The sequence below is a fragment of the Ranitomeya imitator genome, chromosome 4, assembly GCF_032444005.1.
Source record: "Ranitomeya imitator isolate aRanImi1 chromosome 4, aRanImi1.pri, whole genome shotgun sequence".
Classification (NCBI taxonomy): Eukaryota; Metazoa; Chordata; class Amphibia; order Anura; family Dendrobatidae; genus Ranitomeya; species Ranitomeya imitator.
Genome location: NC_091285.1, coordinates 68,440,825 through 68,729,182, shown reverse-complemented (window position 1 = coordinate 68,729,182; position 288,358 = coordinate 68,440,825). Strand labels below are relative to the sequence as shown.

At 43.5% G+C, this 288,358-nt stretch overlaps 1 protein-coding gene and 1 pseudogene across 4 annotated transcripts; one reads left to right on the top strand and one right to left on the bottom strand.

Annotated features, from left to right (window-relative positions):
* Positions 1–49,411: 49,411 nt before the first annotated feature.
* On the bottom strand, positions 49,412–164,200 carry MACROH2A1 (macroH2A.1 histone). Of its 4 annotated transcripts, none has more exons than XM_069763803.1 (9): positions 164,013–164,200; positions 146,002–146,193; positions 126,682–126,788; positions 114,554–114,751; positions 108,936–109,037; positions 107,169–107,268; positions 88,535–88,624; positions 74,443–74,617; positions 49,412–50,315 (listed from the first exon to the last, which is right to left on the bottom strand). In XM_069763803.1, exons 2-9 carry the CDS (start codon positions 146,171–146,173, stop codon positions 50,150–50,152), a joined length of 1,110 nt encoding a protein of 369 aa, XP_069619904.1. In that variant the 5' UTR covers positions 146,174–146,193; positions 164,013–164,200; the 3' UTR covers positions 49,412–50,149. The 4 variants fall into 4 exon arrangements, with proteins under 4 accessions (XP_069619904.1, XP_069619905.1, XP_069619908.1 ...); XM_069763804.1 differs by having other exon boundaries at positions 164,009–164,180; XM_069763807.1 differs by lacking the exon at positions 107,169–107,268 and adding an exon at positions 95,324–95,414 and having other exon boundaries at positions 164,009–164,180.
* LOC138675505 (YY1-associated factor 2 pseudogene) lies at positions 84,868–85,506 on the top strand (annotated as a pseudogene).
* Positions 164,201–288,358: the final 124,158 nt, after the last annotated feature.

Here is a 288,358-nt window from a genome sequence, read left to right as displayed (position 1 = left end):
TGCAGGCTGATTGCTCCTACAGCATGCAGATGAAGCAGCATCTGCACGCTATAGAGAGACATGCACTGCGCATGACAGTAAGTTTCTCAGCTCTGGTAACCCAGATGTTGTCATGATGACATCGGGTTACTATGGGAGCGATCGGGACCCCACTTTGGTCTCCGATCCAAAGGCAGAGGGGTTGTCAGCCTCTCTGCCGGCACCGGAACACTGTGATCTTGTTTGATCACAGTGTTCCGGGGGTTAAAGTGCCAGGAGCGGTCTGGCACTTAGTGAGAATCAGCTGGCACCTGGCCGCGATCGGCCGTGCTCCCCCCTGTGAGCGTGGCCAATCGCCATGATGTACTATCCCATCCATGGTCTAATTGTGCCGAGGCACATGGACGGGATAGTACGTCAGCTGTCAGAAAAGGGTTAAACACTGATGCAAAATATAGAAGAATTACTAATGTGGGAATGAGGCATTACTGAAAGTGTGGCTAACTGGGGAAAATTCATTTTATTCCTCTGGGGAGCTGATGGCTTTGAGTCATCCAGGCGTTCTGCAGTTTTCACACTGTGAACTGAAAAGTCAGTTCTGCCCCAATATACTGCACAACGAGCTAGCAGTGACCATTGACTGTAGCCGTGCATGCTCGACTGTATGATTAAAAACCAGCAGCTCCCAGGAAGAATTAAGCTCATTTTCTCCCTGGAGCCGCCCTTTCAGTATGTTGACCAGGCACATTCCTAATGCTCTTAACATGCAGATTAACCCTATATCTGCAGGTTAATAGTGTTAGCAGACATGACAGATTCCCTTTAAACTGGAACTCACATCACACAAAGACACATATAACATTTTCATCTCATGACAGAATTTAACGAAATCATGCTCTTTTAGAAAAGCTTGAACTCTTGATCCTGAAATCTCAGGATATGTTGAGCCAAAAGTAAGAAGGGACGCATCTGTTGGGGATCTGTTACTGCAAGTCGGGAGTTTTATGCTCTGTATAATTGACCTACAGCCTTGTGCTTTAATATGAATACTTTCTACACTTACTAGGAATTTATTTCCATCATTTTCTTCTTACTTCTAGTTCTAAAGTCATGATTATAAATAAATATATTTTACTGTAGATGTATTAAAGGTTAATTTTCTACTATTTTTCTTCTTGTTCATTGCATACTGTAGGTGATAAAAAAATGAATGATGTTTGCCATGTATATGCTATTGAAAACGATCCAGTGAAGAGTAATAGTAATGCCATACATAATCCTTATATAGATTTGCTCCACCTAGTGTTCAAAGTGTGCTACAATGTGTACGTCTACCTATTGAGCAGGGTGCTGAGGACACACATGCTCAGTTATTCTCTCTACATCCAGTTTTCTGCATAGTGATCCTCTGTTTCCTGTAGAGAAACCAATAGAAATATCTGTTAAGTGTTGAGTTCCGCCGCTGCACAGGGGGAATCTAAAACCATCTCTGCTGCGGTTTCCCATTCTCCTCCAGCTGCAGTGGAGCCTGCTCAGTGGAGAAGTTGGTCCCAGCGCCTGGCTCGGATAGATGCTGCGCGTTTGGTTACTGGTGCCCTTCCAGGCTCTGCCATTATAACCAATACTGTTCAGCGGCGAGCTGGCGTCCCTGGGACTAAATCCTGCTTTTCTCCTTCTGAGCATGCCCAAGGGAAGATCTCTCATTGGAGGTCGGAGGTCACATGCTCAGGTCCTGTAGTAGCTCCTATTGGTCCACCAGGAAGGTCCTGAAGAGCTACAGCTATATAAGGTTTGCATGGCCACTCTGCCATGCGCTAGTACAATTCAGTATTTGTGAGTGGTTGTATGCCTGTTCTGGTGAAAGCTCCAAATCATTCCCATCCCTAGAGTTGCTGAATGCTCGCAAGTGTTGTAGTGTCTCCTGAGAATCCGTCAGTGTAGGGTGAAAACTCCTGTTTGATCCCAGCATCTGACTCAGGGCGCCCTCAGGCGCGGGCTCAAAAGCCACCGAGGGTCAGAGCGGGATCAACCACCAGCATTGTGGGGGTGAGTTGCAGGGATCCCACTAGTATCCATTTGCTGCGCCCTGTAAATGCTAACAGGGCACAGCGTTATCTTTAATCCCAGTGACTCTGTGAAGCAACACAGAGTTCGCTCCTATACAGACCGGGTGACGGTACCCGTGTCTAGTCAGGCGTAGTACCGCCATACAGTGCCGCCATATACTAGCAGCAGGTTCCACTCCTGCATGGTGGACCCTGGGCTGCAAACACACCTATACTATCTCTATATTTACTCAGTGCATTCCGCCAGTCCCAACAATATCTTTCTGCCTTGATTGTCTGGGAAATAGACGAGCCCCTTCCCCAGGGTTGTCAATTTGTCAATCTGCTTTTCTTTTGGGACTAGCCATCCAAAAACTACAGAGAGAACACATTTTTTACAAAAAAAAACTCTAATTTATCATAAAAATCATAAATTATATACAGTAGGTCTATTAGTTACATGCTGAACAATGCAACATGAATCCCTTTGACGTGTGAAAATTATCATTTCAATTCTAATAATTTGCACAAGCCCTTCCACAAAAATATGCAAAAAGATGGAAAATTCTGAAGGGTAACCAAACTTTCAAGCATCTCAATCAGCCAAACCAGATCTCCACTTTGCACTGACGAGGGGCAGTACCCCGAAACACAGTGTCTGCAAATTGAGGTTCTGGTTTGGCTTTTATCCTGAGTCATGTGACAAGGCTCGTTAAAGGGTCGACATTGACTGTTAGGATTGCTACTTCCAATAGGTGGCACTAGAGTTCTAGTCCTCTTCCTCTCTGAAGAGACAATTTGCATATTTCCCAGAGGAGCATTGCGGCTTTAAGTCTCCTCACCTCGACATGCTTAACATGTCACTCTCCGCAAGGAGAAATTATACTTCTTTGAAGCATCACTGTAGGATTTTACAGATGGCTAGAAACTTTACTCTGCAGAAACATGGCAGAATAGTTGAGAAGATTCTTTCAGCAGAGGAAGGAAGGACCGAAAAATAATAAAGGATACTCATTCTGTCTAGAGCACACCCCAGCACGAAAGTTAGCCCTTGTACAGATGGAGATACATTAGTTAGCTATTTATGGGAATTTTAAAATGGTTTCCTAGGAAAAAGTGTAAAATAAGGAAAACCCTCAATAAGGAATATTCTGAATAGTCGCATCAGACTAGGCAACACAGCTACAGTAGCAACAAAGGAGAGGATTATTGAGGGTGTATTAATATTCAGAAGAATAAAGAAAACACTTAAACAACTCAATGTAATTTCACACTTCTGTGAAATCAACCTGTCCAGTTATAAAGAACACGAAGAGCTCTTCACGGATGAGAGCAGGTTCACACTGAAAACTTGACAGACGTGACAGAGTCTTGAGAATGTTCTGCTGCCCGCAACATCATCCAGCATGACCGGTTGGCAGTGGGTCAACAATGGTGTGGGGTGGCATTTCTTTGGAGGGCCACAAAACCCTCTATGTGCTAGTCAGAAGTATCCTGACTGCCATTAGGTATCGGGATGAGATCCTAAGACCCCTTGTGAGACCATATGCTGGTGCAGTGGGCCCTAGGTTCCTTTCAGATGCATGACTATGATAAACCTCATGTGGCTGAAGTGTGTCAGCAGTTCCTGCGTGATGAAGGCATTCATGCTATCGACTGTCAGACTATACAGGAGTTGATTGATGCTTTAATCTAGGTTTGGGAGAAGATCCCTCAGGTAAACATCCGCTGCCTCATCAGGAGCATGCCTAGGTGTTGGAGAGAGGTCATACAGGCACATCTTCCCAGTTCCTACACATCACATTGCTGTCAGGAGGAGCTTAGAGTTGGACAGGACTTGATTATGTTCATCTTTGGGCCCCTTTGATGCATATATTTGACAGGGCCCCTAACAGTCTTTCAAGCTATAATACTCTGTTGGTGGCCCACAATTTAATCATGATAAATATATTTCTAGACTTTTGGTTGTCATACATCATGGTTTCAGGTCACAATGCTTTAAGAAACGTATTTGACATTACAACATTTTCAAATCTAAGATTGAAAATATGAACCAAGCTAATTGCTTATTCATCTTATGTTAGGCATTAGCTCCCTCTTCTGTAGAAACTTGTGTAACTGATGGCATATGCATAAGTACATTTAGCTGCTACGATTTCCAGATGGATAAAATAATTAGAGAGCTTTGAAATTTGGATTTGCCAGTTTCTCTCAATTTTACCAAAAATTTGATTTGAATAAAAAATAAAGCAAAGACTCCAACAGCCGAGAAAAGATGTGCATAAAAATCAGAGAATTGCAACTACAAGTAACCTACAGTCTATGTAATAACACACTGCACTGTTGGACATTTTATGGTTTTTTTTAATTAAAAATATTCCGAAACATTTTTCCTTTTGGCAACAGTTGTCCGATTTCCCAGTGTTTAAACACATGCGGTGAATACGGAAGAAGTCATGACTTTTTTTTACAATTGGTAGTTAAGATGCAGGTGGATAGGAAACAATGACACCGGGACTTGATTTGGTTTGTAACAATGATTTACTATTAGCTCCGATGAGTAGAATTACAATATTAATAGGCAATTATAGAAAATAGCAAATTTAAGTTCAAAGTCTATTCAACTGGATGGGCTCTGAACTGGGACAATGGGCCCATAATTGCAATAACTCAATCAGTCTCTGAATACTTGCAGTCACAGTCTTGCAGTTATGGCCTCTGAGGGTGCTGTCCTCTTATCCCACACTGAAGCATGCACACATGTCCTTTATGAGGATGGCCCTGGTGCTGGATTGCTACTGTTCAGTTTCCATTCTCGTTCTGTACCTAGTAATCAGGGACGGCTTTAGGCTTTCTTGGTCCCGGGCGAAACAGTCTCATTGCACAGATAAAGAATATAGGTGTAGTGCAATGCCAAATATTTCACTTATTTCTTACATTACATGAGTGATATCTATTGTAAATTCTACAATAGCACAGAAACCAATGAATTCTCGCACCACACAGCACACAGAGTGACTGCAGAATTATCATTTTAGATAAGACAATTTAGACCTCCATACTGTATCATGGGCACCACATAGTCCTCCATACAGTATAATGGGCACCACATAGTTCTCCATACAGTATTATGGGCACCACATAGTCCTCCATACACTATTATGGGCACCACTTAGTCCTCCATACAGTATTATGGGCACCACATAGTTCTCCATACAGTATTATGGGCACCACTTAGTCCTCATACAGTATTATAGGCACCACTTAGTCCTCCATACAGTACTATGGGCACCACATAGTTCTCCATACAATATTATGAGCACCACATAGTCCTACAAACAGTTTTATGGGCACCACATAGTTCTCCAAAACGTATTCTGGACACCACATTGTCCTCAGTACAGAATTATGGGTACCACATAGGGCTGTATACAGTATTATAGTCATCATAACAGAATTATTGGCACCACATAATCCTCCATACAGAATTATGTACACCACAGAGTCCTCCACAGAGTATAATGGGGCTCTATATATTGTTCCACACAGTATAATATGCACCACATTGTGCACCATACAGTATAATGGGCCCCAGATATTACTCCATACAGTATTATTGGTCTAATTTATGGCTCTTTACAATATTATGGACCCAATATATTGCTCCATACAGTATAATGGGCCCCAAATATTGCTCCATACAGAACAATGGTCCCCATAAAATCCATCATACAGTATAATGGGCTCCATATAATGCACCATACAGTATAATGGCCCCATGTATTACTCCATACAGTATTATGGGCCCCATATATTACACCAGGGGTGGGCAAGTAATTTTCCCTTATAGCTTGAAATTAATTCTACTCAATATTAATTTATTAATATTAATTGTATCACTTAATATTGAGCATAATTAAGTATGCTGACACCTCCCTATATATCTTTGAACCCCCCACAGCCCCTTATATACGGCATGAGCCCCACACAGCCTCCTTAAATACGGCATGAGCTCCACACAGCCTCCACATGTCCACCATGAGCCCCACACAGCCTTCCCATGTTCAGCATGAGCCCCACACAGCCTTCCCATGTTCAGCATGAGCCCCACACAGCCTCCCCATGTACAGCATGAACCCCACACAGCCTCCCCATATACAGCATGAGCCCCAAACAGCCTCCCCATGTACAGCATGAGCCCCACACAGCCTCCCCATGTACAGCATGAGCCCCACACAGCCTCTCCATGTATAACAAGTATCCCCACACAGGCTCCCCATGTACAGCATGAGCCCCACACAGCCTTCCCATGTATAGCATGAGCCCCACAAAGCCTCCCCATGTACAGCATGAGCCCCACACAGCCTTCCCATGTATAGCATGAGTCCCACACAGCCTCCCTATATACGGCATGATCCCAACACAGCCTCCCTAAATACGGCATGAGCCCCACACAGCCTCCCCATGTCCACCATGATCCCCACACAGCCTCCCTATATACAGCATGATCCCAAAACAGCCTCCCCATGTATAGCATGAGCCCCACACAGCCTCCCTATATATTACATGAGCCCCACACAGCCTCCCTATATACTGCATGAGCCCCACACAGCCTCCCTAAATACGGCATGAGCCCCACACAGCCTCCCCATGTCCACTATGAGCCACACAGCCTCCCAATATACGGCATGATCCCAACACAGCCTCCCTAAATACGGCATGAGCCCCACACAGCCTCCCCATGTTCAGCATGAGCCCCACACAGCCTCCCCATGTTCAGCATGAGCCCCACACAGCCTCCCCATGTACAGCATGAACCCCACACAGCCTCCCCATGTACAGCATGAGCCCCACACTGCCTCTCCATGTATAACAAGTATCCCCACACAGGCTCCCCATGTTCTGCATGAGCCCCACACAACCTCCCCCTGTATAGCATGAGCCCAACACAGCCTCCCCATGTACAGCATGAGCCCAACACAGCTTCCCCATGTACAGCATGAGCCCCACACAGCCTCCCCATGTACAGCATGAGTCCCACACAGCCTCCCTATATAGAGCATGATCCCAACACAGCCTCCCTAAATACGGCATGAGCCCCACACAGCCTCCCCATGTCCACCATGAGCCACACAGCCTCCCTATATATGGCATGATCCCAACACAGCCTCCCTAAATACGGCATGAGCCCCACGCAGCCTCCCCATGTCTACCATGAGCCCCACATAGCCTCCCCATGTTCAGCATGAGCCCCACACAGCCTCCCCATGTACAGCATGAACCCCACACAGCCTCCCCATGTACAGCATGAGCCCTACACAGCCTTTCCTTGTACAGCATGAGCCCCACAAAGCCTCCCCATGTACAGCATGAGCCCCACACAGCCTCCCCATGTACAGTATGAGCCCCACACAGCCTCCCCATGTACAGCATGAGCCCAACACAGCCTCCCCATGTACAGCATGAGCCCCACACAGCCTCCTCATGTACAGCATGAGCCCCACACAGCCTCCTCATGTACAGCATGAGCCCCACACAGCCTCCCCATGTACAGCATGAGCCACACAGCCTCCCTAAATACGGCATGAGCCCCACGCAGCCTCCCCATGTCCACCATGAGCCCCACATAGCCTCCCCATGTTCAGCATGAGCCCCACACAGCCTCCCCATGTACAGCATGAACCCCACACATCCTCCCCATGTACAGCATGAGCCCCACACAACCTCTCCTTGTACAGCATGAGCCCCACAAAGCCTCCCCATGTACAGCATGAGCCCCACACAGCCTCCCCATGTACAACATGAGCCCCACACAGCCTCCCCATGTATAACATGAGCCCCACACAGCCTCCCCATGTATAACAAGTATCCCCACACAGGCTCCCCATGTACTGCATGAGCCCCACACAGCCTCCCCATGTATAGCATGAGCCCAACACAGCCTCCTCATGTACAGCATGAGCCCCACACAGCCTCCCCATGTACAGCATGAGCCACACAGCCTCCCTATATACGGCATGATCCCAACACAGCCTCCCTAAATACGGCATGAGCCCCACACAGCCTCCCCATGTACAGCATGAACCCCACACAGCCTCCCCATGTTCAGCATGAGCCCCACACAGCCTCCCCATGTACAGCATGAACCCCACACAGCCTCCCCATGTACAGCATGAGCCCCACACAGCCTCTCCATGTACAGCATGAGTCCCACACAGCCTCCCTATATACAGCATGATCCCAACACAGCCTCCCTAAATACGGCATGAGCCCCACACAGCCTCCCCATGTCCACCATGAGCCACACAGCCTCCCTACATACGGCATGATCCCAACACAGCCTCCCTAAATACGGCATGAGCCCCACGCAGCCTCCCCATGTCCACCATGAGCCCCACATAGCCTCCCCATGTTCAGCATGAGCCCCACACAGCCTCCCCATGTACAGCATGAGCCCCACACAGCCTCTCTTTGAACAGCATGAGCCCCACACAGCCTCTCCTTGTACAGCATGAGCCCCACAAAGCCTCCCCATGTACAGCATGAGCCCCACAAAGCCTCTCCATGTACAGCATGAACCCCACACAGCCTCCCCATGTACAGCATGAGCCCCACACAGCCTCCCCATGTATAACAAGTATCCCCACATAGGCTCCCCATGTACTGCATGAGCCCCACACAGCCTCCCCATGTATAGCATGAGCCCAACACAGCCTCCCCATGTGCAGCATGAGCCCCACACAGCCTCCTCATGTACAGCATGAGCCCCACACAGCCTCCCCATGTACAGCACGAGCCACACAGCCTCCCTATATACGGCATGATCCCAACACAGCCTCCCTAAATACGGCATGAGCCCCATGCAGCCTCCCCATGTCCACCATGAGCCCCACATAGCCTCCCCATGTTCAGCATGAGCCCCACACAGCCTCCCCATGTACAGCATGAGCCCCACACAGCCTTTTCTTGTACAGCATGAGCCCAACAAAGCCTCCCCATGTACAGCATGAGCCCCACACAGCCTCCCCATGTACAGCATGAGCCCCACACAGCCTCCCCATGTATAACAAGTATCCCCACACAGGCTCCCCATGTACTGCATGAGCCCCACACAGCCTCCCCATGTACAGCATGAGCCCCACACAGCCTCCCCATGTACAGCATGAGCACCTCACAGCTTCCCCATGTACTGTATTAGCCCCAGTTTTCCCATATGCTGCATGAGGCCCCGCACAGCCTCCCCATGTACTGCATGAGCCCCACACAGCCTTCTTATATACAGCATGAGTCCCACAGTCTCTCCACATACTGAATGAGGCCCCACACAGCCTCCCATATACTGCATGAGGCCCCGACAGCCTCCCCATATACTGATTGAGCCCACACAGCCTTCCCATATATTGCATGACAGTATACACTGTGCAGAATTATTAGGCAAGTTGTGTTTTGATCACATGATACTTTTTATACATGTTGTCCTTCTCCAAGCTTTTCAGGCTTGAGAGCCAACTACCAATTAAGTAAATCAGGTGATATGCATATCTGTAATGAGGAGGGGTGTTGTCTAATGACATCAAAACCCTATATACAGTAAGGTATGTCTAATTATTAGGCAACTTCCTTTCCTTTGGCAAAATGGGTCAGAAGAGAGATTTGACGGGCTCTGAAAAGTCCAAAATTGTGAGATGTCTTGCAGAGGGATGCAGCCTTGAAATTGCCAAACTTTTGAAGCATGATCACTGAACAATCAAGCGTTTCATGGCATATAGCCAACAGGGTCGCAAGAAGCGTGTTGGGAAAAAAGGCGCAAAATAACTGCCCATGAATTGAGGAAAAACAAGCGTGAAGCTGCCAAGAGGCCATTTGCCACCAGTTTTGTCATATTTCAGAGCTGCAACGTTACTGGAGTAACAAAAAGCACAAGGTGTGCAATACTCAGGGACATGGCCAAGGTAAGGAAGGCTGAAAAACGACCACCTTTGAACAAGAAACAGAAGACAAAATGTCAAGACTGGGAAAAGAAATATCTTAAGACTGACTTTTCAAAGGTTTTATGCACTGATGAAATGAGAGTGAGTCTTGATGGGCCAGAGGCTGGATCAGTAAAGGGTAGAGAGCTCCACTCTGACTCAAACGCCAGCAAGGTAGTACAGCAGTGGTACAGGAAGAAGTCGGTAACGTTCAAGAAAAACATGATTTTCATGCAGGACAATCCTCCATCACATGCCTCCAATTACTTCACAGCGTGGCTGGTCATGTAACACATGTAAAAAAAAATAACAATTTTTCAGTTGCAAAATGTTAGACAACTTGCCGTATCACACTTTTTCATTTGGTTGGGTTGAAATTGAGCTGTAGAGACCTGATCCAGAGGCCACAAACCTGACCTGACTTTATAATAGTTTGTAGCATCTAATGTGTTATAGAGCAGGGGTCCCCAACTCCAGTCCTCAAGGCCCACCAACATGTCATGTTTTCAGGATTTCCTTATTCTTGCCCAGGTAATAATTGCATCACCTGTGCAATGCAAAGGAAATCCTGAAAACATGACCTGTTGGTGGGCCTTGAGGACTGGAGTTGGGGACCTCTGTTATAGAGGACTGATCCATAGGCCACAAAAAAGTCTTCTGTTAACGTCATACAGTAAGGGACCTGACTTTAAAATTGTTTGTAGCTTAAGTTCTTTGTCATACAGGCCTCATCCACACTCTAACAATTTTTTTTTTCTGTGACTAACACGATACAGCATGCCATATTTTAACTTTGAATTTACTGTCACTGAAATTCAGTAGAGGTGGTGCAGAGTTTAAAATCTAATTTTTTGTTGCTAATACTGTCCTGCTACAACACTATCTGAGCAACATGACTGGGAAAAAGCGAGGCCGTGGTGAAAGGGGAAGTAGGCTTGGTGTTCAAGGAGTATGTGGGGTAGGTGGTAATATTTATGAAAGCACTAGTGAAGCAACATCATGTCCACGTGCAAAGGCAACTGACAACCTACAGTCATGGCCAAAAGTATTGACACCCCTGCAATTCTGTCAGATAATACTCAGTTTCTTCCTGAAAATGATTGCAAACACAAATTATTTGGTATTATTATCTTCATTTAATTTGTCTTAAATGAAAAAACACAAAAGAGAATGAAGCAAAAAGCAAAACATTGATCATTTCACACAAAACTCCAAAAATGGGCCAGACAAAAGTATTGGCACCCTCAGCTTAATACTTGGTTGCACAACCATTAGCCAAAATAACTGCAACCAACCGCTTCCGGTAACCATCAATGAGTTTCTTACAATGCTCTGCTGGAATTTTAGACCATTCTTCTTTGGCAAACTGTTCCAGGTCCCTGATATTTGAAGGGTGCCTTCTCCAAACTGCCATTTTTAGATCTCTCCACTGGTGTTCTATGGGATTCAGGTGTGGACTCATTACTGGCCACCTTAGAAGTCTCCATTGCTTTCTCTCAAACCATTTTCTAGTGCTTTTTGAAGTGTGTTTTGGGTCATTGCCCTGCTGGAAGAGCCATGACCTTTGAGGGAGACCCAGCTTTCTCACACTGGGCCCTACATTATGCTGCAAAATTTGTTGGTAGTCTTCAGACTTCATAATGCCATGCACACGGTCAAGCAGTCCAGTGCCAGAGGCAGCAAAGCAACCCCAAAACCTCAGGGAACCTCCGCCATCTTTGACTGTAGGAACCGTGCTCTTTTCTTTGAATGCCTGTTTTTTTCTCCTGTAAACTCTATGTTGATGCCTTTGCCCAAAAAGCTCTACTTTTGTCTCATCTGACCAGAGAACATTCTTCCAAAACATTTTAGGCTTTTTCAGGTAAATTTTGGCAAACTCCAACCTGGCTTTTTTATGTCTCGGGGTAAGAAGTGGGGTTTTCCTGGGTCTCCTACCATACAGTCCCTTTTCATTCAGATGCCGATGGATAGTACGGGTTGACACTGTTGTACCCTCGGACTGCAGGGCAGCTTGAACTTGTTTGAATGTTAGTCGAGGTTCTTTATCCAACATACGCACAATCTTGCGTTGAAATCTCTTGTCATTTTTTCTTTTCCATCCACACCTAGGGAGGTTAGCCACAGTGCCATGGGCTTTAAACTTCTTGATGACGATGCGCACAGTAGACACAGGAACATTCAGGTCTTTGGAGATGGAATTGTAGCGTTGAGATTGCTCATGCTTCCCCACAATTTGATTTCTCAAGTCCTCAGACAGTTCTTTGGTCTTCTTTTCTCCATGCTCAATGTGGTACACACAAGGACACAGGACAGAGGTTGAATCAACTTTATCCTAATCCCTGTCAACTGGCTGCAAGTGTGATTTAGTTATTGCCAACACCTGTTAGGTGCCACAGGTAACTTACAGGTGCTGTTAATTACACAAATTAGAGAAGCATCACATGATTTTTCAAACAGTGCCAATACTTTTGTCCACCCCCTTTTTTATGCTTGGTGTGGAGTTATATCCAATTTGGCTTTAGGACTAGGGTTGAGCAAAACGGGTCAAAAATTTTCAGAAGTCGCCGACTTTTGTCAAAGTCGGGTTTCATGAAACCCGACCCGGCCCCTGTGTGGGGTCGGCCATGAAGTCGGCGATCTTCTGAATCTGGAATCGGAATTCCGATACCGATTCCCGATATGTTTGAGATATCGGGAATTGGTATCGGAATTCAGATTTAAGTGTAAAATAAAGAATTAAAATAAAAAACATCGCCATATTTACCCTCTGACGCGCCCTGGTACTAACCGGAAACCTTCCTTCCTTTGAATCAGCCTTCCAAGACCTTGCGGTGACGTCGCAGCTTGTGATTGGTCGCGTGGCCGCCCATCTGACCGCTCGCGCGACCAATCACAAGCTGCGACGTCACCGCGACGTCACCGAAGGTCCTGGAAGGGCTGATTCTTAGGAAGGAAGGCTGCCGGAAAGAAGCAGGGCGCGTCCGAGGGTAAGTATATACCTAATCGGAATATACTCACCCTCGGACACGCCCTGCTTCTTTCCGGCAGCCTTCCTTCCTAAGAATCAGCCCTTCCAGGACCTTCGGTGACGTCGCGGTGACGTCGCGGCTTGTGATTGGTCGCGCGAGCGGTCACATGGGCGGCCGCGCGACCAATCACAAGCCGCGACGTCACCGCAAGGTCTTGGAAGGCTGATTCTAAGGAAGGAAGGTTTCCGGTTAGTACCAGGGCGCGTCAGAGGGTAAGTATGGCGATATTTTTTATTTTAATTCTTTATTTTACACTTAATTATGGATCCCAAGGCCTGAAGGAGAGTTTCCGCTCCTTCAGACCCTGGGAACCATTGGAAACCCAATGCACTGCATTGGGTTTCGAGTTTCGGCCGACCCCGACTTTTTTATAGGATCGGCCGATTTCACTCGACCCGACTTTTGAAAAAGTCGGGTTTCGTGAAACCCGACCCGATCCTATAAAAGTAAAGGTCGCTCAACCCTATTGAGGACAATTCTTTTTGTGTTTTTTTCATTTAAGACAAATTAAATGAAGATAATAATAACAGAGAATTTGTGTTTGCAATCAATTTTCAGGAAGAAAATGAGTATTATCTGACAGGGGTGTCAATACTTTTGGCCATGACTGTATGTTGCTTGACAGGCTACACAACTACCTTTCTTTGGCAGACTAACAGCGGTACGCCTTATCGATGATGCCCAGAAAGAGCATGCACTCGAGTGGATGGCAAGTGCAGCTTCAAGTGGCCTCTCTTCCTCTTCCTCCACCTCAACATCACACTCAGTACAGTTCACAGATGTGGCACAAAATTCCCCTTGCTTTCACCCGCGTCCCAACTATCCACCCTTTCAACTGACTGTACGAAACCACATGAGTGAGTCTGACGAGCTGTTAACACATACTATGCCATGTTCATTAGAAATGTAATCAAAAGCTTCACAGAGTCAAGAGGTGGAAATTTGCACTGATGTCCATAATTTTTTTAGCATTGATCCACGGCAGGAAGAAGTACTTTCCGAACAGCATCCTGACCCTCCTCATCAAACGTTAACCCCTGGGGAAGGTGATCCTGATTAGACTCAGATATCTGATGCTCATGTGGACTGTACTTTCCAGTCAGGGCAAGAAGAGGACTCCATTGACTCCAATGGTGAAAAATGTGATAACACAGAGGATGATGATAATGAGGTTTTGGATCCCAGTTGGTGTGAACATAGAGGCACACAGCTGAATAGGTCATCTGAGGAGGAAGATGAGGAGGTTACGTTGCGCCATACATCAGACACGTAGTGAGGCCACCATGATGAGTGATGCATCCTCAGCCACAACTGTGCCTCTAACCAGAAGTGTTCATGGGTGGCAAGGGTTGCCTAGCCTGGGCCTTTTTTGACACTGCAAAGGATGAGCCAACTCACGTAATCTGACAACTTTGAAAAAAAAAATCTGAGTTGAGGTAAAAATTGCAATAATTTGACTACTACATGTATGAACCTTTACATACGCAATCAACATTCTTTACTGTGGGAATCTCACTATTCAAAAATGCGGACTAGCGGACCTAAACAGCCATCAGCCTCCCCATCAATCGCATCTGCTGCTGCGTCTTCCTCCTCTGCTACCGTGCCAACTATTGAGACACATATCTTCAACCGCAGAACCTTGGGTTCATTGCCCGCACCAGGAACGCTGACTGAGAGGCCGCCTTCAGCTGTAATGAAAGTGGACATTCCTGCTGTTTTTGACAGATCTCAGAGAACGATCACACCACAAGTTTCTCAATCCACAACAACATCTCCTCCTGCACCTGTCTCACAGTCCAGCAGTTTGTCTGGTTCACCATACTCTGCCTTCTCACAGCACTGCAGCCAGCCCAGGGTTCTGCAGTTGTGGTCAGGTAAAAGATTGTTTCCTCCTATGCATGGCAAAGTTAAGAGGTTGAACTCCATCATCTCTAATTTGTTGGCCATGGAAATGCTGCCTTTCTGTCTTGTAGATACAGACGATTTCCGAAACCTGATGGCCGTCGCAGTCCCCCATTGCCAATTACCCAGTCGCCATTACTTTTCTAAGAAAGCTGTGCCTGCGCTACACCAGCATGTCGCCGACAGCATCACCCATTCCTTAACAAAATCTCTGTCTGCCTGGGTGCATTTCACCACAGACACTTGGTCAAGTAAGCATGGGCAAGGACGTTACATCTTGCTGACTGGGCACTGGGTGACACAGTGTTTTCTCTGCCACTATCCTGGCCTGGGTGATCTGCTGCAGAAAGGACGTAAGCTGTGTGTTCATTTCTACCATTCGCACCCCTCTGCTCATTGACTTGCATCGAAACAGAGGTCTTTGTCCATGCCAGTTAACAGGTTGATATGCGATGTACCGATACGGTGGAATTCCATTCTGCACATGTTGCAGTGACTGTGGCAGCAGCAAGGAGCCCTGACGCAATATGTCATGTTATATAGCCTGGGCCAATGCAGTAAGGATGTGGTGCTTATCACGTTTACAGAGTGGTCACAAATTAAGGACCTCTGCACCCTTCTGCACAGTTTTGAAATTGCTACTAAGATGGTGAGTGTTGACGACTAGGGTTGAGCGACTTTTACTTTTATAGGATCGGGTCGGGTTTCACGAAACCCAACTTTTTCAAAAGTCGGGTCGAGTGAAATCGGCCGATCCTATAAAAAAGTCGGGGTCGGGGTTGGCCGAAACTCGAAACCCAATGCAGTGCATTGGGTTTCCAATGGTTCCCAGGGTCTGAAGGAGAGGAAACTCGCCTTCAGGCCCTGCGATCCATATTTAAGTGTAAAATAAAGAATTAAAATAAAAAATATCGCTATACTCACCCTCTGACGCGCCCTGGTACTAACCGGACTTTGCGGTGACGTCGCAGCTTGTGATTGGTTGCGCGGCCGCCCATGTGACCGCTCGCGTGACCAATCACAAGCCGCGACGTCACCGCGACGTCACGCAAGGTCCTGCAAGCGCTGATTCTTAGGAAGGAAGGCTGCCGGAAATAAGCAGGGCGCGTCCGAGGGTGAGTATATTCCTATTAGGTATATACTCACCCTCGGACGCGCCCTGCTTCTTTCCGGCAGCCTTCCTTCCTAAGAATCAGCGCTTGCAGGACCTTGCGTGACGTCGCGGCTTGTGATTGGTCGCGCGAGCGGTCACATGGGCGGCCGCGCGACCAATCACAAGCCGCGACGTCACCGCAAAGTCCTGCACAGCTGATTCGAAGGAAGGAAGGTTCCCGGTTAGTACCAGGGCGCGTCAGAGGGTGAGTATAGCGATATTTTTTTATTTTTATTCTTTATTTTACACTTAAATCTGAATTCCGATACCGATTCCCGATATCTTAAACATATCGGGAATCGGTATCGGAATTCCGATCCCAGATTCAGAAGATCGCCGACCTCATGGCCGACCCCACACAGGGGTCGGGTCGGGTTTCATGAAACCCGACTTTGCCAAAAGTCGGCGACTTCTGAAAGTGGCCGACCCGTTTCGCTCAACCCTATTGACGACGCCATCATCAGCCTCACTATCCCGGTCATCTATATGCTGGAGCAGACTTTGAATAGCCTGTGGGAGGAGATGATGGCCCCAGAAGAGGAGGAGGAAGCAGAGCAGAGGAGGATGCGGAAGGGATAACATTGTCTCTAAGTTCAAGACTGTCGTCACACAAGCGAGTGCCAAGGAAGGCTGGACTATTGCGATCAAGGGGGGCTGGTGATAACAGACAAACGTATCGAAGGTGCAAGATCTGAGGAACAAATGGAGGAGGAAGAGTTGATGGGCGAGCAGCTGTCAGGTGAAGAGAATAGTCCTCCCCTTTCTGTTGTTCATGGTTGGTGGGAGGGGACGGTGGAAACGAAACTCCAAAACATTAGCAGCAGCAGCTGCTGTGAGTCCTTTGAATTTTTTTATACCAACTTGTGCACCAGCACAAAAGAGTCCAAGTCTAACACATGTGAACGAATGGAGAGGATGGTGCAGGAGTATCTAGAACTAAATATCAATACCATCAGGAAAAGTTTGGACCCTTTCACATTTTGGTCTTCCAAAATTGATGAGTGGCCCGAGCTCGCCTTACAGTTTCTGAAATACTAAGGGGTCAGTATATATACAGTGAGGAGGCATTATACTGTGTATAAGAGAGCATTATTCTGTGTATAGGGGAGCTGTACAGGGGGAGACTCCGGACATTATTAAATGTAAAATGGGCACTTATTGTTATAGGGGAACTCAGGTTACTGTGACTGTCAAAGGGGCCCATAGGGCATTATTACTTTCTAGGGAACAGAATGTGAGCACTGTTTTCTAGTGCACTTGCACCTGGCATTACTATATTCTTGAGGGTTGCTTTTGAGTTTAGAAGGCACACAGTACCACACAGTAGGTGCAGTATAGGGACACAAATGTAAGCAGCAACTCAGCATTGGAGTATCAGCAGGATGAGGAGTTTGTGCAGGTTGGGAAAAGTCCCTTTGGGGACGGTGCCGAAAATATGAGAAGTGAAATGTGTCTTTGTTGTAATCTCTGCAGCCGGGTCCTAGCTGGAAGAAATTGTCATGTCTGAGCCAGATGGAAAAGACGGGAAAACTGAACAAATCTATAACTGTACTGTGATATATTATATGTTCTGTAGGAATGGTATCTACCACTGACCATATGGTGGTAATATCAATGTTGGTCTTTATATAGAGATTATTTTCAGCAACAGTGCCACAAATAAAACACAAGAAAAATATTAAAAAATAATGAATAAGATTAAAATTAGATGTGGGTGATAAAGAGAAATGCAACAAAATTCATGTTTTTATTCAGTCCAACGATTGCATTGTTTGCAGGGTCCAAATCCACCTAATCTCCAATTGAGTTACAAAACAGCTGACCTGACTGCCATGTATATCCAAACCTCACTGTCAATTCTTTTTATCCTCAAGCCTGTTGGATCACAGTTGTGAAACTGTTTAAAGTGTCTTGGTATTGTACACAAATTTTCTATTCATTTATCTTGCAGCCAAGACGTCTCGCACATGCTCATGGACTCTTACCTTAAGAGCCCATGTAGTAAGCCCGATATACAGTATATCTTATAACAAGGACACATGGCATGATAAAATACAGCCTGTGTGGAGCACGTAAGTGGGTTTATATTCTGTTAGGCTATCCGAAGATTGGAAATTGGTTGTCGGTTCAATATTTGGGCAAGCAACACATCTTCCACATGGGGAGCAACCCCATCTGGAGCCATGTGCACGCCCAAATAGTAATAACCTCTGGTTATTGTTGTTGTAATGACTCTGCATGAGCACTTGTCTCAAATTTTTGCCATGTCTGGTGGTCACACTGGTCTAGTAGATAGATATTGATGTAAGGTCTTATCCGTCAACAGGATCGGCCAGTATTTCTCCAAGCAACCAACAACTGCGCATGCCCAAAAATAACAGTGCAGGCGGCGGGGATGCTAATGAAGGAAGAGGAGGCGGCGCCAGATGCGCAGAGGCCCTGAGAGACGGCTGGGAGGCGTTTCTGTCTGGGGGAAAAGACATGCCCCCAGGTCTATTTCAAGGTATGAGGGACAAATTATAAAAGCGGTTATTGCAGCGTTTGCAGGGACCCGAACTAAAAGAGTCACCTTGACAAAATGCAGCATTAGTGCTGCACAAGCTGGCTCTTTTAGTTAAATACGCCAAGGGGGGGGGGGAGGGTGACAGGTTACCTTTAATGAAAAAGATATGCATGAAGCAGTTACAAGTCACAAAAAGTGTACAAATTTAGGTTGCTACCATTAGGGGTAATGTAGATATATGGTACAAGTAGTAGCGTGGGTGTGTAAGAACAGCAGTGTTATGAGATCAACAATATGCTTACCGGATTACTGGGGTAAATACTGTAGGTGTCAGAAAAAAACAGCGCCAAGGTGGTTTGTAAATTGTATGATCCCTGTGTAGAGCACAGGGTTCCCTTAGGTCTAAATGTTTAAATAGCCGCGCTGTAATTGTGAGGCTGGAAGGGGCGTGTGTGTAGTCAAGGTGATTGGACGGTAGACGCATTGATGGCATGTTGCCGGGATTGGAAATGACATAGTCTATAGTGGTGGAACGCAGATTTGGAGTGCAGCGGAAATGCGTCATGAAAGCCGGAATAAGAAGTGACATGTGGTGAACTGCATGAAACACATTGTCTGTCTGCTGTTAAGATACTGGGTAAGTATATGGTGAAGAAGTCCTGACGATATCTGCAAAGAAAAGTGGAAATATTTGTGGCACCCCTAGGGGTATTTGCCACAAAAATAGTTACTGACACTAAATACAAGTACTAAGATAGCAAAACTGCACTACCACCTCCGGCCAGAAGGGGGAGCTCCAGAGACTCCCCTTGATCCATTCTGGTCTGAGAGAAGAAATGGGAGTTGGGCCAAGGAGCTGAAAGTGAGAGGTCATACAGCTGAATTTCTAACAGCCCTATGACGGTTTCCAGGCCCAAAATCACCGGCCTGAGGAGAAGAGGGATAGAGAAAAAGGACATTGTGAGAACCGGGTAGCATTAATCACTACCCAGAACAGGCGCAAAGACAGATACCGGATCCGTGGCTGTATTCATTATATATAATACAGCAACCGGAAAAACGTGAGGTGATATCAGCTTCACTAGGGCCGGACGCAGCAACAGTCACAGAGTTCAGCGGTACTCCCGGAGGGGGTAAGCCGATAAAAGGACTCGGGTTGCCCGTTGAACCAGGACCCGGAGGGGACAGATTGGGCTGGCAGCCAGTTCACATACAGCAGCAGGGCCACACAGAAACTGCGTACAATAAGAGGCGAAGACCCCGGCAGGGTCAAAGTAACTCAGAGTTCCCATACAGACTCCAGTGACAGGACTGGTTGTAAATCCCTTTATGTGGAAGTAAACTGGTTAAATGTTTCAGTGCCTCAGTCTTTCATTTGGACAATAGCCATCTATCCAGGATCGGGATCATCATCGCTGGGAGAACCTGCTGCTTATCAAGTAAGTGCCTGTTCCCTCACGATACCCTTACACTGTGCATTGCCTGAGGCCACAGCACCGGGTCAAGCCACCCGTGACATACCCCTCAAGAGACAGACCCCATTGGTCCGGTGCTGGGTACCCCGGTCTCCTGGGCATCACATATTACTGATGTGAAATATGGAAAAACACCAGACAGTTTAAGAAAAATTAAAAAAATTAGGAAAAAATAATAATAGAAATATTCAAAAATAAGGAAAAATAAGTAAGGAAAAAAATAGAATATAAAATAGAAAAATAAAATAGAAAAATAAAAATGAAGAGTAAGACGAAAAAGAGGAAAAATTTGGAAAATAGAAAAACAGAGATGAAACAAAAATATGAAATGAAAAAGAATAATATGAAAAATTAAGAATTTTTAAAAAAATATATTAATATGAAAAAAGAGTCAATACCCCTTTTGGTGGCAGAATCATGATCGAGACTGTCAAAAGAAATCAGAAGAATAAGGTTATATGCATAACAATATATTAATAGTAAACACTCATAACATCGTATTCCATGATCAAACCTTTAGGTTCCATACTCCGGAGGTAGTTGATCCAATATGCTTCTCTAAATTTAACGTATCTGACCTGGGTGCCCCCTGTTCTGTTGGGATATATCTGTTCTAGGACTAAGAACCTCAACTAGGCAATTGTATAACTCGCGGTGTGAAAATGATGTGGAACTGGTAGATTGTGTCTCCTGCAACGAATGTCCGATTTGTGTTGTGATATGTGATCATTCACTGGTTGTGTAGTTTCACCCACATATTTTACCAGAAGGGCATTTGATGACATAAACTACAAACTTGTATTCACTAGTGAAGTTATCCTGTATGGGAATGTCTGCTACTGTATGGGGATGGGAGATCTTGTTACCAATGCTTATGGATTTGTTGGTATATTCTAAAAGCAAAAGGGTGGAATGAATGCACAGATGGGATTCTGCTTATTGTATCTTTGGTCTGTGTTGAATGTGATATGGTACGACAACGATGGAGTAGACTGCAGGGGTAACCTCTCTGAACTTAGCCTACATATCACTGAGATTCTTAGAACAAAATTCCAGATTAGTGGCAATTTTTTGGACTCGGTGAATTGGAGAGATTAGAATTGATCTCTTAATTTCATTAGGATGACAACTATGATATGAGAGTTGCAATCAGTACTTTTAACAAAAAGATCTATGGATAACGTATCATTAGTGTCTTTTCTGATCATAGTGTCTAGTAAATTATTCTGCCGAAGATCATTGTTTACAGCGAATTTGAGTTCAGTTCATATACTATCGAGTTGATTGTGAAATAGTTCTAGAGTTTCAACTGTCCCACTCCATAGACAAAAGACATCGTTTATATACCTACGTCATTCGAGGCAATGAGTACAAAACAGATTGTTGATTTAAACGTAATGTGTTTCAAAATAGGACATACAGCTATTTGTGTATAGCAGTGCAAATTGGATCACATGGCCATGTATATAATATCTGCCTCTGAAAAAAAAGACATTTTCTCTGAGGACAAGTTTAGAAGATCCATAAGAAAAGTAATCACTAGAGATGGGCGTACCCGAAACGTAAACATATACACCTACCGTTCAGGCACAGACACCGAATACACATTTAACTTCATTGGGAATACTCATCAATTGGCATCTGCGCTGTAAATAAATAATTAAATTGAAAAAATATGGCATGGGTTCCCCTGCATTTTTGATAACCAGCCAAGCAAAACTGACCGCTCCAGGCTGCAACACTCAACTGTAAGCATTAGCAAGGCCGATTATCAAGAACAGAGGAGTCACCAAGCTGTTTTTTTTTAAATTATTTAAATAAATAATTTAAAAAACAATATTCCCTTCATTTTCTACAATGAGCCAAGCTAAAGCAGACAGCTGGGGGCTGGAATTCTCAGGCTGGTAAGGGGCCATGGATATTGACCCCCCAGCCTAAAAATAGCAGCTCACAGCCGCCCAGAAAAGGCTCATTTATTGGATGCGCCAAATCTGGTGCTTTTCTTGGCTCTTCCCTGTTGCCCTGTGGGGGTGGCAAGTGGGGTTTATATTTGTGGACTTAATGTCATCTTTGTATTGTCCAGTGACCTCAAGCTCACAGCATAGTAATGGAGAGGCATCTATAAGACACCTATCCATTACTAATCCTATAGTTGTATGGTAAATAAAGACACAGTCAGAATAAAGTCTTTTATTTGAAATAAAACAGTTTTCCATTTTTATTTAAAAATAACAAACACAGTTATACTCACCTAAGGCCAATTCCAATGGAGCCACGTCTGTAATAAAACAAAAACTAAAAAAAAACATATCCCTCACCTGTCTGCCATTCTGTCTCACACTGTAATCCATTTCTTTTGATAAACAGTTTTTAACCTAGACTGTGCCAAGATGCAACCTTCCAGGCGGAGAACCACTGTGAGAATGAGCTGTTGCGAGCTCAGCATCAGTGACTAGTGGTGACGTCATCGAGGTTTCCACCGGTCACTGAGGCTGAGTGGGATGGAGTGATGGCAGGCTGGATGGATGGATGAGGGATGGATAGAGGTATGGCTGTATGGATGAGGGATGGATAGATGGATGGATGAGGGATGAATGAAGTGGTGGCTGGATGGAGGAATGGCTGGAATCCATAGTATCCCATGGGCGAAATCCATCTGTGGGACATGTTCTCTTCAGCATGAACAGTAACATCATGTGATCGTTTATGCTGAGAAGCATGGAAGAATGAGCGGCGGCAAGTGGGCCCCTGAACTGTGGTGATCACTGCTAGCACAATGAGAAAGAGGTTCATGGTGCAGTGGTGAGGTCACATCAGTTCACCGACACAAATTTCTTGCGATGAACTGTGGTGAATTCACTGATGCACTGTGAGGTTTTCTCTCACTGTGCGAGCAGTGATCTCACTGAGGTCACTGCAGTTCGGCGTGGCTGGGAATGCAGTCTCAGTGACCTGAGGTAACCTTGAAGATGTCACCGCTAGTCACTGATGCTGCACTTGCAGCAGGTCAATCTTCCTGTGGTTTTGAGCCTGCACAGTAGCATCTTGGCACTGTCCAGGGTGAAAACTGTTTATCCCCAAAGGTGGATTATGGTGTGGGACAGAACATTGGACAGGTGAGAGATATTGCTGTTTTTTATTTTTTATTTAAAAAGGAGACAATGGCTACAATGGCTATGGCCTCAGTGGTTTAATTTAGAATCATTAAAGGAGTCTGTCATTCTTTCAAATTCTTTCTCCATTACCAAGCCGTGGGCTTGATGTCACCGGACAATACAAAAGTGTCCTCAACCCCATAAATATAAACCCCACTTGCCACTGCCACAGGGCAAATGGGAAAAGCCAGGAAAAGTGATAGAATTGGTGCTTCTAGCAGATGTGCCTTTTCTGGGTGGCTGCGAGTTGCTATTTTTAGGCTGCGGTGGCCAATGTCCATGGCCCCTTACAAGCCAGTTGTCACAAATGGGGGGGACCCTACACCATTTCTATAAATTATTTATTTCAATCATTTAAAGAAATGGTGTGGAGACACCTCTATTCTTGATAATCAGCCTTACTAATGCTGACAGCTGAGTAGGCAAGCAGCTTGGTGTGAAGGCAACAACTGTTGGTGCAATTATTAGAAAATGGAAGAAACACAAGATGACTGTCAATCGGTCTGGTACTCCGTGCAAGATCACACCTCATGGGGTAAGGATGATTCTGAGAAAGTTCAGGAATCAGCCCAGAACTACATGGGAGAACTTGATCAATGACCTGAAGAGATCTAGAACCACAGTCTCAAACATTACCATTAGTAACACACTACGCAATCATGGATTAGCCAATGACCATATGAATGATCAAGAGAAGGCATGGGAGAAGGTCATGTGATCACATGAGTACAAAATAGAACTTTTTGGTATCAAATCCATTTGCTGTGTTTGGAGGAAAAAGAAAGATGAGTACAACCCCAAGAACACCATCCTAACCGTGAATTATAGTAGGGTAAATCTCATACTTTGGGGGGTGCTTTTCTGCAAAAGGGGACAGAAGGGATTAAACGGAGGATGGATGGGGTCATGATTCTCAATATTTTGGCCAACAACCTCCTTCCTTCAGTAAGAGCTTTGAAAATGGGTCTTGGATGGGTCTTGCAGCATGATAATGTCTCCAGACCTGATGTCAACAGTAAATATTTGAAGGGAACTGAAAATGAATGCCACCCAGCAACAGTCCAAAAACCTGAAAATTCTCTAGAAGATCTGTATGGAGGAGTGGGCAAAAATCCCTGCTGCAGTGTGGGCAAACTTGCTCAAGAACTACAGGAAACTTCTAACCTGTGCAATTGCAAACAAAACAAAGGTTTCTGTACCAAATATTAAGTCCTGTTTCTCTATTGTATCAAATGCTCATTTCATTCAATAAATTGCAGATTAATTATGTAAAAATCATACATTGTGATTTTCTGGATTTTTTTTAAAAGATTTTGTAGCTTACACTTGGAAAACTTGCAAAATTTGCAGAGCATCAAATACTTATTTTCCCAACTGTAGATATGCATATAGATTTATCTATCTAAATCTTCTATGTATCTGGGTACTCACATTATCAATCAATCAATCATTTATCTATCTATATTTCTGTCATTTATCTATATACCGTCTTCTAATCAGAATATAGATCCATTCATTCTATTTTTAGGATTGTCTGTAAATAAATAATATTCACTAAAGGATCTCTATCTAGTAAATTTATTCTGAAGAAAACATCCTGCACAGTTACTTTTACAATTCTGCGGTGCCCTATAAGTAAGAGATGTAGAAATGAAAGTGTAACTACTACAACAACTAATGAGAAGCTGCAGTCCATTCAATTATCCTAAGCAGCCTGTCTTTTTGCTGCTTGATTGACAGCTAATTATTGCGGTGCCATTTTTTTGGCAGTGGGATTTAATCTCCCAGATGGAAAGCAAATCAGTTGGTCCTTGCATCACAGCTGAGGTATAGTTTGGCTCATATTTAATTTATTCTTTTAAGCCAAACGCGACTTGTAATTTTAAGGTACAAAAAATACCATTTTCTGACTTTAAGTGTGGAATTGAAAAGCACCAGTCAGTCTTACAGGTTTTATGATTTTCTGGGGGATATTGTCACAATTTGATATGCAACTCTCTCAAGTAATGTCATATGTGGATGATTCCCATTTCGAGATGTAATGGTGGCATTTTGAATTGGGAGCTTTTTGTAATGGTTAAACATGAGGTAGGGAAAGCATTAAGTTGGATTGTAGAGAGGAACGAGACAAAGCTCTGAACAACACAGAACAGGGAAGAATCAGTCACAATTTTAAATTTTGTGAGCTTTCAAAACATGTCAGTTCCCAAGTAGGTTTTACACCAGGGATATAACAGCAATCCTTTTACTTACCTGTACTACTGAGATCTATCAATTATCCTCGTGCCTTCCAGTTCCTTGGCCAATTTAGGTATTATCCAACCATGTACAAAATGTAACATGCATAACCAAGTGATATCCCATTCTAACTATATTCTCTGCAGCAGAAAGTCATATAACAAGAGAAGAATTAAAGTGTTTTGTGTTTAAAACTTTGTAATACCCAAGTTGTTGGAGAAGACGATACCTTTTTTCGAAACAGTACATATCGTTTAGATTGCGTATAATGTTGTTCACACTTGAGCGCATCTGAAATATTTAACTTTTATCGTTCATGATAAGTTGGTAGAAAGGAGAATATTATTGAGATAGGTCTACTAATATTTAGCAGTTATGTAGAACAGATTGTTAGAAACCTTGAAATAAAGTACAGAGAGTAGAGATTATGACATAATGAAAACCCAATAAATTAGGGAAGTAGATTAGGGAACATAGGGTATTTATGGTGTCCAATAATCAATGTACCCATTGAGCAGCCACTCTCAAAATGACAATTAAAGCCTCTTTCAAACATCAGTTTTTCACATACGAGTTTTCATGTTTTTTACGAACTCTTAACTTTGATAGACTGAGGATCTCTTCATGAGTCTGTGTAACGTGGCAGAGCTAGCAGTCCACATGAAAAAACACATATGACAACTTTGATCGGACTCATGGATTAAAGTCACCAGTGTAAGTCTATGGAGCTGTGAAAAAAACTGGAGAACACGAGGATTTCCATGCTTGTTCGAAAGAATAGCTGATGAAAACTCTGATGGGTAAAATTGGTACATTAACCAAACACTTATAAAAATCTGATCTAAAACACTGATAAAATGTTTTGTTTTTTTTCCACACAAAAAATCTCTTTCATCTGACTGACGCCTAAAAAGCAGCGGAACAGCCAAGTATTTCTCAGAACCCTATTGAGCATTCACTATATCTAAGAAAGGGTTATATACAACATGATGTGAGAGCTGTAACTTATTAGGGGGCCACTGATGGGCTGCACCACTCACACTTCCCTCAGACTGGGTATACACAAAGCAGCCTATCAGTGGCCAGGGTGCTCATGTTACATAACAATGTAATGCAAGCACTTGAGGACCCAGTGCCAACATTGCCAGATCAACATTGGAGGGAGCTTAGTATTTTTTTTTTATTTTACACACGTGTCTGTAGCATTTAAAAGGCTTGTACAATTAGAGCTCAAACCCTTAGATCTAATGGGTAATGTTTCCCCTTGTGGAGAGCAAATAGCAAGGTGCGGAGACTTAAATGCCATGCATGTTCCTTTGGGAAATTAGGTATGCAAATTGCCTCTTCAGAGAGAAAGAAGACTCAAACTCTAGTGCGATCTATTGGAAGTATTGTGCCGATTCAAAGCAGACTACTTTGCGCTGCTGCCAGACTCACAAGAGATGGTATGTCACAGTGTACAGGGATCATCATTATTCCCATTTGCACAAGAAACCATGAGAAGCAATGGAATGAAACTAAAAGGGAGAAGATACAGATTAGATAATAGAAAATACTTTTTAACCACAAGGGTGATCAATGAGTGGAACAGGCTGCCACGAGAGGTGGTGAGTTCTCCTTCGATGGAAGTCTTCAAACAGAGGATGGACAGACATTTGTCTGAGATGGTTTAGTGAATCCTGCATTGAGCTGGGGTTGGACACGATGACCATTGAGGTCCCTTCCAACATTCTATGATTCTATGTTTCTATGAATTCAGGATGCAATGTTTATTTAAACTCTTACAAAGTCAACGTGTTTTAAAGTTATCCAACTTCTTCCTTATGACATAACCAAACTGAAGATCCATACCAGACAGACAGCTATATACGCTGGAAATATGTTTTGGGGGTGTTTCTCTGCTAATGGCACAGGACTACTTCACCGCATCAGTGGGAGAATATATGAAGCCATGTACCCAAAATCCTGAGTGAAAACATCCTTCCCTCCACCAGGACATTCAAAATGGGCCGTGGCTGGGTCTTCCGGTAATACAATGACCCAAAACATACATCAAGGTAACAAAGGAGTGGCTCAAAAAGAAGCACATTAAGGTAATGGAGTGGCAAAGCCAGTTTCCAGACCTTAATCCAATAGAAAACTTATGGAGGGAGTTGAAGCTCTGAGTTGCCAAGTGACAGCCTCAAAATCTTAATGATTTAGAGATAATTTGCAAAGGTGAGTGGACCAAAATTCCTCCTGACATGTGTGCAAACCTCATTATCAACTACAAAAAACGTCTGACTACTGTGCCTGCTGTTGTGAATTCTGTGGCAGAGTTCACTCCTGTGGTCACAAGTGGTACTTCGGCTGATTCTCTCTGGGAGCTTCCGTTTGTGGAGGAAAGTGGTACTGCAGCTTCTGAGTTTCCTCCCTCAGGTGATCTGGTGAGGTCGTTAGCTGCTTCTCTACTTAACTCCACCTGATGCTTTGATCCATGCTTCCTGTCAATGTTCCAGTGTTGGACTTGTGTTTCTCTGGATCATTCCTGTGGCCTGCTGCTCTGCATAGCTAAGTGCTTCTTTGCTATTTGTTGCTATTTTTTCTGTCCAGCTTGTCTATTTGTTTTGCTGGAAGCTTTGGGACGCAAAGGGTGTACCTCCGTGCCGTTAGTTCGGTACGGAGGGTCTTTTTGCCCCCTTTGCGTGGTTTTCTTTAGGGTTTTGTGTAGACCGCAAAGTTATCTTTCCTATCCTCGTTCTGTCTAGAATATCGGGCCTCACTTTGCTGAATCTATTTCATCCCTACGTTTGTCTTTTCATCTTACTCACAGTCATTATATGTGGGGGGCTGCCTTTTCCTTTGGGGTATTTCTCTGAGGCAAGGTAGGCTTATTTTTTCTATCTTCAGGCTAGTTAGTTTCTCAGGCTGTGCCGAGTTGCATAGGGAGCGTTAGGCGCAATCCACAGCTGCCTCTAGTTGTGTTTGGAGAGGATCAGGAATTGCGGTCTACAGAGTTTCCACGTCTCAGAGCTCGTTTTATTATTTTGGGTTATTGTCAGATCACTGTATGTGCTCTGATCTCTATGTACATTGTGTTACTGAATTGCCTATCATAACAGTACAGGAAGCCAAAAGTACTAATGATTCTCAATAGAGGGAAAAAAGAAGTTCTGAGACCATTTTTTTTCCTTTGCACTGTGATTTGTCTTTTTTTCCCCTAGACATTTGGGTGGTTCAGGACACAGGTGTTACAATGGACATTAAAGGTCTGTCTTCATGTGTAGATCAGCTCACGGCAAGAGTTCAAGATATTAAAAATTTTGTGGTTCAGAATTCTTTGTTAGAACCGAGAATTCCTATTCCAGATTTGTTTTTTGGAGATAGAACTAAATTTCTGAGTTTCAAGAATAATTGTAAACTGTTTCTGGCTTTGAAACCTCGCTCCTCTGGTGACCCAGCGCAACAGGTTAGGATCGTCATTTCTTTTTTGCGTGGCGACCCTCAGGACTGGGCATTTTCTCTTGCGTCAGGAGATCCTGCATTGAGTGATATCGATGCGTTTTTCCTGGCGCTTGGATTGCTGTACGATGAGCCTAATTCAGTAGATCAGGCAGAAAAAAAATTGCTGGCTCTTTGTCAGGCTCAGGATGAGATAGAGCTATATTGCCAGAAATTTAGAAAATGGTCCGTGCTCACTCAATGGAATGAATCTGCGCTTGCAGCCATTTTCAGAAAGGGTCTCTCTGAAGCCATTAAGGATGTCATGGTGGGATTTCCTATGCCCGCTGGTTTGAATGAGTCTATGTCTTTGGCCATTCAGATCGGTCGACGCTTGCGTGAGCGTAAATCTGTGTACCATTTGGCGGTATTACCTGAGATTAAACCTGAGCCTATGCAGTGCGATAGGACTATGACCAGAGTTGAACGGCAAGAACACAGACGTCTGAATGGGCTGTGTTTCTACTGTGGTGATTCCACTCATGCTATCTCTGATTGTCCTAAGCGCACTAAGCGGTTCGCTAGGTCTGCCGCCATTGGTACTGTACAGTCAAAATTTCTTCTGTCCGTTACCTTGATATGCTCCTTGTCATCGTATTCTGTCATGGCGTTTGTGGATTCAGGCGCTGCCCTGAATTTGATGGACTTGGATTATGCTAAACATTGTGGGTTTTTATTGGAGCCCTTGCAGTGTCCTATTCCATTGAGAGGAATTGATGCTACACCTTTGGCCAAGAATAAGCCTCAATACTGGACCCAGCTGACCATGTGCATGGCTCCTGCACATCAGGAGGTTATTCGCTTTCTGGTGTTGCATAATCTGCATGATGTGGTCGTGTTGGGGTTGCCATGGCTACAAGCCCATAATCCAGTATTGGATTGGAATTCCATGTTGGTGTCCAGCTGGGGTTGTCAGGGGGTACATGGTGATGTTCCATTTCTGTCAATTTCGTCATCCACCCCTTCTGAGGTTCCAGAGTTCTTGTCTGATTACCGGGATGTATTTGATGAGCCCAAGTCCGATGCCCTGCCTCCGCATAGGGATTGTGATTGTGCTATCAATTTGATTCCTGGTAGTAAATTCCCAAAAGGTCGACTGTTTAATTTATCCGTGCCTGAGCACACCGCTATGCGCAGTTATGTGAAGGAATCCCTGGAGAAGGGGCATATTCGCCCGTCATCGTCGCCATTAGGAGCAGGGTTCTTTTTTGTAGCCAAGAAGGATGGTTCGCTGAGACCGTGTATAGATTACCGCCTTCTTAATAAGATCACTGTTAAATTTCAGTACCCCTTGCCATTGTTATCTGATTTGTTTGCTCGGATTAAGGGGGCTAGTTGGTTCACTAAGATAGATCTTCGTGGTGCGTATAATCTGGTGAGAATCAGGCAAGGCGATGAATGGAAAACTGCATTTAATACGCCCGAGGTTCATTTTGAGTATCTAGTGATGCCGTTCGGACTTGCCAATGCTCCATCAGTGTTTCAATCCTTTATGCATGACATCTTCCGTGAGTACCTGGATAAATTCCTGATTGTGTACTTGGATGACATTTTGATCTTCTCGGATGATTGGGAGTCTCATGTGAAGCAGGTCAGAACGGTTTTTCAGGTCCTGCGTGCTAATTCTTTGTTTGTGAAGGGATCAAAGTGTCTCTTTGGTGTGCAGAAGGTTTCATTTTTGGGGTTCATCTTTTCCCCTTCTACTATCGAGATGGATCCGGTTAATGTCCAAACCATCCATGATTGGACTCAGCCGACATCTCTGAAAAGTCTGCAAAAGTTCCTGGGCTTTGCTAATTTTTATCGTCGCTTCATCTGCAATTTTTCTAGTGTTGCCAAACCATTGACCGATTTGACCAAGAAGGGTGCTGATTTGGTCACTTGGTCTTCTGCTGCTGTGGAAGCTTTTCAAGAGTTGAAGCGTCGTTTTTCTTCTGCCCCTGTGTTGTGTCAACCAGATGTTTCTCTTCCGTTCCAGGTCGAGGTTGATGCTTCTGAGATTGGAGCAGGGGCTGTTTTGTCACAGAGAGGTTCTGGTTGCTCAGTGATGAAACCATGCGCTTTCTTTTCCAGGAAGTTTTCGCCTGCTGAGCGAAATTATGATGTGGGCAACCGAGAGTTGCTGGCCATGAAGTGGGCATTCGAGGAGTGGCGTCATTGGCTTGAAGGAGCTAAGCATCGTGTGGTGGTATTGACTGATCATAAGAACTTGACTTATCTCGAGTCTGCCAAGCGCTTGAATCCTAGACAAGCTCGTTGGTCGTTGTTTTTTGCCCGTTTTGACTTTGTGATTTCGTACCTTCCGGGCTCTAAAAATGTGAAGGCGGATGCTCTGTCTAGGAGTTTTGTGCCCGACTCTCCGGGTTTATCTGAGCCGGCGGGTATCCTCAAGGAAGGAGTAATTGTGTCTGCCATCTCCCCTGATTTGCGGCGGGTGCTGCAAAAATTTCAGGCTAATAAACCTGATCGTTGCCCAGCGGAGAAACTGTTTGTCCTTGATAGGTGGACGAATAGAGTTATCTCTGAACTTCATTGTTCGGTGTTGGCTGGTCATCCTGGAATCTTTGGTACCAGACAGTTAGTGGCTAGATCCTTTTGGTGGCCCTCTCTGTCGCGGGATGTGCGTACTTTTGTGCAGTCCTGTGGGATTTGTGCTCGGGCTAAGCCCTGCTGTTCTCGTGCCAGTGGGTTGCTTTTGCCCTTGCTGGTCCCGAAGAGGCCATGGACACATATCTCTATGGATTTTATTTCTGACCTTCCCGTTTCTCAAAAGATGTCAGTCATTTGGGTGGTCTGTGATCGCTTTTCTAAGATGGTCCATCTGGTACCCTTGTCTAAATTGCCTTCCTCCTCTGATTTGGTGCCTTTGTTCTTCCAGCATGTGGTTCGTTTGCATGGCATTCCAGAGAATATTGTTTCTGACAGAGGTTCCCAGTTTGTTTCGAGGTTTTGGCGAGCCTTTTGTGGTAGGATGGGCATTGACTTGTCTTTTTCCTCGGCTTTCCATCCTCAGACTAATGGCCAGACCGAACGAACCAATCAGACCTTGGAAACATATCTGAGATGCTTTGTTTCTGCTGATCAGGATGACTGGGTGTCCTTTTTGCCTTTGGCTGAGTTCGCCCTTAATAATCGGGCCAGCTCGGCTACCTTGGTTTCGCCGTTTTTCTGCAATTCTGGGTTCCATCCTCGTTTCTCTTCAGGACAGGTTGAGTCTTCGGACTGTCCTGGTGTGGATACCGTGGTGGACAGGTTGCAGCAGATTTGGACTCAGGTAGTGGACAATTTGACCTTGTCCCAGTAGAAGGCTCAACTTTTCGCTAATCGCAGACGCCGTGTGGGTCCCCGACTTCGTGTTGGGGATCTGGTTTGGTTATCTTCTCGTCATATTCCTATGAAGGTTTCCTCTCCTAAGTTTAAACCTCGTTTTATTGGTCCGTATAGGATTTCTGAGGTTCTTAATCCTGTGTCTTTTCGTCTGACCCTTCCAGATTCTTTTTCCATACATAACGTATTCCATAGGTCATTGTTGCGGAGATACGTGGCACCTATGGTCCCATCTGTTGAGCCTCCTGCCCCGGTTTTGGTGGAGGGGGAATTGGAGTATATTGTGGAGAAGATTTTGGATTCTCGTGTTTCAAGACGGAAACTCCAGTATCTGGTTAAATGGAAGGGTTATGCTCAGGAAGATAATTCCTGGGTTTTTGCCTCTGATGTCCATGCTCCCGATCTTGTTCGTGCCTTTCATGTGGCTCATCCTGGTCGGCCTGGGGGCTCTGGTGAGGGTTCGGTGACCCCTCCTCAAGGGGGGGGTACTGTTGTGAATTCTGTGGCAGAGTTCACTCCTGTGGTCACAAGTGGTACTTCGGCTGATTCTCTCTGGGAGCTTCCGTTTGTGGAGGAAAGTGGTACTGCAGCTTCTGAGTTTCCTCCCTCAGGTGATCTGGTGAGGTCGTTAGCTGCTTCTCTACTTAACTCCACCTGATGCTTTGATCCATGCTTCCTGTCAATGTTCCAGTGTTGGACTTGTGTTTCTCTGGATCATTCCTGTGGCCTGCTGCTCTGCATAGCTAAGTGCTTCTTTGCTATTTGTTGCTATTTTTTCTGTCCAGCTTGTCTATTTGTTTTGCTGGAAGCTCTGGGACGCAAAGGGTGTACCTCCATGCCGTTAGTTCGGTACGGAGGGTCTTTTTGCCCCCTTTGCGTGGTTTTCTTTAGGGTTTTGTGTAGACCGCAAAGTTATCTTTCCTATCCTCGTTCTGTCTAGAATATCGGGCTTCACTTTGCTGAATCTATTTCATCCCTACGTTTGTCTTTTCATCTTACTCACAGTCATTATATGTGGGGGGCTGCCTTTTCCTTTGGGGTATTTCTCTGAGGCAAGGTAGGCTTATTTTTTCTATCTTCAGGCTAGTTAGTTTCTCAGGCTGTGCCGAGTTGCATAGGGAGCGTTAGGCGCAATCCACAGCTGCCTCTAGTTGTGTTTGGAGAGGATCAGGAATTGCGGTCTACAGAGTTTCCACGTCTCAGAGCTCGTTCTATTATTTTGGGTTATTGTCAGATCACTGTATGTGCTCTGATCGCTATGTACATTGTGTTACTGAATTGCCTATCATAACAGCTTGCCCATCAAGGGTTTTGCCACCAAGTATTAAGTCTTGCTTGCCAGAGGGATCAAATAGTTATTTCTCACTGCAAAATGTAAATACATTTATATAATTTATACAATGTGATTTTCTGGATTTTATTTTTGATATTCTATCTCTCAATTTTAAAATTAACCTACCCTTAAAATTATCGACTGTTCATGTCTTTGTCAGTGGGCAAGCTTACAAAATTAGCAAAGGATCAAATACTTATTTTCCCCACTGTATATTCATATTTTACATTTTAAAAATTAAAAAAGGAAAATGGGCTCATGCAAAAGTTTGGCTACCCTGCATGGTTAGTACCTAGTAGTACCTCTTTTTGCAAGTATCACAGCTTGTAAATGCTTTTGTAGCTAGCCAATATTCTTTCAATTTTTGTTTAAGGGTTTTTCATTCATTCTTCCTTGTAAGATTCTTCCAGTTCTGTGAGATTCCTGGGTTGTCTTGCATCAAGAATTTGTTGAAATTTCATTGAATCCATTCTCACCTCTATGCGTGGCTGGGGCAGCATGGCGGCTCAGTGCACTGCAGCCTTGCAGCGCTGGAGTCCTGGGTTCGAATCCCACCAAGGACAACATCTGCAAGGAGTTTGTATGCTCTCCCTGTGTTTGCATAGGTTTCCTCCAGGCACTCCAGTTTCCTCCCACCTTTGAAAAACATACTGATAGGGAATTTAGATTGTGAGCCCCATCAGTGTGCAAACCATAAAGCTCTGCGGAATATATTGGTGTTATATAAATAGAAAGATTATTATTTTTACCTGTGAAATGTTCCCTGTGCCACTGGCTGCAACAAACCCCAAAAGCATGATTGATCCACTCCCATGCTTAATGATTGGCGAGATGTTGTTTTCCTGAATTTCTGTGCCTTTTTTCTCCACACATACATTGTGTGGAGATCGATTGTAATACAAATCATTGTGGCGAAAGAGTTCTATTTTAACCTCATCATTCCACAGGACTTGTTTCCAAAATGCATCTGCATCAGGCTTGTTTAGATGTTCTTTTGCATACTTCTAACTCAGAAGAGATCTTCTTCTAATGACTCTTCCATGAAGGCCATATTTTGGCAGGTGTCTCCGAACAGTAGGACAAGTTACCACAACTCCAGAGTCTGCTAAATCTTTCTGAAGGTCTTTTGCATTCAAACTGGATTTCCTCTTTAGCAATCCTAAGAGTAGCTCTTGCTGAAATTTTGTTTGGTCTTCCAGACCTTGTGTCTTAACCTCCACTGTTCCTGTTAACTGTCAAGTCCTAATTACATTTCAAACTGAGGAAAGAGCAACTTGAAAACACTTTGCAATCTTCTTATAGCCTTCTCCTGCTTTGTGGGCATCCACAATTTTCATTTTTGCTAGGCAGCTGATTTGAAGAGCCAATGGCTGCTGTTTCTTGGCACAAGGTTACATAGAGGAGTCTGGATTTGTATGTGTAAGCTGGTAAATTTTCATCACTTGACCTTTTCTAGCAATGATCAATAATAAACCATAAACCTAACAGGCTAATTAAGGTAAGAAACCTTGGTCAAAGTTATCTGAGAACACAAATCTCCAAGGGTGCACATTCGTTTGAATTGGACCATTTTTGTTTTTCTAATTTTTAAATGTAAAAAATGAAAATATATTTATTTGTTTTGGCTAAAGTACAAAGGAAATGTGTAATCATTAAACTTAAGGTCTTTTAGAGATCATTTCATCTAAAACTTGCTTAACTGTTCACAATAACAGTAATTTTGACCTGGGGTACCCAAACTTTTAGGCTATGTGCACACATCAGGATTCTTCGCAGAAATTTCCTGAACAAAACCGGACTTTTTCTGCAGGGAATCCGCATGCTTTTTTTCATTTTTTTTTTCACGTTTTTCTCGTGTTTTTTTTGTGCGGATTTTTCAAGTTTTTTTCTGGAGCTTCCCAATGCATTAAATAGCGGGAAATCTGTGAAAAATCCGCAAAATTAATAAACATGCTGCGTTTTTTACCATAGAAAAAAACGCAACATGTGCATAGAAATTGCCGATTGCGTTTGATTAATAGGATGATTAATGGATGCGTTTTCGCGGTTTTATCGTGTTTTTATAGCGACAAAACTTGAAAAATCCAGAACGTGTGCACACAGCCTTACGTGTACATATAAAAACACATTTAAAGCTCACATAAAAAACATATGTGAAAATTACTAAAAAGTTATTTGTGAAATAGTAAAAATATTTCTTGAATTGCCATGAAGAAAATTAAATGATATTGGAGTTTGATAATATATAAATAAGGATGTCAATGGGATTGGAATTGGCTTGGGGTTGTCATCCAAACCCCCTTTTGTGTATGGAGCCAACATGGTTGGGCAGCAGAGTGGCTCAGAGGTTAGCACTGCAGCTAATCCCACCAAGGACAACATCTGCAAGGAATTTGTATGTTCTTCCCGTGTTTGCGTGGGTTTCCTCCGGGTTCTCCGGTTTCCTCCCACATTCCAAAGACATACTGATAGGGAATTTAGATTGTGAGCCCCATCGGGGACAGCGATGATAATGTGTGTAAAGTGCTGTGGAATATGTTAAAAAATAAAGATTATTATATTAGCATTGAAAGAATGACTCTTGAGGGAGATCATACATGAGGGATAATTATGTATATTTTACCCAGATACTCTTTTTGTGAGAATGCTGTAGACATTTTTCACCATAGTGAAAAGATCCCTTATCCAATAAAGCAGGTATACTCGTATATTAAAACACGTTTAAAAAAATAAAAATAACATTAAAAGTATTCCTGAACTCTGGACCTGCTGTTTCACATCAGATGGGGCAAAGGCTGAGCATGGGAACCCATTCATTGAGAACTGTTGCATTGATGTTGTCTTTTCTGGAAAGTTTCTACATATGCCTGAGCTTCCAAGCCATCTGCCATGGACTTTCTTCCTTCAATCATTATCCCACAGGAGAAACATTCCCCATAAATAGTCCTATGTCTTGTTCCACTAATTCTATAGTTTAGGTTATTTGTTCGTTGAAAAAAAACTGTATGTTGGAAGAACTATTCAACCTTTGACATGTCATGTGCTTCTTTAGTGCTTTTTTTGCTTTTAAAAAAAAATATCAGCATATATAATTGTCTTTCTGGTATGAAAGTATGGTTCAGTCATGAGGAAGAAGTTGGATAACTTCGAAACATGTTGACATTTGTAACCGTTTAAATAAGCAAACTCCTCCATCTATTGAGTCCATGAGTGTGAGTCTGCCAGCAGATAATGGAATACTGCTTTGAATCTGCACTGCATTTCCCTGGTATAAGGACCCATGGCCTTCAGCAGCTGGTACATTCTTAGGGTATGTTTCCACGGTCAGTAAACGCTGCGGATTGGACGCTGCGTACAGCTGCAGCATCCAATCCGCAGCGGTCAGGCGTTACAGCATATTGGATTTTATGAAATTCCATCTCCACTATGCGTGCAGGGACGCCTCTGGCATCCCTGTGTATACGCACATGCAGCGCATCTTTCTAGACTGCAGCATGTCAATTTATCTTGCGGAGAAACTCAGTCTCCGCAAGATAAATATCACAGTCCAACTGCCCGAAACACCGTGTCTGCGAATTGAGATACTGATTTGGCTTTTATCCTAAGTTATATTGCACGACTCGTTAAAGGGTTGATTGTGACTTGTAGGATCGCTACTTCCAACAGGTGGCGCTATAGAGTTTAAGTCCTCTTTTTCTCAGAAGAGGCAATTTGCATATTATATTTCCCAGAGGAGCATTGCACGGTGAATAAGCCTCCTTACCTTGACAAGCCAAAGATGGTATGTCACTCTCCGTAAGGAGAAACGTTACCCTTTAGATCCCAGTCCAGAGCCTCTCACCTAGCCAAATTAGTTCTCATGCTTCGCACTGACGAGGGCCAACAGCCCGAAACACCGTGTCTCCGAATTGAGATACTGATTTGGCTTTTATCCTAAGTCATATTGCAAGACTCGTTAAAGGGTTGATTGTGACTTGTAGGATCTCTACTTCCAACAGGTGGCGCTATAGAGTTTAACTCCTCTTTTTCTCAGAAGAGGCAATTTGCATAGTCCAATGTATAAGATGCAGTGAATCCGCATGGTTCAATGAACACATGCGGAATCACTGCGCGTAGAAAAGCCGGCAGCGCTTTAGACGGAGCTGCTTCCAAAGCGCTGCCAATACTGGCCGTGGAAACATACCCTTAATGTTTGTCACAATTTCAGTAGCACCAGGTGAGCGTGAATTCACTCTTCATACTTTTTGGTTAATCTGTTAAAACCCTATTTGCACTCACTTTGCTTCCCAGTTGTTCACCTATTGGAAGTAGCAATCCTAACATTCAATATCAACCCTTCAACAAACTCTGCCATATGACAAATCCTTAAAATCTTCCTCTAAATGTTGGCCTTTTTAGTCCTTATAGCCTCTTTTTCACAGTTTTACCTAACTTTGTCTCAGATAATGTGTTTCTAATACGTTTAGTTGCAACTAGGATTAGTGAATCTCCCAGAATTCAGTTCAGGCAGATTCACTCAAATCAGTATACAGATTTGTTTTTGTCTGAATAAAATTCTGTGTCGAAAATGCCCTAAATTGCCATTAAATCCTTAACATCTAATGACGGATATATCCGTCATTGGATGCCTACCCCTGTTTGGTGCGGGTTCCAGCGATGAGCCTGCACCTATTTGAAAAAAAAAATCCAAACGCCAGAATTACCTTTTTTGGTCGCTGCAACATTGCAATAAAATGCAATAACGGGCGATCAAAAAATCATATACACACTAAAATGGTATAAATAAAAATGTCAGTTCATCGTGCAAAAAATAAGCCCACACCCGACCCCAGATCTCGAATAATGGAGACGCTATGGGTCTCGGAAAATGGCAACTTTTTTTTTTTTTTTTTACAAACTTTGGATTTTTTTTCACCATTTAAATAAAAAAGAACCTAGACAGATTTGGTGTCTGTGAACTCACAATGACCTGGAGAATCATAATGGCAGGTCAGTTTTAGCATTTAGTAAACCTGGTAAAAACAAAGTTTCCCAACACCCAAAAATTGGGAATTTGCCCCTTTTTTTGCAATTTCACTGCATTTGGAATTTTTCCCATTTTCCAGTACACAATATATGTATCACAGACAGTGTTGAGCATTCCGATACTGAAATATCGGGTATCGACCGATATTCGCTGTATCGGAGTTCCGATACTTTTAGAATATCGAATACCGGAATCGGAAGTTCCCATAATGCAATGAGCCAGTTTGATTTTATTCAGCCAATGAGGATCCTAAGAAGTGTGGGCACATCCTGTTATGCATGTTAGGCATGTAACTAATGGCATGGCTGTGATTGGCAGCTGAAATGATGTCATGATGCACTATAAAAGCCGCCGCCATTTTGGGTTCACTCTGCTGTGAATTTAATTAGGGACAGGACACTGCTGTTCTGACTCTGAGGGAGTTTGAGCTAGCGATTTGCTTTATTGTGCTTTACCCAGGCTACTTTAGCAACCGCTGTGTGAGAAGCTTTCTTTTGCCTTGCAGCGCTGTTCACGGCTGTCTGCGAGGTCTCTGTGTGAGTGCAGCTTACACTGTAGTGTGTTCTGCAGCCACCTCCAGTTGTAGTCCGCTCAGCGTGCGTCACTGCCTCATACATTGACTTTTTTTGCATTAGTGCTGCTCATTTTTCCTGATATCTCCTATTAGTGTGGTTCCATCCGTATCCAGCTAGATTGCTTGCAAACACTATATAGTAGTAGATAGAAGAGCTTTTCTGCAGCCTTGCAACGCTAGTGCACAGTTCTATGCCTTTAATGTCTCCTCCACCTCCCCAATACAATAGAATTAATCTACAAGGAAAGAAAGGGCTTATTTTCATTCCGATATGTGTCCCATTGACTTGAATTGGTTTCCGGTATCGGAATTGGCGATATCTGATATTTTCGGGGTATCGGTCCTATCCAATTCGATCCAATATTTCCCAATATCGGAAGGTATTACTCAACAGTAACCACAGACCATAAAGTAAAAGTGCAACAATTTTTCAAATCACCGTCAAAAAAGCAGACTAAGATAGACTAATTATACGCAATAAAACATTTAATAAATTATCTACAAAAATTCAGACCACATACAACATTGGACTAGTGTCAATTGTTTGTCTAAAAGATACAGGGTGCACAATATCCCTGATCTGTTAACTATCTATTCCCTACCTTGCCGCGAAGGTTGGCACCCTATATCCTGATGTCCCATCAATCACGTATAGAAGAAGAGGGAGGTCAATTCGTGATCAACTGGATCACAGTGTTTTTTCCCCTCCAAAGAAGACTCCGACTTGGTTGGAGAATAGACAATCTGGTACTTTTAATTGTGGAAAGTGTAAATTTTGCAAATATGTCTCCAGAAGCCACTGTTTTACTAGCTCCAATACAGGCAAGAGGTATGACATGAGGCATTTTGCCAATTGTAGGACTGAGGGTGTTATCTACCTGTTTCAATGTGATTGCCCTAAGGACTATGTGGGCAAGATGAGACGGGAGCTACGTAGAAGGGTGGGGGAGCATGTGGGGGACATATTGAACAAACGTGATACCCCTATCTCAAATCATGTTAGGGATGTACATGGACGGCAGTTAAATAGCTTTAGTTTTTCTGTGATGGAAGTGGTTACACCATCAGAGCGAGGGGGGATTGGGATTGTCTAATTCTCCAAAAGGAAGCAAAATGGATTTTCCGTATGAAAAATATTAAACCACAGGGCCTGAATGAGCAATTGCAGTTTGGCTACTTTGTGTAATAGGGTGGATGGCCCATTTTCCCTAAAAAATCCTTTTTAGATTTATTCCTTTGATCCATTGCTCCTAATGGAGTTAGATCACAATTATTTTCTATTATTGTATCATCCTTATATTTTGGTAATGACCTTGGTTTCAGGAGGTCTTACCTCTTATTTTGGTTCCTGATGTTGTGTTATGAGATATATTAGAGCAAATTAGAATAAAAGTGCTGTATGGTATATGATGAATTACTCTTTATTCAGCTTATCCCCTTTAGAAAATAAAGTGTTCCATTCATTGGGGGCTTGTTGGTGCACCTGTGATTTGTGAGGCGCATTAGCATTCCTAATACCGTTAGTAGTATATAGCACATAGCGCTTGTGGTGCGCAACAGTGCTCCACACATTGAGGGTGGCATATAATATATGGCATCTGCGTGCTATGGAACGCACCAATAAAATTGATATTTGTCACATGGTGTGCTAGCGTTCCAAATATGGGAATGCGCATATAGTACAGGGAGCCTGCACATTGTGGAACGCATTAGCGTTCTATGTGTTGAGGGTGTCATGCAGTTCATGGCGCCTGCGCGCTTTGGAGCGCACCTGCGTTCCACTTATCGGAAGTGATGTGTGTCACATGGTACGCCGAACTTTGGCGCCCCAACCCGGAAGTGATAGAACCGGAGAGTGCCGTAATGAGCGTGGACATCAGGAAACATTAGGAGGTAACTGATATATAAGCCTGTCATGGTAAAGGGAACATAAGGCTGTTTACCCTGGTTACCGGCATAGTTGGTCGCTGGAGAGCTGTCTGTGTGACAGCTCTCCAGCGAGCAAACAGCGACGCTCCAGCGATCCGGATCGTTGTCAGTATCGCTGCAGCGTCGCTTAGTGTGACGGTACCTTAAGGATTATGGAGGCCACTATGCTCTTAGGAACCTTGAGTACTGTATTCTTTTGTAAGTTTAGCCAGATCTGTGCTTGCCACAATTCTGTCTCTGAACTCCTTGCCAGTTCCTTTGACATCATGATTCTCATTTGGTCCGACATGCACTGTGAGCTGTGAGGTCTTAGGCTAGGTTCACGTTGCGCTAGGTGAGTCCGTCTAACGGACACGTTTTTAAGTAGTGAAAACGCAATATAACGGACATACTAACGCACCCATAGACTTGCATTGTCTGACGCGTCGCTGTTTGCTCGCTGGAGAGCTGTCACACAGACAGCTCTCCAGCGACCAACTATGCCGGTGTACCAGGGTAAACATCGGGTTACTAAGCGCAGCGTCATATAACGTTTTTTTTCTGACGGACCTTGGAACGCGGCTTGCAGCGTTTTCGGGTCTGGCCAAGCTAACGCAAGACTAACGGAAGCGTTAATTCTGCCATAGAAGGCTATTGCAAACGCAGCCAGACGCAAATCATGAAAAATTTCCAAATAGAACCATACGTTTTAATAGCATTTGAGGGTGGTCCATGTGGTCATGTGACAGGAAATATGATTTTGTTCATTTAGGAGGCGTGTCCCTACCACACATTTTCCAGATGCCTGCAGCACCTTGTGAGAGTGTCTTGCAAGAGATCACAGGAAATGCAAGTACATTTCTATATATTATATATCTCTGTATACACCATGGGAGTCTGTATTGTCCGTCGATGTGTGTGTACTAAAAATGTATTGCTTTGTTGCACGCAGATGTCAGATAGTGATGGAAGCAGCAGCAGTGTGTCTGCGGTGTCTTCATCGCAATCGGTAGGCTTGCACTTTAAAAAACCACAGTAATATTGTGTGAAACTCCAGTGTATTGAGATAAGCACGTGTATAACCATGTTTTTATTGCAAATAGGAGTCTTCGGAGCCCGAGGCTGCTAGGCCCCCCCCCAAAAAAAAAAAAAACAGACAAAAACCACAAAGGTACATGGCACACATTTTTTATTTTGCAGGCTTAAATTTATTGATCCAAGAATTTTATTTTTTTTTTTCTTTTAAATACACCATAGGTTGTGGCACACGGAGGACACAAGAAAAAGAAGTAGCCTCGCCGTCTGTCGTCGCCACAACTGCCAGTGGTAAATATAAAACTAGTAATTTTCCTTTTCAACACAAAGAAACTCAAGAAAAGTCCCTTTTTTTTCGGGGGATTTAACAATCTACTATTTTTTTACTATAAAAAAAACGTAATAAAATTGACAGAAAAAAAAACAACACATTGCGACTACCTACTATCCATCCACTTCCTTTCTACTAACTATCCTACATTTATCTACAATCTATCTATTCACTTTCTATCTACTATATCTATAAACTATCTATCAACTATCTAGCTCTCTCTCTATCTCTCTATGTAACTCTATCTCTTTATCTATCTATGTATCTATCTATCTATGTATCTATCAGTCTAGCCATCAAGTGAAATTGAACCTTTCAACATAACGTTTTGTGTTTACATAGTCCAAGCCAGCCACCAAAAAAAAAAAAGATTGTGGTTGACGAAGAGCCATTGACCATTCACAACGAGACACTGATCAACCTTGTGGAAGCCAGCCCCTCCATATGGGACCAAAGCGACAGCTCCCACCATGACATCGTGAAGAACCAGAAGTTGTGGGATCAAATTATATGTCACTTCGATCCCGGATACATGGAGAAGTCGGCAACCTCTAAGAAAATAATTGGTAAATACTGGTGACGTTAAATTGCAAAATGTAAAGAATGCAAACAGTCAAACAGCTGTTTTTTTTTAAATGCTAAAAATCTAATAAACTATCAACAAAAAAATTAACTTTTTCTCTCCTATCTATAATCTATCTACTTGTTGTCTACTATCTATCTCTCAACTATCAACTATCTATACACTAATTCTCAACTATTTCTCTATCAACTATCTAATTACTATCTATCCACTATATATCAGCTATCAACTATCTATCTACTATCTATATATCAACTATCTAACAACTATCTATCCACAATTTTTCAACTATCTATATATCTATCAACTATCTATCTACTATTTATATATCTTTTTTTTTCCTTTTTTTAAATTTAAAGCCGATGCTGTCCATACCCGTTGGAAATCGATAAGGGATCGCTTTGTCCGTGACTTCCGCAACAGTCAAAATGCACCAAGCGGATCTGGTGGCAAACGGGTGACTCCGTATGTGCATTACGAGCAATTGCTCTTTCTGCAAAAAACAGTGTCTCAGCGCTCATAAGTAAAAATAGGTATGTGTGCGAGACAAAATAGTTTAAATAAAAATAATTAATTTTATTTTTTTGGTTACAGCACGATATGCAGTACCGCTGCGCCTAGACAGGGAGAGGAACTGGAGCCATCTCCACTGGAACCAAGCCAGCAGACGGGCGCTGAAGATGTGTCTGGCATCAGCGAGCCACGATCTGTGGAGAGAAGCACTGTTGCTTCTGGTGTGAGTGCCCGTTTGCAAGCACAGCGTGGACGCAAGCGAGCATCACAAAAAGATGAAGCTGATGCCGTTATTGTCGATGGACTCCAACGGGTAGAGGACATGTGTCGTTGTGAACTCAGAGACCTGAGACAGGAAATTACCGACTTGCAATCCCGCGAGTCTGTATATTCAGCAAATGAGTGGAAGCTCCTTTTTTTGTCCTATATGCCTGTAGCTCAAAATATCCCGGAACACAGAAACCTTATGTTTAGGCAAAGACTGAATGACCTTCTTGAGGAATTTGTGGGCCCCCAGGAACCCACTTCCTCGAGAACAAGAAGCATGGACATGCCGGCCTACAACCCTCAATACAGAGGCAATGTAGCAGTCCATCATACAGTTGGGCAGACAATACGCCCGCGCAGTACCACAGTCTATAGTACTGTTCACGGTCCCCAGCCAGGTGCAATTACTGCGTTTACAGTTTTGTTGATTAATTTTTTTTTGCACCCAATTTCGTGTGTATGTTTTTTTTCATCCCTATGGGATATCATATGTTAAACATGTCTAGCAACAGTTTGTTCGGAAAAATTCCGAAACATTTATAGTAAACTGTTTAAAATTTAAGATTCTTGTATGACTTTAACTTTTAACACAACATAACATGAATGTAACTTTTTACACGACATAAGGTTGTGGGAACTAAAACAAACAAAAAAAGCCCCACACATTTCAGCAAAACATCAGGCTACAACTTCAGACTTCAATAATTTTCACACGTGTATGTCTTGCCAGGGAACATGGCCTTCATGTGTGAAGTAATTAGCAAATTGATCACGAATCCTCATAATTTGAGCTGTAGACCGAACAGCAGTCGATTCTATGCTGATGAGGTTCGAATCAGTCATTGGGGTCAACCACCTGGGGTTCATGTCTGGAAACAAAATTGTGCAGACAGATGCATGCCTTCACTACATGGTCCACATTTTCAGGTTGCAGTTGCATGCAAGTTAGTAAAATTCGCCATTTTAAGGTCAAAATACCAAAGGCACACTCCACATAACGTCTTGCCCGGCTCAAGCGATAATTAAAAATGCGCCCGGTGGAGTTTAGACTACGGCTTGAGTACGGCTTTAGGAGATTTTGTCCGAGTTGGAACGCCTCATCCCCAACTAAAACATAGGGTAAACTTGGGTCTTCGGTCCCCGGTAGAGGTCATGATGAGGGTATGTTAAAGTTGTTGCTGTACCAACATCTCCCCATGTTGGAGTCTCTGAAGACTCTGGAATCGTTAGTCCGGCCATACGCACAAATATCTACAGCAACAAAACGGTATCTTGCATCCGCAATAGCCATCAATACAATGGAAAAGTATTTTTTATAGTTGTAGTATAGTGACCCACTATGCGCTGGTTTCTGAATACGAATGTTCTTGCCGTCCACGGCACCAATACAATTGGGGAAATTAGCCACATCCTCGAACTGTTGGGAAATCACTAGCCACACTTCTGATGTCGGTGTTGGTAGCACAAGTGGTTGCAAGTTGTTCCAAATGGCATCACAAGTTTCCCGAACCAGTCGGCAAATTGTTGACTTCCCAAGTCTAAATTGATAATGCAGTGACGCAAAAGATTCTCCGGTAGCCAGATATCTGTCGGCATTCAAAAAGGAAAAAAAAAATTGTTTGGGATTTTAAAGGACAACTAACAAAAAGGCTAGTTACAATAGAATACACAATTGCCTAAATGAACATAATTATGCCCCACGATACCTAGATCTTGTTTTTGTCAATAGAATGATAAAAAAAATTATAATTACCTCACAGTCACTACTAAACGTTGCTCCGCACAGATGCTTTCACGGAAAGCGCTGTGCTGATGATGTGTCTCATCCTTCACATGCGAGAGCAGAACATCAAAGGTCTCAATGGACATCCGTAGATAGGAATTTGAGGGGATGATCCCGAAGCTGAACATACAGGGTGTGAAAGGCACCATATGTATTCCGTAAGAAATTCACTTCGTGGATCCAATATCTCCTTTGAGAACTACGCTTTCTCTGCCGACGTCGCAACTGCATCAAGCGAAATCTAACGAGCTCAGACACAAACATCTTGCTAGCAGAAGTTCACTCGATGCTTTCAAAATGGAGAATGTGTAAGCACCCACACCCGACGCTGACAAAAGGAAAAAAAAAAAAAGAGAACAACTTTATTGACAGTGACAAACGCAAACGGATACTTCGCGAATGGACATCCCAATGAGAAAAACGCGGTCACGTGCATTAACGCAAGCGTTAACGTGAAGCCGATTTTTCTACAAATTTGGCTCTTTTTCTGTACATGCGTTTAACGGATCTGTTTAACGCAATGTACTTGACGCAATGTGAACCTAGCCTTATATGGAAAGATGTGTACCTTTCCAAATCAAGTCCTATCAGTTTAATTAAACACAGCTGAACTCCAATGAAGGAATGGAACCATCTCAAGTAGGATCACAAGGAAATGGACAGCATGTGACTTAAATATGAGTGTCTGAGCAAAAGGTCTGAATACTTATGAGCATGTGAAATTTCATTTTTTCTTTTTTAACAAATATTCAAAAATTTCTACATTTGCTTTTTTTTTGGTCAAGATGAGATGCAGAGTGTAAATTAATGAGAAAAAAAATGAACTTTTTTTAAATTTACCAAATGGCTCCAATGAAAGGAGTGAAAAATTTAAAGGGGTCTGAATACTTTCTGCACCCACTGTACATGTCCATTCAACATGAACTTGCATTTGTTAATGACCCTGTTATCATAATTATATAGACTATGAGTGGTTGACTGCTTGCAGAGGTAAACACAGGAAGGCTTCTTGGGTAAATCACCTGCTGGTTTATTAGAACACAGCATAAACCATAGCAGGGTTGATCAAAATAAACATAGCCTATCTGACCTAACGGCAAAACAAAAGATAAATCCAGCAAAGTACTTATGTTTGCCGGATTTGCCAGCTCAGACCACCATATGTCTTCAGCTCCTCCTGTAGTCACTCTCTTGAGACTGTCCTCTCCAAACATACAAGGCAGAAAAAAAAAAAAACAGTGGCTGCCCATTTATCTTCCCAACCACACTTTTGAGGTGGAGATGTGGTAAGTAGGTCTCCCACCCATCTCTCACTCACTAAAAACTGGACCCTTGTAATGGCTGTTAACTCCTTCAGCACATAGCATGTTGGGGAGAAAAGTATGGGTTTCACATCATGAAAGAAAGCAATCTTCGTGACACATATCTCCACTCACAAACAGCACCAATGGCCCTGTCACAAGACCTATAAATTAAACTCTGGAAATATAATGCAGGCATTTATATTATACCCACTACATAACTATATGTTTGACTGTGAATTTTAATTGTGTTGGGCCTTCCTTCCGCTTCCCCTATTTCCGAAGTGTTTTTATTCCTACGTATCAATAAAATGATATCCTTTTTAAAAAATATTTGAATTTTTTGTGGTTATTCACCTCATTGGTAGGATTTCTAGACAAAATATTCTTGCCTAATCAGTGCTTAGAATTTATCACAATTTGTATGTTTTTTTTCTGCTCCCACTTTTTGAGGATTGACCACAGGTTCTCAGTGAGATAGAGATTTGGTGAGTTTTCCAGCCATGGATCCCAAATTTAAATAATGTGTTTATTGAGCCACTTAATAATCACTTTTGCCTTCTGATATGGTGCTCCTTCTGGCTGGGAAAAGTTATTCAAAATTGTGAGTGAGCCCACTCTCTTGTATGAAAAGCAACCCCACACAAAATTTGTCTCAGGGAAATTTACTGTTGGAATCACACAGTACTCATGGTAACGCTCACCTTTTCTTCTCTAGACAATCATTCTTCAGATGTTTCAAACAGTCTGAAAGAGCCTTAATCAGAGAAAATACCTTTGCCCTAGTCTTCTGCAGTCCAATCCCAGTACTTCCTGCAGAATAGTAGTCTCCAAAATGGGAGTTTCTGCTGTTTTCGCATTTCAGAGGCTCTTCAAATGTGACATGGCATCTGCAATCTATTTCAGCCAAAATGGTGCTCCAGAATTCAACTAGCGCTCCTTTGCTTCCGAGCCCTGTCGTGTGCCCAAATAGTAGTTTTCTACCACATATGGAGCATTGGTGTACTTAGGAGAAATTGTGCAACAAATGGTCTGTCCATTTTCTCCTGTTACCCTCGTGAAAATTTTTTAAAAATGGGATTACAGCATCATTTTTGAAGGAAAAATGTATTTTTTGTTTTTATTTTTACTGCTTACCATTATAAAATTCTGTGAAGCACCTGTAGGTTCAAGGAATCATTGTACTCAGGAGAAATTGTACAATAAATTATACAATCCATTTTCTCCTGCTTAAGGCTAAAACAACATTTTTTTGTAAGAAAAATGAAAATTTTCATTTTTTCCTTTTAAATTGCATCAATTTCTATGAAGCACCTGAAGAATTTATAAACTTACTTCCTAAATGTGGTTTTTAAAATAGTGTCACTTTGGGTTATTTTTAGTGAAGAGCGAATATACTCGTTGCTCGGGTTTTCCCGAGCACGCTCGGGTGATCTCCGAGTATTTTTTAGTGCTCGGAGATTTAGTTTTCATTGCCGCAGCTGAATGATTTACATCTGTTAGCCAGCTTGAATACATGTAGGGATTCCCTAGCAACAAGGCAACCTCCACATGTAATCAGCCTGGCTAATAGCTGTAAATCATTCAGCTGCGGTGATGAAAACTAAATCTCTGAGCAGTCATAAATACTCGGAGACCACCCGAGTGTGTTTGGGAAAACCCAAGCAACGAGTATATTCACTCATCACTAGATATTTTCTGTCACAGAGGCCCCTCAAATTAATTTCAAATGTGATGTGGTCCCTAAAAAAATTGGTTTTGTAAATTCTGTTGGAAAAATGAAAAATTGCCGATTCATTTTAACTCTTCTAACAAAATAATATATATTTAAAAAATGATGGTGATGTAAAGTAGACATGTAGTAAGTATTATTTATTAACTATTTTGGGTGGTATAACTATCTGATTTAAGGGCAAAAGAATTAAAAGTTTGAAAATTATGAAATTTTCACATTTTTGGTAACATTTTCAATATTTTTATGAAGAAATCCAAATCATACCAATCTAAACTTAGCACTAACATAAATTACAATGTGTCATGAAAAAAACAATCTTGGATTCTCTAGGATATGTTGAAGGGTTAGAGTTATTACCTGATACAGTGATGCTAGTCAGAATTGTAAAATTTGGCCTGGTCAGGATGGTGAAAAAAAGCTTAATATACAGCTTCTATACAATCCCTGAAATTGTTACAATCTGAAAAAGCAAAACTAGGCAGGACTGCTGTATCCAAATGGGTTTCATATAAATCATGCTGTCATTATCATTGACAGAGGAAACCATTCAACTCAGTGTTTACTTATGGCAAAAAACTGACAAGATCTCAGTGAAAAGACCCATAGGCCAGAAAATATGGCCAATTTTTTTTAGTTTCCACACTACAATCCTAGAGTGACCAGCAGACGTACAATCCTAGAGTGACCAGCAGACGTTTGGTTCAGTAGACCCATGGTCTGGATTTCTGAGCTGTAATACAGATTAAAACCAGGAAAGAGGAAATAAATTTGACATTTATTTAGCAAATTCGTGATATTTCCAATGCACAGAATATCTACTTTCCCATAGCAATGTCCTTCTAAGTTCAACCGTAGTTTTTATGACTTTTTTCAATAACAGATGGCATCATTAACCGCCGGGTCCTTAAACAGTTGCAATAGCTTCCATCACTCAGTTTACTTGTGCTTGTAAAATATCCCTAATGAGCCAACGGTGCAGAACTGCGGACATTTCTTCATTCATTGGAGGTTATTAAGAAGGCTGATTCAATCAAGCTACCATAAAATAAGCAGAAAGACATCTTTGTGTTCAAATAATGGACTATGAGACTTTAGACACAATGCGAATATCTCTCTTTACAAAGGGGAAAAAAATAGAACACCACATACTATACATTAAATGCACCACAACACATTTACAAAATAGTTCTTCCGTGTCATCCACATACAAAATACAATATACTCCCGACTACAATCTGTATAATTTCATACCTCAGTAAAATAAAACTATAAAAATCTTCTAAATTAACGACAATGCCGCAAGTATAGTGCATCAAAACAACGTAATGCCAGCTATCAGTGCCAATAGAACATTTTTATTTTGGAAAGGTCATGTGGAATCCTTGGTTTCCCAAATGAGCAGTTTTGTCAAACTGTGGTGCGGTCTTGCAAAAAGGGTTAAACGTTGGATTTTAGTAAAGAGAAGAGTTGGGCTTTTGGGGGGGCTGCTGGATTCAGAGGCTTAGTTGGCATCTAATTTTGCCATTTCCTGCACATATATGCCTATGCTTTCACTGTCAAAAAGCACAAAATACACAGTTTTGATTGAAGATGACATTGTAGACACAAAGTAGGTGGAAATCGCTTTCAGGATAAGCTGGGCAGCGGTCTGCTTCGGGAATCCATTTCTGCAAAACCAAAGGGTAAAATTATATTGGGAAGAAGTCACATGGATCAATCGAATATAAGTATACTAATAGTACATTATTGTAAAAATAATATGAATAATACTTAAACAACATGTAAAAATAAAACTGCATTAATGCTAAAGAAAATATATAAGAAAAATAAGAAAATGAATCTGCGGAGGTGGGATTACTGGAAAGATGAACATCGGTAAACACAGGAACAGGAAAAATACAGTGGGGCAAAAAAGTATTTAGTCAGTCAGCAATAGTGCAAGTTCCACCACTTAAAAAGATGAGAGGCGTCTGTAATTTACATCATAGGTAGACCTCAACTATGGGAGACAAACTGAGAAAAAAAAATCCAGAAAATCACATTGTCTGTTTTTTTATCATTTTATTTGCATATTATGGTGGAAAATAAGTATTTGGTCAGGAACAAACAATCAAGATTTCTGGCTCTCACAGACCTGTAACTTCTTCTTTAAGAGTCTCCTCTTTCCTCCACTCATTACCTGTAGTAATGGCACCTGTTTAAACTTGTTATCAGTATGAAAAGACACCTGTGCACACCCTCAAACAGTCTGACTCCAAACTCCACTATGGTGAAGACCAAAGAGCTGTCAAAGGACACCAGAAACAAAATTGTAGCCCTGCACCAGGCTGGGAAGACTGAATCTGCAATAGCCAACCAGCTTGGAGTGAAGAAATCAACAGTGGGAGCAATAATTAGAAAATGGAAGACGTACAAGACCACTGATAATCTCCCTCGATCTGGGGCTCAACGCAAAATCCCACCCCGTGGGGTCAGAATGATCATAAGAACGGTGAGCAAAAATCCCAGAACCACGCGGGGGGACCTAGTGAATGAACTGCAGAGAGCTGGGACCAATGTAACAAGGCCTACCATAAGTAACACACTACGCCACCATGGACTCAGATCCTGCAGTGCCAGACGTGTCCCACTGCTTAAGCCAGTACATGTCCGGGCCCGTCTGAAGTTTGCTAGAGAGCATTTGGATGATCCAGAGGAGTTTTGGGAGAATGTCCTATGGTCTGATGAAACCAAACTGGAACTGTTTGGTAGAAACACAACTTGTCGTGTTTGGAGGAAAAAGAATACTGAGTTGCATCCATCAAACACCATACCTACTGTAAAGCATGGTGGTGGAAACATCATGCTTTGGGGCTGTTTCTCTGCAAAGGGGCCAGGACGACTGATCCGGGTACATGAAAGAATGAATGGGGCCATATATCGTGAGATTTTGAGTGCAAACCTCCTTCCATCAGCAAGGGCATTGAAGATGAAACGTGACTGGGTCTTTCAACATGACAATGATCCAAAGCACACCGCCAGGGCAACGAAGGAGTGGCTTCGCAAGAAGCATTTCAAGGTCCTGGAGTGGCCTAGCCAGTCTCCAGATCTCAACCCTATATAAAACCTTTGGAGGGAGTTGAAAGTCCGTGTTGCCAAGCGAAAAGCCAAAAACATCACTGCTCTAGAGGAGATCTGCATGGAGGAATGGGCCAACATACCAACAACAGTGTGTGGCAACCTTGTGAAGACTTACAGAAAACGTTTGACCTCTGTCATTGCCAACAAAGGATATATTACAAAGTATTGAGATGAAATTTTGTTTCTGACCAAAAACTTATTTTCCACCATAATATGCAAATAAAATGTTAAAAAAAACAGACAATGTGATTTTCTGGATTTTTTTTCTCAGTTTGTCTCCCATAGTTGAGGTCTACCTATGATGTAAATTACAGACGCCTCTCATCTTTTTAAGTGGTGGAACTTGCACTATTGCTGACTGACTAAATACTTTTTTGCCCCACTGTATTTGTGGTTGCTCAGTCTATGGCTGAAGTCAGAATAGAGTAGCATGCTGCCATTTTTTTCATATGGCGTCCTCTATGTTATTAGTTAATAGCATACGTACAGCGTCATCCATAACAATAAAGAGATTGTCTTTGCACCTCACAATGCTGTTAAAACAAGCCATACTCATGCTGCGAATCCGCGTCCTGCTCCACTTTCTCTGCCGGAGTACAAGTGATGACGTCACAACCACCAATCACCTGAACGCTCTGGCCTTTGGTTGTGGGATGTCATGGCTTTCAGTCTAGTGGAGGACATTGGAGTGGCAGCACTTTTGCAAACTCCTGGGGTGAGGATAGCTTCTATTTTTTATATCAGTGTTCCGCCCTACTGTAATGTATTGTAACACTAAATCCATCAGACTAATATTGTGAATGTCTCCTTCTGTAGCTAAAACATGGAGGATGCCAGGACCCAAGGTTTTCCACTGCCTAAGGACTCTTTCACACTTCCGTTTTTACAATCTGCACAGGAGCCGTCAAAATGTTGAAAAGACGGATCCTGTGCAGATTGTAAAAAACGGGTGCACTAGGTCCGTTTTTTTTGACGGACCCGGCGAGGCTATGTGCTCCTGTTGTACGCATACACAACACAACCCATGTTAAAAATAATTAAAAAAATAAAAATCGTGTTAGTTTTATCTTCCGGCATTACCCGCAGCCTTCCCGATGTTCGGGACGCTCGCGATGCTCCCGTTCCCAGTAATGCCTTGCGAAATGACCTGATGATGTAGCGGTCTCGTGAGACCGCTACGTCATCTGGGGTCATTGCCGCGATGCATGACTGGGAACGGGAGCATCGCGAGCATTGGGAAGGCTGCGAGGGACACCGGAAGGTGAGAATATCAATATTTTTAATTTTTTTTAAATTAGTTTTAACATCGTATCTTTTTACTATTGATGCTGCATAGGCAGAGAGCGAGCGAGAATTTCCCTGACTGGAAATTATTCCACGCATGCTCAGTTTCAAAAGACGGCACCCGTCGCTGGATTCCTGCTTTGACAGTCAACAACGGATCCTGCGCCCATAGGCTTCCATTATAGCCAATGACGGACAGCGCAGGATCCGTCGCTTAGTGATTTTCCGACGTGCACAAAAAACGTTCCTCTGTGCGTTGTCTCCGCCCGACGGACAGCGATTTTACGACGGATCCAGTGCAAGACGGATGAAACAGAAGGCCATCAGTCACAATCCGTCGCTAATACAAGTCGATGAGAAAAAAACGGATCCAGAAGAAACATTTGCTGGATCCGCTTTTTTGACAAAACGATGCATTGTGATGGAAAAAGATGGAAATGTGAAAGAGGCCTAAGCCTTCTTGACTTACTCTCATAGTGCATCCTTGTGTCGTCCCTTCTCCAGCTAAGCGACGTACACTCACCAAACATGATATTTTATACCAGTCCACCAATCGGTCTGCTGCTACAAAGCCCCTTGTGGAGCAAGCTCTGATACGGTGTTTGAGTTAACACCAATCTACCATAGCTTTGATGAACTTTTTCAGAAGTTTGTGCTACGACAGGTCTTCTGTGAACGCAGACCAAATGAGCTAGCAATGAACCTCTGGCACTAATGACCGTCACTGGATCATCAGCTCCTTTTCATTGGAACACTTTGGTTGGTATGAATGACAATAAAACAATAATATAAAAATAACATGTGGCTGCATAAGTGTGAATGCCCTCCTATAATTGGGGATTGTGTTCAGGAATAGTCAATTGAATTTAATCTTATGCTAAATAGTATAAAGCACACTGCTGCCTTTATTTAAAGGGAATTTATCCTCAGGTTTTTGTAGATACTAGAATAATGGAGGGGCAGAGAGACCTTGACTCCAGCGATGTGTCAATTGAAAGCTGAGCTCTGTATAAACCTAACTTACACCAATGATTGGCAGCTTTTCGCCTATGTACAGTTTACACAGAAACTTGTCAATCAGTGATGTGGATGGGGTTAAAAAGAGGTCATAAATATGCTTGTCTACATGACAGCGGGTTTACTAGTCCTCTAATGGTAATCTCCTGCAAATAAAACTGTGATTTTATAAAACATAGGATATGGTTATGATTAAGAACAATTTCATTCAAAACGCGTAATCCCTCACTCACTATTTTAACAGCATGTTTTTAGAGGCATTGTAATAAAATGAAGTTTTTAACGTCCACTCAATAACTTGATTTCGGATGTCTGTTGCTGGAACTTTTTTGTGTGATTTTATAAAAACTACACTAAGCAGCCTAGTGATGATGTATTGCTGGAATCGGGGTCTCGGTCATCCAACATGCTGCTGCTAGATTAGGCTGCAAGCACCTGGTGACAAATTCGCTTGAAAGGGATTCTCATTAACTCCATATATACTTTAGCTATTCTAGTAGGATTTTCCTGACATTTTCTTAATTTCATTTTACATCAAAAGTCATGGTCCATTAACAGCTTACAACACAGCAAAGGGATCTCATTGTTGAAAGTTATCAGTCAAGAGAAGGGTACAACACATTTCTCAGGTATTAGATATAATATGGAACACAAGGAAGAAGGTAATTAAATAGTACTGAGTGTATGTCGCATGTGACAACAATAGTCTGTATTCTTCATAAGTCTAGTCTGTGGCGTAGGGTGGAAAAACAAAGAATTTTCTTTCAAACATAAACATATAAGCCTGGATATGTTTTACCAAAACCTACATCAAATCTGCCAAAACCATGTGGGGAAACTGGTTGTGGTCTGATGAGACCAAGGCTTAACCTTCTGGCCGTATGTTTGACGTAAAGCCAACATTGTGCATTACCCAAAGAACACCATTCCCACCATTGGGTTGCTTGTCGGCAGAGAGAACTGGGGCTCTAGTCAAGTTTTCATCAGAACCTCAGGCCTCTACTAAAAAGCTGAAGATGAAGAGGAATTTCTCCAGTCAGCAGGGCAATAACACTAAGCATACCTCCAAATCAACAGAATAGCTTCTCCAGAAGATCAAAGTTTTGGCGTGGCTCAGTCAGAGACCAAACCTGAATCCAATCACCTAAAGAGGGCACAGTACCCAGAGATGCCCTCTCTTACAGATTTGGAGCACTACTGCAGGGGAGAGTCAGCAAAAATTACCAATTGTATTTGTGCCATGCTAACAGACTACTATCCAAAAAGACTGAAACAGTGTTCAAAACAGTATTAGTTTAAGGGTGTGCAACTCTATGTAAATATTTGTACATGCCAAAAACCTTGCATTTTAATATTGGTGTATAGACTTTATATTAATTTTAATTTGTGCTATTTACTTTACCGAACAGTGGATTTACTATGAGTGTTATGGTAATGGTTGAAAGGCTTCTCTCTTTTTCTGCAGGAGCGCACAATTCATATCCCAACAAAAAGAAGAGATCTATGAAATGATAAAAGCTTATAAATAAATGAGGAATTTTACCTTAGCATAAAAGGATGGCTGTCACTGGATCTGATTAATTATAGCAGGTATAATGTGCTCCACTGCCCCGACGTGCGTTTCGCCTCTCATGCGTCTTCCCAGGGGCTTCTTTGCTTGCTTCCAGGAAGCAAGGACACATCATACGTGCTACACTTAATCAGACCCACAGTGACAGTCATCCTTTTATGTTTAAGTAAAAATCCTCATATATTTATACCTTTTATAGGGTATCAAGTAATATATAATCATGGTGTCATAGATCTTTTCTTTTTTTTTGGAATATACAATAGCACAGATTTAACTGGTTTACATACTCAGACAGTCAGAGTTAAAGATTAGGAGGAATATCTTGACAGACTCAGGAATCATCTTTCCATGTTCAGGATTGTTAGGATGAGGTATAGGCTTGGAGGAGAGGATTGCTTTGCTGGGCTTTGGCAGTGCAAAAATGGAATAAAATCTGCGAGGCTGGCTGAGAAGATGGAAACATCTTTGCCACATGATGTTGTAAAGGTTGATTCGCTACTAAAATTCAAGAAGGGCCTGGATGCCTTTCATGAAAAATATACCGTAAAATATATTTCTATATGTAAGGAAGCCACTAATGTAGATCTTGTTACCTCCATTTGAGTGTTTGTACATAAAACAATAGAAATATTTACTTAGATTTCCATGAGCAAAACAATTATGCTAATATTCTGATTATGCTAATATTTCTAATATTCAATAATTTCATAAAGGTCAGTACCAAAGGGCTGGGGTATGGTAAATGCGGTATCAATTTTTAGAAGGGGTTCAAAAACTGAGCATGTAAATTCAACCTCTGCTGTGGGAAAATCCTTGAGAAATACTATCTGGACCATCTCACTAACAATAGTCTCATAACCCAAAATCAACATGGGTTTATGTGGGATAGGTCCCGTTGGACAAATTTGGTAAGCTTCTGTGAGGAGGGATGTTCCTGAATGGACCAGGGTAAAACCCTTGGATGTTGTTTATCTGGACTTTACAAAGACATTTAATACAATTACACATAAAAAGTTGATGCAAAAAAGGAGAACAATGGCACTAGTGGAAAACGTATTATTGGGTTAATAACTGGCTCAGTAATAGGAAACAAAGGGTAGTTATTAATGGAACACATGCTGACTGGGACAAAATTAAGTGTCGTATCACAGGGGTCAGTATTGGGCCTTCTTTTTAACATTTATTCCTGACCTTGTAGATGGTATACAGTTTAAAATTTCAATATTTGAAGATGGTACTAAACTCTGCAAGGTAATCACAGAGAAGGATAATTACAGTATAATTTAATATTACAGAGGGATTTGTGTCATCTGAAGACTTGGGCTGAGAAAGCTGAACTTAAGCTGGTACAGTGAAAAGTGACCAAGGTTGTGGAAAGGGTGGGCTGTATTACCAGGACAGGTTATCAGTTCAGTTTGGAAAAAATGAAGGCTTAGGGGCGATCTTACTACAAAGTACAGTATAGATATCTTTCTAATGAACTTTAAATATGATAAGAGGGCATAGTCTATGCCTAGAGGAAAGAAAGTTTCTACATCATTACAGGGGCGATTCTTTGCAATGCAAGCAGTGAGATTATGGAATTCTCTGCAACATGATGTCGTAATGGTTTCTTCACTAAAAAGTTCAAGGAGGGCCTTGATGCCTTTCTTGAAAATAATAATATTACTGGTTTTAGGCACTGGACTCTGTGATGGGACATTGATCCAAGAAACAAGTCTTACTGCCATATGTATGTAAATACATTTTCCCCCTAATATGGGGAAATTAACATCTGCATTATGAGGTTTTTGCCTTCTTCTGGATCAACATGTTAGGTTATAGTTTGAACTCATTAAACTTATGTCTACTTTTATTCATAAAAAGCTATTGAGCTATAGTAGGGGGGATATTGTGCTTAATTGTAAAAAATCTGAATTTTCTGTTGTTTTTGCAGGATTTTACCAAAAATGGAAATTCACTATCATTAGGGTTAGTACATAAAGCTTGGGGTATATGTAGTCATGAACATTTTAGCTCGGGTGGCCAAACAAGAATGGTATTTGGTACTTTAATAGTAATGTTATATTGTGCCCAACTACACTTGTAATGCTTTGGTAACATAATGCTATACAGTGTGCACTTAATCATGCTACACAATCCCCTACAGTGCCTCAACTTCAGTCTATAAGACAGCAACAGATCATATATTCAGGATTTCCTTAGTGTGACATAGGTGATTGTCACTGCCCTTAAAAATTAATCTTTACAGTGCCCAATTCATTGATATATACAGTACAAACCCAAAGTTTGGACACACCTTCTCATTTAAAGATTTTTCTGTATTTTCATGACTATGAAAATTGTACATTCACACTGAAGGCATCAAAACTATGAATTAACACATGTGGAACTATATACTTAACAAAAAAGTGTGAAACAACTGAAATTATGTTTTAGATTCTAGGTTCTTCAAAGTAGCCACCTTTTGCTTTGATGACTGCGTTGCACACTCTTGGCATTCTCTTGATGAGTTTCAAGAGGTAGTCAAGAGGTAGTCACCGGAAATGGTCTTCCAACAACCTTGAAGGAGTTCCCAGAGATGCTTAGCACTTGTTGGCCCTTTTGCCTTCGCTCTTCGGTCCAGCTCACCCCAAACCATCTCAATTGGGTTCAGGTCTGGTGACTGTGGAGGCCAGGTCATCTGGCTTAGCACCCCATCACTCTCCTTTTTGGTCAAATAGCCCTTACACAGCCTGGAGGTGTGTTTGGAGTCATTGTCCTGTTGTAAAATAAATGATGGTCCAACTAAACGTAAACCGGATGGAATAGCATGACGTTGCAAGATGCTGTGGTAGCCATGCTGGTTCAGTGTATGTCTTCAATTTTGAATAAATCCCCAACAGTGTCACCAGCAAAGCACCCCCACACCATCACACCTCCTCCTCCATACTTCACGGTGGGAACCAGGCATGTAGAGTCCATCCGTTCACCTTTTCTGCATCACACAAAGACACGGTGGTTGGAGCCAAAGATCTCTTCAGACCAAAGCACAGATTTCCATTGGTCTAATGTCCATTACTTGTGTTCTTTAACCCAAACAAGTCTCCTCTGCTTGGTGCCTGTCCTTAGTAGTGGTTTACTAGCAGCTATTTTACCATGAAAGCCTGCTGCACAAAGTCTCCTCTTAACATTTGTTGTGTCTGCTGCTAGAACTCTGTGTGGCATTGACCTGGTCTCTAATCTGTGCTGCTGTTAACCTGCGATTTCTGAGGCTGGTGACTCGGATAAACTTATCCTCAGAAGCAGAGGTGACTCTTGGTCTTCCTTTCCTGGGGCGGTTCTCATGTGAGCCAATTTCTTTGTAGCGCTTGATGGTTTTTGCCACTGCACTTGGGGACACTTTCAAAGTTTTCCCAATTTTTAGGACTGACTGACCTTCATTTCTGAAAGTAATGATGGCCACTCGTTTTTCTTTACTTAGCTGCTTTTTTCTTGCCGTAATAGAAATTCTAACAGTCTATTCAGTAGGGCTATCAGCTGTGTATCCACCAGACTTCTGCTCAACACAACTGATGGTCCCAACCCCATTTATAAGGCAAGAAAACCCACTTAATAAACCTATTAAGTGAAAACCATTTCCGGTGACTACCTCTTGAAGCTCATCAAGAGAATGCCAGGAGTGTGCAAAGCAGTCATCAAAGCAAAAGGTGGCTACTTTGAAGAACATAGAATATAAGACATATTTTCAGTTGTTTCACACTTTTTTGTTAAGTACCGTATATACTCGAGTATAAGCCGAGATTTTCAGCCCATTTTTTGGGGAGGGGGAGCGGGGGCTGTGTAATCATACTCACCTGCTCCTGGTGCGGTCCCTGCAGGTCCCTGGCTTCCCGGAGCCCCAGCTTCTTCCTGTACTGAGCGGTCACATGGTACCGCTCATTACAGTAATGAATATGCTGCTCCACCTCCCACAGGGGTGGAGCCACATATTCATTACTGTAATGAGCGGTAACGGTGACCGCTCAGTACAGGGAGAAACTGCAGCGCTGGGGAAGCAGGGACTGCACTGCGCCATGAGCAGGTGAGTATAACGGGGAGGGGAGCGCTGCGTGATATTCACCTGCTCCTCATTCCGGGCGCGGCTCCGTCTTCAGCGTCTTCTGCAGTGACCCTCAGGTCATAGGGTGTGATGACGTTGTTATTGCCCGCCATCTGCCTGAACGTCAGTGCAGAAGACGCTGAAGATGGATCGACGCCAGAACGAGGAGCAGGTGAATATTGAAAGTGTCGGGGGCCTGAGTGACGAGAGGTGAGTATGTGATTTTTTATAGCAGCAATAGCAAATGGGGCAAGTGTCTGTATGGAGCATCTTATGGGGAAATAATTATCAACGTTTGTGCAGCTTTATATGGGGCAAGTGTCTGTATGGGGCCATAACGTTTGTGCAGCACTATATGGGGCAAGTGTCTATATGCCACCATAATCATTGTTTGTGCAGCACTATATGGGCAAGTGTCTGTATGGAGCATCTTATGGGGCTATAATCAACGTTTGTGCAGTACTATATGGGGCAAGTGTCTGTTGCAGCACCATAATCAACGTTTGTGCAGCACTATATGGGGCAAGTGTCTGTATGGGGCCATTATCAACGTTTGTGCAGCATTATATGGTATGGGGCAAGTGTCTGTATAGAGCATCTTATGGGGCCATAATAAAGGTTTGTGCAGCACTATATGGGGCAAATATCTTTATGGAGCATCTTATGGGGCCATTATTAACCTTTATGCAGGATTATATGGGGCATATTTTAATATGGAGCATCTTATGGGGCCCATCATGAACTGTCTGGAGTATTATATGGGGCTCTGATTCAATATGGATATTCAAAAACACTTAACCTACTGATGTCTCAATTCTACTTTTATTGGTATCTGTTTTTAATTTTGACATTTTTCGGTAGCTGCTGCATTTTCCACCCTAGGCTTATACTCGAGTCATTAAGTTTTCCCAGTTTTTTGTGGCAAAATTAGGGGGGTCGGCTTATACTCAGGTCGGCTTATACTCGAGTATATACGGTACTTATTAACCAATCAGACTGGTGACTCCAAGTCACAGGCAGAAGCTTGGACTGCAACGGTGCCTTACGATAAAGAGAAGATAAAAAGCAAACTATAGTTCGCAGGAGCACTAAGTACTAACATGCTGGCAAACACCTGAAGAAGGAGCAAAACGCTCACTCATTAGGTTATTGGATCATTTACGCCACCAAAATAATCACTATTACCGGTAACACATTGTTCCATGCAAACAGGAAATGTGCTGCTGATAACCTGGTACTGCAAAAGGATGGAAAAAGTTTGTATTACCAAATGTTCGTTACCCATTAATGTTCATCAGCCTGTGTAAACAGAGGATGTGTTGCCGATAACATGATGCATGTATGGTGGAAAAGCGAGATGAAGTGTATGATAGGCACCAAACATACATATATAGATGTATGTATAAATAAATATGAGAAGGATGTCAGAATGAAAAAGAGGATAACAACACAGGATAAAGTGCAACAGACAAAATTATTTATTAATGGTTTATTAAAACCATTTAAAAGTGTTGAAAACAAGATTTTCCCTTGATAGTCTAACATAACTATAATCAAATAACAATAAATGTAGTATTGGGCAAAAGAGTGAGTCTCCTCAAAAAAGAGGAAAGAAGGAGATATTACAGGCTGGAAGGTCCACAACAGGATTATGTGAGTCTACAATTTAATGATCCCTAGAGAAAAATATAAAGTGGACAAGGATGGAAGAGCAAAATCCTTCAGAAGTAACAGCATGTAACATACAAAGATATAAATTAGCAGGGTAGCGATAAGCAGGGCCGTATTTGCCACTAGGCACGTGAGGGCACGTGCCTAGGGCACCATGATGCGGGGGGCGGCACCTGAGCAAGTTTTTTTTTTTTTTAAATTAAGTCTGGGGCAACTGCATACATGCATTCAAGATGGGACAGGGGGAGCCCTGCATACAAGATGGGACAGGGGGAGCCATGTATACAAGATGGGACAGGGGGAGCCATGCATACAAGATGGGACAGGGGGAGGCATGCATACAAGACGGGACAGGGGGAGCCATACATACCAGATGGGACAGGGAAGCCATGCATACAAGGTTGGGGGGGGAGACGAGGCATGCATACAACAGGGAGAGCCATGCATACCAGGACAGGACCGGGGAACCACACATACCGGGATAGGAATGAGGGGACAATGCATACCCGGCTTATACTTGAGTCAATAGACTTACCCAGTTTTCCGTGGCAAAATTAGGTGCCTCGGCTTATACTCGAGTATATACAGTATATAATATTTACACATGTATGTGTGTGGCTATATATAACTATAGATGTAGCTTTGTCACCATAAAAAGAGGGGGGCCAGACACATTTCTTGCACAGGGGCCCCAAGCTGTCAGTGTCTGCCCCTGCCCAGGGATAAATTGTACTCGCATCTTACAGAAGTGAGTACAATTGAGGCTCTGACTGCCGGGTCAGAGCAACGTGAACAGCTTGATCAGATCATGTCATCACGCTGCTGATTTCGCTCACTCGCAGTGCAGAGGCGAACACTGGTGATAAGTACTCTAGTGGAGCAGAAGACACCGAAGGATAAGTGCAAGGGGGGGAGGACAATTTGAGTGGGGATGAGGGGATTTATTGTGTGTGAGGAGATTTGTAGTGGGGATGGGGAGATTTAATGTGTGGGGGAGATGTGGGGACACAAAATGACGAGCAAAGAAGGAGATGGGGAAACAGTACAGGGGAATGGGGGGCATGTATGGGGAATGGGGGGCATATATGTGGAAACAGTACTGGAGAATGGGGGCATATATGATGAAACAGTAAGGGGAAATAGGGGCCATATATGAGGAAACAGTATGGGGGGATGGGGGACATGTATGAAGAAACAGTATGGAAGGATGGGTGTAGACAGTAGGGGGAGCGAACGGGGGAATGTATGTGGACACAGTATGAGTAGCGATGTGAAAAATGTATGTGTACAGAGTACGGGGAGTGAGGGTGATGGCATGTGTGCAGACACAGTATGGGGAGTCAGGTGAGCAGGCAGTATAGAAAGTGAGGGGGTAAATATATGAGGAAACAGTATGGTGAACAGGGGGATGTGAGAGTAGACAGTATCAGGAGGGAGGGGAATAGTGTGAGGAGACAGTATGGGGGAGAAAAGTGAGTGGGCACAGAATAGAAACTGAGTAGTGGGTTTGTAGCATGGGGGGACAGTGTAAGGGCACAGCCAGGAGGGGACAGTATACCAAGGAGGGGGAGTGTGATGAGAGAGTACAGTATAAATACTGAGCCCTATAGAGGGGACACCGTATGAGAGGACAGTGTGAAGAGGGGGGCCAGTATGCAAAGGAGAGGTCAGTGTAAAGAGCATGTACCATAAGAGGGACAGTGTGGGGGTCATTGTTATGATCAAGTGACCTTGGAGCAGCATGAAAACTTTTACTGGAGTAGGTGGTAACTATACTGACCGCAAATCCTGATCTTAACACCGAAACTAGAAGTAGCCGTGGGGTGTACCTAACAAACCCTAGACACCTCGTCACAGCCGGAGGACTAGATAACCCTTTAGATGGAAATAGGAATTTCTACCTTGCCTATCAAAGGATAGGCAGCTCCCCACAAATATTGACTGTGAGTAGTAGAGGAAAAGACACACGCAGGCAGGAAACAGGATTTAGCAAATGAGGCACACACTAGCTAAATAGGAAAGGATAGGACAGGATACTAAGCGGTCAGTATTAAAAATCCTTCCAAAAATATCCACAGCAGAAAATACAAAAACTCCACCATCTAACTAAAGATGTGGAGCGTATATCTGCATCTCCAGAGAATCCAACAAGACTGAGAAAACACTGACACAGTCTAAGCTGGACAAGAGAAAAACAAATGAATAGCACAGAATATAAGCACACTGCATGTGTGCCACAGAAACAAAAAACAGACACTTATCTTTGCTGAATTGGCAGCTGAGCAGGAGAAGCCAGAAAGTGATCCAACACTTCAGAAGAAACATTGACAACTGGCAAGGACTAATGAATCCAGCACACCTAAATATCCCAGTCAGAACTGCAATCAGCAGATACACCTGGCCAGGACTGCGACTCAGAGACAACTGCATTCCCACCTACAACCACTGGAGGGAACCCAAGAGCAGAATTCACAACAGGTCATATTTTGTGCAGACAATATAGTGAGGGGCAATTTTTTTATTCAGGAGCATTATAATGACACCTGTATCTTTAAGGGCATCATGTGGAGACTTTCTACAAAAGAATGGAGAAGACGGAAGTCTGCAGAGACGAGCTGTGGATGAGAAAACTCATTATGGGGTCTGGACAAGATGAAGAAATGAAGCAGAACGACTCCAAAGACGACGTCATCTATAAGGTACCTGGATGTAAATGTTATTTGTGATACTAACTAACTCTCATGTTTTTATTTATGTTAGGAGCATTAAAGTGGATGTCCAGTTTTGTAATGAGTCTGCAGTCATTCTTTGTGACTGCAGACATCTGACTTCTCACAGTGCGCACTGCACGCTGTCAGGATTCTCTCATGCTGGCGATTTACATACATGCAGTCATGTGCTGACTAGATATTCAGGGCTCACTCAATGAAAATGAACTGAGCGAGGCCGGGCACGTCTAGTCGGAATGTGGTCAGAAGTATACAAATCGTATGCTTGTGCTGACATAACTGTCCACCGGCAAGGGAGAACCCTAGAAGGGTGCAGTGCATTAGTTGTGAGAATTCAGAAGCCTGCAATGTAGTAGTCATCACATGGACACTTCACTCATATGTGATTTTCATACTTATGGTCCTGTGACAACGAGTTTTTCAGTGATCATTGAGAGCATTAGGGAGAGGAGCTCGTAGGTAAGTGTACAAATCGCATATGTCCTGGGGAGGGGGGGAACCAAAATGAATTCTTGCCCCGGGTGCCAGAAACCCTGGATACACCTCATGCAATAGAAGGAGGAGAATGGCAGACCCTATGCGTTATGCCATATTCTGATGGCTTCTTCAGGTGGCAGAAGGATAGGATTACCATTCGTTGTGCCTCCATCATTGTTGGTCAACCGGTGTGAACAGGACAGTTAACGAGCGCCCAACGTCTTGTTGCATAGTTGATTATTGCTCATTAAGGTGCATTGATGGGTGAAAAGCAACATGTCTAAATACACTGCTAAATGTAATAACCAGGAAGATTATTGAGCTGTGAACGTCATCGACTTCAGAGTAAAAAAAACCTCTAACTTCGTCAACCTTGAATTTCCCATTCTTAGAAAGAACACATTTTTCAGCAAATGCATTTATATTCAAGTTTTACCATCCGAAATAGAAAATGATATCTTCATTTAAGTTACAATGAAAAAAATTATAGGAAGTGACAGATGTGCTGTTTATGATGGATAAAAATGTAAAAAGAAGGTTTTCTAAGCACAAATGTGGGATTTGTACCAACACTGCACATATAAAAATACTGAGCAAAAGTTGTGTTTCATTTCAGCTATGTGAACATAAGTCTTTTTTCTCTCCTTGAAGTAGAACATGATTTATTTGATCCTTCTGCCCAAAGCATAATCCTATTCTGCAGTTATAAAGAGGAATTAAGCTGTTTCTGTTGCTTTCAGAAGTCGTGTCTGCCCGACAGATGTTTTCAGTTCGGCAGCTGCACAACTAGAAGTACTGTATATTGTTTTCCTAATGCAGTTTGACTTTCAGGCCTTTTATAAATAAGCTTATTTTCTGAAATGTATCACCAGAGTCTGTAATGGGGAAATACTACTACTCCACTGGTGAAAACAAAAAAAATCACATCAGACTTCTTATGTTGTCAATTTGAGCTATTACAACCAAAAACCATTGTCTATGGCCTGTGTCTGGTTTTGCGCCATTAACTTCAATGTGAACTGAGATATGAGGCACAGGCCATAGACAGACATGATGCCATTTTTGAAGAAAAAAACAGACACATTTTTAATCCTGGACAAGCCCTAAATGAGCAGGTTACAGTCATGGCCAAAAGTATTGACACCCCTGCAATTCTGTCAGATAATACCCAGTTTCTTCCTGAAAATGATTGCAAACACAAATTATTTGGTATTATTATCTTCATTTAATTTGTCTTAAATGAAAAAAACACAAAAGAGAATGAAGCAAAAAGCAAAACATTGATCATTTCACACAAAACTCCAAAAATGGGCCAGACAAAAGTATTGGCATCCTCAGCCTAATACTTGGTTGCACAACCTTTAGCCAAAATAACTGCGACCAACCACTTCCGGTAACCATCACCATGGAATTTTAGACCATTCTTCTTTGCCAAACTGCTCAATGTCCCTGATATTTGAAGGGTGCCTTCTCCAAACTGCCATTTTTAGATCTCTCCACAGGTGTTCTATGGGATTCAGGTCTGGACTCATTGCTGGCCACCTTAGAAGTCTCCAGTGCTTTCTCTCAAACCATTTTGTAGTGCTTTTTGAAGTGTGTTTTGGGTCATTGTCCTGCTGGAAGACCCATGACCTCTGAGGGAGACCCAGCTTTCTAACACTGGACCCTACATTATGCTGCAAAATGTGTTGGTAGTCTTCAGACTTCATAATGCCATGCACACGGTCAAGCGGTCCAGTGCCAGAGGCAGCAAAGCAACCCCAAAACATCACAGAACCTCCGCCATGTTTGACTGTAGGGACCGTGTTCTTTCCTTTGAATGCCTCTTTTTTTCTCCTGTAAACTCTATGTTGATGCCTTTGCCCAAAAATCTCTACTTTTGTCTCATCTGACCAGAGAACATTCTTCCAAAACATTTTAGGCTTTTTCAGGTAAGTTTTGGCAAACTCCAGCCTGGCTTTTTTATGTCTCGGGGTAAGAAGTGGGGTTTTCCTGGGTCTCCTACCATACAGTCCCTTTTCATTCAGATGCCGAAGGATAGTACGGGTTGACACTGTTGTACCCTCGGACTGCAGGGCAGCTTGAACTTGTCTGAATGTTAGTCGAGGTTCTTTATCCAACATCCGCACAATCTTGCGTTGAAATATCTTGTCAATTTTTCTTTTCCGTCCACATCTAGAGGGGTTAGCCACAGTGCCATGGGCTTTAAACTTCTTGATGACACTGCGCACGGTAGACACAGGAACATTCAGGTCTTTGGAGATGGACTTGTAGCGTTGAGATTGCTCATGCTTCCTCACAATTTGATTTCTCAAGTCCTCAGACAGTTCTTTGGTCTTCTTTTATCCATGCTCAATGTGGTACACACAAGGACACAGGACAGAGGTTGAATCAACTTTATCCTAATCCATGTCAACTGGCTGCAAGTGTGATTTAGTTATTGCCAACACCTGTTAGGTGCCACAGGTAACTTACAGGTGCTGTTAATTACACAAATTAGAGAAGCATCACATGATTTTTCAAACAGTGCCAATACTTTTGTCCACCCCCTTTTTTATGCTTGGTGTGGAATTATATCCAATTTGGCTTTAGGACAATTCTTTTTGTGTTTTTTCATTTAAGACAAATTACCGTATATACTCGAATATAAGCCGACCCGAGTATAAGCCGACCCCCCTAATTTTGCCACAAAAAACTGGGAAAACTTATTGACTCGAGTATAAGCCTAGGGTGGAAATGCAGCATTTACCGGTGAATTTCAAAAATAAAAATAGATCATTATTTCCCCATAGATGTGCCATACAGTGCTCTGCACCGTTCATATTTCCCCATAGCTGTGCCATATACGGTGCTCTGCACCGTTCATTGTGCCCCATAGATGTGCCATATACGGTGCTCTGCACCGTTCACTGTGCCCCATAGATGTGCCATATACGGTGCTCTGCACCGTTCACTGTGCCCCATAGCTGTGCCATATACGGTGCTCTGCACCGTTCACTGTGCCCCATAGATGTGCCATATACGGTGCTCTGCACCGTTCACTGTGCCCCATAGATGTGCCATATACGGTGCTCTGCACCGTTCACTGTGCCCCATAGATGTGCCATATACGGTGCTCTGCACCGTTCACTGTGCCCCATAGATGTGCCATATACGGTGCTCTGCACCGTTCATTGTGCCCCATAGCTGTGCCATATACAGTGCTCTGCACCGTTCATTGTGCCCCATAGATGTGCCATATACGGTGCTCTGCACCGTTCACTGTGCCCCATAGCTGTGCCATATACGGTGCTCTGCACCGTTCACTGTGCCCCATAGATGTGCCATATACGGTGCTCTGCACCGTTCACTGTGCCCCATAGATGTGCCATATACGGTGCTCTGCACCGTTCACTGTGCCCCATAGATGTGCCATATACGGTGCTCCGCACCGTTCACTGTGCCCCATAGATGTGCCATATACGGTGCCCTGCACCGTTCACTGTGCCCCATAGATGTGCCATATACGATGCTCTGCACCGTTCACTGTGCCCCATAGATGTGCCATATACGGTGCCCTGCACCGTTCACTGTGCCCCATAGCTGTGCCCATATACGGTGCTCTGCACCGTTCACTGTGCCCCATAGATGTGCCATATACGGTGCCCTGCACCGTTCACTGTGCCCCATAGCTGTGCCATATACGGTGCTCTGCACCGTTCATTGTGCCCCATAGATGTGCCATATACGGTGCTCTGCACCGTTCACTGTGCCCCATAGATGTGCCATATACAGTGCTCTGCACCGTTCACTGTGCCCCATAGCTGTGCCCATATACGGTGCTCCGCACCGTTCACTGTGCCCCATAGATGTGCCATATACGGTGCCCTGCACCGTTCACTGTGCCCCATAGATGTGCCATATACGGTGCCCTGCACCGTTCACTGTGCCCCATAGATGTGCCATATACGGTGCTCTGCACCGTTCACTGTGCCCCATAGATGTGCCATATACGGTGCTCTGCACCGTTCACTGTGCCCCATAGATGTGCCATATACGGTGCTCTGCACCGTTCACTGTGCCCCATAGATGCTCCACATAAATCTCTGCCACCGCCGCTGCTGCTGCTGCAATAAAAAAAAAAAAACCACATACTCACCTCCCTTGATTGCAGCTCCCAGCGTCTCGTTCCGGCGCCTCCATCTTCCCGGCGTCTCTGCTCTGACTGATCAGGCAGAGGGCGCCGCGCACACTATATGCGTCATCGCGCCCTCTGACCTGAACAGTCAGAGCGCAGACGCCGGGAAGATAGAGGCGCCGGCCGGGAAGATGGAGCGACGCTCGGCGGCTGGAACGAGGACAGGTGAATATGCTATACTTACCTAGTCCTGGCGATCCTCGCGCTGTCTCTCTGCCTGGTCTTCGGTGCCGCAGCTTCTTTCTCTATCAGCGGTCACCGGCACCGCTGATTAGAGGAATGAATAGGCGGCTCCACCCCTATGGGAGGTGGAGCCGCATATTCATTTCTGTAATGAGCGGTCCCACGTGACCGCTGAAGAGGGGAAGAAGCTGCAGCACAGAAGACCGTGGGACGGCAGGGACAGCGCGAGGATCGCTGGGACTAGGTAAGTATGCCTCAGCGCCCTCACCCCCTCACCCGCCGACCCTGCCACCCACCTTGACTCGAGTATAAGCCGAGAGGGGCACTTTCAGCCCAAAATTTTGGGCTGAAAATCTCGGCTTATACTCGAGTATATACGGTAAATGAAGATAATAATAACAAAGAATTTGTGTTTGCAATCATTTTCAGGAAGAAAATGAGTATTATCTGACAGAATTGCAGGGGTGTCAATACTTTTGGCCATGACTGTACATGACACATTTCTGGCCCATGTAATACATTTTTCTTACACATCAGTTTCTGCCTTTAGTTCAGTTTCTGGCAGATATATGCCGCAACGTACCCTACAATAATCCTTTTTTTGTGTTACTTATCAATATGTTCTGAATATATGGAAGATTATACTGCTGTAAGTCCTCTACTTATAATCTCCTGTTGGTAAATTGTAATTGGCGATAGTGATTTTATCCAAACTACAGCATCAGCCCAGTAAGTGACAAAACATTGGAATCAGGGTTTTTTACCTCTACATTATTCTACTCTTACATTAGGTGGCAAAAACCTGGTGACAGGTTCACTATAAGTAGAGTGATGGCAAATATCAGGGGTTCCTATATTTTACATATAACTAAAGGCCCCTATAAACATTAGACTAACGTAGGACAAACGTGCAGATCTCGTCATTCTTATATTTATGGTTATGACTGTCTAGAACCGGATATGTCCTTCTGCTTCTCCATCACTACAACGCTGCATTTTTAGTAATCCTTCCGTATTCACCTTATTCTGTTCGGAATTCAACAGTGCACTGATCTATATTTGATGACAGACTCCAATTCAGATTAAATTCCCATAATAATGCAAAATAGAAGGACTAAAAAGCAAAATGTACCTTTTTAAAACTTCTAATCTAATGCAAAGTTAAATAGGTTTTTGTGGTGATTTAGGAGCCTTATTATTAAAGCACTACACTCATAACGTCACTTGCGGGCACAGTACTGTTATCTGCTCGCTCATTCTTACAATGCGCACTGACAGTGCACTCTCTTGCGGGCTTGTCACTTTTCACAAGAGTCGGCAAGGGAGCGTACTGTCACTCTGCACAATGCATTGGGCATACATTGGAATGGACCAAAAGTAGGGACTAGCCCCGCCCCTGAAACTGACATCACTGATGATGTTTCATTTCAGGGAGGGTACGCCCCTGATGTTGACTCGCTTGCTTATCCCAATAGTCACTGGGATTCTCTAACAAAGCATCATCACACAGGAAGTAGTAACATAATAAAAATAAAGCAGTCAGATACAGTAGTAAGGGAATGGTAGGGACTTTTTAAGTAAAGCATATAGGAAAAAAGATTAGATTGTGACATCAGAGATTTAGGATTAAAATACATTTTATTTTCGGACCACCCCTTTAAACCTAGACCAGTCTTTGGAATTGTTTTTTCACCTACGGTGGCTACTAACCTGTTATTTATGGCACTTTAAATCACTTTTGAGGAAAGTGCGTTAAAATAATGGGTATGTGTGGTATTGGTGAATAAAACGGATACCACACTTACTTTAAAGAAGGACGTGTGAAGGAGGCCTTGCATAGAGGTTTAGGACCACATATGTCAAGTCTGCTTTTGCATAAATACTATCAACTTCTTTAAGCTACACTGTATAGTCATTGTATATAAAAGTAAGGATCAGCATCACTGTCGGATCTTATTTTCAGAGCTTTTTTTAGAGTGGAAATAAGATTTATACTGGCTTGAATATTTTTACAGTTGCATGCAAGTCGGTGATAAGAAAGTGACTATAATACAACAGCTGGAAAACGACCTGACAGGTGGGGATTGATTTTGCACAATGACTGTAGTGTCAGAGTAAACAAATTAAGGTCATAAGTGTTTTTTGCCTAATGGCATAGTCATGACTATTTAACCTGGTGGATATACATAAAATGTGCAGGTAAAGTGCGATTATCCTGATGAAAAGGTAAGAGCACTTCGAACCACGTTGATAATAAAACAGCATTATCTACCCTACTATCTCAAGGGGTTTTGGGACATCTCTATCTGTTGAATCGCCAGCAGCGCAGCATATCCGCTTCTCTACATCTCTAATCCACATTCTAATCTGGATCTACCAACCTACGGAGCACCAGCTGGCCCCCTTATTTCTGGATCTACCAACCTGTGGAGCACCAGCTGGCCCCCTTATTTCTGGATCTACCAACCTGTGGAGCACCAGCTGGCCCCCTTATTTCTGGATCTACCAACCTGTGGAGCACCAGCTGGCCCCCTTATTTCCGGATCTACCAACCTACGGAGCACCAGCTGGCCCCCTAATTTCTGGATCTACCAACCTGCAGAGCACCAGCTGGCCTCCTTATTTCTGGATCTACCAACCTGTGGAGCACCAGCTGGCCCTCTTATTTCTGGATCTACCAACCTGTGGAGCAACAGCTAGCCTCCTTATATCTGAGCCCTTCTAAGTGTTGTGCTTCCCCACAACACCATCAGGTGAGCAGCTTCAGCATAGTTAAAGGCCTGTTGTCTGGATAACACCTTATTTGCACTTCTTTGCCCCTCCAGATTTTATGCAATGTCCTTCATGTTGACTGTGCATGTATTGTAGGTCCCAATAGCTACCAGGAACCTGCTGGGCACTCAAATCTTACTGCTGAAGCTCTGGGTAAGTACATGGGCATGTATTTTTATGATTACATCTAATCGTGCAGGATACTTGATCATCTTGCATCCTTTATCCTGACTGCTGGCTAAAAATGCAATACAAAGTGGTTAAAATACCATATATAGATTGTGAGCCTTCGCGGGCAGGGTCCTCACTCCTCCTGTACCAGTTATGACTTGTATTGTTTAAGATTATTGTACTTGTTTTTATTATGTATACCCCTCCTCACATGTAAAGCGCCATGGAATAAGTGGCGCTATAACAATAAATAATAATAATAATAATAATATACAACTCAAAATGGTGTAAATAAAATAAAACAGTTTTTAATAAGCTGAAAAATAACCAAAGGTGGAATTGCATGGTTTTTCCACAGCAACTTGCATTTTTTTTTTTCTCGGTGCTGTCACGATAATGTAAAATAACAGTCTGAGGGATTTTTGCACATGTGACCATGGTCCTAGACACACACTGCAGCTTCGACCCCCCTTCTTTCTCTCCCCTCTGCACATACCACAAAGCCCTATTGCGCATACACTATGCAACTTGATACTAATGTGTGAGCAGGGTGTGGCTTTTAAACTGCAGGCGACCAATCCTGTAAAGCCCCTCATTCCCCTCCCCTTACCAACCCTAGGAATGTCTTTGTCCTTGGCTCAAGAAACATAAATTCTGAGAAAAGCAGTGCATATCATTACTCAGCCCACTTAGTGATGTCACGACCAGAGGGCATATCTTTTACGCCTGCTGAGTAGTGGTTGAGTCTTGGCCCAGGAAGCGAGCTAACATCAGCTCAGCAAAGCCGTTCTATGCACCTGGATGTATTTATCCTCCTAAGCCACAGGCCAGCCAAGATGATGCCATGACATAACGCTTTGTAAGTGTGTTTCCATTTTAATCCTTATTTTATTTGTAATTGCAATGTAAATACGAATGGTCTCCATTATAATATCTTTTTATACCTTGTAAACACTGCCTAACTTTTTATGGAGTAAAATATTTAATTTACTAGCTGTCTCTCTCTCTGCTCTATAACGAACCGTGTGTCCTCTGAGGTGAATTACGCTACTGATTTGGGTTGGCTCCGAACCCGTTAACCTTTGGTGAAAATCGGAGCTGGTGGCAGCATACATTGTTCTGTGCAATTGGGAAGCTTTCTAGCGACGGCGGCGTTGTTAATTATTGTTCCCGCCTGAGTGGGAGTAGTTAAATCGCCCTTGCTGTAGTGAGCCCAATAGCCAGGACATAGCAGGCAGCCTTTCTGGCGACTAATTACCCTAGGTGCAGTACCTAATCTGATCGGATTGGGGTCACCAGAAAACTGCAAGTTCCAAACTGGAAGTGGGATGTAGATAAATCCCCTTCAGAAGAAACCAGGGGCAACCAAACAACCCCGGTTCATGACAAATTGGTGTGAGCAGTGGGGACGATAAAGGTATCCTCCCCGGGATCCCTGACATATACGCTGGGATCTGTGACTGTCACGGGGCTACCGCAACAGAGAGGTTCCAGAGAACCGCAGCGCTCTGGGCCTCGTTCACACACAGTGAACAGAGGCTCTTCTCCTGTATTTTGACCTGGCTGCTTTGTGCCAGCAGTGCAGGAGTTAACCTTATTTGCTAAGTTGCTGTGAGCTGGGTCTCTCAGCTGAAGTGGATTTTTTAATCTCCTCCTCTATATAGACCCAGCCTTGACTACAGCTAGTGTCAGTGATCAGTTCTGCTGCCTGGCTTGGAGGTTGAAGGAGAGTGATATTTGGAGCTTTGAGGTTTATTACAGAGATTGGTGTCTGTTGTTTTGGTTGCTTGTTAAACCTGTTTTCCTTCCTAGTTTTCTCCTTCTCTTCCCTTCTATGTGTACCCTCTGTCGTTGTGTGAGCATTTGGTGAGTTTGAGATTTTTAGTTACCTTGTCTGTATACCCTGTTATTTGTTGTGTTTATACACTGGTGCAGTCCTCCTCCCCGGGGGGGAGAGGGGGCCACTTATAGGGCCTGCACAGGAGACAGGGAGACGCTGGCAGCTCGGGCCTCCTAACCATCATAGGTACCCCCGAATTAAGGGAAAGCCAGGGCCCCATTAAAGTGGTAGGGACAGGTGCGGGTCCCAGTACGCCCTCCTGCCCCTTTAACGCCACTTACGGCGTGACAGTGACATATCGTTGGCAGCACGATGTGAATCCTGACAAGTGCATTGTATAGAAAAATGAATGGTGTAATTCAAAACTACAACTTGTCCCAGCTCTCAAAAATAAAAAGAGGAGGAGGAAAAAAGTACAAAAATCAAAAACTGAAAATTGCCTACAGTGAAAAGAGGTTAGAACACACTACAGTACCATAGAACTATCATCAGAGCAGTACAAACAGTGAACCAGAGAATTCGGAGATATTTCCGCTCTGACTTGGGAGTGCATACTACAAAACCAGTGATGATACAGTTCCACAGATGACAGCAATAAATCTACAAGGTAACTGATTTTTTATGTACTAGCAGTACACAGTAAAACATGACTGTACATATGAGCATCATTAGTACCAGCTGTAACATTAACATATCACTCACCTTCCACTGCCAATTGAAGGGAAAGCAATTGATTTGATTTTTTTCTCATCCGCCAAAGCTAAACAGTTCTTCACTGTCTTTTCCAGTAGTTCTTCACACTTATCGGAGCCCCAGCTCGGGCTGTTGCAGTGGATTACAAACTTTGCTGGCAATCCATGACCCGAACTTACTGCAGCTGATCAGACACAGGAGACAAGAAAGGATATAGTAATGGGAACCATTTCACTGTGTGCTCCATTTCTTCTGCTGTAGTTGGACGTCACAGCAGCTACATATAGTCAGCTTATTGGCAAAAGAGCCTTTAAAAAAATAGGCATTGTCTAAAGTGGACAACAAAGTGTATTCTGAGATATAACAAAAGCAAGTAAGCAGGAATAAGACTTTCACGTGTGTGCAAGATCTATTCACCAGGACAGGTGGATATTACAGGTTTCAGCTATTTAATAGTCCCTGTACTTTTAGACAATTTTATACTGTTACCTAAATTTGATAGATAATGGGATAAATAAGTGAATCCTTTCATTTGAAAATGGTTTTGTTTTACCCGAGAAATATCGCTCCTAAATTACGGCCAGTAGGGTTTCCTTTCTCTCTAAAATGCCGCTCACTGCCTGTTGTCAAGTGTAATCCATCTTTAGCAGCACAGATGCCCGGACAGGTTGTAGGAAGTGGCACTGCCTTTTCAGAGAATGTATGCTTTGAAGATCCGGCAGATTTCTCCCTTGCATGCACATTGGGAGAGACATGTCAATCAGCTGTAATAGCGCTAGGAAGAGTCAGCCGGGGTGGCAACAAACTAGTTTGGCCTCTGGCTATGGTCCCTGGCATGAGAGTTTCAGAATATAATATAGCTGGTTTCAATCAATCAGCTAGACTGCAATTCAGACTGCCTGTGGTTTGGGCAGCTCAAATCACCTGAAAAACCTCCATGTGCTAAAATAACCAAAAGAAATAGTATGCAGTATAAAAAGCTACCAACTAGAGGAAAAGACCATGCATGCGGTAGACGAGATCCCCACACTTATCACTGGGAAGGGATCTTTGCCACTCTGTTCCTGCTCTTCATTCAGTCAAACTGCATTTACACGTAACAGACAGACGGGCTTTTAGTAAAAGGCAGACAAGCTTTTGCACAATGGCAGGCACATCGTAAACTGTGAAGGGAAAGGGAGTTCCAGTACACTTAGTGCTGTAACAATGCTGATGAAGATTAACATCCCCCAAAAAAGTGGATAACATGTTACCGAGCATGAAAATGTGAGCAGTTTTTTACATATTAGACTGATATTTGCATCAAACACAGTTTTGTAGAGAGCACTGACAAAAAGAAGACTATGCTTTTCTACATCAAAGGGTGAAAAGACATATATAATTTATTTCAAAGACTAAGGCTACTTTCACACTTCCGTCGGTACGGGCCAGTCGCAATGCGTCGGGCCGACGTACCGACGGATGTTGTGAAATAACTGCAAGACGTGGGCAACGGATGCAGTTTTTCAACACATCCGCTGCCCATTCTGCAGTCCGGGGAGGAGGGGGTGGAGTTTCTGCCACGCATGGACGGTCGAAAATAGCGGACACGTCGCACATAAAAAGTTACATTGAACTTTTTTTGTGTGTCGCGTCCGCCAAAACACGACGGATCCGTCACACAACGGATGCGACATGTGCCCATCCGTCGCGATCCGTCGCTAATACAACTGTATGGGCAAAAAACACAACCTGCAAGTACATTTGCAGGATCCATTTTTTGCCCGTAACGACGGATTGCGACGGATGACAAAAGACGGAAGTGTGAAAGTAGCCTAAGAAACAATAGGTAATTCTAATAAGTATATAGCAGTATGTCCAACACAACTGTTAAAAGGGACACTGTCACCTGAATTTGGAGGGAACAATCTTCGGCCATAGGGGGGGGGGGGGTTTCGGGTGTTTGATTCACCCTTTCCTTACCCGCTGGCTGCATGCTGGCTGCAATATTGCCTTGCGCAGGTGTGTACTATGGAGGACAGAGAATGAACTTCAATCCAATATTGCAGCCAGCATGCAGCCAGCGGGTAAGGAAAGGGTGAATCAAACACCCGAAAACCCAGCCCCTATGGCCGAAGATTGTTCCCTCCAAATTCAGGTGACAGTGTCCCTTTAATTCTAATGAGAATAGCACAGACCCATTTAAGTGAATAAGTCTATGTTGTAGATCACTGCATAGTGGAACAGTGGAGGTCAAGATAAGGTCTGGGAGACCAAGCAAAATTTCCGTGAGAACTGCTCGTAGGATTGCTAGAGAGGCAAATCAGAAACCCTGCTTGAATGCAAAAGACCTTAAGAAAGATTTAGCAGACTCTGGAGTTGTGGTACATTGTTCTACTGCTCAGAGACACCTGCACAAATATGGCCTTCATGGAAGAGTCCTGCGTCCTCACCATAACATTCATCACACGTATGCAAAATAACATCTAAACAAGCCTAATGCTTTTTGGAAACAAGTCCTGTGAGACAATGAGGTTCAAATAGAACTCTTTTGCCACAATGATCAAAAGTATGTACGGAGAACAAGGGGCATAGAATTTCAGGAAAAGAACATCTCGCCAACCATTAAAGTGACCCTGTCAGCAGTTTTGGCTGATATAAGATGCGGCCACTGCCTTTCAGGGCTTATCTACAGCAATCTATGATGTTGCAGATAAGCCACAGATCCAACCTGAAAGATAAGAAAATAAGTTTTATTATACTCACCCGAGGGGCAGTCCAGTCCGACGGGTGTCACAGGTCCGGGGCCTCACATCTTCTTATGATTGCCGACCTCCTGCTTACATCATGGCTTCCCGGCATCGCACTCCTGCGCAAGGCGTACTTATCTGCCCTGTTGAGGGCAGAGCAAAGTACTACAGTGCGCAGGCGTCAGGAAAGGTCAGAAAGGCCCAGCATCTGCACACTGCAGTACTTTCCTCTGCCCTAAACAGGGCAGAGAAGTACGCCAGAGCAGGAGCGCAATGCCGGGGAGCCTGTGAAGCAAGCAGGAGTGCGACACCCATCGGACCAGACTGCCCCCCGGGTGAGTATAATAAAAGTTATCATTCAAGTCAGATCATGGCTTATCTACAGCAGGGCTGTCAAACTGCATTCCTCAAGGGCTGCAAACATGTCATGTTTTCAGGATTTCCTTGTACTGCACAGGTGATAATTTAATCACCTACACAAATAATGAGTTGGTGATTAAATTATCACCTGTGCAGTACAAGGAAATCCTGAAAACATGGCCTGTTTGCAGCCCTCGAGGAATGCAGTTTGACACCCCTGATCTACAGCATTATAGAATGCTGTAGATAAGCCCTGAAAGGCAGTAGCCGCGTCTTATATTGGCCAAAACAGCGGACAGGTTCCCTTTAAGCATGGGGGTGGATCAACCTTTTTTTTTTGGTTGTGTTGCAGCCAATGGCACTGGGAACATATCGCCTGAAGGTTTTACAATGGCCCTCAGAGTCCCCTGATCTGAACATCATTGAAAATCTGTGGTTAGACCTAAAAACAGCAGTGCATGCAAGACGACGCCGTTATCTCACAGAACTGGAAGAATTTTCCAAGGAAGAATAGATGAAAATCCCTCAAATAAGAAGTGAAAGACTGGTCTGGCTACAAAAAGTGTTTACAAGATGTGGTACTTTCAAAAGGTACTAACCATGAAGGGTTCTCAGTATGTAGATGTAGGCATTCTAAAATTAACACACAAGAAAGATTGCCGTTGAGTTAGTATTGTTCGTTATCCAGTCACCCTCTCCTGCGTCAGGATATCTTTCTGCATGGTGATATTTTTGTCATTTTAAACATGGTTTCATCTGTCCTTACTTCTCCGATCAAGTATTTGGACCCTTTATCTTATGACATAACGTATTTATTTCATATGAACGCTAAAGTCTAGGAGCGATGCTGGTGCAAGATGCTTTAATTTTATTCAGTACACAAGATACATTGAAAAGGGGTTATCCAGTAGTGGACAAGCCCCTGAAAGTAGATTTAACAAAGAATGATACAGGTAGCCCATTTACACTGTCTTCTTTTATTTTTCAGGCAAGTTCTGTAAAACCTATGTTTTATTGGAAGCATACTATTAGTGAAATATTTACCATTGATGAGAACTATCTTAGTCTGTCTACAGTCAGTTGTAATATATTATCCTAATAAAACAATATCCACGAACTCCCACTGGACTGTTACATCAGGAACACTGTCCGCTACTTCAGACCTACATTTACTAAAGCGCCTCAAGCTAGAAGGAAGCTCCAGATTTATGGATGTGTGGCAGATGTTCTCCCAGCTTTCCACGTAATAAGTTGCCATCAAATCATCTGCTCTTGCAACCCAACCAATATGTTTTACAATGTAAGACAAATTATCAGTAATGATCGCAGGCCTTTGATGCTCCTCGGGCTGCACAAATCCATGTTTATCATGTATGCCCCATTATTCTGTGGCAGTCATAAGCACATGTGTGCTCACCACAGTCTTTCAAAGATCTCAATTATGAAATTTCGTAGCAAACATGGCCATAAAATTCTAGGGATGCAGTGATTTTCACAGCTACGCTTCACCGCTCGGTGTCATGATACATGTGCAGCTTTAAAGTTAAACAATTCAAGACACTGCAGTGTAATAATATTGCAATATGTGCGCGTAATTGAAAGCCAGTGTTCATCAGATCAACATCTTTCAGGAGGTGACCAAAAAAACCCTGCTTTTATTTGGTACGAACAAGCTCATTTCTTCGACGTTATTGCTTTTCTTTTTCTGCACAGACATAAAAGAGCCATCATCAAGGACGAAAATTAAAGTGATTGCAGGAAAACCTGGGTCACCTATAAATTTCACAGAGTGAGGGGAGTACCGGCAACTATTGTGCACTTGGGCGTTGTTCCCTAACATATTGAAGAAGTTGAGCTCTGGACATTTCCAATTTGTTCTAATTTATGTTTCACTGTTTCATTTGGCATATGGAGAATGCTTCATAAATTCAAGAGAAATCTAATAAAACAACTTGACATTCCTGTAATCAGAAGGGGAATTATATGCAAAATGTGGCCAATATGGCAACTTAAGCGTTTCACCTTAACACTACAACTTTCCCTCAAGAATTAGAACTTATCCGTTTTGTGTGTCTGTAAAGTTTTCTTGTCCTTGAAAGATCACGCACTTGGGGAACTTTGCAGGTTAACAGAAAACAGCCAGTGGTTTAGAAACGGTGTAAATGGAGTTGACTATAGGAGGAAAATACCACTGACTGGTTAGAAAAAATGGGTCATTGTATAACCTTCTCCATTTATGCACTTTATTGCATCATACAATTACATATGCTCCTCAACATTGATATTACAACACCAAGAAGGAAAAGTCGTGGAATTATGGAAATTACCGAATGGACAGCCATGTTAATGTATGGTAAATGGTGGAATAAAAGAAACAACATATTCAAAACATCTCAACTTATTCAGAATGAATATCCTGTGTTGAAATATACGCAGTTACACGACTTGCCAATGAAGTTATTAATGGATATTGGAGGAATGTTCTGCCATTTCGTATGCATTTGGGCAAGTCATCAAGATTTGCTACTGGCAGCTGGTTTTGCAATCACCGACCCATGAATTCTCACTTGTGGTCAATGGGAGACAAGGTTGGAGACGCTCCATGTCATGATAGTCTGTTTAGGCCACACAGGCTGCTCACAGTAGCCCAAGTAATATGCGGCCTAGTGCTTTGTTGAAAAACAACTTCCCTCGTTCAAACCTCTTCATGGAGTTGCCCACGTAGTTTTCAAGCTAATTTCTGGCTCCAATTGCATCTAAGACAAAGAGTTATTTACCACTGTCTTGCTCTGCACCATGATATCCTGGAGAGCGCTGGCATGAGACCAGGGTGGATTTGATTTAAATCTAACTGATTTAAATCACGATTTAAATCACTAGTCAGTAAGGCTTGATTTAAATCAGTGATTTAAATCAAAGTTTCTACCTAACTGAATTTGACTCCGTAGAGGTCCCAGCCTCTTCTTCACGGCAAAAATGTTACAACATGAACAGAGTTGAGAAAAAGACCTTAATCCTATTGTTCTACAAACCTATGAATACAGAATCAACCCCTTCAGTGCCAAGTCCAAGAAGTTAGACAATATGTTTCTGATAGTTTGGAGTGGAATAGATCTGCACAACACAAGAAGAATGTGAATCTAAGTGTGAGGAGGAGGAAGGGCAAGCAGACAAGAAAATGAAAGTGAAACTTTGAGCACAATACTGCAGCATAGCCACAGACAGACAAGTCTGGATCTGTTTGTGTGTACGATCTGAGGTTTATTACATTCTTTCCTTATAATGGCAGCAGGCCGTAAAAGAGACCCAGTTTGGGAATATTTTAATGAAGCTCCTTCGCCTATCGGTAAGGCAGGCATGCGTGCAAAATGCAAACGATGCAACAAAGAGATGCAAGGCCTGGTGGCGCGAATGAGGCAACATCATGAGAAGTGCGGTGATGAAGATGTTGACTCATCTTCATCACCGCACTTCTCATGATGTTGCCTCATTCGCGCCACCAGGCCTTGCATCTCTTTGTTGCATCGTTTGCATTTTGCACGCATGCCTGCCTTACCGATAGGCGAAGGAGCTTCATTAAAATATTCCCAAACTGGGTCTCTTTTACGGCCTGCTGCCATTATAAGGAAAGAATGTAATAAACCTCAGATCGTACACACAAACAGATCCAGAGTTGTCTGTCTGTGGCTATGCTGCAGTATTGTGCTCAAAGTTTCACTTTCATTTTCTTGTCTGCTTGCCCTTCCTACTCCTCACACTTAGATTCACATTCTTCTTGTGTTGTGCAGATCTATTCCACTCCAAACAATCAGAAACATATTGTCTAACTTCTTGGACTTGGCACTGAAGGGGTTGATTCTGTATTCATAGGTTTGTAGAACAATAGGATTAAGGTCTTTTTCTCAACGCTGTTCATGTTGTAACATTTTTGCCGTGAAGAAGAGGCTGGGACCTCTGCGGAGTCAAATTCAGTTTTGAGAACTGCGTAAGTAAAGCGAGCGTCTGTGATAATATAGGAGAGAAACTGCCCACTAATCCTACAGAAACCTCTGGAAGAGCATGGCATTGTGAATGTTACACATATACAGCCTTTATTCTACTGAGTTAAACAACTCAGCTTCATCTCATGATGGAAGAACCTTTGGATGGTAAAATATTTTCCTCAAAAAGCAGTTTATTGAAAAAAATCCGATTTAAATAAAAAAAATCCGATTTTTTTGATTTAAAAAAAAAAAACATTGATTTTTATCCACCCTGCATGAGACTAATAGAAATCTGTAGCTAGACATCTGACTTATAGCTCAATGTTGTGTAAATACTAGTGATGAGCGAATATACTCGTTACTCGAGATTTCCCGAGCATGCTCGGGGGTCCTCCGAGTAATTTTTAGTGCTTGGAGATTTAGTTTTTATTGCCGCAGCTGAAAGATTTACATCTCTTAGCAGAACATAAGTACATGTGGGGATTCCCTAGCCACCAGGCAACCCCCACATGTACTTATGCTGGCTAACAGATGTAAATCATTCAGCTGCGGCGATGAAAACTAAATCTCCGAGCACTAAAAAATACTCGGAGGACCCCCAAACGTGCTCGGGAAATCTCAAGTAACGAGTATATTCGCTCATCACTAGTAAATACCTTCTGATGTTCTTTACAGATACCGTTTAGTGTTTTATTCCACATGATAGGAGTGTGATGTCTTATTTCACCTGCCTAAAACAATGGATCACTACGAGTCATTCTTTGAATCTAACTAAATAATGTGGACAACACCATGACAAGGTTTTCATGAGAGAACGTCATATCGGTTCTACTCCTAAGATCATTGTTGGTATCCTTTAAAGGGAACCTGTCACCCCCAAAATGGAAGTTGAGCTAAGCCCACCGGAATCAGGGGCTTATCTACAGCATTCTGGAATGCTGTAGATAAGCCCCCGATGAATCCTGAAAGATGAGAAAAAGAGGTTAGATTATACTCACCCAGGGGCATTCCCGCTGCGGTTCGGTCCGATGGGTGTTGTGGTCCGGTCCAGGGCCTCCCATACGTCATTGTAAGAAGATGGGAGGCCCCTGACTGGACCGCGACGCCCATCGGATCGGACCGCCCGCGTGAGTATAATCTAACCTCTTTTTCTTATCTTTCAGGTTATATTAGGGGCTTATCTATAGCATTACAGAATGCTGTAGATAAGCCCCTGTTGCCGGTGGGCTTAGCTCAACTTCCATTTTGGGGGTGACAGGTTCCCTTTAAGGTAGCCAGACTCCTCTAATCTTCATTGCATCTTTGTGAAAAGTTCAGCGTTACTTTGGTCGTGGAACCACTGGTACGGCCATGTTCATGAAACCAGTGATCCAGGAGACATTTTTCAACAAGACAATGCCAGGCTGCATGATGATCATGCAATCATGAGCAGCCTGCTTGGCATTAATGTGTTACCATATCCATAAGAAAAGGAAAAGGTGGCACTCACCATCCTGATAAAATGTCCTTTATTTAGATTTACAATAAAAAACAGAGGCAGGAGAGTATCTGAGTGGAAATTCACTCGACCACTGTCGTTTTGCGCTGGTATGCACTTCTACGGGTCCAGGACCCTTCCTTTTCTTATAGATATGGACATTGTCTCGGTATATTCCACTTGGTTTGGCTCCCAAGCTCCCTAGGACGATAAAATACTAAATCCCTGTGAAATTGCAGCTGTGCCAATCACCTGTTTTCACTTTACTTGTTCATTACCGTGTTAAAAAACACTAAGAAAATGGCAGAGACACTTACCTACCCAGGCCTCAAAAGAACTACACTAACACTGCTGCATACGGACTGTATCTTTTTGTGCACTGGTGTACCATACGTCCAATCCCTGAATGTAGGCTGGCTGTCTCGTCGGTATTACTGCACCTGTGTAACCATCTTTAATTGGGTCCACTGCGCCCTGATAGTGCAATTGTTTTGAGGCCTGGGCAGGTGTCTCTGCCTTTTTCTTGGTGTTTTATATAGATTTTGGAGGATTTTCAAGTCCTCTTTTTGTGGTTTATCATTACGTGTTACAATGGCCTGCAGCATCTCGAAACTACCATACAACAAAACTTGGACATCACTTTGATGCAATTGCATATGCAAAGGGAGCTGCCAGCAGTGGATCTTGACAATTTACGTGTTCAAGTACATTCAGTGTGGCAGAATATTCCTCAGATGTAATAACCTCATAGATTGCAGTCAAGGCGTGTGTGTATTTTGTTCATACTCGACACTGAATAAATGAATGTTTCAAAAATGTTGCTTCCATTTTTTTTTATAATTTGCATAAAATTAACATGACTGTCAATTAATCCTTTATGCAAACAAAGAAGTGCATCAGCACATTGTATGTGTGTATCTTCACACACTATGTGTGAAGATACAGGCAGTCCCCAGATACTAACTTAAGATGTTGAAAAAAATAAATATACCTCAATGATCATTTCTCCGGCTGTCCCACTTGCTCATCGCCCTCATTCCGGTCCTCTTCTTTCCTCCCTCACATGCTGCATGTCCAGTATCTTCACTCTAGGTCAGAACATCTTGCCGCATCCAGGCGCTAGAGGCCAGTGTGTGCCGTAAGGTCACGATGCCATGACGTCAAGACATGTGTAGTGAGTAATGACCTTACGACATCCAGTGATCTCCGACGCCTGGACACAGCCTTGCGTCCTGGCCTACAGTGAAAAGACCAAAGATGCAGAGTGAGATGGCCTAAAGAATTGGACTTGACAGCAGGCATTGAGGAGGAAAGGTAAGAGATGTGGTGTGTAATGGGAAAAAATAATAATACGTTTTCTGGGCTATAGTGAAGAGGCCAGGCATGCGGTATGCTGCGATGGAAAAAGAAAAGAGGACTGGATGGCTTGGAACGAGCAGCGGGCAGCCAGAAAGGTCAGCGACAAGGTATTATTTTTTACCCCTAACCTTGTTGCAACTTACATAAAAATTCGGGAAAGGAACAAACCTATGATCCCTAATATGAATGAAACCCAGGGACTGCCTGTACATACAAACATTAAGGTGGACCTTTACACCGGATACCGCCGCTGCCCTGGAGAGACAGGTCTTATCCTACAGTCTGACACAGAAGACTGAACTGTCTGTAACTAAGTGCAGTATTGCAGTATAAGAATCAGAAGTGCTGAATGTGAAACAACGATGTGGGGGTGCAGGTTAAGGAAAAATAGTGCCATACTGCTTCTTGCTTTTGCCTATACAGTCCAGCTATGGAAATTATCAAATAATAACTGCTCGTCAGACAGTAGATCACATGGCACAGCTGACCATACTGAATGGGTTAAAAATGTATTCATGTGGGACAGCTGGCTGCGGCGGATCGCGGTCGGTGCAGCCGCTTGTGTGCCGGGGCTTTGGTGCTCGGCCTCCGCTTCCTGTCATTCGCCGCAGCATGGGAGACAAGAAAAGTCCCACAAGGCCGAAGCGGCAGCCGAAGCCGTCGTCAGACGAGGGGTACTGGGACTGCAGCGTGTGCACGTTCAAGAACAGCGCCGAGGCCTTCAAGTGCCTGATGTGTGATGTGTGCAAGGGGACGTCCACCCGGAAACCACGACCTGTATCACAGTCGGTTGCACAGCAGGTAACGCAGCAATTTGTGCCTCCCATGCAGTCGAAGAAAGAGAAAAAAGACAGAACAGAAAAAGAAAAAAGTGAAAAAGAAACTCCTATTAAAAAAGAACAGTAACAAGAAAGCAAGGCCACGGTTGAAAAATGTGGACAGAAGCAGTGCGCAGCATTTGGAAGTTACTGTGGGGGACCTAACGGTCATTATTACAGACTTTAAAGAGAAAACCAAGTCCCCGCCTACGTCCAGTGCCACGTCCGTGGACCAACATAGTCAAAGTGGATCTGGCTCAGAAAACACAGAGCGGGGAATATCCAGGTCATCGTCGCCCAGGGGAGAAACCTCATCTGTAAATGGAGAATCGCATTAAAGTTTCTCTAGTGTTAAAAAAAAAAAAAAAAAAAAATGTATTCATGTTACTGAGATGGGATGAAACAAATTACCGTACGAAGCATCAGCACTGCTATCCCATAGAATGTAAGTCCGCAAGGACAGGGTCCTCTCCCCTCTGCACCAGTCTGTCACAACCTGTTTACTGTAAATGATATCTATAACCCTGCATGTAACCCCTTTCTCATGTACAGCACCATGGAATTAATGGTGCTATATAAATAATAATAATGATAATAATAATAATAATAATAATAATAGTGAGGTAACAACAAAACAAATGCCGGAGGGACACTTTAAATAACAGTTTAACCCCTTCATGACCGTGGGATTTTTCGTTTTTCCGTGTTCGTTTTTCACTTCCCTCCTTCCCAGAGCCATAACTTTTTTATTTTTCCGTCAATATGGCCATGTGAGGGCTTATTTTTTGCGGGACGAGTTGTACTTTTGAACGACATCATTGGTTTTAGCATGTCGTGTACTAGAAAACGGGAAAAAAATTCCAAGTACGGTGAAATTGCAAAAAAAGTGCAGTCCCACACTTGTTTTTTGTTTGGCTTTTTTGCTAGGTTCACTAAATGCTAAAACTGACCTGACATTATGATTCTACAGGTCAGTACGAGTTCATAGACACCAAACATGTCTAGGTTATTTTTTATCTAAGTGGTGAAAAAAAATTCCAAACTTTGCTAAAAAAAAAAAAAAATTGCGCCATTTTCCGATAGTCGTAGCGTCTCCATTTTTCGTGATCTGGGGTCGGTTGAGGGCTTATTTTTTGTGTGCCAAGATGACGTTTTTAATGATAGCATTTTGGTGCAGATACGTGCTTTTGATCGCCCGTTATTGCATATTAATGCAATGTCGCGGCGACCTAAAAAACGTAATTCTGGCATTTCGATTTTTTTTCTCGCTACGCCGTTTAGCGATCAGGTTAATGCTTTTTTTTAATTGATAGATCGGGCGATTCTGAGCGCGGCGATACCAAATATGTGTAGATTTGATTTTTTTTTATTGATTTATTTTGATTGGGGCGAAAGGGGGGTGATTTAAACTTTTATATTTTTTTTCACATTTTTTTTAACTTTTTTTTTTTTTACTTTTGCCATGCTTCAATAGCCTCCATGGGAGGCTAGAAGCTGGCACAACTCGATCGGCTCTGCTACATAGCAGCGATCTGCTGATCGCTGCTATGTAGCAGAAATGCAGGTGTGCTGTGAGCGCCGACCACAGGGTGGCGCTCACAGCCACCGGTGATCAGTAACCATAGAGGTCTCTAGGACCTCTATGGTTACCATCCTGACGCATCACCGACCCCCGATCATGTGACGGGGGTCGGCGATGACGTCATTTCCGGCCGCCCGGCCGGATGCGGTAGTTAAATGCCGCTGTCTGCGATTGACAGCGGCATTTAACTAGTTAATAGGTGCGGGCAGATCGCGATTCTGCCTGCGCCTATTACGGGCACATGTCAGCTGTTCAAAACAGCTGACATGTCCCAGCTTTGATGCGGGCTCACCGCGGAGCCCTGCATCAAAGCAGGGGATCGGACTTCGGACGTACTATCCCGTCCGAGGTCAGATAGGGGTTAAAGGACCTAAAATTACAAATGAAGCAAATCTGCAGGTTGAGATAATTTGAAGCTTAAAATTCTGAATATGTCAGAACCTAGGAGCTAGAAACACAACATTTTTTTTTCAAAACCATTTTCAAAGATGTTTCATTTTATTCCCTCTGCTCTGGAGAACGATAATTGCAGTAGCCTTTAAAGGGACAGTCTAATCTGAGACAACAATCACCAAGGATGGCACAGCTAGCTTGAATGGTTTGGGGAAGAAGCTTTACATTGGTGTCATTCAGATTACTGACTGTCCATGAAATACAAAAACAACTAAATTCTGCAAGAACGGGAGCCACTTTCTTACTATGGGTCTAAAAATTAACAGGCAGGTAGTTGGTAAGTAGCATCATGTTCTACCTAGCACTGGCACACAGCAGTCATTGACCGTTCCTGCCGGCGATTCAGCTGCTCAACATCAACAGAACAGCTCTTTCTCTCCCAGGCTGCTTTGTTGACGAGGCATGCCTGCTGACATCATGCTGATTGACAGCTGGCTACCTGTAATTATGTTGCAGTCACACTCCGTGAATGGAGCAAAGAGGAAGAGAAGCCACTGTCCTGTCAAAGTGACGTTGGTGGAAGCCACTGAATTGCCGGCTGGAGCGATCTGTGACTGTTCTGTGCCGGCAGAGATCAGCTTCGGGCACAAAAAGGGGATAGGTAGCAACTAACGGTCTGTAAATTATTAGGCCCACAGTAAAAAAAATAAATAGTCCCAGATAACCTCTTCATTGCCTGTTCATTAAGCAGTGTGCCAATGATTTGCTGCAGCAGTCACGAGAATAGTCAACTCTGTAATTGCTGAAGCCCAGTAAATGATGACCACTTCCTCATGTAACTGCTGCCGCCAGTCACTGGCCTCAGCAATGTTCATTAAGGACAGTGACTGGCTACAGTGGTGATAGAGAGGAAGGAGTGGCTGGGCTGGAATGGCAGCAGATTTACTAGGAAAGCAAAGTCCTTTATCTTTTTATAGAATTTATCTACTTTATCCAATTTTGTATTCAGTTGTAAAACATCCTAAAAAGATTGCTATTAGTGATGAGCGAATAGAATTGTTTCTCGGGTCTCCCAGAGCACGCTCGGGTGATCTCCGAGTGTTTGGGAGTGCTCGGAGATTTAGTTTTCGGCACTGCAGCTGCATGATTTATGGCTGCTGGACAGCCTGAATACATGTGGGAATTGCCTAACAAACAGGCATTCCTCACATGTACCTAGCCTGGCTAGCAGTCGTAAATCATGCAGCTGAGGGACGAAAACTAAATCTCCGAGCACTCGGGAGATCATCCGAGCGTGCTCTGGGAGACCCGAGAAACAATTCTATTCGCTCATCACTAATTGCTATATGTTGCTTCAATATAGTACATCTAAAAAGCATAACATTATGTCCAATCATTACCTCCAGCTATATCTAAAGGTCCATTCTTTTTCTTCAGTTCAACGACAGCTTCAATGAACTCTTTCCCTCCTTTCTTCTCTAAGGCACTGCCTAAGTGCAAGCATGTATCAGTTACATACAGTTACATTTATCACATCACAGTCATCAAGCATTTGTTCCTCTCGTTTAACCTCGTTTGTCATTCTGCATAAATGAGAAAGGAAAGCACCGAGCAATAAATGATAAAGACGACTAGAACCACCACTCAGTTCACAGGTCGGAATATTTGTAGCATGGATTGTAGTAAACCAAACACTGGATTGTACAGAAAACGTCTGGGTTTTGCCAAAAAAGACCACACATAATTACCGTAATATAGAAAAACCTTCCTTTCTACGTATAAAGCTTTGATCAACACTATTGGCACCCTTGTCTTATTTTACAAAAATTCAGAAATAAGTGGGTATGTACCCACTGTGTGTCAATACAATGCTTTAATAGAATGTCTAAAAACATTCAAGAAAAGTCTGTGAGTACCGAGACATGCAGTCAGTTCAAGAATGAAATGGAGAGGAACCTGGTTCAACAACTTTACCAACAATTCCATTTTTTTATTGTAGCCATCTGTGGGCTTCTAGCACCTGTCTACTGGGAGTTTCTTCCATGCAAACCTCTCAAGCTCTGGTGGAATTTCTTAACTGTTACTATTCCCAGAAGCAGATTTCTGGTCTCCCCAAAGACTTTCAATAGCATTGAGGTGAGGACTTATTGCTGGCGTTCTATCATTCTTTCTGATCCATTTGTGTGCATTATTGAATGTGCTCTGGTCATTATTTTATTGCAGGACCCATTTTGCTCCACTTAGATTTAGGTCTCATGCACATGTCCAATTTTTAAGCATGAGTGGGATCTGTGTTTTTCACGGATAGTACTCATACCAGGAATAGTATATGGGGACAATTTTTTTTTTGATGACACTCATACCATAATCTGATCAAACTCTGATCTTCACAATTGGTCCAATTTTTTCATACACTAAAAAAATCCGACGTCTGAATGAGGCCTTCATTTTCTTAGACTTGGGAGCACGTTTCACTCTATAATGCCCCAACAATCCTCCTCATTATTTCTAGAACACTTTCAAGGTCTTCCATCCCAGATGTCGCAAAGTAGCCCCGTAGCCTGTAGGCAGGGTGCAATTTTTTATTTTCAGGCTTCATTTTGTTGTGCATAAACATTATTGCCAAAGAGCTCTAATTTGGTTTTTTATGTACATAGAACATGTTCCCAGAAGGATTTTGGATGGCATGGGTCTCTTTAACAAGTTTTCTCATTCCACCATGACCTGGAAAATCTTTGATTGTTCCAAGAGTATCACACTTTATGATAACATCACTTTGCTGAAGTCAGGATTCTAAGGTCTTCGGAGATAGGCTGCTTGTGCTTGGTGATAATAGTATTTTTGGCCTGCCTACACAGCTCTCATGTCTTTGCCATTGTGAACAAGGATCAGGGAATAAAACTATCATCTTTAAGCACCAAAGCCAACATTCACAGGCCCTCTAAGACGTTTCACTAAACACTTCATTACCGAACATATTTTACATGGAGTTCTTATTTAGTGGTGTCAGTAATGTAAACCACAACTGTAGCATATATCAGGAGTGATCCCATCCCAATATATGGGATCTTTAGCTAGATATTAATAATGATTAGTCTCTCCAGGAGGACCATTGAATGTTGTGTGTGGGAATGACTTTCAAACATATTTTATCAGATAAATCCACATCTGTCACCCCTTTGACTACTTATTTACTCTTAATTCATGGGTAAAACCTGTCTTCAGTGAATACAGATTGTCCCATGACTGAGATAGGAGATGTTATGCAGCGTGGAGGTGGGGGGAGGTGGAAGGATCTAGAGGCTGCGAGTTCTCCCGAAACTACCGCAGCACAGATAGAAAGGCTTCATCAAGAACATCATCAGTTCATAATATCTTCCATTATTATTTTTTGCTTAGTGTTGCCTTATTCTAGGAAGCGTAGGGTTTTTATTTTACCATGGATGGAGAGGAGTGAGGGCTTCTTATTTGCTTGGCTAGCTGAAAAATAGTAATTCTGGCATTTCAATCTTTTTCCACTTAATGGTTAAATAATAATTTTAGATCTTGATTGATCAGATTTTTACGGATGCTGCAATACCAAATATGTTTATTTTTTGTTCACATTTAACGGAAATGGAGGCGATTTCAATATTTATATTTAAAAAAAAACCACTTTTTTTCTTTACCTTATTTTTTAGTCTCTTTAGGATGCTTGAGCCTGTGATCGGTTGAGCGCTTGTTCTGTTTACCGAACACTGTTCCTGAGCCCCTTCCACTCATTTGGACCCCATCACAGATTTGTACAATATACTTTTGTGCAAAAGAGTTTCATAAAATAATGGACTCGTATCAATGGGATTACAGTTTTGGGACAGCAACCATGTAATCTATTGATTCATACTAATAATATGTAATAAGAATCTAAAGACAGCCAAGCCCTTTATTATTAAAGGTTTAAAGTTTGCATGTTGACACGCATACTTAAAGGGGTTGTTCCACGAACAAAGTACATTTTAATAAGTAGATCTTGAAATTAAAATAACTTCCACAATTGAATGTATTAAAAAAAGTCCCTGTACTGAGATAATCTTATAAATGTGCCCCTGCTGTGTAATGTCTGTGTCTGACCGTACAGGAACATGGTCTGATCATACCACATCTCCTGGGCAGGGGAGGAATCAAAAGAGAGGATACCAACAGGACAGTATCACATCACCGCTGGTTCTCTCAGGTAAAACATTTCACTGCATGTGTTATCATAGGAGCGACTTTTTCTTTTGCACTCTGACCTCATCATAAATCAAATCAGTGAAATATGAAATTAGCGGCAGTCAGAACTCCAAAGCTATTGATTTGATTTATGATGAACTTCGGGAACTGGAGATGCAGCAGAAACACTTGCTCCTGTGATAAAACAGGCAGGATAATGTGTTACCTCATAGAGAGCAGCAGCTGCAAGCCTCTGCTACGTCATCTGTATAATCACTTATTCTTCCTCCTCTAGCCAGGAGATGAGGTATGTGCTGACTTGAACATGTGATTGTGTGATCACTTGTTTTACATATTGCAATACTGGACTTTATAGGAGGGCTAAGTTGGCAGCATTTCTGGTCTTCTGCAATTCCTCGGAAGTCATTGCAACCCATTTTCACCCTCAATGATGTCAGCTCACTTCCTGAGTCCACTTAAATGTACTAATTAAGAAACCCTTCACCCCCAGATTAACTGTTTTTATAGAAGAATATACAGTACTTTTCAGGTGAGTTGGAGTAATAGTAGACATAATCAAGAAGTTTACAACCCGTGGCACTATAGCTAGTCTGATTGGACGTGGACGGCAGAGAAAAATTGATGAAATGTTGCAATGCGAGCTAGTCCGGATAGTGGATAAGCAGCCCCAATCAAGTTCCAAAGAAATTCAAGCTGTCCCACAGCCTCAGGATGCATGAGTGTCAGCAAAAACTATCCGCCAACATTTTAATGAAATGAAATGCTATGACAGGAGAACTAGGAGGACCCCACTGCTGACAAAGAGACATAAAAAAGTCCGTAAAGTGAAAGCAGAGCACAGCGGTGACGTGTGCTGTGCTTTCACTTTCACTTTACGGCCGGCAGTGAGTGCGGGAAGCAGAGGGAAGCAGACGGCAAGGGACCTGACGGACACCAGAATGTAAGTATGTGCTGTTTGTTTTTTTTTACGCTGGTAACCAGGGTAAACATCGGGTTACTAAGCGCGGTCCTGCGCTTAGTAACCCGATGTTTACCCTGGTTACCTGGGGACCTCGGCATCGTTGGTCGCTGGAGAGCTGTCTGTGTGACAGCTCTCCAGCGACCACACTACGATTTACCTACGATCACGGCCAGGTCGTATCGCTGGTCGTGATCGTAGGTAAATCGTATAGTGTGACGGTACCCTAAGCCAAAATCCTTCTGGGAAAGTGTTTTGTAGACAGATGAGACTAAGATAGAGCTTTTTGGTAAAGCACAACATTCTACTGTTTACCAAAAACAGAACGAGGCCTACAAAGGATGAACACAGTACTTATAGTCATCATGGAATTTGAAGATTACCAAATAATTTTTGGGTTACAGTGCAGTGCCCAGTGTCAGACAGCTGGGTAATGGGTCTTCCTGCAGCACAATGACCCCAAACATACTTCAAGAAGCACCCAGAAATGGATGGAACCAAAAGCACCGGAGAGTTCTGAAGTGGCCAGCAATGATTCCAGATCTAAATCCCATTGAACACCTTTGGAGAGATCTTAAAATTGCTGTTGGGAGAAGGCACCCTTCAAGTATGAGAGACTTGGAGCAGTTTGCGAAAGAAGAGTGGTCCAAAATTCCAGTTGAGAGGTGTAAGAAGATTGTGGATGGTTATAGGAAGTGAATGATTGCCGTTATTTATTTCAAAGGGTGTGCAACCAAATATTAATTTGAGGGTGCCAACAATTTTGTTGAGCCCATTTTTGGGGTATTTTGTGAAATTATGTCCAATTTGACTTTTTTTCTGTTTTTTTTTTAGTTGTTCCAATAAACACAAAGGAAATAAACCTGTGTATAACAAAACGTGTAATTGCAATAATTTTCTGGGGGAAATATTTAATTTTCTGGAACAATTTCAAGGGTGCCAATATTTTCGGCCATGACTGTAGCCTTCTAACATCCGTTAATTAATTTATCCAGCTCAAATTACAGCAAGTGTAAAATGAGCAGGAGCAGACCCCAACGTGCTGGGTGAGACGGGCCATACAGGAATGTTTAGATAAAGAATGAATAGACGTGGGACTCTTAGGTATTTTATTAGCAGATGATGTGCTGACGTATTTGCCTTATATAACAGCTGCAAGGCTTTGTATACATTGTTCTCTTCTGGGAATACCCGTATTATCACACCATTTAAGAAACAGCTCTCAGAGGTCACCATGACACTGAAAGGTAGTGGAAGAAATATTTCCGTGTATATGTTGGGAAAGGTAGACACCTGCTCTTTTCCAATTCTCAGCATTTCTATTTTTAGGGCTGCAAAATAACTAATTTTTAATTAAAGTAGCCTTTAAATCTTATATATTAGGAATCTTAAATAACAGGTAATGATTAGCAGTAAAAAATGCACAAAAAGTGAGACTAAATAGGGATGCAACAACCATTAACCACTTTAGCATGAGCCTATTTTGGGTTTTCAGGATGAAAAATGTTTTCCTTGCTTATCATAACATTCAGTCATAACTATTATCTTTGTACAATAAATACTTTAAGAAAAAAAATAATTTTGATTTTGTGTTAAACTTTGGTTTTAGGACTTACTTTTTTGAGTGACATGACTTTTTGGGAGGTGATATTAGCAAAAAGAAAAAACCCTGCAATTCCGGAATTTTTTTTCTCCAACAAAGTCTACCGTTTTTTTTAGTAGACAATGCTTTGCGAGGGCTGGCTTTTGGGAAGCAAGCTGTTTTAAAAAGTACTATTTTGGGGAACGCTCTTCAAATTTGCAGCGTGTAAATGAGATTTTGAAAACCTTACTTACATAGCTAGTATTGTATTCTAAAAAAAATACAAAACAGGAATAGAGAACATTTATGTATTCTCTCAATTAACAAAGTAATTGTTCGGCATCAAATGGAATAATGCAGTTGCTTGCACCTACTGCAAACCTATATCTTCTATAGATAACATATGGGGGTAGACAAACAAAAAAATGAAAAATAGAAATTCTTTGGATTAAACATACATGCAAATAGAGCAACAGACTAAAAACATAGGAATCGCTCAGCAAAAGATATGCTAATACAAGCAGGAGGAGACATAAATAATGTACAAAATATATCAAATGGTAACAATCGCATACATTGGGGGAAATAAGTATTTGATCCCTTGTTGATTTTGTAAGTTTGCCCACATATTTGATATGTATTGTAGATCGTGTCTGGCCAACTCTTAAATTTTTGCTTCATTTTACCTGCTGTTGGTCAATATTCTTAAACACTTTGTTCATGGTATTTTTGTAACGTTTTAGTGGCTTATTAGTTTAGATTTGTGTACAGACTCATTTTATACCTACCAGCCTACATATATCCTACTGTCTCCTCCTGTTTGGTATGACACATCTTACTCTGTGCGATTCCTTTGCTTTTAATCTGTTTGCCTATTTGCATACAGTAAATAAATTAAAATTTTTCATGCTTTTTAGTGGTCCATCCCTTATTTATCTACAAAAATTAGTTAGAACTGCATTAAGCTGCAGAAAAAAACACATCAAAAATTGCACCATGTGCATTCATCCTAATCTGGTGCGGCTTGGTACTTAAGAAACATTTGGAGGAGGAATAACTGCCACACTGATATCAGATGCAAATTGCTCATCATCATGACAGTCCCGAAAAGAAAAATAAAACCATCAGATATACATATGTCCATGAAGAGGTCATTCATGATCATAATCAATATTCCTGAGAATGTCCGAGACGCACAGAAAGCCATACAATCACATCTCAGCTTGGTTATGACGGAAAGCTCAATTCCTAGGAGTATTGGTTCAGATGATGAAGGCTGGTTTCCAATAGGTGACATGCATTTGTTAATGTAATTTCTCCTTTGTTAGGTGTCATTATGAAATACAGATTTGGTTAGCAGGTAAAATTAGTAAGATTTAGATCCTATGTTACCATGCATAAATATATGAAACTCCGCATCACTAAACTTTTCATTACCTACTTCACCACCGGTGTAGAGGTCAGAGCCTGTCGGGTGAACGACAGCATCACTTTCGAGGGTGGCAATGTCAGCCTTTACAACTTGCAACTATAATAGGCAAACATATGTACATCAACCATTTTGGGTAAGGAACACAAAGGAAGGACATTTAGAATGATTTTACCTCGTGCCTGGTCTTCCTACCTTATAAGCTCAGGGGAAAGGAAGCAGCTGTCCAGCCATTGTTATATATAACCAAGAACAGATACAGAGGCATGGCAGCCATTCAGGTCTCCTACCATTGTCCATGTAGCATGTACAGAGCAGTCTTTATGCAGACACTAACTGCTATATTAGTCCTGAGGAGTGGAAGCTGGGTGTAGGCTGTTATATTATTACCACACATCCACCTTGCCTTTTACACTTTTATAGAGGGCCAGGCGTTCATCAGTGAACTGGTCAAATAACATTTATGAAGGAATAGATCACTTACATCTAGATAGCTTTACTATTTAGATTGTCTTGCTAACTACAAATATGCATATGGTCTAAGCGCTAATGTATCTCCTTGTGGAGAGTGGCATGCCTGACCTGTCAGAATGAAGAGACTTATAAGTCATACAATGCTCCTATGGGAAATATGCAAATTTCCTCTTCGGAGATGAAGAGGACTTAAACTCTAGTGCCACCTATTGGGAAGAAGCCATCCTATAAGTCAATATCGACTCTTTAAATTGGGTATCCAGGACTTTATAAAAAAACAATTGTAACAACCCTGCCGGCATCACTGCATGGCCTTCCATCCCCCACCTGCCTGTTACATCAACTCACTCACCCTGTGCTATGCTGTGAGATCTGTCTGCTGCCAGCTTCATGCCGTGTGCTCCATGGCCGCTTACTCTGTGTACACTTCCTGGCTGTGTGCATAGGGGGGGGGCAGCGCCAGCAACTCTGGATTCTTATTGAGACTGTGTGCACCTCCCTAAGGTGCTCCTGGCCAATAGCCTTGAGGCCTCTGAGACTTAAGGCATCCTCACCCATTGGAGGATGCCTGAGCAAACTATTTCCCTCAGTTAGCACTTGCTACTGAGCTGCCAGGTCGTGTCTGTTTCCGGTCTCTGAGGGCTGCAATACGCAGGTCTTTATCTCTGTTCTGTTTGGATCTCTGTGTACGCCACCCATTGGGGCGTTGTACTCTGGTCTGAATCTGTGTTCCGTTACTTCTGTGTCTGAACTCTGGTCTATGTCCATTCCTGTTCCTTCTTTGTTTGTTTAGCATCCTCACTCTGCTGTGTTTACCTCTGCGTTACCTCTCTGCTCTGCCTGCCACTATCAGTGGCTCTGCATCTCTCTGCTCTGTTCGCCACTACCTGTGGCTCTGTGCTTCTCTGCTCAGTTCTGCCACAACCTGTGGTTCTGTGCCTCTCAGCTTTGCTCGCCACAACCTGTGGCTCTGCACCATCTGGCTCTTGGCTTTGCCTCCTGCGGTTCTGGCTCTTTGCATTGTCTCCTGCGGTTCGCTCTTGGCTCCGCCCCAGCATCTCCGCTCTTGTCTCCGCCTCCAGCGTCTCTGCTCTTGGCTCCGCCTCCAGCAGTTCCATTCTTGGCTCCGCCCCCAGCGGCTCCATCCTTGGCTTCACCTCCTCCTCTGCCTTCTCTTTCTCTGCTCTTAGCTCTGCCTTCTCCTTCTCTGCTCTCAGCTCTGCCTTCTCCTTCCTGCTCTTACTCCGCCTCCTATGGTTCTGCTTTGCATCTGCTCTTGCTCTACTTCTGTTCAGCAACTTACTGAACAGGTTCCTACCTGTTTCCATATACCCTCCAGTCTGAACATGTTCTTACCTGTTTCCATACAACTGACTGTATACCAGTTCCTACCAGAGTATCAGCCCTGTCCGCCTGTATCTCCATCAAGCCAGTCTGCCTGTCAGGGCCTCTGCCGTTCCCATCCGTCAGCCAGTGTCGCAGCCGTGTCTGCCTGCCTGTGTCTTGTCCCTCAGTGGGATCAACATCCACAGTCAGACTCCACCCTGGAGTGGTACCTGGTAGCTACCTACTGCACAAGTCTGACATCACCATCGGAGGCTCCAGCGAACACCTAGGAAGCTACTTAGTTACACCCCTTCCAGGGAAATCTGGTCTGTGGTCCAGTGGGGCCACACCCCTGCGCCAACCAGTCTGGGCGCGAGCGTTACACAAATAATGTACCTGAGCACTAACAGGTAGGTAATTGCCACTTACCTGCCTGTTGTGTCCAGCGCCGTTCTTCCCCGGTACAGAGTGGTCACACTCCTGCCGGGGATTCAGAAGCCGCTGCTGACATCACATCTATAGAGAGGAGGCTTCTTTTCTGCTTCACTCAGTCGACGGGAGGGGACTTCCGACATCATTCTGATTGACAGTCAGATACCCACTGCCTAAGTGGGCAAGCCGGCTGTCAGAATGACTTCGGAAGTCACTACCCGTCGCATCAGCAGGGGTAGCTGAATCCCCGGCAGGAGCGGTCTGTGACCGCTCTGTGAGAGGGAAGAACTGTACCGGACACAACCGGCAGGTAAGTTGCAATTACCTGCCTGTTAACACTCAGGTAAATTTTTTGTTTTGTTTTTTATAAAGTCACAGATATACCCATTAATGCGCCTTTCCACATGACTTAAAATAAAAGCCAAACCAGAATCTCTCTTTGTAGACATGTTTCAGGGTGTTACCACTCCTCAGAGCAAGAGCAAGAGTCTCTGACTAGGGTCTCACGGGAGCATTGCATGGCCTAGAAGTTTCCTTACACTGATGTGTTAGGCATGTCATCCTCCACAAGGAGAGACTTCACTCCTTAGAACATAGTCAAAGGCATTTCATACAGTCAAATCACATCTCTTGCTTTGCATTGAGGAGGGGTAACACACCGAAACACGTCTGCTTATAGATATTCTGGTTTAGCCTTTATACCAAGTCATATGGCAAGGCTTATGAAAGGGTCATTATTGACTTTTAGGATTGCTACTTCCAACAGGTGGTACTAGAGTTCAAATTCTCTTCCTGTCTGAAGAAGAAATTTCCATATTAAAGTTCTATGGAGAACTAGAACTGTTGTTTCAGGTGAACTTGCAGCAGAATGTCTGTATCAGCCTCTAAAGCTCCTTCCCTCTTCATTGAATTTTAAAAGGACCAACTGCCATCTCCTATCTTAGTACTGTGAAAATCTGTCTACACTGAATACAGACTTTACTGATTTTATCCATGAATTGAGTAGTGAAAGATCAATAAAGGAGGAAAAATTATCAAATTTCTCTAACAAGATAAAAGTAGTGAAAGATCAATAAAGGAGGAAAAATTATCAAATTTCTCTAACAAGATAAACAACAGTCACTTACTTCCATGTGTGGTGTTGATTTATCAAATGAAATTGAAAACAACGGTTACTCTTTAGGAGCAATCTAAGGGTATGTTCACACTAAATTTTTGTACACAGATTTTAAAGTGGATGTTTCAAAGTCCACATCAAAAACCGCTTCAAATACTATTTGAATATTTTTTTATATGGATTTTGAAGCAGATCTGATTTAACCCCTTTGTGAACAAGCTAATTTTGACCTTAATTACAGGGCAATTTTTTTTTAAAATCTGAGCAGCGTCATTTTATGAAGTAATAACCCTGGAACGCTTCAACGGATCTCACTGATTCTAAGACTTTTTTTGTCACATATGGTGCTTCATGATAGTGATAAAATTAGTTTGTTATGACTTTTGTTTATTTGTGAAAATATTGGAAATTTTTCAAAAATGTTGAAAAAAAAAATGCAGTTTCCAAATTTTCAATCTTTAAATTCTTCAAATTGTTAGTCACGCTGTACAAAATCAATAATAAGTAATATTTCCCATATGTCTACTTTGCATCTGCATAACTTCTCAAACGTCATTTTATTTTGTTAGGATTTTAGAGGGGATAAAAGTTTAGCAGCAATTTCAAACTTTTTTTCAACAAATTTACAAAACCTGTTTCTTTAGGTACCTGTGGACTTTGAGGGCCTGTATATTGGAAACTTCCCAAATGTGATACTATTTTAAAAACCACGCCTTTCAAATAGTTCAAAACTGGTGTCAGGAAACTTTTTAACCCTTCACGTGCTACACAGGAATTAAAAAAATAAATAAATAGATTTACCTCTAAAATGTTGCTTTAGTCCTAATTTGTTCAATTTTGGTAAATCCAGCATCAGAAATCTTATGCATATAAAAGTATCACATTAGGTAAATTAAAATTAAGACAAGAGCATGGTATTCACAGGTCCGGCTTGGGGACATGATAGGCAGACGTGTTTCAGACCATCAGGTCTTTAATCATTGCAATCTGCATATCTGAGCACCCGATGCAAACTCGAGTAGCGAGCACTTGCGCTACTAACCCCAACCCTAAGGCCGGGATCACACATAAGTGAGATACGGCCGAGTCTCGCAGGTGAAAACCCAGCTCTGTCGCTGGCACTCTGGAGCGGGCATGCAGCCGCACAGCAATACATGGAGCTGTACGCTCCGCTCCGGAGTGCCGGCGCCAGAGCTGGGTTTTCACCTGCGAGACTCGGCCGTATCTCGCGTATGTGTGATCCCGGCCTAATACTGAGCCCAGCCCTAACCTTAATTGCAAAGAATGAAAAAAATAAAAATTATAAAATAAAAAAAAATTAAATCTGACTAAGGGGATGATTTACTAATTATTGGACTTTTGATCGCTGTGATAGGGTCTATCAAAGGGATCAAAAATCTGGAACCAATAGGAAAATTCCCTGCAGTTGCTGGTTGCCGGACGGCAGATCTCGGCAGGCCTAATGTGCATTCCCAAGCCATTTTTTTCATTAAGAGAGGGCGGGGGGCCAGAATGGTCCAGGGGATGGCGGAAGTAGAGAGGGTGGTTTGGGGACATCAATTCTCTCTCCTCTGATATGTTTTATCTATCAGGAGAGAAATAATTTATTTTTAATTATTTTTAAAGCGGACACACATTCTTTTTTGCGTGATTGGGGCCTGGAAAAACATGGGGCAGCTGAGACCCTGGAGATTTTCGAACTCTGGGGAGCACTATAGACTTATTCCGGATCACTGTTTTAAAATGGTGACGAGGGAATAAGGCCCCTTAGCGGTCGTAGTTTAAATGTGCATTGGTGGTTATTAAGGGGATAAAATCCACGTAACAAAAACTCAGTGTGAACATAGCTTAATGCATTCGGCACAACAGCTGTGGGCAGACTAATATCCCTAGCTGTGATCAGTAAACCTATGAGAAAAGTGTAAGCTGTCACTTACAGCATATGGCCTAGGTGACAAAGGCCTTCATGAGACAGCCTGTGAACACCAATGGTCATTCCAATCTCCTGGTTAATAACCAAATATTTTCTAGCTCCTGCTTCACATCAGCAATCTGAATAATAGAAGGATCTGAAGAAGAATTTGCTCTATTTGCAATCCACAACTCTGAATATCAAATGTAAATTAAGGCTTCAGAGCTGTAGAAATGCTCCTTGTGGTATTGTGGACTTATTGGTATTTTAATGTCTGCTCGGCTGCTAGTTATGAATAGGAGGTTGTTCCACAGATCACTGGTCCTTTGAGGGTCTGCAGGCGTGATCCACGGTTATTCACACTTGTTCTTATATAAATGACACCAAAGGTGTTTGGGGTCTTCATTCCTGCAGGTCTGTGCTGCCTAAGAATTGGTGAAATATCAATTGTAGCTGTTTACTTTGTAACAACCAGTAGTATTGATTGGGACTGGCCCCTATAAAATAGAGTAATGTGGTAAAATATACATTTACTACAACTAGCTACATTACATTCATTCAAAACTAAGTACAAGAAGAAATGAGTTATCAGTCCCTTCAAAGGATATTTCTCAATTTTACTCATGACAAGCCAAAAATGTTGCATAATTAATGATATTAATAAAGTTGCCAGATCACTTTAAATGGTTGTCCCATAAACAACATTCGTTATGTATGATTTATGGGGGTTCAACCAATGTCTGGGACCATCGCAGATCACAAGGCTGGGCCGCAAAAGACCCATGAGAATAGAGGTGTAGTGAGCATGTGCCCACTGTCGACAGGCGTGGTAGTCACACATGCTCACAAGCACTTCATTTACACAGATGACTTTGTGCCAACCATTGATGAGATCTGTGGGGGTCTAAGCAGCTGTAGCCCAGTGATTATACATTTCTTGTATCCTGTAGAAAGATGATAAAAATCTTCATAAAACCAAACAAAAGAAGTGTGATTACTAGTTTCAGAAAACCAGGCGTTCTCTAGGATTTTACGTTAGCTGAATTAATTACCGTAAATGTAAATTTGTTGGAGAGAAAAACAATTTCTGGGAGAATATCAAAAATACACATTTTCTTCCCATATTTTCTGTATAAACAGTGCAGCAGGGTGTACATAGAAGATAGAATGAATTGGAGTTAAAGGGAACCTGTCACCAGAAAAAATGCTATTAACCTGCTGTGAGGCAGTAGGGATGTCACATGTAGGAGTCGCTGTGTGTTCCCCAAAGGATGCGCACGGAGGCGTATTGAGGCCTTGGGAGTGCATTGCAGTCACAGGTGTAGCTGTGATTGCAGTGCGGAATAAAAAGTGTTAGTCTTGGGCAAACTATTTGTCCAAGGCAGATTTAAGAAAAACTGCTGGGCTTCTGTGTTTTGAAACAGACTACAGAATGGTATTGGTGCAGTCCGTTTCCTTCCTGGCCTGGTTTTCCATGTGGCTGAAGGCCACAGGTTGCATGTAAAAGCCACTGAAGCAGAGGGTTGGGTGTGTCAGGGTCAGTGTCAGTTTGGTTTTGGCAGGAGTGCAGAGCTCCACCTGTTTGAGGCAATACAGGCAAGAGGAGCCAAACAGCCAGGGGAGCGGAGACGCCTGGCACCCACAGGGTACACAGTGGTGCAGTCACCCATGGCAACTGGTCTTGGAGGTGGACTGGCGTGTTTATTGGCTGCAATTTGGAGCATATGGTTCCCGGCTGTGATCCGGAGGATATTGTGTACTGTGTGCTGTGCTGTGAGTTAAACATTGAGGGTATGTGCACACATTGCGGATTCTCTGCGGATCCGCAGCGTTTTTTGAGGTGCAGAAACGCTGCAGATCCGCAATTGATTTACAGTACAATGTAAATCAATGAGAAAAAAAAAATGCTGTGCACACTTTGCGGAAAATCCACTGCGGAAACGCTGCGGTTTAAAAGAAGTAGCATGTCACTTCTTTTTTGTGAATCGTTGTGCAGCGTTTTTGTACCCATTCCATTATAGAAAACCGCAGGGGTAAAAAACGCAGCAAATCTGCAAGAAAACCGCAGCAAAAACGCCCCAAAAACGCGACAATTCTGCAGGTGCGTTTTCTGCCAGGAGAGGCAGAATCCGCAACAGAAATTCTTAAGCCTAATCTGCAACGTGTGCACATAGCCTTAAGAGACTTTTGCTTTGAACTTTGCTGGGTGACTGCCTCATCACTGCATACGGTGCTACCGTAGCACTACACTGGAGATATGGGCTTAATCTGCAGGTTAATGGTGCTACTAACCAGTCTGTCGCCCACACTAAGCCGAACACTGCAGTGAGATAATTAACTTTATTCCCCATGCAGCGTTCCCATCATGTGAGCGACGCCCGAGCGGGTTCAGTCACCGCTGAGAATATAGATCAGCGTCTAACCTTGCCCCCCGCCCTGACTGACAGCCGACCCCAATGAAGAGCGAGTGACAGTCATTGCCATGCGCATGGTTACAGCCGCCGCTCTGTATTCTCAGAGGTGACTCAGAACAGTGACTGAACCCGCGCAGGTGATGCCCACATGACTGAGACCGGATCGCTGAGTGGGGAATAAAGCTCATTTTCTCCCCATAGCGTTCAGCTAAGTGCGTTTTTTCTAGTGACAGGTTCACTTTATGGTGAGAAGAGTCCATAGACTAATACAGTCTCCAAGGACATAGGGGTTGTAAATGAATGGGAACACTGTAGGTCTAGGTACAAAGCAATGTATATAGGGATGTGCTGCCACTGGATGTGAAGTATACAATAGTGTTCATATTCATCCACAGCAAGCTGTGAAAATGGCCTGGAAACACAATAATAATTAGAAAGTGGAAAGTTGGATTTGTTGTGAAACAAAAATTCCTTGAAAGCTGCAGACTGTCAGGCGGCTGTTGAGCAGTGCTGGGAGATGTAGTTCCCAACTGCTGGAGTGCGGCAGGTTTCCGATCCCTGGTCTAGCAAATGGTGCCGGTGAGCAGAAGCATGTAATGGTAATTGTACTAGTCAGGCGGCTTGCTCCAAAATGCAACAAGCAAGAACCACACTTATGGCAACCTAGGCTGTGGTGACCTGGAATCCTCCATGACACATGTACAATATAACGTGGCAGCATTCTCCAGCTGACCGTCATTGTAGAGGACTACAGCTCATTGTGAAGGTGATGTGTGCACGGAAACCTATGCTGGCAACATTGACTGGTTTTCCTTTAGCTAAAGTTAAAATTGAGAAATGATCTTTTGGGAGACAAACAGAAAACAAACACCGTAAGTGAAACGAGAGAACGAAGCAGCCGACAGTGGGAGATAATTTTGGAGCAAAATACCAAATCTTGTAAACTATTTAATATGATTCTTCAGTTGTAGATTTGGTAACTGCCCCATGTGCCATGCCCATCATAAGGATATTTGGAAGTGTTCCCTTTAGATGTGCAGGTGATTCTAGCAGGAAATCTTATAATGCCATCCTACCGTCTATGGCAGAAAAAAATCAGCACACTATGGGAGATTTATCAAAACTGCTGCAAGGAAAAGTTGCATAAAATATACAGCCGGATTGTAGAGCTCATGTCATGCCTTTAAAGGAGACCTGTAACTAAATTCACACTGCCCAAACCATGGGCAGAATCACAGGGAATCTGTCAGTAAGATGAGCTCTCATGAGTCTCACGTGTTGGTCAGTCTTTTGATATTTATATTGGCATGTAGGTCATAGGAAGCTGAATATAATGTTACCTTGATGTCTACGATCAGATGTCTTAATTCAGAGAAATCCACGTTTTTCTGATATGTAAATTAACTTTTCCTGGCTGTGGGCCGGACACTCCTCTGCCATTCCCTTTCTACAGCTTCTCCCCACACTGCGCCAGGTGACTGACAGCTCTCTCCCTATGTATGTACACACATGAAGAGACTTAGAGGGGAGGAGCGGGGTAGCTGAGTGCACAAGCCGGCCAATGGCAGCACCGACCTATTCTCGTCTCTGCCTATGGTCTCTAAAATTATAGACTTTCCTTATGGGATCTTCAAACTACTCTCCGAAACACCCAAGTTCTGGCACCAAGAATCAACCGACAGATTCCCTTTAAAAATGAAAAGGAGTCAGTAAGTAGTTTCAACTCAGAGCTGGCAAGACCTAGGAACCTATTGAAATGAACTTTTGTGCATTTTCTTAATACCAGCATGACAAAATGTTTTAATTCTCGTCACTCACAGAAAATGCGAATCCCTCAGAAGATGGCTTCTTCATGTGCAATGCCCCGGGCCCTCTGCACTGAATGCTCCCTGACCACTTCCCTCTGCATTTGTCAGGCAGGCCAATGAGCTGTCTTATTCAGATATTTAGATTCGCAAATAGTTTATCTGTGAATGATTCACAATATCTTCCACTCTCCTCTTCCATTCTTGAGCCTTTTGTTCTCATGAATGTTCTCCTGTAGAAGTTTATAAGCCTGGTCTGATCCATCCGCTAGTGCCGGAACTCTCCGCTCCACTGCATCAAGTCTGTGCTGCAGGGAGTTGGTAACTGTCCGGACAAGTGTCTCCTGTACTCTGCTGTTATTTATAGTCGACCTGAATATCACCATAATCCAATAATATAAGAAGCTGGTTTTATTCCACAACGCCCTTCCACACCGGACTGGTGACTTCCTCAAGTGTAAAAACCGACTGTTTAGTGCAGATAGGAGCAATAGGGGATAAAATCACCTGGGAGGGCTCTCAATAAATCCTCCATTACCCTTCCCGAACTGTTTTCTCGTTACTCACTTACATGCAATCTCTATGCTTTCTCTTCCCCCCTTCTTCAACTAGCTGTAAAGTGTTTTTTTTGTTGTTTCTTACTGTTCCCTCAGAAAAAAAAAAAAACATCAGTCCATTGGACCTCCCCTCCAATGAATTTCACTTTCACCTACTTATTCTTTATCATTTTTCAGAGCAGCACTTGGCTCACAATACTCCTTCTCACACTATTTTATTCTTCTTATTCCATTTAACTCCTTCTACTATCTTTGCTTTCTTCATTTTTACACAATTTTATTTTCTCACAACTCTACTTACGGTACTTCTTTTCCATAAAACTACACTTTTCCTCGAATATTGCTTTTTTTCTGACCAGCATTGAACCTGTCGACTTCAGAGCTCACCACTTGTTCCTTCCTTCACACTATAGGTCGGATACAATTCCTTACCACTTTCCTTCACCTCCCACCCTCTTCTCCAATGCCTTCTTAGTTTTGCCCCTTACCTAGCAGAAACTTTCCTACCCATCCTCTAGTTCTGCCATATTCCTGGTTCTTTTCCTAGTCTTTCTTCTCCTTCATTTCAACAACAGTGTTCTAGCCCCACTTCAATCTTAGTTTTTTCTTCTCTTTTCTGTCCTGAATTTTTCTATACTCGCCTTTTTACATTTTGGCTATACCTCTCACCGCACCTATACTTATTATTCATGACCTTCTCCCATCCATTTGACCCTGTCTTCCCCTCCCACGTCTTCAAATCCTTTGTGGGTGTTTCCTCTGTATAGTTTTCTTTGTTGGTGCCCATCCCAGGCTATTTCAACCCCTCCTGCTCCTATGTATACCGTACAGTTGTTGTTTTTTTACACTTGAGAAAGTCGCCCGTCTGCTTTGGAAGGTTGTTGTGGACTAAAAAACGCTTCTTTAGATTATTGGATCCAGCATCTTCCTTTTGGTTAGCGCAGCCCAAACTGTGAATTGTCTTTTCCTTAAAGCATCCGGTGGAGTTCATCCCCATCTACGGGGCAGAAGCGACCATTATTGAGCATTCAGAGGAGTTGGGCCTTCACAACTCGCTCAGGTGAGCACTTTACCAGGATCTAATATACCTTTTATAAAGGTATCACCCTATAATCTGATGATCTCTCTTTCCCCACTGTATTTATCTATAAGACTGACTTATAGATACATGTCTTTCCAAGCAATTTTGTTGTTCTTTTTTTTTTTTTTTTTTAATAACAAAGTCCATGCGCAGGATTTTGTCTGGTGACTTTCGGTACCGTTACAATAGGCTGTCAGGATCTGAAAATGAGGACACGTGGTATGCCAGGGCACTCAGTGCAGTGAGACCAGGGCGCAGCACATGAAGGAACCCCCCTCACAGACCTCTGAATACAGAACAAAGGGGATAAACATTTTTGTTCTTGGTTTTGCTGAAACAGTTATGTTTAAAGCAGCTCTCAGACCTCCTACCAAGCACTGCTAACAATTTGTCAGGTAGCCTAAAGACCAGAGATCTGATTTCTGTAGTCAGCTCCACTAAGTTTTTTTAACACCAGTTCTGATAGATTTTCCCCAAATTGCATTCAGATGATAAGTCCATTCAGTAAATACAGACTTCAAGGTATTCTGCTGACATCTCTGCCTTCTAAAGGGAGCAATTGAAAGAATTCATATTTCCACAACCATTCTATAACAAATGAAGTGACTTCATATAGGTCACATACGTTCAGTAAAATAGATCTTATTGAGTCTTCTACATCTGATTCTCCCAACTTTGGAATCCAAAATTATCTCTCAACCATTAGCCTTTATAAACAACCCATGTCCCATTTACCTATATCGTCTTTAAGGTCAATGTCAGCATTGGTAGGGTTGATAACAGCCTCCACCTCAAATCCGGCTAAATTATTGATTTCACTGTGAATAAGGTTGAGCTGCAAAGAAAAGCATGAGCGGGGAAGTAGTAGAGCAGCGGGAAGAGACCAGGACCACAGCAAAGTAGCAAGCGACAGAGCCAGATGCAGGACCCTCAACGTAAAAGTGCCACTACCAGGGAAAAACAGGTTATAGGAGGAAGGCCGCTGTGGAGAGCACGCTGACTGCTTCTCAGAAATTACTAAACCCATGCATAATTACATCTCACACATTTACCTTCATAAAATCATCTCATGCATCAATATTGGTGAGGGCTCGAAGAGAAGCTGGGTGTCATGAGCATGAGGTTTGCAATACAAAGACCCAACCAGCTGTGTGCTTTACGTATTGCTACTATGGACACATCGATGTAATTCTCGCGAGCCCAGGTAGACTATGCAGCTATTTCTATAAAATATATAGACAAGGCGAGACAAACATCAGGTCGGTAACCATTATTTATTAGGTCGGTGCAGGTATTAAGCTAGGTTCACATTTGTGTTGTGCAGTCCATCTTGCGCGTACGCTAACGGACTGTGTTAACGCAATGTCCAAAAAGGGATTGCGTTTAGCGATCGCGCAGATGCCGGATCTGCGGTAGCGAGAACGGACCCAAAAATGTTGCAGACAGCGTTCGAGGTCCGTCAGAAAATAACGGAACATCGCTAACGCATGCCAAAAATGGCATGCGTTAGGATGCATTACATACATTACGGTCAATGGGTGCGCTAACGGATCCGTTACATTGCGTTATTGGCGCTATGTAACGGATTCCGTCAGCGGACACCCACTAACGCAATGTGAAGCTAGCCTTAATGACATTGTCAAATCAGGACTTTGTATATAACAAATGGTGTGTGTTGCCACTTTCCGAGACCAATAATGGTTTAATTTCTCCATAGATACACTGATGTGGGGTTATTTTTGCATGGCGAGTTGTTATGCTCCTGATAATATTTTAGGGTACATACAAAGCTTTGATCGCTTTCTACTGCACTTTTGTATAGAGGTTCAGCGACTAAAAAACAGCAGTACTTGTGGTTAGATTATTTTTTTTTTTGCTTTACACTGCTTACAGTATTGGTTAAATGATTTAATATTTTGGTAGGTCAGTCTTTTTACAAACATGATGATACCAAATATGATTTTATTATCATTTTATTTTAAATTAAGATAATTTCAAATCTATAATTTCTACATTTTGTTTTACTTTTATTCTGCAGTTAATTTAGGAGGCTTGAACCAGCGATCATTTGATGAGGAAAATGATGGTCTCTTATGAAGACCAACCAGCGCGAAGATGGCAGTACATGCACGGCACCGAAAATGTAAAGAGCTGGCTGATCTGTATGGGAAATGTATTGGTATAGATATGGGGCAATAATATACATTTTTTTCAGAATGAATGTTTTATTTGCGCTTGTTAAAAGTGTGAACATCTTGCCCCAGCAGTCATTCATCCTGGTCCTGGTTGTGTGGGTAAGATTCCAGTGATCGTAATCCTGATGTTTGACTCACCTTGTTTTATTATTTGCTGTTTGGCGGTGGTCATGTATTTTATATTGTTATTTATGTTAGTGCTCATGACCCCCATATACTGTATCTAATGGGTTAAGTAGCGCATAATCTCATATTCCTGGTTACTTATAGTTTACTGATCATTTAGATTTGTATCGATAGAGCATACCTTTTGTCCAAGAAAAAGACTTTTTGTGGAGAGGATGGTGAACCCATCTGCTGGAGTACCTTCGGTGGTGCTGTCTGCGCTGCTCACTTCTCCTTGCTTCTTCTGAACACACACAAAACATAATGGCCATATTAGCTACACATTACAGACACTATCACAGGAGTGAGGAGCCTGCAATTAATAAGCCATGAGGGAGTCAATATCAGCATAAGAACAGCGAGTAATTCCTGTGTGTAATTATTAGGATTCCAGGTCTTCATCTGTGAGTACAAGTATAACCCATCCTACCATTGATAATTGTGAAGCCACAAGCATAGGGCTGATTTACTACTCCAGCTGAGCCACAATTCTGGCATACATGCCGTGAGCTACCTTTATACAACATGGTAATGAGATGGAAATGGTGTCACTGGTAATGGTGTAGTCCCACTGCCAGTTTCCACCTTTCTATGAAGAAGAATAGGAAAAAATGCTCCACACTGAGAAATGATGTGCCAGAATTGTAATTTAATGAGGAATGCAAACATTTCCCACAACAGACATGTCAGGAGAGGGAACTGTTCATGTTTCGGAAGTCTAAAACACAACGATCAGGGTTGAGGTTCAGCTCACACTACGTGACTGCGGACGTGAGAAGCCAGGATTCCTTGGCGCTGGTGCCGGGAGCAGGCGGGCGTGTGACCGCAAGTACGTATGCGATTTCCATACATGCGGGCACCTGCCAATTACATGTGTGTAGCATCGCTCAATGCAAGTGAATGGGATGAGGCCAGGCATGCTTAGTCAGAATGTGGCCAGAAGTATGCAAATCGTATACTTGAGGTCACATGACTGCCCGCGCCGGGAGAATCCTGACAGCTTCCCTCACAGTGAGCCCCAAGCCTGGACAACCCCTTTATTTCCTGCAACTCAACATTGCAATTGCAACATCAAGAAGGAAAAGTCGTGGACTTCTAGAAATAACAAGATTGATAGACATTAAAATGATGTGCAAAGGATGAAAAAAATTAAAACACCATCTTCAAAACAACTCAATGTATTCGATATTGAGAGAAGTACACGCACTTACACATCTTGGCTGCTGCTAATGATGTCAATAATGCTTGTCGGAGGAATGTTCTGCCACGCTGAGAGCTCTTGGGCAAATTATCAATTCACCTTGGCAGCTCCATTTCCAATTGACGACTGATGACGTCCCAAATGTGCTCAGTGGCAGACAAGTACGGAGATGTGGCAGAACCTGGTAGCATGTTTAGGCCACGCAAGCTGATCACAATAGCATGAGAAACGTGATCTGGCGTGGTCATGATGAAAAATGGCTTCAAGGAAACTGGAGAAATGGCTGTGATAGCGGTTCTACGATTAATCCTATGTGCATTGTAAGTGAATCAAGCCTAAGGCATCAAACAACTCCCACACAAACCATCAGAAGACAGCAGGACCATGGGTTATAAGCCAAAGGTCCAGCTACAGACGTACACCGACCTCACCGCTGGACACGATAGCCGGATATTGGTATGGAGACCGCAGTGGCAATGCCATGAAAAGGCCTTCTCGAGAAAACACAAGAGTTCTACTGCCAAAACTATATTGTGGGGTGGCAAAATGAACAGTAGCTGAACCCCACTAGCCTTCATTTCAGGTACACTAACAGCTCGGCGTTACATTGATTTGGATGTGGAACCAGAGTTACAACAATTTCTAAAAAGGGTCCCAGGAGCCATTCATTTTTCAACATGAAAATCCCAGGCTATATGTTTCTGGTTTTACTGTGAGCAGGACGAGTGGGGCCCAAATATGCTACCATAAGCCTACAGTGTCTTTGGATTGGTCTTCCATTGGGCACATCTGGGACATCACTAGTTGACAATTGCAAAAGTGAGCTGCCAGCAGCGGATCTTGATTCATTCAGAATGGCCAAACATTCCTGCTCGATAGCTGCCCCGGTTTTTAAGTTCATACATTTCTACTCATGGCACTCATACTCTGTACTGATTAAAATGTAATATTTAGGTCATTTTGTTTCTTGTTTTTTCTCAATAACCTGATTCCATAATTTCCATAACTCTACAACTTTTCCTTCTTGGTGTTGCAATTTCAATATTGAAGTTTGTAATTTATTGATTGGGTTTTATTATTTTTGGTTTTTGGGGGGCAGGATGATAAAAGTGATAGTTGTTTGACGGTTTAGTAGTTTTGCACTATAAAAACATATTTCCTGGAAAAAAGTCATGTTTGGTTGCTCAATTTTCCAAGCCTTAGGTTTCCATGTAGAAGTATGAAGACCTGTTGTAATTTATATTAGGGCATTTTTTTTGGGGGGGGAGGGGAGAAAATGGCAGAAAGTAGCAAAATCTGTTATTTATTATACCAAGAACGCAATTAATACGATATCTTTATTTCATGTGCTCTGAGTGGGCTGATAAAAAAATATTTTTATGGTGAACTATTTTTTAAAAGAAAAAAATATTTTGAAAATTGTTTTATTAACCCCTTCACAACATATGACATAAACTTACGTCATTTGTTATGTCCCTGCCTTTGATGTGGACTCGCACGTTGAGCCCAAATTGATTTTATCAGCCATCGTGTGCCTCTAACGGTTGTTAGAAATTGCTCACACTAGCGGGTAACCCAGCGTATAACTCGGATGAGTGCTATCTACTGTTTCAAAGGACAGCACTCGCCCCAATGTTATACTATAGAGCAGTGCAGACTAGCGCTTATTTTATCATGCCGAGTCAGCATGAGAAAAAAAAAAAAACACTGCATGCTGCTATTGGCAGATATGTCGGACGGCGCTCACTCAAACAAGTCTATGGGTGCGTGCAAAACATCGGACTGCACGCGAATGTCATCAGAGTGCAGTCTGATATAGGCTGATTCACAGAATGGAACAGATGGAGAAATTAAGTTTCCCTCTGCACCTGTAATTGTGATTCAATTCTCGCATGCGGGAGAATCGGATCACAGTAAGATGACACTCTGCTCACGCTCACAGCAGAGCTTGAGCTGTGGGTCATTTGCACATGTAATCATCGGATGCTGCTCGCCAGTGTGAGCGAGGCCTAAACCTAATAAATCTCACTGTCAATCTTTGGCAGCGGAACTTAAAATGCGCAGGCAGGAGGGGGGTACGTCGTTCCACGTTCCCATCGGTGATCCCATGGAGTTGATGTATAGCCATGACACCTAGGGGTCTGCTGATAACCCCCTGTGCCTGTCATTACAATCCTCCTGTTACAGCCTTCCTATGGCTGGCGTTCATAGAAGATCGTGATTTGCACTACACATAGCACTGCTATGTACAGCACATCAGAAAATTGCAGCTTCAAGTCCCCTAAAGGGCCAAAAATACAGTAAAAGTGAAAAAAAAAAAGTTTAAAAAATACGCAAAAAAAAAAAAAATTCAAATCACCCCCCTTTTGTCCCATTAAAAAAACAAACTATTAAATAAAAATACACGTATTTGGTATCACTGCATTTGTAGAAGTCTGATCTATGAAAATATAAAATAAGATTAATTTTATCAGTAAAAGGCGTAACGAGAAAATAAATCAAAATGCCCAAATTACTTTTCTGGCCCCCACATCACTGCAATAAAATGCAATAAGAGGAGATCAAAACATTGTATCTAACCCAAAATGTTATCAGTAAAATGGTCAGCTCAGGAAGCAAAGAAATACGCCATCACCCAGCCCGATATCTTGAAATATAAAAACTTTTTTTCATAAATTTCTGATTTTTAACATAAATAAATAAAAAAAACTATACATGTTTGGTATACGTAATCATACTGACTTGGAGAATCATGTTGCCAGGTCAGTTTTACCATATAGTGAACATAGTAAATAAAAAGAAATAAAAAAAACAATTGTGGAATTGCTCTTTTTTGGGGAATTTCACTGCACTTTTTTTCAGCACTATATGGTGGAATGAATGGTGTCATTCAAAACTACAACTTGTCCTACAAAAATCAGTATAGCAATAATGATGAAAAACATAAAAATAAGTTATGCATCTTGGAAAAAGAGGAGAAAAAACGAAAATGAAAATTCACCGCGTCATGAAAGGGTTAATTACCTTTTGAGGGAGATGCTTTATTAACCTCCTATTGACATACTGTAGAAGGTACCATTACACTCTATGCTGGGTGCAGGTGCATGGATGCCGCTCAATACCTGGGATACGCTGGCTGCTATACATCTCCAGCATCTGCCTCAAACATCAGCAATGTGAGCTAGCTCTGATCGCTGCTGTTTAACTATTTAGATGCCCATCGCTGATCTGCTGTGTGTTAATGATGCACATACTGTAAGCTATAATCAAATATAAGTCAGAATGCTTTTAAAAATAGAAGAAATATTAATACTTTATTTTTATCAATGAACAAAATGCAAAGTGAATGAACAAAAGAAGTCTAAACCAAATTAATATTTAGTGTGGCCACACATTGGCTTCAAAATAGCATGAAAGCATTAATTATTTTAGGTAAATTTGCATACTGCTTTTGAAGGAACTTGTAAGGGAGGTTGTTCCAAGCGTCTTGGAGAACCACAGATCCATAAACTTGTACAAATCCTACCGTCTGACATTTTCCTGATGGTACTGCATCATGGGTGAGAATCTGAATGTATTACTTGGCATTGGGGGCATCAATAATTTTGATCATATTCTTAACTCCCTTTGTTGATATTGAGCCCCAAATTTACAAGGAACCTCCACCATGCTTCACTGTTGCCTACAGACACTCATTATTGCAAAGTTCTGCAGCCCTTCAACCAACAAATTGCCTGCTGTTACAGCCACATATTTCACAATTGAACGTAAGTCCAAAGCACCTACTGCTATTTTTCTGCAACCCAGTTCCTATGTTTTCATGTATAGTTAAATTACTTGTCTTTGCTTCATAGGTGGCTTTTGGCTTCAACTCTTCTATAAAGACCACGTCTGGTCAGACTTCTCCGAACAGTAGGAGAGTAATTGGCTCCCCACGGATTGCCCATCTCTTGGTGTCCTCAATACTGAGAAATACAGACAGATACTCATCCATCATACAATACCATAAAAGAGGCATCTGACTAGCTCCAAATGTATTCTGCAGCAGAAAAATGACCCCAAACATACAGCCAGTGTCATTAAGAGCCATCTTCAGCGTTAAGAAGAACAAGGAGTCCTGGAAGTGATGATATGGCCTCCACAAAGCCCTGATCTCAACATCATACAGTACTTTTGGCATTACATGATGAGACAGAAGGATTTGTGCAATTCTAAATCTGCAAAAGATCTGTGGTCAGTTTTCCAAGATGTCTGCAACACCCTCCCTGCCAAGTTCCCTCAAAAACTGCGTAAGTATACCTAGAAGAATTGCTGCTATGTTGACCGTAAAGAGTGGTCACCAAATATTAATTTGATTTACATTTCTCTTTTGTTCATTCAATTTGCATTTTGCTAATATATACAAATAAACTATTACGGCTTCTACTTTTGAAGACATTCATACTTTGCAGCATTACTTACACGCCCGCCTAAAACTTTTGCACAGCACTGTATAATTAACAAGTTAATGGCTTGGAACAGTTTATTAATACTTGATGGAAATACGGTCAGGACCATACCTTGGATTTCCTCACCCCCTTTTTGGCACCCGGCTTTTTTGCGGTTGATTTTTTTGGTGAAGTGGTTTTGGCCTTCTTTGCTTGAGGAGCTGTGATAATAGCTTCCAGTTTTCCTTTCGTTCCCCTTTTCTTTGCCAGCAGTTCAGGATGAATATTTGGTAACACGCCACCGCTTGCTATTGTGACACCTTTTAGCAACTACAAACCCATTGAAAATAAATTAGTATCAAATTAATTCCTATTAAGTAAAACATTTATAATACAGGACATTTAGAAGAAATATTTTTCATTACACTTGAATTCATTATTTCTTTTTAAAAATTAATTTTGAAAACATCAAATTTTTTAGCTTAAGGATGGCTACGTGACAAGACCCCCACCCATAGGAGCCATCCACCCCTAGAATGCAGACTTTCCATCAGCAGTCACTTACTGGACGGGACTGGTGGATCCAAGAAAAATACTCGGATGGCAATGGTACATGGCTTCTGGGAAAAAGAAAACGGTGTAGGACCTCGAAAGACCAAAGTAGTGAGTTGCCAATATTCCTAGTCTATTATAGTATATTGCCCACCCTCCTGTGTAGATTATGGCGTAAAGGCCCGCCTCTTTCAAAGGCAAACAATAAGGTTTTCTCATGGGACCTAAAATTGTGCCACATGGCTTATTAGGGTGTTTGTATATTATAAAGGAGTCCCCCTTAGGAGGCAGACTGAATAAGTAACCTGCGTGTAATGCTACATAGCTGTACGCCTGCAGCCGTCACCACCATACACAGGAGCATTCACTTGGAGAGCGCTCCAGTGTTCTCTATGAGGGAGCTGCTATCAGATTCCTCCATTTATTAATTTATTACTATGCCTTGCTTATATAGCGCTATCATATTCCGCAGCGCTTTACAGACATTATCATCACTGTCCCCAATGGAGCTCACAATCTAGATTCCCTATCAGTATGTCTTTGGAATGTGGGAGGAAACCAGAGAACCCGGAGGAAACCCACGCAAACACGGAGAGAACATACAAACTCCTTGCCGATGTTGTTCTTGGAGGAATTGGACCCTAACGTTGCCATGCTGCAGTGCTAACCACTGAGCCACCATGATTCCTCTGAGAAGGATTAGCAGTCTGAAATCAGACATGACGGATCTTCATCTCTTCCAAGCTCCCCCCAGCAAAATGGGATTTTGGGCGCATACGCCGACACGGCCATGGACTATAATGGTACCGTCAGAGAGAACGTGCTCGCTGCTGCGCATCATTTTCGGGAGTGTACATACTCAGAAGTAGTAGACTCTGCCTGGGTGTCCGCCTTCATCGTTAGACGTACCGTCCTGAAAATGATACACAGCAGAGTGCACGCGCGCTCTGCCAGTACCATTACAGTCCATGGCTCGGTCCGCGTATGCGCCCAAATCCCTTTTGAGGTGTGGTATGGGGGGCTCGAATGTAAGCCCTGACATGGCCACTAATCGGGTCCCTGAACGCAATATGAAAGCACCAAATGTGTATGGGGGGAGCTCCAACTATATCGGTCACCCTTATCTAAGCTTTGCGAATCTCAGGTCATAAAATCTCTATTGCACAAAGCTCCTGCATTGTCCAGCAGAGACATCAGGACATAGGACTACTGCCCTATATCAGAAACATGAATACAAAGAGAAAATGGAGTTCTATACGAAAAACGTTTTAAAAGAACAATATTTATTAAAGAATCATTTAAAAATTGTAACAGTAACAAAATACAAAAAAAGGGAAGACCCTAGAACATACACATCCAAGTCATAAGTACCCAAAAAGCGTATATAACATCATGGTATATATAACCATCAGTAATAGCACGCAGTACTACGATGTATTTGCTGGCTCTCATATGGACAAGTGTCCTTCATGCATGTAATTCGCAGAGAGACCAGTATATATTACATATCAAGAATCAGATTTCTTACCCATGATGAAGTAAATGGTGCTTAATGACTCCGGAGAGCCCCCTGACGCGCGTTTCGCGTTGCTTTCTCAAAGAGGGAGTAAAGTAATAGCCCCTGATACCGGCGTTTTTATAGCGGTGTTCCTGGACTAAACAAGTCCAATGTGCGCAGGCGCACCACAGCTGATCCGGAAGTGACCCTCTTTCCCCAGCATACACCGGGAGCGCACGTCAAGGGGAAATCCCCCAGTGACGTCATGGACATGCGCTCTCGGATGGATGAAGCCGGCGGACAGGAGGATCAGTTACCCAGCGGGGGCGCATGCGCAGTAGCTACTCGGAACATAACAAAGAAGTAATATACCCTGAACACTACGGCGGCGATGTCCGCACCCACAACCACCATAATGATGATCCAAATGTAGATGACGGACATAACTGCAGGCGCCCAGGTAAGGATAAGGAGGACCAGCAAAGACTGAGGCATATAAAAGCGGATTACAACCGCATACAGAGCGTGACCAATGCCCTATACTGTATAATATTTAGAACCTACTAAATGTACATTTACCAAGTGCACTTGTGCAGTGAATTTTTCATATAAATATTGACATTGAAGCATAATAAAGATACAAAACATACTATATAAAACATTATGAATAATTATGCCCCCCAAGAAACAATATAAGTAAACAGTCTTCCAGTGACAATAAGTGACATAGTTCATCCATGCTTTTGTCCTTAATCTTAGTTCCTTGCATGTTCCTGATGTCATAGCCACAACAACACCCAAATCTCAAGGGCAATTAAATCTAGGGATGTAGAAGATAAAAAGAAAATTAAACAGAAAAAATAATAAAATGAAGAATAACATGGTTAAAATGTAAGAACAGATAAATTTAAATCTGCAACGCAAAAAGAAAACATAGGGGGACAAGGTTCTCATAGAAAAGGGGCGAAGCTGATTGTCTCATTCAGTCCCACCGGAGACATAGAGTTTAAAGTCACTATCCATTTGCACTCTGTTTGTGCAAGTAGACGTTTCGTATTTCCCCCCCTAACACCACCATGAACCTGATCGATCCCAATGATCCGAAGACCAGTGGGATCGCATCCATGAAACTTATAAAAGTGCTTCGGGATGGTTTTTAGGGCATCCACGTCCTCAGTCTTACGCGCATTTGTAATATCTCTCACGTGCTCTCTCACACGTACACGAAGCTGACGTGACGTGAGCCCCACATATATTTTGGAGCAAGGACATGTGGCTAGATATATGACAAAAGTACTATTACAGCGTATATGATGTCGAATTTGAAACTTCTTCTCCACACCCGATGACGAAAAATGGGTACCCCTAACAAGATTCTTCTCTCTGCAGGCCAAGCAATCGCCACAGGGATAACACCCCCATGTAGGACCCCTTCCAGTTGGATTAAGAGGATTAGTAACTTTTGCCACATAGTGGCTTTTTACTAATAGATCTTTAATACTTTTACCTCGTTTTGCAGTAAAACTGGGTCTTTGGGGGATATTAGACGCCAAAACAGAGTCAGTGAGAAGAACTGGCCAATGTTTATTGATTATCTCCTGCATACGTTTCCAGTAGCAGTTGTATGTGGAGACAAATCTGACATTGTTTTCTGAACTACCACTCGACTCTTTTTTATACAGCAATTGCTGTCTCTCTGTTTTTTTGGCTCTAATATATCCTTGTTTTATGCAGCGATTGCTATAGCCACGAGCTTTGAATCTGTTTTTGAGGTCTTCAGACCGAACTTCAAATTTTTGTTCAGTCGAGCAGATCCGCTTCATCCTGAGGAATTGGCCAACCGGGATGGCCTTAATAGTGTGTGAGGTATGAGATGAGGACGCATGCAACAAGGAGTTGACAGAAGTGGTTTTCCTAAATACATCTGTATGCACCGCCCCCATCTCATCCACCTCAATAAGAATGTCTAAGAAATCGATCCTCCGTTTGTGTGCCCTGTATGTCAATCTAATATTGTGAGAATTACAATTGAGATGACCCACAAATTCCTTGATGCCAATCTCGCTACCTTGCCATATGAAAAAGATGTCATCAATATACCTATGCCAACACTGCACCCGGTCCACGGAAGAGACCACATCCTGATGGAATATGGATCTCTCCCATAGACCGAGAAACAGGTTGGCATAGGCTGGGGCACAAGCTGCCCCCATGGCAGTTCCACATCGTTGAAGGTAGTATCTGTCTTTGAAAAGGAAGACATTGTGGGTCAAAACAAAATACAACAAGGTCACAACAAACTCACAGATCGAACCATCCCAGTTACCATTCCTCAGGAAGAAGCGGACCGCCTCCATTCCGTCATCGTGCGCAATACAAGTATACAATGACTCGACATCAGCCGTTACTAGCCACATGTCCTGCTCCAAAACCATCCCCTCTAACTTAGTTAGCATGTCAGTGGTGTCCCTGATGTATGAGGGTAATGTCTCCACCATAGACTTCAGATAAAAGTCAATATATCTACAAATTGGGTCACACAGGCTCCCAATCCCGGAGACTATAGGTCTCCCTGGAGGATTTGTCATATCTTTATGCACCTTAGGCAATAGGTACAGTGTGGGAGTTTTGGGAAATTCTACCACCAAACCATCAAATACCTTTTCATTGATGGTTCCCTGATCCAACGCGTTCCGTAAGATCCCATCCAATTCCAACTTATACATTTCTATGGGGCTGTGGGACAGTCGAGTATAGGTGTCCTTGCAATTCAGCTGTCTCAGAGCCTCCTTTTCGTATTTAACCGTAGGCCAAATGACGACGTTCCCTCCTTTGTCCGCTGCCTTGATGACAATGTCATCCAAATTACCAAGTTCTATATCAGAAACAGTTTTATGACTGCTGTTAACCATCAAAAAAATCACGATACCTTTTAAAACAGCTTTACACCTACACAACTAGTTCAACTTGTGCATCAGTCATGCCGTTATATGCTTACAGATGACATCTTAGGCTACTTTCACACTTGCGTCGGTACGCGGCCGTCGCAAAGCGTCGGCGCGACGTACCGACGGACGTTGTGCAAATTCGGCACAACGTGGGCAGCGGATGCAGTTTTTCAACGCATCCGCTGCCCATTCTAAGTCCCGGGGAGGAGGGGGCGAAGTTCCGGCCGTGCATGCGCGGTAGGAAATGGCGGATCCGACGTACGAAAAAAGTTACATTTAACCTTTTTTCGTGCCGACGGTCCGCCAAAACATGACGCATCCAGTGCATGACGGACACGACGGAAGGCCATCCGTCACAATCCGTTGCTAATACAAGTCTATGGGAAAATGCAGGATCCTGCAAATTTTTTTGCAGGATCCTGAATTCTCAAAAAACGACGGATTGTGACGAAAGCTGAAAAACACAAGTGTGAAAGTAGCCTTAAATGTCATTCTTGACATAAGAATATGTGAGACTGCCGAGAACACAGGGACTGCCCAATGACCTGTGGATGTAATATCAGATCACTACTCACTGTCCACCGAAAGATTTCATTCTGCTCACAAAATAAAGTCTAACTGTATCATGGAGAGCTGATACCACATCGCCATCTAGTGGCCGCTATACTGTGTGCTGACAAAAGTATACCTTCACCAAGAAAAAAAGCTAAATAATGACATGTACTGAAAAAAGAAAGGCACACGTATAAAAATGACATACCACGGTGTATATCAGGAAAGAAAAGACGGAATCCAGGAAAGCAGTCCTCGTTATAGGTGACTTGTACCTAAGTGTTGGCTTATATAATGTTCAAGAATCTGGCAAGCACAGCACAAGCGATATGCACTACACATCCCAGCATGCCCTGTTCTGCTAAGTGCTCTGGGTCACGTAACAAGAAAAGGATAACTGAAAAGGATTGTGCCATGAACAGTATTAGGACCTAAAAACAGGAAATGTGAACACTGTGTGAATGGCTTTGGGGTCTGACCGCTGACCCCAATAATGTCAGAAGAGGTCATGTGTCTCCAAGGAGAATAAAGCATGTCTGCACGGACCATGAGGTCATACATGAGCCCTGCTGCTCCCATGGTGAATGAGCCGCTGGTCAAGTATTAATTTACATAAAAGACATACTGGGGGTCAGACAATCATTATATCACTGATCGGGAGCGCTGGGTGATCGATAAGGTGATCGATGCTTCTTTTATACTTTTCTCTATTTCTGCTCATTTTAATAAAAAAAGTTATTACGCACCAGACAACCCCCTTTAAAAGTAAAAGTCTTGATACAGGTTCACCGAAGACCGTGTCTCTCCTTAGGTTGCTGAAGTTCTACAATTAGGCCTTGTGGACTAAAGGTTTCCAGTTCCCTCATGGTCGCAATCCAAGAAAACAGGATTTTTGGTTACTCACCGTAAAATTTCTCAGAGCCTTCATTGGGGGACATAGGAAACCAAGGGTGTATGCTGCTGCCAATAGGAGACTGACACTATGCACAAATAAAGATAGCTCCTCCTCTGCAGTGTACACCCCACCGACTGGCACTAGGATAATCAGTTAATGAGAAAGCAGTAGGAGAAGCAACAAGAAAAGAAACAAACACAACTCAAACTGTAACAACGTAACACAGTAATTAGAGCTGATAAACAAGGGAGGATGCTGTGTACCCAATGAAGGCTCCGAGAAACAGATATTACGGTGAGTAACCAAAAATCCTCTTTTCTCTATCGCTTCATTGGGGAACATAGGTAACCACGAGACGCCCCAAACCAGTCCCTGGGGAGGGAACAGCAGAAAACTCCATTGAGGTCGGAGAACTCACTACTGCCACCGGCAAGATCCTTCTACCTAGGCTGGCATCCACCAAGGCGTAGGTATGGACTCTGTAAAATTTGTCGAACGTGTGGATGGAAGACCAGGTTGCCACTTTGCAGAGTTGCAGGGCGGATGCCCTATGGTGTACCGCCCAGGAGGAGCTCTGTTCTTATCCTGGTATGCCTCCAAAATCGCCATCCGGATACAGCGAGTAATTGTAGCCTTGGACGCAGGCCTCTTCGCACACCCTCTGGAATGACAAAAAGAGAGTGTGTCTTCCTAAAGGGGGCGGTCGTAGCCAAATAGATCCGCACCGCCTTGACCAGGTCTAACCTGTTCATTGAACTCTCCAAAGGATGAGTTGGAGCTAGGCAAAATGAAGGGAGGACAATATCCTCATTTAGGTGAAAGGCAGACATCACTTTGGCAAGGAATGAAGGTAGGAGCTGCAAAACCACCTTGTCCTGGTGGAGAACCAGGAAATGTGGGGTGACAGGAAAGAGCCGCCAATTCCCAGATGTGCCTAATGAAGGTGATGACCACAAGAAACACCACCTTCCAAGACAAAAAGGACAGAGAGATCTCTCAGAGTGGTTCAAAAGGAGAACTCCTAAGGGCCTCCAGGACAAAATTGAGGTCCCAGGGGTCCACGGGTGTCCGGTACGGGGGCGCAGCGTGCGCTAGCCCTTGGAGAAAGATTTTGACCTGAGAACGGGAGGATACATTTTTATGAAAAAGAATAGAAAGTGCTGACACCTGGCCCTTTAGCCAACTAAGAGCAAGTCCCGCCTGAAGAAACACCAGAATGGAACGGACAGCTAAGGACATAGGGGGGATGTTATTAGACTCACATCAGCTGAAAAAGTCCGATAATAGACCTGGGATGACGACGACGTCCAAGCCTGGATCATAGTCTGAATCACTCAATCTGAAAACCAAGACGGTCTCAAAACCGCGGTTTCAACAGCCAGAGCGTTAGAATGAGAGAATTCTGGTGGCAGATCGGACCTTGGGACAGAAGATCCGGTCTGTCTGGGAGCCTCCAGAGGGCGACCGCAAGAAAATTGATGATCTCTGCGAACCAAGACATACTGGGCCAATCCAGTGCTATCAGAACGATCGTCACGCTTTCCGCCTTGATTTTTTTTTCAACAGCATGGGAAGAAGGGGGAGGAAACAGATAGGGAAGAACAAAGCTGTGACCAGGGTATTGCATGAGCATCGGCAACCACCGTGAGAGGGTCGCGGGACCTGGAAACGAACTGTGGAACCTTCCTGTTCAGCCAGGACGCCATGAAGTCCACATCTGGAGTTCCCCATCGAAGGCAAACCTGATGGGTTTGCTACTCTCCCGCCATGAGACCCTTCCAGCTAAGAAAGTCGTCGGCACAATTGTCCATGCCGGGAATATGCACTGCAGATAACGCTAGAACCGTCACCTCTGCCCAGAGCAGAATCTTAAGATACCTCGGCCATCGGCAAGGGATTCAGAGTCCTGCCTTGATGATTGACATATCCCACCGCCGTGGCATTGTCCGTCTTAACTCAGATTGGCAGACCCGAGAAGCCTTTCCCAGTGTCTGAGGGACAGAAGAACGGCCCTTATCTCGAGGATGTTGATCGGCAGATAAGATTCTTCTGCCAATCGATGTCCCTGGATGATCACGTGGCAAAAGACCACACCCCAGCCGAGAAGACTGGCGTCTGACGTCATCACCTGCCAGTGAACGGTAAGGAAGGACCGACCCTGGAAGATGAGAGGGGATGACAGCCACCAATTGAGAGATCATTTGACCTGGGAGGAGAATCTAACCGGACGATCCAGAGAACACATTTGTTCCACTGAGATAGGATGGCCTGGTGAAGCAGTCTTGCAGAAAGCAAACCCCCTGCTAGAGGATTGCTCTCTTCTCCTTGGGAAGAAAAACCCTTGTCTGGCGGGTGTCGAAGAGCATGCCTAGAAAAATGAGGCGCTGAGTCGGGACGAGGCAAGACTTTGCACTGTTGATTAGCCATCCGAATCGGGACAAGGTGTCGAGAATGATGGACAGACATTCTTGGGCATGGTAAAATAACGCAGCCTTAATGAGAATGTTGTCGAAGTACGGGATGAGCACTAGACCTCTGATCCATAGAATGCCATGATTTTTGTGAGAACCCTGGGAGCGGTTGCGAGCCCGAATGACAGAGTGAAAAACTGAAAATGATCCTGCCACACTGCAAAACGCAGGTATCTCTGATGCCTTGAGAAAATAGGGACATGGAGATAGGCGTCCTGGATGTCTATGGAACACAGGAACTCCTGCGACTCCATGGAAGCAATTACTGACCGAAGGGACTCCATCCTAATAATGTCGCAGGCAGACCCTTTTCTTCAGTAACTTTAGATCCAGAGGAAGATCTGCCTGGTCTAGGTCTGGAGGATCTACCCTGTGCATTACGGGGTTGCCAGGAGGGGGTGGGTTTAAAGGAAGCCCTTTTCCTATCCTGGCAAGCCTGTGGCCTCTCTTGGTGGGAAAAATCCTCCGCCGCAGAGAAATGTCGAAAAGGCCGAAAGGACCAAAACTTGCGCTTTAGAGGAGGTTGACGAAGTTTAGATAGTGGAAGAAGGGTGCTCGTCCCTCCGGTGGCCTCCCTAATAATTTGGTCCAACTTGGAGCCAAATAGATGGGAGACCTGGAAAGGCAAGTTGGTAAGGGACTTCTGTGAAGATAAGTCCACCTGTCGCGCCTTAAGCCAAATAGTCTGTTGGCTGGCCACAATATTGCTGGACGCTTGAGCCTGATATCATGTACTTCCCTGCATGAGAAATCTGACCCGCGAGGTCGGCCAATTCCTCCGGTCGTGCTCCAGAAAGAATGCCCTGACTGAGTTGTTTAGCCTATGCAGCTATGGACTTTCGCACCCAGATGGTGGCAAAGGCAGGGCACAATGTAGAAGTGGCCGCTTCAAAGACACTTTGCGAAGGACTCTATGATTCTGTCATTGGAATCTTTGAGGGATGCTCAATTCGTAAGAGGGAGGACCGTTTTGGTGGACAGTCTGGAGACTGGAGGGTCCACAGTTGGAGAACGGTCCAGTTCGCCATGAGCTCAGGGGCAAAGGGATAAAGGATGCCGAGGCGCTTCCCTCTTTGGAAGCGTCTGGTCGGGTTTTCCAGTTACATGGAAAAAACCTCTGACATTACATCTGAAACCGCCTTGTCTGACTCGGGAGAGGAGGACCGGGAAGATGCAGTCCGCCGGGAAAGACCAGGAGGAGAGAGACAGCTAGAAGAGGACCTAGAACGACACTCCCATCTGGATCTCTTTCAGCTTGTGTTGGTGGGCACAGCCGGAGAGAGCTGCGACCCGCTAGCAACGGTGGAGGCCGGAAGGGGCAATCTGTCCAGGACACACACCAGGGTCTGGTACACCTTGATGAGGTTCACCACAGACTGTGACAGAGAGGTAGCCCACACTGGGATAGGGGCATCACTCTCTCCTGGGGCAGTAGGGGACTCCTGGGTAGCAGACACAGGGGGGCTGGCATAGTCCTGACAGAAGGGAGAAGACTGCCTTGAAGGGAGCTTACATTTACATGAAGAGCAGACAAAGTGCCTGACAAGAGCAGAGGAAGAAGAAGAAGAGGCAGGAGGGCGAGAGCGCTATCCTTTAGGATTAGGCATGATGAGAAGCAGACCCACTAAGTAATGCCAGAAGGTTAGAGGACAGGAAAAGATAGCAGAGAAGAGTATCAGTCTGCAGAACAGAGCTACTCACAGTATGATGTGAGGGGAACAAAGCCACAGCTGGAAGAACACAGATTTTCTCCACTGACCATCACTGAACCCTCAGAGACATCTTGAAAAATCCAGGGTGAGACAATCAGGTTATCTGGCCACATACCTCACTGCTCTTGGTTAGCTTCCTAAGTTTGTCGTTACCTCCTCTCTGTGGGTACCCGCCAAAATCTGGGTGGGAGCAGACTAAAACACCCGCTGACCCCGTGTCTCCACATGTGGATACAAGTAATGGTAGCTTTGTATATAAGTGATGGTAGTTTTGGATACAGATGGTGGTAGTTTGGGATACAGGTGGTGATAGTTTTGGATACAGTTGGTGGTGGTTTTGGATACAGTTGGTGGTGGTTTTGGATACAGTTGGTGGTGGTTTTGGATACAGTTGGTGGTGGTTTTGGATACAGTTGGTGGTGGTTTTGGATACAGTTAGTGGTAGTTTTGGATACAGATGGTGGAAGTTTTGGATACAGTTGGTGGTGGTTTTAGCTACAAGTGTTGGCAGTTTTGAATACAGTTGGTGGTTGTTTGGATACAAGTTTAGGTAGCTTTGGATATATGTGGTGGTAGTTTTGGATACACGTGTTGGCAGTTTGGGATGAAGGTTATGGTAGTTTTAGATACAGGTGGTGGTTGTTTTGGATACAGATGGTGGAAGTTTTGGATACAGATGGTGGAAGTTTTGGATACAGGTGGTGGTAGTTTTTAATTCAGTTGGTGGTTGTTTGGATACAAGTTTAGGTAGTTTTGGATATAGGTGGTGGTAGTTTTGGATACATGTGATGGTAGTTTTGGACCTAGGTGGTGGTAGTTTTAGATACAGGCTGTTGCAGTTCTGGGTACAGGCGGTGGTAGTTTTGGATACATGTGGTGGTCATTTTGGACACAGGTGGTGATAGTTTTGGATACAGACTGTGGCAGTATTAGATACAGGCTCTGGTAGTTTTGGATACAAGTGTTGTAGTTGTGAGTAGATATAATTAGTAACGTTTATTCCATTTTATTTTTTTTTATGTTTACCATGAACCAAAAAACATAAAAACCCCTTTGCTTTATTTTATTTTTATGTGGGATGCTGCTGTTTTCTTTGGTTCCACTTTGCATTAAACTGAATTATTTAATTAATTTTAAACAAAAAACATACTTTTTCTATTTTATTTCCAACAGTGTAATACCAATCATGTAGGCACTATTCGTCTTATATTTTTACTACTCATAATGTTTTACATTTTGTTTCTTGTAATATACAGGGTTTAGTAAGGAAAAAAAAAAGGGTAAAAAGCCAGGACAGGAGGTTATGCTGTCAAAAGCTGTTTAACAGCTGAATGCTATGCATTAGACCTTTCATACAGTATTTTCAGTATTTTTTTTTAATGATCACCGATACTAACCACCTCTGGTATAGACATAAACATATGGAAGAGTGGGTGCATTTTTTTAGGTGATGTGCTTGCTTTTAAAATAGCCATCTAAGGGCCTAAAGGGGCAGCAATGGAGTTTCCTTTTACACTGCTGTAACCTGCACCTTTCTCAGCCCCATCTACAGAAATCTGTGAGCAAACATGTATGCATATAGCTGCACATGTATGTACAATGTGCACAGGTGTTACTTTGGTTGTTACTCACCTGATTCAATTCTTCATCATTTGCTATTGCCAGGAGGATGTGTCTGGGTGTGACTCTTCCCTTTTTATTATCTCTGGCAGCATTTCCAGCCAATTCCAGTATCTCCGCTGAAAAACAAAAAGGATACATATAAGCGCCATCAGGACAGCGCCTGTCTACATGTCCCATTAGGACACATGGCAGTCATTACTGTCACCGTCCTATCGGGGAAAACTAGGGAACTAGAGAACCTGTCAGGGTTAGGCTACTTTCACACTAGCGTCGGAATCTCCCCGTCGCAATGTGTCGGGGAGAGATTCCGACGCTAGCGTTTAACGCATTGCACAACGGAGGCAGCGGATGCATTTCTCCGGCGCATCCGCTGCCCCACTGTGAGGTGCGGGGAGGTGGGGGTGGAGTTCCGGCCGCGCATGCGCGGTCGGAAAAAGCGGTCCGTCAGGAGCAAAAAACGTTACATGTAGCGTTTTTTGCTCCCGACGGTCCGCAGAAGCACGACGCATCCGTCGCACGATGGATGCGACGTGTGGCAATCCGGCGCTATGCGTCGTCAATACAAGTCTATGGGGAAAAAAACGCATCCTGCAAGCACTTTTGCAGGATGCGTTTTTTCTGCAAAACGACGCATTGCAGTTAACGCTAGTGTGAAAGTAGCCTTAGGGTCACCAAACTAATGACACCATTGGGACGCCTACTATAAACAACGTCAAGCATATATTCTTGATGCAACTAGATGTTCCACTGCTGAGAAAGTAAGCATTACATTGTTATGAAAATGAGGTCCAATGCATCAATGGAGAGGTGATTTCCAATAAGTGCACCAATGGGGGGTGATTTCCAATAAGTGCACCAATGGGGGGTGATTTCCAATAATTGCACCAATGGGGGGTGATTTCCAATAAGTGCACCAATGGAGAGGTGATTTCCAATAAGTGCACCAATGGGGGGTGATTTCCAATAAGTGCACCAATGGAGAGGTGATTTCCAATAAGTGCACCAATGGGGGGTGATTTCCAATAAGTGCACCAATGGGGGGTGATTTCCAATAATTGCACCAATGGAGAGGTGATTTCCAATAAGTGCACCAATGGAGAGGTGATTTCCAATAATTGCACCAATGGGGGTGATTTCCAATAAGTGCACCAATGGAGAGGTGATTTCCAATAAGTGCACCAATGGGGGTGATTTCCAATAAGTGCACCAATGGAGAGGTGATTTCCATTAAGTGAACCAATGGGGGGTGATTTCCAATAAGTGCACCAATGGGGGGGTGATTTCCAATAAGTGCACCAATGGAGAGGTGATTTCCAATAAGTGCACCAATGGAGAGGTGATTTCAAATAAGTGCACCAATGGGGGTGATTTCCAATAAGTGCACCAATGGAGAGGTGATTTCCATTAAGTGAACCAATGGGGGGTGATTTCCAATAAGTGCACCAATGGGGGGTGATTTCCAATAAGTGCACCAATGGGGGGTGATTTCCAATAAGTGCACCAATGGAGAGGTGATTTCCAATAAGTGCACCAATGGGGGGTGATTTCCAATAAGTGCACCAATGGGGGGTGATTTCCAATAATTGCACCAATGGAGAGGTGATTTCCAATAAGTGCACCAATGGAGAGGTGATTTCCAATAAGTGCACCAATGGGGGGTGATTTCCAATAAGTGCACCAATGGAGAGGTGATTTCCAATAAGTGCACCAATGGGGGGTGATTTCCAATAAGTGCACCAATGGGGGGTGATTTCCAATAATTGCACCAATGGAGAGGTGATTTCCAATAAGTGCACCAATGGAGAGGTGATTTCCAATAATTGCACCAATGGGGGTGATTTCCAATAAGTGCACCAATGGAGAGGTGATTTCCAATAAGTGCACCAATGGGGGTGATTTCCAATAAGTGCACCAATGGAGAGGTGATTTCCATTAAGTGAACCAATGGGGGGTGATTTCCAATAAGTGCACCAATGGGGGGGTGATTTCCAATAAGTGCACCAATGGAGAGGTGATTTCCAATAAGTGCACCAATGGAGAGGTGATTTCAAATAAGTGCACCAATGGGGGTGATTTCCAATAAGTGCACCAATGGAGAGGTGATTTCCATTAAGTGAACCAATGGGGGGTGATTTCCAATAAGTGCACCAATGGGGGGTGATTTCCAATAAGTGCACCAATGGGGGGTGATTTCCAATAAGTGCACCAATGGAGAGGTGATTTCCAATAAGTGCACCAATGGGGGGTGATTTCCAATAAGTGCACCAATGGGGGGTGATTTCCAATAATTGCACCAATGGAGAGGTGATTTCCAATAAGTGCACCAATGGAGAGGTGATTTCCAATAATTGCACCAATGGGGGTGATTTCCAATAAGTGCACCAATGGAGAGGTGATTTCCAATAAGTGCACCAATGGGGGTGATTTCCAATAAGTGCACCAATGGGGGGTGATTTCCAATAAGTGCACCAATGGAGAGGTGATTTCAAATAAGTGCACCAATGGGGGTGATTTCCAATAAGTGCACCAATGGAGAGGTGATTTCCATTAAGTGAACCAATGGGGGGTGATTTCCAATAAGTGCACCAATGGGGGGTGATTTCCAATAAGTGCACCAATGGAGAGGTTATTTCCAAAAAGTGCACCAATGGAGAGGTGATTTCTAATAAGTGCACCAATGGAGAGGTGATTTCCAATAAGTGCACCAATGGGGGGGGGGGGTGATTTCTAATAAGTGCACCAATGGGGGTGATTTCCAATAAGTGCCCCAATGGAGAGGTGATTTCCAATAAGTGCACCAATGGGGAGGTGATTAACAATAAATGCACTAATGGAGGGGTGATTTCCAATAAGTGCACCAATGGGGGGTGATTTCCAATAAGTGCACCAATGGGGGGTGATTTCTAACAAGTGCAACAATGGGGAGGTAATTTCCAATAAGTGCACCAATGGGGGGTGATTTCTAATAAGTGTACCAATGGGGGGTGATTTCTAATAAGTGCACCAATGGGGGGTGATTTCTAACAAGTGCAACAATGGGGAGGTAATTTCCAATAAGTGCACCAATGGGGAGGTAATTTCCAATAAGTGCACCAATGGGGGGTGATTTCTAATAAGTGTACCAATGGGGGGTGATTTCTAATAAGTGCACCAATGGAGAGGTGATTTCCAAAAAGTGCACCAATGGAGAGGTGATTTCCAGTAAGTGCACCAATGGAGAGGTGATTTCCAGTAAGTGCACCAATGGAGAGGTGATTTCCAGTAAGTGCACCAATGGAGAGGTGATTTCCAATAAGTGCACCAATGGAGAGGTGATTTCCAATAAGTGCACCAATGGAGGGTGATTTCCAATAAGTGCACCAATGGAGAGATGAATTCCAATAAGTGCACCAATGGGGGGGTGATTTCCAATAAGTGCACCAATGGAGAGGGGATTTCCAATAAGTGCACCAATGGAGAGGTGATTTCTAATAAGTGCACCAATGGAGGGATGATTTCTAATAAGTGCACCAATGGGGGGTGATTTCCAATAAGTGCACCAATGGAGAGGTGATTTCCAATAAGTGCACCAATGGAGGGATGATTTCTAATAAGTGCACCAATGGGGGGTGATTTCCAATAAGTGCACCAATGGAGAGGTGATTTCCAATAAGTGCACCAATGGAGAGGTGATATCCAATAAGTGCACCAATGGAGGGTGATTTCCAATAAGTGCACCAATGGAGAGGTGATTTCTAATAAGTACACCAATGGGGGGTGATTTCCAATAAGTGCACCAATGGGGGGTGATTTCCAATAAGTGCACCAATGGAGAGGTGATTTCCAATAAGTGCACCAATGGAAGGGTGATTTCCAATAAGTGCACCAGTGGAGAGGTGATTTCTAATAAGTGCACCAATGGAGAGGTGATATCCAATAAGTGCACCAATGGAGAGGTGATTTCCAATAAGTGCACCAATGGAGAGGTGATATCCAATAAGTGCACCAATGGAGAGGTGATTTCCAATAAGTGCACCAATGGGGGGTGATTTCCAATAAGTGCACCAATGGAGAGGGGATTTCCAATAAGTGCACCAATGGGGGGTGATTTCCAATAAGTGCACCAATGGAGAGGTGATTTCCAATAAGTGCACCAATGGAGAGGTGATTTCCAATAAGTGCACTAATGGAGAGGTGATTTCTAATAAGTGTACCAATGGGGGGTGATTTCCAATAAGTGCAGCAATGGGGGGTGATTTCCAATAAGTGCACCAATGGAGAGGTGATTTCCAAAAAGTGCACCAATGGGGGGTGATTTCAAATAAGTGCACCAATGGGGGGTGATTTCCAATAAGTGCACCAATGGAGAGGTGATTTCCAATAAGTGCACCAATTGAGAGGTGATTTCCAATAAGTGCACCAATGGGGGGGGTGATTTCTAATAAGTGCACCAATGGGGGGTGATTTCCAATAAGTGCACTAATGGAGAGGTGATTTCCAATAAGTGCACCAATGGGGGGGGTGATTTCTAATAAGTGCACCAATGGGGGGTGATTTCCAATAAGTGCACTAATGGAGAGGTGATTTCCAATAAGTGCACCAATGGGGGGTGATTTCTAATAAGTGCACCAATGGGGGGTGATTTCCAATAAGTGCACCAATGGAGAGGTGATTTCCAATAAGTGCACCAATGGAGAGGTGATTTCCAATAAGTGCACCAATGGGGGGTGATTTCTAACAAGTGCAACAATGGGGAGGTAATTTCCAATAAGTGCACCAATGGGGGGGGGGGTGATTTCCAATAAGTGCACCAATGGAGAGGTGATTTCCAATAAGTGCACCAATGGAGAGGTGATTTCCAATAAGTGCACCAATGGGGGGTGATTTCTAACAAGTGCACCAATGGGGAGGTAATTTCCAATAAGTGCACCAATGGAGAGGTGATTTCCAATAAGTGCACCAATGGAGAGGTGATTTCCAATAAGTGCACCAATGGAGAGGTGATTTCTAATAAGTGCAGCAATGGAGAGGTGATTTCCAATAAGTGCACCAATGGGGGGTGATTTCCAATAAGTGCACCAATGGAGAGGTGATTTCCAATAAGTGCACCAATGGAGAGGTGATTTCTAACAAGTGCAACAATGGGGAGGTAATTTCCAACAAGTGCACCATTGGGGGGGGGGGGGGTGATTTCCAATAAGTGCACCAATGGAGAGGTGATTTCCAATAAGTGCACCAATGGAGAGGTGATTTCCAATAAGTGCACCAATCGGGGGTGATTTCTAACAAGTGCACCAATGGGGAGGTAATTTCCAATAAGTGCACCAGTGGGGGGGTGATTTCCAATAAGTGCACCAATGGAGAGGTGATTTCCAATAAGTGCACCAATGGGGGGTGATTTCCAATAAGTGCACCAATGGAGAGGTGATTTCCAATAAGTGCACCAATGGAGAGGTTATTTCCAAAAAGTGCACCAATGGAGAGGTGATTTCCAATAAGTGCACCAATGGAGAGGTGATTTCTAATAAGTGCACCAACGGAGAGGTGATTTCCAATAAGTGCACCAATGGGGGGTGATTTCCAATAAGCGCACCAATGGAGAGGTGATTTCCAAGAAGTGCACCAATGGGGGATGATTTCCAATAAGTGCACCAATGGGGAGGTGATTTCGAATAATTGCACCAATGGAGAGGTGATTTCCAATAAGTGCACCAATGGAGAGGTGATTTCCAATAAGTGCCCCAATGGAGAGGTGATTAACAATAAATACACTAATGGGGGGGTGATTTCTAATAAGTGCACCAATGGAGAGGTGATTTCCAAAGAGTGCACCAATGGAGAGGTGATTTCCAATAAGTGCACCAATGGGGGGTGATTTCTAATAAGTGCACCAATGGGGGGTGATTTCCAATAAGTGCACCAATGGAGAGGTGATTTCCAATAAGTGCACCAATGGGGGGTGATTTCCAATAAGTGCACCAATGGGGGGTGATTTCCAATAAGTGCACCAATGGAGAGGTGATTTCCAATAAGTGCACCAATGGAGAGGTGATTTCCAATAAGTGCACCAATGGAGAGGTGATTTCCAATAAGTGCACCAATGGGGGGTGATTTCTAACAAGTGCAACAATGGGGAGGTAATTTCCAATAAGTGCACCAATGGGGGGGGGGGTGATTTCCAAAAAGTGCACCAATGGAGAGGTGATTTCCAATAAGTGCACCAATGGAGAGGTGATTTCCAATAAGTGCACCAATGGGGGGTGATTTCTAACAAGTGCACCAATGGGGAGGTAATTTCCAATAAGTGCACCAATGGAGAGGTGATTTCCAATAAGTGCACCAATGGAGAGGTGATTTCCAATAAGTGCACCAATGGGGGATGATTTCCAATAAGTGCACCAATGGGGGGTGATTTCCAATAAGCGCACCAATGGAGAGGTGATTTCCAATAAGTGCACCAATGGGGGATGATTTCCAATAAGTGCACCAATGGGGAGGTGATTTTGAATAAGTGCACCAATGGGGGATGATTTCCAATAAGTGCACCAATGGGGAGGTGATTTCGAATAATTGCACCAATGGAGAGGTGATTTCCAATAAGTGCACCAATGGAGAGGTGATTTCCAATAAGTGCCCCAATGGAGAGGTGATTTCCAATAAGTGCACCAATGGGGGGTGATTTCCAATAAGTGCACCAATGGAGAGGTGATTTCCAATAAGTGCACCAATGGGGGGTGATTTCCAATAAGTGCACCAATGGAGAGGTGATTTCCAATAAGTGCACCAATGGAGAGGTGATTTCCAATAAGTGCACCAATGGAGAGGTGATTTCCAATAAGTGCACCAATGGGGGGTGATTTCTAACAAGTGCAACAATGGGGAGGTAATTTCCAATAAGTGCACCAATGGGGGGGGGGGTGATTTCCAAAAAGTGCACCAATGGAGAGGTGATTTCCAATAAGTGCACCAATGGAGAGGTGATTTCCAATAAGTGCACCAATGGGGGGTGATTTCTAACAAGTGCACCAATGGGGAGGTAATTTCCAATAAGTGCACCAATGGAGAGGTGATTTCCAATAAGTGCACCAATGGAGAGGTGATTTCCAATAAGTGCACCAATGGGGGGTGATTTCTAACAAGTGCAACAATGGGGAGGTAATTTCCAACAAGTGCACCATTGGGGGGGGGGGGGTGATTTCCAATAAGTGCACCAATGGAGAGGTGATTTCTAATAAGTGCACCAATGGAGAGGTGATTTCCAATAAGTGCACCAATGGGGGGTGATTTCCAATAAGTGCACCAATGGAGAGGTGATTTCCAATAAGTGCACCAATGGGGGGGTGATTTCCAATAAGTGCACCAATGGAGAGGGGATTTCCAATAAGTGCACCAATGGAGAGGTGATTTCTAATAAGTGCACCAATGGAGGGATGATTTCTAATAAGTGCACCAATGGGGGGTGATTTCCAATAAGTGCACCAATGGAGAGGTGATTTCCAATAAGTGCACCAATGGAGGGATGATTTCTAATAAGTGCACCAATGGGGGGTGATTTCCAATAAGTGCACCAATGGAGAGGTGATTTCCAATAAGTGCACCAATGGAGAGGTGATATCCAATAAGTGCACCAATGGAGGGTGATTTCCAATAAGTGCACCAATGGAGAGGTGATTTCTAATAAGTACACCAATGGGGGGTGATTTCCAATAAGTGCACCAATGGGGGGTGATTTCCAATAAGTGCACCAATGGAGAGGTGATTTCCAATAAGTGCACCAATGGAAGGGTGATTTCCAATAAGTGCACCAGTGGAGAGGTGATTTCTAATAAGTGCACCAATGGAGAGGTGATATCCAATAAGTGCACCAATGGAGAGGTGATTTCCAATAAGTGCACCAATGGAGAGGTGATATCCAATAAGTGCACCAATGGAGAGGTGATTTCCAATAAGTGCACCAATGGGGGGTGATTTCCAATAAGTGCACCAATGGAGAGGGGATTTCCAATAAGTGCACCAATGGGGGGTGATTTCCAATAAGTGCACCAATGGAGAGGTGATTTCCAATAAGTGCACCAATGGAGAGGTGATTTCCAATAAGTGCACTAATGGAGAGGTGATTTCTAATAAGTGTACCAATGGGGGGTGATTTCCAATAAGTGCAGCAATGGGGGGTGATTTCCAATAAGTGCACCAATGGAGAGGTGATTTCCAAAAAGTGCACCAATGGGGGGTGATTTCAAATAAGTGCACCAATGGGGGGTGATTTCCAATAAGTGCACCAATGGAGAGGTGATTTCCAATAAGTGCACCAATTGAGAGGTGATTTCCAATAAGTGCACCAATGGGGGGGGTGATTTCTAATAAGTGCACCAATGGGGGGTGATTTCCAATAAGTGCACTAATGGAGAGGTGATTTCCAATAAGTGCACCAATGGGGGGGGTGATTTCTAATAAGTGCACCAATGGGGGGTGATTTCCAATAAGTGCACTAATGGAGAGGTGATTTCCAATAAGTGCACCAATGGGGGGTGATTTCTAATAAGTGCACCAATGGGGGGTGATTTCCAATAAGTGCACCAATGGAGAGGTGATTTCCAATAAGTGCACCAATGGAGAGGTGATTTCCAATAAGTGCACCAATGGGGGGTGATTTCTAACAAGTGCAACAATGGGGAGGTAATTTCCAATAAGTGCACCAATGGGGGGGGGGGTGATTTCCAATAAGTGCACCAATGGAGAGGTGATTTCCAATAAGTGCACCAATGGAGAGGTGATTTCCAATAAGTGCACCAATGGGGGGTGATTTCTAACAAGTGCACCAATGGGGAGGTAATTTCCAATAAGTGCACCAATGGAGAGGTGATTTCCAATAAGTGCACCAATGGAGAGGTGATTTCCAATAAGTGCACCAATGGAGAGGTGATTTCTAATAAGTGCAGCAATGGAGAGGTGATTTCCAATAAGTGCACCAATGGGGGGTGATTTCCAATAAGTGCACCAATGGAGAGGTGATTTCCAATAAGTGCACCAATGGAGAGGTGATTTCCAATAAGTGCACCAATGGAGGGGTGATTTCCAATAAGTGCACCAATGGGGGGTGATTTCTAACAAGTGCAACAATGGGGAGGTAATTTCCAACAAGTGCACCATTGGGGGGGGGGGGGGGTGATTTCCAATAAGTGCACCAATGGAGAGGTGATTTCCAATAAGTGCACCAATGGAGAGGTGATTTCCAATAAGTGCACCAATCGGGGGTGATTTCTAACAAGTGCACCAATGGGGAGGTAATTTCCAATAAGTGCACCAGTGGGGGGGTGATTTCCAATAAGTGCACCAATGGAGAGGTGATTTCCAATAAGTGCACCAATGGGGGGTGATTTCCAATAAGTGCACCAATGGAGAGGTGATTTCCAATAAGTGCACCAATGGAGAGGTTATTTCCAAAAAGTGCACCAATGGAGAGGTGATTTCCAATAAGTGCACCAATGGAGAGGTGATTTCTAATAAGTGCACCAACGGAGAGGTGATTTCCAATAAGTGCACCAATGGGGGGTGATTTCCAATAAGCGCACCAATGGAGAGGTGATTTCCAAGAAGTGCACCAATGGGGGATGATTTCCAATAAGTGCACCAATGGGGAGGTGATTTCGAATAATTGCACCAATGGAGAGGTGATTTCCAATAAGTGCACCAATGGAGAGGTGATTTCCAATAAGTGCCCCAATGGAGAGGTGATTAACAATAAATACACTAATGGGGGGGTGATTTCTAATAAGTGCACCAATGGAGAGGTGATTTCCAAAGAGTGCACCAATGGAGAGGTGATTTCCAATAAGTGCACCAATGGGGGGTGATTTCTAATAAGTGCACCAATGGGGGGTGATTTCCAATAAGTGCACCAATGGAGAGGTGATTTCCAATAAGTGCACCAATGGGGGGTGATTTCCAATAAGTGCACCAATGGGGGGTGATTTCCAATAAGTGCACCAATGGAGAGGTGATTTCCAATAAGTGCACCAATGGAGAGGTGATTTCCAATAAGTGCACCAATGGAGAGGTGATTTCCAATAAGTGCACCAATGGGGGGTGATTTCTAACAAGTGCAACAATGGGGAGGTAATTTCCAATAAGTGCACCAATGGGGGGGGGGGTGATTTCCAAAAAGTGCACCAATGGAGAGGTGATTTCCAATAAGTGCACCAATGGAGAGGTGATTTCCAATAAGTGCACCAATGGGGGGTGATTTCTAACAAGTGCACCAATGGGGAGGTAATTTCCAATAAGTGCACCAATGGAGAGGTGATTTCCAATAAGTGCACCAATGGAGAGGTGATTTCCAATAAGTGCACCAATGGGGGATGATTTCCAATAAGTGCACCAATGGGGGGTGATTTCCAATAAGCGCACCAATGGAGAGGTGATTTCCAATAAGTGCACCAATGGGGGATGATTTCCAATAAGTGCACCAATGGGGAGGTGATTTTGAATAAGTGCACCAATGGGGGATGATTTCCAATAAGTGCACCAATGGGGAGGTGATTTCGAATAATTGCACCAATGGAGAGGTGATTTCCAATAAGTGCACCAATGGAGAGGTGATTTCCAATAAGTGCCCCAATGGAGAGGTGATTTCCAATAAGTGCACCAATGGGGGGTGATTTCCAATAAGTGCACCAATGGAGAGGTGATTTCCAATAAGTGCACCAATGGGGGGTGATTTCCAATAAGTGCACCAATGGAGAGGTGATTTCCAATAAGTGCACCAATGGAGAGGTGATTTCCAATAAGTGCACCAATGGAGAGGTGATTTCCAATAAGTGCACCAATGGGGGGTGATTTCTAACAAGTGCAACAATGGGGAGGTAATTTCCAATAAGTGCACCAATGGGGGGGGGGGTGATTTCCAAAAAGTGCACCAATGGAGAGGTGATTTCCAATAAGTGCACCAATGGAGAGGTGATTTCCAATAAGTGCACCAATGGGGGGTGATTTCTAACAAGTGCACCAATGGGGAGGTAATTTCCAATAAGTGCACCAATGGAGAGGTGATTTCCAATAAGTGCACCAATGGAGAGGTGATTTCCAATAAGTGCACCAATGGGGGGTGATTTCTAACAAGTGCAACAATGGGGAGGTAATTTCCAACAAGTGCACCATTGGGGGGGGGGGGGTGATTTCCAATAAGTGCACCAATGGAGAGGTGATTTCCAATAAGTGCACCAATGGGGGGTGATTTCCAATAAGTGCACCAATGGAGAGGTGATTTCCAATAAGTGCACCAATGGAGAGGTGATTTCCAAAAAGTGCACCAATGGAGAGGTGATTTCCAATAAGTGCACCAATGGAGAGGTGATTTCTAATAAGTGCACCAACGGAGAGGTGATTTCCAATAAGTGCACCAATGGGGGGTGATTTCCAATAAGCGCACCAATGGAGAGGTGATTTCCAATAAGTGCACCAATGGGGGATGATTTCCAATAAGTGCACCAATGGGGGGTGATTTCCAATAAGCGCACCAATGGAGAGGTGATTTCCAATAAGTGCACCAATGGGGGATGATTTCCAATAAGTGCACCAATGGGGAGGTGATTTTGAATAAGTGCACCAATGGGGGATGATTTCCAATAAGTGCACCAATGGGGAGGTGATTTCGAATAATTGCACCAATGGAGAGGTGATTTCCAATAAGTGCACCAATGGAGAGGTGATTTCCAATAAGTGCCCCAATGGAGAGGTGATTAACAATAAATACACTAATGGGGGGGTGATTTCCAATAAGTGCACCAATGGGGAGGTGATTTCGAATAATTGCACCAATGGAGAGGTGATTTCCAAAAAGTGCACCAATGGAGAGGTGATTTCCAATAAGTGCACCAATGGAGAGGTGATTTCCAATAAGTGCACCAATGGAGAGGTGATTAACAATAAATGCACTATTGGAGGGGTGGTTTCTAATAAGTGCACCAATGGAGAGGCGATTTCCAATAAGTGCACCAATGGTGGGTGATTTCCAATAAGTGCACCAATGGAGAGGTGATTTCCAATAAGTGCACCAATGGGGGGTGATTTCTAACAAGTGCACCAAGGGAGAGGTGATTTCCAATAAGTGCACCAATGGAGAGGTGATTTCCAATAAGTGCACCAATGGAGAGGTGATATCCAATAAGTGCACCAATGGAGAGGTGATTTCCAATAAGTGCACCAATGGAGAGGTGATTTCTAATAAGTGCACCAATGGAGAGGTGATTTCCAATAAGTGCACCAATGTAGAGGGGATTTCCAATAAGTGCACCAATGGGGGGTGATTTCTAACAAGTGCAACAATGGGGGGGTGATTTCCAATAAGTGCACCAATGGGGGGGGGTGATTTCCAATAAGTGCACCAATGGAGAGGTGATTTCCAATAAGTGCACCAATGTGGGGTGATACAAGTGCACCAATGGAGAGGTGATTTCCAATAAGTGCAACAATGGGGGGTGATTTCCAATAAGTGCACCAATGGGGGGTGATTTCCAATAAGTGCACTAATGGAGGGATGATTTCTAATAAGTGCACCAATGGGGGGTGATTTCCAATAAGTGCACCAATGGAGAGGTGATTTCCAATAAGTGCACCAATGGGGGGTGATTTCCAATAAGTGCACCAATGGAGAGGTGATTTCCAATAAGTGCACTAATGGAGGGATGATTTCTAATAAGTGCACCAATGGGGGGTGATTTCCAATAAGTGCACCAATGGAGAGGTGATTTCCAATAAGTGCACCAATGGGGGGTGATTTCCAATAAGTGCACCAATGGAGAGGTGATTTCCAATAAGTGCACCAATGGAGAGGTGATTTCCAATAAGTGCACCAATGGAAGGGTGATTTCCAATAAGTACACCAATGGGGGGTGATTTCCAATAAGTGCACCAATGGGGGGTGATTTCTAATAAGTGCACCAATGGAGAGGTGATATCCAATAAGTGCACCAATGGAGAGGTGATTTCCAATAAGTGCACCAATGGAGAGGTGATATCCAATAAGTGCACCAATGGAGAGGTGATTTCCAATAAGTGCACCAATGGGGGGTGATTTCCAATAAGTGCACCAATGGAGAGGGGATTTCCAATAAGTGCACCAATGGGGGGTGATTTCCAATAAGTGCACCAATGGAGAGGTGATTTCCAATAAGTGCACCAATGGAGAGGTGATTTCCAATAAGTGCACTAATGGAGAGGTGATTTCTAATAAGTGCACCAATGGAGAGGTGATTTCCAATAAGTGCACCAATGGAGAGGGGATTTCCAATAAGTGCACCAATGGGGGGTGATTTCCAATAAGTGCACCAATGGAGAGGGGATTTCCAATAAGTGCACCAATGGGGGGTGATTTCCAATAAGTGCACCAATGGAGAGGTGATTTCCAATAAGTGCACCAATGGAGAGGTGATTTCCAATAAGTGCACTAATGGAGAGGTGATTTCCAATAAGTGCACCAATGGAGAGGTGATTTCCAATAAGTGCACTAATGGAGAGGTGATTTCTAATAAGTGCACCAATGGAGAGGTAATTTCCAATAAGTGCAGCAATGGGGGGTGATTTCCAATAAGTGCACCAATGGAGAGGTGATTTCCAATAAGTGCACCAATGGGGGGTGATTTCAAATAAGTGCACCAATGGAGAGGTGATTTCCAATAAGTGCACCAATTGAGAGGTGATTTCCAATAAGTGCACCAATGGGGGGGGGTGATTTCTAATAAGTGCACCAATGGGGGGTGATTTCCAATAAGTGCACTAATGGAGAGGTGATTTCCAATAAGTGCACCAATGGAGAGGTGATTTCCAATAAGTGCACTAATGGAGAGGTGATTTCTAATAAGTGCACCAATGGAGAGGTGATTTCCAATAAGTGCAGCAATGGGGGGTGATTTCCAATAAGTGCACCAATGGAGAGGTGATTTCCAATAAGTGCACCAATGGGGGGTGATTTCCAATAAGTGCACCAATGGAGAGGTGATTTCGAATAAGTGCACCAATGGGGGATGATTTCCAATAAGTGCACCAATGGGGAGGTGATTTCGAATAATTGCACCAATGGAGAGGTGATTTCCAATAAGTGCACCAATGGAGAGGTGATTTCCAATAAGTGCCCCAATGGAGAGGTGATTAACAATAAATACACTAATGGGGGGGTGATTTCTAATAAGTGCACCAATGGAGAGGTGATTTCCAATAAGTGCACCAATGGAGAGGTGATTTCCAATAAGTGCACCAATGGAGAGGTGATTAACAATAAATGCACTATTGGAGGGGTGGTTTCTAATAAGTGCACCAATGGAGAGGTGATTTCCAATAAGTGCACCAATGGAGAGGTGATTTCCAAAAAGTGCACCAATGGAGAGGTGATTTCCAATAAGTGCACCAATGGAGAGGTGATTAACAATAAATGCACTATTGGAGGGGTGGTTTCTAATAAGTGCACCAATGGAGAGGCGATTTCCAATAAGTGCACCAATGGTGGGTGATTTCCAATAAGTGCACCAATGGAGAGGTGATTTCCAATAAGTGCACCAATGGAGAGGTGATTTCCAATAAGTGCAACAATGGGGGGTGATTTCCAATAAGTGCACCAATGGAGAGGTGATTTCCAATAAGTGCACCAATGGAGAGGTGATTTCTAATAAGTGCACCAATGGAGAGGTGATTTCCAATAAGTGCACCAATGGAGAGGGGATTTCCAATAAGTGCACCAATGGGGGGTGATTTCTAACAAGTGCAACAATGGGGGGGTGATTTCCAATAAGTGCACCAATGGGGGGGGGTGATTTCCAATAAGTGCACCAATGGAGAGGTGATTTCCAATAAGTGCACCAATGTGGGGTGATACAAGTGCACCAATGGAGAGGTGATTTCCAATAAGTGCAACAATGGGGGGTGATTTCCAATAAGTGCACCAATGGAGAGGTGATTTCCAATAAGTGCACCAATGGAGAGGTGATTTCTAATAAGTGCACCAATGGAGAGGTGATTTCCAATAAGTGCCCCAATGGAGAGGTGATTTCCAATAAGTGCACCAATGGAGAGGGGATTTCCAATAAGCGCACCAATGGAGAGGTGATTTCTAATAAGTGCACCAATGGAGAGGTGATTTCCACTAAGTGCACCAATGGAGAGGTGATTTCCAATAAGTGTACCAATGGAGAGGTGATTTCTAATAAGTGCACCAAAGGGGGGTGATTTCCAATAAGTGCACCAATGGAGAGGTTATTTCCAATAAGTGCACCAATGGGGGGTGATTTCCAATAAGTGCACCAATGGAGAGGTGATTTCCAATAAGCGCACCAATGGAGAGGTGATTTCCAATAAGTGCACCAATGGGGGGTGATTTCCAATAAGTGCACCAATGGGGGGTGATTTCCAATAAGTGCACCAATGGAGGGTGATTTCCAATAAGTGCACCAATGGAGGGGTGACTTCTAATAAGTGCACCAATGGAGAGGTGATTTCCAATAAGTGCACCAATGGGGTGTGATTTTCAATAAGTGCACCAATGGAGAGGTGACTTCCAATAAGTGCACCAATGTAGAGGTGATTTCCAATAAGTGCACCAATGGGGGGTGATTTCCAATAAGTGCACCAATGGAGAGGTGATTTCCAATAAGTGCACCAATGGGGAGGTGATTTCTAATAAGTGCAACAATGGAGAGGGGATTTCCAATAAGTGCACCAATGGGGAGGTGATTTCTAATAAGTGCACCAATGGGGAGGTGATTTCCAATAAGTGCACTAATGGAGAGGTGATTTCCAATAAGTGCACCGATGGAGAGGTGATTTCCAATAAGTACACAAATGGAGAGGTGATTTCCAATAAGTGCACCAATGGAGAGGTGATTTCCAATAAGTGCACCAATGGAGAGGTGATTTCCAATAAGTGCACCAATGGAGAGGTGATTTCCAATAAGTGCACCAATGGAAACGTGATTAACAATAAGTGCACCAATGGAGAGGTGATTTCTAATAAGTGCACCAATGGGGGGTGATTTCTAATAAGTGCACCAATGGAGAGGTGATTTCCAATAAGTGCACCAATGGAGAGGTGATTTCTAATAAGTGCACCAATGGAGAGGTGATTTCCAATAAGTGCACCAATGGAGAGGGGATTTCCAATAAGTGCCCCAATGGGGGGTGATTTCCAATAAGTGCACCAATGGGGGTGATTTCCAATAAGTGCACCAATGGAGGGGTGATTTCCAATAAGTGCACTAATGGAGAGGTGATTTCCAATAAGTGCACCAATGGAGAGGTGATTTCCAATAAGTGCACCAATGGGGGGTGATTTCCAATAAGTGCACCAATGGAGAGGTGATTTCCAATAAGTGCACCAATGGAGAGGTGATTTCCAATAAGTGCACCAATGGGGGGTGATTTCCAATAAGTGCACCAATGGAGAGGTGATTTCCAATAAGTGCACCAATGGAGAGGTGATTTCCAATAAGTGCCCCAATGGGGGGTGATTTCCAATAAGTGCACCAATGGGGGTGATTTCCAATAAGTGCACCAATGGGGGGTGATTTCCAATAAGTGCACCAATGGGGGGGTGAATTCCAATAAGTGCACTAATGGAGAGGTGATTTCCAATAAGTGCACCAATGGAGAGGTGATTTCCAATAAGTGCCCCAATGGGGGGTGATTTCCAATAAGTGCACCAATGGGGGGTGATTTCCAATAAGTGCACCAATGGGGGGTGATTTCCAATAAGTGCACCAATGGGGGGTGATTTCCAATAAGTGCACCAATGGGGGGTGATTTCCAATAAGTGCACCAATGGGGGGTGATTTCCAATAAGTGCACCAATGGGGGGTGATTTCCAATAAGTGCACCAATGGAGAGGTGATTTCCAATAAGTGCACCAATGGAGAGGTGATTTCCAATAAGTGCACCAATGGGGGGTGATTTCCAATAAGTGCACCAATGGGGGGTGATTTCCAATATGTGCACTAATGGAGAGGTGATTTCCAATAAGTGCCCCAATGGGGGGTGATTTCCAATAAGTGCACCAATGGGGGTGATTTCCAATAAGTGCACCAATGGGGGGTGATTTCCAATAAGTGCACCAATGGGGGGGTGAATTACAATAAGTGCACTAATGGAGAGGTGATTTCCAATAAGTGCACCAATGGAGAGGTGATTTCCAATAAGTGCCCCAATGGGGGGTGATTTCCAATAAGTGCACCAATGGGGGGTGATTTCCAATAAGTGCACCAATGGGGGGTGATTTCCAATAAGTGCACCAATGGGGGGTGATTTCCAATAAGTGCACCAATGGGGGGTGATTTCCAATAAGTGCACCAATGGGGGGTGATTTCCAATAAGTGCACCAATGGGGGGTGATTTCCAATAAGTGCACCAATGGAGAGGTGATTTCCAATAAGTGCACCAATGGAGAGGTGATTTCCAATAAGTGCACCAATGGGGGGTGATTTCCAATAAGTGCACCAATGGGGGGTGATTTCCAATATGTGCACTAATGGAGAGGTGATTTCCAATAAGTGCACCAATGGAGAGGTGATTTCCAATAAGTGCAACAATGGGGGGTGATTTCCAATAAGTGCACCAATGGAGAGGTGATTTCCAATAAGTGCCCCAATGGGGGGTGATTTCCAATAAGTGCACCAATGGGGGTGATTTCCAATAAGTGCACCAATGGGGGGTGATTTCCAATAAGTGCACCAATGGGGGGGGTGATTTCCAATAAGTGCACTAATGGAGAGGTGATTTCCAATAAGTGCACCAATGGAGAGGTGATTTCCAATAAGTGCCCCAATGGGGGGTGATTTCCAATAAGTGCCCCAATGGAGAGGTGATTTCCAATAAGTGCACCAATGGGGGGTGATTTCCAATAAGTGCACCAATGGGGGGTGATTTCCAATAAGTGCACCAATGGGGGTGATTTCCAATAAGTGCACCAATGGAGAGGTGATTTCTAATAAGTGCACCAATGGGGGGTGATTTCTAATAAGTGCACCAATGGAGAAGGGATTTCTAATAAGTGCACCAATGGAGGGGTTTTATCCCAAAAGCTACAAGCATGGCTAGATTGAAATCTGTTCAGTATGTGCCTGCTATTAGCAGCCAATAACCGATGTCTATATCCATTTCAGGCCAGGAAGGAATATTTACATTTTTCTTATAGTAACCTATCCAGCAACTTTATCAGTTTGGTGATCTTAGGGTATGTGCACAAAGCATCTTTCAGACACCAGTGTACCTGCAGCGCTTTTGCTGTACGTATCAGGAAAACACAGGAGGAAATTTTCCTTAAATGCCTTTTCTGACATCTTTTTAGAGAGTTTTTGCAGCAACTTTGCCATTTGTGTCAGACAGAACAATGGAAATTGTGGCTTTTTTCTGTTACAATACACAGCACATATACCATATATTTCAGATAATAAGACGCACTTTTTTCCTTCAAATTTGACCAGAAAATGGGGAGGGTGTCTTATAATCGAAATGTAGCTTACGAGCTGCAGTGTAGTGGGGTCAAAGGATACAGGGTCGCAACTGCAGGAAGCCGGCGGCGGTGACAATAGTGGGGCAATGCTGCAGTGTCCTCACTGTGCGAGTCCTGGGCTTTCATAAATTGTCAGCAGTGAGCGGAGTCCCCTTCCCATTGGTTTCCCTGGGTGGGCTTCTGGAAAATGGCAACCAAAGGCAGCACATGCGCAGACTGAGCTCTCAAGAGACGAAATCTCGGCTCCCAAGATCTCACTCTGAGCATGCTCCGCCTTCAGCAGCCATTTTCACGAAGCCAACAGCAGGGAAATCAGTAGGAAGGGAACTCCGCTCAACGCCGACATTTTATGAAAGCCCAGGCCCGCAGCCTCACACTGCTGGGACAATCCCTACTACAAGCACGGGACCCACAGCATCGCCCCACTCCTACCGCAGTCTTCCTCCTAAAGCAGTGACCCTGCCTCCTATGTCCCTGCTCCACCGCAAACGGCCCCCCACAGTACGCTACCACAAAATCGGAGTAAAAGACGCACATCATTTTATTTGAAAAATTAGTTTTCCCATTTTCATCTCCAAAATTTGGTGTGCATCTTATGGTCCAGTGCGTCTTATAGTCCGCAAAATATGGTATACAGTAAATAATTTTTACATTGCTGTGCATATGTTCATGCCTTGTGGAATTATTTTTGAATTTTATTCAGACGGGTTCCGCTTGGAAAAGATGTCATGTGCTCACACCATGAGGTTTCTCGGTTTCCCTTTTATGAAACAGATCAGACATAGACGTGACCAACTCAATTGCTTCATCTCTAGACACGTAGGAGTAGCAAATAATATATCACATAAAATCAAGCTAACCAGTCAGATACTCCAGCACTGCAGCCATATAAACAGGTGCTCCAACTCCAATTCGGTATTTGGGATGCCCTCTCTTAATGTAACGCAACATTCTTCCCACTGGGAATATGACACCTGCTTTTGCAGACCTTGAGGTCTTCGTGGTCTTCTTTTTCCCACCTCTGCTTGACATCTTGACTGTGTGCTATATAACTTTAAAAGGATAAAAGGGTTAAAAGATGAACAACAATTTCTGTATATGACAGAAAATACCCCAAAAATAACACCATTCTAAAAACTGCACCCCCCATAGTACTAAAAAAAAAAAACACAATCAAGAAGTTTATTAACGCTTGGGGTGCGTCACAGGAATTAAGGCAATTTTACTTTAACCACTTTGCCCCCCAAACCTGTCTTCACCTTCCTGACCAGGCCAATTTTACAATTCTGACCAGTGTCACTTTATCTGATAATAACTCTGGAGATTCAACGGATCCCAAGGATTGTGAGAATATTTTTCGTGACAAATTGTACATCTTGATAATAATAACATTTCTTGAATATGACTTGCGTTTATTTGTGAAAATATTCTGAAATTGGTGAAAATTTGGAAGATTTAGCAATTTTCAAACTTCTAATTTTTATGCCCTTAGACCGGAGAGTTATACAACATAAAATAGTTCATAAATAACATTTCCCACAGGTCTACTATACATCAGCACAATTTGTGAACATAATTATTTTTTGGTGGGAAGTTAGAAGGGTTAAATCTGACCAGCGATTTCTCATTTTTCCAACAAAATTTACATTTTTTATGGACCACATCACAGGGACCTATATGGTAAAAATATGCAACACTGAAACCATTCTGAAAAATGCATCCATCAAAGTACTCAAAACCAGATTCACAAGGTTTATTAACCATTCAGGTGCTTCACAGGAATTAAAGGAATGTGGAAAGAAAAATTAACATTAACTTTTTTTTCACAAAAATGTTACTTTGGGCCCAATTTTTCTATTTTCACTAGGGTAACTGGAGAAAATGGACCCCAAAATTAATTGTGCAATTTCTACCGAGCACGCTGATACCCCAAATGTGGGGAAAACTACTGTTTGGGCGCACGGCAGACCTCGGAAGTGAAGGAGAGCCATTGCACTTTTGAAGCACAAAATTGGCTGGAATCATTAGCAGACACCATGTCGCGTATGGAGAGCCCCTGATGTTCTTAACCCCTTAATCCCATAAGACGTACTATCCCGTCCAGGTGACCTGGGACTTAATTCCCAGTGACGGGATAGTACGTCATATGCGATCGGCCGCGCTCACGGGGGGAGCGCGGCCGATCGCGGCTGGGTGTCAGCTGCCTATCGCAGCTGACATCCGGCACTATGTGCCAGGAGCGGTCACGGACCGCTCCCGGCACATTAACCCCCGGCACACCGCGATCAAAGATGATCGCGGTGTGCCGGCGGTGCAGGGAAGCATCGCGCAGGGAGGGGGCTCCCTGCGGGCTTCCCTGAGACGATCGGTACACGGTGATGTGCTCACCGTGTACCGAACGTCTTCTCCCTGCAGTCCCCGGATCCAAAATGGCCGCCGGGCTGCATCCGGGTCCTGCAGGGAGCACTTCTGGGTCAGGATCAGGCTGCAGCTGCAGCTCTAATCCTGCCCGGCTGTATGTCAGATCACCGATCTGATAGAGTGCTGCGCACACTGTCAGATCGGTGATCTGTGATGTCCCCCCCTGGGACAAAGTGAAAAAGTAAAAAAAAAAATTTCCACACGTGTAAAAAAAAAAAATAAAAAAAAAAAAATTCCTAAATAAAGAAGAAAAAAATATATATATTATTCCCATAAATACATTTCTTTATCTAAAAAAAAAACCAAAAAAACAATAAAAGTACACATATTTAGTATCGCCGCGTCCGTAACGACCCGACCTATAAAATTGGCCCACTAGTTAACCCCTTCAGTGAACACCGTAAGAAAAAAAAAAAAAAACGAGCCAAAAAACAACGCTTTATTATCATAACGCTGAACAAAAAGTGGAATAACACGCGATCAAAAAGACGGATATAAATAACCATGGTATCTCTGAAAACGTCATCTTGTCCCGCAAAAAACGAGCCGCCATATAGCATCATAACCAAAAAAATAAAAAAGTTATAGTCCTCAGAATAAAGCGATGCCAAAATAATTATTTTTTCTATAAAATAGCTTTTATCGTATAAAAGCGCCAAAACATAAAAAAAAAGATATAAATGAGGTATCGCTGTAATCGTACTGACCCGAAGAATAAAACTGCTGCATCAATTTTACCAAACGCGGAACGGTATAAACGCCTCCCCCAAAAGAAATTCATGAATAGCTGGTTTTTGGTCATTCTGCCTCACAAAAAATCGGAATAAAAAGCGATCAAAAACTGTCACGTGTCCGAAAATGTAACCGATAAAAACGTCAACTCGTCCCGCAAAAAACAAGACCTCACATGACTCTGTGGACCAAAATATGGAAAAATTATAGGTCTCAAAATGTGGAGATGCAAAAACTTTTTTGCTATAAAAAGCGTCTTTTAGTGTGTGACGGCTGCCAATCATAAAAATCCGATATAAAAAACGCTATAAAAGTAAATCAAACCCCCCTTCATCACCCCCTTAGTTAGGCTAGGTTCACATTGCGTTAATGGGTTAACGCTAACGGACAGCGTTGCATGGCGAAAATGTCACAATTAACGCCGTGCAACGGGTCCGTTAGCACACCCATTGACAGTAATGTGATTTTCGGGTGTAGCGCATCGCTAGAGCGTGCCATTTTCGGCTCGCGCTAGCAAGGTGCCGTTCTTTTGTGGCGCGCCTCGGATGCTGCTTGCAGCGTCCGCGGCGCGCCCGAGGTCCGATCCCCGATCTTCCAGAGCGGGGACGTTAACGCGACCACTAAACACGACACCTAAAAAGACATTGCGTTAGCGCAATCCGCTAGCGCTAAACGGATTTCCCTAACGCAATGTGAACCTAGCCTTAGGGAAAAATAATAAAATTTAAAAAAAATGTATTTATTTCCATTTTCCCATTCGGGTTAGGGCTAGGGTTAGGGCTAGGGTTAGGGTTAGGGCTAGGATTTGGATTACATTGGGTTGGGATTAGAATTAGTGGTGTGTCAGGGTTAGGTGTGTGGTTAGGGTTTACAGTTGGGATTAGGGTTAGGGGTGTGTCTGGGTTAGAGGTGTGGTTAGGGTTACAGTTGGGATTAGGGTTAGGGGTGCGTTTGGATTAGGGTTTCATTTATAATTGGGGGGGTTTCCACTGTTTAGGCACATCAGGGGCTCTCCAAACGCGACATGGCGTCCGATCTCAATTCCAGCCAATTCTGCATTGAAAAAGTAAAACAGTGCTTCTTCCCTTCCGAGCTCTCCCGTGCGCCCAAACAGGGGTTTACCCCAACATATGGGGTATCAACGTACTCGAGACAAATTGGACAACAACTTTTTGGGTCCAAGTTCTCTTGTTATCCTTGGGAAAATAAAAATTTGGGGGCCAAAAAATCATTTTTGTGAAAAAAAAAAAAGAATTTTTATTTTCACAGCTCTGCGTTATAAACTGTAGTGAAACACTTAGGGGTTCAAAGTTCTCACAACACATCTAGATAAGTTCCTTGGGAGGTCTAGTTTCTAATATGGGGTCATTTGTGGGGGGTTTGTACTGTTTGTGTACATCAGGGGTTCTGCAAATGCAACGTGACTCCTGCAGACCAATCCATCTACCCTGTTTCCCCGAAAGTAGGACCCCCCGAAAGTAAGACAGGGTGGGGGTTTCGGGGGGGTCCTCCAATGTAAGGCCTCCCCCGAATGTAAGGCAGGGTTGGGGGGGCCGCTGTGAAATGTAAGGCCCTTACCTTTGGGCCGCCGCTGTCCCCCATTGGGTCCCCAGGCTCCAGAGGTGTCCTCAGGTGCAGCTGGGCGGGTCCAGTGCTCATGGGGTTAACTCGCCGTGTTAACCCCGCAATCCGCCCAGCTCAACAGCTCATTGGCCGCCCCTGCTCCCCACGTCACCGCCGGCCCCCGGCTCGAGCGCTGATTGGCCAATCAGCTCGAGTGCTGATTGGCCCAGCAGCTCGAGCTGTAATTGGCCGCCCCAGCCCCACGTCACCGCTGTTTCCCTGCTGATTGGCACAGCGTTCCCTGCAGCACAGGCCTTCCGCACCCACAGCCGCACCGCAGAGGAAAACGTCCAGCATTTAAAAACCAAGTAGGGAAACATGTACTGTATAGGGTATGGGGCTGTGTGCAGTGGGATACGGCACTGTTATGGGGTATGGGGCTGTGTGCAGTGGGATACGGCACTGTTATGGTATGCAGGCAGAGGGTATACGGCAATTACCGTACAGTACCGTACCGTAGTGTGTACGGTAGTAACAAGATATTCTTGATACGCTACATTTGTTTTATTCTACTGTTTGGTGATGACCGACTCTTCAGCATGTTAATAAATGTTGATTTATTGGTTAAAAAGAAATTGTCATTTTTTTTTCGGCTAATGTAAGACCTCCCCCGAAAGTAAGACAGGGTGGGACTTTTTGGGGTAAAATTAATGTAAGACAGGGTCTTACTTTCGGGGAAACACGGTAAGTCTGCATTCCAAATGGCGCTCCTTCCCTTCCGAGCTCTGCCATGCGCCCAAAACAGTGGTTCCCCCCTACATATTGGGTATCAGCGTACTCAGGACAAATTGGACAACAACTTTTGGGGTCCAATTTATTCTGTTACCCTTGTGAAAATACAAAACTGGGGGCTAAAAAATAATATTTGTGAAAAAAATTTTTTTTATTTTAACGGCTCTGCATTATAAACTTCTGTGAAGCACTTGTTGGGTCAAAGTGCTCATCACACATCTAGATAAGTTCCTTAAGGGGTCTACTTTTCAAAATGGTGTCACTTGTGAGGGGTTCCAATGTTTAGGCACATCAGGGGCTCTCCAAACGCAACATGGCGCCCCATCTCAATTCCAGTCAATTTTGCATTGAAAAGTCAAATGGCGCTCCTTTCCTTCCGAGCTCTGTCATGCGCCCAAACAGTGGTTTACACCCATATATGGGGTATCAGCGTACTCAGGACAAATTGCACAACAACTTTTGTGGTCCAATTTCTTCTCTTACTTTTGGGAAAATCAAAAATTGGGGGCGAAAAGATCATTTTTGTGAAAAAATATGATTTTTTTATTTTTACGGCTCTGCATTATAAACTTCTGTGAAGCAATTGTTGGGTCAAAGTGGTCACCACACATCTAGATAAGTTCCTTAGGGTGTCTACTTTCCAAAATGGTGTCACTTGTGGGGGGTTTCAATGTTTAGGCACATGAGGGGCTCTCCAAACGCAACATGGCGTCCCATCTCAATTCCTGTCAATTTTGCATTGAAAAGTCAAATGGCGCTCCTTTCCTTCCGAGCTCTGCCATGCGCCCAAACAGTGGTTAACCCCCCCATATGGGGTATCAGCGTACTCAGTACAGATTGTACAACAACGTTTGGCATCCATTTTATCCTATTACCCTTGGTAAAATAAAACAAATTGGAGCTGAAATAAATTTTGTGTGAAAAAAAGTTAAATATTCATTTTTATTTAAACATTCCAAAAATTCCTGTGAAACCCCTGAAGGGTTAATAAACTTCTTGAATGTGGTTTTGAGCACCTTGAGGGGTGCAGTTTTTAGAATGGTGTCACACTTGGGTATTTTCTATCATATAGACCCCTCAAAATGACTTCAAATGAGATGTGGTCCCTAAAAAAAAATGGTGTTGTAAAAATGAGAAATTGCTGGTCAACTTTTAATCCTTATAACTCCCTAACAAAAAAAAATTGTGCTGATGTAAAGTAGACATGTGGGAAATGTTACTTATTAAGTATTTTGCGTGACATATCTCTGTGATTTAAGGGCATAAAAATTTAAAGTTGGAAAATTGCGAAATTTTCTAAATTTTCACCAAATTTCCGTTTTTTTCACAAATAAACGCAAGTTATATCGAATAAATGTTACCACTAAAATGAAGTACAATATGTCACGAGAAAACAATGTCAGAATCGCCAAGATCCGTTGAAGCGTTCCAGAGTTATAACCTCATAAAGGGACAGTGGTCAGAATTGTAAAAATTGGCCCGGTCATTAACGTGCAAACCACCCTCGGGGCTTAAGGGGTTAAACAGTAGATACCATTCACAAGTTACACCATTTTGGAAACTAGATCCCTCAAGGAATGTATTTAGATGTGCCCCAATATGATTCACAAAAGTTTATAATGCAGAGTCGTAAAAATAAAAAAATTAAAAAAAAATTTCCACAAAAATGTTCTTTTAGCTCCAATTAGAATTTGTATTATGGCAAGAAAAAAACAGCTAAGTAAAGTAAAACGAGTGGCCATCATTACTTTAAGAAATGAAAACTTTGAAAGTATCCCCAAGTGCAGTGGCAAAAGCCATCAAGAGCTACAAAGAAACTGGCACACATGAGGACCGCCCCAGGAAAGGAAGACCAAGAGTCACCTCTGCTTCTGAGGAGAAGTTTATCGGAGTCACCAGCCTCAGAAATCACAGGTTAACAGCAGCTCAGATTAGAGACCAGGTCAATGCCACACAGAGTTCTAGCACCAGACACATCTCTACAACAACTGCTAAGAGGAGACTTTGTGCAGCAGGCCTTCATGGTAAAATAGCTGCTAAGAAACCACTGCTAAGGACAGGCAACAAGCAGAAGAGACTTGTTTGGGCTAAAGAACACAAGGAATGGACATTAGACTGATGAGTCCAAATTTGAGATCTTTGGTTCCAACCACCGTGTCTTTGTGCGACGCAGAAAAGGTGAACGCATGGACTCTACATGCCTGGTTCCCACCGTGAAGCATGGAAGAGGTGTGATGGTGTGGGGGTGCTTTGCTGGTGACACTGTTGGGGATTTATTCAAAATTGAAGGCATACTGAACCAGCATGGCTACCACAGCATCTTGCAGCGGCATGCTATTCCATCCGGTTTGGGTTTAGTTGGACCATCATTTATTTTTCAATAGGACAATGACCCCAAACACCTCCAGGCTGTGTAAGGGCTATTTGACCAAGAACTAGAGTGATGGGGTGCTATGCCAGATGACCTGGCCTCCACAGTCACCAGACCTGAACCCAATCGAGATGGTTTGGGGTGAGCTGGACGCAGAGTGAAGACAAAAGGGTCAACAAGTGCTAAGCATCTCTGGGAACTCCTTCAAGATTGTTGGAAGACCATTCCCGGTGACTACCTCTAGAAGCTCATCAAGAGAATGCCAAGAGTGTGCAAAGCAGTCATCAAAGCAAAAGGTGGCTACTTTGAAGAACATAGAATATAAGACATATTTTCAGTTATTTCATATTTTTTTTGTTAAGTATATAGTTCTGTGTGTTAATTCATAGTTTTGATGCCTTCAGTGTGAATGTACAATTTTCAAAGTCATGAAAATACAGAAAAATCTTTAAATGAGGTGTGTCCAAACTTTTGGTCTGTAGTGTGTGTGTGTGTGTGTGTGTGTGTGTGTGTGTGTGTGTGTGTGTGTGTGTGTGTGTGTGTGTGTGTGTGTGTGTATATATATATATCACATATTTATGCAAAAACAGAAAGCTAATATCAACAGAGAGAAATGGACTTTAACCCCATAAAGTCATAATGCCATTTATCACAGGGTCACACTACACCTTATCTTTAACACTCTGTTCACCATAACGCAGAGGACTTCACATATGGAACATATGTGGTTTTTAGTTCCCAGAATGAAGATTATTAGATGTCAGGATGCCCAGTTTGAGAGTAGGCCAGGATCTAGGCTTTGTTTGCACTGTGTATTTGCTTTGCACATTTGCATAGAGGGCACACATGTGCACACTGTAAGATGCCTATAGATTTTCTATGCACCAAACCTGGTCCAAACAAGCGTGCTTCTATATTATTATCAGCATACAGAATGACAAACCCTAGCAGACCATAGAACAGCCCATGCCAGAAGACCCGCATGAAAATCAGTGACCAAACCAACAGTATGATGAGTAGGTGCACACATTATTTTATGGGAAGCTTGAAATATACATCCAATACAAAAATACCCCAATTGTAGCCTTAACTCAGCCTTATCCAGATTACTAAGCCCAAAATAAGGTTGTATTCATCTTAAAAACAAAAAGTAGGCTGCCTGTGACACAGTCTGTTCTGTGCTCTAATACCATTGTTGGGGGGTTATCAATAAAAGCAATCCCAAACTAGTCCTTAACAAAGGGAGCACAACCCACCATGTGCCAAATAACCAAAGCTCTGTGATGGTCTCCTGCACACAGATCTCTTAGAAAAATCGATTTCCGGAATGGTAAACCTTGTGTGATTGCCGGGAATAGGTAAGAAGGCCACTGCTGGAGTTCAGGAAAACTGTGACTGCTCATGGATAGAGGGGCACGGTGTTGGGACCACTGGAGCCAGGGAGCAGGTGGGGCTGTGCTGTGACTATCAGGGTAGGGTTGGGTGTTCTGATGTGAACCTACCATTACATGGCAGTAACAATCCAGACTAGTTTCCACTGCTCTACCCACAAAAAGAGGTTGTGTGCTTTCCAATTGACACTACACCAAGTAATAGCAAATCACTGCCTTACTGGAAAAGCTAGCGGACTACTGAAAGGGAAGGTCTCACTCCATCCTATGTGCCCAAAACACAGGCAGCATGACTCAGAGCTGACTACCATCCAGCCAGCTATGTTTTACAGCTGAAAAGCCTCCTCCCAGCACTGCTCTAGGTGACAGGTCCTGCCCGATCTATACATTTCTCTCACTATGCACACACTTGATACTTGTCAATCACCTCGGATGGGTCAGGGTGAAGCCAGGACCATAGGAATAGGCGTGTCTAGTCCAGCACCAGGATCATTGCGATGTTTCAAGGAAATAGAGTCATATTTCCATTCTTGTTGTTGAGAAATCATATTTTATTCCTGTATACTAATGATCTTTTCCAGGGGCGTGCGGTGCCTGCAAGAAATCTCTGCCTCCTGCCTTAATTATAATATCATTTCCCTCCCATCAAAAGTGGCCTGTGACGAGTAATGGTGGTCCTGGAATCCCGCGCCTGCGCCCTGCAATAGTGTAATTATACATACCTATTCCGCCCTTCTATGGGCACTGGCTTCAGCGTTCTTCTGCGCAGGTGCCAACATGTGCGGAAATAGGGTGCTCTCTCCAGTTCCTTGCTCCCTGCATAGTTAGGAACCATAGTTTCTGATGCCCCTGTCACCCATGTATGCATGGTGGGGAGAGAACCTTATCGCCTCGCACGCTGGAGGTCACTGCAGTGGAATAGGTAGGTGTCATCGCTCTACTGCAGACTGCAGGTGCCGGATTCCGGGGCTACCATTACACATCACAGGGCACTGTGACGCTTATGGGATTGGTATGATATCGAAGACCGCAGGGAGTGATTTCTTCAAGGCACGCATGCCCAGGAGCCGTGAAGAAATCATTAGCATACAGAAATAAAATACAATTTATTAACAAGACTGCTAATATGAGGCATACAGGTAGGACTAGTTTAACATTTCTATCACATGTATGCCCATATTCACAGGTCATACACGTCCTGGGGGTGACAGATTCCCATTAGCAGGAGTCGGAATGGGCACTCAGACCAATCAGTAGCTACGTGGTAAATTGTGATGTGCGGTGGGTTCTTACACCTACAGAGGGTACAAATTTTTCACTCTTTGTTTCATTTGTAAATTCACAAAAGTTAATTTTTTTCTCATTAATGCACACTCTGCACCCCATCTTGACTGAAAAAAACAGAAATGTAGAAATGTTTGCAAATGTATTAAAAGAGAAATACTACAATATCACATGGTGATAAGTATTCAGACCCTTTGCTCAGTATGGAGTAGAAGCACCCTTTTGAGCTGGTACAGCCATGAGTCTCCTTGGAAATGATGCAACAAGTTTTTCACACCTGGAATTGGGGATCCTCTGCCATTCTTCCTGGCAGATCCTCTCCAATTCCGTCAGGTTGGATGGTGAATGTTGGTGGACAGCCATTTTCAGGTCTCTCCATTGATGCTCAATTGGGTTTAGGTCAGGGTTTTGGATGGGCCAGTCAAGAATGGTCACAGAGTTGTTCTGAAGCCACTCCTTTGTTATTTTAGCTGTGTGCTTAGGGTCATTGTCTTGTTGGAATGTGAACCTTCGGCCAAGTCCGAGGTCCAGAGCACTCTGGAAGAAGTTTTTCATCCAGGATATCTCTGTACTTGGCCGCATTCATGTTTTCTTCAATGGCAACCAGTCGTCCTGTCCCTGCAGCTGGAAAACACCCCCATAGCAAGATGCTGCCACCACCATGTTTCACTGTTGGGATTGTATTGGGCAGGTTATGAGCAGTGCTTGGTTTTCTCCACACATACCGCTCAGAATTATCACCAAAAAGGTCTATCTTCGTCTCATCAGACCAGAGAATCTTATTTCTCATAATCTGAGAGTCCTTCATGTGTTTTTTAGCAAACTCTATATGGGCTTTCATATGTCTTGCACTGAGAGGCTTCCGTTGGGCCACTCTGCCATAAAGGCCCGACTGGTGGAGGCTGCAGAGTTAGTTGACTTTGTGGAACTTTTCTCCCATCTCCCTACTGCATCTCTGGAGCTCAGCCACAGTGATCTTGGGGTTCTTCTTTACCTCTCTCACCAAGGCTCTTCTCCCACGATTGCTCAGTTTGGCTGGACATGCAGGTCTAGGAAGACTTCTGGTGGTTCTAAACTTCTTTCATTTAAGGATTATGGAGGCCACTGTGCTATTAGGAACCTTGAGTACTGCAGAAATTCTGTTGTAACTTTGGCCAGATCTGTGCTTTGCCACAACTCTGTCTCTGAGCTCATTGGCCAGTTCCTTTGACCTCATAATTCTTATTTGGTCTGACATGCACTGTGAGCTTGAGGTCTTTTAGGGTATGTGCACATGTTGCAGATTTCCTGCGGATCTGCAGCATTTTTTCCCGTGCAGATACGCTGCAGATCCGCCAGTGATTTACAGTACAATGTAAATCAATGGCAAAAAAAAAATGCTGTGCTAATGGTGCAGAAAAATCTGCACAGAAAAAGCAGCAGATTCAAAAAAGGACCATGTCAATTCTTTTTGCACATCTGCTGCATTTCTGCAACCATTCCATAATAGAAATCTGCAGGGGTTAAAAAAAAGGAAGAAATCTGCACAAAAATCTGCAACGTGTGCACATACCAAAAAAGGCGCAGATTCTGACCTGCGTTTTCTGCCAAGAATTGCAGAATGTGCACAGAAAATTCCACAGTCAAATCTGCAACGTGTGCATATAGCCTTATATAGACAGGTGTGTGCCTTCCAAATCAAGTCCTATCAGTTTAATTATACATAGCTGGTCTCCAATGAAGGAGTAGAACCATCTCAAGGAGGATCACAAGGAAATGGACAGCGTGTGACTGAAATATGAGTGTCTGAGCAAAGGGTCTGAATACTTATGACCATATTATATTTCAGTTTTTCTTTTTTAGTAAATTTGCAAAAATTCCTACATTTGTTTCTGTTTCTTTTCAATCCAGATGGAGAGCAGAGTGTACATTAATGAGAAAAAATTTTACTTTTTTGAATTTACCAACTCGCTGCAATGAAATAAAGAGTGAAAAAGGGGTCTGAACACTTTCCATCCATATCCACTGTATACACTGTTAACATACAGCTGGATAAACTCAATTGCAACTATTATCCATGGCCCAATCATCTTAAAGTGAATCTGACTGCAGGTTTTTGCTATTTAATCTGAGGGTTACATGAAGTGCAGGCTTAGAAACTGATTTCAGCGTTGTATCACTTATTAGGCCGTGTGCTACTGTATCAATACAATTAATTTTTATCAGCAGGAGAATATCACAGCCCAGAATATAGCTCGCATGCTTCCTGGTCCGACTCTGCCCTCTCTGCTCTGATTAGTAGATTACTGTCAATAAATTATGTAGACAGAGAGCTGTGGTGTGGGCGGCATTAGCTTTTGAGCTCCGCTACATCTAAAAACTGAGTGCATCAAAACTGCTGAACTCAGATGAGGTAAGTCCCACATCTACTATATAATTGTCTAAGGGTCACTTCCGTCTGTCTGTCACGGTTATTCATTCGCTGATTGGTCTCGGCAGGTGCCTGTCATGGCTGCCACGACCAATCAGCGACAGGCACAGACCGGAAGAAAATGGCCACTCCTTCCTCCCCGCAGTCAGTGCCCGGCATCCGCATACTCCCCTCCGGTCAGCGCTCACACATGGTTAATGGCAGCGTTGACCGCGGTGTAACACACTCGGTTACCGCCGCTATTAACCCTGTGTGACCAACTTTTTACTATTCATGCTACCTATGCAGCATGAATAGTAAAAATATCTAATGTTAAAAATAATTCAAAAAAAAAAAAAAAAATAGATACATACTCACCCTCCGATGGTACCCCGGATCAGGAACCGGCCTTTCCCACTGCGCGTGGCGCCCCGGTGACCGCTGCATGCATTGCGGTCTCGCGAGATGATGACGTACGGTCTCGCGAGACAGCTAAGTCATCATCTCGCGAGACCGCAATGCAACCAGGAGGAGGATGGCGCTGCTGCTGCTGCTGCTCCTGTTATGTGCAGGGAGCCTCCGCGCTGCCGGGTGTCCGGAGGCTGTGAGCCCGGAGCGGAGCCTGGTGTGGGGGCCGGGGCTGCAGGCAGACATCACACTGCCCGTCCGACACTTCCACATCCAGGCTGTGAGCGGCACCGGCCGGAACTTCACCTCCTCCCCAGGTAACCAAGTGACCGCGGCTAATCATCAATGATCCCAGACAGACGGGAGCGGCGGCCACACAGCCCCGTCCTCTGACGTCACCGCCCCACCATTAACTCCTTAGACTCCTTATCTACTATATGTGACTGGGCAATATACTACGTTGCTGGGCAATATTCTACGTTGCTGGGCAATATACTACGTGGCTGGGCAATATACTACGTGGCTGGGCAATATTCTACGTGGCTGGGCAATATTCTACGTGGCTGGGCAATATACTACGTGGCTGGGCAATATACTACGTGTCTGGGCAATATAATACGTGACTTGGAAATATACTACGTGGCTGGGCAATATACTACGTGGCTGGGCAATATACTACGTGGCTGGGCAATATACTACGTGACTGGGCAATATACTACGTGGCTGGGCAATATACTACGTGGCTGGGCAATATAATACGTGGCTGGGCAATATACTACGTGGCTGGGCAATATACTACGTGGCTGGGCAATATACTACGTGGCTGGGCAATATACTACGTGGCTGGGCAATATACTACGTGGCTGGGCAATATACTACGTGGACATACATATTCTAGAATACCCGATGCGTTAGAATCGGGCCACCATCTAGTAAGGTATAAAAACCTGGTGACAGATTCTCTTTAAATGCCTGTTGCCAAGTTACAGCTTCATATACACATACTGCAGTATTCTCTATGCCTGAGAATAGTGATCTGTGTATTCTATGCTAGGATGCTACAGAGGTAGAAGTTCACTGAACTAGGGAAAAAATTATTATCAGCTGTAACGGGTTTATCAATACCGAAAATAGAAGCAGAGTGAGTGACACCTCTGCCGCCCACTGATGAAGGAGGTGACAGAAACTGTAGAGACACTGGTGTCACTCACTCTGATCAGTCCTGATGCAGTCTGACCAACACTTCTTGTAATCCTACAACATGTGACGGATCAGTCATGGTGTAATCTGACTGACACTACCCTTCTACAACATGTGACGGATCAGTCATGGGATAATGTAACTGACACTTCCCTTCTACCACATGTGACCGATCAGTCATGGTGTAATCTGACTGACACTTCCCTTCTATAACATGTGACGGATCAGTCATGGTGTAATCTGACTGACACTTCCCTTCTACCACATGTGACGGATCAGTCATGGTGTAATCTGACTGACACTTCCCTTCTACCACATGTGACGGATCAGTCATGGTGTAATCTGACTGACACTACCCTTCTATAACATGTGACGGATCAGACATGGTGTAATCTGACTGACACTTCCCTTCTACCACATGGGACGGATCAGTCATGGTGTAATCTGACTGACACTTCCCCTGACACTACCCTTCTATAACATGTGACGGATCAGTCATGGTGTAATCTGACTGACACTTCCCTTCTACCACATGGGACGGATCAGTCATGGTGTAATCTGACTGACACTTCCCTTATACAACATGTGACGGATCAGTCATGGTGTAATTTGACTGACACTTCCCTTCTACAACATGTGACGGATCAGTCATGGTGTAATCTGACTGACACTTCCCTTCTATAACATGTGACGGATCAGTCATGGGGTAATCTGACTGACACTTCCCTTCTATAACATGTGACGGATCAGTCATGGTGTAAACTGACTGACACTTCCCTTCTATAACATGTGAGGGATCAGTCATGGGGTAATCTGACTGACACTTCCCTTCTACCACATGGGACCGATCAGTCATGGTGTAATCTGACTGACACTTCCCTTCTACAACATGTGACGGATCAGTCATGGTGTAATTTGACTGACACTTCCCTTCTACAACATGTGACGGATCAGTCATGGTGTAATCTGACTGACACTTCCCTTCTATAACATGTGAGGGATCAGTCATGGGGTAATCTGACTGACACTACCCTTCTATAACATGTGACGGATCAGTCACGGTGTAATCTGACTGACACTTCCCTTCTATAACATGTGACGGATCAGTCATGGTGTAAACTGACTGACACTTCCCTTCTATAACATGTGACGGATCAGTCATGGTGTAAACTGACTGACACTTCCCTTCTATAACATGTGACGGATCAGTCATGGTGTAAACTGACTGACACTTCCCTTCTATAACATGTGAGGGATCAGTCATGGGGTAAACTGACTGACACTACCCTTCTATAACATGTGACGGATCAGTCATGGTGTAATCTGACTGACACTTCCCTTCTATAACATGTGACGGATCAGTCACGGTGTAATCTGACTGACACTTCCCTTCTATAACATGTGACGGATCAGTCATGGTGTAAACTGACTGACACTTCCCTTCTATAACATGTGACGGATCAGTCATGGTGTAAACTGACTGACACTTCCCTTCTATAACATGTGACGGATCAGTCACAGTGTAATCTGACTGACACTTCCCTTCTATAACATGTGACGGATCACGGATCATTCACGGTGTAATCTGACTGACACTTCCCTGGGCAGCACGGTGGCGCAGTGGTTAGCACTGCAGCCTTGCAGCGCTGGGGTCCTGGGTTCTAATCCCACCCAGGACAACATCTGCAAAGAGTTTGTATGTTCTCCCTGTGTTTGCGTGGGTTTCCTCCGGGTACTCCGGTTTCCTCCCACATTACAAAGACATACTGATAGGGATTCTAGATTGTGAGCCCCATCGAGGACAGCGATGATAATGTGTGCAAAACTGTAAAGCGCTGCGGAATATGTTAGCGCTATATAAAAATAAAAGATTATTATTATTATTATTATTATTATTATTCTTCTATAACATGTGACGGATCAGTCATGGTGTAATCTGACTGACACTTCCCTTCTATAACATGTGACGGATCAGTCATGGTGTAATCTGACTGACACTTCCCTTCTACAACATGTGACGGATCAGTCATGGTGTAATGTGACTGACACTTCCCTTCTATAACATGTGACGGATCAGTCATGGTGTAATCTGACTGACACTTCCCTTTTACAACATGTGACGGATCAGTCATGGTGTAATCTGATTGACACTACTCTTCTATAACATGTGACAGATCAGTCATGGTGTAATCTGACTGACACTTCCCTTCTACAACATGTGACGGACCAGTCACGGTGTAATCTGACTGACACTTCCCTTCTACAACATGTGACGGATCAGTCACGGTGTAATCTGACTGACACTTCCCTTCTACAACATGTGACGGATCAGTCACGGTGTAATCTGACTGACACTTCCCTTCTATAACATGTGACGGATCAGCCACGGTGTAGTCTGACTAGTTAAGTAAATAAGGCAGCACACTGCAGCGCTATAACATACAAACTTGAAAAACGAAATTTGAACTGCATTACTGCACTAGAAATATGAAAAATGAGAGCGTTTAGCGCATAAAAATGGCCAATTTTATGTGTACCTGGTAGCCCGGTTACGGCATCTCTCTTATACCAGGTCCTATGCTTGCCTTACCTCGCTGAGAATAAACGTCTCCATCTGAATGGGTACATGTGAAACCTCTTCTTAGACTAAAATTCTCTCTCTCTGTGGAGGGGTATTGGACCTGCTGTAATTAAAACACCTGAAGCTAGGAGGTGGAGTGCACGATCAGAAGGCTAGAGAATACATTTCAAAAACCTGACCACACTGAGTCTAACTATATACGAGTTGGCGACTCTAGGTTCAGCACCTGTTCACACTCAGTCTATGTTTGGATGTGCAGGTCAGGTTTTTGAAATGTATTCTCTAGCCTTCTGATCGTGCACTCTGCCTCCTAGCTTCAGGTGTTTTAATTACAGCAGGTCCAATACCCCTCCACAGAGAGAGAGAATTTTAGTCTAGTAAGAGGTTTTCACATGTACCCATTCAGATGGAGACGTTTATACTCAGCGAGGTAAGGCAAGTTTATCTGACTGACACTTCCCTTCTACCACATGTGACGGATCAGTCATGGTGTAATCTGAGTGACACTTCCCTTCTATAACATGTGACCGATCAGTCACGGTGTAATCTGACTGACACTTCCCTTCTATAACATGTGACGGATCAGTCACGGTGTAATCTGACTGACACTTCCCTTCTATAACATGTAATCAGTCATGGTGTAATCTGACTGACACTTCCCTTCTACAACATGTGACGGATCAGTCACGGTGTAATCTGACTGACACTTCCCTTCTATAACATGTGACCGATCAGTCACGGTGTAATCTGACTGACACTTCCCTTCTACAACATGTGACCGATCAGTCACGGTGTAATCTGACTGACACTTCCCTTCTACAACATGTGACGGATCAGTCATGGTGTAATCTGACTGACACTTCCCTTCTACAACAGGTGACGGATCAGTCATGGTGTAATCTGACTGACACTTCCCTTCTACAACATGTGACGGATCAGTCATGGTGTAATCTGACTGACACTTCCCTTCTACAACATGTGACGGATCAGTCACGGTGTAATCTGACTGACACTTCCCTTCTATAACATGTGACGGATCAGTCACGGTGTAATCTGACTGACACTTCCCTTCTACAACATGTGACGGATCAGTCACGGTGTAATCTGACTGACACTACCCTTCTACAACATGTGACGATCAGTCACGGTGTAATCTGACTGACACTTCCCTTCTACAACATGTGACGGATCAGTCATGGTGTAATCTGACTGACACTTCCCTTCTACAACATGTGACGGATCAGTCACGGTGTAATCTGACTGACACTACCCTTCTACAACATGTGACGGATCAGTCACGGTGTAATCTGACTGACACTTCCCTTCTACAACATGTGACGGATCAGTCACGGTGTAATCTGACTGACACTTCCCTTCTACAACATGTGACGGATCAGTCACGGTGTAATCTGACTGACACTTCCCTTCTACAACATGTGACCGATCGCTTCGGCTGTTTTATGACTATGACTGAAGTGTTGGCACCCTTCTCAGTTTGACAGATAAACTCCAGAAGCATAAGGTTATGGAAAGTGAACAATAATAACAAATATTAACACAGCACAGTACAAGTGAGGAGAAGCTAGCACAAGTGCAGCAGGTGGAACAACGCCTCTCCCGGCAGGAAGGTGCAGACACCTGACAGCCCCCTGAACAGCTCGCTGTAGTCATGCACTGAGGGGCGTTACCATGACAACTTGTCGCCGTCCCCTCCACACAGCACACTGACACGTACTCACAGCTCCAGCAATGCGTCCACGGTCCGTGCTCTCAGCCCCTGTGTGAACTGGAAAGACTAGGCAGCGGCTGTCACACACGCCCACAATGCACCGCGGCCCGGGCGTCACATCCCATCTGGTCCTGTGCAGTGAGGCGGCGGCTGCTGCCTGACAGGAATGTTCCACAGTGAGGAGCGCTCGGTGTGTGTGCTGAGCGGCGCCGATGTAACGCGAGTCTCCATTGGACAGCCCTTATTGCTAACACACGACGTTCCGTGCTATTGGCCGGCGGCGCGTCCTGCCTGGTGTCTGTGAGGGCGCAGCCGCCTCCATGTGAGCGCTGTGTGCTGGGGTCCTGCTGGTTGGAGTGACCTGTAGGGGGCGCCTCACCACTGCAGGCTGCTATATAATCCTGCTGAGGGCCCCTGCAGGAAGTCATGCTCCTGCAGACCCCCTAAGGTATAGTATGGTATAGCTGAGATAGGGTATTCCCATCTGTAGAGACCACCATGGAGCCATAGGCTGGGTGACATACTGCCAATCTGGGAGCCTGACAGTTGGGACTGAGGACAGGCTGTGCCCCCTATGGATGGCCGGAGGGCGCACATGTGCAGTCCCCGATCCCGTGGGACAATAGTGTTGGGGGGCTGTCCGTCTGTCCCACGAGGTCTGCGACCTGCTCCACTGCTAATAGTGTCTTCAGCTGAATATAATGGTGGAGCAGGGAGCCACCAGGTCTCTGCTCCACTATTCACCCGTGCTGGTGTAGGGTCGCAGCAGACGCCGTGATGACGTTACTACACTGACTGCCCCGGACCCAAAGGGCGGAGATCGTCATCAGAACACAGCGAGGTCTTTATGTCCGGTAGTGTGGAGCCAGGGGTGGATTAAGGGTAGCCAGGGCCCCCAGGCTGTTCAGACACTGTGGGGCCCCCCTGGTCATGTGACGGGGGTCATGTGATACCCGAACCAGATTATTCCAGAAAAATGGCCGGGCCCTACTCTACTGTAACCTATTAAATATTTGTTAGACTCTGCAATACAATTTAGGTATATTTTGACCAATAATATCACATACAAGGAACAAATACCACCGCACCATGACCAGACCACAAATTACAACCACAGTGATCGAATAATATCACATACAAGGAACAAATACCACCGCACCATTTCCAGACCACATATTACCACCACATAGTGACTGAATACTACAATACTGATCAGTAAAAAACAGCAACACAATACTATCACCATAAGTGCCAGTATTCACAGGAGATCTGTACTTAGTATGCAGTGTCTGTGTAGAGGTAATACAGTGATCACTGGTGACATTGTACACAGGACCTCTGTATATAGTATACAGTGTATAGTGTCAGTGTATAGGTAACACTGACTCACCAGTGACGTCTCTAGGTGAAGTCCTTCATCTTTCATCCAGCACAGACCGCCATCATTTCTTCCAGCCAGGACTCGTTTCTGCAGGAAATAACACAGTTATCTCGAGCTCCGCTTGCAGAACACATTACTTAATTTTTCACAACTTCTACATTACACCACATGAAGAAAAAAAGGCGATATAGTGTCACTCTGCACAGTAACAGGACCGACCCCCATTTAAAACAGTATACTCAAAAAATAAAATAAATACATCACTGCAGTAATAATATCCCTTAATTAGCCCCTATGGTAATAATATTCCACATCCTGGCCCCGTGTGTCTCATTCCTGGCTCCAGCCATATGTTCTCGCATCCTGCCCTCATGAGTATCCATTCTACCCCATATGATCTCCACATCCTGCCCCATATGTCTCCATCGTATCCATCCTGCCCCATGATCCAATCCTGCCCCGTGTCTTTCATTCTGCCCCGTGTCTCCAATCATGCCCCGTGTCTACATTCTGCCCATGCCTCCAGTCCTGCCCCCAGTGTGTCCAGCAATCTGCCCCAGTATGTCCAGCATATTGCCCCAGTGTACAGCAATCTGCCCCAGTGTGTCCAGCATTGCCCCCAGACAGTGTGTCCAGCAATCTGCCCCAGTATGTCCAGCATATTGCCCCAGTGTGTCCAGCATATTGCCCCCAGACAGTGTGTCCAGCAATCTGCCCCAGTGCGTCCAGCATTGCCCCCAGACAGTGTGTCCAGAATATTACCACCAGTGTGTCCAGCAATCTGCCCCAGTATGTCCAGCATTTCCCCCAGTGTCTCCAGCATTGCCCCAGTGTCTCCAGCAATCTGCCCCAGTGTCCTCCAGCATTGCCCCAGTGTCCTCCAGCATTGCCCCAGTGTCTCCAGCAATCTGCCTGTGTCCTCCAGCAATCTGCCTCAGTGTCCTCCAGCATTGCCTCAGTGTCCTCCAGCATTGCCCCAGTGTCCTCCAGCCATCTGCCCCAGTGTCTCCAGCAATCTGCCCCAGTGTCCTCCAGCAATCTGCCCCAGTGTCCTCCAGCAATCTGCCCCAGTGTCCTCCAGCAATCTGCCCCAGTGTCCTCCAGCAATCTGCCCCAGTGTCCTCCAGCAATCTGCCCCAGTGTCTCCAGCAATCTGCCCCAGTGTCCTCCAGCAATCTGCCCCAGTGTCCTCCAGCATTGCCCCAGTGTCCTCCAGCATTGCCCCAGTGTCCTCCAGCAATCTGCCCCAGTGTCCTCCAGCATTGCCCCAGTGTCCTCCAGCATTGCCCCAGTGTCCTCCAGCAATCTGCCCCAGTGTCATCCAGCAATCTGCCCCAGTGTCCTCCAGCATTGCCCCAGTGTCTCCAGCAATCTGCCTCAGTGTCCTCCAGCATTGCCCCAGTGTCCTCCAGCATTGCCCCAGTGTCCTCCAGCAATCTGCCCCAGTGTCCTCCAGCATTGCCCCAGTGTCCTCCAGCATTGCCCCAGTGTCCTCCAGCATTGCTCCAGTGTCCTCCAGCCATCTGCCCCAGTGTCCTCCAGCAATCTGCCCCAGTGTCCTCCAGCAATCTGCCCCAGTGTCCTCCAGCATTGCCCTCAGTGTGTCCACCGTTATAAAAAAAAACAAAACAATAAACAAGTCTCCTCACATGTCCGCGCTCCAGCGGTGAGCTCCCTCCAACAGAGCACACTCGCCGGCGACTGACAATGACGTCAGACGCCGGCGACGTGTGCGCCTGCGGCCGACATCAGCCGCCAGCCTCCAATTGGCTGGCGGCTGTTGTTAACTATTGACGTGCGGGTGCGCGCCCGCACGTAAATAGGAAACTGCCGCAGCGCCGGAAGGGGCCCGGTGAGCAGATGAGAAGGGGCCCGATGCGGGCCCCCTCTCTCTGCCCACCGGGTACGGCGGGGGCACACAAATGCCGCCGGCGGCCGCCGGCATTCACAGATGATTATCAGAGGGTCAATCTGTGCGGTAGCCCAGGGCCCCCCCAGACCACTGGGCCCTGGGCTACTGCCCATATTGACCCTCTAATAATCCGCCCCTATGTGGAGCGTAATATTGTGTGGGGTCACCATGTAGAAAAGCGGTGGGCAATTAGTTTTCCACAGGGGCCACATGGAGGGCCGCACCTACTTGCCAAACTTAATTTGGCTTTGTATTATTGGATGTATTCCGCAGGATGTCTGTGGTCACAGCCTGAATTTCTCTCTGTACTGTCGGAGGGACTTGTTAATGTACCACAAACTATTCCAAAGGCCCCAAACAAAAGTAACATTAATTTCTCTTGATGGGGCCCTTTCTATTCCTGAACGACAGTAACTCTGTACAGTCGAACACGACGTTTCTTGGCCAATCGCTGACATGTGGAACACGACTCGCCTGTCTCCTGGGAAAGGCTGTGCAACGATTTATGTGGAGATGACGACGTCTCTGTTTTATATCCGGAATTGTTTCCGCAGACATTTTCGGACGTCCTCCATCATGAGTATCCAGTATTCACCAATGACAGAATACACGGTTTGGACAGTGGATTTCCACCTCCAAACTTCTTTAGCAACTCACTTTGTAGCTACTAAGGACTCAGTATTCCAATAAAATTTCAAAATGAAAACCCGCTCCTTCATACTGTATCTGTGCATTGTTAATAAATGAAGAATTAATTTGGCATGAGTGAAATGCAAGAACCACACACAACCTACCGAGGCGCAGAAAGACGGGCAGCAAGTCTATCTCAGTGGAGATGACAAGTCAATGCCAACACAAAAGGAAATAATAGAACAATTGATAAAAAGTTGTTTTTAGCACTCCTTATAGCCTTCAATTTAATAGCATAAAACATTATTGGGAAATACATCCCTATTCTATTTCAGGACCATATTTTAAATCCGGTATTATTGGAAGGACATATATATAGAGTATGTTCTCTTGGAAATATATTTTCCCCTAGTATCTATATAATCGTCTAAGGTCCACTTCCGTCTGTTTGTCTTTCTGTCACGGAAATCCCGCGTCGCTGATTGGTCGCGGCCGGCCGCCGGAAGGTGAGTATATAACTATTTTTTATTTTAATTCTTTTTTTTTAACAGGGATTTGGTGCCCACACTGCTATATACTACGTGGGCTGTGTTATATACTACGTGGCTGTGCTATATACTACGTGGGCTGTGTTATATTCTACGTGGCTGCTATATACTACATGGCTGCTATATATGTGGGCTGTGCTATATACTACGAGGTTGCTATATACTCCGTGAGCTGTGTTATACTACGTGGCTGTGCTGTATACTACTTGGCTGTCTGGTATATACTACGTGGGCTGTGTTATATACTACGTGGCTGTGCTATATACTATGTGGGCTGTGTTATATTCTATGTGGCTGTGCTGTCTACTACTTGTCTGCTATATACTACGTGGCTGTGCTATATACTATGTGCTGTGTTATATTCTACTTGGCTGTGCTATCTACTACGTGGCTACTATATACTACGTGGGCTGTGGTATATACTACATGGGTTGTGTTATATACTACTGGCTGTGCTATACACTACGTGGCTGTGCTATATACTACGTGGCTGTGTTATATATGCAGAGTGGCTGTGTTATATGCAGAGTGGCTGTGCTATGTACTACGTGCTATATACAGTTAGGTCCATATATATTTGGACAGAGACAACATTTTTCTAATTTTGGTTATAGACATTACCACAATGAATTTTAAACAAAACAATTCAGATGCAGTTGAAGTTCAGACTTTCAGCTTTCATTTGAGGGTATCCACATTAAAATTGGATGAAGGGTTTAGGAGTTTCAGCTCCTTAACATGTGCCACCCTGTTTTTAAAGGGACAAAAAGTAATTAGACAATTGACTCCAAGGCTATTTCATGGACAGGTGTGGGCAATCCCTTCGCTATGTCATTCTCAATTAAGCAGATAAAAGGCCTGGAGTTGATTTGAGGTGTGGTGCTTGCATTTGGAAGGTTTTGCTGTGAAGTAAACATGCTGTCAAAAGAGCTCTCCATGCAGGTGAAACAAGCCATCCTTACGCTGCGAAAACATAAAAAACCCTTCCGAGAAATTGCTACAATATTAGGAGTGGCAAAATCTACAGTTTGGTACATCCTGAGAAAGAAAGAAAGCACTGGTGAACTCATCAATGCAAAAAGACCTGGGCGCCCACGGAAGACAACAGTGGTGGATGATCGCAGAATTATCTCCATCGTGAAGAGAAACCCCTTCACAACAACTAACCAAGTGAACAACACTCTCCAGGAGGTCGGCGTATCAATATCCAAATCTACCATAAAGAGAAGACTGCATGAAAGTAAATACAGAGGGTTCACAGCACGGTGCAAGCCACTCATAAGCATCAAGAATAAAAAAGCTAGACTGGACTTTGCTAAAAAGCATCTAAAAAAGCCAGCACAGTTCTGGAAGAACATTCTTTGGACAGATGAAGCCAAGATCAACCTCTACCAGAATGATGGAAAGAGAAAAGTATGGCGAAGGCGTGGTACAGCTCATAATCCAAAGCATACCACATCATCTGTAAAACACGACGGAATCAGTGTGATGGCTTGGGCATGCATGGCTGCCAGTGGCACTGGGTCACTAGTGTTTATTGATGATGTGACACAGGACAGAAGCAGCCGAATGAATTCTGAGGTATTCAGAGCCATACTGTGTGCTCAGATCCAGCCAAATGCAGCCAAACTGATTGGTCGCCGTTTCATATTACAGATGGACAATGACCCAAAACATAAAGCCAAAGCAATCCAGGAGTTTATTAAAGCCAAGAAGTGGAATATTTTTGAATGGCCAAGTCAGTCATCTGATCTCAACCCAATTGAGCATGCATTTCATTTGTTAAAGACTAAACTTCAGACAGAAAGGCCCACAAACAAACAGCAACTGAAAACCACCGTAGTGAAGGCCTGGCAGAGCATCAAAAAGGAGGAAACACAGCGTCTGGTGATGTCCATGAGTTCAAGACTTCAGGCAGTCATTGCCAACAAAGGGTATTCAACCAAGTACTAAAAATGAATATTTTATTTAAAATTATTGAATCTGTCCAATTACTTTTGGTCCCTTTTAAAACAGGGTGGCACATGTTAAGGAGCTGAAATTCCTAAACCCTTCATCCAATTTTAATGTGGATACTCTCAAATTAAAGCTGAAAGTCTGAACTTCAACTGCACCAGAATTGTTTTGTTTAAAATTCATTGTGGTAATGTCTATAACCAAAATTAGAAAAATGTTGTCTCTGTCCAAATATATATGGACCTAACTGTATTACGAGGCTGTGCTATATACTACGTGGCTGTGTTATATAATACGTGGCTGTACTATATCCTGTGCCCCGAACCCCCGACATCCTGCGACTAATCAGCGACAGGCGCAGTCCGGCCCCGGAAATTTCCGCAGAAATTCTGCAACTCCCTGCCACTGGCAATATGCATGCAGAATTGGCAAGCATATTCCTGCTAAACACTATCGTTTTGCAAGCATAATTAGCTTGCAGAATGCTAGTGTGTTCCAAGCGATCTGTAGCATCGCTTGGAAAACTGATTGACAGGTTGGTCACACATAGTGTTTGACAAGTGTGACCAACTTTTTACTATTGATGCTGTCTATGCAGCATCAATAGTAAAAAGATATAATGTTAAAAATAATAAAAAATTGTGATATTCTCACCTTCCGGCGGCCGCTGCAGCCTTCCTGCTCCTCACAATGCTCCCGTTCCTAGTAATGCCTCGCGGCAATGACCCCAGATGACGTAGCATCACGCGAGACCGCTACGTCATCACAGGTCATTGTTGTAAGGTATTACTGGGAACGGGAGCATTGCAAGGAACGGGAAGGCTGCGGGGGCCGCCGGAAGGTCAGAATATCACGATTTTTTATTCTTTTTTTTTTTTTACAGGTACCGTATATGGTTCCCAGGGCCTGGAGGAGAGTCTCCTAGGTACCCAATCGCACATGATCCTCTTACTTCCCGCATGGTGGGCATAGCCCCATGGAGGAAGTAAGCCGATCAATGCATTCCTATGTGTGCGGAATCACCGCGATTCCACACAAAGAATGAACATGCTGCGTTTTTTTCGGGAATGCGACAAAAAAATGCGGAATGCATTAAAAATTATGGGATTCTTATGTAAGCGTTTTTTTCGGCGGAAAACTGCCGAAAAAAGGCTAAAAATCCTGAACTTGTGCTCATAGCCTAATTCTTTCATCTATTGTAATACTAATTATGTTGTATATTGCATACAATGCAATTTGTGTAGCATCAAATACGTGGGATGCACTATCTGTAAATGAAAAAAAAAAAACTACAAAATATCAATAGTAAAAAGAAAAAAATATTCGGGGATAACAAAACATTTTTTGGAAACACACAGTGGAAATACCCAGGGTCTTACCTTCTTTAGCATTGAGAGAGTAAATCGTCCAGGTAGAGGCAGAGACTGGCAGAAAATAAACACTGTTACCTAGGGAGGCGTTCTAGTTAATTAAACCCGATATTAAGCAACCTGATGGGATGAATGATAGAAACAACTCTAGCCTTATTTATTGATATTTTGTATTAGAATTCCTAATCATATTCCTTGCAGTTTTATATAAATTATTCTGTATTAGATTCCTTATATTGTATCTTTGTTCACACGTTGTAGATAGACATTGTAGATTGTAAGCTCTCACGAGCAGGGTTGTCTTATTTTGCTTTAATTATTATATTGTTAGCATTGTTACTTATGGCTGTTGTGTTTGAAACTAAAGCGCTGCGAAATATGTTGGCGCTATATAAATATTATTATTATTATGTTCTTTTGCATTTCCATGATTGGTGGTCTTTTGGTTTAAAAGGTTTGCCCGCTACTAGGACAACCCTTTCTTAACCTAAATGTTTGGCTCTGATAAAATAATAAAGCCTATACTCACCTCGCGTGCCGACTCTATTCTATCTGTTCTATCGGTGTCTGCACTCACGGTCCCAGGGCTGTGATGCAGTGCAATGACGTGACGCCGGCACCCAATCAGCAATGGCTTCACGGTCTTCACCTTTGGACAAATTGAACATGAAGAGGAAGTCCAGGTTGAACTGCAGCCCTGGCTTCCTCTTCATCAGGGGTCCCCAACTCCAGGCCTCGAGGGCCGCCAACAGTGCAGGTTTTCAGGATTTCTTTAGTATTGCATCGGTGGTAATGTGATCATCTGCACAGGTGATGATTCCAACCCCTGTGCAATACTAAGGAAATCCTGAAAACCTGCACTGTTGGCGGCCCTCGAGGCCTGGAGTTGGGGACCACTGCTCTTCATGTTCAGTTCATATGAAGTTGGAGACAGTGATTGCAGCGCTGACTGGGCTGTTATGATAAGGTAATTCAGTACCACAATGGACATAGAGGTCAGAGCACATACAGTGACCTGACAATAACCCAAAAACATAGAACGAGCTCTGAGACGTGGGAACTCTGCTGACCGCAATCCCTAATCCTCTCCAACCACACTAGAGGCAGCCGTGGATTGCGCCTAACGCTCCCTATGCAACTCGGCACAGCCTGAGAAACTAGCTAGCCTGGAGATAGAAAATAAGCCTACCTTGCCTCAGAGAAATACCCCAAAGGAAAAGGCAGCCCCCACATGTAATGACTGTGAGTTAAGATGAAAAGACAAACGTAGAGATGAAATAGATTTAGCAAAGTGAGGCCCGACTTTCTGAACAGAGCGAGGATAGGAAAGGTAACTTTGCGGTTAACACAAAACCCTACAAAAACCACGCAAAGGGGGCAAAAAGACCCTCCGTACCGAACTAACGGCACGGAGGTACACCCTCTGCGTCCCAGAGCTTCCAGCAAGCAGAAAAAAAACAAATAGACAAGCTGGACAGAAAAAAACAGCAAACAAAATAGCAAAGCGGAACTTAGCTATGCAGAGCAGCAGGCCACAGGAACGATCCAGGAGGAAACAGGTCCAATACTAGAACATTGACTGGAGGCCAGGATCAAGGCACTAGGTGGAGTTAAATAGGTGCTGCTCTAACGACTTCACCACATCACCTGAGGAAGGAAACTCAGAAGCCGCAGTACCACTTTCCTCCACCAACGGAAGCTCACAGAGAGAATCAGCCAAAGTACCACTTGTGACCACAGGAGGGAGCTCTGCCACAGAATTCACAACAGTACCCCCCCTTGAGGAGGGGTCACCGAACCCTCACCAGAGCCCCCAGGACGACCAGGATGAGCCACATGAAAGGCACGAACAAGATCAGGGGCATGGACATCAGAGGCAAAGACCCAGGAATTATCTTCCTGAGCATAACCCTTCCACTTAACCAGATACTGGAGTTTCCGTCTTGAAACACGAGAATCCAAAATCTTCTCCACAATATACTCCAACTCCCCCTCCACCAAAACCGGGGCAGGAGGATCAACAGATGGAACCATAGGTGCCACGTATCTCCGCAACAATGACCTATGGAATACGTTATGTATGGAAAAAGAATCTGGAAGGGTCAGACGAAAAGACACAGGATTAAGAACCTCAGAAATCCTATACAGACCAATGAAACGAGGTTTAAACTTAGGAGAGGAAACCTTCATAGGAATATGACGAGAAGATAACCAAACCAAATCCCCAACACGAAGTCGGGGACCCACACAGCGTCTGCGATTAGCAAAACATTGAGCCTTCTCCTGGGACAAGGTCAAATTGTCCACTACATGAGTCCAAATCTGCTGCAACCTGTCCACCACAGTATCCACACCAGGACAGTCCGAAGACTCAACCTGCCCTGAAGAGAAACGAGGATGGAACCTAGAGTTGCAGAAAAATGGCGAAACCAAGATAGCCGAACTGGCCCGATTATTAAAGGGACTCTGTCACCTGAATTTGGCGGGACTGGTTTTGGGTCATATGGGCGGAGTTTTCGGGTGTTTGATTCACCCTTTCCTTACCCGCTGGCTGCATGCTGGCTGCAATATTGGATTGAAGTTCATTCTCTGTCCTCCATAGTACACACCTGCGCAAAGCAATCTTGCCTTGTGCAGACATGTACTATGGAGGACAGAGAATGAACTTCAATCCAATATTGCAGCCAGCATGCAGCCAGCGGGTAAGGAAAGGGTGAATCAAACACCCGAAAACTCCGCCCATATGACCCAAAACCAGTCCTGCCAAATTCAGGTGACAGGTTCCCTTTAAGGGCGAACTCAGCCAAAGGCAAAAAGGACACCCAGTCATCCTGATCAGCAGAAACAAAGCATCTCAGATATGTTTCCAAGGTCTGATTGGTTCGTTCGGTCTGGCCATTAGTCTGAGGATGGAAAGCCGAGGAAAAAGACAAGTCAATGCCCATCCTACCACAAAAGGCTCGCCAATACCTTGAAACAAACTGGGAACCTCTGTCAGAAACGATATTCTCTGGAATGCCATGTAAACGAACGACATGCTGGAAGAACAATGGCACCAAATCAGAGGAGGAAGGTAATTTAGACAAGGGTACCAAATGGACCATCTTAGAGAAGCGATCACAGACCACCCAAATGACTGACATCTTTTGAGAGACGGGAAGATCTGAAATAAAATCCATAGAGATATGTGTCCAAGGCCTCTTCGGGACCGGCAAAAGCAACCCACTGGCACGAGAACAGCAGGGCTTAGCCCAAGCACAAATCCCACAGGACTGCACAAAAGAACGCACATCCCGCGACAGAGATGGCCACCAAAAGGATCTAGCCACTAACTCTCTGGTACCAAAGATTCCAGGATGACCAGCCAACACCGAACAATGAACCTCAGAGATAACTTTATTTGTCCACCTATCAGGGACAAACAGCTTCTCCGCTGGGCAACGATCAGGTTTATTAGCCTGAAATTTTTGCAGCACCCGCCGCAAATCAGGGGAGATGGCAGACACAATTACTCCCTCTTTGAGGATACCCGCCGGCTCAGATAAACCCGGAGAGTCAGGCACAAAACTCCTAGACAGAGCATCCGCCTTCACATTTTTAGAGCCCGGAAGGTACGAAATCACAAAGTCAAAACGGGCAAAAAACAGCGACCAACGAGCCTGTCTAGGATTTAACCGCTTGGCAGACTCGAGATAAGTCAAGTTCTTATGATCAGTCAAGATCACCACGCGATGCTTAGCTCCTTCAAGCCAATGACGCCACTCCTCGAATGCCCACTTCATGGCCAGCAATTCTCGATTGCCCACATCATAATTTCGCTCAGCAGGCGAAAACTTCCTGGAAAAGAAGGCGCATGGTTTCATCACCGAGCAATCAGTACCTCTCTGCGACAAAACAGCCCCTGCTCCAATCTCAGAAGCATCAACCTGGAATGGAAGCTAAACATCTGGTTGACACAACACAGGGGCAGAAGAAAAACGACGCTTCAACTCTTGAAAAGCTTCCACAGCAGCAGAAGACCAATTGACCACATCAGCACCCTTCTTGGTCAAATCGGTCAATGGTTTAGCAATACTAGAAAAATTGCAGATGAAGCGACGATAAAAATTAGCAAAGCCCAGGAACTTTTGCAGACTTTTCAGAGATGTTGGCTGAGTCCAATTATAGATGACTTGGACCTTAACAGGGTCCATCTCGATAGTAGAAGGGGAAAATATGAACCCCAAAAATGAAACCTTCTGAACACCAAAGAGACACTTTGATCCCTTCACAAACAAAGAATTAGCACGCAGGACCTGAAACACCGTTCTGACCTGCTTCACATGAGACTCCCAATCATCCGAGAAGATCAAAATGTCATCCAACTACACAATCAGGAATTTATCCAGGTACTCTCGGAAGATGTCATGCATAAAGGACTGAAACACTGATGGAGCATTGGCAAGTCCGAATGGCATTACTAGATACTCAAAATGGCCCTCGGGCGTATTAAATGCAGTTTTCCATTCATCGCCTCGCTTAATACGCACAAGATTATACGCACCACGAAGATCTATCTTGGTGAACCAACTAGCCCCCTTAATCCGAGCAAACAAATCAGATAACAACGGCAAGTGGTACTGAAATTTAACCGTGATCTTATTTAGAAGGCGGTAATCTATACAAGGTCTCAGCGAACCATCCTTCTTGGCTACAAAAAAGAACCCTGCTCCCAATGGCGACGATGACGGGCGAATATGCCCCTTCTCCAAGGACTCCTTCACATAACTCCGCATAGCGGCGTGCTCAGGCACAGACAAATTAAACAGTCGACCTTTTGGAAATTTACTACCAGGAATCAAATCGATAGCACAATCACAATCCCTATGCGGAGGTAGGGTATCGGACTTGGGCTCATCAAATACATCCCGGTAATCAGACAAGAACTCTGGAACCTCAGAAGGGGTGGATGACGAAATACTCAGAAATGGGACATCACCATGTACCCCCTGACAACCCCAGCTGGACACAGACATGGATTTCCAATCTAATACTGGATTATGGACTTGTAGCCATGGCAACCCCAACACGACCACATCATGCAGATTATGCAACACCAGAAAGCGAATAACCTCCTGATGTGCAGGAGCCATACACATGGTCATCTGGGTCCAGTACTGAGGCTTATTCTTGGCCAAAGGCGTAGCATCAATTCCTCTCAATGGAATAGGACACTGCAAGAGCTCCAAGAAAAACCCACAACGCCTAGCATACTCCAAGTCCATCAAATTCAGGGCAGCGCCTGAATCCACAAATGCCATGACAGAATACGATGACAAAGAGCAGATCAAGGTAACGGACAGAAGAAATTTTGACTGTACCGTACCAATGGTGGCAGACCTAGCGAACTGCTTAGTGCGCTTAGGACAATCAGAGATAGCATGAGTGGAATCACCACAGTAGAAACACAGCCCATTCAGACATCTGTGTTCTTGCCGTTCAACTCTGGTCAAAGTCCTATTGCACTGCATAGGCTCAGGTTTAAGCTCAGGTAATACCGCCAAATGGTACACAGATTTACGCTCACTCACGCAAGCGTCGACCGATCTGAATGGCCAAAGACATAGACTCATTCAGACCAGCAGGCATAGGAAATCCCACCATGACATCCTTAAGGGCTTCAGAGAGACCCTTTCTGAAAATAGCTGCGAGCGCACCTTCATTCCATTGAGTGAGTACGGACCACTTTCTAAATTTCTGACAATATACCTCTATCTCATCCTGACCCTGACACAGAGCCAGCAAATTTTTCTCTGCCTGATCCACTGAATTAGGTTCATCGTACAGCAATCCGAGAGCCAGGAAAAACGCATCGATATTACTTAATGCAGGATCTCCTGACGCAAGAGAAAATGCCCAGTCCTGAGGGTCGCCACGTAAAAAAGAAATAATGATCCTAACTTGTTGAACTGGGTCACCAGAGGAGCGAGGTTTCAAAGCTAGAAATAGTTTACAATTATTTTTGAAACTCAGAAATTTAGTTCTATCTCCAAAAAACAAATCAGGAATAGGAATTCTCGGTTCTAGCATAGAATTCTGAACCACAAACTCTTGAATATTTTGTACTCTTGCCGTGAGCTGATCCACACATGAAGACAGACCTTTAATGTCCATCGCTACACCTGTGTCCTGAACCACCCAAATGTCTAGGGGAAAAAAAAAGGCAAAACACAGTGCAGAGAAAAAAAAATGGTCTCAGGACTTCTTTTTTCCCTCTATTGAGAATCATTAGTACTTTGGGCCTCCAGTACTGTTATGATAAGGTAATTCAGTACCACAATGGACATAGAGGTCAGAGCACATACAGTGACCTGACAATAACCCAAAAACATAGAACGAGCTCTGAGACGTGGGAACTCTGCTGACCGCAATCCCTAATCCTCTCCAACCACACTAGAGGCAGCCGTGGATTGCGCCTAACGCTCCCTATGCAACTCGGCACAGCCTGAGAAACTAGCTAGCCTGGAGATAGAAAATAAGCCTACCTTGCCTCAGAGAAATACCCCAAAGGAAAAGGCAGCCCCCACATGTAATGACTGTGAGTTAAGATGAAAAGACAAACGTAGAGATGAAATAGATTTAGCAAAGTGAGGCCCGACTTTCTGAACAGAGCGAGGATAGGAAAGGTAACTTTGCGGTCAACACAAAACCCTACAAAAACCACGCAAAGGGGGCAAAAAGACCCTCCGTACCGAACTAACGGCACGGAGGTACACCCTCTGCGTCCCAGAGCTTCCAGCAAGCAGAAAAAAAACAAATAGACAAGCTGGACAGAAAAAAACAGCAAACAAAATAGCAAAGCGGAACTTAGCTATGCAGAGCAGCAGGCCACAGGAACGATCCAGGAGGAAACAGGTCCAATACTAGAACATTGACTGGAGGCCAGGATCAAGGCACTAGGTGGAGTTAAATAGAGCAGCACCTAACGACTTCACCACATCACCTGAGGAAGGAAACTCAGAAGCCGCAGTACCACTTTCCTCCACCAACGGAAGCTCACAGAGAGAATCAGCCGAAGTACCACTTGTGACCACAGGAGGGAGCTCTGCCACAGAATTCACAACACTGGGCGCCGGTGTTGCAACATCATAGCCCCGGGGAGAGCGAGTGCCGACACTGTGTGATTGGTCCCGATATGGCGGTTGAGTATAGGCTTTTTTATTTTATAAGGGCCGAATATTTAGTTTAAGAAGGGGTTGTCCTAGTAGTGGACAATCCCTTTAGATGAAACATTCCATGATTTCATAATCTACTCAGTGACTAGTTCCGTCACCGTCATGGATATTTAATCACATTGTAACTAGTATAGAAGAAAATTTTGAATAAACGAACAGCCCGTTCGTAGTCCGTACTCCAACACCGCACCCTCCTGTAAACCTGATGTCCTGACGGACGTACGTTATATTTCTTCTCCAATTAAGTTCTCGAATTCCACAGCTATCCTTGGGTGAGTGCCGCATACTTTTCTGTTCGTTTATTGCAAATGGACTTTCTGACACGTTTATGCAGAGCACCGGAGACCCACAGTTTTCGTGACGCCTGACAGTAGTTTGTCCATTATTGGTCCCACTGTGTTGAATCTGTATCGCTCTAGTGCCGTTCTGTTTCCAATACTTATTGCTACTACTTAGAAAATTTTGAATATTTTAGTCAACTTTACCGCAGTCCGGAATTTTTTCTTACGATAAGTTTTACATATTTAATCCAAAAATTAGGCAGTGCTTATAAAAATATGCTAGAGATGTTACAAAGGGGACAATACTATAAAATAAAGTTACTAGACCTGTTATCATAGGAATGATACAGACCTTGTGAAGGGGAGCACTCGGCTGATAGAGTGCTGTAAGGAGACTGCACCAATTTATCTCCAAGCACTGAACAAAGGTTCCAGGTCAGAACCTACTTTTACCAGGTACTAGCCACTTCGGCCAACTCCCCTGGTGACCTCAAATGGGGGCTGGTAAATCAGATGCAGACCAGTTAGCAAATATTATGAGATCCCTGATCTTAAGGATATTTTCCACATTCGAGGTCCCATGTGGAAGATATTAACGCGGCGCCATATTTCCTATCATAATTTTAGCTTTCTATACATATGAGACATGACATATACAACTTTATCCACCTGGCTGACATTAATTTTGGGCTGATGCACAGGCTGCACAGCAATGCAACTGAATGTGTTGCTATCAGTACTGCGCCACAATGCTGAAAATATTTCTTTGTCTATAGAACCTACACCTGTCACTGAAAACCCAATATTCATATCTGGTAACGTGGCTCCCAAAGTAAAGACCATGTGACAACCTTTTCTTTCAAGTCAGGAAAAGCCTAATTACAAAGGAACAGAAATACATCACCACAAAATCCTTTTGTTTCATATTCGTAGTGACCGCATCAAAGAAAGCGAGTCTTTGAACAAATGGAAAGAGGAGACTGTCATCTCTTATCATGGCCAAAAATTGACAATTTGTAGTGAAGCTATGCTCCATGTGAAGCTAACACCCTGCCTGCCCATATATCTTGTTTGGGGTTTAGGGTTCTTGATCATACAATTCATTTTAAAGGGTAATTGTGTAAGGGTCACTTCCGTCTTTCTGTCTGTACTTCTGTCACGGATATTCATTGGTCGCGGCCTCTGTCTGTCATGGAATCCAAATCGCTGATTGGTCGTGGCAAAACGCCCACGACTAGTGTTGAGCATTCCGATACCGCAAGTATCGGGTATCGGACGATATTGGCGGTATCGGAATTCCGATCCCGAGTTCCGATATTTTTGCGATATCGGGAATCGGGATGAATATTTATGTGTAAAATAAAGAATAAAAATAAAAAATATGAATATTGTAACTGCTGCAACCGGCAGTCTCCGTTCCTAAGAATGAGCGAGTGAAGGACCTGTGATGACAATCCAAAGAAAGAAAAGATGGCTGACAGCACTCACAGACTGGAACGCCCGTCTAGGTCCAGGGAACCCTCCAGGACCATGGAAGACAAAGACCCTCAGGGTCGAAACGTTGCTGTTTTATGGCTTAAATAAATATATTCGTTGGACTATACACCTGGATGGAGCGCTGTCATTTCACTATTTAAAGGACCTGTGATGACGTCGCGGCTTGTGATTGGTCGCGTGAGCGGTCACATGAGCGGTCACGCGACCAATCACAAGCTGCGACGTCATCGAAGGTCCTTCACCCGCTCATTCTTAGGAATGGAGGCTGCCGGTTACACCGCTAAGGTCCAGGGTCCGCCGGAGGGGTGAGTATATCAATATTTTTTATTTTTATTCTTTAGTTTTTACATGAATATGGATCCCAGGGCCTGAAGGAGAGTTTCCTCTCCTTCAGACCCTGGGAACCATTCCAGGATACATTCCGATATTTGTGTCCCATTGACTTGTATCGGTATCGGCGATATCCGATATTTTTTGGATATCGGCCGATACAATCCGATACCGATACTTTCAAATATCGGATGGTATCGCAAATATCGGATGGCAACATGGCCCCTCCTACCTTCCCGCAGTCAGTGCCCGCCCCGTACTCCCCTGCAGTCAGCCCTCACACAGGGATAATGCCAGCGATACCGTAGCGCAGTGTAACGCACTCTGGTTACGCAGCTATTAACCCTGTGTGACCAACTTTTTTTTTTACTATTGATGATGCGTATGCAGCATCAATAGTAAAACGATCTAATGTTAAAAATAATAATATAAAAAAAAGATTATTATCACCCTCCGACGTATTGTCCTGTCCTCGGCAGTGCAAGCTGCAGGTTCTGGTGCTAAGGATGCTATGCGAGAAGGACCTTCCATGACGTCACGGTCATGTGACCGCGACATCATCACAGTTCCTGCGCGCATACCAACCCTGGGACTGGAAGCTGCTGCGTGCACCGCACACAGGTGCCAGGACTGCAAGGGCCCTTCAGAAGATGAGTATATGTTTATCTTTTAACCTGTTACATACGTGGCTGGACAATATACTACGTAGCTGGGCAATATACTACGTGGCTGTGCTGTATACTACGTGGCTCTGTGCGGTATACTACGTGGCTGGGCAATATACTACGTGACTGGGCAATATACTACAAAACTGGGCAATATACTACGTGACTGGGCAATATATGTGGCTCTGTGCTGTATACTATGTAGCTGGGCAACATACTACGTGGCTGGGCAATATACGTGGCTCTGTGCTGTATACTACGTGGCTGGGCAATATACTATGTGACTGGGCAATATACTACGTGACTGGGCAATATACGTGGCTCTGTGCTGTATACTACGTAGCTTTGCAATATACTACGTGGCTGGGCAATATACTACGTCACTGGCCAATATACTACGTGGCTGGGCAATATACTACGTGACTGGGCAATATACGTGGCTCTGTGCTGTATACTACGTAGCTTTGCAATATACTACATGGCTGGGCAATATACTACATGGCTGGGCAATATACTACGTGGACATGTATATTCTAGAATACTCGATGCGTTAGAATCGGGCCACCATCTAGTATCATTATAATGTCCAAATAAAAGTAAAAATGGCACTTCACCTAAGCATATATCACATACCCCGCTCAAAATAAAGAGGGGAAACATAGAGATCCATAATAAAACACAATTTTATTATATATATAAAGATAAAAAGAAAATGGTACAAAAATAAAAAAGCAATGTTCCTCACATAGAGGACTGTATCAGCTACCAGAATAGAGACCTCAAATAATTTGTATATAAATTCCAAGCGAATAAATAGCCTTTACAAGTTAGTCCTGCATGATTCCACAGTTGCAGGCAATTTCAATATTAATTTTATAGTGCATCCAATAATGATATAAAGATGAACTTGCCAAGCATAGAAGGAAAACTTCAACACAGGCTATTACATAGTAACATAGTAACATAGTTAGAAAGGCCGAAAAAAGACATTTGTCCATCCAGTTCAGCCTATATTCCATCATAATAAATCCCCAGATCTACGTCCTTCTACAGAACCTAATAATTGTATGATACAATATTGTTCTGCTCCAGGAAGACATCCAGGCCTCTCTTGAACCCCTCGACTGAGTTCGCCATCACCACCTCCTCAGGCAAGCAATTCCAGATTCTCACTGCCCTAACAGTAAAGAATCCTCTTCTATGTTGGTGGAAAAACCTTCTCTCCTCCAGACGCAAAGAATGCCCCCTTGTGCCCGTCACCTTCCTTGGTATAAACAGATCCTCAGCGAGATATTTGTATTGTCCCCTTATATACTTATACATGGTTATTAGATCGCCCCTCAGTCGTCTTTTTTCTAGACTAAATAATCCTAATTTCGCTAATCTATCTGGGTATTGTAGTTCTCCCATCCCCTTTATTAATTTTGTTGCCCTCCTTTGTACTCTCTCTAGTTCCATTATATCCTTCCTGAGCACCGGTGCCCAAAACTGGACACAGTACTCCATGTGCGGTCTAACTAGGGATTTGTACAGAGGCAGTATAATGCTCTCATCATGTGTATCCAGACCTCTTTTAATGCACCCCATGATCCTGTTTGCCTTGGCAGCTGCTGCCTGGCACTGGCTGCTCCAGGTAAGTTTATCATTAACTAGGATCCCCAAGTCCTTCTCCCTGTCAGATTTACCCAGTGGTTTCCCATTCAGTGTGTAATGGTGATATTGATTTCTTCTTCCCATGTGTATAACCTTACATTTATCATTGTTAAACCTCATCTGCCACCTTTCAGCCCAAGTTTCCAACTTATCCAGATCCATCTGTAGCAGAATACTATCTTCTCTTGTATTAACTGCTTTACATAGTTTTGTATCATCTGGAAATATCGATATTTTACTGTGTAAACCTTCTACCAGATCATTAATGAATATGTTGAAGAGAAGAGGTCCCAATACCGACCCCTGCGGTACCCCACTGGTCACAGCAACCCAGTTAGAGACTATACCATTTATAACCACCCTCTGCTTTCTATCACTAAGCCAGTTACTAACCCATTTACACACATTTTCCCCCAGACCAAGCATTCTCATTTTGTGTACCAACCTCTTGTGCGGCACGGTATCAAACGCTTTGGAAAAATCGAGATATACCACGTCCAATGACTCACCGTGGTCCAGCCTATAGCTTACCTCTTCATAAAAACTGATTAGATTGGTTTGACAGGAGCGATTTCTCATAAACCCATGCTGATATGGAGTTAAACAGTTATTCTCATTGGGATAATCCAGAATAACATCCCTCAGAAACCCTTCAAATATTTTACCAACAATAGAGGTTAGACTTACTGGCCTATAATTTCCAGGTTCACTTTTAGAGCCCTTTTTGAATATTGGCACCACATTTGCTATGTGCCAGTCCTGCGGAACAGACCCTGTCGCTATAGAGTCCCTAAAAATAAGAAATAATGGTTTATCTATTACATTACTTAGTTCTCTTAGTACTCGTGGGTGTATGCCATCCGGACCCGGAGATTTATCTATTTTAATCTTATTTAGCCAGTTTCGCACCTCTTCTTGGGTTAGATTGGTGACCCTTAATATAGGGTTTTCATTGTTTCTTGGGATTTCACCTAGCATTTCATTTTCCACCGTGAATACCGTGGAGAAGAAGGTGTTTAATATGTTAGCTTTTTCCTCGTCATCTACAACCATTCTTTCCTCACTATTTTTTAAGGGGCATACATTTTCAGTTTTCATTCTTTTACTATTGATATAGTTGAAGAACAGTTTGGGGTTAGTTTTACTCTCCTTAGCAATGTGCTTCTCTGTTTCCTTTTTGGCAGCTTTAATTAGTTTTTTAGATAAAGTATTTTTCTCCCTATAGTTTTTTAGAGCTTCAATGGTGCCATCCTGCTTTAGTAGTGCAAATGCTTTCTTTTTACAGTTAATTGCCTGTCTTACTTCTTTGTTTAGCCACATTGGGTTTTTCCTATTTCTAGTCCTTTTATTCCCACAAGGTATAAACCGCTTACAGTGCCTATTTAGGATGTTCTTAAACATTTCCCATTTATTATCTGTATTCTTATTTCTGAGGATATTGTCCCAGTCTACCAGATTAAGGGCATCTCTAAGCTGGTCAAACTTTGCCTTCCTAAAGTTCAGTGTTTTTGTGACTCCCTGACAAGTCCCCCTAGTGAAAGACAGGTGAAACTGTACAATATTGTGGTCGCTATTTCCTGACCATTTGCCCAACCACCTGCAGATTTGTTATTCTCTCAGGTCTATTAGAAAGTATTAGGTCTAAAAGTGCTGCTCCTCTGGTTGGATTCTGCACCAATTGTGAAAGATAATTTTTCTTGGTTATTAGCAGAAACCTGTTGCCTTTATGGGTTTCACAGGTTTCTGTTTCCCAGTTAATATCCGGGTAGTTAAAGTCCCCCATAACCAGGACCTCATTATGGGTTGCAGCTTCATCTATCTGCTTTAGAAGTAGACTTTCCATGGTTTCTGTTATATTTGGGGGTTTGTAACAGACCCCAATAAGAATTTTGTTACCATTTTTCCCTCCATGAATTTCGACCCATATGGACTCGACGTCCTCATTCCCTTCGCTAATATCCTCCCTTAAAGTGGACTTTAGACAAGACTTTACATAGAGACAAACCCCTCCTCCTCTCCGATTTTTACAATCCTTTCTAAACAGACTGTAACCCTGTAAGTTAACTGCCCAGTCATAGCTTTCATCTAACCATGTCTCGGTTATTCCCACTATGTCAAAGTTACCTGTAGATATTTCTGCTTCTAGTTCTTCCATCTTGTTTGTCAGGCTTCTGGCGTTTGTGAGCATGCAGTTTAGAGGATTTTGTTTTGTTCCAATCTCCTCGCTGTGGATTGTTTTAGAAATGTTCTTACCTCCCTTCTGGGTATGTTTTCCTGGGTCTTCTTTGTTCAAGTCTAATGTTTTTCTTCCCGTCCCCTCTTCTTCTAGTTTAACGCCCTCCTGATGAGTGTAGCGAGTCTTCTGGCGAATGTGTGTTTCCCAGGTTTGTTGAGGTGTAGTCCGTCTCTGGCGAGGAGTCCATCGTACAAGTAATTCACACCGTGGTCCAGGAATCCGAATCCTTGTTGTCTGCACCATCGTCTTAGCCAGTTGTTTGCATCAAGGATCCTGTTCCATCTCCTGGTGCCATGCCCGTCTACTGGAAGGATAGAAGAAAAAACTACCTGTGCATCCAGTTCCTTTACTTTCTTCCCCAACTCTTCAAAGTGTTTGCAGATTGTCGGTAGGTCCTTCCTTGCCGTGTCATTGGTGCCAACATGTATCAGAAGAAATGGGTGGACGTCCTTGGAGCTGAAGAGCTTTGTTATCCTATCGGTCACATCCTTGATCATCGCACCTGGAAGGCAGCATACTTCTCTTGCAGTTATGTCCGGTCTGCAGATGGCTGCTTCTGTGCCTCTCAGTAGTGAGTCTCCCACCACCACCACTCTTTGTTGCTTCTTGGCTGTACTTTTTGCTGTCACATGTTGCTGTGTGCCCTTTTCTTTTTTGCTTGCTGGTATTGCTTCATCCTTAGGTGTGCCATCTTCATCCTCTACAAAGATTTGATATCGGTTCTTCAGTTGTGTGGTTGGTGATTTGTCCATCGTCTTCTTGCTTCTTTTGGTCACATGCTTCCACTCATCTGCTTTTGGAGGTTCTCTGACACTTTTTTCACCATATATAACAACTGCAGGTTTCTGCTGTAATAAGCTTAAAAAGATGGATTATGGGTACCTATAGTGCTTAACCACCTATAACCCCTAAGTAGGTATTATTATTATTTATTATTGTAGTGCCATTTCTTCCATAGCGCTTTACATGTGAAGTATGAATATAAAGGCCCACTAAATAATATTAGTAAAAGAGAAAATTACATTTTAATAACGGACCATATACAGTGGGGCAAAAAAGTATTTAGTCAGTCAGCAATAGTGCAAGTTCCACCACTTAAAAAGATGAGAGGCGTCTGTAATTTACATCATAGGTAGACCTCAACTATGGAAGACAAACTGAGAAAAAAAAATCCAGAAAATCACATTGTCTGTTTTTTTAACAATTTATTTGCATATTATGGTGGAAAATAAGTATTTGGTCAGAAACAAAATTTCATCTCAACACTTTGTAATATATCCTTTGTTGGCAATGACAGAGGTCAAACGTTTTCTGTAAGTCTTCACAAGGTTGCCACACACTATTGTTGGTATGTTGGCCCATTCCTCCATGCAAATCTCCTCTAGAGCAGTGATGTTTTTGGCTTTTCGCTTGGCAACACGGACTTTCAACTCCCTCCAAAGGTTTTCTATAGGGTTGAGATCTGGAGACTGGCTAGGCCACTCCAGGACCTTGAAATGCTTCTTACGAAGCCACTCCTTCGTTGCCCTGGCGGTGTGATTTGGATCATTGTCATGTTGAAAGACCCAGCCACGTTTCATCTTCAATGCCCTTGCTGATGGAAGGAGGTTTGCACTCAAAATCTCACGATACATGGCCCCATTCATTCTTTCATGTACCCGGATCAGTCGTCCTGGCCCCTTTGCAGAGAAACAGCCCCAAAGCATGATGTTTCCACCACCATGCTTTACAGTAGGTATGGTGTTTGATGGATGCAACTCAGTATTCTTTTTCCTCCAAACACGACAAGTTGTGTTTCTACCAAACAGTTCCAGTTTGGTTTCATCAGACCATAGGACATTCTCCCAAAACTCCTCTGGATCATCCAAATGCTCTCTAGCAAACTTCAGACGGGCCCGGACATGTACTGGCTTAAGCAGTGGGACACGTCTGGCACTGCAGGATCTGAGTCCATGGTGGCGTAGTGTGTTACTTATGGTAGGCCTTGTTACATTGGTCCCAGCTCTCTGCAGTTCATTCACTAGGTCCCCCCGCGTGGTTCTGGGATTTTTGCTCACCGTTCTTGTGATCATTCTGACCCCACGGGGTGGGATTTTGCATGGAGCCCCAGATCGAGGGAGATTATCAGTGGTCTTGTATGTCTTCCATTTTCTAATTATTGCTCCCACTGTTGATTTTTTCACTCCAAGCTGGTTGGCTATTGCAGATTCAGTCTTCCCACCCTGGTGCAGGGCTACAATTTTGTTTCTGGTGTCCTTTGACAGCTCTTTGGTCTTCACCATAGTGGAGTTTGGAGTCAGACTGTTTGAGGGTGTGCACAGGTGTCTTTTTATACTGATAACAAGTTTAAACAGGTGCCATTACTACAGGTAATGAGTGAAGGAAAGAGGAGACTCTTAAAGAAGAAGTTACAGGTCTGTGAGAGCCAGAAATCTTGATTGTTTGTTTCTGACCAAATACTTATTTTCCACCATAATATGCAAATAAATTGTTAAAAAAACAGACAATGTGATTTTCTGGATTTTTTTTTCTCAGTTTGTCTCCCATAGTTAAGGTCTACCTATGATGTAAATTACAGACGCCTCTCATCTTTTTAAGTGGTGGAACTTGCACTATTGCTGACTGACTAAATACTTTTTTGCCCCACTGTAAAAAAGCAGTGCTCATAACAGGTGGGGGGGCCATGCCCGTAATAATAGGAGACCGATTCACCTTACATTCTGGAACTGTTAAACACGTCATCTCACCCTGACGTGCGTCTCACCACTGGCTTCTTCCTGGGGTGTGGCTAAGTGAGAGGCGGTGATTATACCAATATGCAGCCAATGGGAGTGGAAACTTGTATCACCTGCCGACTTATCGACGTATGCTGCTGATGCCACTCCCCTGGTACAGCGTACCTTCCCAGACAATGCCCAGTGACACGCAAGCTGGAACGCAAGCGGTCACTGTGTGGGCATGTCCGGGAGGTTGCCAGGGTCTAGGACAAACAGCACATGCATGCTGCCAGAGCAGACAATTAATATACAGAGAGTACAGAGGAAAGAAGGAAGTATTAGTGCCGATATTGCTATAAGTGAAGATAATCTTCTAAAAAAAGTGCATCTAAATACGCAATGGGAGTTCATATTGACCAAGTGTGATAATTAAAAAGATAATAAAAAAGACTGAGAATAATTAATATTTATTATTAATAAAAGGTGCCTAAGTGCTTATATGTATATACAGTGGGGCAAAAAAGTATTTAGTCAGTCAGCAATAGTGCAAGTTCCACCACTTAAAAAGATGAGAGGCGTCTGTAATTTACATCATAGGTAGACCTCAACTATGGGAGACAAACTGAGAAAAAAAAATCCAGAAAATCACATTGTCTGTTTTTTTAACATTTTATTTGCATATTATGGTGGAAAATAAGTATTTGGTCAGAAACAAAATTTCATCTCAATACTTTGTAATATATCCTTTGTTGGCAATGACAGAGGTCAAACGTTTTCTGTAAGTCTTCACAAGGTTGCCACACACTGTTGTTGGTATGTTGGCCCATTCCTCCATGCAGATCTCCTCTAGAGCAGTGATGTTTTTGGCTTTTCGCTTGGCAACACGGACTTTCAACTCCCTCCAAAGGTTTTCTATAGGGTTGAGATCTGGAGACTGGCTAGGTCACTCCAGGACCTTGAAATGCTTCTTACGAAGCCACTCCTTCGTTGCCCTGGCAGTTTGCTTTGGATCATTGTCATGTTGAAAGACCCATCCACGTTTCATCTTCAATGCCCTTGCTGATGGAAGGAGGTTTGCACTCAAAATCTCACGATACATGGCCCCATTCATTCTTTCATGTACCCGGATCAGTCGTCCTGGCCCCTTTGCAGAGAAACAGCCCCAAAGCATGATGTTTCCACCACCATGCTTTACAGTAGGTATGGTGTTTGATGGATGCAACTCAGTATTCTTTTTCCTCCAAACACAACAAGTTGTGTTTCTACCAAACAGTTCCAGTTTGGTTTCATCAGACCATAGGACATTCTCCCAAAACTCCTCTGGATCATCCAAATGCTCTCTAGCAAACTTCAGACGGGCCCGGACATGTACTGGCTTAAGCAGTGGGACACGTCTGGCACTGCAGGATCTGAGTCCATGGTGGCGTAGTGTGTTACTTATGGTAGGCCTTGTTACATTGGTCCCAGCTCTCTGCAGTTCATTCACTAGGTCCCCCCGCGTGGTTCTGGGATTTTTGATCACTGTTCTTGTGATCATTCTGACCCCACGGGGTGGGATTTTGCGTGGAGCCCCAAATCGAGGGAGATGATCAGTGGTCTTGTATGTCTTCCATTTTCTAATTATTGCTCCCACTGTTGATTTCTTCACTCCAAGCTGGTTGGCTATTGCAGATTCAGTCTTCCCAGCCTGGTGCAGGGCTACAATTTTGTTTCTGGTGTCCTTTGACAGCTCTTTGGTCTTCACCATAGTGGAGTTTGGAGTCAGACTGTTTGAGGGTGTGCACAGGTGTCTTTTTATACTGATAACAAGTTTAAACAGGTGCCATTAATACAGGTAATGAGTGGAGGAAAGAGGAGACTCTTAAAGAAGAAGTTACAGGTCTGTGAGAGCCATAAATCTTGATTGTTTGTTTCTGACCAAATACTTATTTTCCACCATAATATGCAAAAAAAATGATAAAAAAAACAGACAATGTGATTTTCTGGATTTTTTTTTCTCAGTTTGTCTCCCATAGTTGAGGTCTACCTATGATGTAAATTACAGACGCCTCTCATCTTTTTAAGTGGTGGAACTTGCACTATTGCTGACTGACTAAATACTTTTTTGCCCCACTGTATATAAACAGCTCGGGCAAAAATTAGAGACCACTGCTAAATTTTTAGTTTGATTTTTCTCTTTATAGGTATATTTTTGAGTAAAATGTAAATTGTCTTTTATTCTAAACTACTGACAACATGTCTCCAAGGTCTCAAGCAATACATTTTGTATTTATTTTCTGAAAATGAGAAATGGTCAAAATAACATAAAAATGCATTACTTACAGACCTCAAATAATGCAAAAAAAAACAAGTTCATAATCATTTTGAAACAAAAATACTAATGTTTTAACTCATGGAGAGTTTAGAAATCAATATTTTGTAGAATAACCATGATTTTTAATCACAGCTTTCATGCGTCTTGGCATGCTTTCCACCAGTCTTTTACACTGCTTTTGGGTGACCTTATGCCACTCCTGGTACAAAAATGTGAGCAGTTCTTTGATGGCTTGTGACTATCCATCTTCCTCTTGATTACATTCCAAAGGTTTTCAATGGGGTCCAGGTCTGGAGACTGGGCTGGCCATGACAGGGATTTTATGTGGTGGTCCTTCATCCACACCTTGATTGACCTAGCAGTGTGGCATGGCGCATTGTCCTGCTGGAAATAACAGTCCTCAGAGTTGGGATACATGGCCTGAGCAGAAGGAATCAACTGTTTTTCCAGGATAACCTTATATGCGGCTTGATTTATATGTCCTTCGCAAAGAATAGCCTTCCCAATTCCAGCCTTGCTGAAGCATCCCCAGATCAACACCTGGTCATCTAATGGTTAGACGGAGACGTGGAGAGGCGCAAAAGCCACAGTGTCTTGCACCCACTGTAAAATTTGGTGGAAGATCGGTGATGATCTGGGGATGCTCTTCAGATGGAAATCCCTTGTATATTCACCATCATTAGCAGATACACTGGTTTCAGATTCAGATGCTTGGGAAATTTCAGAGGGTTCTCGGAGTTTAGTAGATTTAGCTGTATCCTTCTTTACTTGCAATTGGAATATTCTATTATCATAATCCTATCTATCCCTGAGGAACTTTTTATGTTTCCATTCACTGATGAATATATAAGGATTTCTATCTGAGGGGTTGGGGAAAAGGGAATGATCCCTGATATTAATAGCCTATGAAGAGCCATGGATATTGCCCCCTCCCCAAGGCTATAAACATCTGTTCTCTGCCACCCCAGCAGAGATGCATCTATACAATATGCCAATTCTGGAACCTAGCTTCGCTCTTCCCAGTTACCTTGTAATTGTGGCAAGTGGGGTTCTAGTTGGTTGATGTCACCTTTGTATTGTCAGGTGACATCAAGCCCAGAAGTTATTAATGGTGAGAAGTCTATAAGACACCTCCATTACTAACCCTATAGTATTGTATAACAGCACACACACCTAGAGTAAAGTCATTTAATTGAAATTACACAGACTCCTTTAATCAATCTTAATTAAACCATAGTCACATCATTGCCTATTCCGGTGAAGCCATTGTCCCTGTAAGAGAATTAAAATAATAAACAATGATATTCCTCACCTGTCCACTGAGAAGATAATAATACATTTGTCACGCAATTGCTCTAGCCCTGCTACATCTAGGTGGCAGTCTGTATTGTTGCCTGATGTGACTATGCAGCCTGCCATCCAGCAGAGACACTGAGAAGCATGTGCTGATTAGTGTCTTGCGGTGATCTCGTGTGACCTCACTGATGTCACCTCAAGCGTGAGAAGCTTCATACACTCACGGTGCCATCAGAAAGGTCCTGGGAGACCATAGCCATTGAACTCACTTCTCCTAACTGACATCAGTGTGAGAGCCATTAGAAAATTTCCCACACTGCTTGCGCCGACGTTAGCTAGGGGAAGTTAGTTCACTACTATTTTGCTTAGATTTTCATGCAGGTACATATTTTTTTTTTTATACACAAACACAAATCATGTCAATTAAATTTATCAGTAAAAAAGTAAAATGTATTACAAATTAAACAACCTTAGAATCTCTGTGACATGTATAAGCATTCCTATAATGTGGCTCTGTCAATAGTTGCCTAGCAGCTCTAAAAATGGCTACCACGGACAGGCATAGGCTGGGTTCACATTGCGTTAACAGCAGCCCGTTCAACACGTCTTAACGGGCTGCTTTTAACGCAAGTGCAGATATGTCATCGCGCTCGCGCAGATAGAGCTAGCAGAAGCTCTATCTGCGCTATTGGTGACAGCCCCAGAAACGCTGCAGCCCCCGTCCCAGGGTCCGTCACTCAATGACGGCACATCGCTAGAGCACGCCCATACTCAGTTTACCATATTCCACCACATGCCGTGGCCTTCACCCTTTAATACATATGCAGAGATCTGAACTTGCACAAGGGCCCCTGATCTGAGGCCATGGAGTCACTTGCTGGCTGATAGTGACGGCTGGAAGGAGAAGTCAAGTGAAAAGTTCAGAACCAGGAGGGCCGTACAGTACAAAATTAGCAAGCAAATGAATGGTCAGGAAACAGGCTGCGTTCAGACAACAGGGATATAACAAACCAAGAGACAGGAGATGAAACTACACGACTGACCCATTAACATGTACTTCTACCACACGGTGAACATTTTAAAAACATACCAAAAGATAGTGTGAAAATTCCTGTTTTTTCCATTTTATCTCATAAAGGCAAATTAAATGTGGCAATTAAAGTGGGCCAATTGTTCTTTGTTATTATATTCCTTCTGCTTCCCTCAATATTCTGTTTCTTTTTTCTTTAAAATCAGCCATACCGTTGTAGAGATATAAGCCTTTTCATTAAGTGCTAATTTAAATCGTGTGTGCCAAGGGGGCGTTGCTCAAAGAAGTCATTATGCAGAGAAGCCTAAAGAAACGCCTCCAGAGAATCCTATGAGCCACACCCACTTGTAAAAACCGTAAAAAATTTCAAAAAATCGTTCCACATCTCTGGAACCATATGGTAAATTTAAAAAAAAATAAAATAATTAAGTACTCTGAGAAACAACAGTTCTAAAATAGCAAAAATTGGCCACTTTTGACCTAGTGACAAAAAAAAATGCAGATTGTCCTTCAAAGACCAAATCACTCATTTAGCTATGTGAATGGAAAATAAAAGTGCAAAAGAGGGAAACAAAAAAAAAGTCACTGTGACACCAAATGGCACCTGTTTTAGTCATCTTGTTATTTTCAGAGGCAGGATTATAATAAAGGCAACACCTCTAGTATAACACTTGAAGCAGATAACTAAAGATCACACCTTTAAGGATATATTCACACTGAGTTTAGTGATGCTTTGAAGCAAGTCTTCTTCTAAATCCACATCAAAAACTGCTTCAAAGACTTTACATTTGCTTTCTGTTAATTTCAAGAAAAAGAGAAAAGGCGCCCCAAGTGTGTTACCATCAATATAGGACACAGCGAGCAAAGGATTGTATGTGCTCACCTGCCTGGGTTGTGACCTGGCACAACTCCGTACTTGTAAGAATGAAAGGCTGCTGCTCCGACCGCTGATCCTGTTTGGTTTTATTATTAATTTCAATAGGAAATTTAGATTGCTGCTCATAAAGCAAGTTTTTCTCTGACAAGACATTGCAAACCCTGCCAATAAAAAACTAGAAGTTACATTACACTTCTTTGATGCAGATTCCTCATGATATTTGTTCTACTATTGCTACTGGTCAAGTGAAAAGGCTGCAAAAAATGCACTTTTAATAAAAAATATTTCAAAAAGTGCAGAAAATCTGAAAACTATGTCAAAAACCATGCTGATCTCTTGACATTGATTTCTGTTGAAAACCATGTTAGATTTTTCTGCCTTACGATAAGTGTGAGCATTAGGCCGGCGTCACACTGGCGTTTTAAACGGCCAAGTGAAAGGCGATAAAAAAATCGCATTGCACTCGGACCAATGTTAAGCTATGGGGCAGCTCCCAGCAGCTGACTTTTTGTCGGCCGTTTTCCTCGGTCCGAGACAATCGCAGCATGCTGCGATTGTCTCAGACCGAGGAAAACTCTCGGCTCACTCGCACCCATATAAGCCTATGGGTGCGAGTGAGACAGCGCACACCACTCGGATATCATCCGAGTGATGTGCGCTATAAGCGGACCCCAGCAATGGAGGAGATGGAGAAATTAGTTTCTCCGCCTCCTCTGCAGCTGTGCTCCGATCCTCCCTGTGCGAGAGAATCGGAGCACAGACGCATGACACTCGGCTCCTGCTCTGCTGCGAGCAGGAGCCGAGTGTCATTAGCATATTACATCCGATGATCTCGCATCGGATGCAATACGCCAGTATGACGCTGGCCTAACCTAACAATCAGCTCCTCCACACCTCTCTACATAGAGCACTCTTCATGGCAGGTGCACATTACTGTAATTTTGGCCCCAGTGTGATCTGAAAAATCATTTGATGGCACTTAGACTATTGTCTGATTTTGATCCAATCTTCGGATTGCACTCTGTCTTGCAAATCAATGAGTCCGTTGAAACCATCGGACTGCACTCAGTTAACATTGGAGTGCAGTCTGATTTTCACCGACTAACAGAATTGAGAAGACGGGGAAATGTTTTTTATTTATTATCTCTTGATCTGAGAGAATCGGATCATACTGTGATGACACTCTGATCAAACTCTGTTCAGAGTTTAATCAGCGTGCATTTGGATAATATCACGGATGAAACAATACATGGTTGTCTGCACCTGCTCTCATAGCACATGCTCACTTTATTCATCCATAAGTCCATTCCTATCTTTGTTTTCTTATTTCTATGTGCTGACTGTAACAACACAGCATTTAATCTTAATTATCCAGACATCTGTTTTCAGTAAGCCAGTAGGTATAGACTTTTATAATTATGTTGAATCTTCTTGTAGCTTGAATTGATATTTGTAAATTGATGAATGGTTGTTATTTACCTCTTATATCAGCTCCTACAGTTTATTGTACTGTTTTCTTTGCAAAACAGAGATGTAGGGTCACTGAACAACGATGTTTACTGATATGTTGATTATACAATATACCAGGCCATGCAGTTTGTTGACTTGCAAACATAGAAGGATAACCCAAACAAACAATGCAAGTTATTCTCACCACACCTTCCCCTTGACCTGTGAATAATGACTTGAATAACAGTTGTGAACTATATGCCTCTGTAACAATACACATCCAGAAATCCAGAAGATCTAGAGTCTCTTAAAAAAAACAGCCATTAACACTCTACAAGACAGCTGTCAGAACTTCATGGCTCCATCTTGAACGACACTGATTTGACATTCTACAGAATGCCTTTATAGGGGACCATGGCCCCGGCTGAAAGAATACAGATCTGCTCAATTGACCATCACTGAACCCATGGATACATTTGGGGAAGTCAGGATTTTGACCCACCGGTCACCTGAGCCTCATGGATATGTTTGGGAAAGCCAGGATTGGGACCTACCGGTCACCTGGCTCCATGGAGATGTTCGAAGAAGCCAGGTTGTGAACCTCCGATCATCTGGCCTTGTAGTTCATGGACTGTCAGTTTCCTAAGCTTACCGCTACCTCCTTTCTGTGCATGTCACTGATGGGGGAATAATTTTTTTAGAAATACTGTTTATAGCTCTGAGCAGCAGCTTGGGTCAGATGGCTGCCCCAATAAACATCCATGAAATAAGGGTATGCACAAAACAAAATCATATTACAAAATTAAGAGTACGTTTTAGTATATTTATTTTATTATGTAGATAATTAGATGATACCTTTAAGATCAATAATTTTCTCTAGGTGGTCAGCGCTGATGCACTTCAGGCAAAAGCTGCCTTGGAATTGTTTCTCTAATGAAATTGTTACAAATCATCCCAAACAGACAATGTCTATGGTTCCTACAAATATAATTCATAGTGAGCCATCAGGTGGGAATTAAAATTTAATTTAAAGCATAGTATCAGTGTAATGGTGGCAAAAGTGGTGAGTTCTGTGATTAACGGCTGTTTTCTTTCACCTTTAAAAGCCTTAGGTTTTTACTGTTGGAGGAAATGAAGGCAGAATTGTAGCAGGAAATTCCTTGTAGCCAGGTGTTTCTGGTTATCAGATGAATAATGTGTCCAGAAGTCATGAGGGAGACTTTAATATTATGACGGGAAGATTTGCAATCTCTATGAATATGCAGCCTAGAGTATCCTTCGGACAGCTGTGACATAACTTTATGGCGGAGGAGTAAAGAATTCATGTTGAACTAAGTAACAGGTATAGCCAGCAGAGATAATTTTATTGCTATATTTTAAAACTGACTGAAAGCTAAAATGTGTCTTTTATTGGATTTTTATGAATTGAAGAAACCAATTTCATAAAATTGTGAAGTTCCATATGGCTGATACAAATATGTCACTCTTAATTTACAGTAATTCATTTTATTTTTTTTTTGCTTTTTGAATAGCTCTGGTTTCATCGCAACATTTTTAGAAATTCTTCTAAAAATAAGTCAATATTAAATGAAAGGGTAAAAAATCATGTCTTATAATGTTTTGTGGAAAATTTGTAATATATTTTTTCACTCATACGGAAGCTTTACGTTTTGGATATACCAAATGGTTTATGGATCTACCTAAGGTTCATAAAAGCAGGGTTTATCAAATTATGTCAGGAATAAGTAATTAACATGTACATGCTTCAACCAGTGATGAGCGAGCACTAAAATGCTCAGGTGCTCGTTGCTCGGATCGAGCAATTTGGAATACTCGGATACTCGGCCAGAACAACAAGACCAATGTAAGTCTATGGGAAACCGGAGGATTTTTACCGCAATTTCCCCCCCCCCCCCCGGGGGTCCTTTTAAGGTCTAAAAACATCTGAAAATGATGGAGAAACTGCTCAAATGACACAGGGACATCATGGCAAATGCCCCTGGAAGCATTTCTGACTCCTAGGTCACAGCTGTAAGCAATGATGTCAGAGTTTCATGCCATTTTTACAGGTGCACCAAAAAACATACAAAACCAAAACCAAAATGGTTTTTGCTGGGAAATATGATAAGGTACATCCTTTACAGGGTAATGACTTATATATAAGGCAAAATAATTAACCCCAGACCGAAATGTTCCTCCACCACTTGGGCTATGTTGACACACAGCGTTTTTGATGCGTTTTTAACTTTAGCATTGCTTTCAATCACTACAAATGCATTCACTGGGAAATGTCATTGTAACATTTAACACCCCTAGCTGGCCATGTGGTGTGTGGCACATAAGGAGACCCATCTTGTTTCATTTATGAAGGAGGGACTCTTAAAGTCACAGAGCCTATTTTTAGAGAAGCATCAGGAGGAGTTAATATTCTCAAAGGGACATTATTAAACAGTGGGTCTCCTATACTGTTAATGCCTATGCAGCGAGTGGCTGGGCTGCCAAAAATTAGGACGCACCCCAATACTCCTTTCACGAGACATACAGGAGGGCCTCCTGAAAAAATGTTGCATTGAATGCAAGGCCTGCCCTGCACCAAATTTACATTCACCCCAATAACCCTTTCAGCACATGTACTTGAAGGCCACATGACAAAATTGTTCACATTAGAAGAAAGTGTGTCTCCCATACTTTTTGCTTATGCATTGAATGCAAGCCATGGCCTGCCCCAAAGTTACATGCACCCCAATAACCCTTTGAAACCAGGTACGGGATGGCCACAGGAAAGCCCAATTTCACATTATTTGTTACTCCCATACTGTTTACCTATGCAGTGAATGCAAGGCCTGCCAAAAATTAGGAGGCACCCCAATAACCCTTGGAAGAGATGTAGAGGTGGGCTTCCTAAAACAATATTCCCATTATTATGAAGTGAGTCTCCCATAGTGTTTGCCTATGCAGTGAATGCAAAGCCTGCCAAAAATTAGGAGGCACTCCAATGCCCCTTGAAAGAGACGTGGAGGAAGGCCTCATAAAAAAAAGTTCCCATTATAAAGGAGCGGGTCTCCTATGCTTGGAATTCCCATACACTAAGTGCATGGGCTGACACAAATGTCCTCCTTGGGGTACATTTTTTTTTTTTTAATTATGGGCATCTTAGACACCCTTGCAAAAATCTAGACTGGCTGTAGCATCAAGGAACACAGTCACCCTGGTGTTCTAGTGGTGGTGGATGATGAGGATGAGGAGAAGGCGGAGGACACCAAATAGCCAAAACAGGAAGCGTATACCCATGTGTAGGTGTGAAGAGGTGCATGGGAATACACCTCCCAAAAAAATACTGTATTGGAGGTTATGTTTTGCTGTTATCATTTGCTGGTGTAGAGAAGTCTGGCCCAATCCAGCCCTTGTTCATTTTAATAAAGAGTCAGCCAGTCTGCATTTTCAGTTGACAGGCGAATGCACTTATCTGTTATAATTCCACCAGCGGCTCTAAAAATCTGCTCTGACAAAACGCTAGAGGCAGGGCAGGCCAGGACCTCCAAGGCGTAAAGAGCCAGTTCATGCCACGTGTCCAGCTTGGATACTGAATAATTAAAAGGCACAGAGGAATCACGGAGAATGTTGGTGTGGTTAGCAAGGTACTCCTTCAGCATCTTCCCAAACATTCCATTCCTTGTGACATTACCCCGTGCCTCAGGGCCAGGGCGTTTTCAGATGGGAATTTTTTTAATAATTCAACAATGGCCTTCTGGTACTGCACCATTTTAGTACACCTGTCTGGCTCTGGAAGAAGATATTGAAAATTCTCCTTGTAGCGTGGGTCTAGAAGTGTCGCCAACCAGTAATGAGTGTCACCGTAAATTTTCATAATGCGTGGGTCACGGGAAAGGCATCTCAACATAAAGTCAGCCATGCATGCCAGACTGGTAACAGGCAAGCCTTTTGTGTCGTCACCAACAGGACAACTGGCCAAGGTGTCCACCTCCTCCTCCTCCCTGTCCTCAGGCCATCCATGCTGAATAGACAGTATGACAGTTGTGCTTGTAGTACTGTCTATACCGCATGAAAGTAACTCCTGTTTTTCCTCCCCATCCTCTTCCTCATTGTCAACTAATCCACGTTGGGATAACATGAGGATGAGCTGTGTGTAATCACCCTGTATGGTCCCTTGTGTTAGAATCTGTTTAGTTTGTGACTATCCACCATTTTCTTGCGGAGTTCTGGCTGCTGGTCTTTTTCCTCTGGTGCTGGGTTTGTCTTGGGTCAGGTTTTTGTTTCACTATTTATTAACCAGCACCTGCCTCCCAGTCCTTGCAGGACAACAGTGTTTATCTGCTTGAGCTCTAGCTTGGTGCTTTGCTTTGTCTTCTGGGTGTGTTATTTGTGCAGTGCTGGTACCTCTGGTTCTGCTAGCCTTAGTTTCTGTTTTCTATTGGTTTCTGCAGCCTTCTCTTTGTTTTCTATTAGTCCTTAGTTCTTTTAGGGAACCCCTTCCCCTTATCTATAGGTCTTTGCTTGAGATTAACCTAGGATCGCCGGTGGATCTATTCGCAGGGAATGGGTCGCCCACTCCATCATAGGGTTTCAGCCTAGTCATAGTGCAGGGTCAGTTTTCCCCCTTCTACCTTAGTCCTGTGTTGCACATCCAAAACAGTTTGTCCAGCCAGAAAGAAGTATAAATAAAAAAAACCCTCCCAGATTTCTGCAATATGAACAGCATTCAAGATCTTGCTCAGCGTCTGCAAGGGTTAACGTTGGAAGTTGCCAGCTTACAACAGCACGTGAGTAATGGCCCTGGAATACGCTCTGGTCGTCAAGTACGATAAGATCCTGGGTTCAGTGGTGTTATGGGAAATGTTGTGATGTACACATTGCTGCTGTTGTGAAAAATGAGCTACCTGAAGCCATTCAGGAATTCTGGAAAGTATTTTCAGAAGTGGAGTCACAAGCTCTACCACCTCATAGAGATTACGATTGCGCTATTGAGTTTGTCCCAGGTGCTACTCTCCCTATGAGTCGGTTATTTAATCTGACTATGCCTGAGAGGGAGGCCTTAAAGGAATACCTTCTGACTAGTTTGCTGCAGGTCATATAAGACCCTCTAAGTCCCCTGTGGCTGTGGGGTTCTTTTTTGTAAAAAAAAAAAGATGTAGGTCTTAGGCCGTGTCTGGATTTCAGGGAGATTAATAAGATCATTGTATACAATCCTTACCCCTTGCCACTAATTCCGGATTTGTTTAACCTATTAGTTGGAGCCAAGTGGTTCTCTAAGATCGATCTCCGTGGGGCATATAATTTGCTGCGGGTTAAAGAAGGCGATGAATGGAAGACAGCCTTTAATACCTCGGAAGGTCATTTTGAGTGTCTAGTTATGCCTTTCGGCCTTACAAATGCTCCGGCGTTCTTTCAAAATTTCATTAATGACATCCTGAGGCCGTTGATCGGTACGAGTGTGATTGCTTATTTGGATGATATTTTGATCTATTCGCCTGATCTGGAGTCGCATTGGCAGAGAGTCTGTGAGGTTCTGCAGATTCTGAGAGAAAGCACACTCTTTGCTAAACTGGAGAAATGCGAGTTTGCGGTACAGAAAATTAGTTTTTTGGGGTACCTTGTTTAAAGTGATGGTTTTGAGATGGACCCGGTGAAGGTCCTAGACCTGAATGCTTGAAGTCAATTCAGAGATTTTGGGGGTTTGCTAATTATTATAGAAAATTCATAAATAATTTTTCGCAAAACCCCTTATTGACCTTACTAAGAAGGGTTCTAATACTGTCCAATGGTCCCCTGAGGCTGTTAAGGCTTTTGAGCATCTCAAGGAGAGGTTTAGCTCTGCTCCTGTTTTGATCCAGACAGATGAGACTAAGCCCTTTCTGGTAGAGGTGGACGCCTCATTAGTAGGAGTGGGGGCTGTTCTGTCCCAGGAGGGAGAGAATGGGGTGCATCCCTGTGCTTTCTTTTCTAAGAAATTTTCAGAGACGGAGCTCAACTACGATGTTGGGAGCCAAGAATTGCTGGCTATTAAGCTTGCGTTTGAGCATTGGCAACATTTTTTGGAGGTCGCTAGACATCCTATACAAGTCTTTACTGACCATAAAAGCCTGATCTATCTGGATGCTGCTAAACGTTTGAATGCCCGTCAAGCTAGGAGGGCATTGTTTTTGGCCCTGTTCCATTTCTCTGTGACATATATCCCTGGGACAAAAAATGTTAAAGCTGATGCTTTGTCCCGAAGTTTCTCCCCAGCGGTTAATACTGAAAAGGAAGAATCTATTCTGCAGAGAGGGGTGGTGGTGGCAGCATTAGGTTCTGAGTTGGAAAATAGCATTCTTAAAGCCCAGGGATGCGGCACCAACTAACACTCCGTATGGGAATTTATTTGTGCCTAAAGCCCTGAGCAGAGCTTTGTTTACGGAATGTCATGAGTCTTGTTTGGTGGGTCATCCAGAGATTGCCGAAACAAGAAAGCCGATCAGTCGGAGTTCCTGGTGGCCGGGGTAGCTAAGAGAAATTGTCAAGTGGGTGCGTCAGTGTACCGTGTGCGCTAGATCTAAGGCTTCTCATGCTCCGGCGGCAGGGTTGCTTTGCCGTAGGAGGTTCCTAGTTCTCCTTGGACGCATCTTGCAATGGATTTTATCACCAACCTGCCGGTGTCTGAGGGTTTTTCTGTTATCTGGGTTGTTGTGGACCGGTTTAGTAAGATGTGTCATCTGGTCCTATTCAATAAACTACCCTGCATTTAGACACTTGCCAGGGCATTTGTGAAAGAGATTGTCAGACTCCATGGTGTTCCCACGGACATTGTCTCCGATAGGGGACCACAGTTTGTGGCTCGCTTTTGGCATGTGTTTTTTGTGACAGACTTAAGGTTCATTTGTCATTTTCATCGGGCTATCATCCGCAGTCCAATGGACAGACCGAGAGGAAGAACCAGGACATTGAGCAGTGTTTCAGATGTTTTGTAGCGGACAATCAGGAGATGTGGTCGGAATATCTACCATTAGCTGAGTTTGCTCTCAATAATCATGCGTCTTCTTCGGCTGGGTGTTCTCCTTTCTTTTCTTGTACTGGGAAGAATCCATCTTTCGGTCCCTTTTCTAGGATTAGGGCGGCAGTGCCTGAGGAGGAGAGTTTTTCTGGAAATTTGGAAAGGGTTTGGACCAGTGTGCGCCATAATCTTAAACAGGTTAATAGGAGGGCTAAGAAATTTTTTGACAAGAGAAGAAGGGAAGTGAAGTGTTGTTGGGGACATGGTTTGGTTGTCCTCTAGGAATCTGCTTTTGAAGATCCCTTCTAAAAAGTTGGGGTCGAAGTTTGTAGGACCTTTCAAAGTGGTTCATATTGTCAACTCAGCAGCGGTGAGATTAGACATTCCTTCGTCCTGGAAAATTAATTCAGTTTTTCATGTATCTTTGCTGAAGAAGGTTGACACGCCAGATAAGGTGGCTATGCCGTCTGCTCCTCCAATTGATGAGGACTGCGAGTTTGAGATTTCACGCATTCTTGATTCCAGGTGGCATAGAGGAGGGTTACAGTATCTTGTGTCTTTGAAGGGTTTAGGTCCCGATGACAATTCCTGGGTGAAAGCTGTGGACATCTCAGTCTCAAGGTTAATTAAGGCTTTTTTCACAGGAGATTTCCGAATAAGGTCCGGCCTAGAGGATCTGGGGGATTCTCGTTAAAGGGGAGGTACTGTTAGAATCTGTTTAGTTTGTGACTATCCGCCATTTTCTTGTGGAGTTCTGGCTGCTGGTCTTTTTCCTCTGGTGCTGGGTTTGTCTTGGGTCAGGTGTTTGTTTCACTCTTTATTAACCAGCACCTGCCTCCCAGTCCTTGCTGGACAACAGTGTTTATCTACTTGAGCTCTAGCTTGGTGCTTTGCTTTGTCTTCTGTGTGTGTTATGTGTGCAGTGCTGGTACCTCTGGTTCTGCTAGCCTAAGTTTCTGTTTTCTATTGGTTTCTGCAGCTTTCTCTTTGTTTTCTATTAGGAGGTGACCTGTTTTTGTACCCAGTCCTTAGTTCTTTTAGGGAACCCCTTATCTATAGGTCTTCGCTTGAGATTAACCTAGGATCGTCGGTGGGTCTATTCACAAGGAATGGGTGGCCCACTCCATCGTAGCGTTTCAGCCTAGTCATAGTGCTAGGTCAGTTTTCCCCTTTCTACCTTAGCCCTGTGTTGCAGATCCGTAACACCTTGCTCCATGTCCTTGTGCTCCGCCTGCAATGCATCCTCTTTCATTGTAAACAGAGAGCTTTGTAAAATGCAGAGAAGCAGGATGGTGACGCTAATTGTGGTGTCATCGCCACTCACTATCTTAGAGGATTCCTTAACGTTTTGCAGGATGGTACATATGTCTGACATCCATGTCCTCTCCTGAGGTCTTAAGCGTGGAGTCTGAACTGAATAACAATGGCTTTGTTGATGCTGGTAGTCAACAGCTGCCCTCTTCTCACAAATCCTTTCCAACATATGCAGGGCCATGTTCCAACGCATTGGGTACATCACACGCCAGTCGGTGAGCCAGAAGCTGCAAACACTGCTGAAGAATGGCAAGGGCGGCTGAAGCTGTAGCTGACTTTCTAAAATGGGCACACAGGTGGCATACTTTCAGAAGCAGATCGGGCAGCTCTGGGTAGGTTTTGAGAAACCGCTGAACCACGAGGTTAAGCACATGGGCCAGGCATGGCACGTGTGTGAGCTCACCTCAGAGCCGCCACCAGGTTCCAGCCATTGTCACACATGACCATGCCTGGCTGTAAGTTCAGCCGTGTCAGCCACAGATTTGCCTGCTCTTTCAGAGCTGTGCACAACTCTTCAGAATTGTGCGGTTTGTCACCTAAGCATATTAGCTTCAACACAGCCTGTTGGTGCTTGGCTGAGGCAGTGCTTCCAGCTTGTGACTGATGTGCTACTTTCGGAGATGGAGGCTGAAGAGGAGGAGCAGGAGGTGCTGGAGCTGTAGTCTGTGGGGGCAACCCAGACTGATGTAGGGTCCGCAATTCTCAGGGTTGGGAGGATGTGAACCATCCCAAGGTCCGACTAGGTCCTGGCTTCCACTATGTTAACCCAGTGTGCCATCAGTGAGATGTATCTTTCCTACCCACAAGCACTTGTTCACATGTCCGTGGTTAGGTGGACTTTCCCAGTAACAGAGTGTTGAGGGCACAGGTAATGTGGGACACGTGCTGGTGTAATGTCGGTACGGCACACCGGAATAAATAGTGGTGACTGGGGAGCGAGTACCTTGGGATGGCTGCCGCTATCAGGTTACAGAAAGCTTCCATCTCAACGAGCCTAAAAGGCAGCATTTCTAGTGCAAGCAAAAGAGAAATATTAGAATTTAGGACTGTGGCTTGTGGGGCGTTGGCTGGGTATTTCCGCTTGCATTCCAAAGACTGGGTTATAGAAAACTGACGGCTGTGCTGGGACAAGGACGTGGACAGGCTTGATGATGGTGCTGCTTGGCTGTGGGCCACAACAGGTGCAGGGCTAGAGGCATCTTCACATGCATGGTGTACTAGGGATTGGCTTCTACGCAAAACAGTGAAAGAAGCAGTGGTGTGACCTGCAGGCAGTGGTCCTGGAGCCTGGGGTTCGGCCCACAAAGTCGGGTGATTTGCTGCCATGTGCCTGATCATGCTCTTGGCGGTCAGGCTGGTTGTTTTGCTACCCCTGATGTTGCGGGCATGGCAGGTGCTGCAAAGGCCTGTTTGGGGTTATCTGCAGAGTCTTTAAAAAATAACCAGACTTGGGAATATAATAATAATAATAATAATTTTTATTTATATAGCGCCAACATATTCCGCAGCGCTTTACAAATTATAGAGGGGACTTGTACAGACAATAGACATTACAGCATAACAGAAATACAGTTCAAAACAGATACCAGGAGGCATAAGGGCCCTGCTCGCAAGCTTACAGACTATGAGGAAAAGGGGAGACACGAGAGGTGGATGGTAACAATTGCTTTAGTTATTCGGACCGGCCATAGTGTAAGGCTCGGGTGTTCATGTAAAGCTGTATGAACCAGTTAACTGCCTAAGTATGTAGCAGTACAGACACAGAGGGCTAATAACTGCATAAAGTGAATGAGAACATGATGCGAGGAACCTGGGTTTTTTTTTTTTGTTTTTTTTATATATAAATAGGCCACACAGGGATCGTTAGGTTAATGCATTGAGGCGGTAGGCCAGTCTGAACAAGTGAGTTTTTAGGGTACGCTTAAAACTGTGGGGATTGGGGATTAATCGTATTAACCTAGGTAGTGCATTCCAAAGAATCGGCGCAGCACGTGTAAAGTCTTGGAGACGGGAGTGGGAGGTTCTGATTATTGAGGATGCTAACCTGAGGTCATTAGCGGAGCGGAGGGCATGGGTAGGGTGGTAGACTGAGACCAGAGAGGAGATGTAGGGTGGTGCAGAGCCATGGAGTGCTTTGTGGATGAGGGTAGTAGTTTTGTACTGGATTCTGGAGTGGATGGGTAGCCAGTGTAATGACTGGCACAAGGTAGAGGCATCGGTGTAACGGTTGGTGAGTAATATGATCCTGGCAGCAGCATTCAGGACAGATTGGAGTGGGGAAAGTTTGGTAAGAGGGAGGCCAATTAGTAGAGAGTTACAATAGTCCAGACGAGAATGAATAAGTGAAACAGTAAGAGTTTTTGCAGAGTCGAAAGTAAGAAAAGGGCGAATTCTAGAAATGTATTTGAGATGCAGGTAAGAAGAGCGAGCCAGTGATCGAATGTGGGGGGTGAATGAAAGGTCAGAATCAAGGATGACCCCAAGGCAACGGGCATGTTGCTTTGGAGTAATGGTGGAACCGCACACGGAGATGGCAATGTCAGGCAAAGGTAGGTTAGTAGAGGGAGAGAACACGAGGAGTTCAGTTTTTGACAGGTTTAGTTTCAGATAGAGGGAGGACATGATGTTAGAGACAGCGGTAAGACAATCACTGGTGTTTTCTAAAAAGGTCGGCGTGACAACAGGAGAAGAGGTGTATAATTGGGTGTCGTCAGCATATAGATGGTACTGGAAACCAAATATCTAACAGTTGGAATGGCAACTTCCCTCATGTTGGTGTTACGTGGAATGGATGCACGCCTTCTGTCTGTGGCCACCACACTGCTTCTTCCTGCCTGTTTAAACCACAAAATACTCTATAGACCAAGGCTAGCAGACCAAAAAATGCAATGTATGCCTGCAAAGTGAGGATTTTGACACCGCAGATTCACCGTGTGTCTAACGGAGATAACACGCTGTTTCAATATGTGGCTTTTATTTTTTAGGCGCAAAATACTGTATAGAACAAGGGTAGCAGACAGACAAAGTAGAATGTAAGCCTGAAAAGCAAGAATTTGGAGACCACAGATACATCGGGCATCTGACGGAGATAGCAGGCTTTCAATATGTGGCCTGTTTTGGGGTTTTCAAATTTTTTAAGCACAAAATACAGTGTAGACCAAGGCTAGCAGACAAAAAAAGGCAATGTATGCCTGCAAAGTAAGGATTTTGACACCACAGATACACCAGGTGTGTGACAGAGATAACAGACTGTTTCAATATGTGGCCTGTTTTGGGGTTTTAAAATTTTTTAACCACAAAATACAGTATAGACCAAGGCTAGCAGACAAAAAAGGCAATGTATGCCTGCAAAGCAAGGATTTTGACACCACCGATACACCGGTCATCTGACGGAGATAACAGACTGTTTCAGTATGTGGCCTTTTTTACCCCAAAATACTGTAGAGACCAAGGCTAGCAGACCAACAAAATGCAATGGATGCCTGTAAAGCGAGGATTTTGACACCACAGATACACCAGGTGTCAGATGGAGATAACAGACTGTTTCAATATGTGACCTGTTTTGGGGTTTTCACATTTTTTAAACAACAAAATACTGACTTAACCAAGGCTAGCAGACAAAGAAAAGGCAATGTATGCCTGCAAAGCAAGTATTTGGACACTACAGATACATCAGGCGTCTGATGGAGATAACAGACTGTCTCAATATGTGGACATTTTTTAGTTTTCAATTTTTTTAAACAACAAAATACTGTATAGATTAAGGCTAGCAGACCAAAAAATGCAATGTATGCCTGCAAAGCAAGTATTTGGACACTACAGATACATCAGGCGTCTGACGGAGATAACAGACTGTCTCAATATGTGGCCTGTTTTTTGGTTTTAAAATTTTTTTCACCCCCAAATTTTTTTCATTTTCACAAGGATAGAAGAAACTGGACTCCAAAATGTGTTGTGCAATTTTTCCTGAGTACGCAGATACTCCATATGGTCGAAAACTACTTTTGAGACACAGTGAAAAACTCAGAAGGGAAGAAGCGCCATATTGAAGTTCAGATTTTTCTGGACGAGTTTGAGGGTGCCATGTAACATTGGAAAGCTCCATTACATGCCAGAACAGCAGAACTTCCCCATAAGAGACTCTATTTTACAAATTACACCTCTCAATGAATTCATCTATAAGTGCAGTGATCATGTTGACGCCACAGGAGTGTCAGAATTTTATATCATTTTGCAGTGAAGAAAAAATGATTACATTTTTACCACCAAAATGTTGTTTTATCCCCAGATTGTACATGCTCACACTGGGAAATGGGTGAAAATGGCACCAAAATTTGTCCCACAATTTTTGCTAAATCTAGAAATGCCCCATAAGTGGCTGTACAGTGCTGCTGAGCCATACGGCAAGGCTCGGGAGGGACAGAGCGCTATTTGACTCCTGAAGCGCAGATTTTTCTAGAATCATATGCAGACTAAATGCTAGAAGAACAGAATCCCCCCTCAAGTGGCCCCATTTTTTAAATCACACCACTTTGGGAATTTATCAGCAGGTGTAGTGAAGATTTTGACACCACGGATGTTTTCCAGAAACAAGCAGCAGTGGATGTTGCTGAGTGAAAATTGCAAACTGCCATTGTAGTGACCAGTATGTTGTAGTGCCCATACATTGTACCAAGCTCATAACGCCTGTAAATTACCAGGCTCTCATCGCTACAGAATTGCTAGATGTGGACACTAAAAGAAGTTTAGGCACAATAGGGCGCTCGGAAGGGAAGGGGGCATTGGGAGCATGCAATTTGCTGAATTTTGTTTTGGGGGTGAGGAGCCAGTTTGCGTTTCCTGAGCCTTTGTGCTACCAGTAATATGTAAGCCCCCTATATTTCTGTTAAGGTACCGTCACACTAGACGATATCGCTAGCGATCCGTGACGTTGCAGCGTCCTCGCTAGCGATATCGTCCAGTGTGACAGGCAGCAGCGATCAGGCCCCTGCTGTGCTGTCGCTGGTCGGGGAAGAAAGTCCAGAACTTTATTTCGTCGCTGGACTCCCCGCAGACATCGCTGAATCGGTGTGTGTGACACCGATTCAGCGATGTCTTCACTGGTAACCAGGGTAAACATCGGGTAACTAAGCGCAGGGCCGCGCTTAGTAACCCGATGTTTACCCTGGTTACCAGCGTAAAAAAACAAACAGTACATACTTACATTCAGCTGTCTGTCCCTTGCCGTCTGGTCCCTGCACTGACTGCTGGCCGCAAAGTGAAAGTGAAAGCACAGCACAGCGGTGAGTCACACAGCGGTGACTCACCGCTGTGGCTGTGCTCTGCTTTCACTTTACGGCCAGCAGTCAAGGCAGGAACCAGACGGCAAGGGACAGACAGCTGAATGTAAGTATGTACTGTTTGTTTTTTTACGCTGGTAACCAGGGTAAACATCGGGTTACTAAGCGCGGCCCTGCGCTTAGTTACCCGATGTTTACCCTGGTTACCGGGGACCTCGGGATCGTTGGTCGCTGGAGAGCGGTCTGTGTGACAGCTCTCCAGCGACCAAACAGCGACGCTGCAGCGATCCGGATCGTTGTCGGTATCGCTGCAGCGTCGCTTAGTGTGACGGTACCTTTAACAAATGATGGACCTGAGTGGGGGCTTTTTTGTGAATTTTTTGCGGAGCTGAAGCTTTTATTGGGAACATTTTACATAACATTTGGGATCACTTTTATCCTGCACTCTATGCTGAGCACTTACATCGGGGTTTCCATCTAAATCTCCAAGTGGTGTAGTTCAGCTGAAACCCCCAAGGGATCCATTCAGTGTAATGAGGCAGCAGAGTTACTCTGGACTTCATCTAGCATCTGTTCAGCATTGTCCTTTTTTTCAGAGGTGCACAAAACTCTGGCAGATGGAACTTTTAAGCACACCTTAAAAGACGGACACTGCGTGATCATAGGCCGGACAACTTCCACAGTAACTCCATCTGCCTCATTTTAGGGAATCTTCCACCAGAGGTTCCATCTGAATCACATATTTCAGAGATTTACATGTGTAAGCGCTCAGCAGAGAGTGCAGGATAAATGTGAGCCAATCCTTACAGCGATTTTTGGGACGCAGTATGAACAAATCAACAGCAGATTAAAAAATGGTTTTACTTATTCTTTACCCTGTTTCTCGTAAATGACTAGACAACTTTATACTTTTGGTTGGTACGTTTGCAGCAATACCAGATTTATATTAGGTTTTTAATATTTGGCTGTAGTCACACTAAAAAATGTAAATTTTTGTATCGCCATATTTTGAGAGGTCTACATTTTCCAAATTTCATCCGACAGAGTCATGTAAGGCTTGTTATTTTGCTGGACAAGTTGACGTTTTTTATTAGCATCATTTTTGGTCACATAACATTTTTTGATCACTTTCTATTCTTATTTTTGTTTGGCAAAATGAACAAGTCAGGATTTTGTTGTTTTTTTTATGTTGTTGCGCATGTGGTAAACTTGATATGGCGGCTTTATTCTTCGGGTCAGTACAATTACAGCGATACCACATTTATATTTTTTTATGTTTTGGCGCTTTTACAGAATAAAAACTATTCTATAGAAAAAATAATTATTTTTGCATTGCTCTATTCAGATATAACTTTTTTATTTTTCCACGGATGGAGCTGTATTGTGGCTTGTTTTTTGTTGGCCAACATTTCGTGTTTTAGAATCATTTTTCAAGCTGGTGTTATAAAGTATTGTAATTTACTGAGATAAATTAGTACCCGACCAAGTATCGACTGCATTTACTGAACATACATTAAAGTAGGCCAGCATTTTGGATTTTTAAATAATTTTTCAAGCTGGTGTTATAAAGTATTCTAATTTACTGTATATGATTTATATGATTGTATATGATTTTCCTCTTACAGTACATTCTGCCCGGTGTGATATTCTGTACAGGTGCTTTTCACAAAATTAGAATATCATCAGAATGTTCATTTATTTCAGTTCTTCAGTTCAAAAAGTGAAACTAATATATAGAGTCATTACAAACCTAGTGATCTATTTCAAGTGTTTATTTCTGCTAATGTGGATGATTATGACTTACAGTCAATGAAAACCCAAAAGTAATTATCTCAGAAAATTAGAAAAATTGACAAAAACCGCCTGCAAAGGCTTCTTAAGCATTTAAACAAGTCCCTTAGGCGGGTTTCACACGTCAGTCCTGGCCGCACCTTCTACTGTATGAGCGGTCACGTGGGGTCGCTCATTTACAGTGATGAATATGCAGCTCCACCCCTATGGGAGGTGGAGCGCATATTCATGACTGTAATCGGCGGCCCCACGTGACCGCTCATACAGTAGAAGGTGCGGCCAGGACAGGAAGTAGCGCCAGCTAGCGAGGGAGCCGGGTGAGTATTTTAAGAACAGCGGGCGGGCGCACAGGGGGTGGGAGGGGGGGAGGGGACATGGACCTTTATTTTAAACACGAGAAACAAAAAAAAAAAGATTATTCACATCTTCTTTACAGCAAACACTGCTGCAAAGAAGATATGAATCGCTGCTTCAGCACCAGATGCAGGGGACAGCGCTAAACTTTAGCGCTGTCTCCTGCATGGTGCGTGTGGTACCCAGTGGGCACACGGGCGGCACACGTGTGCCGCACGTGTGCCACACTGATGTGCCATAGAAACGCACGGGCACACGGACACGGATAATTCCGGTACCGATTTTTCCGGTACCGGAATTATCTGGACGTGTGGGACTGCCCTTGGTCTGTTTCAGTAGGCTCCACAATTATGGGGGAAGACTGCTGACTTGACAGATGTCAAGATGGCAGTCATTGACACACTCCACAAGGAGGGTAAGCCACCAAATGTAATTGCTAAAGAAGCTGGCTGTTCACAGTGTGCTGTATCCAAGCATATTAAACCCTTTCTGACATATGACGTAATTTCCCGTCGAGGTGGTATGGGCCCGTATGACCACTGACGGGATAGTACGTCATCACCGATCAGCCGCGCTCACGGGAGGAGCGCAGCCGATCGGGGCCGGGTGTCAGCTATCACAGCTGACATCTGGCACTTTGCGCCAGGCGCGGTCAAGGACCGCTCCTAGCACATTAACCCCCAGAACCATGCGATCAAACATGATCGCTGATCTGACACAGTGCACTGCAAAGCGTCAGATCAGTGATCTGACACTATAAAGTCATGTCACCCCCCTCCCCCCGGGACAAAGTAAACAAAGTACAAAAGAAAATATTTGCATGTGTAAAAAAAAAAATAAAAATCCTGACTAAAGAAAAAAAAATATTGTTCCAATAAATACATTTCTTTATCTAAATAATAAAAAAACAATAAAAGTACACATATTTAGTATCGCCGCGTCTGTAACGACCTGACCTATAAAACTGTCCCACTAGTTAACCCCTTCAGTGAACACCGTAAAAAAAAATCGAGGCAAAAAACGCTTTCTTATCATACCACCGAACAAAATGTGGAATAACACACGATCAAAATGAGGGATATAAAAAAACATGGTACAGCTGAAAAGGTCATCTTGTCCCGCAAAAAATGAGCCGCCATACTGCACCACCAGCGAAAAAATGAAAGTTATAGTCCTCAGAATAAAGCAATGCAAAAATAATTATTTTTTATAGCGCCAAAACCTAAAAAAATGATATAAATGAGGTATCGCTGTAATTGTACTGACCCGAAAAATAAAACTGCATTATCCATTTTACCAAACGTGGAATAGTATAATCGCCCCCCCTAAAGACAAATTCATTAATAGCTGGTTTTTGGTCATTCTACCTCACAAAAATCAGAATAAAAAGCGATCAAAAAATGTCACGTGCCCGAAAATGGAACTAATAAAAACGTCAACTTGTCCCGCAAAAACCAAGATCTCACATGACTCTGTGGACCAAAATATGGAAAATGTATAGCTCTCAAAATATGGAGACGCAAAAACAATTTTTGCCATAAAAAGTGTCTTTTAGTATGTGACAGCTGCCAATCATAAAAATCCACTAAAAAAAACGCTGTAAATAGTATATCAAACCCCCCTTCATCACCCCCTTAGTTAGGGAAAAATAATAAAATTAAAAAAAAGTACTTATTTCCATTTTCCCATTAGGGTTAGGGTTGTGGCTAAACTTAGGGTTAGAGATGGGGCTAAAGTTAGGTTTGGGGTTATGGTTAGGGTTGGGGCTAAAGTTAGGGTTGGGGCTAAAGTTAGGTTTAGGGATGGGGCTAAAGTTAGGGATAGGATTTGGATTACATTTACGGTTAGGATTAGGGTTAGTAGTGTGTCAGGGTTAGGAGTGTGGTAAGGGTTATGGTTGGAATTAGGGTTAGGGGTGTGTTGGAGTTAGGGGTGTGATTAGGGTTGGGCTTATGCTTAGGGGTGGGTTGGGGGTATGGTTGGGATTAGGGTTAGGGGTGTGGTTAGGGTTATGGTTAGGGTTGGGATTAGGGTTAGGGGTGTGTTTGGATTAGGGTTTCAGTTATAATTGGGGGGTTTCCACTGTTTAGGCACATCAGGGCCTTTCCAAACGTGACATGGCGTCCGATCTCAATTCCAGCCAATTTTGCATTGAAAAGTCAAACGGCGCTCCTTCTCTTCCGAGCTCTGCCATGCGCGGAAACAGTGGTTTACCCCCACATATGGGGTATCAGCGTACTCAGAACTAATTGCACAAGAACTTTTGGGGTCCAATTTCTTCTGTTACCCTTGGGAAAATAAAAAAATGGGGGGAAAATTTAATTTTTGTGAAAAATATGATTTTTTTTTTTTTACGGCTCTACATTATAAACTTCTGTGAAGCACTTGGTTGGTCAAAGTGCTCACCACACATCTAGATAAGTTCCTTAGGGGGTCTACTTTCCAAAATGATGTCATTTGTGGGGGGTTTCAATGTTTAGGCACATCAGGGGCTCTCCAAACGTGACATAGCGTCCTATCTCAATTCCTGTCACTTTTGCATTGAAAAGTCAAATGGCGCTCCTTCCCTTCCGACCTCTGCCATGCGCCCAAACAGTGGTTTACTCCTACATATGGGGTATCAGCGTACTCAGGACAAATTGCACAACAACTTTTGGGGTCCAATTTCTCCTGTTACTCTTGGTAAAATGAAACAAATTGGAGCTGAAGTAAATTTTTTGTGAAGAAGAGTTAAACGTTCATTTTTTGTTAAACATTCCAAAAATTCCTGTGAAACACCTGAAGGGTTAATAAACTTCTTGAATGTGGTTTTGAGCACCTTGAGGGGTGCAGTTTTTAGAATGGTGTCACACTTGCTTATTTTCTATCATATAGACCACTCAAAGTGACTTCAAATGTGATGTGGTCCCTAAAAAAAATGGTGTTGTAAAAATGAGAAATTGCTGGTCAACTTTTAACCCTTATAACTCCCTAACAAAAAAAATTGGTTCTAAAATTGTGCTGATGTAAAGTAGACATGTAGGAAATGTTACATATTAAATATTTTATGTGATATATCTCTGTGATTTAAGGGCATAAAAATTCAAATTTGAAAAATTGTGAAATTTTCTACGTTTTCACCAAATTTCCATTTTTTTCCACAAATAAACACAGGTAATATCAAATAAATTTTACCACTATCATGAAGTACAATATGTCATGAGTAAACAATGTCAGAATCATCAGGATCCGTTGAAGCGTTCCAGAGTTATAACCTCATAAAGGGACAGTGGTCAGAATTGTAAAAATTGGCCCAGTCATTAACGTGCAAACCACCCTTGGGGGTAAAGGGGTTAATGGAAAGCAGATAGGAAGGAAAAAGTGTGGTAGAAAAAGGTGCACAAGCATCCAGGATAACTGCAGCTTTGAAAGGATTGTTGCAAAAAGGCCATTCAAAAATTTGAGGGAGATTCACAAGGAGTGGACGGTGCTGGAGTCATTGCTTCAAGAGCCACCACACACAGACGTATCCAGGAAATGGGCTACAAGTGTCACATTCCTTGTATGAAGCACTCATGACCAATAGACAATGCCAGAAGCGTCTTACCTGGGCCAAGGAGAAAAAGAACTGGACTGTTGCTCAGTGGTCCATTGTGTTTTCAGGTGAAAGTAAATGTTGCCTTTCATTTGGAAATCAAGGTCCCAGAGTCTGGAGGAAGAGTGGAGAGACACACAATCCAAGCTGCTTGAGGTCTAGTGTGAAGTTTTCACAATCAGTGATGGTTTTAGGAGCCATGTCATCTCCTGGTGTAGGTCCACTGTGTTTTGTCTACACCAAAGTCAGCACAGCCATCTACCAGGACATTTTAGAGCACTTCATGCTTTCCTCTACCAACATGCTTTTTGGAGATGGAAATTTCATTCTCCAGCAGGACTTGGCACCTGTCCACACTGCCAAAAGTACCAATACCTGGTTTAAAACCAACAGTATCTCTGTGCTTTATTGGCCAGCAAACTTGCCTGACCTGAACCCCATAGAGAATCTATGCTGTATTGTCAAGAGGAAGATGAGACACTAGACCCAACAATGCAGACGAGCTGAAGGCCGCTATCAAAGCAACCTGGGCTTCCATAACACCTCAGCAGTGCCACAGGCTGATTGTCTTCATGACACGCCACATTGATGTAGTAATTGATGCAAAAGGAGCCCCGACCAAGTATTGAGTGCATTTACTGAACATATATTTCAGTAGGCCAACATTTTGGATTTTAAAATCATTTTTATAAAGTATTCTAATTTACTGAGATACTGACTTTTGGGTTTTCATTGGCTGTAAGCCATAATCATCAACATTAACAGAAATAAACACTTGAAATAGATCACTCTGTTTGTAATCACTCTATATAATATAGGAGTTTCACTTTTTGTATTGAAGAACTGAAATAAATTAACTTTTTGATGATATTCTAATTTTGTGAGAAGCACCTGTGCAATATAATTTATAGTGTTAATCTTTTTCTTACCAAACAATTTTCCATTTTTAATTCATGTACATAAGAACTAGAATGTAGCACAAAACCTTTTAATTTGTGTTAAATACTTCATTAGTCCTTTGTTTCCTCATATCTTCAGATGGACATTGTTGATTGCCACGCAGTTAGGACATTTTAGCGTTTATCCAGCAGATGGCACCAAATCCTTTAGATTTATTATCGCTGTAGCCAAAGTCATTCACAGTACTCCAGATTTTGTACTTTTTTATTTCCCTTTTTTAGTGTAAAACTCTTTTATGGCACTCCAAAAGCAAGCAACAGATGACATACATTTATGCATTTTTTTTAATTGTTGACTGATTGACTGTACCTATTGTTGTTTTACATGTAAAGCAATCTTAAGTGTTTGTTTGTGATGTGTTTAGCTTCAGATTTGAAGCAACTGTAAAAATATATCAGATAATTGCTTATATACCAATTAATGTCAGTACATGTTTATTAGAAATCATCTCTTTATATGCACGGATTCAGCGACCATAAAAAGGGCATTAAAGTGTTGAAAAAAAAATCCTTATATTCATCTCTCCAGCCCCTGCACATCACCCGTCTGGTCCTCGCTGCATCTTCAGGTTTCCTACATCTCTGGGCTGTTCATGCTAAGTCGGAATGTACGGTTTTGATGAGGGCCTGATAAGGTTCTGAGCGAGCTTGCGAAAAATTGCGGCATCATGACGTATGCCATGACTTGAAGCACGCATGCGTACAAACCTCCTGGGTGCCAACAAAGCCGGAATTCAGCCCCAGCATGAGAGGCCCAGGAATGTCACAGCGAAAGGTGGATGTGGAGCGCCCACTAGCGCCGTGGGGTTCTCGGAACCCAGCCAGTTCTTAAAGGGATGTGTCATGGTAGTAGTGACCTGGTCCGTAGCCCTGGGCATCCAATAAAAGGGGAAAGGTGCAGTGGGAATAAAATCTATTATAGTAGTGTTCGTGATTCCACCTGTGGTATTCGGTCAGGGATGGCCGACGCTGCATAAAATGGGTCCTCTGGAGATGATGATATTGCAGCAGCGGTGGTATAGTTCACCATAGGGAGAACTCAGTCCCCAGGGCTCCCAGTGTAGAAGGCAAAGATGACAGACGGAGTAGTGCCGGAAAGAACTGGAGGACACAAGGTTGAAGTCTCTTTACCTTTTACTGGTGGTATACAGCCACAGTCCAGGATATGGATCACAGGTGGTGGTGAGGTCCGGCCTGCCTGGAAGCTATTCGAAATCCCCCTAGCCAGGTGAGGTTTGAAGCCTTCCTTACTTTGCTGTGGTTTGCTGCCTAAGGCTTCACACAGGATCCTCGCTTTCTCTCTGTCACTTTAAGTAGGACACTAATCAGTATGGCAGGCAACTCGAGCCTTTTTACAGGTGTCCCTGGTTGAGGCAACTCTGGGCTCTATATGCTGCTGTGCCTTCAGATGTAATGGTGTACAGGCAACTTGAAATCTCCTGCCTGCCGGTTTCTGCTGTGGGGCATACAGTTACCCCCACAACCTCAGAATTCCGGCTTCCAGTTACTTGTGCTGATTCTGGAGTGAGCATTCTTGCAGCTCCACTTCCAGTATCTTTCCTCTCCTTTGCCTCATCTCCCCTTGCAGTCTCTCACATACTGCTCTGTCCCTCTCTTCTCTTTCCAGGAGCTGCAGAACCACGTGTCTGCACGGCCCCAGCTTTCCACTCCTCATCTCTCTGACAGACTGACTAACTCCTCCTCCAGCCAGAATATATAGGGAAGCCACACACAAACTGGTTTAGAGCTCCCCCTTCTGGCCTGGAGTCAGAACAGTGTTGTGTATATGTGCTACCTGTTAAAGAAATCCTTCCTCGCTTCTAAGCATGGCATCACCCTCCCCGTGAGGAAGGCAATACCACTGTGACAACTGAACTCCTGGAGTGTCACAGATGATGTTGAGGGGTTGGAGTGCTGAGGATAAGGATTTTTTTTTATTTTTACATATTACATGTATTATGCTCTGGTGACTCGGTTGATTAACACATCCATTCATCTCTGGTGTTTCTCATCACATAAATTAGTAAAATACCACTAGAATGTACCTTCACTTTATGATCACTGGAGGTCTGACCTCTGAGACCCTCACAGTTCTGTGAACATGGCTCAGGAGTACCCCACTTGCATGGATCGATGGTGATAAAGAAAATGATCCATACAGCTATTATAATCCATACATAGAAAAGATTTGCATAAACAGGATCAGATAAAAATAATTACTTTTATTAAGCATAATCACATAAAAAAACACACATACCATAACACTACTATAGGATTCTATGATAGGTACAACTACAGAGGAGCCACAGGTCAAAGGCAAATGCTATGCAATCTAGTCATACTTGCACCCTATATTAACCTTAGAATATACACACAGAAGATCCACTATGTATTAGGACACAATATCACTATGCTGGTAAATAGCATCCAGCTAACAAAACATCATAAAGGTTAAAGGGAGAACATCAAAGTTCTTTGCAGCATATTTACCTTTGACCAGCGTTGCCACCAGCCCTACGCGTGTTTCGGTGTGCGTGCCTTCTTCCGGGGAGTCACTTCGTGGATCTTCTGTGTGAAACATGGAGGAGGCTTTGTTATGTTCTGTGGCTGCTTTGCTGCATCTGGCACAGGGTATCTAGAGTCTGCATGGTACAATGAAATCTCAAGACTATCAAGGGATTCTAGAGAGAATTGTGCTGCCCAGTGTCAGAAAGCTTGGTCTCAGTCGCAGGTCATGGGTCTTACAACAGGATAATGACCCAAAACACACAGCTAAAAGCACCCAAGAAGGGCTAAGAGGAAAACATTGGACTATTCTGAAGTGGCCTTCGATGAGCCCTGACCTAAATCCTATTGAGCATCTATGGAAAGAGCTGAAACATGACGGCTGGAAAAGGCAACCTTCAAACACGAGACAACTGGAGCAGTTTGCTCTTGAGGAGTCGGACAAAATACCTGTTGAGAGGTGCAGAAGTCTCATTGACAGTTACAGGAATCGTTTGATTGCAGTGATTGCAGGGCTACCACTAGAAATTTTGGGGCCCCATTCTGGCAAAATTTTCAGGGCCCCCTTGAGACTCCGCCCAGGCTCCACCCCAGCCCCGCCTCCAGGCTCCACCCCTCGAGCTGTCCACAGTCCCACCGCTCTCTCTTGGAAAAACTCCACTTCTCACCTATCACACATTAACAGTTCCCATCACCAGATCACACATATAGCCGGCAGCTTTTGTTTTGGCCAAAAGATTTTTTATGCCGCCACCATAACACAGTAGACACCTTTGGCCGGGCCCTACTCTACTGTAACCTATTAAATATTTGTTAAAATGTGCAATACAATTTAGGTATATTTTTATTTATTTTTCAATTTTTTAAATGACCAATAATATCACATACAAAGAACAAATACCACAGCACTATGACCAGATGACATATTACCGCCACAGTGATCGAATATCACATACAAAGAACAAATACCACTACACCATGACCAGACCACATATTACCACCACTTAGTGACTGAATACTACAATTCTGATCAGTAATAAAAAAAAAGCACCATACTATCACCATAAGTGCCATTATACACAGGAGATCTGTACTTAGTATGCAGTGTCTGTGTACAGATAATACAGTGATCACTAGTGAAATTATACACAGGAGCTCTGTATGCAGTGTATAGTGTCAGTGTATAGGTAACACACTGACTTACCAGTGACGTCTCTAGGTGAAGTCCTTCATCTTTCATCCAGCACAGACCGCCATCATTCCTTCCAGCCAGGACTCGTTTCTGCAGGAAATAACAGTTATCTCGAGCTCTGCTTGTAGAATACATTAATTAATTTTCCCAACTTCTACATTACACCACATGAAGAAAAAGAGGCGACATAGTATCACTCTACACAGTAACAGGATCGCCCCCTCATTTAAAACAGTATCCTCAAAAAATAAAATAAATACATCACTGCAGTAATAATATCCCTAAATTAGTCCCTATGGTAATAATATTCCCCATCCTGGCCACCGTGTGTCTCATTCCTGGTGTCAGCCATATGTTCTCCCTTCCTGCCCTCATGAGTATCCATTCTGCCCCATATGATTTCCCCATCCTGACCCATTTGTCTCCATCATATCAATCCTGCCCCATGATCCTGCAAGATCTGTCTCCAATTCTGCCCCCAGTGTCTCCAATCATGCCCCCATGTCTCCATTCTGCCCCATCTGTCTCCAATCCTTCCCCATCTGTCTCCAGTCATGCCCCCATGTCTTTCATCATACCCCGTATCTCCATTCTGCCCGTGTCCAGCATCTCTGCCCCTGTGTCCAGCATCTCTGCCCCTGTGTCCAGCATCTCTGCCCCTGTGTCCAGCATCTCTGCCCCTGTGTCCAGCATCTCTGCCCCTGTGTCCAGCATTCTGCCCGTGTCCAGCATTCTGCCCGTGTGTCCAGCATTCTGCCCCTGTGTCCAGCATTCTGCCCGTGTGTCCAGCATTCTGCCCCTGTGTCCAGCATTCTGCCCCTGTGTCCAGCATTCTGCCCCTGTGTCCAGCATTCTGCCCCTGTGTCCAGCATTCTGCCCGTGTCCAGCATTCTGCCCGTGTCCAGCATACTGCCCCTTTGTCCAGCATACTGCCCCTTTGTCCAGCATTCTGCCCGTGTCCAGTATTTTGCCCCAGCGTGTCCAGCATTCTTCCCCAGCATGTCCAGCATTCTGCCCCAGCGTGTCCAGCATTCTGCCCCAGCGTGTCCAGCATTCTGCCCCTTTGTCCAGCATAATGCCCCTGTGTCCAACATAATGCCCCTGTGTCCAGCATAATGCCCGTGTCCAGCATAATGCCCGTGTCCAGCATCTCTGCCCCAGCGTGTCCAGCATTCTGCTGCTGTATAGCATTCTGCCCCTGTGTCCAGCATTCTGTCCCTGTGTCCAGCATTCTGTCCCTGTGTCCAGAATTCTGCCCCTGTATCCAGCATTCTGCCCCTTTGTCCAGCATAATGCCCCTTTGTCCAGCATACTGCCCCTGTGTCCAGCATCTCTGCCCCTGTGTAGCATTCTGCCCCGTGTCCAGAATACTGCCCCTGTGTCCAGCATAATGCCCCCGTGTCCAGCTTTCTGCCCCTTTGTCCAGCATAATGCCCCTTTGTCCAGCATAATGCCCCTTTGTCCAGCATTCTTCCCGTGTCCAGCATAATGCCCCTGTGCCCAGCTTTCTGCCCCTTTGTCCAGCATAATGCCCCTGTGTCCAGAATACTGCCCCTTTGTCCAGCATTCTGCCCCTGTGTCCAGCATAATGCCCCTGTCTGTGTCCAGCTTTCTACCCCTTTGTCCAGCATTCTGCCCCTGTGTCCAGCATCTCCTCTGCCCCAGCATGACCAGTATTCTGCCCCCGTGTCCAGCATACTGCCCCGGGCCCCCTCCCCTGGATCGCCGCTACCAAAAAAAAAAAAAACTTCTTACCTTGCCATGCTCCCGCGGCGGGCGAAGCTCCTCCACGCAGGTGAAGGACGCACTTGCCGGCGGCTGATGATGACGTCAGACGCCGGCGAGGTGCGACTGTGCACTGCCGCCGTTCAAGTCAGCTGCCAGCCTCCGACTGGCTGGCAGCGACTGTTAACTATTGACGTGCGGGCACGGGCCCGCACGTCAATAGTGAGCCGCAGCGCCTGCAAGAGGGGCCCGGTGAGCAGATGAGACGGGGCCCGATGCGGGCCCCCTCTGCCCACCGGGCCCCATACGCCAGTCATGGCTGTCATGCCCTGATGGCGGCCCTGAGTGATTGCCTCAAAAGGTTGTGCAACAAAATATTAAGCTAAGGTACCATCATTTCTGTCTAGGCCTAATTCATGAGTTTTATTTTTTTTTTTATTCTGACTTTCATTTGTTCATGTTCATAGATTATTTATTTATTATTACTTTTGTCAGATTCAAGTTATTTCTGTGACCTTTGTGGGTTTCTCTTTCATTAAACGTGGGGTACCAACAATTTTGACTATGTGTGTAATTTGCAAAATAAATCTTGCCAAATCAGACAATGTGATTTTCTGGATTTGATTTCTCATTTTGATTCTCATGGTTGTGGTCTACCTATGATGTCAGGTACAGGTCTCTCTAATCTTTCTAAGTGGGAGAACTTGCACAATTGGTGGCTGACTAAATACTTTTTCCCCCACTGTATATCATGCTGCTCCCAGATTACAAATCAAATCCCTGCTGACGGATTCACTTTAATTTTGTGGATTTTTAAACATATGAAATTACATATTCCATTCAGTTTTCATTTAAATGAGTAACAAACAAATCAACACAGTTTTCACATGTTTGGGTTATCACATTTATACAACCGACTCTAAAATTCCTACATTTAGTGATAGAATTATCATTTAAAAGATGTCATTCTCTATTCTTACAAATTGTATGAACTTAAAGGTCAACCTGTATCACTTTCATCCTAATGACTTTTTAATACGATTACAATCATGCGAGAGGATTGGAGCACAGACACTGACACCCGGATAACGCTCGCAGCGGAGCAGGAGCCGAGGGTCATTAGTATATCTCATCGTATGCTCTCGCACCATATGTGATACACTAGTGGGACCCCGGTCAAAGAGAGGAGAGCACAGCTTATGATATCATAAAAACATCTAACCACAATAATGTCCAGCAGCAGACTATGCAATTTGAAGCAAAACGTAGACAACCCCATTTGCTTTTGGAGTTTATTGTGTGGTGTCTTTCTTTGGCATGTAACCTACAGTAGTTGTCCATATTGCAATTTTGACCTGATTGTACATTGTAGATATATGTGCTCTGTGTCACTGCATAAAGGGCCTTCTGAGTCAACTAGTTTGGGAGGCAAGGTTACCCTGGTCTAACATTATTGGTCAGATAGCGCTGTCTCATGCTTAGATCTTTCCTGGGCTTGTGCTCAGTATCCATACAGTCACTTATCTCAGTCCACCAGCTCACTCGTGACAGGCCTGCTGTTCTGTGGTACGTGCAACAAGGCCTTCCATAGAAAGGAGCTGTGGTGGAAAATCTGCGCTGCTGGTGAAGATGACAAATACTCGTGCATCCAGGTTGTCATTAATACAAATTGCCTCTTACCGCACAACCCGTGTGTATTTGGATTTGTTATCTTCACCATCAGCACAGATTTTCCACCATAGCTCCTCTCTATGTATATGCAATTGTTCTAAGACCTGTGGAATTGCACCAGCTGGGATAGATGCTTTTATATTGTTGTATGCACACAATTCCAGGTTAGCATAACCTTATTTATATATTTATTTTCTCGCATAAAACCTAATTGCACTTTTGTTTGCTTCATAGTCTCTCTGTCACAACAAGACCTTATGGCACTACACATAGTCTACATCACTCTACAATTCACTTTCTACACTTATCCTCTTCTCTTTATTCCTCTGTCTGCAGCAATGCTTCGACGCAGCAGTAAGCACCATAATATTGACCCCATTTGGGATGACATGAAGTTCCTCTTCCTGCAAGCTGGAAGGATTCCATGAAGCAGCACCACAACCATACTGTCATGACAGCTGTCAGGTGACCTGGGACCAGGAGCTCCTTTCCTGGCCCTAGCTCGTCCTGTTTCCAGATGCCAGGGCCTCCGCCCCTGCCTTATCTTCTAAGTTAGCCCTCCATCTGTTCTTTTCCCCCACCCAGGAAAGAGGGCGCGCTACTGTGCACTTCAGTACACCAACCCGACAAACAGGGCAACAAAGACAAGGGGTAATTGAAAACTACACACGCACAAAATATTCACTCACATATAACAGAGGAATCCACCAGGGTATGCAGGAAGGGGAAGAAACCAAAACAGGGAAGGAAAAGGAATTATCAAGCGTGCAAACCAAACAACAGTTGCTTATAACTCCTCCAGCTCTCCTTCTCATACCAACTTCTCTCCCTCCTTTAGCCATGCAGCAAAAAGTTAACTCTGATAAGAATTAGTAATAAAGCCCAGATTATATAAGGAATAGGAGTGGCTAACCAAGCACAGCTGAGAACGGAACATGGAAGATTAACTCCTCTTCTGTCGGAAGAAAAAAACATGTTTAATAAGATAGAGAAGTGCTTTGGCTCAGCGCCGGAGTAGGAGCAACCAGACCCTGCTTTTTTCTGGCTCCACTCTGTTTCGGTAACACTGTGACAGATACACTAACGCTTACCAAACAAGAACAACAAAAAGGGCAAGACAGGTGCACAGCACAAAAATGGCTAACAGACAAATAGGAACTGAGTGACAAGAAAAAATCTGTTAGAAAGTGATTGTGATTACACTACTTTCTAGTGACTTGACAAGATACTTTGACTATGCATGAATTATTCCCACTATGCCAGTTTTCTCAAATTTTGGTGCAGACCAGTTTCCACTGCTTTCGATACTTGTGGGCATAGGGCAGAACTTAGCAAACAAGAGAAAAGCATCAACACAAAGTCTGAAAAGTGTACTATACACTGACGAGCAAAAGGGTAACAATGTTTTGAACTTTTGACTTTCAGGCTCCGTAACTCACCATCCACTTCTGCTTCAAACCTGAGACTGCCATCATTTTATAAACAATCTTCTTGGCTATCTCATACGTAAATTTGACTTGCAACTATTTAGCATATAATTAGTTATGCAGATGCTTGTCATTTTACTGCATTGTTACTGTTTTGCTCCTAAAAATCTAAATGTTAATTTGTGTTACTTTGTTAGCATTTTGTAAATCCATCTTTGGCTTTCAACACTCCTTACATCCTTCTGTACATGCTCCCAATCAGATTCAAAGATGTCTCGAACAAAAACTGATCCTAGATCTCTTCTACGCGTTCCCAAAGTTGGTACTTACTGCTCGACTCACTTGGATATGTGTACAGTTTTTTCTTCAACTCTACCCACAAGTGTTCGATTTGTTTGAGGTCTGGGGACTGTGGGGGCCATTCCGGCACATCTACTTCATTGTCATTGAACCATTTCATCACCAATCTGTACGTATGCTTCATGTTGTTGTCCTGCTGGAACGCTATCAGCATTGAGACCACCATTGATCTTTTTTCAAGTATCCAACACCTTTGTCTATGAAACCCAATATCATCAGGTTTACTCCACTTAACTTGACAGTTACTTCAATTTCTCGATCCTTTAGTCTTTTTTTTCTCATTTCTTCCATACCCATTTGCATCAATTAGGGCTAAGGACTTTAATTTTATTGCTCCAAATCATCCGTTTCTAATTTTCTACTGTTGACTTTTCAGACTTTTCTGCAAACTTGAATTGACGCTTCTTATGACGAAATTGAAGTCCAGGAGTCTTCACTTTTTTTTTTCGAGCCACAATTCCAGACGTGTGTAATGTACGTCACATGGTGCTTGCATGGACATCTGTGATCTCACTATTACAAAGCATAAGAACCTCCTCCACTGACTTGTGGCGCCAGAACTGATAGACATTATGATGAGCCAACTTGTTGACTCCGATATTTTGCCTCGAGGTCCACCTCTGGGCTTTCAAATGAATGGATGGACTTCATTTCATATTCACATGATGCAGTTTGGCAATTTTCTTAAACGAGAGAAAGCTATCAATGAACTGGATGATGCTGTTTCTTTTTTCTTGGGAAATCTTCACGGCTGCTCCTCAATTCGAACTGCTGACCTTTTGCTTGCGAATCAACCTAATAACACACTGAGTTCTGGGTAAACCTGCTATTCTTTGTATTATGCTGCTTGCAAGTACTTTCCGTTTCAGGAAAGCATCCACTATGTATTTCCTTTAAGTAGAGGGCTTTTCGGTCTCTTTCGTCCCGCTACATTTAGCCCAACTTGGGTCTCTCCCTAAGGTGGCTAGCATGTATGTATCGCTTGCTCACCGAGCCCCACTCCATACAGCCAACCAATTCCAGCCCTGTGCTGATGAGGGCCTAAAGCCCGAAACACGTGTCCACAGGTAGGAATTGGTTGGCTGTGTAAATTTAGAAACTAATCCGCAGCATTGCACGCTTGGCGGTTCCAAGCGCTGTGGATTAGACAGGGGTGGAAAGAGATGATTTGCATAGCTGCGCCTACTGCAAAGGATTCTGGGTAAACCTGCTATTCTTTGTATTATGCTGCTTGCAAGTACTTTCCGTTTCAGGAAAGCATCCACTATGTATTTCCTTTAAGTAGAGGGCTTTTCGGTCTCTTTCGTCCCGCTACATTTAGCCCAACTTGGGTCTCTCCCTAAGGTGGCTAGCATGTATGTATGAGTTATTAGGGAATGTGAGAACAGCTTGTATACAGGAAGAAAAAGATTTTTCCACCCACAGTAGAAACACATTAATTATGCACTGACATGACAAGAATCTGCATAATTATGCTAACTTGTTGCTTGTCAAATTTATGTATGAGATAGCCAAGATGATTGTCTACAAAATTATGGTAGTCTCATGTTTGAAGCAGTAGTGAATGGTGAAATATGAAACCTAAAATTCAAAAGCTCAAAACATTGTTACTAGAGATGGGCGAACCCGAACAGTAAAGTTCGGGGTCAGTACGGAATACCAACTGTTCAGGAACAGCCCCAACATGGACAAAACCTGGAAGTCCGTGTTACTGTTCTGGTCCAGCACCCTGAACACCGGTTGTTTCTCACACTGTCATCTGCATGACTCCGGCGTCTCTGATCGGCGGTAAGATTATTATTATATTTCCAGTCACTGACATCGGCTGATGGAACTAATGTTCCTATCAACTTATGCTTGCTGCCTCTAACAGTGAGAGCAGATGGAGGGAGTATTCATCAGTCAACGCCCACGATCTAAACAAATAATTAAAAATAATGGCATTGCTTCCCCTGTATTTTTGATAACCAGCCAGGCAAACCTGACATATTTGGGCTACAGCTCTCAGCTGTCAGAGTTAGCAAGGCTGTTTATCAAGAATAGAGGGGTCCCCATGCTGTTTTTTTTTTTAAATTATTTAAATAATTAAAAAAAATGCATGGGGTCCCTCCCATGTTTGACAACCAGCCAAGCTAAAGCAGACAGTTGGAGGCTGGTATTCTCAGGCTGGTAGGGGGCTATGGATATTGGCCCCCAACCTAAAAATAGTAGCCCACAGCTGCCTCAGAAAAGATGCATCTATTAGATTTTGGTGCTTTGCCCTGTGGTGGTGGCAAGTGGGGTTCATATTTGTGGGGTTACTGTCACTTTTGTATTGTCCAGTGACATCAACGCCATTGATTAGTAATGGAGAGGCATCTAAATGAAAGGTGAGGGATATGATTATTTTTAATTTTTGCTTTTTTACAGGAGACCATGGCTTTAATGGAATGGGCGTTAGGTGAGTAAAATTGTTTTTGTTATTTTTAAATATAAAAGTATGTGTGTTTTTATTTTTCAAATAAAGGAAGCAACACTGTTTGACAATCAATTTCACATGCTATTGTGCAGATGGAAATTGTTGGCAATTATCAAGACACACTCAATAAAGGAGTGGTTCTGCAGGTGGGGACCACAGACCACATCTCAGTACCAATGCTTTCTGGCTGATGTTTTGGTCACTTTTGAATGTTGGTTGTGCTTTCACACTCGTGGTAGCATGAGACGGACTCTACAACCCACACAAGTGGCTCAGGTAGTGCAGCTCATCCAGAATGGCACATCAATGCGAAGGTTTGCTGTGTCTGTCAGCGTAGTGTCCAGATGCTGGAAGCGCTACCAGGAGACAGGCCAGTACACTAGAAGATGTGGAGGGGGCTGTAGGAGGGCAACAACCCAGCAGCAGGACTGTTACCTCCGCCTTTGTGCAAGGAGGAACAGGAGGACACTGCCACAGCCCTGCAAAATGACCTCCAGCAGGCGACAAACATGAATGTGTCTGCACAAACGGTTAGAAACTGACTCCATAAGGATGGTCTGAGTGCCCGACATCCACAGATAGGGGATATGCTCACAGCCCAACACCGTGAAGGAAGCTTGGCATTTGCCACAGAATACCAGGATTGGCAAATTCGCCACTGGCGCCCTGTGCTCTTCACAGATGAAAGCAGGTTTACCCTGAGCACATGCAACAGATGTGACAGAGTCTGGAGATGCCGTGGAGAGCGATCTGCTGCCTGCAACATCCTTCAGCATGACCGGTTTGCCAGTGGGTCAGTAATGGTGTGGGGTCGCATTTCTTTGGAGGGCCGCACAGCCCTCCATGTGCTCGCCAGAGGTAGCCTGACTGCCATTAGGTACCGAGATGAGATCATCAGACTCATCGTGAGACTATATGCTGGTGCAGTTGGCCCTGGGTTCCTCCTAATGCAGGACAATGCCAGACCTCATGTGGCTGTAGTGTGTCAGCAGTTCCTACAAGATGAAGGCATTGAAGCTATGGACTGGCCTGCCCATTCCCCAGACCAGAATCCGATTGAGCACATCTGGGACATCATGTCTCGATCCATCCACCAACGTCAATTTGCACCACAGACTGTCCAGGAGTTGGCGGATGCTTTAGTCCAGGTCTGGGAGGAGATCCCTCAGGAGACCATCCGCCGCCTCATCAAGAACATGCCCAGGCGTTGTACAGTAGAGAGGTAATACAGGCACGTGGAGGCCACATACAACTCTGAGCATTTTTTCATTGTCTTGAGTCATTTCCACTGAAGTTGAATCAGCCTGTAATTTAATTTTACACTTTGATTTTGAATATCATTCCAAATCCAGACCTCCAGACCGTTGATTTACATTGATAATTTTTATGTTTTATTGTTCTGAACACATTCCACTATGCAATGAATACAAATTTGCAACTGGAATATTTCATTCAGAGATATCTAGGATGTGGTATGTTAGTGTTCCCTTTATTTATTGAGCAGTGTATGTATTAGACAAGCGATCGGAGTGATAAAAGTTGAAGTCCCATAGAAGGACTAAGTAAAAAAGCAAAAGAAAAAGTTTAAAAAAAATGTAAAAATATTTTTTTAACCCCTTCATGACCTTGGGATTTTTTGTTTTTCCGTGTTTGTTTTTCGCTCCCCTCCTTCCCAGAGCCATAACTTTTTTATTTTTCCGTCAATTTGGCCATGTGAGGGCTTATTTTTTGTGGGACGAGTTGTACTTTTGAACGACATCATTGGTTTTAGCATGTCATGTACTAGAAAACGGGAAAAAAATTCCAAGTGCAGTGAAATTGCAAAAAAAGTGCAGTCCCACACTGGTTTTTTGTTTGGCTTTTTTGCTAGGTTCACTAAATGCTAAAACTAACCTGCAATTATGATTCTCCAGGTCATTACGAGTTCATAGACACCTAACATCACTAGGTTATTTTTTATCTAAGTGGTGAAAAAAAATTCCAAACTTTGCTAAAAAAAAAAAATTGCGCCCTTTTCTTATACTCGTAGCGTCTCCATTTTTCGTGATCTGGGGTCGGTTGAGGTCTTATATTTTGCGTGCCGAGATGATGTTTTTAATCATAGCATTTCGGTGCAGATACGTTCTTTTGATCGCCTGTTATTGCATTTTAATGCAATGTCGCGGCGACCAAAAAAACGTAATTCTGGCATTTCGAATTTTTTTCCCGCTACGCTGTTTACCGATCAGGTTAATGCTTTTTTTAATTGATAGATCGGGCGATTCTGAGCAGCGGCGATACCAAATATGTGTAGATTTGATATTTTTTTATGGATTTATTTTGATTGGGGCGAAAGGGGGGTGATTTAAACTTTTATATTTTTTTTATTTTTTTAACATTTTTTTCAACTTTTCTTTTTCATTTTTGCCATGCTTCAATAGCCTCCATGGGAGGCTAGAAGCAGGCACAACACGATCGCCTCTGCTACATAGCAGCGATCTGCTGATCGCTGCTATGTAGCAGAAATGCAGGTGTGCTGTGAGCGCCGACCACAGGGTGGCGCTCACAGCCACCGGCGATCAGTAACCATAGAGGTCTCAAGGACCTCTATGGTTACAATGGAGATGCATCGCCGACCCCGGATCATGTGACGGGGGTCGGCGATGACGTCATTTCCGGCCGCCCGGCCAGATGCGGTAGTTAAATGCCGCTGTCTGCGTTTGACAGCGGCATTTAACTAGTTAATAGGTGCGGGCAGATCCCGATTCTGCCCGCGCCTATTACGGGCACATGTCAGCTGTTCAAAACAGCTGACATGTCCCGCCTTTGGTGCGGGCTCACCGCGGAGCCCTGCATCAAAGCAGGGGATCTGACCTCGGACGTACTATCCCGTTCGAGGTCAGATAGGGGTTAAAGCGGAATAAAACGCGGTAAAAAAATGGTATCTCTGAAAACGCCTTTTTGTCCAGCAAAAAATAATCTGCCACACAACTCCATCAGTGCAAAAATATAAAATCTATAGCTCTCAGAATATAGCCATGCAAGAACAATTCTTTTTTCTATAAAATAATTTTCACTGTGTAAAAGCCGCAAAACATAAAAAAGTGATATAAATGTAGGATCGCTGTAATCGTACTGACCCACAGAATACAGCTGTCTTATCAATTTTACCACACATGGTAAACATCTGTTTTTTGCTCATTCTGACTATCAAAATCGGAATAGAAAGCTATAAAAAAGTTTTGTGCCGGAAAATGGTACCTATAAAAATGTCAGCAAAATCGATCATCCTCAAAAAGCAAGCCCTCACATAACTGTCAGCAGAAATATGGTAAAATTATAGATCTCAATTATGGTGAGGTAAAAACTTGTTTACGTAAAAAAAAGCATCTTTTAGTGTGTGATAGCAGCCAAACATAAAAAATGATATAAATCTGGTATCTGGCAGCAAATAAAGTTGTACAATAAAGTCGTACAATCATTTACACCGCATGAGGAATGGCGTAAAAAATAAATAAAACTAGTTCTTGAGATTATTTTGATTTGTTCATTATGCCTCCCAAAAATTACAGTAAGGCTCAGCTTACATTTATCATGCGGTATACGCTGATCTCTTACACCAGGGTTTCCAGGTAAATCTCTGAAATACGTGAAATCAGATGGAACCCACAACAGAATATTCCCTATTATAAAGCAAATGGTGGCAATGTAGATGCCATCTGGCCAATGATCCAGTGCTGCCCTTTTTTTAATTTGTGCATAAAAGTGCAGTTGGCCACAGTTTTGTGCACTTCTGAAAAGAACAGTGGCAGATGGAATAAAAGTAACTGTGGTGCCTCATTATAGTGATTGGATGCATCAGATGCATCAGGGATTTCATATGAATCACGCAACACACAATTCTGAGAATTAGATAAAAACCCCAATGTAAGTGCTCAATGTAGAGCACAGGATAAATGTGATCCAAAATGTTATATACAATGTTCCCAATAAAAGCTTCAACTCAATCCACATAAAAAAGCAAGCCCCCATTTAGGTTTGTCATATGTTAACAGAAATATAGGAGGTGTAAGGCAGTGGCTTTTATGATAGTGTGGTAATGAAGCAGCAACCCAAGACAGTTCTACTCAAATGTCTTTATTTTGTCAACTTACAAAAATAAACTCAAATGTATCCATCAGCTTGCGGCTAGACCATTTCATATAAATCTGTATCAATCCATTTCCGTGGGTGACTGCTCCACTGTGTGACTTGTAGGTCTGGCCGTGGTACAGCCAAAATCATCCTCGTGGAGGGCGAAAACTTCTTTATACCTTCCCAGCAGAGATTCTACCTGTTGCACCTGAGTGGTTTTGAGTTTGGCCAGCTCAGCCTGCATTCATTTCAGTATGGGTCGGCACTACTTGATGTAATGAGGTTCTGGCACGGAGATGGAGTTTACTGCACAATCCAGGGGTCTCCAGATTGTACTTCCAGTTGTACTATTTGGAGGGGCGTTATTTCCTCAGGTATGTTCATTATTTGGGCCACAACACTTCTGGGAACAACAGTAATGTCCTGATCTCCTAAGTTAATGCATCTCACCAGAACAGTCCCTTCCCCTACAATGGCTAATGTATGCGCCATTAGGAGCCCCATGGAGAGTTGTTCAGAAGAGAATTGTTTGATTTGGACCTCAACCCATTCCAAGGGGACACAAGCACGAATGGGCAGAGACAATACTGTTTGTCCTGGTGGAAGAACAATTTTGGTGGAGGCTGGGACAATCACTTTTCCTAACACTCCTCCCTTACAGTTAGACTCCTGTACTTGTGCCACTCCTACTAGTTGTTGAAAAATTCTTCTCTGTGGTGTATGTGGGCCCCACTGTTTTAGAATCTTGATAGCGGGGTCTCTGAGGAGAAGGCTTCCAAACTCCTTCAGCATATTGATTCCCAAGGTGACAGCGGGTCCATAATTCACTTCTCCCTGTGTCAGCACCACACCTTTCCATCCCAGGTCTTTCCCACAGACAGACATTTGCACCATACCACCCCTGCGACCGGAATGGGTAGTTGGTTGGCCGCCATCAACTTTATCTCAGAGCCTTATTCAGGCTGGTTTGCTCGGGGAAAGTATTGCCAGTAGTAAGCCTCTGGCATCGTTGTCACCTGCGAGCCCGTGTCCACCAGGCATCGCACTGCACATCCGTCCATTTCTGCACATATCAGGGGGCATGTTGACATTAAATTTGCGGGACTTCCACTACTCTTCCTCACCTGTTTGGCTTTGGGTGGCGTCCCCCCGACTCGGAGCCCTCTAGTTTAATGGACGGCAAGACATCACTCTTCCTTGGCGAGTGCACTCCCGTGCAATGTGTCCACTCTCTCCACAGCATAGTGTTGCTCCCTGTGATTTTGGGCAAATTGCTCAGCATGGCCCCCAGGGAAAGGCTAGTCCTGGGGCCACCCCAACTGCTTGATCTGCCGCCTTCATGCTATTGGACTGCATCCTGCCGACTATGCCAAGTATAGGAATGCAGGAGGTGCATAGGATGCAGTGACACACAGGAAGCAGAGGAAGGGTTAACTGGTTCTTTATATCAAACAGTGATAGTACAAGCAGGGGGTAAGGGATGTGAACTTGCAGATGGGGAAATTGAAATGCACATGATAATAACAGGTTAACTTATCAGTCTCTGTGCGGTGGAGGTGGAGGAAGGTGGCTGGAAGATCCCTCGGTGGCGCCACAGGCCACAGGCGGCGCAAGATGTCTCTGATCCGCTCCCGCAGAAGGGCGAAGCACTGTCTCCTTACGATTATGAATCCACCGAGTCTTTTGGCACGTGATCCCCTGACCCAGGCACATGGTGGGGTAGAGATGAAGTTCAGTGGCACAGTGGAAGAAGCAGAAAGTTCAGTAGACAAGACCACAGTAGAAAGACACAGTCCAGCGGACACAGGCACGGGCTGGTCCTTAGCAGGCACCGCAAGGATGGGACTAAGCGGTGCCTCCGCGGTGGTGAGCAGAGCTAAGGTATGCACTCTATCCTGGTCACTGCCCGGTGCGGACGTCTCTCTTGGCTGAAGGAGTATGTGTCAGCAGTATTGCTAGCCGGGAATGCAGGCACAGCTAGCTGGTGTGGGTCCGTCGAGAGGGAGTCAACTGTCTCACTACTTGCAAGCTCGCTCACCGCCAACTGTCCCGTCTTCCCACTCACACCGCTCGTTATGTCAGACCTGCCCCCACCAGTCAGGTGTTCAGAACTGTGGCAGTCAGGAACTTCTTCCCACTGGAATATTGGTGACAGTCCCGACAGTTCCGGCCCAGACACGCAAAAGGGACCGCTGACTCAGTACACCTCCCTACACTACAATAGCAGATTTACAGTTTTCACTCAGCAACATCCACTTCTTCTTGTTTCTGGAAAACCCCTATGGAATAAAATCATCACTACACCTGTAGATAAATTCCCAAAGGGTACAATTTCCAAAATGTGGTCACTTGATGAAGGATTCTGTATTCTAGCACTCTCTGTACATGGAAACTGCAAACCCTTCTATGAAAATCTGTGCTCCAGGAGGCAAATAGCGCTTCGTCCCTCCCTAGTCTCCCCATGTGGTTAAGTAGTGCTGTATAGCCACATATGTGGTATTTCCACATTCAGCAGAAATTGTCTGACAATTTTTGGTGACATTTTTACCCATTTCCCTGTGTGAAAATGTAAAATCTGGGGCAAAAATAATGTTTTTGTGGTAAAAATGGGATTATTTTTTCTTCACTACCCAATGGTATAAAATTCTGTGACACCTTTTTCTTGTCAATATGATCACTGCAACTGTACTTATTGAGGTGTAGCTCGTAAAATGGAGTCACTTATGGGGGGATTCTGTTGTTCTGGCACCACAGGGGCTATTCCTATAAGTCATGGCACCCGCAAATCATAGCAGCAAAATCTGCACTACAATATGGCCCTCCTTCCTTTCTGAGTTTTGCAGTGTGCCTGAAAAGTGGTTCCTGATTACATGTAGGGTATTGGCACACCCAGGAAAAATTGCACAACAAGCTGTGTGGTCCATTTTTTCCTGTTAGTCCTTATAAAAATTAAAAATTTGGGGCTACAGCCAAATTTTTGTGGTAAAAATGTAATTTTTCTTTCTTTACTGTTCAATGGTATAAAATTCTGTAAAACACATGTGATATTAACTTGTTCACTGAAACTCTAGATTAATTCATTGGGAGGTGTAGTTTGTAAAATGAGATTGTTATTGGGGTTCTGCTTTTCTGGCGCCTTAGGGGCTCTGCTAATCTGACATGGCACCCTCAAACCATTCCAGCAAAATGTGACCTTCAATATGGCACTTTTACCCTGCTGAGCTTTGCTGTGTGCCTGAAAAGTAGTTTTCATCCACATATGGGGTATGGGCAAAGTGCAGCCGTGGACGAGTACAGACAAATGGCTAGAAACAGTGGTGTTCTGCACCTTGTGGCTGATCTCTGCCTGTCTTCTCAATTTCACTAGTATCTGCATCGCTAATTACTATTATAGAAAAAAATGAAAAGATTTTCCTGTGTATTGTCTAGCATGTACTGTAATTATATTTATGCTCAAGAAAAGTTATTTCTTGAGTGAATACTTCATCATGGCATTTGGTCGCATAGTGCAGGTTGTGTGTAGGGTGCATAATGTATGTTTATAGGGGGATGGAAGGGTGTGAAGATGAAAGCATGCACCAGGACATCGCTGCCTGCCTGTAGAGATGGCCACATGTGCAATAATGCTTGAATGAATAGGAATATGAGGCGTGCAAAATGCATGTTTTCTTAGACAATGGTTCCTGCAGGCTATAATAGCACGGTAATGCATACTGTAGGCCGGAGCATCCATGCTGAGACTCTACAATAGCGGGGCCACGCATGGTTAATTTCTAATCCTTTTAGTGTTGACTTTTACAAATTGCTACTTTAGACAGTAAGACTTCACTTTGAAGAGGTTGAAAATGATTTCTGAATAAAACAGATATAGACTTTGACAGTTAGTATAAGACAAAACCTAAAACAAAATGAAAATATACCCTGGTGTAAGTAATTAAGTAAAGGCAATAGTGCTTATAGATAACAGTGGGTACTTAGCAAACACCATTTTTTATTTAAAAAAAAGGCTTAAAAGCAATCCTACCGACGTCAAGATGTACCCAAATTTGGGATGGTCCTAGCTTCTAGTATTAAAAACTTTAACTTGCGACAAAGTGACATCAATATGAAAAAGGACCGAATGGGACCAGGTCCCGAAGATGGATACCTAGCAAATGGGAAGCTATATAAATGTAATGTCCAGCTCAAAGAATGGGAGGCCATGTCCTTTCCCATGCTAAGTGCAGAAACCTGAAACTTAACTGAAAAAAATGAACTAGAGTATAAGGCCGGTTTCACACGTCCAGATAATTCCAGTACCGGAGAAATCGATACCGGAATTATCCGTGTGTCCATGTGCTCACGTGGCACATCAGTGTGGCACACATGCGGCAGCCGTGTGCCGCCCGTGTGCCGACTGAGGACCACACGGACAGTGCAGGAGACATCGCTACAGTTAAGCGCTGTCCCCTGATTTTGGTGCTGAAGCCGGCATTCATTCCTTCTCCGCAGTAGCGTTCGCTGGAGAGAAGGAATGAAAAATCAAGGTTTTTTTTGTTTAAAATAAAGTTTGGGGGTCACCTCCTGCCTTCCATCCACCGTGCGCCCGCCCGCTTGCCGAGAAATACCCAGCTCCTACGATGTTTGCTCTCAGCGCCGGCAGCCTGTCCTGTGTGAGCGGTCACGTGGTACCGCTCATTACAGTGATGAATATGCGCATATTCATCACTGTAATGAGTGGTACCACGTGACCGCTCACACAGGACAGGCTGCCGGCGCTGAGAGCAGACATCGCAGGAGCTGGGTGAGTATTTCTCGGCAAGCGGGCGGGCGCACGGGAGATGGGAGGTGACCCCCAAACTTTATTTTTAACAAAAAAAACCTTGATTTTTCATTCCTTCTCTCCAGCGAACGCTGCTGTGGAGAAAGAATGAATGCCGGCTTCAGCACCAAAAGCAGGAGACAGTGCTTACTGTAGCGCTGTCTCTCCTACCGCGGTACATGCACACGGAGGAGAGTGCACACTGTTCTTTGTGTGCACGTATGCTGGACGCTTTGCGGACCGTGCTGCCAGAGAAAAGCGGACATGTCTCCGTGTTTTCAACATGGACACATGGTCCGTGAAAATACAGAGATATGTGCATAGACCCATTCATTTGAATGGGTCTACGTGTGTCAGTGTCTCCGGTACGTGAGAAAACTGTCAGTACATGTACCGGAGACACTGACGTGTGAAAGAGGCCTAAGCTGGTATTTTTGCAAAATGGGAGCCAAAACAGACAAAACCTAAGATAGAAACAAAATGTTGTTGGTGTCTTAGGTTTTGGCTGTTTAATGGCCAGTGTGAACATGCTCCTATTTTGCATACATACCAACTTATACTCCAGTTCATTTTTTTCGGTTAAGCTTAGTATGCAGAGCCAATGATAATTCTGGATTTTGAAATTAACATCTGATTTATGTAGACAGTGCTTTGAATTACAAGTTACTAGTTTCTGTTGATGAATTATCAAGAAAAGAGATATAGAAATACACAATTATTTATAAACCCCCCTAATAGAACCAGACATGCTGGACAATACTTCTGTATAATTCCTTTATAGATTGAAGTCATGCCAGCAATCAATCGCTAACCTTCAAATAGCTGGTATCAACACAATATAAAACTGCTCATTTTCCACACAGTGCCCATTGGAGGAGAAGTATAGTATAACATGGTCTTATTCCAGTCCGTGTGAAGCAACTCTATGCTCTTATCATAGAGGGACCTCATAGATTGTAAGCTTGGGAGCAGGAACCTCACTCCTTTGGATATCTGAGTTATGTTTATTCTGTAATGTCTTTTATTGTCCCCACTAAAATTGTAAAATGCTGCGGGATATGTTGGCACTATAAAAATAAAAAAAAATATTATTATTATTATTACAGGAACCCCTACCTGGGTTGACCCCCTTAATTAAAGTTTATAGATATTATTTAATGGCACAATATTTGCAATCGTGATTATAGAACATATTTTTATGTATTTTGTTCATTTTGAAATATTACTATCCTGGTTTTGGCTCAGTTGTCACAAGTCTACGTAGAGACACCCACAAACTGAAAATAAGTGAAAGTTTTGTTTATGCATCTTGGAGTTGACAATGGATTTGGTCCTTTATTTCATGTTGATATCATTGCTGAATATAACAATCTATATCCCTTGCAGTTTCATTTCCTCAGATGCTGCAAGGTGAAAATTAGCACCTGACACGGATCCCATCAATGCTGGCAAGAATAGTGTCCCTGGTCTGCTTCTTATAAAAGGTTTCTCCCAGCATAACAATGGTTGCCAAATAAAAGATAGGATAGAAAAACAAAGAGAAGGGGAGGGGGTAATCGCTGATCTTGTTCTCCAAACTTATTTGCGCCAAGTCCTCGCAAGAACTGTGCAAGTTTTTAGTGAGAGGAATGATTGCTCAAACCTGATCACTAATGCTCTATTATCCCACCGCTGCCACCAATATGTCACGGATCCCAATGTACTGCCACCAATATGTCACGGTTCACGAGGAAGATACCTTTACCATCCCCACCACTCACACCAATTTGTCATGAAGCGGGGTTGTTTTGTTATTCCTGGTTCATTCTGAAGGGGATTTATCTATATCCCACTTCCCAGTTCCAGTTTGGAACTTGCAGCTCTCTGGCGCCACCTTACCCTCAGGTCAGTTAAGGTACTGCACCTAGGGCAATTAGTCACCAGAAAGGCTGCCTGCTATGTACTGGCTATTGGGCACGCTACAGCGAGGGTGATGTAACTACTCCCACGCAGGCGGGAAACTGGCTCACATGATGACCGCCCCAGGAAAGGAAGACCAAGAGTCACCTCTGCTTCTGAGGATAAGTTTATCCAAGTCACCAGTCTCAGAAATCGCAGGTTAACAGCAGCTCAGATTAGAGATCAGGTCAATGCCACACAGAGTTCTAGCAGCAGACACATCTCTACAACAACTGTTAAGAGGAGACTTTGTGCAGCAGGCCTTCATGGTAAAATAGCCGCTAGGAAACCACTGCTAAGGACAGGCAACAAGCAGAAGAGACCTGTTTGGGCTAAAGAACACAAGGAATGGACATTAGACCAGTGGAAATCTGTGCTTTGGTCTGATGAGTCCAAATTTGAGATCTTTGGTTCCAACCACTGTGTCTTTGTGCGACGCAGAAAAGGTGAATGGATGGACTCTACATGCCTGGTTCCCACCATCAAGCATGGAGGAGGAGGTGTGATAGTGTGGGGGTGCTTTGCTGGTGACACTGTTGGGGATTTATTCAAAATTGAAGGCATACTGAACCAGCATGGCTACCACAGCGTCTTGCAGCGGCATGCTATTCCATTTGGTTTGCATTTAGTTGAACCATCATTTATTTTTCAACAGGACAATGACCCCAAGCACACCTCCAGGCTCTGTAAGGGCTATTTGACCAAGAAGGAGAGTGATGGGGTGCTACGCCAGATGACCTGGCTTCCACAGGCAGCAGACCTGAACCCAATCGAGATGGTTTAGGGTGAGCTGGACCGCCAGAGTGAAGGCAAAAGGGCCAACAAATGGTAAGCATCTCTGGGAACTCCTTCAAGATTGTTGGAAGACCATTTCTGGTGAGTACCTCTTGAAGCTCATCAAGAGAATGCCAAGAGTGTGCAAAGCAGCGATCAAAGCAAAAGGTGGCTACTTTGAAGAACCTAGAATATAAGACATATTTTCAGTTGTTTCACACTTTTTTGTTGAGTATATAATTCCACATGTGTTAATTCATAGATTTGATGCCTTCAGTGTTAATGTACAATTTCCATAGTCATGAAAATACAGAAAAATCTTTAAATGAGAAGGTGTGTCCAAACTTTTGGTCTGTACTGTATCTCGGCATCGGAACCTCGTAGAAAGACGACACCCATGTCGTTATGCTCACTGTGCTATAGGGATTTGTTTAAGTATAGACATGGGGTGGTTGGGTGACCCAGTTCTGTAGTAATCTGTTTCTCAACTGTGCTGGTTCTGGAACCTAGAAAACTCACTGGCTGATAGTTCTACCGAAGCCCATGTCAAAAATGTATTTGTCCCACTTCTATCATTAATCGGTGCTATGATATTTACATTAGCAAAGACAAAGAAACTTGTCTTTTATATCCCCATGTGCTTCTACTTGTACTTTCACTTTGAAGCCATCAGAATTCTTGAGGGAGGGGGAAATGAGTGGCTTCAATTTCACTAGGCTGCAGCAGAGGAATGAAGGGTGGGTCGAATCTGCAGCATGTGTGTGTGTCCTTCTAGAACTAAACTCACATTATGGCATTTTTACATTATCGTGACAGCAGATTTTTATATACATCAGATCCCATGTTTGAGATCACCTAACAGTAACTAACAGTGCTACAAGGGAGACACTATGGTGTAACAAGGAACATGGTGAAGGGTATTTACTAAGACTGGTGTCTTCAACAAAAACTCTTTAGAGTAAGATTAGTTCAATTTAATAGAAGACATTTTAAAATGTTTAGTGCTTCTTGGGATATCCGTCATCCACTAGAAACTAAATTTACTCAAACTCTGACCTGCCATAGATATCTACTCTAATTTATGCCAATTTCTGGTAAACATAGTAGTGGTGAAGTTCCTGAAATGATGACATTCCTTTGGTTTTTATTGTGGCATTAATGGGATGGTTCTGGGTTAAGAATGTGGGTAAGTATGGTGTCTTCCAATGGTCCAGCGATTTGCAGGTTAGGTTACTGGAGAAGGTATGGAATTGTTATCTTGATGTATGTGGATTCACATATACAAAGTTACTTATGACAATCATTTTTATTCTAATATTACAAAACTGAATATTACGAAATGTAAAGAAACTTTGTGCTAGGGGTCGAGTTCCCGCTTCTGCACAGGGGGAATCTCGGGCCGTTTCTGCTGCGGTCTCCCATTCTTCTCCTGCCGCAGTGGAACCTGCTCAGCGGAGACAGCGGTCCTTGCGTCTGGCTCAGTCTCACTCTGTGCTTAGGCTTGCTGTTGCTGTTCCAGCTTTTGCCATTAAAGCCAGTGCTGGGCAGCGGCGAGCGGACGCTTTTGGGACTAAGTCCTGCTTTTTCCCTTCTGAGCATGCCCAGGGTGAGATCTCCCATTGGAGATCGAGGGTCACATGCTCAGATGCTGCAGCGGTTCCCATTGGTCCTCCTGGAAGGTCCTGAAGGTGCTAAACTTCTGTGGCAGCTTCCCATTGGTCCTTTATTGGAAGGTCCTATACATGCTGCAGCTATATAAGTTTCGCATGACCACACGGCCATGCGCTAGTGTACAATTGTATACGTGTGTTTGTTGATGAGTGTAAGTCGTCCTTTAAATAACCCACCCAATTGTATGACTGCTCACGTAAGGTGTATGGCTGCTATCTAGCGCCCGCCTATCCTCACAACGTGTTTCACACGAATCAGTGTCCATTGCTGTGACCGCCAGTGCGGTGCCACGTGCCAGTAGTGCGCTTCCTAACCCACGTCTGGGTGCTTGGCGGTGTCTGCCAGCATGGGACAGTTCGCACTTCGGTGCTCTAAAACTATTTCTATTAGTCACCTAATACACCCAGTTGCGGTGTTGTGCGCAATTAGTCTGAACGGACTTCAACCCCGAGTTTTGGGACAGAGTTCGGTGACTGTTAGCTTGCGCTCTTTAGTGTGGTATTGCGGTTCTGTGTCTTAACAAGGTTCGCTTCCACCGCCATATAGCGCTGCCATTTATTAGCTGCAGGTTTTCACCTGCACGGTGGACCCCGGACTGCAAACGCACCTAATATTATTTCACCTTATACTTGGTGCGTTCCGCCAGTCCTAACACTTTGTAACATATCCTATTAAAGGGAAGGTGCCACCAGTTTTCTTGTATTTTGTTTTTTTGCAAAATTAAGCTTAAAATAGTAATTAAAATGTATTAATGCAATGTTTGCACTGTTTGCAAACATTTCTATATGAAAAATATATATTTTTCTACAATATTTTTCTACAAATATACATATTTACCACTAGGGGGAGCATTTTTCGTTTTAGACCTCAAGCAGCTATAGTAAGATTTAGCAGCTTTCCTGTTAGCAGCAAAATTGGGGCAGTAACTGCTGACATCACCATTTCCCTCCCCTTTTGGGTGGTCTAATATCCCTGGGGCAGAATGAAGAGCAGAATCACAGGACAGCGCCATTTTGTGTGTGACTGCCCTGTGACCTGCTATCACCAGCAGTTACTGCATCAGAGGCACAGCTTGTTTACAGAGGAGCAGAACACAGTGGGCTCAGCAGCATTTTTTGTGAATAACATTCTTGCCATCCCCCTTCCCCCACCTCCCTCTCTGCAGGCTGTGAGTGCAGCTTACCAGAGATCACAGGGACTGTGTGTGAGGGGGAGGCAGAGACACAGCAGGAGAAGCACACAGGGCAGTGTGTGAGGAGCAGAGGATGTCTGCCCACTGTGCCCAGGACGTGCCTGACTGGAGTACAGAGGAGCAGTGAGAGCTTCTTCTGTCCTGCGATAGAGAGTAAGTGGAGCTCGGCAGATAGCACTGGGCTCTAATAAAATGGCAGCTAGTCACACCTACAGCAGTGAGTTGTGCAGCCCACAGAGGCGTGCCCAGCTCACTGCTAATGCTGCTGCAATGTTACAGATAGGGTCAGCGCCGGTCTATTATCTCCTATGTCCATGGGGTGCCGTAATCTGACACTGATAGTGCCCTCCTACTGCTGCAAAACCAAGATGTCAGCCCGCAGTGCCTTCTTTAAACTCATATAACACACGGAATCTGTTTCACATGCATTTCAAACTTGCTTATAGCAGCATGTTATGCTACATTACAGTGATTTATTAATGACCTACAAACGCGGTACCTTCCCTTTAAGGAAAATGACTGTTTCTCAACTTATCAGTCACTTCTCTCTTCCCATTTTACATTGAAATACTGATAAAATCTCTATTGATAGTCAAATGGACTTTCAGCTCACTGAGAAATCAGGTTACATGCTAATCATAGAAGTTTTGAGACAGTGCAGAAGGAAGCATCTGTTCTTATGAGTATTTTATCTCATCCCTTTGCTGGATTCATAGCTACACTGCTCAGTACTGCTGTATATTGTATTCCATGCTGCTGCTGCTGGAGTTGCTTTGGAGGATGCTCTACAAAAAGACAAGTGAATGGTGTATGAGACATTTTCACAGCTTGTCTCCACCAACTAGTTCAGGGATAACTAATAGTTATAGGTAGAGCATGTAAAAAGGAAAACTGGTGAAAATGTCATATAGAGGTCACATAAAGGGCAGAAGTTGTGCTAAATCTCAAGAACATGTGATGGCTCTTTCTGAAATGTGACCTGAGCCTATTGTTACATTTTAAATTGGTATAAAGTTTACAATGAGTTGCTATTGGATATAAAGTAATATGACCAAAAATTTAGGGGCTTTATGTCTGGGGGCTCGATGCAGCATTCCCATTGAGAATAAATACATGACTAAATTCCAATGCTCGGAAGTCAGTTTTGTACAATGTTTGCTGTAAATGGGTCCTATAAATGGTCTGGTAAAACTTAATTATCAGTCTTCGATAATGCACTGTACTTGCAGTTTGTCTTCTTTTGGCTTATGTTCTAATGATTTGGTCAACATGATGAATCATTGTGCAACTTCTGCTACAATGACGTAAATTGGAGATGAGAGCGGTAAAGGTGGATAATAATAGTAATTTCTGTATCTGTTGCTTTCATCTTTCATTGGTTGGCCACTTTATTTTTAACACATGTGTTGGGGACAGGGTTTGTGGCAGTTACTTATATATACGTATTCTCTGTTTCCTCCCGCTCTTATTTGTGCTGCCTTCCTTACAGACTACCCAGCGCATGGGAGCAGACCAATCTTTTGACCAGACCAGATCTATCCATCAGCCTCTTCCTCCAATTGAAAAACAGTTTTCCTATGTGAACTGTTTTCTATTGGAGGGGACTGATAGGTCTGGTCACATGCTCCTCCGTGATCAGCCATTTTTAGGAGAATTGTGCAGTGTGTAATAAAGGATGAGAATGTGTAATACTTAATATTGACATAATGTGGCAAATATCTTCAACACGACTTGTAGAATTCCATGGGCCAAAACGACCCCATTCATTTACATCTGTTACCCAGCTTGATTACATGTGGGGATTCCCTAGCAACCAGACAACCCCCACATGTGCTTATGCTGGCTAACAGATGTAAATCATTCAGCTGTGGCAAGAAAAACTAAATCTCCGAGCACTAAAAAATACTCGGAGGACCCCCGAGCATGCTCGAGAAATCTCAAGTAACGAGTATATTCGCTCATCGCTAATTATCAATGAAAAATGTATACAAGACCAACTACAGTTTGTTTTCTAAATTAGGGAGATGGAGTAGGGAATAATCTTTTTTTGCCAGGGCTGCTGTTCTGGTGCTTTGTACATTATTTGTACTCCCTGAAGTGTCCTAGAGAGGAGACAGTGCTGAGGCTGTGTGTGACTGGGAAAGGACTGGAAGAGGTTTAGGTGGAGTTACAGGGGGTGTACACAGAAATGATAGGAAATGTATTAAGAAGGAAGCAAAATATTGTGAAGGGGAAGTGATCAGTCTAAAAACAGAGCTGGCGCCAGGGCACAGGAAAGATATAAAACAATATGAGACTTGGCATAAAAGATATATTAGAATCTTTAGGGGCATCATGCTTAAGCATTTATAGCAAAACCAGTAACTGAGTGTAGTGGACAACCTGTTTAATGTTCAAGCTGAGCTCATAGATCATTAATAGAACTGTGCAAGTGAAGGGATGAGGAGTGATCTGCGGGTCCTGGGCTGGTCAGAAGAGAGGAGCAGGAGATCCAGGGCAAGGTACAGGGAGTTGGCATCTCGGGGAGGGTTGTACGACTCGCAGCATGAAAGGGCCTAAGGGTCATTGTTTTTCTTTAACTTAGATGGACACTGATCTGTGGTTCAGACCGAGAGGACTGTCCACTTAAAGGACATGGTATGCACCCAAGGACCGTTAGGCAGTTGTTAAGTTGGCTCTTTGAACTTGTGCTCTTTGATTTTGGGGTCAGTGCACTCACCGGCAAGGGACACTCTCTACCCCAGAAGAGTGGAGACTAACAGTTTAATTGTTTTATGTGAACGTTGAATGCTATGTAGGGATGTGGACTGTCTTACCCTGTTCCTGCCTCTGAAGACAACATACGTACTATGTGAATACCGTTGTGAGTTTTATATGTAAAAGTAACGTGTGTCTAATGTAATGTAATGCATTATGGTGATGTACAAGTGTATAAGATATTATTGCATAATGTGAACATAGCATAAGGAAAAGCTTAGGACAGCATAGCATAAAGAAGGAAAAGACAACCTGTTTTCAAAATAAAGAGTCATTGGCTTCATGTCAACAAGTGTTGTTTTGTACTTTTTTGTGTTTCCCTTTTTTTGGGGGGGAAATTGTGAACCTGTCAGTTCTGTAATAGTAATTTACCTGTCAGATGTATTGCCTACTTTCTACCCTGGATAAAATACATTGTACCTCAATATTCTATTTGTATTATTTATATGAGACAAACCCTTTTACTATTATATCCTCTTAGATGGGTGGATTTCACTGGAACATTGTCTGACTCATTACATTTTTTGTTTTATTTTTAGTCTCCCTGCTTTTTTCTACAATATTTATTATGGCTGTTTTTTTCATTGTCCCTACAGTGTATGTTTGATAAAGGTGTACATTGACCTAAACGTCATGTATGATACACAGTATCTATTAGGACCACTATAATACAAATCTCATATTTTCTCACCATACTCACCTCAGAGTGCTGGATTTTTCTTACTACAGAAACATGATGAATTTTGTCTTAGGGAAAATGTGGCATTTTGTGCCAAAATCTGGCAGGCGGGCTTGTTTCATAAAATAATGTCAGCTAGGTATCTTCACTTGAGGCTGAGCACACACAATTCTTTTGTAAAAGGCAATATAATCCAGGTGGTTTGGTATTGATTGTGGTGACCTTGGACATGTGGAAGTTACGTTTTCACACAAAAGAATAACTGGATGCATGTTTCTTATTCATATAGTGGACTAATGACATAATAGAAGGAGAAGAGGAAGAGTGTGGAAAGCAGAAGATAAAGATGATGATGGAGCTAATGACAATAACAAGGCACTACTTATGGGTGTGTATTGGTTAACAGAATAATGGTCATAAGAAGAAGAAGGACATATTGAGCTTTCTTCATCTTGTTGGTCAATTTGCTTTCCGCATATTAGCACATGATGCTGTTTCATGGTCTGATGGCATGAAATAGTTTCTAGTTGATGTGTTCCAAGATAAACAGTATTGGCCAAAAGTGTTGACACCCTTTAAATTGTTCCAGAAAATGAAGTATTTCTCCCAGAAAATTATTTCAATTCCACATGTTTTCTTATACACGTGTTTATTTCATTTGTGTGTATTGGAACAACACAAAAACTGACAAAAAAAAAGTAAATTGGACATAATTTCACATAAAAACCCCAAACTGGCCCGTAAAAATTGTTGGCACCTTTCCAAAATTGTAGGTAAACAACTTTGTTTCAAGCATGTGGTTCTCGTTCATACTCACCAGTGGCAAGTAACAGGTGTGGACAATATGAAAATCACATCTGAAACAATATAAGAAGGGGAGACGTTGTCTTAATCTTAGCATTGTGTTTCTGTGTGTGCCACATTAATCATGGAGAACAGAAAGAAGAGAACTGTCTGAAGACTTGAGAGACAAAATTGTTGAAAAATATCTCAAGGTTACAATCCATCTCCAGAGATCTTGATGTTCCTTTGTCCACAGTGCTCAATATAAGCAACCCATGGCACTGCAGCTAATGTCCCTGGACATGGGCGGCAAAAAAAAATTGATGAAAGGTTGCAACATCGGATAGTCTGGATGGTGAACAAGTAGCCTCAATCAAGTTCAAAAGAAATTAAAACTGTCCTACAGGCTCATCGTGCATCAGTGTCAGCACAAACTATTCGTCAACATTTGAATGAAATGAAACGCCATGGCAGAAGACCCCACTGCTGATACAGAGACATAAAAACGTTAGACTGCAGCTTGCCAAAATGTATGTGAGTAAGCCAAAATCCTTTTGGGAAAGTGTCTTGTGGACAGATGAGGCAAAGATAGAGCTTTTTGGTAAAGAACATCATTCTACTGTTTACCAAAAATGGAATGAAGCCTACAAAGAAAAGAACACAGTACCTACAGTCAAACATGGTGGAGGTTCAAATATGTTTTGAGGTTGTTTTGCTTCCTCTGGCATTGTGCCTTAACTGTGTCCAAGGCATCATAAAAAAATGAAGATTACCAAAGAATTTTGGTAGTGCCCAGTGTCAAAAAGCTGGGTTTGCATCCTATGTTAACCTTCCTGCTGGACAATGACCCCAAACATACTTGAAGAAGCAAGCAGAAATTGGTGGAAACAAAATGTGGGATAGTTCTGCAGTGGCCCGTAATGAGTCCAGATCATAGTGCCATTGAACACCTGTGGAGAGATCTAAAATTTGCTGTTGGAACATGGCACCCTTCAAATATGAGAGATCTGGATCAGTTTGCAAAAAGAAGAGTAGTCCAAAATTCCAGCTGAGTGGTTTAAGAAACTTAGTAATGGTTATAGGAAGCGATTGGTTGCAGTTATTTACACCAAATGTGTGCAACCAAATATAAAGTTGAGGGTGCCAACAATTTTGTGTGGCCTATTTTTGTGGTTTTGTGTGAAATCATGTCTAATTTGTCTTTTTCTCTCTGTTTTATTTGTGCTGTTACAATGCACACAAAGTAAATATACATGTGCATAACAAACATGTAATTGCAATATTTTTTTTGAGAAAATACTTCATTTTCTGGAACAATTTCAAGGGTGCCAACACTTTCGGCCATGACTGTATATGGCTTATTTTCCAACAGCACAGCCTACTTGCTGCAATGAATTGATCCTCCAGCAATGTGGAAAATAATACCACATCGGAGATGCCTGCATATAGGAATCATCACCACTACGAAAGCTTTAAGGCATTTTTGAGCCACCTCCACCAATAGCACATGCAGCATCACCAGTTCCAGAGCTGACCACAGAACAAACAGATTGTTCCCCTCCTCTCTGTATTGCTAAGGTCAATACCATCTTCCTATGATGAAACGACCATATTGGCACCCTAGCCTATTCATTATACTGACACAAAAAAGCAATAAAAAGCAATAAAAATAATATCACTGAAAAAATATTGGCAAAAACCAAGGCCTCACTCAGCTCTGCTGGCAGAAAAGTAAAAAAGTTACAGCTTTCAGAATATGGTGATGCAAAAACAATTATATCTGCAAAAAAATATTGCTTTTAGTGTGCAAAAGTAGTAAATCATTGAAAACACTGCATTTATCTGGGATTGCTATAATCATACTGACCCCAAGAACAACGTGGTTTGATCACATTTACTACATAGCGAATACCGCATAAATAAATTCCAAAATTGCGGGGTTGAATCCAAAATATCTGGAAAAAGCAATTCTGAAACATTATGAACCAAAATGGTAATAGTTACAAACTTTAACTTGTCTCACAAAAAAACCTCATAGGGCTCCGTGAGCCAAAAAAAAAAGTTATAACTCTCAGACTGTGGCGAGGAAAAAAACTATTTTTGATTTTTAAAAAAAAGTGTAAAAGTAGCAAAACATAGAAAAATATATAAACATGGTATCACTGTTAGTGATGAGCGAGTGTGCTCGTTACTCGAGTTTTCCGAGTGTTCTCTGAGTATTTTGGACGTGCTCGGAGATTATGTTTGAGTCCCCGCAGCTGCATGATTTGTGGCTGCTAGACAGACTGAATACATGTGGGAATTCCCTAACAAGCAGGCAATCCCTGCATGTGTTCAGGTTGTCTAACAGCCACAAATTATGCAGCGGGTGGGGACTGAAACATAATGTACGAGCACGCCCAAGATACTTGGAGAACACAAAAATGGTCCAAAAATTATCTCTTTTCTGGGGGGCACAGGACAGGACTTGTCTCTGCAGAAAATAACAGTTATCTATAGTTGATTGCTTCTAGAGCACATTCTCCACTTTTTCTCTCACGTCAATACTTCACCACATGAAGAATTAAAGCGAAATAGTGCCGCCCTGCACAGTAACAGGACCCCCCATTGAAAACAGTATCCTCAAAAATAAAATGCATGACATCAGTAATAACATCCCTTAATTAGACCCTATAATTATAATGTTCTTCATTCCTGTAATAATGTCCTCCACTCTGGCACCTTTGCGTAATAAAGTCTTCCATCCAGGGCCCCTTCCTGTTATTATTTCTGCCATCCTGGGCACATTCCTGTAATAATGTCGCCCATCCTGTACCGCTTCCTGTAATGTCCCCATCTTGACCCTTTTTTGTAATCATTTCCCCAATCCTGGGCAATGTCCTTCATTTTGGGCCCCATATGTCTCCCATATTTCCCCCATCCTGGCTCCCACATGTCTCCATACTTCTGGCCCCCACATTTCTCTATGATCCTGAATCCCACATGTCTCCAACATCTTGGTCACCTCATGTCTCCTTCCTCTTGGTCCCACATCATGTCTCCATCCACCTGGCACCACATCATACCTCCATCCGCCTGGCCCTACATTATGTCTCCATCCTACTGGCCCTACATGATGTCTCTATCCTTCTGGCTCCACATCATGTCTCCATTCTCCTGGCCTCACATTATGTCTTCATACTCCTGGCCCCATATTATGTCTCCATGTTCCTGGCCCCACATCATGTCTTCATACCCCTGGCCCTACAATATGTCTCCATCCTACTGGCCCCACATCATGTCTCCATCCTCCTTGCCTCACATTAAGTCTCCATACTCCTGGCCCCATGTTATGTCTCCATCCACCTTGCCCCACATCATGACTCCATCCTCCTGGCCCTACAAAATATCTCATATCTCCATCCTCCTGGCCCCACATCATGTCGCCATCCTCCTGGCCTCACATTATGTCGCCATCCTCCTGGCCTCACATTATGTCTCCATCCTCCTGGCCTCACATTAAGCCTTCATACTCCTGGACTCTCATCATGTCTCTATCCTCCTGGTCCCATACCATGTCTTTCTGTCCCACAGATTGCAGTTTTTCACTAAACAAAAGTTTATTTTTACCTGGCCGCTGTCCAGAAGTGTACTCTTTCTTCTTCATATACGACATAGATGGATCAGGGCATGGCAGTGACGTGATAAGCCAGCGAAGTGCGCGCTGACATCAGCTGCCGACCTCTGATTGGCTGGCGGCTGTTAATTATTGGGGTGCAAGAAGCCGGTAGCTTACTACATCGCAATATATTTTAATGAAATGTGCGTTCGAGGTCACACAATCAGTTGACAACTGCGGGCCAGGGAACTGGATCTGTGCACCACTTCTTGTTGGTTCGGCAAACCGGGGAGTACACCTGAATAGCCCCTCTGCCCCAGCCTCATTCTCTTGTCCATACCTATCGAGTCCCAGTGGCAAGAGCTAGTTGAAATGGCTGGAGATAGGTAGGGATGCAATGGATGGCCAGCAGTGTCCTATATGTGTCTCGCTGCACCCTCTCAGTGCTCTAAAACACTGCTGGGAATCATTTTTCTGTCTATTGAATCTTATATAGTTTCTTCTGCACAGTCCCCTGAATCCATCCTTCATATGCATGGGTAGGCAAAACCTTAACGTCACCATGAGCCTCAAAACCAATGGCTACATTCACCTTGTTTGGCCCACCTGCTGAGGTGGTGTTTCAGGGTGTACCCTATGCTGCATGCTAGCAGTTACTTGGAGGTATAAGTGAGAGTTGAGTACTAGATGTGGCCAAAGATGGGCAAGCTATCCTAAAATAATATAGCAAGCCCTCCACCAGAGGTGCTATCTCTATCTGGACTCCCCATACACCCCTTTGGTCAGCTGTTTGCATCTCGGCAAATGTGTACAGTATACAGAGGCTGAATAACACAGTCCATGTACTGTCTAATGGCCATTCCTGAGTACTTCAGCTCAGTTACACCCCACTGAACTGAACTTCAGTAGCCAAGTATGACCACTACACAGTGTATAGATGTGAATGATTCCAGCTCTGTTTACTGAAACACAAAAAGAGGACAAGTACCAAACATAATATACAGTATATCTAACAAATAATTAGAAAAAGAAAACAAAAAGCAGCACCAAAAGAAAACAAAGGGTGAAAAAAATCCTTCCAGGTATGTACCAACCCTCATGCTATAGTCCAAAAAAGCAAAGGCAGCACTCCAATAGAAAAAATAAATGTGATTTATTGGCCCATGTGTGACGTTTCGGTCCAAGATGTGGACCTTTCTCAAGCTTATTGGCACTTGGGCCAATAAATCACATTTATTTTTTCTATTGTAGTGCTGCCTTCGTTTTTTTTGGAATATAACATATACCATAATTAGATACACATGGGTGAAAAAATGGAAATTTCTTTATTAAGGAATTGGCAACAACATGGCACAACAGAAGCGGGTGACCACACTGATTAGAATGCATGAGAATATCAATGCAGGAATGATTAAAATAATATAACCTGAGCCATCGAGAGGGTAGTATACATATGTACTGAAAAAGATGGGTGCAAAAGATAAGGAATAATCCAATCAGTCAGAGATACAGACCACTGTCTATTTTAAATGCAAAAATCCTAAAGTAGAAAACAGAAAATAATAACTAGAGATGTCAAGAATCTTGCAATAAATGCTGGACAGTACATTATTATTATTATTTATTATTATAGCGCCATTTATTCCATAGCGCTTTACATGTGAGGAGGGGTATACATAATAAAGACAAGAACAATAATCTTAAATAATACAGGTATGGGTCAGGATACAGTAGGCGAAGGTAGAGCTGGTCGTGCAGTGGTTTGGTCGATCGGTGGTTACTGCAGGTTGTAGGCTTGTCGGAAGAGGTGGCTCTTCAGGTTCTTTTTAAAGGTTTCGATGGTAGGCAAGAGTCTGATATGTTGTGTAGAGAGTTCCAGAGTATGGGTGATGCGAGAGAAAAAATCTTGTATGCGATTGTGGGAAGAGGAGATAAGAGGGGAGTAGAGAAGGAAATCTTGTGAGGATCGGAGGTTGCGTGCAGGAAAGTACCGGGAGACGAGGTCACAGAAGTATGGAGGAGACAGGTTGTGGAAAGCTTTGTATGTCATGGCTAGGGTTTTGTACTGGAGTCTCTGGGCAATGGGGAGCCAGTGAAGGGATTGACAGAGGGGAGAGGCCGGGGAATAGTGGGGGGTAGGTGGATTAGTTGGGCAGCAGAGTTTAGAATAGATTGGAGGGGTGCAAGAGTGTTAGAGGGGAGGCCACAGAGCAAGAGGTTACAGTAGTCAAGGCGAGAGATACATGGGAATACATGCACATAACTTCTTCTATGCCATGTAAATTCAATGTAGAGTCAATTGTGCCAGAGAGGTAAGTATAAAAGGTGTCAGAGATGAGGAACCTATGCAAGTAAATCACTAATGGTGGTTGGATGGTATGTATCAGTGCACAGAATAGAGGCCAAGTTAGAACAATAAAAAATAGAAAAAGTCACATAGAAAATCTACAAGGGCAGAAGGTCTACTGACAAACATGGATGGTATGTGTCACGGATCACACCGTGCTCCCAACAATATGTCACAGATCACTGGGAAAACACCTTTGTCATCCCCACCATTCACACCAATTTGTCATGAAACGGGGTTGTTTGGTTGCCCCTGGTTCCTTCTGAATGGTTTTATCTATATCCCACTTCCCAGTTCTGGTTTGGAACTTGCAGCTCTCTGGCACCCCCCCCCCCCCCTTACCCTCAGGTCAGTTGGGGTACTGAACCTAGGGTAATTAGTCACCAGAAAGACTGCCTGCTATGTACTGTCTATAGGGCAAGCTACATCGAGGGCAATATAACTACTCCCACACACGTGGGAACAATAATTATCAATGCCGCCGTTCCCTGCAAAGATGCCCGATTGCACAGGACAAAGTATGCTGCCATCAGCTCCGACTAACGGGTCCAGAGCCAACCCAAATCAGTAGCATAATTCACTTCAGAGGACGCACAGTCCGTTTATAGAGAGACAAGCTAGCAAATTATATATTTTACTCCAAAAAAGGGTAGGCAGTGTTTACAAAGTATTACAAATATATTATAAAGAAGACAAAATCATGTGTACGATATAATTACAAATAATATGGGATTAAAGTCGAAAATCATGTAGATAGCATTCAGATCATTTCATTTCATGGCTGGCCATGGGCTATGGAGGATAAGGACGGCCATATATCCAGATGCATCATACATATGACCAGCAGCTATACCCCGGACAAAATACCACTGAAGTCTCCTGCTTCATACAAATATTCCAAGCCTAAAAACCCAGGCACTCCCCCTGTGGTTACATCACTTAGAGGCTGGATAATGACATGCACTCCTCTTCTACTATTTACGTTTTTGAGTCACCAAACAAAGACATTCCTGGGAGGAGGGAGGGGCAGTATAGGGAGACTGGTATGTGCTGCATCAAGCCATAAACTTCTCACACATTGGTATCAAGTTGCACAGAGTACCTGCCATAGGGCTTTGTTTATTGTATGAGCGAATGCAGAGGGGGAGAAAGGGTTAGTCAAAACTGCAGCGTGTGTGTCTGTACTATGGTACTTTCTAGAACTGATCTCAAATTATGACATTTTTTACATTATTGTGACAGTATGTTACCTGGAGGTCCAGGAATCCAAGTGTGGTGCACACCCTGATGCACATTTCGAAATTGATCCTTTGTCAGTGTTTTTGCTTATCCTGCTTTGTTTACTGTATACACACATTCATTGCACAAGCTAAAAGTAGTTTATAATGTGGCTGCTTGCTGTTGGACCACCAATGATCTGATATTGATTACCTATCTTAAGGAAAAGCCATGTCATAGTGTCTGCAGGAACTGAAGCATGTATTATCAAGAATCATATGACCTAAGCAATTAATTAAGACAAACCATAATATGTGTTAAACCTTAGAATCCTCAAAGTATTCCCTTTGTGCTCTAGTGAAAGCTTTACACACCCTTGGCTTTCTCTCAACCAGCTTCATAAGGAAGGAACCTGGTATAGCCTCCACTGAATTCCTCATCAAGAGTTCATTTGTGGAATCATCAGAAAGTTTTTGCGCCCATAAAGTATGTTTTGCAGCGGCATTGTTTGCACACATTTCATATAGTCTTGAGCACTTTTCCAGTTCTGTTGGAAGGCTGGAATCACACTAGCTTATGGCATCCGATGTGAGAGCATCAGATGCGATATGCTAATGACACTTGGCTTCAGCATGATCCGAGTGTCATGCTAATGTGCTGTGATTCTCTCATGAGAGAATTGCAGAACAGGTGCCGAGGAGACAGAGAAAGTAATTTCCTCCATTTCCTGACTTGCCGTATATCAGACTGCACTGAGGTGATCACTGAGTGCAGTCCGATCTTTCACTCTCACCCTTGTATGGGTGCAAGTGAGCCGAGTCTCGCTGCCAATCACAGCATGCTGCCATTGTTCTCTCATGCTGAATCGGCATAAGAAACTAATTGCAGATGTGATCTGCCCCATAGAATAACACTGGGCCAGTGCTATGCAATGTGTTATTGCATAGTACTCGGCCGTGTTATACAGTAGTGTGACGCTGGCCCAAGAAGGAATATGGCAAAAACCACTCAAGTAAGTAGAGAGAAACAAAAGTTCATCATCACTTTAAAGGGAATCTGTCCCCAGGTTTGGCCGATATGAGTTACGACCACTGCCTTTCAAGGCTTATATACAGCATTCTATAATCTACTATATAAATGTCTAAGGGTCACTTCCGTCTTTCTGTCCTTCTGTCTGTCTGTCTGTCTGTCACGGATATTCATTGGTCGCAGCCTCTGTCTGTCATGGAAATCCAAGTCGCTGATTGGTCACGGCAAAACAGCCACGACCAATCAGCGACGGGCACAGTCCGGAAGAAAATGACCGCTCCTTACTCCCCGCAGTCAGTGTCCGGCGCCCGCCTACTCCCCTCCACTCACCACTCACACAGGGTTAATGCCAGCGGTAATGGACCGCGTTATGCCGCGGGTAACGCACTCTGTAACCGCTGCTATTAACCCTGTGTGACCAACTTTTTCTATTGATGCTGCGTATGCGGCATCAATAGCAAAACGATCTAATGTTAAAAATAATAAAAAAAATAAAAAATCATTATATTCTCACCGTCCGTCGGCCCCTCCTCGCGACGCTCCGGTGACCGCGCCATGCATTGCGATCTCGCGAGATTATAACGTAGTGGTCTCGCGAGACCGCTACGTCATCATCTCGCGAGACCGCAATGCACTCTTGAGATCGGAGCGCACGAGGAGCGTCGGTAACCGCTTCCTGGATCCAGGGGCCAACGGAAGGTGAGTATATCACTTTTTTTTATTTTAATTATTTTTTTAACAGGGATATGATGCCCACATTGCTATATACTACGTGGGCTGTGCAATATACTATGTGGGCTGGGAAATGTACTACGCGGGCATGGCAATGTACTATGCGGGCTGTGCAATACGCTACATGGGCTGTGCAATATACTATATGGACTGTGCAATATACTACGTGGGCTGTGCAATATACTGCGTGGGCTGAGCAATGTTCTCCGTGGGCTGCGCAATATACTCCGTGGGCTGCGCAATATACTACGTGGGCTGCGCAATATACTACATGGGCTGCGCAATGTACTACGTAGGCTAAACAATGTACTAAGTGGGCTGCGCAATGTACTACATGGGCTCCGCAATGTACTACGTGGGCTGCGCAATGTACTGCGTGGGCTGTGCAATGCACTGCGTGGGCTGCGCAATGTATTGCGTGGCCTGTGCATTATACTACGTGGGCTGCGCAATATACTACGTGGGCTGTATATAAGCCCCTGATCCGACCAGAAAAATAACTGGTCTTGGTCCTGCATCTCCCATCTTCTTGCGATGCCACCCTCCTGCTTGCCTCATGTGGCTAACGCATCCCTGCGTAATCCACACGGGGTCCCAGGAATCGCGTTCCTGCGCAGTCATACTTATCTGCCCTGTTGAGGGCAGAGCAAAGTACTGCAGTGCGCAGGCGCCGGGAAAGTTCAGAGAGGCCCAGCGCCTGCGCACTGCAGCACTTTACTCTACCCTCTGCAGGGCAGATAAGTACGACTGCGCAGGAGCGCGATGCCAGGGAGCCTGTGTGGATGACACATGGACGCATCATCCACAAGAAGCTAGGAGGAGGACGGTGTAACACCCCAGGTAACCGGCATTGCTTTCCTCATGGGGAGAGTGATGTCATGCTTGGAAGTGAGGAAGGATCCCTTTAACAGGTATTGAGAACATACAACACCCTTCTGACTCCATGCCAGAAGGGGGAGCTCTACACCCGACTTCAGGGGAGCTGCTCTCTCTGGTCAGGAGGAGGAATCAGTTGCTAGGCAGTTGCTAGGCAGTTGGGGAGAGACAGTTGGTGAGTGGTGAGAGGAGAGCGATGAGTGGGGAAGGAAAGCTGGGGTCGTGTAGACGAGTGATTCTGCAGCTCCTGGGAAGGAAAAAGAGAGCAGAGCAACTTGTAAAGAGACTGAAAGGAGGAAGGAGCAAAGGAGAGTGAAGAGATGGAGAGAGAAGCAGCAACAGAGCTTCCTCCACGCTCAGCACAAATACCGGTAGCCAGAAGACCAAGGTTGTTAGGGTAATTTCATGCTCCATGGCAGAAACCGGCGGCCAGCTTGATTTCAAGTTACCTGTCCACCATTAACACCCGAGGACGCAGTAACAGATAGAGCCTGGGTCGTGATAGAGATCCTGTAAAAAGGCTTGAGTTACCTGTCGTACGGGTTAGTGTCCTACTTAAAGGGGGACAGAGAGAGAACACGAGGACCTTGTGTTAGGCCTAAGACTGCAAGGGACTACACCACAGGACCAGAGGGAAGGCTTCCAACAATTCCTGAGACGCTTCCAAGCAAGCTGGACCACCAACAGCACCTGTGATCCGGTACCCTGGACTGTAGCTGCCGTGAACCAAGTAAAGAGGTAAAGAAAATGCAACCCTGTGTCCTCTGTTTCTTACTACACCACCTATCACCATCTTCATCTTTTACACTAGGAGCCCTGGGGACCCAACTTCACCTGTGGAAAGCCATACCATCCCTGCTGCCATAACATCATGCAAGTGGACCCCTTTAAGCAGCGTCGGTCACCCCTGACCAAATACCACAGGTGGCGTCACAAACTTTTATTATTCAACTAACCCCTTTAAAGACCGCCTCTTTAACATGGGTGCCCAGGGTCACGGACCGGGTCACCACCGCTGTGACACATCCCTTTAAGTATCGGACCTGGTACAGAGTACCCCACAACCCTGGCGGGCATTTCAACGGCATCGCAAGAAGATGGGAGGCACCAGAACAAGACCAGCGACACCCATTGGACCAGACCACCCCCAGGTGTGTATAATAAAAGTTATTTTTCTTCTCTTACAGGTTGCATCGGGGGCTTATATACAGCATTATAGAATGCTGTTTATAAGCCCTGAAAGGCAGTGGTCATAACTCTTATCAGCCAAACCTGTTGACAGGTTCCCTTTAAGATATGATTGTCAGTTGATCAAGAAAAATGCTAGAACCTTGAAGGTGTCCCCAAGTGTAGTCATGAAAATCCAGCAATTTGCTATGATGAATATGGCTCACATAAGGACCATTTCAGAAAAGGAAAGCCAAGAATTATGTGTGCTGCAGAGAGTAACTTAAATGGAGTTAGCAGCCTCAAACACCACAAATTGAAAGCACCTCAGGTAACAGCCCTCATAAATGACACACAAACCTCAAGTAGCAGACACATCTTAGCATCAACTGACCATAGGAGACCAGGAAGAACAGGCCTTTCTGGTTAAATTGCTGGAAAGAAGAAACTACTGACAAGAACTGGATATTAAATCAGTGGAAAAAGTTACTGTCGTCTGTTGAGTCAAAATTGTAGATTTTTTATACCAACTACTATGACGTTGTGAAACAATGAAGAGGAATGTATGATGGTGTAGGGTGCTTTTCTGGTGACACTATCGGTGATATTTTTTCAAATTTAAGGCACATTTACCCAGCATGTCTACCAAAGCATTATGAATTGACATGCCATTCAACCTGGTTTGGAACTAGTGGAACCATCATTTGTGGTCCACCAGGACAATTAACCAAAGCAGGCCATCAGGCTATGGAAGGGCTATGTGACCAAGAAGTAGAAGGATGGAGCACTGTGTCAGATGATATGGCCTCCACAATCACCTGACTTCAACCCAGTTGAGATTTTTGGGACAAGATGGATGCAGAGTGAAGGCAAACCAAACAAGTGCTCAGCACGTTTGGAAACTCCTCAAGACTGTTTGAAGCAATTATAGGTGACTGCCTGATGAAGCTGCTTGAGAGCTGTCATCAAGCAAAAGGGGTGTTCTTTGAGGACTGTAAGGTATTCTGTTTTGTTTCAAGAGTGTTACTTTATTCTTTGCTTTCTTACATGTTCCTCTTGTGGTTTGACTGCCTTCAATATTCATCTATAATGTGCACAATCGAATAAGAACAAGTAAAATCAGTACATGAAAATGTGTGTTCAAACTTTTCACCGCTACTATATATGTGGATCTTTTTTGTTTGTTTTTTTTTGCAAATGCCTGAGAAATATATATATTGCAGATAAAAAAAGGTAATGTGTCAATCAAACATAAGCATAAAAGAATAAAACATACAAAATATCTATCGATATAACTAAATAAATCAGAACACTACACTGGCTGCACATTCAGGTGAACAATAGCAGTAGGTGTAACTGAGAGGTGAGAGTTTCCTACACCCTCAGTTCTTCTTCTGACACATGCAGGCAATGCATGAATAAAGTGAAATACGAATCAATCAATAGAATTAAGCTGCAGAAAATATCTCCAATGTGGAGGTAGATTGAATTTTAGAGATTAACTCCTTGGATTAACTCAGCCGGTGTCCATCATTCGTGTGTTAAAGGTAACACTTCGGAATCATAGGAGTGGTTGTAATTAGGGGACGGTTCCATATTTCAGGCTCTTGTGTTAGCACTTTCCCCCATTGCTGAAACTAGATTGTTTTCAGTATGCTCTTCCTAAACTATTAAACACAAAGTAAGACGTACAAACATACAGTCAATACCTAATGGGAAGAGTAAAACCCAAAAATTATGTAAAACTGAGCGTAGACATTTGATGCAGAAACCTAAGTAGCCTTGTCTCTTTTAGCTTTCCAACTCCTGCTTTGCTTGTAGTTCCTCTTAGATTAATCTTTTTTTTCGGCTCATTGAATTGTGGTCAAGGCCATTGTAATGTGAGCCCTCCCTCAGATTCGATTGGATGGAGGAGGCAGTGAGAGGCCCCTTTTCACCGAGGACTAATTGCTTCAGACCACCAGTATTTTGAAGCTACAGATGTCTTCCTTAATTTGCCTATAGAACACAATCAGCCCCATCTGTTGCATTTTTTTTTTAAGTCGCCTTCTCCCCCTGTCTACAGGCCTAAATTGAAAACTCATCAAAAAGTAATACAAGAGCAGTTTGGCTGGAAGGTCGCTGGCGAGGGAAAGAAGGAGGGGCAGCCTTTAATAAGGCCCCCCTGCCACTTTTACACTTAGTCTAAAGCCCAAAGAATAGCTAAGGCAGTGAAGGAAAGCTGGGGGTGGATTCTGGAAGAGCAAAAAAAAAAAGTTGAAAACTAAGGGACAGATGGGATAATTTGTGGTAGAATAATCTAATGTGTCATGGCTGAAGGGGAAAATACGGGAAGCTCACAGCTTTATGCACCCAAAACAATACATATGACTTTAGCTTTTTTTTTCTTTTAAGTGACCAAAATAATTCTGTTTCGGCTCCTTTGACAAAGTAGTCACTTCAGTTTTTTGTTTTATTGTTGGTCACCTTTTACTTGTCTGTCTATATGGTAAGTCGGCTCAATGTAGTTTTAAGCAATTTCGTAGATAATGGCAAAGTGTCTTTTATGGAAGGTCAGAGGTGAAAGCACAGTGTGTCATTGAGGTTTTGCTTTTTGATGGTGTTTTTTAAAAAAAAATGTTATACTGTATGCAAATGTAATAGACAAAAAAGTTGTTAAAATGCATTTAGTTTGTTTGCCTTTTTATATGTATATTTTTTATTTTATGAATGTATTATTATTAATAATACTAAATATTAATATATCATTTTAAGTCATACTGCAAAGTGTGGAAAATTAGAAAAACAGGTCTGTGAGAGCCAGAATTCTTGCTGGTTGGTAGGTGATCAAATACTTATTTCATGCAATAAAATGCAAATTAGTTATGTAAAAATCATACAATGTGATTTTCTGGATTTTATTTTTATACTCTGTATCTCACAGTGGAAGTGTACCTACAATAAAAATTACAGCTCTCTCTGTTCTTTGTAGGTGGGAAAAATTGACAGAATCAAATACTTATTTTCGCCACTATATCTGAATTCCAATTCTAAGGCTGTGTGCTTACGTTGCATTTTTTTCGCAGTTTTTCCCGATAAAAACGCTATAAAACCGCAAAAAACCGCATACAATAAGCATCCCATCATTTAGAATGAATTCCGCATGTTTTGTGCACATGATGCGTTTTTTTCCGCGAAAAAAACTCATTGCGGTAAAAACCGCAGCATGTTCATTAATTTTGCGGATTTCCCACTACAAAATGCATTGGGAAATGTCCGGAAAAAAACGCTGCAAAACCGCATGCAGATTTCTTGCGGATTTCTTGCAGAAAATGTCCGGTTTTTCTCGGGAATTTTCTGCGAGAAATCCTGAACGTGTGCACATAGCCTAAATGTTCTAAAAGATAAAATTCTGCTACACAATTTAACTTATCAATGATGTTTTATGCTTCCTTATAATGATCCCTCCTATTAAAATTATTGTTATTTTTATTATTGTATTATAATCATTTTATTCCATCGACTTACAGATTTAAAGTAAGGATTCCAAAGTTGAATTCCAAGTGGTTAAGGTTTAATTCTAAAAAGCTAAATAATTTAGTGTTTTTAGAAAAAAAAAACTACAACACCTACACAGCTTTATGTTTTAAGGGAAAGTGGACTCAAAACACGATAATATTGCTAAAATGACAGACAAAGCAGGAACTCGCCCACCCCATGTCCAGCATTGGCACCCAGTATAGGAATGGGCCTCACTATTTTCGTTTCAGCACAAAGTAATGTCGATGGCACACATCACCGCTGCAGTCAATCACTGAGTTCAGCAGCTTGAATCATTGAGCTCAGTGCTCAGCTATATCCGTCATGCTTTCTGTCAGTGTAACATCACTGCTGCACAACACAGTGACCCGAACATCGACGGGGTGATGGCGAATAACCCAAAGAGAGTGAGTACTGCTCCGTCAGTTATTTTAGATATATAAGGTTTATATATTAACTCACCTTACTAGACATTAAAAATGTATTATTCTAAAGTTTTTATTTTTTTTACAGTATCTTCTAATAAATATATCGAATTTCATAGTACGTACCGCACATCATACTCTTAAAATTGGAAGCAATAAAGACACTAAACCAGGTAAAATAGAAATGAATAAGTAATACTAGGAAAATTAAAATATGTAAAAAAAAATGAAGACATTATACATTACTATTTAAAAAAAACTTAAATAATCAGGTTTAAAGTGGAGTTTTATTTTTCTTTTCACAAAAAAAAATAATAATAATCTTAATAATCATTTTTCTATTTTTGTTATGTTACCATACATATGAACAGATAATTGTCTTTTATATAATTGATTTACTAATTTCTTTACACACTGGTGTATCCAAAAGGTCAGACATTGGGAGCGAGAGGGTGTGGCTCACAATTTCCATTCTCGTTCATCCCTGATAAGGATTGAGGTCAGGGCTTTGTGCAGGATAGTCAAATGCTGCCACATTTAACTCACCCAACCATGCATTTATACTCACCCAACCATGGTATGCTGAAGCATTCAGTTTGTCATCCACTGGGTCTAAGAGGACTAGGCCAACTGCTGTAAAACAACCCGATAGCATTATCCATCCTCCACCAAACCTTAAGGTGCCCTTACACATTAGACTAATGTCAGTTGAACCCACCAATATCAACAGGTTCAGCCGACAGTCTATTAGGTATGAGGCAACAGCCAACTGCTGTTCTGGAGAAATATAATCTGCCCATGCTGATATCAGATAGCCAATCACATTGTTCTCCTTAAATTAAACCACTGTCCAACATATCAGTTGATGACTTTCTCACAGTGAACCATGGACCTCTCAGTCGAGCGAGGACCCCTGTGTATTGGAGAGTTCATTGAGATGACTGTTAGCTGAACGATCGGCCGAAGTACTGTATGTCCGAAAGCCACCTAATATGTATAGCCAGCCTTGTAGTAGGCACAATGTTTAACAGATTTCTAGATTGCCAGATGAAGAAATGTGATTCATCACTCCGAAGTACACATATCAACTGGGCCAGTCCAAAGTCAGGATGCTTTATATCATTCCATCTGATGTTTGGCATTGTGCTTGGTTATGTAAGGCTTATATGCAGCTGCTCATTTCCATGTCATGAAGATCTCCGCACTATGATTTTCAACATGTGGCAACCTTACGTGATCTGCTGATTTGTGACTGAGACGCAGTAGTCCCTAAATGCTGGACTTTTGAATAATAACTCTCAGAGTGGATTGTGGAATATTTGAGGAGGTAAGAAAATTCACGAAATGACTTGTGGTACCCTACTGTGCTCATGAATTCAGTAACCTCCTTAAAGCAACCCGTTATATTGCAAAAGTTTGGAAAAAGAAGTCTGCGAGACTAAAACTTGGTTTTATTCGTTTATTTCAAAACCTCATTCGAACCCCAAATAAAAACAAAAAAAATCTTTTTAGACCCATCTTCATTCTTTACAGACTTGACCTCATATTGCCCAAACGTATGCAAGCATTATCAAGCAAATGAATAACAAGTATAAAAATATGTATAGTGTATCTCCCCCAGTTCATCTTGTGTTCTACCCACTGTCCCATATTGCTTCAAATCTGTCATAGATTTTAGAGTTATACATGAGGAACCATCACACTGATGAAACAATGAGATTGACAATATTTTGAGGGTAAGTTGCTGAAGTACCTAGGATTAGGGTTAGGGTTAGGATTAGGGTTAGGGTTAGGATTAGGGTTAGGATCCCAAGCAACCCTTGGAATCCTAACGCTAACCCTAAAACAAAAACTCTAACCCTAACCCTAACCCAAACTGTAACCCTAACCCTAACACAAACTCTAACACAAACTCTAACACAAACTCTAACCCTAACACAAACTCTAAAACACAAACTCTAACACAAACTCTAACACAAACTCTAACACAAACTCTAACACAAACTCTAACACAAACTCTAACCCAAACTCTAACACAAACTCTAACACAAACTCTAACACAAACTCTAACCCTAACACAAACTCTAACCCTAGGGACCCTAACCCTAACCCTAACCCTAGGGATCCTAACCCTAACCCTAACCCTAGGGATCCTAAACCTAACCCTAACCCTAGGGATCCTAACCCTAACCCTAGGGATCCTAACCCTAACCCTAGGGACCCTAACCCTAAGGATCCTAACCCTAACCCTAACCCTAGGGATCCTAACCCTAACCCTAGGGACCCTAGGGATCCTAACCCTAACCCTAGGGATCCTAACCCTAACCCTTAGGGTTAGGGTTAGGATCCCTAGGGTTAGGGTTAGGGTTGGGGGGTGGCTTTTCAGTGTGTATTCTTATGTTTTTCTATAAAAACGCATGCGTCTAAAAATGCATGCAAACGCATGTGCTTAAAAACGCATGCATTTACATAGACATCAATAGGTTTTTTTTGCGGCAAAAAAACGCCGCTAAAATTACTACATGTTGCATTTCTGCAACACAACGCATGCAGAGAAAAAACGCATGCATTGCAAAAACGCGTAAAAACGCATGCAAAAAACCGCATGCGTTTTTAATGTTAAGTATAGGAAAAAAACGCAAATGTGAAACCAGCCTAATTCAGAAAACCACACATGGTACATATGAAATTAATCACTGCAAAATCCTAAAGAAAAATGTAACTCACCTAAATTCTCTGGGCCAAATCTTCAATTGCCATTACTATAATATACTTCTAAAGTGCTCATGTGCATCAAATAAATAAGTATGGACAATCCGATGACCCCTAAGTAGAAAGCTACAAAGTGCCTAAGTGCATGTAAGCAGGTAAACATCACCAGCTTATACAGGCAATAGGATCAAGTAAAATGCCCACATTTTTCTTACCAAGGTGGAGAGCCAAACTAAAACCTGCTTTCTACCCCAATGCGCTTTTCAACATATTCTTCTTCTGGGGGCGTGCCTCATCAATTTTTTAAATTATTGTTTGAATTTTGTATCATAAATAAAGTATTCATTCCTGTACATTCCTTGTATACTTTATATTAGGTCAGGAGAGATAGTAAATCATTTAATACTACAGAGAAGGTAGATGGAGAGCTTGGTTATTATTTTCTGAATGCTCATGACTACTGCCCACTGTAAATAAACAAAATTCTATAATAAAACTATTATTTAGCTCAATAAATGTGTTTGTATAACAAAATGAAAATTATAATTTTTTCCAACCACATATCATTAGTTGTGTGCCTTTTACATGAAAGACAAGTGATGACAAGCAAATGAAAAACACATAATGCAATGTGGTAAAAAAGAAAGGCTTTAGCAAAGCCTGGGAGGTGATAATTGCAGGGTTGATGCATATACAGTGGGTACAGAAAGAATTCAGACCCCTTTAAATTTTTCACTCTTTTTTCATTGCAGCCATTTGGAAAATTCAAAAAGTTCTTTTTTTCACATTAATGCACACTCTGCACCACATTTTAACTGAAAAAAACAGAAATGTAAAAATTTTTGCAAATTTAATAAAAAAGAAAAACTGAAATATCACATGGTCATAACTTAAGTATTCAGACCCTTTGCTCAGACACTCGTATTTAATTCACATCCTGTCCATTTCCTTGTGATCCTCCTTGAGATGGTTCTACTCCTTCAGTGGAGTCCAGCTGTGTTTAATTAAACTGATAGGACTTGATTTAGAAAGGCACACACCTGTCTATATAAGACCTCACAGCTCACAGTGCATGTCAGACCAAATGAGAATCATGAGGTCAAAGGAACTGGCCAAGGAGCTCAGAGACAGAATTGTGGCAAGGCACACATCTGGCCAAGGTTACAAGTTACAACAGAATTTCTGCAGTACTCAAGGTTCCTAAGAGCAGAGTGGCCTACATAGTCCTTAAATAGAAGAAGTTTGGGACCACCAGAAGTCTTCTTAGACCTGGCCATCCAGCCAAACTGAGTCATTGTGGGAGAACAGCCTTGGTGAGAGCGGTAAAGAAGAACCACAAGATCACTGTGGCTGAGCTCTAGAGATGCAGTAGGGAGATGGTAGAATGTTCCAGAAAGTCAACTATCACTGCAGCCCTCCACCAGTCATGCCTTTATGGCAGAGTGGCCAGATGGAAACCTCTCCTCAGTGCAAGACATATCAAAGCCCGTATAGAGTTTGCTAAAAAACACATGAAGGAATCCCAGACTATGAGAAATAAGATTCTCTGGTCTGATGAGACGAAGATAGACCTCTTTGGTGATAATTCTAAGCGATATATGTGGAGAAAACCAGGCACTGCTCATAAGGTGCCCAATACAATCCCAACAGTGAAACATGGTGGTGGCACCATCATGGTATGGGGTTGTTTTTCAGCTGCAGGGACAGGACAACTGGTTGTCATTGAACGAAACATGAATGCGCGCCAAGTAAAGAGATATCCTAGATGAAAACCTATTCCAGAGTGCTCTGGACCTCAGACTTGGCCAAAGTTTCACCTTCCAACAAAACAATGACCCTAAGCACACAGCTAAAATAACAAAGGAGTGGCTTCAGAACAACTCTGCGACCATTCTTGACTGGCCCAGCCAGAGCCCTGACCTAAACCCAATTGAGCATATCTGGAGAGTCCTGAAAATGGCTGTCCACCAACATTCACCATTCAACCTGACAGAACTGGAGAGGATCTGCAAGGAAGAAAGGCAGAGGATCCTCAAATCCAGGTGTGAAAAACTTGTTGCATCATTCCCAAGAAGACTCGTGGCTGTACTAGCTCAAAAGGTGCTTCTACTCAATACTGAGCAAAGGGTCTGAATACTTATGATCATGTGATGTTTCACTTTTTTTTTTAATAAATGTGCAAAAATTACTACATTTCTGTTTTTTTCAGTCAAGATGGGGTGCAGAGTGTACATTAATGAGAAAAGAAATGAACTTTTTTGAATTTACCAAATGGCTGCAATGAAACAAAGAGTGAAAAATTTAAAGGTGTTTGAATACTTTCCGTAGCCACTGTAATTAAAATTAAATAAGGATATATATTAGCACTGTTCCCCCAATTTTAAGGACAGTTGTGACTGTGATATGGAAAACTATTTGTATATACTGTATATGACAAAGTATTCATCACTTTTCCTCATTCTTCCACATTACATCCACAAACTTAAATGTATTTTATTTGGATTTTATGTGATATACCTACACAAAGTAGCAACTATTTGTGAAGTCTAAAATAAATGATACATAGTATTCTAATTCTTTTAAAAATATGAATATGGAAATTGGGTCTTGCACTTGTATACAGCCCCCTATTGTCTGATACCCCTAAATAAAATCTTGAGTGACCAATTGCCTCCAGAATTCACATAATTAGTAAATTGAGTCCAACTGTGTGTAATTTATTCTCAGTACAACTATGGCTGTTCTGTGTAAGGCTTTAGAGATTTGATTGAGAATGTTAGCAATCAAACAACATCATGAAACCAAGTAACACACCAAACAGTTCAGGGATGAAGGAGAGTAAAGCAAAATTAGGTTATAAAATAATAGCCCAAGCTCTGAATATCTCAAGGGGCTTTGCTCAACCCATCATGCCAAAACTGGAAAGAATATGGCACACCTACAAATTTACCAAGAAATATTGATCCATCTAAACAGACATCCCAAGCAAGGAGAGCACTAATTAGAGAAGCAGGCAAGAGATCTATGGTCATTCTGGAGGTGTTGCAGAGATCCACAGCTCAGGTGGGAGAATCTGTGCTCAGGACAGCTATTAGTTTTATCCTCCTCAAATCAGGCCTTTATGGAAAAGTGGCAAGAGGAAAGCGATGAGAAAAGTGATTTTTGAAAGCAAACCATAAGATGTCCCATTTGAACTTTGCAAAAAGCCATGGAGCGGACACAGCTATCATGTGCAATAAGACGCTCTGGTCAGATGAGACCAAATTAGATTGTAGTACTCAGTCAAACAATGTACCACCAGGAATCCATGCGATTGCTGGGGGATCGTGTCACCTACAAGGAATTACACCATGACCCCACTATCCGTTTTATCAGTTAATTAAACATCCTGACCCAAAAGGGTAAATCTAGAGGTATTTTGGATAAAAAAGAGTACTCATACATTATGAATAAAAATCCAAGCAGAGCAATCTTTTATCATATACCGAAAATCCATAAAAGTACTACTGATCCCTCGGGTCGCCCCATTATATCTGGCATCAACAGTTTAACAGCCAATCTATCCAGATATGTTGATGTACATCTGCAGAAGTGCATGAGCTTGATACCAGCATATTTAAAAGACACTGGTCACACATTGGAATGCCTAAGACAAGTTAAATGGAAAAAGAATTATATAATGGGTACATTAGATATCAAATCATTGTACACAGTTATTGATCATGAAAAGGGGTGCCAGGCGGCGGAGTACTTTCACCAAGGCCTGGGAATATACATGGAAGCACAAATCCAGTTTATTATAGAAAGTATTCAATTTATTCTTAACCATAATTACTTTTTATATGAGGGTAAATATTACATTCAAACGTGGGGTACCGCGATGGGTACAAGATTTGCGCCTAGTTACGCAAATACCTATGTCGGTAGGTGGGAAACCCTCCACATCCACAAGGATGGGCTGCTTAATCCAGGCCTAGTAGTCTGGCGTCGGTTTATAGACGACGTATTTTTCATTTGGGAAGGGTCCCATGAAGATCTTAATACATTTATTTCAGGGCTCAATACCAATAATTTTGGCTTGGAATTTACCGCTAATATCAGCACCAACAGTGTCAATTTTCTGGATTTGAATATTTTCGTAGAACAGGACCAACTTTATACCAAATGTTATCACAAAGAGATCGATTCAAATAGCTTCATTAATATAACCAGTTGCCATCTACCAGTATGGCTAACGAACATTCCAAAAAGCCAGTTTACCAGAATACGCCGTAACTGTTCTAATCTGACTGATTTTAATGAAGAGGCCAAGCATCTAACTGAGCAATTTCTGGAGAAAGGATATCCCGAACCATTATTGAAGAAAGCCCGAAAGGAAATAACTGAAGCATCTAGAGAATCTATTCTTCATAATCATAGTAAACCCACTAGGACAGGAGAAGGACCCATGGAAGAACAAATTCGCAATCTGTCTTTTGTAACACAATTCCATACTGGGTACCGTAGATTTGTTAATATTATACGAAAACATTGGTCAGTCTTACAAACTGATAAGGTGGTGGGTGAACTACTTCCTAGTAATCCAAGATTTATTTACAGAAAAGCCCAGTCGTTGGGCCATCTAATAGCTCCCACTACGAAAATGACACTCACGGATGTCCCAAGAGGGAATTGCAGTGTAAATATACCAAACAAAGGAGGGTTTCTACCATGTGGTGGGTGCTATGGATGCACGCAAACTTCCTTTAGGAAGACCAGGAAATTAACTTTTCAGGATGCTGACGGTATGAAGGAATTCTCCATCAAAGACAATATATCCTGTCATTCCTCGGGGGTGATCTATGTAATACAATGCCCATGCAACAAGCTGTATGTAGGGCGAACCAAAAGGCAGCTGAAGATTCGTGTTGGGGAACACTTCAAGAACATCCAAAAAGGGTATCTAGAACACCCCCTATCACGCCATTTTAAGGAGAGGCATGGACAATCCTTGAAAGGAACAGTTTTTTACGGTATTCAAACTGTACTCCCAAATAAAAGGGGTGGTGACTTCATTAAACAAATGTCAAGAATAGAATCACAGTGGATCTTCACCCTGGACAGTTTGAAACCGAAGGGCCTTAATTGCGAGATAGAACTATACGCTTTTTAATTTCTACTGTCCAGTATATTTAATTATTTAATTAATTATTACCCCTCACTGCCTGCTACTATGATTGGGGGGCCTGAGTGAGAATAGCCAGTTTACCACGTGGGAGTAGATGCATGCTCCCACGGTGTTGTTGCTACGTCAGTTACTATATATCTCTGATGGATGCCCCAAACCGTTATAGGGTATTAGTGTCTCCCTTTTATATATATTTTAAACATATTTATATCGTTCTTATTGCTTCTAAAATTAACCCTTCAATTTTTAGGTTTTGTAAGTATTTTTTGGTTCCCCAAATATTTACGGGCGGTTTTTATGTATATGTTTTTAATAAAAGTGAAGTTTTAATTCATGGCCACGATAGGTGTCCTTTCAATTGCATTTTGTATTTTTATTTTTATTCGCATTGCATTCAGCATAGTACTAGCTGTTTTTTAATTTTATCTCCCAGCATACAGTATAGCGAGTTTTATTTAATGTATAACTCAATTAGCATTGTATAATACATTACACCCAGCGGGCACATGTGCGCCTGTTTTGTACGCACTAAGGGCACACATTCAATCACCATTGTTTCATGGGGGATTTAGATCGTCCACAGATATGCTATTGTTTGTAGGTGTTAGTGCACAGCGGAGTGCGGGCAGGGTATCTATATATGGGTCTAGAGACAGTGGGCGGTAACCCTGATGAAGAAGTGCGTGACACTTCGTAACGCGTAGGTTTGGACTGGCCCCACTGAGTCTCCTTAGGCCAAGTGACGTCACTCACTGCTCGGCGGTGTCGGTCATCTTCCACGTGTATCCAGGGACGCCTCCGGCCGGGACGTCTCTGGCTCTACACGCATCCCAAGCAGCCCTTGCCTGCCATACCCGCAGCCACCGCTATAGGCTGTGCCTGATAGCTGTATACTCACCTACCAGAGGGATGGGACTTGTCTCCGGCGCATCGGACTTCTATGAGCGCAACCTCGTCATCCGAATCTGAGGCTAACAGTCCACCCGTGCGACGACACCTACGTACCAAGTAAGGACTATATTTTCAGTAGTCACCATTTATGTGTGCGATCCCCAGGCGGTCATTTGAATATTATATAGCAGCTACCGCTTAGGATCATATGCGGTTTTGCATAACATAGAAGCAAGGACTATATTATTAGCAGTCATCTTTAATGAGTGTGATCCCTTATATATTATATATAGCAGCTACCGCTCAGGATCATATGCGGTTCTGTACAATATAGGATTATCTCGTATGTTCATTAGTTCTAGCCACCTGTAGCGCGGTATTCCCACTGTCATATATCAAATTAGAACTTGTTGGGCTGAATGCAAAACGCTATATGTGGTGAAAAACAAACATTATACATCACGGTGAAAGAATTTTCTTGAGCAGAGACTGCGAAGCGAATTTATCCCCTTGGCTATTTACCTCTTTTGTTACATTTCACATTGTGTTTAAATATTTTTGTCATCCGATTTGTGTGTGATGCATCAGCACTAAATAGTCTAAGTTGGTGAAGTGAAGTGAGCAAAATATAGGCATAAATTAAATTTAGGGGATCAAATGACTAAAAATTGGCATGTGCATATGTATTCACCCCTTTTGCTGTGAAGCCCTTAAAAATTTCTGGTGCAAGCAATTACCTTCATAAGGCACATGCTTACTGAAAGGACGTCCACCTGTGTGCAACATAAGGGTCACATAGTCTGTCAGTATATACACACCTTTCATGAAATTCCATAGAAGCTGCAACACCATAAAGTAAGAAGCAACACTAACCAAAAATTACCATAAATACTAAGGAGGTCTTCAAACAAGTCAGGGACAAAGTTGTTGAGAAGTAAAAGTCAGGGTTGGTAATGAAAAAATATCCCTATCTCTGATGATCCCCAGAGCACCATTAAATCCATTATCATCAAATGGAAAAATATGGCCGAGTTAAAGCACAGACCTTAATTCAATTAAGAATCTGTGGTCAGACTTGAAAATTGCTGTTCACCAGAGGAAACCATCTAACTTTAAGGAGCTGGAGCTGTTTTACCTTGAGGATTTCGTAAAAATCGCAGATGTGGAAAGCTCATAGAGACTTATCCAAAGCGACTTGCAGCTGTAATTGCTGCAAAAGGAGGTTCTACAAAGTACTGACTTTAGGGAGGGGTGAACAGTTATGCACACTGAATAAAAACTACCGTATATACTCGAGTATAAGCCGAGATTTTCAGCCCACTTTTTTGGGCTGAAAGTGACCCTCTCGGAATATACTCGAGTCAGTGTCAGTGTGGGGTCGGTGGGTGAGGGGGAGCGGCGGCTGTGACATACTCACCTGCTCTTGGCGCTGTCCCTGCATGTCCCATGTCTCCGGGCAGCGCTTCCTGTGTTCAGCGGTCACATGGAACCGCTCGTTAAAGTAATGAATATGCATGCATATTCATTACTCTAATGAGCGGTACGTGACCGCTGAACACAGGAAGATGCCGCTGGCTCCCGGAGACCATCTGACAGTGAGACGCTGCCAGGGACCGCGTCGGGAGCAGGTGAGTATATCAGGAGAGGGGGAGCATTGCGCGATAGTCACCTTCCACGTTCCATTGCTGCACACTGCTCTGTCTTCTGTCCTCGGGCTGTGACTGTTCAGGTCAGAGGGCGCGATGACGCGATTAGTGTGCGCGCCGCCCTCTGCCTGAACAGTCAGTGCCGAGGATGGAAGACAGAGCAGCACGCAGCGATGGAACGTGGAAGGTGACTATCGCAAGTGCCGGGGGCCTGAGCGAAGAGAGGTAAGTATGTGATTTTTTTTATTTTAATCGCAGCAACAGCAAATGGGGCAAATGTATGGAGCATCTTATGGGGCATACATGAGGAGCATCTTATGGGGCATACATGAGGAGCATCTTATGGGGCATAATGTGTGGAGCATCTCATGGGGCCCCTAATGTGTGGAGCATCTCATGGGGCCACAATGTATGGAGCATCGTATGGGGCATAATGTGAGGAGCATCTCATGGGGCCCCTAATGTGTGGAGCATCTTATGGGGCCACAATGTATGGGGCATAATGTGTGGAGCATCTCATGGGGCCACAATGTATGAAGCCATAATGTGTGGAGCATCTCATGGGGCCATAATGTGTGGAGCATCTTATGGGGCCATAATGTGTGGAGCATCTTATGGGGCCATAATGTGTGGAGCATCTCATGGGGCCATAATGTATGGAGCATCTCATGGGGCCCCTAATGTGTGGAGCATCCTATGGGGCCATCAACTTTTATTAAGCATTGTATGGGGCAAATGTTTCTATGGATCATTTTATGGGGACATTATTAACCTTTGTGCAGCATTATATGGGGTATATTTTAATATGGAGCATCTTATGGGGCCCATCATGAACTGTATGGAGCATTATATGGGGCTCCTGATTCAATATGGATATTCAAAAACACTTAACCTACTGATGTCTCAATTAATTTTACTTTTATTGGTATTTATTTTTATTTTTGACATTAACCGGTAGCTGCTGCATTTCCCTCCCTAGGCTTATACTTGAGTCAATAAGTTTTCCCAGTTTTTTGTAGCAAAATTAGGGGGGTTGGCATATACACGGGTCGGCTTATACTCGATTATATACGGTAACTATAAAAAGAAAACCAAATCTTCACAGTTGTAGGCACCTTGTTTACATGAACTGATGCAAACCCTCAGAAAAAACGGTGAAATTCCAGGTTGTGAGGTAGCAAAACATGAAAAGTGACAAGGGTGGCGGGAAGTGAATACTTTTGCAAGCCAGTGTGTATATGTATGTATGTATGTGTATATATATATATATATATATATATATATATATATATATACATATACAGCTCTAGCAAAAATTAAGAGACCACCCAAAACCCTGTCATGGGCATCCCAATTTCCAGACTTGAACCCCAATGAAAACTTCTGTAATATAGTCATGAGGATGATGGATAGTCACAAGCCATCAAACAAAGAACTGCTTACATTTTTGCATCAGGAGCAGTGTGAAAGACTATATAAACCTATAAGAAAAATGCCAGGTGGTGGTTTGGGGTATGAAGTAAAAGAGTATACCAAGTCCGACAAGGACTATAAATATAACCCAAAATCCACAACCAAGCAATAGAGGTATGAACAGCAATTTATTAAAGCAAAAAATACACACAAAGTATGCAATAAATATACATGGACAACAGATGCTTGGGAAGAACAGAACACACTACATCAGCATAATAGATGTAAACTGCTGAAAAGGGAACACAAAAAATCCAGGCATCCTAGCTATACCACCACACCGGGATATGCTCATGAATAGTGTTGAGCATTCCGATACCGCAAGTATCGGGTATCGGCCGATACTTGCGGTATCGGAATTCCGATACCGAGATCCGATACTTTTGTGGTATCGGGTATCGGTATCGGATACATAGAGATGTGTAAAATAAAGAATTAAAATAAAAAATATTGATATATTTACCTCTCCGGCGGCCCCTGGACTCAGCGCGGGTAACCGGCAGGCTTCGTTGTTCAAAATCAGCGCTTTTAGGACCTGAGAATCACGTCCCGGCTTCTGATTGGTCGCGGGCCGCCCATGTGACCGCCACGCGACCAATCACAAGCCGCGACGTCACCGCAAGCTATTAGCGCGCTCATTTTTGAAAAATGAGCGCGTTAATGACTGGCCGCGACCAATCACAAGCCGCTACGTCTTTGAAAGTCATTAACGCGCTCATTTTTAAAAATGAGCGCGTTAATAGCTTGCGGTGACGTCGCGGCTTGTGATTGGTCGCGGCCACGCGACCAATCACAAGCCGCTACGTCTTTGAAAGCCATTAACGCGCTCATTTTTAAAAATGAGCGCGTTAATAGCTTGCGGTGATGTCGCGGCTTGTGATTGGTCGCGTGGCGGTCACATGGGCGGCCCGCGACCAATCAGAAGCCGGGACGTGATTCTCAGGTCCTAAAAGCGCTGATTTTGAACAAAGAAGCCTGCCGGTTACCCGCGCTGAGTTCAGGGGCCGCCGGAGAGGTAAATATATCAATATTTTTTATTTTAATTCTTTATTTTACACATCCCTATGGATCCCAGGGCCTGAAGGAGAGTTTCCTCTCCTTCAGACCCTGGGAACCATGAGAATACCTTCCGATACTTGATGTCCCATTGACTTGTATTGGTATCGGATATCGGTATCGGCGATATCCGATATTTTTCGGGTATCGGCCGATACTATCCGATACCGATACTTTCAAGTATCGGACGGTATCGCTCAACACTACTCATGAATAGAGTGAGCATCCAAAGTGGATCATACATAAATCGCTCCACATAAGGGCATAACAGTATCAAATACTAAGTAACAGGCCCAGAGCGATAGCCCAAATAGGTGATGCAAAATCCCCAAAGAAATATATATATCTGTGAAGCTCAAAGAGTATCAAAGAGTATACAGAGCATAAAGATGTATTCAACATCAGCAAGCCCAAGTCCTAGGAAAGATGTACGCATGCTGCCAAGAGTGTCAAAATGTTACCTTGAGACATGCTGGTGTCCGGGCGCCGGTGTGGTGGAAGCAGGAAGGAGCCTCGACGCGCGTTTCGCTGTCGCGGGCTTCGTCAGGAGGCGAAAGACTGGTGGAAAACCTGCCACGATGCATGAAAGCTGTGATTAAAAATCATGGTTATTCCACAAAATATTGATTTCTGAGTTAAAACATTAGTATTGTTGTTTCTAAATGATTACAAACTTGTTTTCTTTGCTTTATTTGAGGTCTGAAAGCACTGGATTTTTTTTTATTTTGACCATTTTTTTTTGTCAGAAAAAAATACAAAATGTAGTACTTGGAAATTCAGAGACATGTTGTCAGAAGCTTATAGAATAAAAGAACAATTTACATTTTACTCAAACATATACCTATAAAGAAAAAAATCAGACAAACTGAACATTTGCTGTGGTCTCTTAATTTTTGCCAGCGTTGTCTGTATTTATATATATATATATATATATATATATATATATATATATATATATATATATGTATATATATACAATAAAGCTGAATGTGTGTGTGTGTGTGTGTGTGTGTATGTGTGTATGTCCGGGATTGGCATCTGCACCATCGCAGTTACAGCAACAAAATTTTGCACAGTCACACGTCTGGACCCTGAGAGCATCATAGGCTATGATGTGAGGCGAAATTTTAACCCCGCGCGTTCGAATTCACCAAACAATTTTGCCCCTATCTACATAATGGGGAAAAAGTGAAAGGAAAAGTGTTGGAGGCAAATTGACGGCTGCCAGATGTGAACAAGGGGGACTTAAAGAGTGAGAGCGCCAAAGAGTATATACCGTTCATTTGCTAAGGTGGGGCCCCGACATGGGATACTCACCACACACGGGGATATGAACACACACACACAAAATGCGCCACACACTACCATGTGCTTGAACACATATCACCCTCAGCACACATTTCACCACACACCAACCTCGCCACATAAAAGTCGAAACACAAAAGTCGCCGCTCAAAACTCACCACGCGCAAAACTCGCCACATGCAAAACTAGGCTCACGCAAAACTCGCCACACGTGCAAAAATCACATCATAGAAAACTCGCCACACGCAAAACTTGCACACGCGGAAAAAATTGCCATATGCACAAAAGTTGCAACACATGCAAAAGTTGCCTCACACAAAACTTGCACATGCTCAAAACGCACCACACATAAAACTCGCCACGCACAAAACTCACCATGCGCAAAACTTGCTGCACACAACTTGCTACACTAACCTGTCACATGCAACTCGACAAACAAAAAGTTGCTACACGCATGTCGCCACACAAAACTCATCTCACAAAAGTCGCTACATGCATGTCGCCACATGCAACTCAACACACGCATCTTGACACATGAAACTCGCCCTAAAACACAATCCTTTTTCTCCAGACACACACGGCCGCATCATGTCCTATCCTGCTCCCACCTTCTAATGATCTGTCTGTTACTCCTCATTGCTGGTGACATATCCCCAAATCCCGGCCCTCCTCAATTCATCCCCACACTCGTTTCTAACCCCCTGCCACGATCCTCCGCATGTTTTCCCAACCACGACAACCTCATACCCATTCATCCAGCCCCCACTCCCCAGCTCCCCCTACTTGGAGCACTATGGAACGCACGCTCCATCTGCAACAAACTGACATTTATCCATGACCTCTTCATCACCAACAAACTCTCCTTCCTCGGCCTCACTGAAACCTGGCTCACCCCCTCTGACTCGGCCTCTCCAGCTGCGCTCTCCTATGGCGGATTCCACCTCTCTCACACCCCTCGCCCCAGCAACAAACGCGGTGGAGGAGTTGGCTTGCTCCTGTCCGACACCTGCTCCTTCACTCCAATCCCGCTACCACCCTCCGCTACTCTTCCCTCGTTTGAGGTGCACTCTGTCCGCATCTATTCCCCCTCCAACCTCCAGCTGGCTGTCATCTACCGCCCCCCAGAACTAGCCATCTCCACCTTTCTCGACCACTTCACCACCTGGCTACTTCATTTCCTCTCTGTTGACATCCCCACTATCATCATGGGTGATTTCAATGTCCCCATTGACACTTTCACCTCAGCTACCTCTAAACTTTTATCACTCACTGCCTCGTTTGGCCTCACTCAATGGTCCTCTGAGGCCACTCACAAAGATGGCCACACGCTGGACCTCATCTTCACCCGCCTCTGCTCCCTTACTAATCTCACTAACACACCCCTCCCCCTGTCTGACCACAACCTACTGACATTCTCGTCCCTCTCCTCTCCTAGTGTGCAACCCCCACTCCACAAACTCACTCACCCTCGCAGAAATCTCAAACATCTCAACTTACAATCACTCTCTGAGTCCCTTCTCCCTCTCACAGACATAGCTTCCCTTCATGACACAGATGCTGCTGCCACTTTTTATAACACCACAATAACAACAACACTCGATTCGGCCGCCCCACTCATGCATAGTAAAACTCGTACAATTAACAGGCAGCCCTGGCTGACCAGCCTGACCAAAGAATTGAGACGGGCTTCCAGGATTGCTGAGCGGAGATGGAAGCGATCCCACTCTGCCGACCACTTCACTGCATACAAACAGTCCCTCGCCAGCTTCAAGTCTGCGCTCACTGCCGCAAAACAAACTTACTTCTCATCCCTCATATCCTCCCTGTCTCACAACCCTAAACAGCTTTTCAACACTTTCAATTCTCTACTCCGTCCCCCCGCACCTCCTCCCTCCCCCCTCATTTCTGCTGATGACTTCGCCTCTTTCTTTAAACAGAAGATCAATACGATCAGAGAAAGCTTTGGCCCACAGCGCCCACTGCCACTCTTAGCTGCTCAACCCTGCTCCTCCAAAACCAGCTTCTCCACCATGACAGAAGATCAGCTCTCCACCCTCCTGTCAAGATCACACCTCACCACCTGCACGCTTGACCCGCTCCCATCCCACCTCATCCCTAACCTTTCCACGGTCTTCATCCCAACCCTAACGCACCTCTTCAACCTCTCACTCACAACAGGTGTCTTTCCCTCATCCTTCAAGCATGCCAAGATCACACCCATCCTCAAAAAGCCCTCCCTCGACCCATCCTCTGTGTCTAGCTATCGCCCAATATCTCTTCTCCCTTATGCCTCCAAATTGCTGGAGCAACACGTCCATCTTGAACTGTCCTCCCACTTCTCCTCCTGCTCCCTCTTTGATCGGTTACAATCAGGCTTCCGTTCCCATCACTCAACTGAAACTGCCCTAACTAAAGTCACCAATGACCTACTAACTGCCAGGAGCAAGCGACACTACTCTGTCCTCCTTCTCCTGGACTTGTCTTCTGCCTTTGACACTGTTGACCACTCCCTTTTGCTACAAATCCTCTCATCCCTTGGCATCACAGACTTGGCCCTTTCCTGGATCTCGTCATATCTGACAGACCGAACATTCAGTGTCTCCCTCCCCCACACCACCTCCTCACTTCGCCCCTTGTCAGTCGGTGTTCCTCAAGGCTCTGTTCTAGGACCCCTACTCTTCTCCATCTACACTTTCGGCCTGGGACAGCTCATAGAATCCCACGGTATGCAGTACCATCTCTACGCCGACGACACGCAGATCTACCTCTCCGGACCTGACCTCTCCTCCTTGCTTACCAAAATCCCGCACTGTCTGTCTGCCATTTCAGCCTTCTTTTCTGCTCGCTTTCTACAACTGAACATGGACAAAACAGAATTCATCATCTTTCCCCCATCTCACTCTACCCCTCCACCACATCTATCCATCAATGTCAATGGCTGCTCACTATCCCCAGTCCCACACGCCCGGTGCCTCGGGGTGATCCTCGACTCTGCCCTCTCTTTCAAGCCACATATCCAAGCCCTTGCCTCCTCCTGTCGTCTCAAACTCAAAAATATTTCCCGGATCCGTGCTTTCCTTGACCGCAACACTGCAAAAACGCTAGTGCATGCCCTTATCATCTCCCGCCTCGACTACTGCAACCTCCTACTCTCTGGACTCCCCTCTAGCACTCTGGCACCACTCCAATCCATCCTACACTCTGCTGCCCGACTAATCCACCTGTCCCCCCGCTATTCCCCAGCCTCTCCCCTGTGTCAAGCCCTTCACTGGCTTCCTATCGCCCAGAGACTCCAGTTCAAAACCCTCACACTGACATACAAAGCCATCCACAACCTGTCTCCTCCATACATCTGTGACATGGTCTCCCGGTACCTACCTAAACGCGACCTCCGATCCTCCCAAGACCTCCTTCTCTACTCCCCTCTCATCTCTTCTTCCCATAACCGCATCCAAGACTTCTCCCGTGCTTCCCCCATACTCTGGAACTCTCTACCCCAACACATCAGACTTGCGCCTACCATTGAAACCTTCAAAAAGAACCTGAAGACTCATCTCTTCCGACAAGCCTACAGCCTGCAGTGATCCTCAACCTACTGAACAGCCGCACAGCCAGCTCTTCCCTCTCCTAGTGTATCCTCACCCACCCCCTGCAGACTGTGAGCCCTCGCGGGCAGGGTCCTCCCTCCTTATGTACTCGTGTGCCTTGTTATCTGCTCATGTTTAATGTAATTGTCTATATTTGCCCCGTATTCACATGTAAAGCGCCATGGAATAAATGGCGCTCTAAAAATGTATAATAATATTAATAAAAAAAACACACACAAGTCTGGTATTATCCTTCAAAAATAAAAATCTGATCAATAAGCAGACAAACTACAAGAGCAACAAATGTACCATATAGGAAATACGGCAGCTGTCAGTCACATGACCTGTCTATTATGTGTATGTGTGAGCTAATATATACTGCCAGGGGGGAGGGCTTCCTGTTGGCTGGGGATTTATCAGGCTGCCAATTTAGCTTAGAAATACTGAGGTAAAAATACTGACCAAATAACGTGTGAACAAGGTGTAATACAGGAGGAGATGACATACAGGTACATACTATATATAGGGGAGATGACACACAGGTATATACTATATACAGGAGAGATGACACACAGGTATATACTATATACAGGAGGAGATGACATGCAGGTATATACTATATACAGGAGGAGATGACATACAGGTATATACTATATACAGGAGGAGATGACACACTGGTATATACTATATAAAGGGGAGATGACATACAGGTATATACTATATACAGGGGAGATGACAAACAGGTACATACTATATACAGAAGGAGATGACACACAGATATATTCTATATACAGAAGAGATGACACACAGTTATATACTATATACAGGAGGAGATGACACACAGGTATATACTATATACAGGAGGAGATGACACACTGGTATATACTATATACAGGGGAGATGACATACAGGTACATACTATATACAGGGGAGATGGCACACAGGTATATACTATATACAGGGGAGATGACACACAGGTATATACTATATACAGGGGAGATGACACACAGGTATATACCATATACAGGGGAGATGACACACACATATACTATATACAGGGGAGATGACACACAGGTATATACTATCTACAGGAGGAGATGACATACAGGTATATACTATATACAGGAGGAGATGACACACTGGTATATACTATATACAGGGGAGATGACACACAGGTATATACTATATACAGGAGGACATGACACACAGGTATATACTACATACAGGAGGAGATGACATACAGGTGCATAATATATACAGGAGGAGATGACACACAGGTATATACTATATACAGGAGGAGATGACACACAGGTATATACTATATACAGGAGGAGACGACACACAGGTATATACTATATACAGGGGAGATGACATACAGGTACATGCTATATACAGGAGGAGCTGACACACCGATATATACTAGGAGGAGATGACACACAGGTATATACTATATACAGGAGGAGATGATATACAGGTACATACTATATACAGGAGGAGATGACACACAGGTATATACTATAAACAGGAGGAGATGAGGGTATATACTATATACAGGAGGAAATGACACACTGGTATATACTATATACAGGGGAGATGACATACAGGTACATACTATATACAGGGGAGATGACACACAGGTACATGCTATATACAGGGGAGATGACACACAGGTATATACTGTATACAGGGGAGATGACACACAGGTATATACTATATACAGGGGAGATGACACACACACATATACTATATACAGGAGAGATGACAAACAGGTATATACCATCTACAGGAGGAGATGACATACAGGTATATACTATATACAGGAGGAGATGTCACACACATATATATTATATACAGGGGAGATGACACACAGGTATATACTTTATACAGGAGGAGGTGACACACAGGTATATACTATATACAGAAGGAGATGACATACAGGTGCATACTATATACAGGAGGAGATGACACACAGATATATACTGTATACAGGAGGAGATGACACACAGGTATATACTATATACAGGAGGAGATGACACACAGGTATATACTATATACAGGGGAGATGACACACGTAAATACTATATACAGGAGGAGATGACACACAGATATATACTATATACAGGAGCAGATGACACACAGGTATATAGTATATACAGGAGGAGATGACACACAGGTATATACTATATACAGGAGGAGATGATATACAGGTACATACTATATACAGGAGGAGATGACACACAGGTATATACTATAAACAGGAGGAGATGACGGTATATACTATATACAGGAGGAGATGACACACTGGTATATACTATATACAGGGGAGATGACATACAGGTACATACTATATACAGGGGAGATGACACACAGGTACATACTATATACAGGGGAGATGACACACAGGTATATACTGTATACAGGGGAGATGACACACAGGTATATACTATATACAGGGGAGATGACACACACACATATACTATATACAGGAGAGATGACAAACAGGTATATACCATCTACAGGAGAAGATGACATACAGGTATATAATATATACAGGAGCAGATGTCACACACATATATATTATATACAGGGGAGATGACACACAGGTATATACTTTATACAGGAGGAGGTGACACACAGGTATATACTATATACAGGAGGAGATGACATACAGATGCATACTATATACAGGAGGAGATGACGCACAGATATATACTGTATACAGGAGGAGATGACACACAGGTATATACTATATACAGGAGGAGATGACACACAGGTATATACTATATACAGGGGAGATGACACACGTAAATACTATATACAGGAGGAGATGACACACAGATATATACTATATACAGGAGCAGATGACACACAGGTATATAGTATATACAGGAGGAGATAACACACAGGTATATACTATATACAGGAGGAGATGACACACGTATATACTATATACAGGAGGAGATGACATACAGGTATACACTATATAATAGAGGAGATGACACATAGGTATATAGAGGAGGAGATGACATACAGCAGGTATATACTATATACAGGGGAGATGACATACAGGTATATACTATATACAGGAGATGACATACAGGTATATACTATATATAGGAGGAGATGACATACAGGTATATAGTATATACAGAAGAGATGACATACAGGTATATATTATATACAGGAGGAGATGACACATAGGAATATACAATATACAGGAGGAGATGACATACAACAGGTATAAACTATTTACAGGGGAGATGACATACAGGTATATACTATATACAGGATATGACATACAGGTGTATACTATATATAAGGGAGATGACAAACCTGTATATACTGAGGGGAAAATGAGAGGTGTGATGTGAAAATTAGGGGTGTGAGGTGAAAATGAAAAGGTGTGAGTGCAAAATGAGAGGAGTGAGGGAAAATAGTGAAGTGATCAAAAAATGACAGATGTGAGGTCGAAATGACAAGGGTTGGGGGGAATGAGAAGAGTGGGGGGAAAATGAGAGATGTGAGGGGAAAAATGAGAGGCGTGATGGGAAAATAAGAGAAGTGGGGTGCTATAGCTAACCACAGATATTTACTATGCCCAGGCAACGCCGGGCTCTTCAGCTAGTATATATATATATTTATATATATATATATATATATATATATATATATATATGTATATTTTAGATGGTGGCCCGATTCTAATGCATCGGGTACTCTAGAATATGTATGTAGTTTATTTATGAAGATTTAAGAATAATGCAATGAATACACAGGATGTGGATCGACCCCATGGGGCCGTGGGGTACTTGGTACCAGGTCCGGCGGTTCACAGGGGGACGTCACAGTGGCTGATCCAGTCTGTGGCCCAGGGACGTCCTTGTAAAAGGGAAAGGTCTTTAAAGGGATAAAGTTTGTGTTCATGACGCCACCTGTGATATTCGGTCAGGGTGACCGACGCTGCTTTAAGGGGTCCGCTGGGGTGATATTATGGCAGCTAGGTGGTATACCTTCCCACAGATGAAGTATGTCCCCAGGGCTTCCCGGTGTGTAGATGGTGGATAGTGAGAGGTGCAGAGAAGAACAAGGATACAAGGTTGCAGTCTCTTTACCTTTTCTGAAGACATCATCATCCACAGTCCAGGGCACCAGATCACAGGACAGGCAGAGTCCGGCCGGTTTGGAGGCAAGTCCAGAGTCCCCTTGTCCAGGTGGCAATCAATAGCCTTCCCTTGCGCTGTAATGGTGCAGTCCCTTACTGCCTATGGCTTCGCATTAGGTTCTCACAGTTACGATGTTTCGCACTCTCTGTCCCCCATATAGGATAGGACAATACCCGTATGACTGGTGGCTTGAGGCTGTTTATAGGTACTCTAGCACGCCCCAGCCTCTGAGGGTGCCACTGTGCCTCCTGGGTGTAGGGGTGGACAGGTAACCTGCAATTAGCTGTCCTGCAGATCTCTGGCGCAAAGCATAAAGGTCCTTACTCCCTCGGTGTTCCGGCTACTGGGATTCTGCACCTCAGAAGGAGGCAGCCTGTGTAGGGCTGGTCCTCTCCTGGTATCGTCTCCTTTGCTCTAACTTCCTTCACGCTCACTGCAATACAGTTCTGCTTTCTGAATGTCTCTTTCTAGGAGCTACAGCTCTGAGGGCATGCACAGCTCCTTGGACCCTCTGTCCACCTCAGACCCAAGTCTGGAACGTTCTAACCTTCCTTACAGACTACCAGTTATATATATATGGGGAGTGACCTAATAAATAGGGTCAGGAGCTCCCCCTGTTGGTCTGGAGTGTGAAATGTGTTGCATGTTTGTGATACCAGGATGCAGTTATCCTTCTTTGCCTCCAAACGTAGCATCACTCTCCCCGAGAGGAAAGCAATACCACTGCGATGACCAGGACCCTGGGGCGCCGCACTCCCCCCCCCCGTTTAAATCCAGTACTCCGGGACTGGGAAAAGAAAAACAACAGTTTACAGGTTAGCAAAAGACATACACATTTTTAAATGCTCTGAAACAAATTAATATAACTGAGGCTTCCCTTTATGGGAGGTGATGACTCTTGAACGTTGCATAACAAAACATATTTACATTGTGAATTCACTTTTAGACAATACGGAATCATTAAGAAAACAATATAACTTTGAACTTACTATGAAATACCACGACTCTCATGGGTATACTATCTGTTAAGTGCAAAGGCAAACGTTCTATCTTTATTCAAGTGCAAAGTCTTCTTCCAACCCCCGCGAGTTACTTTAGTCTTCTTCATTTTATCAAAAATGCATCAGGATATCAGTACTCACTATCGGCTATATTGAAACACCATTCTAACTAAATTCAAATTTCAGCTTTCATTACTATTTACCATAGTAACTCTTTAATATACTCTGTCAAAGTGCAACGATTAAACATTCCCTTTTTAGGGTTTAAACAATATTCAAGTCTTTTGAACGAGGTAGTGCAACGTAATAGTCACATTAATATCCAAGTTAATTAAAACTTTAGAAACAGCAGCAACGAAGGGAGGGACCGTCATTAACCCTCAACGTTGGCTTGGGTGGGCTACAAGGCGTATATCCAGACCCGGAATCCTGCCACAGCAATGGGTTTTTCTTCAGGTCTCTGGAAAACAAAACACTTTCAAGCTAAATTAGAAGCAGTCTCTTTAAAAGCTTCTTTTGTAAAACCAGTAGGAAGCACCTTTAAGAAAGTGCAAAATATTTACAAGACAGTTTGTGAATCATTCAATGTCCATGATTCCAATGTTCTTTAAATGGAAGGTAACTGTGCAAAACACAGGATCCCTTTAACATGGGACCCCTTTAGGAAGAAACCCTGGTCGGGTTCAATAAACGTTAGCAGCAAAAAGGCAACAGTGAACTATTTACAGTCATTTTTCACATTTCTGAATTACTTTAGCAGTTCCGGAGGTAGTACTGGCGGAGGCAGTCCCTCAGGATATGGGCGGCTACCAGGTACTACATAGGGTGCGCCTGTACTTCTGATGGGAGTTTGGGTGCCTATTGACCTCTGTTCCACAACAGCTTGGGTGCAGGTGATTGTTACGTACGCTGCGCACGCTGCGCATACTTACTCGGCTTCTCCCGTCCCTCGGCGCACTCGCGATCCTGTCCAGCGCCGCTCTGCTTCCTCCTTCGCCGGCTCACGGCGTCCGGTCCCTCTGCGCATGCGCGGTCGCGTCTCCTCCATTGCAGAGCCTTCTGGGAGGTCGCGACCCGGTGGCTCCGCCCCAACATGGCGGCGCCCATCGGGTATTTCTTCCCGGCGTCTCCCTAGGTAAGACGCCTTTGCTTTGTAGGTGCACTGTCTGCCGTCAGTGTCCCTATGCCCTAGGCTCCCCTGTACCAGTGTCTTCTCTCAGCCCAGTCTTTACTTTGTCTTAGTGTCCTGCCAGCCCGTGTTCCCGCTGTGTCTTGCCTGTCCGTGTTCCTGCTGTGTCCTGCCTGTCCGTGTTCCTGCTGTATCCTGCCAGTCCGTGTTCCTGCTGTGTCCTGCCTGTCCGTGTTCCTGCTGTATTCTGCCAGTCCGTGTTCCTGCTGTATCCTGCCAGTCCGTGTTCCTGTTGTATACTGCCAGTCCGTGTTCCTGCTGTATCCTGCCAGTCCGTGTTCCTGCTGTATCCTGCCAGTCCGTGTTCCTGTTGTATACTGCCAGTCCGTGTTCCTGCTGTATCCTGCCAGTCCGTGTTCCTGCTGTATCCTGCCAGTCCGTGTTCCTGCTGTATCCTGCCAGTCCGTGTTCCTGCTGTGTTCTGCCAGCTCGTGTTCCTGCTGAGTCCTTCCGGTCCGTGTTCCTGCTGTGTTCTGCCGTTCCGTGTTCCAGTCATTTTCAGTTAAGTCTTGTTTTCCTATTATTCCCTGCCATCCTTATAGCCTTTGGTTTCCTTCTTTATCTTGGGTCGCCCCTTTGGCTCTAGCTGTTGTGTCTCCATTCCCCCGAGGTCCTGCTCCTAACACTCCCTGTATAGGGGGTGATTCCATCTGGTCCGCTCGACCCCGGGGGCTCTAGAGTCACGACCCAGAGGGTCCACTCTCGGATTTCTGCCCGAGTACTTACAGTGATGGCTGGTCCTGTATCGACTGCAGTCTCTGTAGTGGTAATAGTACACACCATAGTCTTTGTAGTGGTGCAGGCAGGGGTGACGGTAGGAGTGGTGGTAGATGCAGCTGCTTTAGCACAAGAGCGCGTTGTTACTGCATGATGAGGCACAGCTGGTGTCCTGGAGCTAGACAGTCTTGTGATGGGTCTCTGTGTTTGTTGACGTTGAGAGTGAACCACCCTTTGGCACCAAAGTGTCTGGTGTAGGTGACGCGATCCCCTGGGTACAGATCCCTATCCGGGTGTTCTTCCCAAAGGTGGGACTCCACATCCCTACCGTTGACAAAGATCTCCACATAGAGTCCCTGCTCTTTGATGAAGCCCCAGCCTCCTTTCAGTTTAAAGGTCAGTACTATGCCCTGCTTAAGCGGGGCCTGGATAACAGAGCGGTCCTTGCGGACCCGGGCCCTGGCCTGCAGATCCCTTTTGTTAAAGGCTCTGCGCTGGGCCTGGTGCTCTTCCTCCTTTTCCTCCCACCTGTAGGTGAGTTGTTGCTGGTGCTCATCCCAGCTCAGGACTTCTAGGGCTTCCCCCTCTCTCTTCCTCCTCCCAGGGAATCCCATGAGATCAAGTCCAAGATTGACCCAGCAGTACACTGTCTTATCCGCGTAGACCTCCCCAGGTAGGTTGGTAGGTTGAATTGGGGCACCAGATCACAGGGCAGGCAGAGTCCAGCCGGTTTGGAGGCAAGTCCAGAGTCCCCTTGTCCAGGTGGAAAACAATAGCCTTCCCTTGCGCTGTAGTGGTATAGTCCCTTACTGCCTATGGCTTCACATAAGGGTCTCACAGTTGCGATGTTTCTCTCTCTCTGTCCCCCGTATAGGATAGGACAATACCTGTATGACTGGTGGCTTGAGGCTATTTATAGGGACTCTAGCATGCCCCGGCCTCTGAGGGTGCCACTGTGCCTCCTGGGTGTGGGGGCGGACAGGTAACCTGCAATTAGCTGTCCTGCCGATCTCTGGAGCAAAGCATAAAGGTCCTTACTCCCTCAGTGTTCCGGCTACCGGGATTCTGCTCCTCAGAAGGAGGCAGCCTGTGTAGGGCTGGTGCCCTTCTGGTATCCTCTCCTTTGCTCTGACTTCCTTCACGCTCACTGCAATACAGTTCTGCCTTCTGAATGTCTCTTTCTGGGAGCTGCAGCTCTGAGGGCATGCACAGCTTCTTGGACCCTCTGTCTTGAACGTTCTAAAAAACGAAAAGATGATCCAGCTTCCAAATAAAATATAAAAGTTTAATCCAACATATTAAAATAAGGAGACAACTCCTGGAACGGCATCATACACATACTAAGGCGAGCGACGCGTTTCGACCAAGCGGTCTTTATCACAGCTGAACGTTCTAACCTTCCCTACAGACTACCAGTTATATACATGGGGAGTGACCTAATAAATAGGGTCAGGAGCTCCGCCTGGTGGTCTGGAGTGTGAAATGTGTTGCATATTTGTGATACGTGGATGCAGTTATCCTTCTTTGCCTCTAAACCAAGTATCACTCTCCCCAAGAGGAAAGCAATACCACTGCAATGACCAGGACCCTGGTGTGCCACCGATGCGGCTGGCCAGCCGGGTGCGACCAATCAGCGAAGCGTGGTTCAAATTTCATGCCAATCAGTGAAGGCAGGGCCAGCTCCAGGTATATGAGGGCCCCAGGCGAAAGAGTGTCGGTGGGCCCCCCCTTTAACACATACCACGATTCATGATGCACAGATACAACAGAGAAATATAGCACAGCCACGTAGCATATAACACAGCCCACATAGTATACAACACAGCCCACGCAGCATATAGCACAGCCACGTAGCATATAACACAGCCACAAAGTATTTAACACAGCCATGTAGTATGTTGCACAGCCCACATAGCATATAACACAGCCCACGTAGTACATAGCACAGCCACATAGTATGTAGCACAGCCACATAATATATAGCACAGCCACGTAGCATATAACACAGCCCACGTAGTATATAACACAGCCCACATAGCATATAGCACAGCCACGTAGCATATAACACAGCCACATAGTTTATAACACAGCCATGTAGTATATTGCACAGCCACGTAGAATATTGCACAGCCCACGTAGCATATAACTCAGCCCACGTAGTATATAGCACAGCCATGTAGTATATAGCACAGCCATGTAGTATATAGCACAGACACATAGAATATAGCAGCCCACGTAGCACATAACACAGCCCACATAGTACATAGCACAGCCACGTAGTATATAGCACAGCCACATAGTATATAACACAGCCACGTAGTATATAACACAGCCACATAGTATATAGCACAGCCACATAGTATATTGCACAGCCACATAGTATATTGCACAGTCACGTAGTCTACAGCACAGCCCACGTAGTATATAACACAGCCCACATAGTACTGTATATAACAGAGCCCACATAGTGTATAGCACAGCCCACATAGTATATAGCACAGCCCATGCAGTATATAGCACAGCCACGTAGTATATAGTACAGCCCACATAGTATTTAGCACAGCCAACATAGTATATAACACTGCACAGGTAGTATATAGCACAGCCCACGTATTATATAGCACAGCCACGTAGTATATTGCACAGTCACATAGTATATAGCACAGCCAACGTAGTATATAACACAGCCCATGCGTATATAGCACAGCCCACATAGTATATAGCACAGCCCACGCCGTATATAACACAGCCCATGTAGTATATAACAGCCACGTAGTATATAGCAGTGTGGGCACCATATCCCTGGCAAAAAAAGGAATTAACCCCTTTCTGACATCGGACGTACTATCCCGTTGAGGTGGGGTGGGCCCCTATGAC

Coding starts and splice junctions, on each gene's coding strand:
- MACROH2A1 (XM_069763803.1), bottom strand. CDS start 146,173: ATGTCAAGCAGAGGTGGGAAAAAGAAGACCACGAAGACCTCAAGGTCT. Junction 126,789..146,001: donor AGTGCTGGAGTATCTGACTG/GTTAGCTTGATT, acceptor TTTGTTTTTCAG/CGGAGATACTGGAATTGGCT. Junction 107,269..108,935: donor GTCTTTTTCTTGGACAAAAG/GTATGCTCTATC, acceptor TTTTCTTTGCAG/CTCAACCTTATTCACAGTGA.